At 44.1% G+C, this 288358-nt stretch overlaps 5 protein-coding genes and 1 pseudogene across 11 annotated transcripts; 2 read left to right on the forward strand and 4 right to left on the reverse strand.

Annotated features, from left to right (window-relative positions):
- Nucleotides 1–7377: 7377 nt before the first annotated feature.
- On the reverse strand, nt 7378–26471 carry Fam161a (FAM161 centrosomal protein A). Of its 3 annotated transcripts, none has more exons than XM_036201673.1 (7): nt 26420–26471; nt 18179–18411; nt 15049–16176; nt 14533–14700; nt 12526–12625; nt 8539–8693; nt 7378–7977 (listed from the first exon to the last, which is right to left on the reverse strand). In XM_036201673.1, exons 2-7 carry the CDS (start codon nt 18352–18354, stop codon nt 7854–7856), a joined length of 1851 nt encoding a protein of 616 aa, XP_036057566.1. In that variant the 5' UTR covers nt 18355–18411; nt 26420–26471; the 3' UTR covers nt 7378–7853. The 3 variants fall into 3 exon arrangements, with proteins under 3 accessions (XP_036057566.1, XP_036057564.1, XP_036057565.1); XM_036201671.1 differs by lacking the exon at nt 26420–26471 and adding an exon at nt 25180–25435; XM_036201672.1 differs by lacking the exons at nt 14533–14700; nt 26420–26471 and adding an exon at nt 25180–25435.
- An 8980-nt stretch (nt 26472–35451) lies between these two features.
- Cct4 (chaperonin containing TCP1 subunit 4) lies at nt 35452–50271 on the reverse strand. Its single transcript, XM_036201577.1, has 14 exons — nt 49987–50271; nt 47484–47536; nt 46621–46710; nt 45079–45187; nt 44260–44402; nt 42233–42354; nt 41645–41777; nt 39895–40034; nt 38268–38364; nt 37587–37697; nt 37379–37509; nt 36591–36825; nt 35887–36000; nt 35452–35658 (listed from the first exon to the last, which is right to left on the reverse strand). Exons 1-14 carry the CDS (start codon nt 50111–50113, stop codon nt 35644–35646), a joined length of 1620 nt encoding a protein of 539 aa, XP_036057470.1. The 5' UTR covers nt 50114–50271; the 3' UTR covers nt 35452–35643.
- A 7223-nt stretch (nt 50272–57494) lies between these two features.
- Nucleotides 57495–178311, forward strand: Commd1 (copper metabolism domain containing 1). 3 transcript variants are annotated; one of them, XM_036201322.1, is made up of 4 exons: nt 57714–57731; nt 80138–80387; nt 100622–100903; nt 178050–178311. In XM_036201322.1, the coding sequence occupies exons 3-4, from the start codon at nt 100640–100642 to the stop codon at nt 178155–178157; spliced, it is 372 nt and encodes a 123-aa protein (XP_036057215.1). In that variant the 5' UTR covers nt 57714–57731; nt 80138–80387; nt 100622–100639; the 3' UTR covers nt 178158–178311. The 3 variants fall into 3 exon arrangements, with proteins under 3 accessions (XP_036057214.1, XP_036057215.1, XP_036057216.1); XM_036201321.1 differs by lacking the exon at nt 80138–80387 and having other exon boundaries at nt 57495–57731; XM_036201323.1 differs by lacking the exons at nt 57714–57731; nt 80138–80387 and adding an exon at nt 57801–58296.
- On the reverse strand, nt 67697–69253 carry LOC118592397 (U2 small nuclear ribonucleoprotein auxiliary factor 35 kDa subunit-related protein 1-like). The gene has a single exon (XM_036201320.1). It carries the CDS (start codon nt 69029–69031, stop codon nt 67754–67756), a length of 1278 nt encoding a protein of 425 aa, XP_036057213.1. The 5' UTR covers nt 69032–69253; the 3' UTR covers nt 67697–67753.
- Nucleotides 178312–226754: 48443 nt separating the features above from the next.
- Nucleotides 226755–227268, reverse strand: LOC118591997 (annotated as a pseudogene).
- A 2434-nt stretch (nt 227269–229702) lies between these two features.
- B3gnt2 (UDP-GlcNAc:betaGal beta-1,3-N-acetylglucosaminyltransferase 2) lies at nt 229703–254721 on the forward strand. Of its 3 annotated transcripts, none has more exons than XM_036201713.1 (2): nt 229703–229768; nt 252626–254721. In XM_036201713.1, exon 2 carries the CDS (start codon nt 252635–252637, stop codon nt 253826–253828), a length of 1194 nt encoding a protein of 397 aa, XP_036057606.1. In that variant the 5' UTR covers nt 229703–229768; nt 252626–252634; the 3' UTR covers nt 253829–254721. The 3 variants fall into 3 exon arrangements, with proteins under 3 accessions (XP_036057606.1, XP_036057604.1, XP_036057605.1); XM_036201711.1 differs by lacking the exon at nt 229703–229768 and adding an exon at nt 230278–230499; XM_036201712.1 differs by lacking the exon at nt 229703–229768 and adding an exon at nt 231008–231074.
- Nucleotides 254722–288358: the final 33637 nt, after the last annotated feature.

The raw sequence follows: 288358 nt of genomic DNA on the forward strand, positions 1-288358 counted from the left end.
GGTGAGAGAGATTTGTCCTGACCTGGCCAGGCAGGACCAGAAAAACTCTAGCTACAGCCAATTGATGGGGAGCCAGCTTATGTGGCCTCACACTGGCCAAGTTCAGGACAACTTGAGCATAATTCTAAAAATTTAATGATGGTAATAATTATAACGCACTGAATAAATGAGTTCATCAGTCATGGTGGCATTTCACATAAAAGAAGCAGGGAGCCCTTCAGAGACTGCCTTCCAATACGGAACAGATAAACAATTAGAAAATGGCCATTTTACAGGCCCCAGTGTCCCAACACATCCAGGGAAGATTCTCAGGGATATTAAAATTACTGGGTGAAAAATCTGTCGGAGGGCAGATATTTACAGTATTAAAGCATTACTCACACCTCCCCCACCATGTTGTATTATCATAAAGAGATAGGGAAGACTTTACAGCACAAATATGTAACAGTTACACTGTGATCAAATTTAGTATCGATAAAAATGGTAGAAACAGACCATCGGTGCCTCCTCAGGAAATGTCATTGTAAGTGCATACATTATCAATATATTATTGTCACCCAAGAGGAGTCCAGAACTGGGAAAAAATTAAGTAAGATTATTATCTGGGACAACTGGGTAAACTGAAGATGGACTGTATTTGAGAGAGAAGTATTGTATCAATATTATATTCTTTTAGGTCATGGATGTAGCTCACTGGTAGGGATCCACTCTTCAGTACCAGAAAAAGAGTATATATATTCTTGGTATGTTAATTTTTTTAGGCAATATAATGGCAATGTAATTATATAGAAGACAACAGAAGTATTTAGGGATAAAAATGTTATGATTAAGCAAATTACTGTCAAATGATTCAGGAAAAGAAAGAATGGGTGTGGGGGCCGGGGATGTAGACCCGAGAGGTACAGCAACTTTTGCCTACCATAAATAGCTCTCACTCAAGCTGAGAAGTGTGTGGTTAGTGTGTGTGTGTGTGTGTGTGTGTGTGTGTGTGTGTGTGTGTACAGAGTGCAAACTTCGCAAAATGCTGAATAACTGGCCAATAACTAACAACCCAGGATGAAGCACATGAATGTGCTCTTTCAAATGTGTAGGTCTGAAATGTCTCAAAATCAGAAGAGAAAAATAAAGCAATTTTATGGGGCTTAGCTGTCATTGTCATGATGTAAGCCCTGTTTGCACATGGCACAAGCCTTGTGCATAGTGCACTCCTGCTCGCCTATTATTTATAACCATTAGACTCTATAAACCTTTGGACTTTTATTTTATTCTGTTTGATGATGGAGATCAAACCCAGGGCCTTGGGCATGTTAGGCAAGTGTTCAACCCCTGAGCTATGCCCCCAACACTGAAAAATTTAATAGAGTACTTTTACTCAAGATTATAAATAAACTTCCATGCTGCAGTAACAGAGTGATGCTGTGGCGTCTCCCTGGCCTTTGTCCTTCCTGCCTTGCAACATGGGATGTGGGGGCCCAAATTACTCAGGGTCAGAGATTCTGAGCTTGCTTTACCCAGCAGGGCTGCATAAAGGGATGATTTGACCACAGGCATGGTTACCAGGTGTTTGGAAGGGTATACACTTGGCTGTGTGGTGTTCTTTGATTTAGCAAGGGAGTAGTCTTTTGCCCTACCCCTTGGCATTGTTATAAAAAAAGCCCCTTTGAATAAATGGCCATTGGGTATTGACTCAAGTACTCCTGAAGCTATCCTATGTTTGACTGCAAGCAGGGCAGCACAGAGGAGAGACCCCCAACAAAGCAGATAATGGAGCTGGGGTGCAGCAGCCTTGACTGGTGTGGCTGGGTTTCTTCATGGATGGGCTTCCTACTGGACCTGGAAGGGCTGCTTGAGAACCGTAGCTCATAACAGGGGGTTGGCATTTAGCCATCCATCCTGAGGTGTGAGAGAGCCTTCAGGCTTCAGGAGTGGGACCTAAACAGCTGTGAAAGCCAGGAGCCAAAAGCCACGGAGTTTTCTGGCTGGCAGTTCAGGCTGGCTGTACAAAGAGGTCCTCCCAGCCAGCTAGCAGCTTTTGTCCTGGAGAAGTTTTTGCCTAGGGGAAAGCTAACTGCAGGTGCCTCTGTGGCTGGGAGGGAGGCTTCAGAGACACTTGTTTGATCTGAGTTGAATTGTTGCATTCAGGGAGCTGCAACAAATTTGGGTAATGGGACTCCTACTATTTGGAACTGTTTGCCTAAGAGTCATTACAACTTGGACTGTTATATAAAGACTTCAGGGTGGCTGACGAGCCAGGCCCTCATCTTGGTCTGTCAGTTGAACTTTGGAACTGGTATTAGAACTGACTTTTTGAACTTTTGCAAACCTCAGAAATGAGACAATTTTGATTTCACCTAAATACTCTTATAAACTGTGAGGACTTGTTTTGTGTATGCATATATGCTTTGTTAATCACTGTGGTGATTCACAGACTGCTTTGTGTAAAAAATGGAACTGTTTGGGGTAAAAATGAAGTTTAGTTTTTTTCTATCCAAGCTCAAGATAAAGTTTAAAAAATTATAAAGAAAGGGGGGAGTTAATATTCCTCAGTCTCTTTAGTTTTGAAAAAAATTTTCTTGCCCTTTAAGTGGATTAATGTTAACTTATATTAATGCACCCTATGTTTTGTATAGTTCTATTAAGAAATTGCTTTTGGATGTTTGCAAAGTGTAATAGTCCTATTAAGAGTTTGCTTTTAGGGCTGGAGAGATGGCTTAGAGTTAAGAGCACTGGCTGTTCTTTCAGAGATCCTGAGTTCAATTCCCAGCAAACCACATGGTGGCTCACAGCTATCTGTAATAGATCTGGGGCCCTCTCCTGGCCTGCAGGAATACATGCAGACATTACACTGTATATATAATAAATAAATAAATCTTTAAAAAAAAAAGAGTTTGCTTTTGGATGTAAGTCTGTAAGGATTGTAATTGTGTATAGTAATATTCCTGCTAGAATTATGTTAACCTGTTGATATTAATGAACCATGGTTTGATGAAGCTAAGGGAGTCTAGGTTTGATGTGGTTATCAGTTTACTGATATATTTGATACAGTTGCATCAAGAGTTTATTGACTTAAAAAAGGGCTTGGCACAGCTAAGGCTGTCATAGACATCTTAGACCCATTCAAAAGGGCCATTCCATCTTTATCATCCTCTACTCCTTTACTGGGAGATGTGGCAGACAAAGGGAGCAGGAGTATTGCTGTGGCAATTCCAGCTATTTGCAAGCTCTTAGTGGGAACTTGATTCAGAGCTGAATAGAGTTAAGCTCTGTACCATCACTTTATATTAAGAAGGGGGAATTTGTGGGAGCCCAAATTACTCAGGGTCAGAGATTCTGAGCTTGCTTTACCCAGCAGGGCTGCATAAAGGGATCTGACCACAGGCATGGTTACCAGGTGTTTGGAAGGGCATACACTTGGCTGTGTGGTGTTCTTTGATTTAGCAAGGGAGAAGTCTTTTGCCCTGTGCCTTGGCATTGTTATAAAAAGCCCTTTTGAGTAAATGGCCATTGGGTATTGACCCAGGTACTCCTGAAGCTATCCTATGTTTCTGTCTTTCTTCTCTTCACTATCTTTCTATCCAATATTCTTATCCCTCTCTCCTCCTCATAGGAACCCTAGGAAAGGTGGGAGCTGGCCTCCCATAATGGACATACAACCTGCTCACAGGCTGGATGAGACTCCAGTGACAAAATGGGAGCTCCTGTAAACACTGTACATAAACAATGGGTGAGACAAGCTGCCCCTCTCGTGTGCATTGAAACTCTCTACAATCCTCTTTCCTTAGAAATCACGATGACTCTGAAAGTAAAACAGGCTCATCTGTCCTTCCTGGCCAATCCCACTCTCCCATCTGGACTGAGATAAGAAATCTGAGGGCTTCAGGACAGGAAAAACAAGACCCAGCAGCAACAGGAAACACAAGTCCACAGCATCTTCGTGAGAAAGGGAAACTGAGGCAGAACACAGTTGGTCTCCACAGCCGTGATAGTAAGACAGTTATAAAATATGACTAAACTGTGGAGGAACAAAGTTCTGAGAATTTGTTATGTGAAGAATAACAAGAGAAATGAGTTCCACAGTATTATATGTGTCTGATATCGTAAATAAACTGTTTTATCTTGAATTTTTTTGAGAGCAGGTATAGACAGACTAACCCAGACTGGCCTGAAACTCTGTAGGTAGCCTAGGGTGCCTTGAACTCACAGTAATTCTCCTGCCTCAGCTTCTTGAGTGCTGGGATTACAAGATGGAGCTGAGCCATTGTGTCAACTCCATTAGGTTCTCTCCTGCCTGCCTCCTGTGAGCTGCCACCATTCCTTGGCCACACATCTCTTGGCACGACTTTCAGAACACAGCTTTTAGGGATGGCAAGTGGAAGCTGTAGTTTCTTCCATCCTAATGCACAATGAGATAGCTTATCTTTGTAGCAAACTATGCATGCTCTTTTCCTTTACCTGTTGGGTTGTGCACACATATATGATGTCTATATTCACCCCAATTACTTCTGAGAGCCTTCCTTTTCCTCCGGACCCCTTCTTTCCAGCTGACCCCCAGTGACAATGGCACCCCTCCCACAGTGACCTAACAGTCAGCAGTCCCTAGGAAGAAGTGGTCATGTGCTTTATTGATAATCAAAAGAGAACAAATATTTCTCAAGCAAGGCTCTGATGTTGTTTTCCATATTGACACCCTATTTTCTGGTTCCATCCTCATAAACTAATGCAGATATTTTTCTTCTTGGAAAAGTAAGCAGTCTTCAAACAGAGTAAATGATGGCCCTCGCTGCACGTTCACATCACAGACAGTGGGAGACGAGGAGCTGGCTACATCTCTTGAATCGAGAACACTATTCTGCTACTTAGAGAAAACTCAATGACTCAAGACAAGGAAGAGAGAAACGGCCAAGGGGCCAAGCTGCTGCCTTTCCTTCAGAGGGCTTCCCAAACCCACTCCTTTCTGTCTAATATGTTATGATACGCCCACCTAACTGCAAGGAAAGTTCAGATTAGAGGGTTTTCTCTTCCATCTTCACTGAGCACAGTGCCAGCCTCAGCAACGGAAACACACAACAAGAGGCTCAGCCTTTGAGAGCACTGGCTGCTCCAGAGGACCCAGGTTCAATTTCAAACAGCCTCACGGAGGTTCACAACTAACTGTAATTCTAGTTCTAGGAAATCTGACACCCTCATCTGAGAGCACTGTATTGCACATGGTACACAGACGAGACGTACATGCAGGCAGAAACCAACACATAAAATAAAAACAAATCTTTAAAAAAAATTGTAAGAAAAAAGAAAATCATTACCAACCAAACCATGGGCCATATTCTTTCCTTGATCTTTTCTGAAGATCATTCCTGAGACTAGTGATTATTTTTCAATTATAGTATTAAGCTGGTGGGATTTGGAGAGCTGGCTCGGTGGTTAAGAGTATGTACTGCTCCTGCAAAGGAGACACGTTTGGTTTCCAGCACCCAACATCAGTTAGCTCAAAACACTCGGAACTCCAGCTCCAAGGAAGCTGACACATTCTTCTGGCCTCCATAGGCACCTGAATTCACATTCACATACCCACACATACATATACACACAGACGTAATTAAGAATAAAATTTTGGGCTGGAGAGATGGCTCAGAGGTTAAGAGCACTGGCTGCTCTTCTAGATGGTCCCAAATTCAATTCCCAGCAACCACATGGTGGCTCACAACCATCTGTAATAAATCTTAAAAAAATAATTAAATTACCTGATGGGATGCCACATGCCTTTAATCCCAGCACTTGGGAGGCAGGGGCAGGTGGATCTCTGAGTTTGAGGTTAGCCTGGTCTACAGAATTAGATTCAAGACAGCCAAACTCTACCCTGTCTCAAAAAAGAAAAAGAGAGAAAAAAGAAAGAGAGAGAGAGAGAGAGAGAAGGAGGGAAAGAGAGGGGGAGAGAAAGGAAGGAAGGAAGGAAGGAAGGAAGGAAGGAAGGAAGGAAGGAAGGAAGGGAAAAAATAATAAAAGTCTTTTTAAAAAGTCCAAATCAAGCTGGGACAGTGGTGTGCATCTGCAATCCCAGCACTCTGGAGGCTAAAACAGGATTGCGAATTTGAGGCCAATCTATCTGGGCTGCAAAGCAGGCTCTCAACAAACAAGCCAATAGAAACAAAGAGGCTGGGGCGGGGCTCAGTGGTAAAGCACACACTTAGCAGCCGCTGTTGCCCTGGTTTCATCCCCAGCACTAGGAACAGGCTGTAACAGATTTCCACAACAAAGAGGTCCTATCCCCATTTCAACAGATAAGAAAACTGCAGACTGGTTCTGATGTCTTTAATGTCCTCAAACCACACTCTCTCCGTGAAACTGAGGAGAGGGGAGTAGAAGTAACATTCTAAACATGACAGTTTGTGGACTGTTGCACAAGTCCACAGTAAGTTGGCAATGTCTCTAGAGCCATTGTCCTCGCGCTGAGTACCTGTGACTGTAACTGAAAGCCGCCATCCTCTCATTCAAATCTGCATGAAGCTGTCTACCACACGCACAAACCTGCGTTAACAGCTAACAGGATACAACATGGCTTTTCAGATAATGCCACCTCTAAAGGACTTAGCAATCTAATCAGAGCAGCAGGAATGTCACATGAGCCCCAGCTGAGAACTCATTTTCCTAAGCAAAAGAAGCAGCTGGGAGATGTAGTCGTCCACCTTTATTACCAGTTCTTTGTAAAGTTAATTGTCAGGATGGCAATGTCTTACCTTGTAGCATTTTAAAGATCAGTTTGAATTTTCAAAACAAAAATGTGCTTAAAGAGGGAAAAATGACTCAAGATCAAATTAAATCTTGAACAGAGACGTAAGTTTGTAACAGTGCATACAAAAAGTTAATCACAGTAAGTTAGCAATACAAAAATTAAACTTGAGTTACTTTTCGGATTTTCCTTTGGCAAGTTAGGATCACAATTTCAGCATATTTAGAACAGGGACTTATATATATATCAATTATGATTACCTCATGCTGAACAGTGGTGGTGCACGCCTTTAATCTCAGCACTCAGGAGGCAGAGGCAGGAGGATCCCTTGAGTTTGAGGCCAGCCTGGTCTACAGAACAAGTTCCAGAAAAGCCGGGGCTGTTACATAGAGAAACCCTGTCTCGAAAAACAAAACAAACAAAAAGATTACCACACAAAAATGCCTTAATTATTCCATGTGCAGTAAGACACAAATACAAAGTAACATAAATTATTTTAATACCTTGTGATAACAAAGGATTTGGGGGGGTTGGGGTACACCTCAATGGTAGAATTCATGCTAAGTATAAGTGAGCCCTGGATTTAATCGCCGCCGCAAAAAAAGGGAAAAAAAAAAAAAAAAAAAAAAAAAAAAAAAAAAGTAGCCATGGTATGGATAATTTAGTAGTAATTTTTCAGTGCAAAATTTCTAAGTACCTATTTTTTCTGTATATTATTTGAAAAAATTGAAAATACTTAGTAAATTTAAAAATAGATCTTCAAAAGCTAATAGTTCTCTCAATACCAAACTCTTTTCCCCACCAAATATAAATGTACATTTCCATAACTAACCCATTTGTGACAGCTGTGGTTCTCCAACCCTCAAACACTTTGAAAATAAAATATAATCATAATCACAAACAGCATACATAGCAATTTCAAAACTGCAGACAGCAAAGCTGTAATCTAGCAATCAAATCACCCGTTGTGTGGACACAGCTTTTTCCAGACATGACGCCTTGGTTCAGCAGCTCTGCACATGTGAGAGCTGTCCCCGTGTGTTCAGGGCTGCACAGTGCAGGGCTGAGGTCCTGAGGCTGCGTGGGAAAGGAGGGGCTCAGTGAGTGGAAACCTTGTGACTCAGGTTCATTCTTCAGAGTTTTCTTCTCTGCTTTCTTTAACATCTCCCATGCTTTCCTTGTGAGAATCCTGGCTGTTGGCATCAAGAAGAGAGCTTTCTTCCTCATTCTCTCTTTCTTCTTCATAAGAGCTAAAGAAAGAAACGTTATCAATCTACCAAAGGAAAACTGCACTGGTTTCAGAGGCACATGGCCCTGCATGACCACGCCTTCGTGTGAGTGGCGCTCCTCCAGTCTACAGGCTCCTGACAGCTACCAGAACTGCAGAAGCACCAATGGGGAAACCAAGTATCCCCTGACAACCAACTTATCTTGAAGCTTGACTCCTTATATTTCTTTCTTTCTTTTATGGTTTTTCAAGACAGGATTTCTCTGTGTATCCCTGGCTGTCCTGGAACTAGCTCTGTAAACCAGGCTGTCCATAAACGTACAGAGCCACCTGCCTCTACCTCCCCAGTGCACATTAAAAATGTACGCCACCAACTGGTGCCTCCTTATATTTCAACGGAAAGCAGGCCGTATATGTACATGTATATGTATATGTCGGAAACGTAAGCTTACTGTGTAACATTTATATTGTGTCAAACATGGTAAAATATTAGTGTATTTTACAATGGTTCACACACACTCCCATAAGTAAAAGGTTTGAAAACAACAGGAAAGGGCAGAGCATGCTTCCCTGCACACGCTACCTTTCTTTATCCGATGTGTGGCTTCTTGGCTCTGGCCGGGTGACGTTCTCAGACACTTTTCCACCTTGGCCTTTCTCTGTAACAAACTCCTCAGACAGGCCTAGTGCTTTTAGGGTGTCAGAATAATGCTTTTCTGCTGCCAATCTTGCATTTCTCTACAGGAGAGACAAACCTTTTTAGATAGGAGCAAAAGCTAGAAATTTCTACGAAGATGTATGGATTTAAAAGCACCAGTGAGAACTAAGATCGACAGTCTCAGTGATTGACATATGCTTCTTCAATGACTGACATGTTTAGGCATGGACCAAGAGAGACTCACACGTGTGCCCAGAGGACAGGTACAAGAATGCTCAAGGCAGTATTGTCTGTAGTAACTGAACACTGCAAGCAGCCCAAAGCCTGTCAACATCTGGATGGATAAACTGTACTACAGTCACAAATAGAAAAATTAATCAATGAAAATGAATAAAGCAGTCATCAGCCCCAACACGGCATGGCAGAAAACTAATGTAACACTGAGCAAAAGGAACTCTCAGAAGAACACTGTAGTGGGTCGCCATCCCAGCCTTGGCCTGGAAGTTCCAACCGCCATTGAGGCTTCAGTAATGGTCACGCCCACAAGGCAGGGCTGAGGGAGGAGGCTGAAGACCCAGGATCGAGAGGAGAGGTCTCTCTTGGTTCCTGGTCCCTGGACACTGGAGGTAGACCAAGCAGAGTTCTCCAGAGAACACCGCCGGACTGCGCCATACCTTTGCCAGACCCTGCAACCTATCCCTTCATTTGTAAGTTACCCCATAAAATAAACCTCCCTTTTAACTATGTGGAGTGGCCTTAATAATTTCACCAATAGAATACAAAAGAATATATCTAGTAGATTCAGTTACTGTCAGTCCAGAAACAGGAAAAACTGAAAACAAGACAATCCCAATCACAAGTTAGAGGTGGTGACCTCTAGAGGAGGTGGCTGAGCGCTGACCTGTAATGACTTGTCACACTGTGGCCAACTTTTTTTTAAAGATTTATTTATTATGTATACAGCATGTATGACTACAGGCCAGAAGAGGGCGCCAGATCTCATTGCAGATGGTTGTAAACCATCATGTGGCTGTTGGGAATTGAACTCAGGACCTCAGGAAGAGCAGTCAGTGCTCTCAACCTCTGAGCCATCTCTCAGCCCCACTGTGGTCAACTTTTAAGATTGCATAAAGATACTGCTCAGAGGGTTGGGGATTTAGCTCAGTGGTACAGCGCTTGCCTAGCAAGTGCAAGGCCCTGGGTTCGATCCTCAGCTCAAAAAAAAAAAAAGAAAAAAAGTTACCCCTCAGAAAAGATCGATAAGGAAAGAGAATAATGAGCCACATGCATACAACCCCACTACTCAGGAGGCAGAGGCTGGAAGAGGATTGACACAATTTCATTATGTAGCCTGGGCTACATAATGAGTTCCAGACCAGCCAGCAGGGCTATACAGCAAGACCTGTCTAAACACACACAAAGGTTGTGTGTCTGCTTCAGATCGGGATGCAGGAGCACAAGGCAGCGGCTGGACAGCTCTTTCTGCACCTCAAGTAGTTCTCAGTCACCATGACATCAGACCATCAAAGATAAAATCACAATATTGCTCTCTCTACTTTATGTAAGAAAAAAGGAATATTCAGAACTGAGGTCAAGTCTCTTGAATGACGCTTCTTGAGGTTCACAGGAATTGTAAGGACCCTTTCATAGTCGCAGCTAATTGAGGGATGGGGCTGCAGCTCAACGGTGGACCGCTTATAGAGGCATGCTTGCAGCTCTGGCTTAAATCTCTAGTACCACAGAAAAACCAAACCAGTGAACAAAACACCCAAACCTAAAAGAAAAGCCTTCCATCCCAGCACATGGCAGGTGAAGCCCACTGCCTGGCCACCAGAGAGGGCTATACAGTAAGATCCTGTCTCGAAAAATCAAGGCATAGTTTTCACAAGTCAAAAATCAGCCCTGAGCCCGCAGGCTGCCAGCAGCTACAAGGTGACTAGGTGCTTGGGTTGTTGGCTTCTGTCCAACCCTAGTTCCTCTGAGTGGATCTTACAGGAGACAGGGGACAAGAATTCCCTCTGAACCTCCACCTAAAACAAGGGTCACGAGGAACAGCCCAGTTCCAGTGGACCAATACCATCCCACATGCAGAGTGTGAGACAGCGCCCATCAACGCCCAAGAAAACAGGAAACCACAGCTGCTCAGATAACAGTATTGATGATCTGATCTGTGATGGTCTGATGTCTTGGCATATAAAGACTGAGAACTACAGCTGAGCAGTGGCGACACACCTGTAACTCTAGCACTTGGGAGACAGAGACAGGTGGATCTCTGTGAGTGTGAGGCCAGCCTGGGCTACAGAGTGAGTTCCAGGACAGAAAAAAAGGTGAGACCTGCTCTTATTTTAGGCCAGGCGGCGGCGACGCACGCCTGTAATCCCAGCACTCGGGAGGCAGAGGCAGGAGGATCTCTGTGAGTTCAAGGCCAGCCTGGTCTACAGAGTGAGATCCAGGAAAGGCGCAAAGCTACACAGAGAAACCCTGTCTCAAAAAACAAACAAACAAACAAAGCAGGTGGTCTCTATCAGTCTGGCAGAGCCAAGGGTAAAGGGTACAAAGGGGAAGTGAGAGCTTAGGAGAGTCAGTGGGAAACAGGCTAAAGAGAGCTGGGGGCGTAGCTGAGGTGAACTGTTTGCCCTGCAAGCCTCAGGCTCTGAGTCTGATCCCTGGCACCACATAAGATCAGCTGTGGTGGCACAGACCTGTAATTCCAGCACTTGGGAGGCAGAGGCAGGAGTTGGAAGTTCAAGTTCACCTCGGCTTTGCAGGAGTTTGAGGCCTGAGATACATAGGACCAAGTCTCTAAAATAAAGGCTGGCAAGAAGTGCAGGCACTTCACCATTGCATGTGACCTGGAAGTTTTTCCTTTGGGAGGAGGGGTTAAAGGAAGCAGATCAACTAGGCTCTAGTTTACCATTTGCTAACTATAAAACTGGTTAGTTACCTTCTTTGGACTTTAGTTATATGATTCCCCCACTTCCAGAGGTAATCTTGGGGAAGTTAATGACAAGACCTCTGAGACCTTCACTGAAAACGGGAATGAACGGAATTCACAGGAACAGACAACTGCACTGTTGTCAAGGTGTACTAACTCACACCCATTTTGACAGCATGGGAAACAGAAAGATCTGTTCTTTTGTTTTTAATGCTTTTAGGCCTGGATAGATGGCTTAGTTGTAAGAGCACATATTCTTACAGATGGCCTGGATTCAGTTCCTAGTAGTCATATCGTGGCTCACAACTCCAGTTCCAGGGGATCTAATGCCCTTTGATCTCTGCAGACAATGCATGCATATGGTGCACAGACATGCATGCAGGCAAAACACTCACACCCATAAAATAAAATAATTTAAATAAATAAACATCAAATTCAAAATGCCTTTAAGAGACAGGGTCTCACTATATTGCATACACAATGGTTTAATTCATCAAAAATCTCCCACCAGTATCCCGAAGGCTCAGCAGAGCAGAACCATGCTGACTAAAAAGAACAGGCACTAGCCGGGCATGGTGGCACTCACCTTTAACCCCGGTGGGAGGCGAAGGCAGGAGGATCTCTGTGAGTTCGAGGCCAGTCTGACCTACAGAATGAGATCCAGGACAGCAAGGGCTACACAGAGAAACCCTGTCTCAAAAAAACAAAAACAAACCAAAACAAAAAAGGCCAGGCTCTAGAGGCAGACCATGGCAGGAATGTCTTGAGGCACACTGGGTTAATGGAATGTTCTTTATTGAGCTATGAGCTTCATCAGATCTTAAGCATCATCACCTCCGCGGTGAACTGGTGAAGCCGCCCCAGAAACAGCATGTCTCAGTCCTAACAGGACACAAGAAAGGTGCAGGACAAGCTAGGAAGCCAGAGGCCCTGAGAAACAGGAGGCGGAAACGGCTCTAGATGCCGACAAACACAACCTGGGCAACTCTTTCAAACAGCATCGGCCTCTTCTGAAGTTTCTCATCTCGTTCTTCCAGTTCTTGTCGATACTCTTTCATCCTTGCCTTTTCACTCTCTCTAGAACCAGATCAAGGGAATGGCATTTTAAAAGGTCAGCTACGGAAGCTGCATTAGGACATTTACTTCAGAAGACAAGTCAGAAATTCAGAGCACACAGTTCAGCTTGGTTCATTTCCTAGACTGGTAAGATTCTCATATATCCAGAATAAAAATCCCAAATTATGAGAGCACATATTGTACTGTCCTGGGGACAGTCTGGGCATTTCAAAAGTTCTCAAGGCATAAGGTATTAAAAAAAAAAAAGAGGGCTGGAGAGATGGCTCAGAGGTTAAGAACACTGGCTGCTCTTCCAGAGGTCCTGAGTTCAATTCCCAGCAACCACATGGTGGCTCACAACCATCTGTAATGAGATCTGGCGCCCTCTTCTGTATACATAATAAATAAATAAATCTTAAAAACAACAACAAAAAAAAACCAAAAAACAAAAAACTGGCCTGAAACATGTCTTATTTATAAGTATGCAAAACCAAGAAAATATGGTCCAAAACAGGTATCTTTAAAAAAAATTCTTTCTTTCGGGCTGGAGAGATGGCTCAGAGGTTAAGAGCACTGACTGTTCTTCCAGAGGTCCTGAGTTCAATTCCCAGCAACCACATGGTGGCTCATAACCACCTGTAATGGGATCTGATGCCCTCTTCTGGCATGCAGGAATACATGAAGATAGAAGGCTGTAAACATAATAAATAAATAAATCTTTAAAAAAAATTCTTTCAAATCAGGACCCTGCTTTTCTTGCTCCCCTAAATGAGACCACCTAAAGGTCAGCAGCAACACTGCACAAATATCACTGTACTTATTCTTTGGACTAGATCCCACAGTGAATTCAAATGCACTGTTTCTCTCTATATAAGATATACTAAAAGCAACCAAGACAAGAAAGTTTCATGGGTACAGAAAATAATTATACTTTATAATAGTTATGCTTACTCATACTTAGCAAATTATTAACTATAAATAAAACTATAAAAGGTAAACACTATTCCTAAGGAAATTTTTGCTCAAGATCATCAAACTAGGATCTATCAGTGGACTAACATTATACTGTAAAGGAACATTCACTGTATTTAAAAGCAAATATATGCATTTGGTTCTTATAAATCAGATGAAAGGTTAGTAAATTATATTACTTACTCAACTTTGGAGGAGAGATTTTCTTGCTTAAACATGACCGTTCGTATGTGCAATGTTTGCAACTTTGGTTTTCAACTCTGCTCAGAGAATTCTAGTATTCTGCAGCTGCTGTTACTTGTCACAGGGAAACAGTCACAGGATGCAGTGTGTACCTACAACGCATCCACTCTGGCCATTGGATTTCGCGCACTGAAAACAGAACTCCTTGACTGACTTAACTGGAAAACACTCTCGGCTGGGATGCAGCTCAGTGCTAGAGAAGTGATGCACTGAACAGTCACAAGTAATGCAAATAAAGCTAGCTCGGCTGTAGAGGCTGTGCTTCGCTGGCATGTATGAGGTCCTGGGTTTGATCCACATGTCCCCGGCACCATGTACATATGTGTATATATGTATATGCGTATGTGTATATGCCAAATATCTGTGTAATATATAACACACACACATAAAGGAAAGGGTTTCGTGCTGGCATTTGAAGCATAGCTATTAACTATGGCCATAGCAGCAAATTATTTGCTCCACACAGTCTCATGGTTCTTACTACAGAGGTGAGTGTATATACTGACTCTCATCATGTGTGTGTGTGCATATATGTATGCAGAAGTTGAGTACAAACAGCCAAAGATTATTTAAGTCCATAAATTTAAATAATCTTTGATTACTCAAGATGCCACACCATTTTCATAGCTAGGCATTTGCTGGTTAAACAAAAGGAAAGCAAGGGAAGAACGGAGCCTGGACACTACCATCCGAGCTTCCGGACCCCGTGATACCTGAGACGGCTTGCTCTGGATTCAGACATCTGGGCTAAGCCCTGATGCGAGTCATAAGCCTTAACTCGGGTTGCCAAGAGCCTCTGCAGCTCTTCCATTCTTTGCTTCTGTTTAGTGAGGATCCGATCTCTCTCTTCTTCCAACATTTTCTTTTCCTCAAGTGATTTCCTGAGGGCAACAAACTAAGGCTTAATTCACTTTAAGCCAAGAAGAAAGTTGTCCAGCAAAGATTTAACATGGAATAATTCAAAAGCTGAAAAAAAGGCCATCTTTTGACCAAAATCTGACTTGTGAAACTGGAAATCCAAGTAACGCTGATGGTGTAAGCTTGTCTATTCCAGGGAGACAGAAATCACATTCATTTCTGAGAAGAGCATTCCTACCAAATGATTCTTTGCCATACAATACCTTACCAAGAAGTTAGTGATTTCAGATTTACCAAGCTAAAACCCACAGGGCTGCATGTGCTGCTAGTACAGCAACCGCATGTCAGGCAGTGCCCATCCCAGGCCTTACCTGATGGCTTGTTCCCGCCCTCGGGAAGACAGGGTGGGCATCGGAGGGCTCCACAGACAAGGCCTGGGCTTTGCACACGGACTTCTGACAGGGGACGCCCGCCTTGGAGGCAGATACGGCCAGCATGCTTCTTTCAGATTTTCTTCGACTGCTCTCATGTCCGCCAAGACCTTCTGTCTTTTAGCAGAGTCACACGGGGACTCGTGAAGACCACACTGTTGATAAAGAGTGGAGGGGTTCAGGAAACAGTGTTCTGAGGAGGCCTCCTTCCGGCAGTTCTCAGCAAAGTCTCCATCATCAGGGCTCAGGCACCTACACCTGTGTTTACCCCCTGGCTTTCCAGGACTTCTGGAGTCCCTGAAAGGTCTGCCAGCTGGCCTATAGGGCCAAGATGGATTCTTCAGAAGTTCTTGGGCCCTTAGCTGCATCCTGATGTTCCTAAAGAGCTCTTCTTCCTTCGACTTGTCATTGGAAGCCGACCTGTAAATAGAATGAGGCATGGGTCTGGCTTTAAAGCACTTCGTTTTCCTCTTAGACTTAAACAGGTCTCTCAGCTGTTTCTCACGGACCGCTTGCTTCTGCTCCTCCCTGGCAATGAACTTAAACGGCTTCTGAGAGGCCAGGAGCGCGGCTTTGTTCCTCTCCCTGGCGGTCCTCCTTCGCTCTTCCTTCTGCCTGACCAGATCCTCATACAGCGGGAGGAACAGGCAGGGGGGCACAGGATTGGCCCGGAATTTCTTCTTGCACTCCACATCGTCGTCGTCCCTTTCCAGATCCGCTCGGGCCTTGAGCGCCTCCCCTCTCCTCTTCTGCTCCCTGAGCGTCATCTGGAAGGGCACAGGCACTGTAATTGTGGGCACCCAGGTTTTGGGTTTCTTCCTGGTTTTCTTAGCTGTTTGGAAGTCAGAGTCGTGCCGAATATAATCTTCTACGGAAAAGCCAGTCCACATGTTGTTGATGAGCTCCTTGGCATAGGCTGTCAGTCTGCTTCCCCTGGGTGCCTCTCTCTCCAGGCTGGGCTCCTCCTCCTCAGAAGTGGTGGACAAGGAGGGTGACCGGCCTACCTCAGGCTCTGAAAACGATGTCACTAGCAAGACAGGCTGAGGACAGTCCTTTTCCGATGCAGAGCTAAGGAAGAATAATAATTAGGGCACACTTTCAATTTTATAGGGCCAGATGTTAGGATTTAGGTGATTACAGATGTTCTAAGATGAAGAGAGAATAGAGTAGCTGTACACGGATAGTGAAAAGGATCCTTTTTATTTAGAACAGAGCGAAAGGGGACTATCAGTTACCTAATCAACTCTCCCACTTTGTCAGCTGCTGCTCCTCCAGTCTTTGGTTTCTTCCCTCTACGCTCCTCAGAGCCACCATCCTGAGCACGACCCTCCTACCTGGACTGCTCCTCTTCGCTCTAAAGTCTGGACAGCAATCAGTCAGGTCTGGCCCTGCTCACCCTGCGGTCTCACCCCACCCCACTCACCATCCTTTGAACCCTCTCACACTGCTGCTGCCCCGAAGCCTACTCCTTGCTTCCTGTCCTGCGGTTCCTGTCCCTCCTCCAAGTCGGAACTCATTTGGACATGCTAGTGCACGCTAATGGAGACCAAGATCAGAAGGATAAGGAGTTCAAGGCCAGCCTCAGCAGCATAGTGAGAGCCTGTCTAACAAGACACTGGAGTGTCGTGTCTTACTGCGACCTCTTTGAGGTGTCAGATCCCAGACAGGCCTGGCACACGGGAGATGCACAGACTAGGTCCTTCCTAGTATTAATGATATAAAGAGGTGGGATTTTATTCAAAATCTTTAATGGTTTGTTTACTAAGTTGCCTCTTGTTCTGAGGGTCATTTGGTGGCCATCTGTGTCTGTATTGTAATTTAATATGTTTGCCTGCACTAAACCACATGTGTGCTTGGTGCCCATGGAGACTTGTGAGCTGCAATGTGGGTGCCGGGAATTGAACCTGGGTCCTCTAGAAGAGTAACCAGTGCTCTTAACTGCTGAGCCATCCCTCCTGCTCCTTCATCTTTGTTTTCCTGCTTTATTTATGCTTATAGATATGTATCGAAATATTTAGGCTGGGCCATTTTGCTTATACATTCTTTCTTTAATTTTTGAAACATGATCTTATACAATGTAGTCCAGGATGGCTTAGAATTTACCATGTTCCAGGATGACCTCAAACTCTCAGCAGTCTCCTGCCTCAGCCTCACAAGTGCTGAGAATTACAAACATGAGCTATTGTGCCCATCTCTCTCTCTCTCTCTCTCTCTCTCTCTCTCTCTCTCTCTCTCTCTCTCTCCCTCTCTCTCTCTCTCTCTCTGAGACAGGGTCTCATATAGCCCAGGCTGGTCTCAAACTTGCAGTGTGGCCAAGGGTAACCTTAAACTCCTGCCCCTCTGACCTCTACCTCCCAGATGCTGGAATTACGGTTGTGAGCAGCCATGCTTGCTTGAGCTAGGCCTTTTGTTGTTGTTTGAGGTACGGCCTCTCCATGTAGTCCTGAAACTCACTCTGTAGACCAGGCTGGCCTCGAACTCTCAGAGATCCATCTGCCTCTGCCTCCCGAGTGCTGAGGTTAAAGGCATGATTTAAAATCATGAAAATTAAGTTTAATTTTAAAAATGGGTTCACTTGGGGTCATTAAAGATACAAGTTTTTTGTTCTTGGATTTTTTTGGTTTTGTTTTTGTGTTTTTAATCAGTCTAGTTTCAAGGCTCATTTCTACTGCGAACTTGCTTTCTTTGAAACTGTAAGCTGACCCTTTACCTAATCCGGTTGGCCAGTTGTCTGTGCCTCTCCCGTGTGCCAGGCCTGTCTGGGATCTGACACCTCAAAGAGGTCGCAGTAAGACACGACACTCCAGTGTCTCAGAAACAGGAGCAGCTGGTCATGCTCAGTTGCTGGTGGGAGGCAGGAAAGTATTTTCAACAAAAGTGTCACACTTAAGTTCAATTTTTTCCCCCAGACAATTCTATGGATTGCACCCTTAATGCTTGTTAGACAGGCTGTCACTATGCTGCTGAGGACCTGATATTTAGGAGCAAATACTCTGGAATATTTTGTTCCACACTTAGTCTAAGTATTTCTCTTAGGTCAGTCCAAAGATGACAGTGAACACAATCTTACCCAGAGGAGACACTGGAAGAATCTTCCCTGATGATCACTGGCCGGATGTCTTTTATATTTAGCTTGTCCTGGTACATTTTCTCTAACTTTGCCATGGTTTCTGCATGGGCAGCCTTCAGCTCTCTCAGTTTCCTGAAATACTCTTCATTAGAGCGGTAAATGTCAGAAAAGTCCATGACGTCCTGGAGTGTCACACCTTCATTTTCCCTAGGAAAGCCGTTACCACCAGCAGCCTGGTGGGAGGAGAAACCCATTATGTGCTATTTGAAATGAAGAAACTAATCGATGCTGATCCAAATGCTGGTTCTTACAGAGGTCCTACTATGTAGCCCACACTGGCCTCACACTCCCTATGTACACCAAGTTAGCTTTGAAATAGTGACCTGACGGCCTGGTCCCTGGGATTAAGGGCACGTTCCACCGTGCCTGCCTTCAATCCATTTTATAATGGTTAGATTCCTAGACGACCACACGTCAGGACACTTAACAGTGCAGAAGACAGAAGTGAACACGGTTACCAGGGTTTCTACAAGAAGCTGCTTCTGGGTTGTGCATTTTTGCTGAGAAGAGAGAGTTGCTGCTTGGCCCCAGTGCCAGCTTGAGGGACTCCTGCCTCGTGGCCCCGAGGGCGTGCAGTGGGGAGAGGACAGGGAATGCGGCCCAGGGACAACGTTCTCAGTGCCTCTCCAAAGACCCAGGCTGGGAAGACCTTGAGGGGGAAAGGACACAGGGCAAAGAGAGTTTCAGAGTCACTGCTGTGGGCAGCAAGAAGAGGAAGGCCCACAGGTGACAGACACTTTGGGCACGAGAAAAGAGTGGAGGAATACTGCATGTACACTTGTATGTTGGAGACACTCCACACACACGTCAGGACTGGAGTTTTGACCAGACCTTCTCTCACTCCTTTTGTCCACCTTTCAGTTCTTTTGAGCCGATTCAATATAGAGATAAAAGCCACAACACTTTCAGGAGCTGAAGAAACAACTTAGTTGGTCAAGTGCTTGCCATGAAGGCGTAAGAAGCTGAGTTCAGTTCCCCAGGCTTGGTGATACGTATTTGTAATCCCAGCACTGGGGAGGTGGAGGCAGGAGGATCCCTGAAGCCTCCTCAGTGAGCCCTTCATTCCAGTGAGAGACCCTTCTCCAACACCACCACAACCAACCACTGAAGAACACCACTTGAGGCTGTCCGCTGCCTCTATGCACACATACATCATGTGCACCTGAACACACACACATATAATACAGCCCCAAGCCCCTCACTTTCTTCATAAATACAATTTTTAATATTCTCCGTTGAGAAAATTGAGATTATATATGATACTATGCAAAATGGGCTGCTAACCAAGGTTTTAAATTTAGCCTACCACCTAGAAAAGGCTCAGAATGAAACAAAATATGTTCCCAAATTAGACTCATAATGATACGATCTCACAAAATAAGTCTGTTTAGTCTTTCCAATGGGAAAATTCAGCAGGGTCCATTATAAATAAGAAGTGTCTCAGCTGGACAGTATCTGCCAAGCATGTTCCAGGCCGTGGGTTCATTCCCAGCACAACGGGAAAGGAGGCGATGGATGAATAGATGGATGGACAGACAGATGTACATATTGTTCAAATTATATGCATACATGTGTGCATGAGTGGGAACAGGTGCCCATGGAGGCCAGAAGTGGGTGTTCAATCCCCTGGAGCTGGAGTTACAGGTGATTGTGAGTTGCCTGGTGTGGGTGGGTGCTGGCAACCAAATCCCAGTCCCCTGAGAGAGTACCAAGTGCTCTAGTCACTGAGCAGCCATCTAGCCCCAGGTTTTGTTGCCTTTTTTTTTTTCTTTTTTTTTTCTTTTTAAGTGTTTGAGAGGCTGGTGTTGTTCCACTTGGGATAACTTCAAGAAAACAAATGAAAGAAAACAATTTTGTTGTTGTTTTTCAAGACAGGATTTCTCTGTGTAGCTTTTCGCCTTTCCTGGATCTCACTCTGTAGCCCAGGCTGGCCTCGAACTCACAGAGATCCGCCTGGCTCTGCCTCCTGAGTGCTGGGATTAAAGGCGTGCACCACCACTGCCCGGCTGAAAGAAAACAAATTTTTTCTCAATAGAACTAATATGTAGAAACTTGTTATCAACAACTCATAGGACCAAAAAAACTATTAATGTATGTCACACAAGTCACTTAGAAGAACTGGTTTGCTGCTTTTGCAGAGGACCCAGGTTCAGTTCCCGGAGTATACATAACAATTCATAACACCAGTTCTAGGGGGATCAAGCGCCCTCCTCTGGCCTCCCTGGGCACTACATACACGGCATACATTCACATAGACCCACATAGACAACCACCTCAAATAAATAAAAAATAGACCTAAGGGAGTGGGGATGCAGCCCTGCATTTGCTTCCTCTCTCAAAAATGCCCAAAATAGACCTAAGGGAGTGGGGATGCAGCCCTGCATTTGCTTCCTCTCTCAAAAATGCCCAAAATAGACCTAAGGGAGTGGGGATGCAGCCCTGCATTTGCTTCCTCTCTCAAAAATGCCCATGCTCCGGAAGTCTTCACAGCATACATACTCCCTCGCCACTCAAACAGCACCTCAAAAGAGTCTTCACTGGCTCTCCTCTTTGAAATGACAACTCCCCCGACTCACTGTGAGCCCTCCTTTCCGCTGTATTTCCCAGAAGTATTTAACTGCCGACCATCTACCTCATCCTGGCTGACCTGTACATCCATGCCTGCCCTGGCTCGAGAGTCAGCGTCACAAAGGCAAGGGTTTGTTTGCATTGTTCTTCTGGGTCCCCAGCCTCTACCCAGCCAAGAAGAGATGTCCAGTAAATATTTGTGGAAAGAAAGAACGTAGAGGTTAAAAACTGTGTAGGTTTCCACCAAAGGAAAGCAGCAGGTGCTTCCTTCATGTAAGATGTGCCCAGAAGCACAGGCTGCTGAAGGACCACACTGATCTTACTGAGTATGAAAAAAAAGGTCCATGTTCCGAACACAAACGCAAATCTAAACATCAGGCTGTGAAACTGCCAGTGTGTTCTATGTATATGTCCTCTAGGACAGGGAGCAGCTTTCAGGCAGAATATCCATGGGCTCATTCGTTCTTCTGGAAAATCTCTTAAAAGGTCCTGTGTCTTCTACACTTAAATCAGCAAGTGGCTGTGGCCCTGGAAGAACTTCGTGAAAGGGGGAAGCAGCAGTGTGGGGAGCAGAGGCAGGCCCGAGGAGGTGTGCTCACACACTGAGGTCTGCACATGCCCAGTCACTGTTAACACATGCGAAACTTTTCAAATAAACCCTCTGGATGGCTGGGAAGTGATTCCTGACTCCAGCCTCACCTCCGCCCTCTGCCCCAGGACTGTCTAGTGTGCCCAACACCACATGCAACACTCGGTTCTCTTCCCCCTTCTTTATAGTTAAGCTTTTCCTGTGGTAAGTGCCACTAGGTAAGAAGCTAATCCTGAGACCGGCTTGACCCACCTAGGGATGAGCCGACCCTCCCGCATGGAGGCCAGGCCACCAGTGTCAGCAGCACAAGGAATTATTTGTGTTCAGATCAACTACAGAGTTTATCTGAAGTTCTGGAATTCTTACTAATTTTTCTTCTTTTCAAGGCTGAGCCTGGTGGCACCTGTCTATAATCCCAGCACTCAGAAGGCAGAGACAGAAGTACCCTGAGTTTAAGGTCAGCTTGAGCTACATAGTGACTTTGAGGCTAGCCTGTTCTACATGCCATCCTGTGGGCGCAAGCCTTTAATCTCAACATTTGGGAGGTAGAAATAGGTGGGTCTCTGTGAAGCCCAGCCTGTCTCCATGAGTTCCAGGTCAGGCAGGGCTATACAGTGAGACCCTGACTCCAAAAAAGAAAAGAAGGAGGAGGAAAAGGAGGAGGGAGAAGTTTTACAACACTGAGGGAGACATGCACACCTCAGCTTCCCAAGTACTGAGATTCTAGCTTCGGGCCATTGTACCCAGCTAACGGCTGAGATTTGTTGGTTTGTTTGTTTGTTTTGGGGACAAGGTCTTGCAACATTGTCCAGGCTGGCCTGGAACTTTCCGTATAGTCTAGGCTGGTCTCAAACTCACAACTCTGACTCAGTCTTCTAAATGTTCTAATATTAGGTATCTGAAAAGGAGACTATGTTCGGTGGTTATCACCATAACTAACGTAGAGCTTTCCAAACAGCAGACACCATTTTGTAAATGCTAATACCAATTAGACACCGAGCAATGTGTATCGGATACCCAGCTTGCCCAACACCCAGGGTCCCTTTGGAAAATGGTTCCCACTAGCCCAGCAACTATGCTGGCCTTTCTCTTGTTACCCATGAATTGCTCTCCTTTTATTTCTTTAGGAAAACAGAAACCACCAGAGGGACATTCGCTCTTCTCCCCTCTGGGGAAACTATTTTCTAATTCATTTTTAGGGATCTGATGCCACAACTGACATGTCACCTCGACCTTTCTCAGTGAATGTGGATCTTCCCGGCCCTGGTCCTAGTCCCTACCAGGGTGTTTGGTCCTTAATCTTTCTTCTATTATGTCTCTACCAAATGTCGAGTGTGTGTGTGTGTGTGTGTGTGTGTGTGTGTGTGTGTGTGTGTGTGTTTCACTTTCCACTTCATTTTTTGACAGAGAGCTCTCAGCAAGTTCCAGGGTGTAACACAAACCTTAAAAGATTTTATTAATAAAAAAAACCAAACAAAAAAAAAAAAAAACAACCCAGAGCTGGGTATAGGGGTGAAAGCTGAAAGATCAGAGAAACAGAGCAAACCATAGCCAACCTCACTTCGCCAACTCCTCAGCCCATCCTGTTTCCACAAATCCTCAGACTGAAAGCCTCTGTCTCCTCACTCCTTAAATACCGTTCTCTACCCAGCCATGTCACTTCCTGGGATTAAAGGTGTGTGCTTTCCAAGCAGAGACATGAGATCTCAAGTGCTGGGATGAAAGGCATGTGCCACCACATCTGGCTCTGTTCCCAGTGTGGCCTTGAACTCACAGAGATCCAGACAGATCTCTGCCTCCCAAGTGATAGGATTAAAGGCGTGTGCTACCACTGCTGGCCTTATGTCTAATCTAGTGGCTGGCTCTGTTCTCTGATCCCCAGATAAGTTTTATTGGGGTGCACAATATATCACCACACCAGGGATCTGCCTGTCTCTTCCCCCTCCAACACTGGAATTATAGACAAATGCCAACACACCAGATTTTTACTTGGGTCCTGGAAACCCAAACTCAGTTTATAATATAAACTTCAGTTAATAGGGCACTCTGGAATATAAATACAACTATACAAAAGATGGATCTTTCTGCCACAGCAAACCAAAGAATAAATTAATTTCCAAGTGAATTATTCAAACTGGCAGTGTTGTAATTACTACTAATTTATGTAAATTACTCTTTAGAAATGGCACTCACTCTCTCCTTTGGTTCTTATTAACAACTGAATGAGGTGAAGATAGGGACAGGTATGGTCCTTTTATAGATTAGGAAACAAAGTCACGTCCTAAAATCACCTAACAAGTAGTAGAGAGTAAATTCCCATCCAGGATCCATCAAACAGTCTGTATTCTGTAACCTATTACAGTTTATGTTGAACGGTAGCTTTATCAGAATTAAACCAGTGCCAGGATTCCGAACCTCACTCACGGCCAGCCTCTCCATCTGCTTTGCTCTACATAACCTCAAGTTGTTTGCTCTTGAAAGTTTTGCTACAGGGTAGGCATGGTGCCGCATACTTTTAATCCCAGTATTTGTAAGTTGGAGGCGGGAGGATCAGGAGTTTGAGGTCATCCTCACCCTTCATCCAGTCCCAGAACTGCTGGGACACCAATGTGGGGCAGGCACGGGCCTGTGAACCTGGAACTTTGTATCAGAGGAGAGCTAGCTTAGTTCTGGACTTTTGAAGAGAGCAGAAGCCGGGTGTGGCACACACCGTAAACCCAGCACTCAAGAGGCAGAGGCAGACGGAGTTCTGTGAGCATGAGGCCAGCCTGGGCTACACAGTGAGTCCAGGACAGCCGGGTTACATAGACAGACCCTGTCTCAAACAAACAAACAAACCTAAGGATGCTGAGATGGTTCAGCTGTTAAGAGCACCAACTGCTCTTGCAGAGGACCTGGGATTGATTCCCAGCACCCACAAGGTGGTTCATAACCATCTGTAACTCTCAGGAACTCACATGGTACACATTCATACACATAAATTTAAAAGTAAACGAACAAATACAATGAACAGAATAGATGGAGGAAGGGGGTGGTTCTGTTCAAAATACACTGTATGAAATTCTCAAAGAATAAAAAAATGGAGAGAAGCCGGGCAGTGGTGGCGCACGCCTTTAATCCCAGCACTCGGGAGGCAGAGGCAGGAGGATCTCTCTGAGTTCGAGGCCAGCCTGGTCTACAGAGTGAGATCCAGGAAAGGCGCAAAGCTACACAGAGAAACCCTGTCTCGAAAAACCAAAAAAAAAAAAAAAAAAAAAAAAAAAAGGAGAGAACAGAGGACAGAGGACAGACTGTGCTCTTCTGCTGGAAACATCCAGGATGTAATACTGAAAATGGTTTGTGAAAAGTCTTCATTGCGCCCTTTAGGAAACAATGGGATTTCGGCGATTTGTTTCTCTGGGTCTTTACACCAGTGGAGCACCTATCCACTGAACTTTAAACACGCTCTCCAAAGGACTGTGCTAAAATCCAGTACTGACCAAAACCTTAAAGCAGTAAAACACACTTTTGAAAACTATGGGTACATCAGTTTTCCTCAAGGTAAAAACAAAAAAACAATAAAAATCAAAGAACTAAAGAATTATTTATCCCTAAAATATGCTATAGAATAGGAAGTTCTGCTCTTTGCACACTCTACAAACAGCTACAAAAACGCTCTCCAAGAAAGTTTTGCAGCAGCCTTTAGTTGGGGCAGAGAGCAGGGAGGGTCTGCAGAGCGCACCTCGTTTCCACCGGTCCACGCGGGTGAAGACCCAGACCCCCTCAGCCCCGGCTCCCACATTACCGACGCCCGCGCCGGCCGCATCCCTTTCTGTTCCTCCTCCACGGCTGCCGCCAACGCCGCTGCTACCAAGGACTCTAAGGGGTCTTCGTGTTCGTACTGGGCGACCCTTGCTCCGGTGGTGGGATTTACCGGCAGGTGGAGACTGGCGGCCGCCTGCCTGGCCGCCCGGTGCGGGGAAGCCATCGCCCCGCCTCGAGCCTCAGCGCCCGCGCCGGCCCGGGGCGGGTGAGCTGGCGCCGCCCCCGACCTCGCAGATCCTGGCTTGGGGCGGGCGGTTACTAGGGGCTCGGTTACTAGGGACGCTACAGGAGGTGCGAGGGACCAAAAGACACGCAACGTCCTTTCTCCCTGTCACAAACCCGAGCCCTCCATCCAACTAAAGTCTAATGATGGTTTCTGGTAGAAGCCTGCGGTTACCGGGCATTCTAGATAACTATCTGAAGCTACACAGCAAGCCAAAATAAAACGCCATCCTCAAGCGAGTTGCTCAATGATAGTCTCATTACAGATTCACGTGAATGACACCCAGCTCTCCGGCTAGGGACTGAGCCTTTCTCTATTTTATTCTTGCTTTATTTCGGTGTAACCACCTAAACCAGGACTTCTCGCGGCATACGAACTTTAAGCAGATAGAGCGCGTTTTTACTAAATTTTACATATTGGGGCACAGCGTAATAGGAAAGCACAGCGTGTGGCCGCCCCAGAAAAGGACAGGCTTTGCAGCGCGCTATCCAACATGGCAGAGAACGAGGTTCAGCTCCAATTGACAAGAACCAGCCACGAGTTGACCAATCAGAAGGAGAAGACTTAGTTATCCCGCCCTCTTTTCTCTCGGCTGACCAGTAAGAGGCCAGACATGGAAAGTGCTTGTAGCTCCAACCAGTGAGTGACCGGGTGGCTTGCCTTGGGTTCTGTAGCTAGCTAGCGGCAGGACTGAGGGGGGCGAGAGCACACAGGGACCACACCCTCCTGACTCACCCCCACCAGCCTCCCGATCGGCTCTATGCTTTAGGCCCCTTGGGATGGTCTCTCAGTGGGCATGGTGAAGTCTCAGCCACCTGCGATCTAATACTCTACTTGCGGAAGCCCAGCTGACGCCCTTGTCCCCGCCATAAGGTTCCAGTAGGTTCCGCATTATGCAGTACACCTTCTACAGAACCTGTCCTTGACGCACATGCTACCACGCCTTCCTTGTTCACACGTGTATGCACCAGCACCTGTGAAGTCTCCATCGCCTCACCTTCCTGAGCTTGCTTCTCCCAACAGAACTGAAAAGCCGGAGGTGGGTGGGATCCATAGTCCTCCAACTGACAGCTGTGATAGCGACTTCCTGTCAGCCACATGCAACTAGTTCTGGGATGGGATTTGGTGTAAGCCAATTCAAAACCAAGACAGACCTACAGACTGAAGCCCTGTAAGTGGATGGTTTGAAATAGTAAATCATGGGTAAGAAGGACATTAGTGTGTATATAGAATATGAAAGTTTCAGTACTCTAAATTTGCAGACATCTAATAACAACTAAAAAGAACATGGAGCTTGAAATGGATAGATCTGCAAGAAAATGACATCATCGTAGAAGAACTGCTTTTGCACTTTTGTGTTGAAATGTAACTACACAGGACAGTGAAGTAATTTTGAATGTATAGTTACATGAATTCTGCAAGAGTAAATACCCATGAAACCACAGCCTTATTAAGATACAAAACTTTAGTCAGGCATGGTGGTTGCACACCTTTAGTCCCAGCACTTGGGAGGCAGAGGCAGAGGCAGGCAGATCTCTGTGGGTTTGAGGGCACACAGTGTGTTCCAGGTTAGCCAGAGTTACATAGTGAGACATTATCTCCAAACAAACAAACAAACAAACAAACAAGCCATCCCTTGACTGTCCTGGAACTCACTCTGTAGACCAGACTGGCTTTGAACTCAGAGAAATTCATCTGCATCTGCCCCCCAAGTACTGGAATTAAAGGCATGTGCCACCACTGCCCAGCCAATCGTTTTAAATTTAATCTTCATCATTAGCATTATGTCACTTAAAAATTTGAATTTATGTGGGTGGGTGTGGGTGTGCACGCGCCATGAGCAGGTGTGTGTTGTGTGTGTGCAGGTGTATGGTGTGTATATGTGTGTGCAGGTGTGGTGTGTGTACAGGTGTAATGTGTGTGCAGGTGTATGTTGTGTGTGTATGCAGGTGTGGTATGTATGTGTGTGTGCAAGTGTATGATGTGTATGTGTGTGTGCAGGTGTATGGTGTGTATATGTGTGTATAGGTGTATGGTGTGTATATGTGTGTGTGCAGGTGTGTGTGTGTGTGTGTGTGTGTGTGTAGGTGTAATGTGTGTGCAGGTGTATGGTGTGTGTGTGTGTGCAGGTGCGGGGTGTGTGTGTGTACTATGGTGGAAATGTGGAGGTCACAGAACAGCTTTCCAGGGGTTTGGTTGTCCTTCTGCCTTGCCAAAGCAGGATCTTCTGCTTACTGTGCTGTGTACTCCAGGCTGGCTTCTGGATTATTCTATTTCTGCCTCCCCTCTCTTTACAGGACTGCTGGTATTACAAGCCCATGACCACATCCAGCTTTTTACATGGGTTCTGGGATTGAACTTGGGTAGTCAGGCTTGTGTAACGAGCTATTGCTTTACCTGCTGAGCTGTCTCCCTGGACCATTTTCTTAAATTTATCTGTTTATTAATTTTTATTAGAAAACTGAGCCTTGGCCCAATTTTTTTTCTATCAATTTACGTCTTCCAGAAAGCACCTATCTGAAAAAGTTAAAAGTATAAGAGATTTATGAAAGACCTCCACCAAAGGCCCAGACAGTTCCCCCCCAAAACCCAAAAGAGCTGAGGGAAGAGATATCTTAAAACAAACAGAACTGAGTCAGTTCCCCCTTCCTGGAGAGGTGAAGTCAGGTGTTCTCAAAAGAACAAAGTCAGGATGGTGGTGATCAATTAACCATGAGATGCCAGTCTCTGGAGATAACATGACCAGACCCCAGAGATGGGCTGTAAAACTCCTGACAGGGCAAACAGATAAGCTGAAATAAGACAAAGTCCAGGCCCAGGAAAACCTGGACCAATCAAGGATGGACCCGTACTAACTCCCTCCCCTCTAAGAAATTTTGAGGATTTTGCCTATAAAAACTAACTTCCCCAAGAAAGAGTAACTCTCCTCCCTGCCTCACAGCGTCGGGAGTGGTGGAAGAGGGTTCCCTGCTAGCTTGAACTACGCATGTGCGCGCTGGATCGAATAAACTTTGCTTTTGTATTCCGGCATGCTCATCTTCAGTGGTCTCTCTGGGGGTCACGATCTGGGCACAAGAATTTACTGTGGGAAAAGCTTTGAAGGGTAAAGTAGGAAACCTTCAGGAAAAGACACAATTGGAGACCTTAGGAGGAAAAAGAGAACTGGATGGAGAGAGGTTCAAAGCATGTGCAGCTTAGAGAAAACCTCAGCTAGCTCAGGAGTTCCCGCACTAAGACTGCTACAAAACAGAAACGGTGCACAGACCCTATTTGCTCTCTCCATCACTGGGTGTGAGTTTCCAAGGATTAGCCTGCTCTCAGAGGGATACTGTGGAGGATCCTACTGGTACTATGGCTGGAGGCTGTCAGCCAGTCACTCGTTAACAGTTAACAACCTGCTGTGTGTTTCTTGTAAGTTTAACATTTCTGACAAAAGGACTGTAGCACACACCTTATCAATAATGCATACAATCTTTACTGTAAATTCTTCACAGACAATCACCCTTTGAGAATTTTCATTGAGTTTTGCTGATTTTATATTTATAGCCAATCTCTGGTTGCAGTTGATTAACAATGAACATGCAGCTAGGAATTGTGTCATATGTCTTTAGTCCCAACACTCAGAAGGCAGACTTTGAGGTCAGCCTGGTCTACAGAGCAAGTTCTAAGACAGCCAGGGCTACACAGGAAACCCATGTCTCCAAAATAAAACAAAACAAAATGCACATGCTATTTGGGTTTATACTTGAATGAGAAAGAAACATCCAAGATGTCAGAATTTTATTTGCTTGTCAATATTGGAATATGCAGGTAATATTCTTCGAATGAAAGCTTTAACTCCCCGTTACACCATAAAGAACACAGAGGACACATTCTCAAATTTACTGCTTCTCCATCAGTTTTGCATTCGCATTGGCTAACTTCATTACTTCCCCAATTTAGCTGGTTTGATCCCTAGTACTGAAAAATAAAGGGAAAAAAATTGAGAAAAACTATCATCTTTGAAAAAGGAAAATGGAGGGCAGTTCTGCCACCCAAGAACTTGGAATGTCATTAGATAGTCTGAATGTTGACATTCCCATTACATCCATATGTTGGACCAAATACACCATATGATGGTACTAGGAGGCAGGGCCTTCAGGAAGTAAAGTGAAGGAGCTCCACTCACATAGATTAGTGGCCTTGATTCCCTTTGGCAATGCAGAGTAGGTTTCTCTGAAGAGGCTTATAGACTTTACTGTGAATATTTTGAAAGTGATTGAGGCCCTGACGTACATTATTAAATTTATTTTTATGTATATGGATGTTTTGGCTGCATGTATGTCTGTGTACCACATTCGTGCCTGGTACCTACGGAGGTCAGAAGAGGCCATTGGATTCCCTGGAACTGGAGTTATAGATGATGTGAACCACTACATGGGTGCTGGGGAAGAAACCCAGGTCCTCTGCAAGAGCAACAAGTGTGTTCTTAATCACCGAGCCTTCTCTTCAGCCCCATGTTTTTGTTTTTTATAAGCTGTGATTAACCTGTGGATTGGGACCATCTCTTCATGTGGATACAACAGGAAGCATCCCCAAAGAGAGCACACCATCAGAAGTGACAACTGACATCCATGGACTAGCCATGCAAGCGTGCCACCACTGCAAGGATGGCAGCTGTGACCACAATCTGCTCTTCCTTTCCTTCCAGAGTACTTTCATGCACTGAATAAACCTTCAGGACTCTTGGACAATTTGAGGGGTGAGTCGAGGGATGTGAAGCCTCAAAAGACAACTGATTTCCTCCTTGAGAGGACTGAGCAATGCATTAATAAACTATGGTTATACTGGAGACTAATGAAAGCCATTTGAGAAATGGAGCCACCTAAAGACTGAGAGCCTGGATACTGTAACTTCACTCAGGTGACATCAGGAGCCATTAAAGACTGTGATGTAACCAGATTTAGATTTACTATAACAGCAGTATGGCTGTGAACTGAAGGCCCATTAATGGTCATCAGAAGAGGGCCTAAACTGAGCTGCAGCGACGTGGTATGAGATGTTAAGGAAACCTTAGTGCGGCACCAGCAATATCAACATCATCCGGAATTTGTTGGCATCTCTGGACCCACTTCAGACCAACTAAGAATTTGCATTCTACAAGATTCCCCAGTGATCCGAATGCATGTTAAGTATAACTGATTTAGGGCTGGCTAAAGTGGCACACACTTTTAATCCCAGCACTCAGGAGGCAAAGACAGGCAGATCTCTGTGAATTTGAAGCCAGCTTGGTCTACACAATGAGTTCCAGAACAGCTATAGAGACCTTGTCTCAAAATAAGTTTTAGAGAGGATTAATCTATACTTGAGAGGACAATCCACATTTGATCTTCACAAATCCAGTGTGAGGATATAGTATCATCTCTTAGTTCCTTTTAAAGATACAAAAATAGAAATACCTCATCAAAAGAAATAACATTTCTTTTTGAGAGGGTGGAGGTGAGGGGCAGGCTTTCTCTTCATAGCCCTGGTGGTTCTGAAACTGTGTAGGCCAGACTGGCTTCTGCCTGCTGAGTTTTTGAATTAAAGGTCTTTGCACCACACCTGGCAGAAAAATTATTTCTTATACACTTTGTATATGATTGTCTTTTATATGTTGTTCCAGAAAAATGGCATCTGTGACATGGAGCATCTTTGCTCCTGAGCCACTGTCTTCAGTGGTTATGGGATGCTGCAGTTGAGTGTTCAACATGACGCCATACAATTCCCAGGACTCACATACACACTGAAAATAGCTTTCATTTAAAAACAAAACAAAAAACAAAAACAAACAAACAAACAAACAACAATAACAACAACAAAAAAAAAACCAACCATCTTGATAGCCTGGTGGTGGTAGCACACTCTAATCCCAGCACTGGGGATGCAGAGGCAGGTGGAGCTCTGTGAGTTTGAGGGCAGCCTGGTCTACAGAGGGAGCTCTAGGATAGCCAGGGATACAGAGAAACCCTATCTCAAAAAACAAAACAAAACAAAAAACAAAAACAAAATCCTTGTTCTTGGAAAGTACTTAGGAAGTTTCAATCTGCAATATGCTTTCAAATAATTCAGAATAGCTACCTTACACATTATGTTCCAAACAAAATGATTTGACAAGTTTTAATGAACGATTGTGGAAAAATGTTAATTTCTTTGTCATTTTCTCAGAAGAAAGTGAACAGATCACTGCATGTAGTTCAATTAAGCTAAAATACAAAATGCACGTACAAAACTAAAAATATATCTTATAAATGCATCAATGCACATCTGGTGTTGCAGAGATTCTGTAACCACCATGGTCAGCAGAGTAACACCCAAGGGAGGCAAAAAAGTAGTTTGGTTCAGTATCACTCAGTAGCTGATGTTGGTTCAAACTTTGGGAGTCTTGACACCAAGTAGTTTATTTTAGGCATATTTAAGCACAGCACAATTTGATGAAAAATTTCCTGGAGATAACAATCCCATGCACACAATAAAAAGACATGACTACATAGAAACTGTGTAAAGTACATGTGGCATTTTCCATAAAGATGGGTTCTTTAAGTCTGACTACACAAGACATCTTGCATTAAGATGGGTTCTACAAATCTCCTCCACTGGAGGAGGACCCGATGTGTTCTTGGCCGCACAGATAGTGCAAAGGTCACCAAGCTACGAAGTATGTCTGCTCCCAGTCTTCTGGGATAAAACACATACATTGCTCTTAGAAGGGACAGCCCTGTTTCATTCCTAGCTTCCCTAGTGCTTATCTGTGAGCACAAGGACTTCCATACTTCCCTATGGTTTACTGACACTGCCTAATAATAACCCCCTTCAAAAATCTAAGCTCATCTCTTCCATAGCTTTAGGTGGTTTTCAAGTTTAAGTGCCATACTTTATATAGTATCTCTTAGCCCTTTTAACATGTGCAGTTTTTCCGTTAGATTCCTACTGTATTGTTTGCTGATCACTTTCTAGGTCCTTAACCACATTATCCTTTTGCTCCTTTTGGTGAAGGGTTCCTTGCACAAGCTTGCCTCGTGCTTTCCTACTGAGCAATACCACCTGAGATTTCTTCTGCCCAATTTTACATACTGTGGTCACTTCCAAACATGTTTCAGAATTGACTGAATGGCAAAATGCTAAATCTGCATGGAGGACAGTCTATAATCATTCCTTAAACTTTCCTCAGTACTTAAACACCTTGTAATAATGAAGTGAAAGGTGAGGAATAGCACTTAAATGTAAGGGCAAATCTTTGCGGCTTTAGAATTGTTCTAGCCCTCTGCATTAGTAACTAAGAGCATCCTTTTAAATTTGACAGGGTAACTCTGGATGAGCCTTCTGACTTGTTCTAATCCTTCCAACAGCTGGAGCAGAATGCACTGTCAGCTGCTGTGCTGTAAACCCCACATCAAATTCTAAGGTAGTGGTTTTCTACCACAGCACATTTCACATAAGCGGTGGTTAGCAAGCCTTTCTCTTAGAGTCCTCTAGGAAAACTGTCAAATCAGTTGTTTATTTAAAGACATTAAGTAATGGATAGTATTCCAGTGTCTACAATATGGGTTAGAATAGTATTTTCATGTATGCTGTGGAATAATCCTTCTGTACACTGTGAAGGTGTGGCTCTCATTGTTAATAAAAAGCTGATTGGCTGCTAGGCAGAGTTTTCCAGGCAGAGAACACTGGAAGGAAGAAGGGCGGAGTTGAGACTCTGAGAGATGAACATGCTGTGTTCCAAGCACGGCCACAGCCATGTGGCAGAGGGTAGATAACTAGTTTGAGCTATCAGCCAGCATTTATGATTAATAATGAATTATTTTATAGCTTGTTAACAATCACTTAAAATGAGAAACTAAATTCTGGATGATTCAAATATCCTTTTCTCAAGATCATAGACTAACCATTTTCCTTAAGGAACTTCTTGGACTCTGTGATATACAGGTGATGGTGAAGCATCAGACTGCAGGGCAAATGTGCTTTACCTTAAAAATCAGGCCTTTATTCAAAGGTGTGAAAGTATTTGAGAGAAGTAGCTTATCAAGTTTTAAAGGCTCACTCCCTAAAATGAGCACAGACTGGTTAAGTAGCTCAAATGAAGGTAGACAAGATTCAAGATGAATTTTACAACAATCATGGTGAGATATGATTAAGCCTGGCAAAGAAGAGTTAGGACCATTTGAATCTGCAAAATGTGCCACATTGCACACACTTTTCTAGGAGACTAAACGTGAATACGAACTTCTAAAGATCTCTAGCACTGGGCCATCTCTAAGACCAGAATACGCCATAGGAAGCCCAATTAGCACTACCCTGGAGAAAGACTGACATAATGGCAGGTTTCTGTATCTGCACTATTTAAAATCATACATTATGCTTTGATTTCTATGAGAATGACTTGTGGATTCAATGAGATGTCCCCCAGTCTTCAATATACAAATACCGAGGCCTCAGTCAGTGGCACGGTTTGAGTAGGCTTGTAAGGAAGGCATGGCTTTCTAATACTCCTGGTGGGGTGGGGAAGGGCAAGCTTTGAGAGTTTAAAGACTGGCACCACTGGTGTTTACTGTTTTGTACTTGTGGTTCAAATGTAAGCCCTCAGCTTCCATGTCTCCTGCTTTGCAACCATGGACTTACTTTTCCTAAAATTTTTATTCATTTTACGTGTTTTGCCTGTATGTATGAATGTGCACCACATGCATAGTGCCTGTGGAGGTCAGGAAGGGAGCAGATCTCCTGGAACTGGAACTAGGGATGGTTGTGAACCATCACATGGTTGCTGGGAACTGAACCCAGGTCCTTTACAAGAGCAGCAGGTGATCTTAACTGGGACACCATCTCTCCATCCTCACCATGTAGACTTTTCATTTTTAATTTTTCTGTGGATTGGTGTTTTGCCTGCATGTTGCATTTATGTCTCTGTAAGCGTGTTGGATGCCCTGGAACTGGAGGTACAGTTGTGAACTGCCATGAGTGCTGGGAATTGAACCAGGGTCCCCTGGAAAAGCAGCCAGTGCTATGAACTGACAAGGACTCTTGGCCCTCTGGAATTGTAAGCCCATAACAAATTCTTTCTATAAATTGCCTTGGTTATGGCATGTTATCATAGCAATAGAAAAGTAACTAATAGTGGAATTTACAAAAAAACTTTCACTTAGGGGTCAAGATAGCCTGACAACTTTTGAGTTTGATCCCTGAAACCCACATGGTGAAAACTGATTTGTTCAAGTTGTCCTCCTATATGCACATCATGTACGTTCCTCCTGAAAAGGTGCACAAAATAAATATAAAAAGGAAATTACAAAAACCTTGCACCTGGCTGAGAATAGAGGTTCCCATCTGTAATCACAGAGGTTGAGGAGGGAGGATAAGAAGTTGAGACAATCCCCAGTGACAGAGTTCCAGACCTGGCTACATGAGACACTGTATCAAAAATAAAACAATAGCCAGGCGGTAGTGGCGCACACCTGTAATCCCAGCACCGGGGAGGCAGAGGCAGGTGGACCTTTGAGTGATCCCAGCCTGGTCTACAAAGCGAGTTCTAGGACAGGCTCCAAAGCTAGAGAAACCCTGTCTCGAAAAACCAAAAACAAGCAAACAAACAAAAAAACCAATCCAAACCAGGGCAGGGGAAACAGCTCAAGTTAGTAAATTCTTGCCTAGTATGCACAAAGCCCTGGGTTTCATACCCAGCACTGCAAAAAAAAAAAAAAAAAAAAAAAAAAAAAAAAAGGGCATCATAGTATACACCTGTTAATTCTAGCACTTGGAAGGAGGCGGCAGAGGTCAAATGTTCAAGGTCATACTGAACAATAAGTTCTAGACTGGCCTGAGATGTAACCCAACTACAAATGAACAAAACAGTTAACAGAATTCATAGGATTAAGCCATAAAATTAACATGTAAAGGTTAAAATTTGAGGGATATAGTTTGGCTTTTTCCCAAAGTATGTATGTATGTATGTATGTATGTATGTATGTATGTATGTAAGTAAGTATCTATCTAAAATTTGGGAGTGACAAATTAATATGCAGTTTGAAACCAAATATTTAATATTTTCATTAAATTGTTTCAATATAATTTCAAAGAAATGCCAACTGGGAGACAATGTCCAAAAACTCTAATGAAGCAAGCTTTCAGACAAGGGACACCAAGAGGACCATCTCCATTCTAGCCACAGTACTGGGTCCATATGGTGCCAGTCGGTCAGCCTCATCCAGCTTATCGAGTATTTACCTGATAAGAAAAACAAACAACAGAAACAGGTTTCAAAACTGTTTGACTGTAATGACATAAAGTATTAGATCATGTTTAAGGTAACTATCTAAATTTTGCCCAATTTTTACAGGTAAAACGATTAGTTATGAACTGTTATCTTGGTGGTAGCACACTTTTAAGCAGAAAGAACAACTTACAAGTATGCCCTTTGACCTCCCAGGGATTTTCAACCTCTTATTTGCTTACCACATCGTCTATTTTCAGAATGCTCCGGACGGTTTCAGTTGCTAGGGTCAAAGCACTGACTGACACCAACAGAGGCTGGACAACCATTTCCTCCAAAATGTTGGAAATCCCACCCTGTGGAGGAGCAGACACTTTCAGTATTTGATCACACATAACAAACCAGGAAGTGCTGTTCTATGGAGTCCTGTACACTCAAGAACTAGGACCTAGGCTTATTATTTCCCCCATCATGTTCTGTCATTAGTAAGAGGATACTTACAACAGAAGAACCAGTTCACACTCACATGTGCTTAACTAATGCCCTAAGAAAAGACCTATCATGTGCTGTGTCTTTACAATTAAGGAAATTAAAGATCAGAGTAACTTCTTACAAGTTAGTAAATGGCAGTTAATGAATGCTATTTCCCATGGCATCATCTTTATTCCAAAATATATATAGTAACCTTTCCAGGTTTCAATCCAAATTACACTACTTTTTTGTTTTGTTTTTGAGACAGGGTTTCTTTGTGTACTTGACTATCCTGGAACATGCTCCATAGACCAGGCTAACCTGGCTCACAGACATCTGCCTTTGCCACCCGAGTGCTGGCAAAATCACACTACTTTTAACTATAAAGCCTTTCAACCAATCAACAATGACAAATCTATAAACTGCTTCCTTTCACCACCCTTTTCTCCAACAATCCTAAGCATTAGGTTCTCACCTTTCGGACATTAATGCCTGTAGTTTTTTCTCCTTGGGCATGTCTGTTTCTTAGTTCTGTTACTGTAGAAATGGGATTCAGGCCTGCATTTTCAGCTAGTGTAGATGGAATGACTTCCATGGCATCTGCGAAAGCACGAACGCAGTAGGACTCCATACCACTCAGTGTTCGTGAGTACTCAGTCAGTCTCAGGGCCAACTCTATTTCTGGAGCACCACCTCCTGCAATAAGAGCTCTGAAATTCACAATTATTTTTAGCTTATTTTCACCCTGAAGGAAGCTATTTTAAATATCATTTTACTACTTAACTTTAAAATGTCAAAATAGAGCAGTTTGGTTCTTTCTGAAGGGCAGGGTATTGTATATCTAGGATAGTGTGGAACTTGCATGAACTGGAAGAAGACCCCAAACTTTTGACCCTCCTTCCTTCACCTCCTATGTGGTAGGATTGTAGGTGTGCCCCACCACACCTGGTTTAAAGCAGTGCTGGGTAGGGGTTGAACCTAGGCCCTTGTATATACTAGGAAGTAGTGTATCAACTATATCCCAGCCCCTCAAACTAGTCTTCAGGATACCAGGGTCAGCAAGATGCTCAGCTGGTAAAATACCCAACAACTAACCCAAGCTTGGTCCCTGGGACCTCCACGATGGAAGGAAAGAACACATTTCCTCAACTCGTTCTCTGACCCCTACATGCATGCCATTGTGTGCATGTCCAGATACATGCACACCCAAAATAAATGTCCTAAAAATTAAAAAATCTGATACTTCAGTGATGCTTATATTACCTCTTTTTTACTAGGCAGCGAATAACACAGAGAGCATCATGAATGGAGCGCTCAGCTTCTTCAATCACCAGTTTGTTAGAACCACGCACGACAATTGTAACTGTTTTGCCTGGGCTTGCACAACCTGTTATCTTTAGTGAACAAATTACAAATTAGGTAATGGGGAAAAAAAGGAATAATTAATAAAGCTTAATTGTAATACTGTTACCTTGAACAGTTTTCCAGAACCATTTAAATTGACTTCCTCTGCTAACTCAGCAGAACCCAGCATGTCAGCAGTGAACTGGTCAATATGAGCAACTGGTTTGGTTCCAATTGTCTGGGAAAAGAAAACAAGACAAATCAAGACAACATTGCTGGAGACATAACTCGATGGTAGGACAAACACTTGTCTGGTGTATTATTCAAAGCACTGGACACAACCACCACCATGCAAAACAAGCAAACAAGAACTACTGCTGGGGCTGGAGACCCAGCTCAGTGACCAACTGGCTGCTCTTCCAGCGCAGGCACATGGCAGTTCATAGCCCCATGTTAACTTCAGTTCCAGGGGCCTCTGGGGGAACCATGTGGTACACAGACATACATGCAGCACTCACATACATAAAACAAAAACCTTAAAAAATAAAACATTGCTGAGCGGTGGCCGTGCACAGCTTTAATCCCAGAACTTGGGAAGCAGAGGCAGGTGGATCTCTTGAGTTCAAGGCTAGCCTGGGCTACAGAGTAAGTGCCAGGACAGCCAGAGCTGTTATACAGAGAAGCCTTGTCTCAAAAAACCAAAACCGACCAACCAACCTACACCCCACAAAACACAATTAACCATAACGTAAAAACCACACACCCACAACACATGCTAACAAACATTTTTACATACATTACTATTTACCTTACAAATGAACTCAATGTCTTCTCTTTCAATATCCTTAACCACCATAATCTTCATCTTATTCAGAAAATGTAACGCAAGATCACTAAGCGCATCTCTGAAACACAAAGTGTTTGTTATGCTAGATTAAAATATTTTTATTGTTCGGTAGTTAAGATTTAAATTTTACTGTTATTCAAATGGTCTATGAAGGGAAATGCTTTTAATATTTATTTAAAAGTCCAAACTTCTCTTTCTCTCTTTCTTTCTGAGACAAAGCCTTATCTGCCTGTCTCTGCCTCCTAAGTGCTGGGATCAAAGGCTTGTGCCATTCGCTAAGCAGAAGTTCAAAATTCTGAAGATTTCTAATTTTACTGGAAAACATAATACAAATCTATACAACACAAGTAATTAAGTCATGATTCTTCTTAACAAATGAGCTAAGTGAACATTTAGTGACACTTTATGTATTTAGAAGCATGACTAATTCCCACAAAATATCAGAAACAATCCTAATATTAGTAGTCCTATGATGCTAGCAAGACAGGTCCTTCCTTCCTTCCTTCCTTTCTTTCTCTCTCTCTCTTTCTCTCTTTCTTTCCTTCCTTCCTCCTTTCTTTCTTTCTTTTTTGGTTTTTTGAGACAGGGCTTCTCTGTGTAGTTTTGTGCCTTTCCTGGAACTCACTTGGTAGCCCAGGCTGGCCTCAAACTCACAGAGATCAGCCTGCCTCTGCCTCCTGAGTGCTGGGATTAAAGGCGTGCGCCACCACCGCCCGGCAAGATAGGTATTTCTATCGCTGATGAAAGTTAAGCAAAAATCGAGTTTTGAGAACAATTTACAAGGTCAGAGCCACTAAATGACTGGGGATTAGAACCGTCTTTCACCTGCTCATGGAGGACTCTAGCGATTAAACTACATCTCTAGCCTCAACCAGTTAGTTTTAGACAAACAGCTTTTTCAAAACTATGTCATGCTTTTTTGTACATTTATGTGTATGGGAGCTCTGCCTATTGTCCATGGCTTTCAGCCGAGGATGTCATCCCCTGAAACTGGAGTTCTATGTCTGTAAGACCATGGGGATGTTGGGAACCAAACCCAGGTCCCAGAGCAACAAATGACCTAAAAAACTAAGCCACTCTCCAATCCCTGTTTTATTTATTTATTTTTTAAAGGCCTTACTTTATCCCAGACTAGCCTGATTCACAGCAATCCTTCAGCCTCAGCCTTCTGAGTACTGGGATTATAGGCATGAGCAACTATGCTCAGCCTTCATTTTCTTAAAATCTAGAAAAATTATATATTCCACGCTTAAGTTATAAAGAGAAAATAGTCCTGTCTTTATTAATGAAAATATGATACACCAAAAGGGTATCAAAGGTTGGGGGCAGGGGGTAGGGCAGGGATGGCTCAATGGTTAACAGTGCTTGTGGAGAACTTGGGTTCAGTTTCTATGCTCTTACACAGCAGCTCCTTGTAAACCCCAGTCCCAGGTCATCTAATACCTTCTGACCTCCAAGGCCTCCTGTACACATGTGGTGTACAGAGTCAGGCACACACATATATCAACTAGACATTGTTTTAAAAAATTATTAGTGGGATTCACAATCAATTATCAATTTAGGGATAGGAAAATATATAGTTCCAGACCTTAGGATAGACTTCTGTATGAGCAGGACATTGCATCCTGTTTTCTTAATCTGCTTCACCAAATTTAAAATATAGGCTCTCTCTTCTCGAAGCACGCGATCCATCTGGGCATAGTCAGACACTACTATTTGATTATCCATCTGATTGGAACAAGAATACAGTAATTATTTACAACAAGAGATTTTAATGGAAAAGACCAACCCATAGCAAAGAGTTAAATAGGCACAGAAAAAGGTCTAAAGTGACACATATAAACAAAGCTGGTCCTACTTATTTATTTTTGGTTTTTTTGAGACAGGGTTTCTCAGTGTAGTCCAAGCTATCCGGGAAATCAAGAGATCCACCTGCCTTTGCCTTCCAAGTGCTGGGATTAAAGGCATGCCCCACCCCTGCCTGGTTAAAGCTGGTTCTTTTTAAAAATTTAAGCATACCCATTACTGTTTTGTGTGTTTGAAAGACAAGACCTCACTATGTAGCTCAGGCTGGCCTTGAATTGACTATCCAGCCACCTCTGAGGGCTGGGATTATAGGTGTTCATGACCACAGCAGGCTCTACTGCTGTCTGAAACTTTTTGCAAGTACATTTTTTTAAAGTTCTTTTTTTTCCATTTTTTAAAGATTTATTTATTATGTATACAGTGTTCTGCCTGCATATACACCTGCAGGCCAGAAGAAGGCCTGTGGATGGTTTCGAGCCACAATGTGGGTGGTAGGAATTGCATTCAGGACCTCTGGAAGAAGCAGCCAGTGTTGTTAACCTCTGAGACATCTCTCCAGCCCCCGAAAGTACATTTTTGATAACTGACAAATACAAAATGGTTACTGTTACCCCAATGTGAAGTTTTTCCACATATCATATGTATCATAGAAATGATTTCAAATGTATCCTTTTACGCTATAACTTGGGACAGAACTGGGCATGGTGGTGCACACCTTTAATACCAACAGGCAGGAGAGGCAGAGGCAGATAGATCTTTGTAGGTTTAAGGCCAGCAGGGTCCACATGAGTTCCAGAAAGGACGGGAATGAGAGGAGAGAGGGAGGGAGAAGAGGAGGGAGGACAGAGAGACAGACCAACTAACCAATGAAAAACCAAGATGACAAATCTTACGATGTCAAGAAATTACCCATTAGCCAGGCAGTGGCGGCGCACGCCTTTAGTCCCAGCACTAAGGAGGCAGAGGCAGGCGGGTCTCTGTGAGTTTGAGGCCAGACTGGTCTAGAGTTCCAGGACAGCCAGGGCTGTTACATTGAGAAATCCTGTCTTTGGGGGGGGGGGGGGGGGAAAGAAATTAACCATTAGTTTTGTATGGCCTCAAATTTTTTTTGAGAAACAAAATGCTGCACAACACACCTATGTATTAGTAAAACGAAACAAACCCAAGGTGGCAAGCACTTCTAGAGAGTTACAGGGCTATCTTAAGACATAAGTAACTTATAGTTTGGCTAAAGTTAGCCTAAGGCTTCACTTGCACAAATAATAAAACCCCTGTGGGCTCCAGTAAATGATGGCTCTGCAAACGCAAGGAATGATACCACACAGTTTTATTTCATGCAAACTCCTATAACCATTGTCTTCACCTGTGATGTTACTTTTAGCTGAAACCATTTTTATTTTTGTCTCAATTTATTAACCCTTTCGAGACCTACATTTTAAAGACATCATTAGCACAGCATTCTCAACTTTTATCTTAAAGAACAGATCTTATTTAAAAGTTAATAAACAGGAACCAACTTGGATTTTACTTACATCTGTTTTAGGAGCAGATAAGCAAAACTGAATAAGCCCAATCTTGGCCTTCTCAACTCTTGAAATGCCAGAATTTGCCACTTTCTGGGTGAGAACGAGCCCTTCTACCAGCTCACAGTCATCTATTGTCCCACTAGAAAAAGAATCAGAGAATGAAAAGTGCTTGGGTCTCACATTCATTCTCAGAACCCATTCCCAGACCTCTTGGCTACACTTCCATCCCACCATAAGGAGATACAGGCAAACCCTCGAGACTGCCATACCAAGAAAGTTCGAGCCAGCAAATGCCTTCTAACTTTCACTTTCTGGTTAGTTATGTTTCACTTATGTATATCCACTGGCCCAGGAAGGTCATCAGACTAAGGATATATCAGTTGTGCTTTGTTTTAAGGGCTTTTCTGAATAGACTCTCATTACAGCTCAGATTCACAATGCACCCACTATATAGTCCAGGCCGGCCTTGAGCTCAGAACTATACCCGTCCTCAGCCTCCCAAGTGCTGGATTCTATGTATAAGCTACCACACTCAGCTCTTTCTTGAAGTCATCTGGTTTAGATAATACTGAAATTGAAATTAGAGATGCTTACCCAAGCTTCTTCACTATTTTAATATCTCTAAGATCTACACTGGTAGCTGTGGCTGGGTCAATCACTTTCATCACTGCATTGACACTCATTGGAGAGAGTAAACTTGAATACTGAGAGACAACCTAGATTTAAAACAAAAAGTTAATTTCATAGAAACAGCAATTATAAAAAACAAAACCCCCACAATTCTGGATTTACAAGGGCTTGTTATCACCTATTTAGACATGGCAGATAGAGGATACTCAAAGGAGACACTGCAGTTAAAGATGGTTTTCCCTAGGGCTAAAGAGATGGCTCAGCTGTTTGGAACGCTAGCTGCTCTCCCAGAAAACCTGGGTTCAATTCCCAGCACACACATGTCAGATCACAACTGTCTGTAACTCCTGTTCCAGGAGATCTGATGCCCTCACTTGTATATACATGCAGACAAAACACCAAATGTACTTCAAATAGGAATAAATTTAAAAAACCAAAATTTTTTCCCACCCAGTTTGAAAGATATAACAGGCATGTTCCTCTTCTATTATATTACAACCACATTTGGCACTCTCTAGATTGCCAAGTTTCATAGAAAACAGAGAAAGGCATCTAATTTTAGGTGGAGATTTCCTATCTAAATTGAGCGTGTAATCAAGCTATCAAATCAGGTTATTTATGTACCTAATACAAAGGGACTGACAAAACAGCAAATGGTTAGTATTCATCTGATTTCTTCATGTCCTTGGTGGACTGAAACAGAAAGATTAGGTCATTTACCTCAAGTAACACGCTTGACTAGTGGTAGAACATTAAAAAAAATTACTTCTTGTTTCTATCTAATTCCACCTACGTTATTTTATTATTGTTTTTTGGAGACAGGGTCTTACCATGTAGTCCTTGCTGGTCTCAGAGATCTGCTTGCCTCTGCTATGATCAAGGGCATATAGTGCAGCCGGGCGGTGGTGGTGCAAACCATTTCTCCAGCACTCGGGAGGCAGAGGCAGGTAGATCTCAGGGAGTCTGAGGCCAGCCCGGGCTACAAAGTTCTAGGATAGTCAGGACTGTTGCACAGAGAAACCTTGTCTCAAAACAAATAAACAAAACCATAAAGGTGCTACTGTGCCTTACCCTTTATTATCTAGATTTGTAATTATAAGAAGCGAATACAAAGAAAAAGAACTAAACTTGGTGAAATCTAATAGAGCAGATGGTAACATGAAATTTTCATTATTCTTGTTTACAAACTTCAAAAAAATGTACGTGTATGGATACTTTTCTCTCAGCTCCTACTTTAAAATTTTTATTATTTCACCTGAAATTTCCCCCAAAATTTATTCCACTACTTTAAATTTTGTAGAAATGTTCTAAGAAAGGTAGCACACATATAAAGAGCTGGATAATACCAATGTTATCTCTTACAAGTGTGCTATGTAATTATTTACTTTTCTATGTTTATTTTCCCATCTGTAAAATGGGAATGACTACATAAAATCCTGGAAGATAGTACATTTAAAACTCAGGACAACTCGTACATTATTAAATAAAAACTATCCATGTTGACAAAAATTCTATAGCAGCCTTTGATTTTGGATATGGGAAAGTTCCCAATAGCCATTTTAAAGCCTAGGACTTAGCTTTACCAAAAAGTGTTAAAATGCAGTAAATGAAAAGCTAGAAATGGATATGGCACCTATAACAACTCCCCCCCTTTTTTTGGGGGGTACAGGCGGGGTTTAGAGTCAGGGTTTTTCTGTGTATCACTGGCTGCCCTGGAACTCACTCTGTAACCTAGGCCTCAAAATCATGGAGATCCTCTGCCTCTGGAGTGCTGGGATCAAAGGCGTGTGCCACCACCACCCAGCAAATCTAGTTCTTTTGTTAGCCTCATTGATGGTTTTTACCTCACGCTTAAAACCAATTCAATTACAAAAAGTATTATTATGACTTGGTTGTTCTTGAGGCAATGTTAGACACAGTATAGCAAACATGACCACGACACTCTAATTAATACACCTTGAACTGTAAATGTCACGTAGTGATAATCTCACCTTTGAATTCAATGAAGTGGTTGCGCTATTTAACAAGGTTTCTCTGTCGCTCAGTTGCACAGGTCGAGACATATCATTAAGGATTTCAAGACCCCTTTCCAAAGCTTTTTGGAATGACTCAGAAATGATGGTTGGATGTATACCTGTCATTTATGAACCAAGTTAATTATGAACCAAGTTAACTTGTCATATTTTAAAATGTTTTATTCATAAAAATGTCAAAGGACTCTAAAACACCCCCTCCCTCCCTCCTTTTCTGTTGTGTTCCTGAGGTTGACCTCAGGGCCTCCAGCATGCCAAGCAAATTTAAAAAACTACTAAACTATACTACGAGGCTCCAAACACATTTCAGACAAACTAATTTACAATTTATGTTGTAAACAGAATAGCTAAATAAATGCTGGTTATGGCTAAGAGTTAACTTCTACTCAATTTGAAACAGATCAAAGACATTTTTCTGTAATATTGAATCTAAAACAAATTTTATGTTTTCTAAAACATCACATGCACTTTTTTTTAAAAGCAGATGACTCAAGATTTGCTACTATGATTACACACTACTTATCAAAGCAAGAGCTCTTATTTTCTCATCTAAGACATCTAAGCCTTAGGTAGTAATACTTACTCTTCAAAAGCAGAATTCTATTTCTACAAAGAGAAGCCTTGCAAAACTCAGAAGCAAAACAGAAATTCTTGGTAAAAAAGTAACTACTTCAAATCCAATATTAAATCTCACATTACTTAACAACAACTTGGCTTTTTATAAGTTTTGCCCTTAAAAAAGCTTCTGTCATTCTTCAGTAAAAGCATTTTACATACCTTTCTGCAGAAGCTTGGTACAGGAGTCTAAGAGAGAGCCAGCAATGATGACAACCGATGTGGTCCCGTCCCCTGCTTCTATGTCTTGAGCTTTAGACAGCTCCACCAGCTGTGTGAACAGAACATTCCTTCAAGATGCTGAGAAACGAGAACCCAGCAACATCTAACTCATATCAATGTCACCAACCCAGAATTAGAAAATGTAATGCATCCCTGACATCGGATTTTTAGTTTGACTTAGGTTTCATTTAAAGATAAAAATCACTGTATTTGTGGTACACAAAATTATTCTTTTTTTTTTTTTTTTTTTTTTTGCCGGAGCTGAGGACTGAACCACTGAGCTCCCCAACCCCAAAATTATTCTTATAATAGTTTCTAGTGCAGGTTGTGGATTATAAAGAGAAGTTCTCAGAAAATTCTCTTTAAAGTCCTATCCAAAAGCATCAATACTTAGGGCTGGGAACATGGCTCAGTTGGGAGAGTGCTTGCCTAGCACTCCTGAAGCCCTGGGTTTGAGCCCCAAAGCAGCATGAAGAAGCTGTGGTAGTGCACACTTAATTCCAGGACCTAGAAGGTGGAGACAGGAGGATCAAGGTCAAGGTTTTCCTTTGCTTCACAGCCAGGCTAGCCTAGGCCAAAATGATACCTTGCCTCAAAAAAAAAAAAAAAAAAAAAAAAAAAAAAGTCTTTTAGGTATCTTATACAGATGGAGATCATATGAGGTCATTCCCTGCGAGACTAAAAACACCTCTGTCCAGTTTTTCTCAAGTGACCACATCTTACTCACTTATGAAGCTATCTTTAAGGATGGAAAGCAGGGTGGTGCTATGTTGTCTTTAAGAGGCTCCCATGATCTTCTCGCCTCACACCAGAGTACTTAAGATTACAGGAACTCACTGCTGTGCCCAATAGCACATTTTAACAGATAGCAATTCCTAAAGCATATTTTTGCCAATACAACTTCTCACTTGCCATAAGACTAATTGTGACTCGAGTTATTTCTAATAAACATGCAAAAACTAACACGATTTGATGTATGATTAAAATGATTTTGTTTTCTAAGAACTGTGGGTATAGCTTAGTGCAGTGCTTGCTGAACATGAGCAATGTTATGGGTTCAATCCACAGCACAGAACAAGCAAATAAAATTAGTTCTCTTATAGAACACCTCACACTCAAAACACAGTGTATCTTAAATATAGCATGCCTTTAATCCCAGCACTCGGGAGGCAGAGGCAGGTGGATCTCTGTGAGTTTGAGGCCAGTGTGGACTACAGAGTGAATTCCAGAAAAAGCGTAAAGCTACACAGAGAAACCCTGTCTCAAAAAAGGATCAAATTTAACTCTATTAAATATCATGCAAATATACTTAAACAGACCACTTATCAGTCAGAACATGCCCATGCCTATAATTGCAGTACTCCGGATGAAGCTGGACTACTGCCAAGTTCAAGGCTAACCTGGGCTATACAGTGAATACAAGGTCACTATGGCTACAGAACAAGACCCTGTCTTAAAAAGCAAACCACTATGTATACTTACCATCCTGGCTGCTGGGTGCAATACTTGCATTTGTTTCAGAATGGTGGCACCATCATTTGTAATGGTCACATCACCTTTTCCATCTTGAATCTAGAAAATTTGATTTAAAAAATTTTATTGCAGTTTTCTACAAACTGTACTCCATTTACTATTACATACAAGTTAATTTATGTATGCATATCGCTTAATTTTAAATTCTTTCATTAGTGTAACAATGTAAGAACATTCAGTTTCAACTTTACAAAAATGACTGGCTTTGTTGGTTGACTTAATTACTACATTTCATTGTGTGCGAGCATGTGCACTCATGTGTGTACACATTTGAGGGCAGTGCTCACAGACCAGAGGTAAGGGATCAACCCAAAGTTATTAGACTGTGTCTTGTTTTATTCTGCCAGTCTCTTAGGAAAACTTGAAAAGTTAATGGGCATGGCGGTTCACACTTGCAATCTTAGTACTCTGAGGCTGAGACACAACGATTATGTTCAGGCTTCAAAAGAAATGAATAAATGAACGTTCAAACATGGTGGCACAAGCCTGTGATCCTGGCACTTGAAGAAGAGGCAGAGGGGTCAAGGGACAGTCTCAGCTAGCTGAGACTGACTCAAATAACACAAACTCAAAAGGCATTAAACTATTTAGTTAAATACTATCAAAGCAATCTCCTTTAATGAACTCTAACACTTTTGGAGGGATTTGAGAAGGAAGAGGGGGCAGTATATCTAACAGCTCCAATGTGGGGCCTCATTCCATACAGGCAAGTGTACTACAATAGAACTATTTGCCAGCCCCAAACAGCACAAACTTTCACCAGACCTCAGAATGTAAACAGGCGTTCTCAATACATAATAACTTTTCTTTACCATTTTGTCCATTCCTTTGGGTCCAAGGCTTGTCCTAATGGCATCAGCAACCGCTGTTAAATAGAAGAAAAACAGAAACTAAGACTTTTAAAAAAGAGCTACTGGCTGCTCTTCCAGAGGACTCGGGTTCAATTCCCAACACCCACATGACAACTCAGAGCTGTCTGTAACTCCAATTCCAGGGGATCTGACACCTTCACACCAATGCACATAAAAAACAAAACAAAACAAACAAACAAACAAAAACAAACAGAGTGTTTTGCTTCAAATCTGCCCTTATTAGGCTATGGTATAAACTACACTACTTCACATGTACTATGCCTATGCAGAACACATCCTGAGGATTCCGTGAGAATCAAAATGGCACAATCTAGTCTTCAATTCTGAGAGTTTTATTTCCTTTATTCCTTAAAACAGGACAAGCAGCAATGGAACAGTGAGAGGTCCTAATGGAGTACACAACTCATTCACCTGCTTCTTCTCTCTTGCAAGGATGTCATCTGCTGAGAACACATATGTAGGACCTAGAGTCTAATACATTTTCTGTATTCTGTATTCCATATCTAGCATGCTTCTGCCCCTATCACGCAAGGAGTAAAGAATTTAACAGAAACACCTTGTATGACATGTATCGTAAGTATTTTGTGACTCTGGTCTGGCTGTCAGTATCAGTTTCGGGTGATTTTAGTGAACCTGCTTCAAGATATTCACCACCCAATGGAAACAGTATTTTAGACTCTACATCTCTAGAGACGAGCTAGGTATTAAATGACTCACGCTGAGTTACCAGTGTTTTCTGTCTGTGCAATTTTCCTCATCATTGTCTTCTTTATTTGGGAGAAGGGGTTAACTGGTTAATACCAAAATAAATTAGCGCCCAGAACTAAACAAGCTGTATCTGGCAGAAGTCTCTCACTTCCTAGGGTTTTTTAATAAAACAAAAAAACCACAAACCTAGTTTGCCCTTTGCTCTTTTAGTAACCAGCGAGTTAGGTTCACAGGCAATTTGGGTGACACACCTCCTTCCTTCCTAAGTGCATGGCTCTGTCTGTCCCGTCTTGATTGTTTGTGCACCTTGCCTTTCAAAGTTAACTGTGCTGGGTAGTTTATGTCAACTTGACACACGCTAAAGTCATCTCAGAGGGAACCTCAATTAAGAAAATGCCAATTAAGACTGGGCTGCAGGCAAGCCCGGAGGAAATGTTCTTAGTGACAGATAAGCCCAGTCCACTGCGGGTAGGGCCATCCCTGGGCTGGTGGTCCTGGGTTCTATAAAAAAGCAGAATGAGCAAACCATGAGAAAGCAAGGCAGTAAAACAGCACTCTTCCATGGTCTCTGCATCAGCTCCGGCCTCCAGGTTCCAGTCCTGACTTCCTCCAGTGATAAGACTACTGTGGAAATGTAAGCCAAATAAACCTTTTCCTCACCAGGTTGGTGTTGGTCAGTGTTTCATCACAGCATTAAATACCGTAACAGGACAGTTGCCTGAAGTAAATTTCCCACTTTGTAATATAGTGTACACTCTCTTGGTCACTCAGATGGCCCTAGACTTTATTTTTCATCCCAATAATTCCACCACCACTTATGCAATTTACAAACTCAATTTCCAGGTATTAGGTATTCTCTCCAAACTTTCAATCACCCATCTGATCCACTTGACTTCTCCAACTCCTTAAGCCCCAAATGGAAACGACTTCCTTCTATCATCCTGCACATCTTACAGCATCAACACGTTACCAGTCACTGGGCTGGTGGCTTCACCACACTTAAGGTTGTACTGAATGTAAAGCCAAATGTTTCCCAGGATCCCAGGTCCTCCAAGATATGACAACCTACCTTTCCAACTTCACTTCACGCACCTTTTCCTCCAACCCAAATAAAGAACTATATTCTAGACACACCCAAGCAAGGATATCTAAGGTTTTGTTCGTAATTTTCCTTCCATTATTTTTTCCATTGCTGTTCGGTTTCTCTAAATCCTCACAATTACAGAAAGCAACTGTTTTATCTCCCCCGAATTTACAGTAAGGGAACTTTGGTTCAGAGGTTAAAAAACATAAAACGCATGCAGAGAATAAAACTCAGGTCTGATTTCAGCATGTGCTACGCTACATTCTGCACCTGCCAGTTCAACGGAAGCCACCCAATTTATACTGACTACCCAGTTAGTGCCACCGAGCCAAAGTTCACTGAAACTGCAGCTTTATTGAGACAGGTTAAAAAACCACTACGCTGTCTACACCGGGTCTAACCAACAGCCACGCTTCCGTTCTGAAGCGTCAGATCGCTTTCAGCCCCCGGTATCTCACACCGCTGCTGTCCGCACCAACGTGACGGCCTGCAGCAGAGAGAGAACTGCGGAGCAGCGAGCCCCACTGCGGGGCGTGCCCCCGGGCCTCCACGCTCGCCTTCTCCACGGGACCGGGCAACCCCCAAGGAGCACGACGCAGCGCGGGCCCAAGCCACCGCGAGCTTGGCCCGCACGGACCCCGGGGGCGATACCTTTGGCGGCGGAAATGTTGCTGAAGCGGATCTGGGCCGGCTTGTCGCGGTCCTGGTAGGCGCCTTTCCCGCGGCTGCCCTGCCCCGCGGCGGGCGCCCCGCTTCTGGGAGCTACGTTCTCGGGCATGGCAACCTTGGCGACGTCCGCGCGGGTTCAGGAGGACCGATGGACACGGATTCCGGCCTGGTGCCGAGTAACGGTCTCGGGCCGCCTCCTCCGCCTCCACGAACCTTCCAGAAAGCGACGCCGGCAGAGGAGGCGGAAGCAGGGAGCGGGGCCTGCGGCAGGCCCGGCGCAGGCATGACGTCAGAGGCTGTCCGCGGCGCGCCGGGTGCGGTGCTGGCGCGCGGAGATCCGGCCTGCGGACTGTCAGTCTGGCCTTGTGCCCGGCGCTGCCGTGGAGCGCGAGGTTTTATAGGCGTGGTTGGGGACTTGCTGCCTCCTCATTCCACCCTCCGTGAATGTGAGGGGCATTAGCTCATGCTAGTGGTGTTGATGAAGCCGTGACAGCTCTGGCTTTGTTCCGGGGTGGGTGTGGCACAGCCTGCTTCATCTCGACGTCTCAGTTTTATTCCTAGTTTATTCGCTTTGTAAAGGTGTCGGAGGCGAGATTTGCCATGGACAGATTCTCCCCTTTTGTATTCATTTTGGCTACCTAGGGATTTACGTACACTCGTTAAATGGCACAGAATCTTAATAGTTGTGGAGTGGTGACTGCCTGCCAGACCCGGTCCGCATTCTGGTTAAAAGGACCTCTTGTGTAAACATAGCCACTGACTCTAACATGAACATCCTAGTAACCGATTAGCAGTTAACTGCCAAAGTGTGAAGTCTTTACAACCTTCACCTTAGCTAATCCTCATCATAATCCCATGAAATGGGTGCCATCGTCTTGACTTCTGGATGATGAAGCTGAAACCCAAGTTCAACCAGTAAGACTATAGAAGCCAGTACAGGACTCTTGTCTTTAGGTAGGCTGCCAAGTTCCTGTAACCACTGTCACTGACTAGGGCAGTTCATGTAGGTGATACTCATTTACTATTAGCTCACAATTAATCATTAAGAGCCCATGAGGTGCCAGATGCCTGCCGTAGGTTAAGGAACAGTTGTTTCATGGACTTAGTCCTGTGATCATGAGGAGTTTTTACATGCACTCAGGCTATTAGGACTAAGAGATGAAGTTTTCAAGCTTGCCCCTGGGGACACGTCTTTTCCAAAGACCACTTTACTCCTTGCAGCATACAAATATTCTGTGGTTGTAGAAACAACTGCTGTAATACCTGGGAAACAGGTACTGATACTGTGGTGGTTTGCATGAGATGTCTCGAATAGTTTCAGACGTTTGAATGCTCGGTCCCCTGTCGGTGGCCCCGATTGGAGAAGCTGAGGAGGTGTAGCCTCGCTGGAGTAAGTACGTCACTGGGGGCTGAGTTTGTTTCAAAAGCTACCAACCATTCCGAGTTTGCTCTTTGCTTCCAGTTTTCGGCTGTTCCTGCCGCCATGCCTGACTGTTGTTACCAAGTTTCCCTGCTGTGCCAGTGATGGACTCTCATCCCTCTGGAACCATTACCCCCCCCCCCCCCCCCCAAAAAACCCTTCCCTTGCCTGACTCGTTGTGTTTTATCATAGCAACAGAAACGTAACTGGCACAACAGGCGCTCTGATTCCCCCCCCCCCCCACTATATGAAGGGGCCTTCACTATGCCTTCAGGAAGACACGTTTAGCACCAGAGGCAGGGAAGCAGGGGAGCCCAGCGAAATCTGTAAAGCAAACCGTGTTAAAGTGATCCTTGTCTTCCTAAAAGCTACACTAGCTCAAGCCCCTTTGTCATACCACTTTTCTAAAATTTACTACCTGCCTAATTAGCATATGATTGTCTAGCTCAAGTTTTTATTTTTTGTTCTTCATTTCCTCCTGAAATCATCCGTCATGTACAACTTAAATATTTGTTTTTCTTTCATTTATCTGTCTCTGTTACAAAGTTGTATCCAAAGCTGGGCTGTGGTGGCACACTCAGGAGGCAGAAGCAGGTGAATCTCTGAGTTTGAAGCTAGCTTGGTCTATAGAGTGAGTTCCAGGACAGGCAGGGATACACAGAGAAACCCTGTCTCAAAAAAAAAAAAAAAAAAAAAAAAAAAGAAAAAAAAAAAGAAAAAACAAACGAAAACCAAAAAACAAATTCTAGCCAAGACCCCAAGATGACCAGAGGAAAGATTTTTCCTTCTCCTCATTGGCCAACTCTAAAAACTAACATTACATAGAAATCTGAGTGTATAGATAACCTGGGCCTGGCCCGTCTTGGATGGTTCCCCTGGTTACCATTTCCACTCTTGCTGTGCTACTTACAGAAGCCTCACTGCTGCTCTGTCTCACAGCTCCATATGCAGACAGAGCATTTCACCAGAGTCCATAACCTACTCAAGCTACGTCCATAATCTCTTCTTCTATTGCCTAACTGATGCTACTTCTGGGTACTAATTAGTAAAGAGCCTAAGCCCATGGTATTCGAATTCTTTCTTTGCATGTAATTTTTTCTTATAAGAACATATGTTTTTAAGACAGAGACTGCTATTTGTGTATCCTCTGAAGCAGAATGGCTAGCACAAACTGTCAGCTAACATCCGCTGAGTGGCTGGCTGAGTGAAGAATAAATGGCAATAAAGAAAGAACTGGAAAAGGTAGAGATGGGACCAGGCAGGGAGAGTATATTGTAAACCATAGGGTCCTTGCATGTGCACTCTGTCAGTTCACATTAAAAGTGTTGATTATTTTTGTGTGCATGTGCATGTGATGTAGAGGAGGAGAGGCTTGCATTGCCTCTTGTGTGTGGAGGTCAGAAAACAACTCTGTGGAGTCAGTTCTTTTCTTTCACCCTCAAGTGCTTCCCAGGGATTGAAAATGTTTTATGTGTGAGGGTTTTTCCTTCCTGCATGTATGTGCACCATGTCCATGCTCAGTGCCCATGGAGGTCAGAAGAGGGCATTGGGTTCTCTCTGGCACTGGTTACAGATGGCTGTGAACCACCATGAGGGTTCTGGGAATTGAACCAGGGTCTTCTGCAAGAGCAGCAAATGCTCTAAACCACTGAGCCATACCTCCCCCTACCCCGCCCCCAGTTTACATTTTAAAAGGATTTATTTTTATTTTATGTGTGTGATGTATGTATATACAACATATATGTGCAGTGCCTGTGGAGGTCAGAAGAGGGCGTTGGGACCTGTGGAGCTGGGTTACAGGTGGTTGGGATCCATCTGTGTGGGTGCTGGGACTCAAACCTGGGCCTTTTGTAAGAGCAATGAGTGTTCTAAACTGCTGAGCCATCTCTCCAGCTCCAAGTTTACATTTTCAATGTTTATAAAACCATGACTTGCCTGCCTGGAACCATTTGCTTGCTGTGGCTTTAGTGGCATATTTGGACCTGATGAAAGGGAAACGTTCGTAGGAAGGTTGTTTGTTAGGGCTGGAAGTTTCTCTTGGAGTTGAGCTTCTGAGTCTTTTCCATGCTGTTGTTGCATTTGACAAGTCCCTAAACAGCCTTGTGCCCAGATTTGCTATCTATAAAACCTGTGATTTGACATTTAATAAAAGATAACTGCAATCTGAGCCTTTTGTTTGAAAAGCATTCTAAAAATGCAGCTGGAGGCAACCTGCAGCAGCAGCTGTGGCAATAGCAGCCCCTGGTGGCAGAAGAAGGAATGTCTTCTCAACCTGGTGATTCGCAGCTAGAGTGAGCTGGGCTGAAAAGGTTCTCTGTCCAGTGGTATGTGGCAGAATATACCACCAACCCAAATGCCACTTGGCATAAGGATTATTTTGAGTTTAAAGCAATTAAGAAAGAGTGGGTGTCAAAATAACCATGTTTTCCCCTTAAGTTCCTTCCCCTCCCAGAGAGAGAGAGAGAGAGAGTGAGAGAGAGAGAGAGAGAGAGAGAAGAGGGAAAGAGAGTTTTGTTTCTTTTTCATAATCTCTTTGTTCAACTTAATATGAAAGCATTTAGGGGTTGCCAATTTGTGGGTCCTTATGAGGACTCCCACACCATTAAATACATGTTTACATTTTCCTCTGTTGAATTGCACATCCTATACTAGCTGTGTGTGGTGGCTCATAGCTGTAATCCCAGTATTTAAGAGGTAGAGGAAGGAGAGTGTGAGGCCATCTTAGTCTACATGGTGATTTTCATGCTATCCTGGGCTGCAGCCTAAGTACAGACCCAGTTTCAAAGAAACCAAAGCAAAGCGGACAAGGAGGAGTGGTAACAAGAAGGAGTTCTCAGGGTTTGTGGAGAGGCTTCGGATGGGGTAGCACAGAGATTGTAGACTCCACGTGACAGACTTTACAGTTTGCAGAGAAGGTAATCTGAAGCTTTAGCAAAGGACAGAATTTTATAACATAAAAACGTTTGAAATTATCATGTGGTTATGCTAGTTGCTTTTTGCTATGACAAAGTATCTGACAAAAGTCACTGAAGGAAGGGAGGGTTTGTTTTGGCTCACAGGTAAGGGGGCAGCCATCTTGGCTGGGAAGTCTTGGGAACAGGAGCAAGAGGCGGAGGCGGACGGTCACTGTGCAGCCACTGCCAGGAAGCAGAGAGCTGTGAATGCTAGTATCCAGCTCATTTTCTCCTTTCTATTTAGTTCAGAGTTCCAGCCCATTGACTGGTGCCGCTCACCTCAGTTAACCTAATCTACACAGTCTCTCACAGAGATGCTCATAGACTTGTCTCCTGCACCTTTCTACTTGAGAATCAGTGTTAAGTTAACCGTCATAGGAGGCCCACAACTTTTCTATATAATGTAGACTACATACTGAAAACCCTGGAGGCAGTTCCTCCCCCTCCTCCTCCTCCTCCTCCTCTTCCTCCTCCTCTTCCTCCTCCTTCTCCTCCTCCTTCTTGGTGGCAATGCTGGGGAACTGAACCCAGAGTCTTGTGCATGCTAGGCAAGACACTGCTCTACATCCTGAACCAAGTCTTCAGTGGAGCTGTCTTCATGCTGAGTGTGAAGTTCCCAGGATGCAGCTCTTCGGAGATGTCACTTCTGCCATGATGGCTTTTCAGTGATGCACCTGCTCTGCCCTCTCATGTGATGTATGCTCCTGTAGATAAGAGCCCTTCACCCATGCTTGGGCTTCATAAAGAGCCATGTAGAAAGTCTCTCAAAAATAGACAAAATAAAAACAAGCCAAGGCCTGCGATGTAGCCCAGCTGTAGATTATGCTTAGCCTATGCAAAGCCTTGAGTTCAGTCCCAAGTACTCAAAAGGAAGAAAGAAAAATAATTTTTATTTTAGGAATACTACAACATTACAATAAAATATTTATTTGTGTGTGTTTGTATGTGTCTGTGTATGGGCATGTGTGTGTGTGTGGCTGTGTGCACACTCTCAGGCCAGAAGAGGGCCCCTTCCTTTTGAGGCGGGTCTCTTCCTTAACCTGGAGTTTCATCCCCCACCCCTACCCCACTGGGCTGGAAGCCAGCAAGCCCCAACTGTTTTCCTGGCTCCGCCCTAATCAGAGCTGGGGTTACAGGTGTGGGCAGGTTGCCGGGCTTGTTGCTAGGATGGGAACGTTGGTCCTTGTGCTTGTGCACAAGGCTGTCAGTGGCAGAGCCTCGTCTCTCCAGCTCCCCAAGTAACGGTGTTATTTGTACACTGGACTTTCTTCTGAAAGAAAAAAATAAAAATAATCCTCAGTTGCTGAGAAATATACACAACAATCATGTTGGTAAAACCTACCAGACTTTCTATGTAGGTTAATAGATTCAAGTATAGAAACTTGAGGGATATATTTTAATATAGATGAGCAGCATTATATTTTTAATATATGAAGAACTCTAGGCAAGGGCATTTGCTGCTAAGCCTGATGACCTGAGTTTGATAGTGGGTCCCACATGGTGGAAGGAGAGCACCAAATTCCCAACACTGCTGTCCTCTGACCTCCACACGCACATGGTGGCAGCTACTCATACACATACATGCATACGCAGCAAATAAATGTTAAAAACTAGCTCTTAGTAATTGGAACCTTAGAGAAAATGGGCAAGTAGGAATGTAAGCAGTCAAACACGTCCAGGTAAGCATTCACTCTCAAAATTTAAGACATGGGGGGCCAGGCTAGAGAGATGGCTCAGGGGTTAAGAGCACTGACTGCTCTTACAGAGCACCTGGGTTCAGTTCCCAGCACCCACATCCGGTGGGTCACAGCCTCCTGTAACTTCATTTCCAGGAGACCCAAAGCTCTCTTCTGACTTCCTTAGGCCTGCCTGCAGGTGGAGCACATGCATACACTAGGGAACATACACATAAAGTGAATAAACAAATCTTTAATGAAAAGAAATGGAGCCAGAGAGATGGCTCAGTGGTCAAAGGCACTTGCCCCCAAGTTTGACCACCAGAGTTCAGTTTCTGGGGTCCACACGGTAGAAGAGAACCCATTCTTGTAATTTGTTTTTCAACCTCCACACCGATTCTGTGGCATGTGGGGACACACACACACACACACACACACACACACACACACACACACACACAGGAAGTAGATGTAATGAAAAGTTGAGAAAACAAAACACGGCAAGATGATCTTTTCTATGTGTCAGTGGCAAACACCACGGAGAATACTTGGGCCATGGCCTTTCAGGTGAAGCTTTGGAAGTTATGTGCTTAGCAGTGCTGTTTTGTCATGCATCCTTTTTTATCCATTCTTTGCAACCCTTTTTGTTTGTTGTTTTAAGACAGGGTTTCTCTATATAGCCCTGGCTTTCCTGGAACTCACTATGTAGAACAGGCTGGCCTTGCCTCTGCCTCCTGGGTGTGGGGACTAAAGATGTTCGCCATCACACTTGGCCTTTGCAATCTCTATCGGAACATTTACACAAAAGTTAGGGTTGTTTTTCTTGGATCCACAAAAACATTCCTGAAGTTGCCTTTTAGGAAATCATGGATAATGTACACTTCGTTAAGGACTTAACAATACACAAACAATGACAATAGGATTCCTTAAATTAGGTCTGAATGTTGATATAAAAACTGATTTGAGCCAGGCATGATTGTGCATGCCTTTATCCCAGCACTCAGGCGGTAGAGATAGGCAGATATTTGGGAGTTGGAGGACAGGCTGGTCTACATAGTGAGTTCCAGGCCAGTCAGGGGTCTATAATAAGTTTCTATTTCAAAAACAAAACAACAAATATACAAAACAAAAACAAAAGACAGCAAACAAACAAAAAACCGTTGTGTGTGAGGTCCCCGCTAACATCAAGGCAAGCTCTAGAATGGGATACTCGAGTTACGGAGTTATAGCTCGCAGGAGTTATCTCACCAGCGATCTTTGAGCGCCTTTCGGGGTGAAAAAGGACGCAGTCAAAGCCCGGTGGCCCTAAGGGAAACTCAACGGATTGGCTGTGGTCGGAGCAGTGGACGTGTGTGGCAGAGCAAAAGCGAGAACTGCTTATGCTGACTGATGGAGGAAGTCTGCTTCGCGCTCCGTCGGTGCCTCGGCCAGCCTTACGGCCCATCTGGGCCGCCGTAGCGGAGCCGCGACCGGCCGCTGGGCGGAGGGCTCTCCCTGGCCATGGCGGGCGAGCTGGAGGGCTGCAAGTCCCTGAGCGGGCTGCTGAGCGGCCTGGCGCAGAGCGCCTTCCACGGACACGCGGGTATCACCGAGGAGCTGCTGCACAGCCAGCTCTACCCGGAAGTGCCGCTGGAGGAGTTCCGCCCCTTCCTGGCGAAGATGAGGGGGATTCTGAAGGTACAGCAGTGGGGCCGAGCGGCCCTGCCCTCCTGCAGCCCCAGGCGCGCCCCCAGCCTCGGTGCTGCTCGGTGGCGGCTCTGTGGCTCCCCCAGAGCTGGCTTTGCTGTAGGGGCACACACTGGCGAAAACCTTCGGTTTTCAAACCCCTCAAGACGCCTCCGGGTCTGTAGTATAGATAAGTTTCGCGTTTTCTCCGTCCCGGACTTTTCCAAGATCGATTGGTTGCAGCCTGGCGTGGTAGTGCGCGCTCTTAATCTCTGGTGGCAGAGAGCTGTGTGAGTTCGAGGCCAGCCTGGTCCACATAGCGAATTTCAGCATAGCCAAGCCAACCAGGGCTACTAGTGAGACCCTTGTTTGAAGTGAGTGAGAGCGCGCTTGACAGCTTTCCTGCGTCGTGGAAGTTGGGGAGCGTTGGAATGAGGTGGTTGGCGAGATAAAGGACAGATTAGCTGGAGTAGGCACCATTAAAGAATCGACTTTATGGTGAAGAGTATATTCACCAAATGGAACGAAGTTATACATCAGACTGTCTCATGAAAACTGTCAGGTGGAAACGTAACAGGTGAAATTAATTTAAAAAGATGTATTTATTTTTGTTTTATGTGTATGAGTGTGGTGCCTGATGCTTGCGGAGGCCAGAATAGGATGCCAGATCACTTGGAATGGTTGTAGGCCACCATGTGAGTACTGGGAACTCAGGTCCTCTGAAAGAGCATTAAGTGCTCTTAACCCTGAGCCATCTCTCTAACCTCCACCCTGGCTTGATATAGAATCTCTGGCAGTCCACACTGGCCTTGAACTCACTGTGTACCTGAGGATGATCTTGAGTTCCTGATCTTCCTGCTTCCACTTCCCAAATGCTAGAATTACAAGCATCTGCCACCACACCCTGCGGTGGTGTGTGTGTGTGTGTGTGTGTGTGTGTGTGTGTGTGATGCATATGAAGGCTAGGGGTCTATGCTGGTGCATTGTACTATCAATCTCCACCTCTTTCCAGACAGGGTCCCTCACTGAACCTGGAGCTCACTGTTTGGCTAGGTCAGCCAGGAACTCCAGAGACTGACTGGTCTTTGCCCTGCCAGTGCTGGGGTTACATAAGTGGCGGACCATGCCCAGACTTTTCATAAGTGCTGGAGATCAGAACCGAGCTCTGATTGAGCTATCTGCCCAGCTGGTCTTTGTGGGTTTTATTTATTTATTTATTTTTATTAAGATGTTATAATTATCTAACTAGTATATTCAAAGTATTACCATTTATGTAACGACTATAGAGTGTATTGTTTTCACGAAGTCTTTAAAATATGTGTATTTTACATTTAAAACATTTTTAGCTGCAACTAGCCACATTTCAAATAATTAAAGTGGTCCATGTGGCTAATGACCATATTAATTTAGTCTGATTTAAAACCCAGAATTAGTCATAGGAATGCTTCTAGTGCCAAAGTGTAAAGAAAAAAAAACCCTAAAAATGTATTTTTTAAAACCATAGTGAGTGAGCACCTGCCTATTTTGAAGATAGAACATGGTGAGGGGATGGCTCAGTTGGTAGAGTGCTTGCCATGCAAGCCTGAGGACCTGGGGCCATCCCTAGAACCCATGTAAATGTCGGGTGCCTGGAGCTTCCTGGCTAGCCATTCTAACCCAGTCTTTTTACTCCAGGTTCAGTGAGAGACCCTGCCTTAAAAAACAGAGTGGAGGGGTGCTGGAGAGAAGGCTCAGTGGTTAAGAGCACTTGCTGCTCTTGTAGAGAACTGAGTTTGGTTCCTAGCACTCATGTGGCAGCTTACTACAGTCTGTCACTCCAGTCCTAGGAGATCCAGCACCCTCTTCTGGTCTTCATGGGCACCAGGCACTCACACACTATACTTCCATGCAGGCAAAAACACTCATACACATAAAATAAAAATAGATCTTAAACAAAAATGAAGTGGTTGGACTAGGGAGATGGCTCACTACTGTGTAAGATGCCTGCTGTGCAAATGGGAAGGCCTGAGTTTGGATCCTAGCACCCAGGAAAAAGCCAGGCATGGTTGTAACCCAGCACTTAATGAGAAGTAGAAAGGCAGAGGCCCAGGCCTCACTGACCAGCTGGCCAGCCCAGCCAATTAGTGAGCTCTGGGTTCAGTGAGAGACCCTGTGCTAGACTAGCAAATAAGGCCAGGGAGATAGATAGCTTAGCAGGTGAAGGCACTTGCTGTTAAGCCTGACAATCTACATTCAGTACATGGAATCCATACGCTAGAAAGAGAATTGTGACAAGTTGTTCCCTGGCCTGTGTATGCATATGCACACACGCGTGCACACACACACACTTACACACAAAGCGGAGAGTCACTGAGGAAGATAACTGATGTGGGCCTCTTGCCTCCATATGCACACAGATGAGGAAACAAGGTGTCTTAACAGCCTAAAACCACACTATTTAAAATTAGTGTTAAAATTTAATTTGTGCCGGATGGTGGTGGTGCATGCCTTTAATCCCAGCACTTGGGAGGCAGAGGCAGGTGGATTTTTGTGAGTTTGAGGCCAGCCTGGGCTACAGAGTGAGTTCTAGGAAAGGCTCCAAAGCTACACAGAGAAACCCTGTCTCCAATAAATAAATAAATAAATAATTAATTAATTAACTATTAAAATATTTATGCTTTTATTTATTACATTTCTTTGTTTTTCCAGACAGGGTTTCTTTGTGTAGTCCTGGCTGTCTTGGAACTTACTCTGTAGACCAGGTAGACGAAGCTGGCCTTGAACTCAGAGATCCACCTGCCTATGGCTCCTGAGTACTGGGATCAAAGGCATGTGCCACCACCTAATTTTTCTTATACTATTTGAATACAAGAAAAAATGCAATTACTTCACAGAAATTGACTGGAATTGGCTCATGCAATGGGAGGAGTAATATCTCAGTCACTTGTGATGGTAAAGACATGTCAGAGTGGTGCAGGCCTGATATGCCAACACTCTGGAGGGGAAGACAGGACCTTGGACTGAAGGCCAGCTTAGGTTTTGTGCATACATAGCTGTTTGCTGAAGGCTGGGGCTGTAAAGCCTTTGCCTAGCCTGTTTAATCAAGGCTCTAGTTTTGAGCCAGCACCATCAAAATGTAATTTGAAAAGTCTCAGTATGATTGTGGACATTCTAAGCAATTTTATTGGTATCATATGCCATGACTAGATGCCTTCTATTTGATCAAATCTTCAAGTAATCTGGGAAGATTTTCTGGGGAATTTGGTATCTGGTTTGGTGTTTCCTTGGTCCACAAGGATGAGGATAAGGGGTTGCAGGCCAGGAAGAAATGCACATATTACAAGGCAGTGTCTTCGGATCCTAAGTAAGCTGCAGATACTTAAGTTTTCCGAGAGGGTCTGGGTTGCAAAGCTAGCATGCTCTTAGCTCCTACAGTAGGCAGTACTTCCAGGAGTTGTGTGGGACAGCACAGGCTTTACACAGTGAGTGGTCTGAAGTGCCAAGAGAGAAGCCTTGATCAGTTGAGACTGAAACATGTGCTTAGGATGACTTCTGTTTCAAATCTTTGTTCACTTTAGAAGTAAAAATTACCTTTTTACTGTATGTATTTATGTGCGCCTGTGCAGGTGAATGCAGGTGCCTGGAGAGGCTAGAGATGCTGGATTCCCTGGAACTGGATCTGCAGCTAGTTGTGGGTTGCCTGATAGGGGTTGCTAGGATGAGAACTCAGGTTCCCTGAAAGAGCAGTGCACACTCTTGACCACTGAGACAGCTCTCCAGCTCAAAATGTCTCCAATTCTTATGAAAACATAGAGTACAAATATGATTTTTTTTGTTTTTGGTTTTGGTTTTTTTGGAGACAGGGTTTCTCTGTGTAGCTTTAGAGCCTGTCCTGGAACTCACTCTGTAGACCAGGCTGGCCTTGAACTCACAGAGATCCTCCTGCCTCTGCCTCCTGAGTGCTGGGATTCAAGGCATGCGTCACCACCGCCTGGGCAAATTTTGTGAGTTTTAAGCAGAGAATGTCTACTCTTCAAATTTTTTATTCATATATTTATTTATTGTGTGTGCATAGGTCAGAAGATCACTTATTGAATGAGTGGGTTCTCTTCTTCCACCATATGGAGTTGCTTTTGTTTTTGAGATGGGTCTCATTATATAGTCTTGGCTGGCCTGGAACTCACAGGATCCATCTGCATCGGCCTTCTGAGTGCTGAGTAAAGGTGTGTGCCACCAGATGGTTTCTGGGGTCTAATTCAGATGGTCAGGCTTGGCAGCAGGTATCCTTAACTGCTGAGCCGTTTCACCAGCCCATTCATCTTTAATAAAAGGGAACATAACATAGATATTTATGATGTAAGGACGTTGTATTCATAAACAGAAGTGAGTAAGCAAGCAACTGTGGACAGAAAGGAGGAATCCTTTCTGCTAGTTTTTTTTTTTCTTTTTAAGTAAAAGAGCTAACATTTTTATTCTCGCAGTCCACGATACAAATACTCAAAAATCCCTCTTCTCCCTTCCAGAACTACCCCCTATGCTGGATGGGGGAGGGGGTTTCCCTTTCATGCCCGGTGCAGCACCATATCTCCTAGTGAAACAGAAAAACACAGCCCTGATAACCCCCTGCCCTTATCTGGGTCCTGCCATGCCAGGTGAGCGCCATCTTATCATTGGAGGCCTGGGCGTCAAGGGCATGTGGTCTTCCCGGGTGGCCTTATTGTAGGAGCAGGTCCCACAGGCACCATCCCAGGAGGAAGGGGGCCCATGTCGGGTGAGTGAGGAGGACCTGGGAGACTGGGGTCAGGTAGGGTTGTGGTTCCTGCAGGAGGAGGAGCAGAGAATGGAGCTGGGGGTCTCTTTCCTTGTGGAAATGCGGCCACTGTTTTATCGCCAGGCTTTGGGGCTACTCTTCCATCCATTTGGGGATGGGATGTGTTTCACATTCCTTTTGTTTCCTACTACTGCAGTGTCTTCCTCACAGACTAAGAGTCATGCGTGAGATATGTGTTGTAGTATCATAATAAAACCACTGCTACCCAGGTTCCAGCCCCCCCCCCCCTCTTTTAGACAGGGTCTCATTGTATAGACCAGGCTGGCCTTGAACTCACAGAGATCTGCTTGTTTCTGCCTCCTGAGTGCTGGGATTAAAAACATGCACCATCACTCCCAGCCTCTGGCAGGCTTCTTCTTCTTCTTTTTTTTTTTTCCTTCTTTTTTTTCTCCAGAGCTGAGGACTGAACCCAGGGCCTTGCGCTTGCTATGCAAGCGCTCTACCACTGAGCTAAATCCCCAACCCCCTGGCAGGCTTCTTAAGATGCTATTTTGCTGCTTCTGAACAAAGTGATTATTCTAGACTTAGATAAAGGGCAGCTTAATGGTATATTCAAAGTTAATAGCAGATGTGGGGTAGGAAAAAGGTAGACCATGTTCAAGGGATGATGAATAGGCTGGGGTAGCTTAGCAGGTAAAAGTGAGGACCTGGGTTTGAATCCCGAAAACCCACATAAAAACTGGACATGTGGGGCGGGATAGGTAATTCAGCAGTTAAGAGCACTTGTTCTTATATAGGATCTGTGTTTGGCTCCCAGCATCCAAAGTTGGGCTCACAACCATCTGTAACTCTAGTTCCAGGGAATCCAATGTCCTCTTCTGGCTTCCTTGGGTGCCAGGCACACTTGAGGTGCACAGACATACGTGCAGGCAAAATACTCATACACATCAAGTAAATCTTTTTAAAGAGTTTTGTAGTGGAAGTGTCTACAATTTGAGGAGATGGGAGGTGGAGACAGCAAAATCCCGGAAGCTCAGGGCCAGTTCGCCTGGCACGCACAGTGGAAAGACAACAAAGAAACTCATCTCAAACCAAGTAGAAGGTGGGGACAAACACCTGAGGTTGTCCTCTGACTTCTGTACGCACACTGTGGCTCCTGCACACGCACACACTAAAATGGTGAACAGTTCAATCTGGTCATAATATGAGGGGATGTAGTAAGGAATATTTGGTGGACTAGGCAAGAAAATGTGAAGCACTTACTCCTTTAATCCTGCTGTCACTGCTGCTTTGAAGCAGGCTACACACCCAACACAGATGGTAGTAGACCTCGTGTCCTACACACCTAACACAGATGGTAGTAGATCTCGTGTCTTTCTCCTAGAAAATCATGTTCTGCATAGAAATGGAAAAAGGAGACAGAGGACAGAACAGAGCAAATGTGGAATTCCTAGAGAACACAGTGGGCACTCATTAGCAGTCTCTTTTGATGTGCTGAGGATCAAACCCAGGATCTTGTACTTGCTAGGTAAGCTTGTAATGCTAGGCTAAATCCAAGCCTGACCCCAGGTAACAGTTTCCTTATTGCCAACTACCTGGCAGTGTGTTGTACACCATGTTTCAGATTCCTAATTTTCACATTGTTTCTAAATGTTATTTTCCTGACATTTCATTTGCCTATGGATATGTGAAGCAGCCCATTCATTCATGCTATGTTGTGTGTGTGTGTGTGTGTGTGTGTGTGTGTGTGTGTGTACTATGGTGCACATGTGGAGGTCAGAAGACAACTTATAGGAGGAGTCAGTTTTCTCCTTCCACCACATAGGTTCCAGGGGTCACATTTCCATCTTCAGGTTTGGCTGCACGCACATTTAATCAGTGAACTATCTTGCTGGCCCCACACTATATTTGATTTCTGGATAGTGCCCAAGAATTGTGAAATTAATAAAGTAGTCATGGTATGTGGGCTAGTGCTCTTAACCAGTGAGCCATCTCTGCAGCCTGTATTTATTGTTTTTTCTTTTGAAACAGGGTGTCACTGTGTGCCTGGAACTCACTATGTAGATCAAACTGGCCTCGGATCTACAGAGAGTTCTGGGATTAAAGGTGTGTACCACCAGTCACAGCACATTGTCTGTTTTTTTCAGCTCACATTTATAATTTGGTATGAAGAATTAGTAATACTACCTGAGTTTTTATAATATCCTTACTAGTGTGTACATGTGTAAAGAAGGCAGAACTTTATTATTTTCCCTCTTTAATACTTATTTTTTCAGGCATGTGATAGGCACTTAGTAGACATTTGTAGAATGTTTGAATGAATGGATAGTGCTTAAATGTGCCAGCTGCATTGAGAAGGTAACTAGAGTTGGGCACAGTGGCATATGTCAGTAGTCCTAACTCCTGGGAAACTGAGACAGGAGACTCGTGAGCTTAGTTTAGAGCTAGCTTGGGCAATGTGAAAGTCCAATTTCTGTGTGGGGAGAACAGAAAATATAACACTAAGTCAGGGGTGGCAGATTATGGCTGTAGGACTAATCTGGCCTGATGCTCCCATGCTCCTCATACATGCCCATTCCTATTGTTCTTATTGCTTTGTTTGGTAGTACCATGAGTTATTAAACCCATGGTTGTGGCCATGGTAGGCAAGTGTGCTGCAACTCAGTTACATTCTCCATTGTTTTTGTTTTGACAAATAAAGCTTTGCTATAACATGGTCACATGCTCATCATTTGCTTATCTGTAGCAGCTGTTGCCAATATAATAATAGTGGCTGTGACAGATACTATTTGGCATTAAAAGCCCTAAAGTATTTAACATCTGAACATTTACATAAAGATGCTAACCCTTACTTTAAATAACGCAAACAATAGGTCCACCCTATATTGTTTGCTCCCAGGGTCCATGAAAGAGTCTACCAACCAGCTGAGGATTCTACTCTGAGGGACAGTCAATGAAGCTAAGCACACTGAGTTCTTTAGTCCATTCACTTTATCCTTCTATGGCCATTTCTATCTGCAGTTTCTCGTCTGCTCTCTTACTTAGCTCCTCTCGGTCCTCCTGCTCTTCTCTCATCGTTCTATCTAGTTCTTTCCATCTCCATCCTCATCTCTGTTCTTCTCCATCAGTTCTCCCAGTGCTCTCCGAGAACCAGTCTAGATACCCACACAGTAATTCTTTGGTAAAACAATGTGAGGCTTGAAGTTTTCAGGGTCTCAGAGAGAGGTGATAAGGACCCACACATAAAGCAATTAATTGTCAGCTTCCAATTACAACCCAGAAGGGGAGTGACTAAAGGGGAGTTCTCTGGTAAGGTCAACTAAAGGCTAAATTAGTTGCTCAAAGTATAATCTAGAAATGGCTAGGTAGAATGTTAGGGGTCAATAGTCACAAGAGAGTAAACTGTCTTTGGCGGCCCCCCCCATCAGCTGCTTTCTGATAGGGAGGGGGACATATGCTAGGTGGCTAAGCAACCTCTGTCAGAGCAGGTAAGTAGTATTTGGTTAGTAAAAGCACTTTCGCTCAGAGTAAATTGCTGAGGAGAAAAATCTAGCAATAGCAACTGGCTGAGGAGGAATTAAAACGGAATTTGCACAAGAAAGAAGCTTGGCACCTATGCCTGTCTGGCCTTGTAGGCCATCTCCTTGGGTCAGTGGGAAGTAACTGCCTTAACTCAGTAACTAGTGAGTGGCTAAAACATCATCCCAGGGATGTGAGCAGTAAATCTCTTAAGTTAGGGTCTTGTATAAATAACCCGGGGTGAAGGTAAGGGGTTGAGGACTTAATTGTTAGTGGTTCTTTTCTCTGTCTGTGGGTGAGATGAGCTAATGTTTATCTATGTGCAGTTGTGTCCTTGGAAAAAGGTATCTTAGCTGAAATACTTTTGTCCAGAGAATGGCCCTGGCCAGATATATGTTAATTAAAAATAAACACAGCTGGGGACAGTTGTCCAATGACCCCAATGTATAGGGAAAGTTGTGCCCAAGACTGAGATGCAATCGTGAGATCACATGTACACTAACATGGAGATGCACGGTAAATGGGGAGAATCATAGCTGTTATTGCACAAGAAGTTTACAACAGGAAACAGCCAGTTCACTCAAAAGACAGTAATTCCATAACGCCTTGTGTGATGGTTTCCTCTGACAGAACCCTTAGTTCTGATAGGTTGACCTTCTGAACTCTAGTTGTCACTGCTGTACACTCTCATGGACTTTTGCTACCAGCAGCTCTCAATACTTAAACATCTGTTCTTAAATTTACCATGTTAGTATTTGGAAATAATATGTGTGTAAATTATGTTTAGAAGTTGGTTACTTGGTAGATACCTGAAAATTTCACTGACTTGAGATCTATGATTAAAAAAAGATCATTATGAGCTAGAAAAATGGCTCACAGGTTAAAGTACTCATAGAAGCACACACACAGACACACAGACACACAGACACACAGACAGACAGACAGAGACAGACAGACAGACAGACACACACACACACACACACACATCCAAGCCTACAAACAAAGAAAAACAGGGGAAAAAAAAGGCACACACCTTTAATCCCAGCACTCTGGAGGCCAGTGAGTCCTATCTCTGTGAGTTTGACTCCAGCTTGGGCTACAGAGTGAGTTCCAGGACAGGCACCAAACTACACAGAGAGACCCAATTTCAAAAAACAAACAAACAAACAAAAAACACAAAACAACAACAAAAAACCCTATTAGATTGAGGTGGTACATTCTTGTGACCCCAGCAGCAGCTGACAGGCAGAGGCAGGCAGATCTTTGTGAGTTCAAAGCCAGTCTAGTTTACATAGCAAGTTTCAGGCCAGCCTGGGCTACATAATGAGAACCTGTCTAAAAACAAGGGACGTTAGTGTTTCTGTATTCCTATGTGCTCTTTCTTAGTAAAACATATTCAAAGGATATAAAAATAATGTTAATATACTAGTAAGTATAATAAAACATCACAGTTTAATGTAATCTTGATTGGCACAAGAAAACTCAACATATGAATGCTAGTTTAAAATGTATGGAAAATAACATCAATAACGTTAAACTAAGAATTAAAACAGCAAAAGACTAAGGAACAATGAATACCTGGTTCTGTTAAAGCCACAAGACTGTCACTTGGTTGGGAATTAGATCGAGTCACCATGCCTTTCCTTTGTAATCAGTTTTGTCTTGAATATCTTGGGGTGTCTGAAAGATCCGGGTTAGGTTTTTATTCTGTAGTGGGGTTTTGTTGTTGCCTGGTCCCAGATTCTTGGGCCCAAGTGACGCTGTCTCAGGATCTGTGGCTCTGGCTTTGTGGGTCTGGACTGGCGTCCTCTTCTCTTCCTCTTGCACTGTGCCTCTCATGACCCCTTGTTTCCTGTTTGTGAGCTTTCTTCCTGTGAGTACTCTTCTTCTCTGACGCCCTGTTTCTCCTGGAGGAGTGGTGTGGACTGGAGTGGGCGGTCCTGGCCTTGCCATAGTATTCTTCATGGTGGTCCTTCCTCTCCCTCCTGTCTGAGTTTTTACCAGAGAAGCCAGTCCAAGCTGGAGACAGGTAGATGTCTCTGTTAGCTTCTCTAAATTCATTGTTGGGATTTCTGAACACATGAAGAAAGTTGCAGTGCTGTCCTTTTGGACACTTTTGCATTTCAAACAAACCACAAATTGCAATTTTCCACCGGGTCACTGGGCAGAATTCACACTGAAGCTGTCGTCCCGCGTACCACCTTCCATTAAAGAGAGAGAGGGCTGCTTGGCATTCTTCTTCCGACTGGTACTGAACATACACATTGCCCCGCAGATGAGGCTCCAAGTTGCAGCTCACCTTGAACTGAATCACTTTCCCCACGTTCTTGAACTCGGGCAGCACATCATGGTAGAAGTCCAGGAACTGCTGGTAGGTCTCCTCCTCGCTGTACTCCAGGCTGGCGTCCGAGTCATAGTCATCCCTTCTGCACTGCTCCATTCCAAAAGTGGTAAACATGCTCTTCACAAGAAGGGTGGGGCTCGACGCGGGAAAGGCGTGTTTCCGGGAACACCTGTTACCAAAGCGGCACGCTCCCGTTTTACTGTAGAAAGGACAACTGGCGCGGTATTTCTCCAGTCTTGACTCCTGGGGCGGTTCTGGGTTCTGCCAAGTGCCTTCATTTTCAGCCTGGTCCAGCATTTTCTGGACCGCTTCCTCTCGTTCCCTCTTCTCTTGGAGCTTCTGCGCCTCCTCTTCTCTCTGTTTTTTCTGTTGTTCTTCCCATTCTAACTTTATCTGTCTCTCTTGTTCTTCCCTCTGTTTTCTAGCGGCTTCTTCTTCTCCCTTCTTTCTTCTGAACTCTTCTTGTGCCTTCTCCTCCCTCAGCAGCCACTCTTCATGCAATTTTTGTCGCTCTAGCTCCACTAATTTCTCTTCAAGTTGTTCGTCAGTAGGAGCTTCCTCCTCCTCTTCCGGTGGGGCTGCAAGGTCTCTCAGCCGAGCCACAGTCTGCCGACGTTTCTTGCGTTTCTCCTTCCTCAGGGCAGCCCTGTATTTTTTGTGGCTCAGTTTTTCAGGAATCACAGTCTCTTGTGTTGCCATCTTACCGCAGAGCGTGGATGCCTCCCCAGATATCGCGATAATTTTTCTTTCCTGCGCTGTGGATTGAAAAATCTCACCCACTGCTAAGTTGTTCTGCTTTTTAAAGTTGCCTCCCTGAACAGCGATTACAGCCTGGCATCGACAGGCTCAGCTGTCTTTTTTTCTCACCACCCTAGAGGGGTGAACTGGCTGAGTCATGGTTGTGTGAGCGCAGTGCGCCAGTAGGAGTGTGTGCGCATGCGCGTGCGCACGCAGGGAGCCAGAGGCCGGCGTGGCAGTGGCCAGCTGCGTGAGCCCGCGCTTCCGGCCTCTTGTGTCTGCGCCCGGGACTGCTCCCCACGTCCCCGCGTCCCCGCGTCCCCGAGCCTGCTGCTGTCGCACCCCTCCGCGCTGGGTGCCGGTAGCCCCAACTCCCAGGCGCTCTTATGTGGGCGCTGGTGATAGAAATTAGGTTCTCATGCTTATTTGGCAAGGCTTTACCAACTTAGCCCTCTCCGTCTGGCCCTGGTTCCTCTCTAGAATGTTTTGTTTTTTCTTTTTTTCTTCTTTTTCCCTAAACATTAAATGCGTCTTGTTATTTGCAAAAGAGTTTGCATTTAATATGTAATGCAGTGTTGTGGGGCGTTCACCAGAGAAGACTGCTCGGACATGGGTTTAAGCCAATAGAAAGTTATTTTGTTTTTAAGACAGGGTTTCTCTGTGTAGCCCTGGCTGTCTTGGAACTTGTTCTGTAGACTAGACTGGCCTCAAACTCACAGAGATCTGCCTGCCTTTGTGTTGCAAGCAAGAAGCACTTGTAGTTAGTATAACAATTATATTTTGTTATGCAGAGTCTCATCACATGAGGTTCACATTCTAAATTCCTAACTACATCTTAAGCTTATCTCCCCTAAAACACAAAAGCCATATCCTGGGTTAATATAGTTCAGTTAACAAGAACAGTTAGCCAGAACTTCAAAAGCAATAAAGCAAGGTTAGTACATTTAGAGACTTTCCCAGAACTATGGACTGTGATAAATTAGGTCTTTGTTTTCATTTTCTGGCAGGTGGTGCTGTCTGTGTGCTTAGTTTTACAGCCTGAATGACACTTCCATCATGGAGTCAGTTGTGCTAAGGTCTGGGGCCCTGTTATAGTAGAAAGATTTTACTGTTCCTGTATGGTTTGGATAATAAAATAAAACATCAATAAAAAAATGTGTGAGTTCAGGGCTGGAGAGATGGCTCAGCGGTCAAGAGCACTGACTGTTCTTCCAGAGGATCTAGGTTCAGTTCCTAGCACCCACATGGCAGCTTACAACTGTCTGTAACTTCAGTTCTAGGGGACCTGACACCCTCACACAGACATGCATGCAAGCAAAACACCAATGCATGTAAAGTAAAAATAAATTTTAAAAATGTGTGAGTACATTATTTGAGATAAGGTCTCTGTTTTTTGTTTTGTTTTTGAGACAGAGTTTCTCTGTGTAACAGCTCTGACTGTCCTGGAACTCTCTTTGTAGATGAGGCTGGCCTCAAACTCAGAGACTGGTCTGCTTCAGCCTCCCAAGTGCTAGGATTAAAGGTGTGTGCCATCATCATTCAGTGGATTTCTTTCTTTTTAAAGCAAGCTATCCTGGGACTCACTGGGTAGCCCAGGTAGGCCTTGAACTTGCAGTGATTCTCTTGCATCTGTCTCTTGAGGGTTGGCTTAACACAATGTCCTGAACTAAATATGGGCTCATAAATAGAAGAGGGCATACTTTTAGGTTTTAGCTATAAGCTGTAGTTTTATTTTTCTACTATAGGTGGCAGTGGAATATTGGTTTGCTGCAGGAATCTACAATGTTTAAATGTTTTCTTTTTCTGGAATGTTCTAGTTGGAAAAATGCATTTGCTGGCTATTCAACAGTAAGAATTTTGTGTACAAAAAGAAATGTAAACATTTGGCTTGGTATTTTGAAATTAGAAATGATATTTTAATAAAAATGTTTCAGTGGGACTATAGAGATGACTCATTGGTTAAGAGCTCTTATTGTGAGCTGAGTGGTGGTAGTGCATGCCTTCACAAGTACTTGGGTGGCAAGTACATGCCCACATGCAGATGGATAAATTAATGTAGTAGAATTTAATTAAAGTGGGGGACTGGCTGGTGGTAGCACACGACTTTAATCCCAGCTTTCAGGAGGCAGAGGCAGGTGCATCTCTGTGAGTTTGAGGCCACCCTGGTCTACAGAGTGAGTTCTAGAACAGCTAGGGCTATCCAGGAAACCCTGTCTTGAAAAATAAAAAGAAACAAACAAAGAGCTCTTGTTGCTCTTCAAGAAGATTCAAGTTTGATTCCCAGCACTCAAATGGTGGCGCACAACCATCTGTACCTGAAATTTTAGGGGATCAGAGGTCCTTCTGTCCTCCAGGACACCAAGTGGTACACATGCATGCACCCAGGCAAAACATTCATACACATGAACTAAACAAATATAAGAACTAAAAAGCAATTGTTTCAACTGATTCCTTCTTTAAAACAAACAAACAAAAAAAGGAATTACAGACGATTTTGTATAGCCACACATAGTGCTTGTACATGTCTGCAGTCCCAGAACTGGGAAGGTAGGAAGGGGGATTGAGAGGTCAAGGTTATCCTTGACCACAGCCTGGCTTCTATGATACTTTTTCTGGAACAGGAAAAAAAAAATACCACCACCAAAATAACAACAAAATCCAAGGAATTTTTGAGAAGCAGCTGAGAGTTCTGCATCAGGATCCATAGGCAGCAGGAAGATGAAGAGTTTGGGCTTGGAATGGGCTTTTTTTTTTTTTTTAAACCTTGAAGTCTACTTCCAGGGACACATTTCCTCTAACATGGTCATCCTTTCAGATAGTGCCACTCCCTGATGACCAAGTATTCAAATTTGTGAGCCTATGGAGGTCATTTCCATTCTGACCACCATATCCCCCTAAGACCATGTTCTAAAGGCTTGCACTTCAGTCTTTTGGCCTGCCCAGAGGTGGTAGGAACACTTGATAATATGGGGCCTAGTTGGAAGAAGTATGTTACCAGGGATGTTTTTGAAGGATATATTTTTTCAGTCTTTGTCTTGCTCTCTCTTTTCCCCCTCCCTCTTTCTCTCCTCTCTTCCCCTCTCATTCCCCTTCCTTCCTTGCTTGGCTATCTTTCCTGACTTTCTATAGTTTTTTCCTCCTGTTTTTTTTTTTTTTTTTTTTTTTCAAGACAGGGATTCTCTGTGAAGCCCTGGCTGTCCTAGAACTTGCTCTGTAGACCAGGCTGGTCTCGAACTCACAGAGTTCCTCCTGCCTCTGCCTGCTGAGTGCTGGGATTAAAGGCGTGCGCCACCACACCCGGCAACATTTACTTGCGTGTTTGAATGTTTGCTTGACTGTATGTATGTGTGCCACATGTGTGCTTTCAGAAGCCAGGAGATGGGGCCATATCCCCTAGAACTGGAGTTACAGATGGATATGAGCCACCGTGTGGGTGCAGGAATCAAACTCATGACCTTTAGAAGAGCAAGTTCTTTTAACCACTGAGCTATCCTGCCAGCTTTCTAATAATCTTGTTAGGTCTCTTAAAGTCAGTAATAGGGTTAGAGAGATGCTTTTCTATATCTATAATGTTTAAAAACTCTATAGTGACCCATAAAAAAAATGATATGAACATCAGACATCAGTGTGATAAATTATCTCATTTTTGCCCTCCCAGGGCAGAATTGGGCACTTAGAACAGAGACTGGATGGAAAAGCCTAAATTATTCATGTCTGGCCTTTTGCGGAAAAAAATGCCAAGAGCCTGCTGAGAATCTAGTGTTTGAAAATGCCTCACTATGTTATCCGTTCTGCTGTTAATGGGCATCCTGCTTTGCCTGTTACGAGTAGAAGACCCTACTTTTTTCTTGAGACAGGACTTTGTTGTGTCCCAAGCTGGCCCTGCACCTGCTCTGTCAGCTTGTGTAACCGACGGGGTGGGCTCCAGCTTGGAGGGCCCATGGTTCTTGCCGTGCTGTGCGTCTGCTGCTGTTCTCTCCTGTTCCTTTTATTGAGCACAGAACCCTTCTTGGTCTGTCCATAGGGTGTTTTTACAAGTTTCTGTACAGTGGAATTTGGCTCTGTTCTGTCATTACATGGAATGTAAGGTAGTCCCTATGCCCGCAGTTTTTCATAATGAAGAAGCAGCTTTCTTAACAGCTGCAAAGAAAATTAGATAAATGTATATATTCTCCCGAAGGAGAAATTTTCTTGTTTTCTCATGACGCTGGGGCTCTAACCCCAGGGTCTCCTGCACGTGAGGTGGGCATGCTCCACTACTGAGCATACCCTCAGAACTCCGAGGTTTTATGTTTTCCTATCCTTGTCAAACTTTTGAGGCCTTTTTGTTTATTTATTTTTGTAGTGTTGGAGGATGTGCTCTACCCCCAGGCTATAACACCTCTAGTGCCTGCCCTGCTTGTCACTGATTAGTAGTATAGAAATTAGTGATTTCTCCTAGTCCCATCCTGTGTCGTACTCCTCCACCCCGTGCACACACAGGTTTCTCTGTGTGGCCCTGTCTGTCTGTCTTGGAACTCACTCTGTAAACCAGGCTGGCCTTGAACTCAGAATCTGTCTGTCTCTGCCTCCTGAGTGTTAGATTAAAGGTGTGTGCTACCATGCCTGGCAGTTATTATTATTATTATTACTATTATTTTATTATTGTTTTAAGATAAGATCTTGCTATGTAGCCCAAGCTAGTCTCAAAATTGCAACCGTCCTGACTCAGCCCCTAGAAGGCATGAGCCACAAGGCCCATCTTTTCCTAGTTCTTTAATGGTCTTTTTAATTCAGCCAGTACACTCAGGCACACACATACACATAAAATGAAATAAACATAAAAAGTACTAACTTATGTTCTTGAGTTGTATACAGCACAAATCCACTATTCCCTCTCAAAGAGGCCCAGAGGCTGTTGACAGTACTGTAGTAGTTCTGAAAATGAAGGGGGAAGGAAGATTCTTTTATTTTGTAATTATTTTTGGAGACTTCCTACCCTTAAATGTCCTAGTTGGTAGAAATGTTCATTTGGTGCTTAGAGCTTGCTCAGTGACTCACACGATAACTCCAGTATCATAGTAGTTGGGAGGAGGTAGCAGGTGAAGTTCAAGGTCATCTTTGGCTACATAGTAAGTCCAAGGCCATCCTGGATACACGAAACCCTGTATCAAAGAACAGTGTCAGGCAAATCAAGTAAAGGCATTTGCTGCAAAGCCTGTTGACCTGAATTAATCTGTAGAACCTATTGCTGTGGGTTGTTCTGTTTGTTAAATGTTTTGCTCTTATTGGTTAATAAATAAAACACTGATTGGCCAGTAGCCAGGCAGGAAGTATAGGGGAGAAGAGAATTCTGGAAAGTGGAAGGCTGAGACAGAGAGACACTGCCAGCTGCCATGAAAAGGGAGATGTAAGGTACTGGTAAGCCACAAGCCATGTGGCAACTTATAGATTAATAGAAATGGGTTAATTTAAGGTATAAGAACAGTTAGCAAGAAGCCTGCCACGGTCATACAGTTTGTGAGCAATATAAGTCTCTGTTGGGTCTGAGCCGCTGCTGCGGGATTGGCGGGTGAGAGAGATTTGTCCTGACTGTGGGCCAGGCAGGAAAACTCTAGTTACAACCCATTCCTGTAAATTGTCCTCTGGCCTCCACATGTGTGCACATGCATGTAGGTGGAAGTTTCTGTCCTGCCAGCAGCTCCCCAATAGATACACTGAAGCTTATATTCATTACAAATGCTTGGCTGATAGCTCAGGCTTATTACTAACTAGCTTTTACAACTTAAGTTAACCCATTTTTATTAATCTATGTATCGTCATGTGGTTTGTGGCTTTACCTGTCCTCCAGCATGTCTTGCTTTCTCTGTTTCTCCTGGTGACTCCTCTGACTCTGCCCTTCTTCATCCCAGCATCCTTATTAGGTTGTCCTGCCTGTACTTCCTGCCTGGCTGCTGCTTTCTACTAACAACACAGCACATGCACAAACAAAATTAAATGTGAGTAAAAAAGAAGAAAACTATCTTATATTGAATATGGTTGCCTATAGCTATAATTCTAACAATTTGGAGATGGAGACACAGAATTACCCTCAGCTACGTAGCTAATTCAGGGCTAGCTTGGGCTATATGAGACCTTGATTCAAGGAAGAAAACAAAAACAAATCACCTTAGCTGCTAGCCAGAGATATGACATCACCTTTAGGAGAGATCACCTGAGTACAGATACCTGTCTGGAGGAAAAAAGTTAGAATCAAATCCATAGAATTACAGTTGGCTTTATTTTTCATGATATCTAGGTTAACTGTGAATTAGTTTTAGAATGACTAAAATTATAAATCATTTTGTTGAATAACAGTGCAATTTAATATAATCCTAATGCAATGTTCTGTAATTAGACTTGGGTAATGTGGGAGATAGCAATTGCTTCCAAGATATCTAGCCTTGGGATTTTGCTGAAGCAGATATTAAGCTTTTTCTATTAAGCTGTTCTTTTTTTAAATTTTTTTTATTTTTTATTTTTTTGGTTTTTCAAGACAGGGTTTCTCTGTGTAGCTTTGTACCTTTTCTGGAACTTGCTTTGGAGACCAGGCTGGCCTCGAACTCACAAAGATCCACCTGCCTCTGCCTCCCTAGTGCTGGGATTAAAGGCATGTGCCACTACCGCCCGGCTTAAGCTGTTCTTTTTGAAAAGTTTTATTTTATGTCCGTTAGTGTTTTGCCTGTGTGTATGTCTGTGTGAGGGTTTCTGATCCTCTGGAACTGGAGTTACAGCAGGTGTGAGCTGCCATGTGGGTCCTGGGAATTGAACTGAGGACCTCTGGAAGAGCACCCAGTGCTCTTAACTGCTGAGCCATCTCTCCAGCCCCTAAGCTGTTCTTTAGATATTCAGAGTAGTAAGATTAGAAAGCTGGTCTGACTAGTGGAGTTGAAGACAGAAGTGAAAGTTCCTTCAACATTCTGTTTGGTTAGATGTAGTTATTAATTTTCTTGGATGTGAGATTCATAAACTGGATGGTGTATGGTTCAGAATTGGAGTATTGCTTTTAATCATGTGATAAAACAAAATATGGGGTATCTCATTCATTCTTGTATGCAAAATACTGTGCTAAGTGTGTTAGTAAATCTCTGTCACTGTGTTGTGGAATAATCTTTTTGCACACTGAAGAAGTGTTACTCTGACTGGTTTAATCAAAAGCTGAATGGCCAATAGCTAGGCAGGACTTCCAGACACAGAGGATTCTGAGAAGAAGAAGGATGGAGACTGGAGGAGACACGGAGGAAGCAGGAAGGCAGGATGGATAACACATAGATGAGGTAAACAAGCCTCAGGGCAGCACATAGATTAATAGAAATGGGTTAATTTAAGTTGTAAGAGCTAGTTAGAAACAAGCTATTGGCCAAGCTTTCATACTGAATAATAAGTCTTCACATAGTGATTTGGGAGCTGGCTGGTGGGACAGAGAAAGACTCACTGCACCACTGTGATGAAATACCTGAGACAGACAAGGAAAGACAGTTTGTTTGGGCAGAGGCTTTCAGAGTTTTCAGCTTGATTGCTTTCAGGTTTGATACAAGACTGAATGTCACAGTGATGGAACATATAATATAGCATAATTGCTCATCTTGTGTTGAACAGGAGGCTGAGAGTGAGGAAAAGATACACTCTGCAGAGACATGGCTCAAGTGACCTACTTCCTCTAACCCTGTCTCATATCTTTTTTTTTTTTTTTTTTAAATTTATTTTATGTGCATTGGTGTTTTGCCTGCATGTATTTGTGTGTAAGGGGTCAGATCTCCTGGAACTGGAGATGCAGATAATTCCATGTTGGTTTTGGGAATTGAACCCAGGTCCTCTGAAAGAACAGCCAGTTTTCTTAACAGCTGAGCCATCTCTCCAGCCCCCTGTCTTATGTCTTAATAGTCCATTTAGCAGGCAGGAGAGATGGCTCAGAGGTTAAGAGCACTGCTTACTCTTCCAAAGGTCCTGAGTTCAATTCCCAGCAACCACATGGTGGCTCACAACCATCTGTAATGAGATCTGGTGCCCTCTTCTGGCCTGTGGGGATATGTGCAGACAGAACACTGTATACATAATAAATAAATAAATCTTAAAAAAAAAATAGTCCATTTAGCTATGAACTCATGAAATACTTGATGAGATTAATGCCCTTAGGACTTACTCCCTTTTAAAATAATTTATTTTATATTTAATTATGTGTATATGTGTGTCTCTGTGTGTATGGGTATGTGCACATGTGTGCAGGTGCCCACAGATACTAGAGAAATCAGGTCACCCTGGAGCTGGAGTTATAGTGGTTGTCAGCTGGCTGACATGGATTGGGAACTGAACTCAGGTTCTCTGGAAGAGCAGTACATGTTCTTAACTATCTAACCATCTTTCTAGTACCCTTTTCCTTCTTAATAGTACCCACAGTTGGGGAAAAAAGCCTTTTGTTGGGACACTTGATATGTAAACTGTAATAGTGTATGTTGGGGGTATATAAAGATCAGTATGATACCATGTATTTAACAAAGAGTCCATAGTGTACTAGAAGACATGAAAGTATATGCAAATGATAAGAATTGAAAGCAAAATAAAAAGCCTAATAAATTAGTTGTAGATTATAGCAACATTTAGGTTGGACTTTTGGGCTAGTGAGATAGTTCAGTAGGTAATGGTACTTGTCATCAAGCCTGATGACCTGAGTTTGATCCTTGAGACCCACATAGGGTAAGGAGAGAACTAATTCCTGCAAGTTACTCTCTGACCTCCACACATGCATGAGTGCACATACACTAAGAACATATAAAACAATTCTTATAATTATCTTTTTGAGGCTGGGAGGTGGTAGCGCAAGCCTTTAATCCCAGCACTCAGGAGGCAGAGGCAGGTGGATCTCTGTGAGTTCAAGGCCATCCTGGTCTACAGAGTGAATTCCAGGATGGCTAGGGCTGCATAAAGAAACCCTGTCTCAAAAAAAAAAAAAAATGTGTGTGTGTGTGTGTGTGTGTGTGTGTGTGTGTGTGTGTGCATGGTATGGGTTTTACCCACTGAAATATCTTGTTGGCTCTAAATTTTTAAATTTTATTTTCATTTGTGTGTATATCGTGTGTGTGTGTGTGTGTGTGTGTGTGTGTGTGTGTGTGTGTGTGTATACACTGTGGCACATGTATGGAGGTTAGAGAACAATCTCTGGTGTTGGTCCTGGCCTCCTATCTTGTTTGAGGCAGGGTCTCTCTCACTTCCATGAGCTCCCAAGAATTCTCATGCCCTTGCCTCCTGTCTCACCATACTTTACTTGGGTTCTGTTGATTTGAACCTGGTTTTACACCTGTGTGGCAAGCACTTTTCCTACCATCTCTCTGTCTTTGAAGATGAAATTTGGGGACACTTGCTGGGTGTGGTGGCGCACGCCTTTAGTCCCAGCACTTGGGAGGCAGAGGCAGGTGGATCTCTGAGTTTGAGGCCAACCTGGGCTACAGAGTGAGTTTCAGGGACAGCATGGGATATAAAAGGAAGTAGGCTGAGCAGGCCATGGGGGAGCAAGCCAGTGTGCAGTGTTCCTCCACGGCCTCTGCGCCAGCTCCTGAGGAACAGCTGTAAGCTTCAGTCTTCCTCCTGCACCGAGTTGGGTGTGGTGTTATCTCAGCGCAGATGCCATTCGGCTGGCAACCTAAGAGGTCCTGTTACAAGGTGAAGAGATCCCAGATTAGGATTTGAAATGGAAACTTTGGGTATTTAAAACTGCATTGTGGAAGAACTGAGGGAGTATCCAGAGGCGAGGTTTGCCCTTTACTTTTCTGAGGGCATCAGAATCCTGCCATTCAAAAGCCAGGTGTCACATGCCTGTAAGGGAGAGGTGGGAAGATCAGGACTTGAAACTTATCCTTATAACAAATTCAAGACCAGCCTGGGCTATGTGAAACGTTGTCTCAAAGAGGGAGGGAGGGAGGGAGGGAGGGAGGGAGAGAGAGAGAGAGAGAGAGAGAGAGAGAGAGAGACCTTTCCTTGTACAGGATAACTTTTGTGTGTGTGGTAGAAGAGGGAGTAGACTGTCTCATTATCACTGAAAAGTGTGGTTCTCCTTATTCTGCTAGCTCAGATAGTCAGCTTTGGAGAAGGGGCAGTGATGTCAGCAAACATCAAAAAGTATTTTTAGGATGCTCACAGCAAAATCTGCATAGGGAACATTGTGTTTATCCCAGTAAATCATGATAGATTTATTTATTAAAATTCTTTTCAGATTTATTTTATTATATATCTATGAGTATTTTTCCTGCATGCCTGTATGGGTATTATGCACCTGGTACTCTTGGAAGTCAGAAGAGTTGTTGGAGCCCGTGGAACTGGAATTACAGATGGCTGATGTTAGGATTCTGCACTCCTCCGCTGCATGACTGCACATGCGCAGTTAAGTAGCCAAGCAAGGGGTCTTACGTCTTACATTATCCGTGCACAGTGCGGTCATGCAATCTGTGCATGTGTGGCATAGCTCCATAAACCCACATGTGCTTGTGCAGGGAAATCCTTAAAAAGCTGATCACAGTGTTAGTTATTTGGCACTCTTACCCTGCGAGGAAACGTCCCGAAACACAACAAGTCCACAGAAGAGTTTTTATTGAGATAGGATAGGAAGAGACGGTCGTGAACAGGTCTGTGGGAAACACGTGGTCAAGAGAAAGGGTGAGAGACTGGTGCTAAAATGGCGCCTGCTGATAAAGGGTGGGCGTACAGGAACTTACGTGGCTACTCCACGCATGTGCGTAGATTACATGGCTGCTCGCAAGCTTTACACAACCATGCAAAGCCACGGAGTCCTAGTCATGCGAGATGTTTTGACCCGGAAATGGCTATTTTGAACTGGAAATAACTAGGCAGAAGTGTCTAGGTCCTCCAGGCAAGCCCAACTGTGTGGGCATGTTGTGACTCCATATCACACAAGGGGTTGGGGATTTAGTTCAGTGGTAGAACGCTCACCTAGCAAGCGCAAGGCCCTGGGTTCGATCCTCAGCTCCTAAAAAAAAAAAACTGGTCTCAGACTCTCCCCCACCTCTCTCTCTCCCTGCCCCTCATGTCTTTCCACAGGCCTGGCCACGCTCTCTTCTGTTTGCCCTCCCAATAAAGCTCTGATCCTGGGTTTTGTCGTGCCTCGTGACCTTTCTCTCATGGTAACAGCGCTTATTATTTAAAACCAACATTGGTGTTGTGACGAGGCAGGCTCTCCCAGTGCTGTGTCCGGGACCATGTACTGAGGTTTTTTGGATCTACAACTGCCCACTTTTTTCATTTGCCCGGCGCTGGACTGCTATGCACAACACACTGGCTGCCCAGATTGGTGAGTTTTCCCTTTCTGATCCTTCGCCATTTCCCATGACTGTAGCCCGAGATATAGTTCTTGAGTCAGACCCCCAGGGGTCCTTGTGCTGTGTACACTCCCAGCCCTTACCCCTCCCTTGATGAAGGGTTGGGTAACTTGTGCTGGTAATTTATGCTGGTCCACAGATTATTCTTGGGGATGCCCGAGATAGGAGTCTTGGATCCTGTTTGTTATTTTAATTTTTAATTTTTTTCTTTCAGCTGCAGTCATGGGACATAAAGGCTTCCTCCTCTTGGTCCCACTCCTCCTCTGAGAAATGCCTTAAGTATCCCTATTTTACGTAAATATGGCCACATAACAGCTGCTTGAATTCTGTTATTTCACAAGAATTATCCAACTTCTGCCAGTGAATGGGCAAATGAAAAGAGTTACCTTGGGGCTGGAGAGATGGCTCAATGGTTAAGAGCACTGACTGCTCTTCCAAAGGTCCTGAGTTCAATTCCCAGCAACCACATGGTGGCTCACAGCCATCTGTAATGAGATCTGGTGCCCTCTTCTGGCCTGCAGGGACACATGCAGACAGAGCACTGTATACATAATAAATAAATAAATATTAATAAAATAATAATATTCTTAAAAAAGAAAAAAAAGAGTTATACCCATGCTTTTACCTAAGCTCTGGACCCTCCCTTTCTGATTCTCTCTTTCCTGCCCAAGTGCGTTCCTGAACCTGAGGAATCTCTGACTTCAACGAATCTCCGCTCTGTTCTCCAGTACTGAGTGGGCCGCTCCTGCCCAACTCTGGCTCCCACTTCCACTCTTACTGTCGCCCGTGCTCAGCTGCCCTGAGAAGCACGGACAGGTCTGGAAGCAGGCCAGGATATATGCACGCAAATAAGTTTACAGTCAGGACCCACATTGGGATTATAATAATCCAGATGGCTCTCTAGCCAGAGATCAGTTTACAACCTGCCTCCTGGCAGGTCTTCCTAAGGCTGTCCTCACACCAACAAACAATCAAAAAACAAAAAACAAAAGTAATTCAAGTCATGGAATAAAATCCAGCTCTTGTCTTCCAGGGCTTCCCAACATCAGGACTAAACTTAAGCATCTGGAGAGAGGTCCCTGACCCCAGAGGCAGAAGTTTCAGTTGTGGCATTTAAGGTACCATGGGAGAGATGAGAGAGCCCAAGAACAGAATTGCCAAATGCTGGCACACTCTATCCGAGCAGCTGCGTAAGGGCTTCCAGGTCCCTGTTTTAAATGTGTGCTAGAAAAGCCCACATGGGCTAGTGCGTGCCCAGCCCCTCAGGCTGTCAATTGAACCTTGTTCAAAAAGGCATCCAGAGAGATGCTAGTCAGCTGACTGCCCTTGTGCACCTCGAGCATGGGGACATCAACAAAGACCTCCAGCAGACTTCCTGGGCTTGGCCATGGACCACAGGGAACCCAGGATGCAGCATGGGGCAATCCATTTCTTTTTTCTGGACACCGAGCCACTTAGTCCTGTGGGAGTTTTGGGGACCCACCTCTCCTTGTTTCCTATTGCCGGGACAGCCTTACCCACCTCACCAGACCCCCCACTTAATTGTACTTTCAGGGGTACCTAATGGGAAGAGATTTTCCAGCTAAGGTAGGAGCTTTCATGTCATTGCTCCTCCATGTGCCTCACTCCAGACCGGTCAGCAGTGCTTCTCCTCCTCATGCACAGGGACACAGACAGGGTCCTGCTCTCTCTCTGTTCCAGAGGACACCGGGATCCACTGCCTTGTCCCCAATTCCAGAAGAATGAGGTCTCACCCCACAAGCTTTTCTCTTCATGGTTCCCTCTTCTAATTAACTACTCAGCTAATTGTTACAGGACCACCATAGAGCTGGAGTACAAGGACCATTAACATTCCAAAGGTATTTACACCCACAGGCCCAAAAGTGTCTGGGCTCTGCAAAAACAGACTTTAATATAACCATCTATTACTGTTAAATGCTCCCAGCAATTGATCACCTGTGTCTCATGGATGCTAAACTAATAAAGAAAACAGGTGTCTTAAAATAATCTGTCTCTGGGGGCTGAAGAGGTGGCTCAGAGGCTAAGAGCTCTGGCTGTTCTTCCAGAGGACCTGAGTTCAATTCCCAGCAACCATGATGGCTCACAACCATCTATAATGAGATGTGATGCCTTCTTCTGGCCTGCAGACATACATGCAGGCAGACCACTGTATACATAATGAATAAATGAATAAGTCTTAAAAAAAAGCCTATAAAAAAAATCTGTCTCTGAATAGGCTTATCTCAGGTAAAAATTAAAAGCATGTTCCAAATTCTCTCTCTCTCTCTCTCTCTCTCTCTCTCTCTCTCTCACTAACCAATATAAGCAGAGTACTAAACACTACAATGTCATGGTCACCAGCCCAAGACTTTAATTTTCTCATGGCTGCTTCTTAATATGCTTAAAATTTTTAAAGAAGATTTATTTATCTATCTATCTATCTATCTATCTATCTATCTATCTATCTATTTATTTATTATGTATACAGTGTTCTGTTTCCATGTATCCTTGCAGGCCAGGAGAGGGAGCCAGATCTCATTACAGATGGTAGTGAGCCACCATGTGGGTGCTGGGAATTGAACTCAGGATCTCTGGAAGAACAGCCAGTGCTCTTAACCTCTGAGCCATCTCTCCAGCCCTTAAATTTTTTTTTTAAAAAAACAGAAACCAGCTTGAATTCATCTGGACAGGTTGGATCTGTCTCACCAGCACCCTCTCAGACACAAGCAGCCAGAGTCCCAGGCCGAGAGGGATGATGGACAGGTCCAAGGCAGCAGATGACAGCCCACTATCCCAGGACACCTGTCTACCTCAGAAGCCCCCTTCCCTACCACCCCAAGAGTCAACCGATGCCCACCAAGTCATCTGGAAGCAGTTTTTCAGGAGAAACAATGCCCCTGTTCCTGTCTACCTGCTTTTTTATAAGAAGCAAAAAGTCTAGAATATTAGGATTCTACTCCTCCTCCAGCTGCATGGCCAAACACGCGTGGTTCAGTAGCCAAGCAAGGGGTCTTATGTCATCTGTGTGCTGCGTGATTACATAATGTGCGTGGCATGGTCATGCAATCTGCGTGTGTGTGTGTGTGTGTGTGTGTGTGTGTGTGTGTGTGTGTGTGTGGTGTGGCTCCATAAGCCCACATGTACATGTGCAGGGAAATCCTTAAAAAGCTGGTCACAGACTCTTCCCCTCTCTTCTGCTCTCTCCTCCTCTCCCCCCCTCCTCCCTTCTCCTCACATGTCTTTCCAACAGGCCTGGCCATGTTCTCGTCTGTCCCTCCCCTCCTCCCAATAAAGCTCTGATACGGGTTTTGTCGTGCCTCGTGACCTTTCTTGCATGGTAACAGTGCCGCTTATTATTTAAAACCAACAGCTGTGAGCTACCATGTGGGTGCTGGGTTCTTTGAAAGAGCAACATGTGCTCTTAACTGATGAGTTAAGATCTCTTTTAGATCCACCTCTCTGCCTTTTGAGTTCTGGGACTAGAGGTGTGTACCACCATGCCTGGCTCATTATGGATTTTTTTTTTAAGCTGAGGATTGAACCCAGGGCCTGTGCTTGCTAGGCAAGCACTCTACCACTGAGCTAAATCCCCAACCCCTCATTATGGATTTTTAATGCTTTTTCTCACCACTGAACTGTTATGTCTTGCTAAGGATCTAATTACTTAAACAAATCTATTATTGTTATTTTTTAAAAATCTGTTTTATTGTTTTTAATTATATGTACCTGTATATAGTTATGTGCATGTGAGTGCAGGTGCCAGAGGACATCTGATGTGGGCATTTTCTCAACTGAGGTTTCTCTTATCAGGTAATTGTAGCTTGTATCAAGTTGACAAAACAAAACAAATAAATACCACCACCGCCACCACCAACACCCAAACAAACCTGTGACAGCTCTGGTGGGGCAGGTGAACAAAAGAACGTGGGCTTTGCATGTGTTGCTCCTGTCTGCTTCCTGTTCTCAGGTCCCTGTTGATATTGGGAGTGCATCTGAGGAGTAAAGAAAACAAGTGGACAGTAACTTTTACATCTAAGTACAGTTTAAGCGTCAACTAAACTATATGTGTACATACAAAAGGAATTTGAGGTGGGGCGTGAAAATGGCATGTGAGAGGTAGTGTATACTGAGCAGTATTCTCAGTCAATTGTAGGATATCCCCTGGGTAGCACAGGTGAGCTAGCTACCTTGGAGGGGCCCTGTAGGTGGTGCACTGTGCAAAAAGCCAGGGCTTCTGCGTCTGTTGTTGTTTGTTCTTTGGTTCTTTTTGGGGGCCCGCCACCCAGCTCCCAAATAAATCACACATGGAGGCTTATTCTTAATTATGAATGCCTGGCCTTAGCTTGGCTTAGTTTCTAGCCAGCTTCCCTTAACTTTAATTTATCCCTTCTACCTTTTGCCTCTGGGCTTTTCCCATTCTCTTACTTCTATAGATCTTACTCTTACTCCATGGCTTGCTGTGTAGCTGGGTTCCTGGCCCCTGGAGTCATCCTTCCTCTCTCGTTCCTAGATCCCCCTCTCCCAGATTTCTACCTCTATATACTCCCTCTGCCTGCCAGCTGCTCCCATCCTTTTTTGTGTATTGCTATTGACTGTTCAGCTTTTTATTAGACCATCAGGTAATACAGCTTCACAGAGTTAAACAAATGCAGCATAAACAAAAATAACATACCTTGAAATAATATTTATTCTACAACATTTCCTCCTTTTTGTCTAAATAAAAAATAAATAGATTTTTAACTTAAACATAGTAAGATTATATATAATAACTATTATCAAATAAGGATTATGTTCATAATATTCTGTCCATTTGTAGCTAGCATATTCAGAGAAATAATACATTCTATTTTAGTGAATTCAAAGTTTTACACCTAAATTACTTTTCTATCATAACTAAGAAAAACTGCAACTATAACTATCTAGTCTTCAACTCCATCAAAGACCCAGAAGGATGTAATATTATCTAACAACAAAGACATCTTGCAGCCTGGACAGTCACCCAAAGTTCCTCTGCAATATTGGGGCATCCATCTCCAGCCTACAGGTCTAGAGTATCTGGCAGACTTTTCAATGAAGCAGGAATTTTGAAGGGTTGTCCTGCCTTGTTTTGGCAAAGCTCAGCAATCACTTTTCTGTGGGTCCTGCATGTCCAATCTGCACAGCACATTGTCAGAAGTCAAAGGCAAGAACAATTTCTTTGCCCAGTGGTTGGCTTTGCCACAATGAAAGCAAACTTCATAAGGAGTTTCTTCAATGCCCATCAAATCTGAAGTAAATTGGTGCTGCTAGGAACAGATGTATGTCACTGTCATGAAAAACTTTATTAACAACACATTTCAAAGACCATATTCTGTAGGTCTTTGAAAAGTTTGAAGACCATTTATCTATCTAAAATATATCTCTATATGATCTGGAAAGCATACCTATCTATAAATTTGATTGTTATAAATGACTAACCACTAATGTATGTTTTCTGATTATCCTATATAGCTTATAATAACAACTTTCAAAAACTAGAATTTTACCTTATATTTTAAAATAAACTGCATAGGTACAATACCTTAAACTAGAATAGAGAGGTATATACAATATGTTGTAACAAAAATAATCTTAAATTTTTATCAATGTACAAAAATGCTTTAAATAAGAGTAGAAACATCTATATAGTGTAACAAAAATAACTTTACATTTGTATCAATATATTATATTCCCCTAACTGATAACAAACATTCATAACCCACCAAATAACCAAAAACCACTTACACCATCTAACTCTTGAGAATGTGGGCATAATTTTCTCGAAACTGCTTCCTGTTGGCTGTGGGCAAAGGCATCTTTAGGGGTCCCTGAGAAAAATTTGAGATAATGACCAAGTGCTGGAAAACCAACAGTAACCATTGTTGATAGACATCACCTGTCAGGATTCAGGAGGTCTCACCTGACCCAACCTGATCCATATTAACCTGAAGAAATCCACAGCCTCTCATCTCCCATGGGAACAAAACTCCAAAGCACTTTTGATTTTCATTTGACAGATATATTTTTGACTTTTTAAAAGTTAAGGCATTTACTTCAACAGTCCCTCTTTCAATTCCAGGTCTCTCTGCAGCTATCCTTTGCTTTTCAACAGTCAGAAATTGAAAATCAACACAGTAATGTACAGAAGCCAGACTCCGTGTGTATTTCCCATCTTACATGGCTTTTTTCTTTTACTCTCTCTTTAAAAACTTTATTTTAGAAACGATTTTTTCTATGACTATACCTCTTTCGTTTGCTTAAACCTATGTACATTGTTAAACACATTGTAACCTGTTTAGAGGTTTTTTCCATCTGGACCCCTTTTATTATAAGTCTTTTATTATAAGCAAACTTTTAAACTGCTAACCTGCACCTGGATTCTCCACACTCAGCTCTCAGCTGCCTCTGCCAGCTCCTGTGGTCGTGAAAGCCAAGGGGCTGGTTGGAGGTTTGCCTGACCAGGAACTGCATTCATCCTTCCTACAGCTCTAGAATGCTGATGCTTGCACTATGGCAGGCATTTTTACTTAGTTTTTTTGTTCCTACTTCATGTACTGGCTGCTCAAGAGCTCACTGACTGGCAGAAACTGTCTGGCTGAAACTCTTAAAGGAGCCTTTTTAAAAAAATGCTTTCTTGGTCCCTATGGAAATACCAGCCCATGTTGAAGTGCCAAAATGTTGTTTCTTCTTTGGTTCTTTTTAGGGCCCGCCACTCAGCTCCCAAATAAATCTCACACAGAGGCTTATTCTTAATTATGAATGCCTGGCCTTAGCTTGACTTAGTTTCTAGCCAGCTTCCTTTAATTTATCCCTTCTACCTTTTGCCTCTGGGCTTTTCCCATTCTCTTACTTCTGTAGATCTTTCTTACTCTTGCTCTGTGGCTTGCTGTGTAGCTGGGTGGCTGGCCCCTGGAGTCCTCCTCCTTCCTCTCTCATTCCTAGATCTCTCCGCCCAGATTTCTCCCTTTATATACTCTCTCTGCCTGCCAGCTGCTCCTATCCTTTTTCGTGTCTTGCTATTGACTGTTCAGTTCTTTACTAGACCATCAGGTGTCTTACACAGGCACAGTAACACAGCTTCACAGAGTTCAACAACTGCAACATCAACAAAAGTAACACACCTTAAAATAATACTCTACAACATGCATCCTCACATTCTAAACCAGTTTTGCCTTAGGAAACAAAACTTATTTTCCTCTTTCATAACGCTTAACAAGTTTATGTTATAGATTGAGATTTTCAACTAAGTGAGGAGACCATGGATACGAAATTGAGAAATAAACAACAAAGAAGAAAGTGCTATGTAGAATAGCATTCATTGTTTTTCTGTATTGGAGAGAAAATACCCATTTCTCGTGAGTTCTGTAGTGTGAATGGGCCCCTGTAACAAGATGGATTAACACAGGAAAAGCAAGCAGATGTTTATTCTTTGTGCATTCACATATATGTTAGAGATACCTAGGAAACAAGTACTGCTCAGAGATGTCCATTTGAATTTCAGCAAAGAACTGTGCATGTTTGATTAGTGAGAAGATAAAGGATTCAGTGGTTTTGAGTGCTGGAGATGGCAGTTTGTGGGAAGGCCAATAAATGAAAGGTTGAGGTTGGCGGTAAAGCTTGGTAGTACAGATTCCTCTGGTGGCATCCTCAGACATGAGGGTCTTAAAGTTGTGTTAGTGGTTAACCTTTGTTCTCCATAGTCAAAAAGTAGGGTAGGAGAGTCTCTTTTGTATTTGTGAATTTATGTCCTGCAAACAAAAGTGAAGAACTCTCTGCCATTAGCTCATTTATCTTTATGCTAAAATGGTATATTTTGGGCTGGTGTATTCTACTATGTTATTCTTTACAAATTTGTGCATCTGAATGGGTCTTACATTTCTTTCTTCTGAAACTTTATTAGTTTTATAAACAATCTTTTGAGATTTATCTCTAGGCTTGTTTTTAACCCATGTGTAATTGTAAAATGTTTAATTTCCATATATTGAGGGAGAATTATTGTGGTATTCTGAATGTAATTGGCCCCCATAATCTCATAGAGAGTGGTACTATTAGGAGGCATGAGTTTGTTGCAGTGTGTATTGCCTTGTTGTAGAAAGTGTGTCACTGTGGGGCGGGCTTTGAGGTTTCCTGTGCTCAGGATACTGCCCAGCATCCCAGTCGACTTCCTCTTGCCTGTAGGATGTAAGGCTCTCAGCTGTTTCAGCACCACGTCTGCCTGCATGCCACCATGCTCCCCACCATGATGATAATGGACTGAATCTCTGAGACTATAAGTGAGCCACTGTAGATGTAACCATCTTCTTAAATAAGAAACACAGGGCTGGAGAGATGGCTCAGCGGTTAAGAGCACTGGCTGTTCTTCCAGAGGTCCTGAGTTCAAGTCCCAGCAACCACATGGTGGCTCACAACCATCTGTAATGAGATCTGGTGCCCTCTTCTGGCCTGCAAGCATGCATGTAGACAGAACACTGTATACATAATAAATAAATAAATCTGGAAAAAAAAAAAAAAGAAACACAGATCCAATTGCAGAGTTAAAAGCCACAAGGTCAGAGCAAGAACTGAAAACCTTACCCTTCACTGCTTCTGCTGTCTTTCCTCTCCGCAAGAGAGCTACTTCTGTGTGTTTTTTCTTTTTATAGACTTTCTGTTCTGCTTTCTCATTGGTTGTAAACCCAGCCTTGTCACTGCCTGTCTGTACAGACCTCCAGGTCTTCTATGGTTGGTATTGAGATTAAAGGCTTGTGTCGCCATGCTGGCTGTATCCTTGAACATAACAAGAGATCCACCTAGCTCTACCTCCCAAGTGTTGGGATTAAAGGCGTGCACCACCACCGCCCAGCTTCTGCTTTGGCTTGCTCTGACCCATTTTTTAGCCACCATTTTTGGCTCTGTTCTAGTGGCTGTATGTTCTCTGACCCCAGATAAGTTTATTTTGGGGAACACACAGTATTTTGGGGGAACACAATACCACAAGCCACTCCAATGAAATGTTTTACTTTATAAGAGTTGCTGTGATCATGGTGTCTCTTCACAGCAGTAAAAATCCTAACTAAGACAATTGTGCTAGCAATTTTTCTGTTACTGTCTTCTAGTTTAATTTCATTGTGAACTGAAGGCATACTTTGCATCATTTATTCCTTCACATTCATTATGTTTTTGTCCCAGAATGTAGCCTCTCTTGGTCAAATGTTCAGTGTGTACTTGAGTAGAATGTATTCTGCATTTAGATTAATATCCTGGAAGAGTCAATTAGATCCAGTTGATTAACAGTGTTCTTCATTTCAGCTATGTTCTGCCTACTGGATCTATCCATTACTGATAAAAGATGTTGAATTTTTCAGCTATAAAGTTTATAGTATATTAATCTATTTCTCCTTGTAATTCTCAGAATTTGTGATGTGCATGTTTTGCAACATTTAAAGGACAGACCATAAAAGTAGATAGATCACAGTAGAAGACCCAACTATACATTGTCTATAAGAAACCCACTTTAGGGCTGGAGAGATGGCTCAGCGGTTAAGAGCACTGGCTGTTCTTCCAGAGGACCCAGATTCAACGCCCAGCACCCACTTGGTGGCTCACAACTGTCTTTAACTCCAGTTCCAGGGGATCTAACACCCTCATCTGGCCTCTGCAAGCACTGCATGAACATGGTGCACTTATATACACGCAGCCAAAACATCCTTATCACATAAAATAAAAATAAAATAAATGAATCTTTTAACAAGACCAGAGCAATGGAAGTTGTCTGGTATCTAGAAAGACATTTCAGAATATAAGAGGGTAAGACAGGTAAAGGTTCCTCTATTTTGTATTCTTGCTGAGGCCATTTCATATTTGACTAGAATTTGTTCTCCTTGACCAAGAATCCCATGGAAAATTACCCAACACTGTTCTAAGGACCAAAGGTTCCCCAGCTAACTTATCTCAGCTTCTGTTAAACTGCTTGCTTCTGCTGAGTAAGATGCCAGGACGTGGTTTCTACCTTCAAAAACCCCATGTTCTAGACACTTGGGGCTAAATCTAGGCCCCTAAATACTTAGGTGCAGCTGGTTGGAGTAATGACTCTTATTCTGCTTTCAGCTGGTTATAAACTGTGTCTGAGGGGATACCTATAACAAAATGATGATAAGTAGAGTCATTTCTCTAGGAGAACATAACATCTCTTAACATTTGTGTGCTGAAAAACAGAGCAGTAAAATAAAACCTGAAAAAATGCAAGCCATAGATGAATTCACTTCTTTCTTTCTTTCTTTCATCTATTTATTTAATTAATTAATTTATATTTATTTGTGTGTGTGTGTGTGTGTGTGTGTGTGTGTGTGTGTGTGTGTGTGTGTGGTTTTTCAAGACCTGGAACTTGCTTTATAGACTGGGCTGGCCTCGAACTCAGGAGATCCACCTGCTGCCTCTACCTCCTAAGTGCTAGGATTAAAGGCATGTGCCACCATGTCTGGCAATGAATTCACTTTTTAAAGTTGGAGATTCAGTACTTCTACTTGGAAGGAACAGATCTATCAGACAGAAAATCAGTAAGGATATCTGTGGGAAGCCAGCTGGGAGATGGGCTCCCACATTTTACCCCAGGGTGCTCTTGAGGAGCGAGGAATAAGAGATTTAGATAGAAAGATAGAGGGGAGAGAAACAGAAGCACAGGAGAGCCTCGGGAGGGCCTGGATCCTTATCCACCGGCCCTTCTGTCTCTTCTAAAGGGCTATTTATAGGAATGCCAGGGGGTGGAGCAAAAGACCTCCCCTAGCTCAGCCTAGTGCAGACCCTTCCAATCACCTAGAAACCATGCATATGGTCAAGCCATCTTCTAACACAGCTCTTCTGGGTAAAGCAAGCTCAGATCTCACTAGGAAACCTTTGTGGACCTCCATAGATATTGTTGAATCAAACAGTATGACTAATCAACCACAGCAAAACTGATTATTAGAGAAACTTCGGAAGTGGATGGAGAGATGAAGACATGAAACAGTGCAGTGAAACTTACATGGTGCTCTAATGGACGGTACACTAAGAGTAACTCATGTGCAAACTAGAAACTCAGGTAATGATGGCAGTATTGGTTCCTACGCTGTAGAAATGCAGAGCATGGATTCGGATGTTGATGGAAAAGCTGTGTGCTAGAGCAGAAGGTAGTCTATTGGAACTTTAAACTCTTCTCATGAACCTCAAACTGCTTAAATTAACCTAATCAAAAATGCCTTTGGAACTCAGTGGTTTCTGAATGTGTTCTATACAGTGAAAGCTTACTGCAAAGCTGTGTTTTGTCCACTAGAGCATTACAGGAGCCGAGTTTGGCTTGTTTTCAGCACTGTCTTCAAGTACTGTTCTCTTCAAGGAGCTAGAGGTGGTTACTGGTTGTATGTAAGTGTGAATTGGTAGGAGACTGATTTGGGTCCTTATGAAGACAGGTCATGTACTTGATACTTAAACAGTTTACTGAAAAAAGCTATCATTGCCTTGAGTTTACACTTAGGTACTCGTTTATTTAAAAAATGGACAGTCCTTTGTTTACCTCCTGAATTTGAATTTTAGCAGAGCTCAGACAGGAAGGTTCTCTCTATAAGATGTCTGCTCAACTGGGGCCTGGGAGATCCTCTTCCAAAAACACCCCTGCAGATGGCCAGCAGTTTGGTTCTGGTTGTTGACTGAGAGTAACTCTCCATTAAGCTGTGTGTTCTCAGTGCCTGCATGAGCAAGTCTCTTGAGAAACGTTGAGTTTCCAAAAACATGAGCCAGAAGTTGGTCAGAGCATCACTTCTGCTTTTTTTTTTTTTCTGCCTTTTTTTGTGCAGTGCTGTGGACTGAATTCAGTGTCTCAGTGTCTGTATGTATGCTGTGCATATGTTATATTACTGAGGCACAACGCCAGTTCCCAATTCACTTAAAAGTTTAAGACTTATTTCTTTATTTTTATGTGTTTGAGTATCTGCATGTATGTGTGTATATGTACATGTGCATGCCTTGTGCCCAAGGAAGTCAGAAAAGGGCGTTAGACCCCTGAAATGGAGTTATGAATAATTGTGAGCTGCTATGTGGTTCTTTGTAGAGGAACCAAACCTAGGTCCTCTGCAAAGAACCCCAGTGCTCTTAATTGCTGAGCCATCTCCAGTCCTCATTTTTGAAAACGGACTTTGCTAGAGCTGTTTTGTATTCACAGAAGAATTAAGAAGAAAATAAAAGCCCACAAATGCCTGCTGCCCCCCCCCCCTTCTACCCTCCCCCTCCCCCTCCCTCCCCACCAGGTTTCTGCTTTAACACCTGAACCACAGTGCTGTCTGTTACAGTGGATGAACCAACATGTCACATGCCACTAAGTCTGCAGCCTAGGGTCATTCTGTGGTTTTGTTTCTTTGTTTCTTCTTTAATCCTGTTTTTTTGAGACAGTGTGGCCTTGACTTGCTGTGTAGAACAAGCCTTCTATGAACTCAGAGATCCATCTGCCTCTGCTTCCTGAGTGCTGGGTAGGATTAAAGGCGTGTGGCACCACTCCAGATCATTCTATGGGTTTTGATAGGCATAAAGATATGTAGCTTTAAAACTTCTCAAGAATAGTTCTATTGCCCTAAAAATTATCTGTTCACCACTCCTGATCTTGGTCTCTCATAGCTCACAGGCAGCTACTGTGCGTCACCCACTGTGCTAGACTACAGGGATTAAAGGATAAAAATTGGAACATAGTCCTTACACTCTTTTGTTTTGTCTTTTTCGAAACAGGGTTGCTCTGTGTAGCTCTGTCTGTCCTGCAATTCACTCTGTAGACCTAGCCTCAGACTCAGAGATCTGCCAGCCTCTGCCTCCCTAGTGCTAGGATTAATTCAGGGCTTTCACACAGATCTTATTTTAGCTTGGTATAGTGTACAGGCCTACAATCCCAGCACCTGGGATTATAAGGCAAGGGGATTAGGAGTTCAAGGCCAGCCTGGGCTATATGAGACTCTGTCCTAATAAAACAAAACAAATATAGATCTTACTTTATATAGGATACCTTCTCTGAACCTTCAAACCTGGGACAGGGGTATCCTTCTAGACTTTACAATAAATTAGTGGTATTTATCATTAGTATAGAATAACTGCCAGGCCTACCTAGATCTTGCTGAAAAATGTAAATGCAAAAGTGTAGGGAATCAGTCAGGCATAGTGGTGCACACCATTAATTCAGCACTAGGGATTGTGGGTTGTTTTTCTTTTCCAGACAAAGTTTCTCTGTGTAGCCCTGGCTATCCTGGAACTCACTCTGTTGACTAGGCTGGCCTTGAACTCAGAGATCCACTTGGCTCTGCCTCCTGAATGCTGGGGTTAAAGGTGAGTGCCACCATGCCCAGCTCTAATTATGTCTTTAATGTTGAGTTTGGAAAGTTTTTGCATGTTAGATACTAGTGCTTTGTGTGTCTTCACAGTTCAGACTTTCTTTCAGTTTTTGTATATGTGCTACAGAAGCAAGCTTGTGCCTCCCTTCCTCCCTCCCTCCCTCCGTCCCTTCTTCAGAGAAAATGCTCATTTTGATAAGTACAAATATATCAGGTTTTCTTTTTGACTTGTGTCTTTTGGTTGTCCTGCCGTCCCATACTTTGCATAGTCTTAGATCCCAAATGTTTTCTTACCTATGTGTACACTTCTAAGAATCACAGTTATACATTTGTATGGGTTTGCGTGCTTATTTTAAATTTAATGAAAGCTGTGAGATTTACAGCTTGAGAGGCTTTCTTGCTCTGGTACTTAGGCGCCTTTTAGAATTTGAATCCTATATCAGAGAACTGTAGTAGATGCTGTATGTGTAGATCATCTCAAAGGTCAGAATCAGTGGTTGAAAGAGACTCGGAGACAGTCCATGTCACTGTCCTGAGTAAGGACAGTAGGACACTGGAGACAGTCCATGTCACTGTCCTGAATAAGGACAGTAGGACACTGGAGACAGCTCATGTCACTGTCCTGAGTAAGGACAGCGGGGACAGCAGGACACTGGAGACAGTCCATGTCACTGTCCTGAGTAAGGACAGTAGGACACTGGAGACAGCTCATGTCACTGTCCTGAGTAAGGACAGCGGGGACAGCAGGACACTGGAGACAGTCCATGTCACTGTCCTGAGTAAGGACAGTAGGACACTGGAGACAGTCCATGTCACTGTCCTGAGTAAGGACAGTAGGACACTGGAGACAGTCCATGTCACTGTCCTGAGTAAGGACAGTAGGACACTGGAGACAGTCCATGTCACTGTCCTGAGTAAGGACAGTGGGGACAGCAGGACACTGGAGAACTGTAAGGGCAGCCGCCGTGTTTGTCAAGAGAACAGCGGGGAAGACATGCTTGACAGGAAGAAGCTGATGTGGTGGGCTGGTGGCAGAGGACATCCCCGAGCCACAGCAGCACTGAGGCTCTCAGAAGAGACTGTCTGGAGCATGCAGCTATGGGGATGGTAAGCAGGTCCCTGCTGTGTGAGCTGCAGTGTGGGAGGCAGGACATTGTCAAATCAGAACTGAAAGATAGGCCACGATCTGGTTTGCTGAGCGTGGGCCTGATGCTCAGTAGTTCTCACATCCACACATGGAGCCCATTGCTTGTTTATTCATTCAACAATGTATTTTTATTATTTCTTTTATGTATATGAGTATTTTTTCTGCATGTAATGTCTGTGCACCATTTGCATGTCTGGTACCCAGGAAGGCCAGCGGAGGGTGTTGGACACCCCCCCCCCCCCAGACTGGAGTCACAGACAGATGTGAACTGCTGTGTGGGTGCTGGGAATTGAACCCTGGTTTCTCTGGAAGAGCAGCCAGTGCTCTTTACCTCTTAGTCATCTTTCCAGTCCTCTGTTTACTTTTTATAGTAAACATTTTCCTAAGGCTCCTTTCATATCCTTACAGCAAGTTCTTATGTAAGTTTGTGAGGCTGGAAGATGGCTTGGTTGATAAAGTGCCTGATATTCAAACATGAAGAGCCAGATGTGAACAGCCAGGCACAGCAGCGTGCATCCGTGACTCCAGTGTCTAAGTGGTGGTCATGCTGGTACAAAGGTTCCTGCAGCCCATTGGCCAGCCTAGCCTAGTCAGTGAGGTTGAGGGTTAGGTTAGGTTGAGGTTGCCTCAAAAAGTAAGGTGGAAACTGATTAAGGAAAGTACCTGACATTGGCTTCTAGCCTCCACGTGTACAAACATGCATGATCACTCCTACACATGCACACACACATACACCGCACATGGACACACACACACACTATATATATATATAGTTTTTTTGTTTGTTTGTTTTTTTCGAGACAGGGTTTCTCTGTAGCTTTGGAGTCTGTCCTGGACTAGCTCTGTAGACCAGGCTGGCCTCAAACTCACAGAGATCCACCTGTCCCTGCCTCCCTAGTGCTGGGATTACAGGCATGCGCCACCACTGCCCGGACACTATATATATTTTTTGAACAAATATATATGGCATAAATGTAAATGAAAATAATTTGTGATGTTTTAAGATGTAACTATTCGAGCATTATTGTATATATATGTTTGCACTATATGTAGAATCACAACATATAGCAACAAAGGCAGTTAATATACAGCTGTGCTCTATTGGCAGCTCATATATTTTAAACTCAGCAATGATTTTCCTAAATGTTAAACATCCTGTCTATAAAGTGAAAACCTACAAGCTGTTTTTGTTATATTCCTGAAAAATTTAGTGTTTATTAAAACTGTTCAAAAAGCACTTTCTCACGTAAACAAAGTTAATTTTTAGGCTCTCGTGATTGTAAACAGGTTTCCTCAGTGTCATGTGGGGTGTTGCAATCATGTGACATGGGTCAGTTTTAAGCAGGGGTTGGCCCTACTTCCTGTCCTTGGATAGTCCATAAGCTGAGAATGCTTTTTATACTTTCAGTTGTTCAAAAATGGGAAGAAAGCTGAAACAGAGCTTACTAAGACTTTTCTTGAATTAAATAAAAACTGATATTAAATGAGAATTCATGACTTTGAATTCAGTTCAAAGTCAATTCCTTTATTTTCCAATTACATTAAAATTTGGATGAATTGACTGTAGTTCAAGATGTTGATTGAAATCCAACCAAAATAACTTTTATGTCATAAGGCACAGTTATATCAGAATAGATTTTGTTTTTTAAAGACATGTTGTCCTGGAATTCACTATGTAGCTGCTAATCCATGGGATTGTTTTTATAGGTGTGCATCACCACATGTATCTCAGAATAGATACCTCTTGGTATCATGAGGAAAATGATACAGACCATCTGTGTTGTAAAGCAAGATGCTAATAGAAATATTTAACTTACAAAGTAACTCCCCCATCCACTGGGGGACTTGCCATATAGCTCTAGCTGTCCTAGAAGTTGTACAAACAAGCCAGCCTTACTTTTGACTGTTCACCTGCCTCTGCCTCCTGAGTGCTGGGATTATAGCCTTGAGCCACCAAGGCTAGGCTTTAAAGTAATACTCTTATTTCGAGTCACAGCTAGAGATTTTGGATCTGTTGTCTGGTAAATAGGTGGTAAATGTGTTGAATTGTAACATGGAATGTAATCTATCAGAAAGTTTTGATGTTTGCCGCACAGCTTGTATATTAATAGAGAAATGAAAAGCAGCGTGCCTCTAGCTGTACTGCCTGGCAGCACCCTTTGCTCTTACCGCTGGTGTTCCTGTGTTAGTGACAGCTTGAGGGTCCAACTGATAGGACTGTGGTATAAATTGATAGTTGTGGTCTGGAGAAGAAATGCCCTCCAAAGGCTCAGGTATTTGAGCCCCAGGTGGTGGTACTGTTGGGGAGGCAGACTGTGAGAGTCTAGAGCTGTGCCTTCCAGTCCACTCTCTCTGCCTTGTCCGTGTAGATGAGAGGCTGTCTTTCAGCCTGCTGTTCCTGCTAATATGTCTTCCTGGCATGATAGCCTGCTACTTCTCTGGAACTATAAGACGGAATAAATTTGCCCTTCCATAAGTTGCTTTTGGTTATGGTGTTTTGTCAAAGCAGCAGAATATTGTGGTACGTGCCGTTGGAAGGTTGCTGAGATGGCATACACAACTGAAAGAAGACCTGCAAAACCAGAGCGCTGGGCACCATTCTACACAGAGCCTCAAGACTGAGAGTACCTTTTGTCTCTGCTGAACCTCCTCATCTTTCCTTACCCTTCTCTTCTTTCCATTTAGCTCCACCCTCCTCCTTTTCTTCTATTCAACTTTGTGCCAAAAAGTTCAAGAAACTGGCTGTCCACAATCCCAGTCCCACATCCTTCTGGCACTAAAGCCCCCAAGGCCAGGCCATTTGTTCTAAGTGGGAAGCTGATCTAGACCCCGTGCACAGAGAGAAAAGAGGGCATTCTGGTCTGATCTGATGCTCCCACCAGCAGCCTCTGTGGCCAAGTGAGAACCGTGGTATAGCAAAAGAAGGTGTTGTGATTTCCCACTTTACCTCAGCTGTGCACTCCTCAGATCTGGCTTTCTAGGGTTCAGATTTAGCTTTGTGTCATAATTACCCATGTGCCCAGCCTTTGTGGCTCCTTATTGCATATGTATAATCGTCTCTTGAGTTTTGGCACACTATCTACACTGTCTTCTCATTTTTTCCCCCTAATTTTCCTGTTGTTAAACTGAACTAGTTGGATAAATTCTAATAACAAACTTTTCTCACTTGAAACAGCTAAATCTTCAAAAGAAATGATAGTGATAATTAGTCTCTGAAGGATAGTGAACTAAGCAATTGTAGCTAATCCTTAGGTGGTGACATTTTGTATCATTGTTGGTAGAATGTGCCAGTTTGACTTACTATTATTATTATTATTATTATTAGTGATAGTGATGCCAGTATCTACCTGTGTAGTCTGTTATGACAGCTAACCAGGTGTCTTTGTTAGGGTTTCTTTTTTTCTTTTTTTAAAAGATTGATTTATTTATTACATATACAGTATTCTGCCTGTGGGCCAGAAGAGGGTACCAAACCTCATTACAGGTGGTTATTAGCCACCATGTGGTTGCTGGGATTTGAACTCATGACCTCTGGAAGAGCAGTCAGTGCTCTTAACCTCTGAGCCATCTCTCCAGCCCTTTGTTAGGGTTTCTATTGCTGCAGTGAAACACCATGACCAAAAAGCAGGTTGGGGAGGAAAGGGTTTATTTGGCTTACACTTCCACATTGCAGTCCATCACTGAAGGAAGCTAGGACAGAAACTCAAACAGGGCAGGAACCTGGAGGCAGGAGCTGATGCAGAGGCCATGGAGGACGCAACTTACTGGCTTGCTTCCCATGGCTTGCTCAGCCCACCTTCTTATAGAACCTAGGACCAGCAGCCCAGGCATGGCCCCACCCACCATGGGCCAAACACTCCCCCATCAATCACTAATTGAGAAAATGCCTAAGAGCTGGATCTCATGGAGGCATTTCCTCAGCTGAGGCTCCTTCCTCTGATGACTCTAGCTTGTGTCACGTTGATACACAAAACCAGAGAACAATGGCTTAACAGTTAGGACTCTGGTTCATTGAACTTCATGGAAAGTCAGTGGCTTCTCTATGATCAATACTTCTCAGTGCTTCTGTCTACCATGTTGTTTTTGAAACTGGAATATGAGTTTCAATAGAATAGATGTGAAAACTCTTTGAAAGTAGAGTACTGTGCAAACTTAAGATACTTTTTAAAAAAATTTACTTTTATTTTATATGCATTGGTGTCTTGCCTGCAGGTAAGACTGTGTAAGAGTGTCAGATCTTGGAGTTACAGACTGTTAGCTGCCATGTGGGTGCTGGGATTTGAACCTGGGTCCTTTAATGTATAGCCCAGGCTGGCCTCGAACTCGTGCTCCTCCTGCCTCCGCTTCCTTCAGCAAATCGTACCGGTGTGCGCCACCACCACCACCGGCGATACTTTATCCTACATTTAATATACTTATAGTTATGTCTCAGTTTGGCTTCTGCTGCTGTGATGAGCACCATGACCAAAAGTAACTTAGGGAGGAAAGGGTGTGTCTGGCTCACAGATTGGACTGAGGGAAGCCAAAGCAAGAACCTGGCAGCAGGAACTGAAGCAGAGACATGGAAGAGTGCCACTTCTGGCTTCCCCTCCTGACTTGCTCAGTTGCTTTCTTAAACAACCTGGGACCACCTGCCTGCAGTAGGTTGAACTGCCCACAGTAGGCCAGGCCCACCTCACCCCAATCTATCATCATTTAAGAAGCTAACCCATCATGGCTCACGCCTTTAATCTCAGCACTTGGGAGGCAGAGGCAGACAGATCTTTGTGAGTTCGAGGCCAGCGTGGACTACAAAGAGAGTTCCAGGGCTACACACGGAGAAACCCTGTCTCAAGAGGAAAAAGAAAAAGAAAGAAAATGGAAAAGAAATGACCCCACAGGCTAATCTGACGGAGGCATTTTCTCAACTGAAGTTCCTTCTTCTCTAATGACTCTAGATTGTGTCAACATTGACTAAATATCCAACCACACATCTAGTTACTGTGTTTTCTTGAATGTTAGAGTAGAGAACCTAGCTTCAGTGGTAGTTAAGGTTTGAAAATATAAGTAAAGCATAAGGTGGCATACAATGTCAGTAGAATTACTGAGCTTTTTGACTGATATAGATAGGCTGCAAAGTTCTAATAGGACAACTCATGGTAGCATTGTAGCATGTCATACCAGGTCTATTGACAATAAATTATGTAAGATTTTATCAGAGAACCAGTTAATTTGATTTTTTTTGTTTCATTGTTTAGAATAATTTTTATTTCCCCACTATGAAGCTGGATATGAAAAAAATTACAATTATCTATTTTATATGCATGAGTATTTTGCCTGAGTGCATGTATTTACAACATGTTCATGCTTGGTGCCTGTGGAGGTAGAAAGAGGGCATCAGATGCTGTGGAACTGGAGTTATGGACAATTGTGAGCTGCCGTGTGCTTACTGGGAACTGAACCCGAGCCCTTGGCAAGAATAGCAATGCTCTTAACCTACTGAGCCATCTCTCCAGCCATCTGAAACCGGATGTTTAAAGTCACCTCCTTGTTTGGCATTTGAAAAGGGAGTACTGTTGCATTTGTGCTATACTTGTCACTCATTTTCAGTCTTATCACTTGATGGCCTTTTGAAACCTAGTCAGTGAGTAAGATCAACCAGAACATGCTCTGTAGTTAGGTAGCTGTCTGGTTATCCACCAAGTTCACAGGTATACTGCTTCTTCTGTTGTCTTTGCAGTCTATTGCATCTGCTGACATGGATTTCAACCAGTTAGAGGCCTTCTTGACTGCTCAGACCAAAAAGCAAGGTGGCATCACCTGTGAACAAGCTGCAGTCATTTCCAAGTTTTGGAAGAGCCATAAGTCAAGAATCCGAGAGAGCCTCCTGAACCAGAGCCGCTGGGACAACGGACTGCGGGGCCTGAGCTGGAGAGTCGATGGCAAGTCACAGTCAAGGCTCTCGGCTCAAATACACGCCCCTGCTGCCATTGTAGAGTTGGAATTTGGGAGGAGTGGACAGGTGAGCTCAACTTCAGTTTCCCTTCGTAAATGTTGCCTTTTCATTACTGATTAGTCCATACATTTATTTTACTTTTGTTTACAGTGTTTGCACGTACACTAATCCTAAGGTCATTTTCAGGGGTAGAATCATGTGAAAATTTGGATATTCTCAGTTACAGACAGAGTCTAAAAAGCAGCCCAGTGCTCTTGCAGCTGTCTCAGAGAGCAGAGTTGGGCAGGCACAGAGGCTGACAGTGCAGACAAACTCTCCTGTTAGCTGTGTGTTCATCTGCTATGGGAGGAAGTGTCCTTAATATCTCAGCCACGTCAGTGTTTGTTCCTAAAGACCTAGCGTGCCATCTCTGACCTTAGCTCACGATAATTTTCAGTGTGATCTGATTGTGTCCAGTGCTGCTTTTCTTTGAGTTTCCAGTCATTTCAACAGGTGAGTTTAGTGTCTGTGGTTTTTCTTAAAGCTACTCAGTCTCTGCTCCAGATGCTGGATTAGACTCCCAGTGACCTGGCTCATATTTTCTCAGAGGGGAAGAGTGGAAAGAAACTGGTAATTAGAGACTGTCCAGACCACTGAGTTAATTATATTTATTTTTTGATAAATAATCCAATAAATGCTTTTATCATATCCTCTACTAGAAATATATTTCTTTTCTTAATGATAAACATAATCTCTTTAGCTGGCAGTTTTCTTTACATCACTGTTCATTAGTTTTTTTTTCAATGTAATTCCATACTGACTTTAATTTTAAAACTTTTTGTTAATTAAAAATTAGAATGTTGCTGAGTGATAGTGTCACACGCCTTTAATCCCAGCATTTGGGAGGCAGAGGCAGGAGGATCTCTGTGTGTTTGAGGCCAGCCTGGTCTACAAAGTGAGTTCTAGGAGAGCCAGATCTACACAGAGAAACCCTGTTTCAAAAAACGAAAACAAATCAAAACAAATTAAAATCTTTTATTCAGTTAGTATAAAATAGTACTAATTGCAGCAGTGGACTTGGTTTATTTCATGCTGAAGTCTAGTCAGTTAATCATTATGCTGTATAGTGCATATGCTCACAGAACCAGACACACACACACACACACACACACACACACACACACACACACACAATTATATGCTTCCTAAATCAAACATGTGACAGATTAGGAAGGTACGATAGGGTCTGGTGAAATAATTCAGTAGATAAAGGTAAGGTGCTGGCTGCCACACCTGATAACCTGAATTTGATCTCTGGGACTTACTGATGGAAGAGAAAAGTTGACCTCTGACCTTCACACAGGTGCCAAGGATGTACATGCTCTGCCCCCAATACAAAATAAGCAAAAATGTAACTAAAAAAATTAAAGAAAGGTATAACAATTAGACTTGACTATATGAGTTTGTCTGGTATCCATATATGCTGTTTACTTTTTTTTCTGAGACAGGGTTTCTCTGTGTGTGTGGCCATGGCTGGCCTGGAACTAGCTTTGTAGATTAGGCTGGCCTGGAACTCAGAGATCCGCCTTAGGCTGTTTACTTTTTATTCTGACAATATACACATCCTTCAGTGTCACTAAGAGGATTAGTTTTAGGACACCATGTCCCTGCACAGATACCAAAACCCATGCTCAATTCCTTTACATAAAATTACAATATTTGCATATAACCTACATATCTCCTCATTTATTTTTAAATAATTCTAGATTACTTATAATTCCTAAAACAATATAAATTATTGTTATACTGAATTGTTAGGGAATAATAACAAAATCTGAGTATTTTTAATTTGTGGTAGGTTTTACTCTTTAGATGTGGAGCCTGCCAGTAGAAGAACTTGGTTGTATTTCATGTTGTCTTTAAGTACTTAATATATGGTCAGGGATATGTGAATATACATTTCTATTTCATGAATCTTAGGAAATTATTATGATATTTCTTTAACCTAGTATTTTCCTAATACTTCTTGAACTAAGATTATAGTATGCATTTTTAATTTTAGTATAATAGTTTGTAAACCATGCAGTGAAAAGGAAGGAGCTTTGATACACAGAACAAAACAGCTGAATCTGAACATTATTTACTAGGTAGATACACAAAAATTATATATGACTCTGTTTACATAAAATTCTAGAGAATACCAGTGATATAAAATGATAGAAGTAAAGCAATGACTTTTTAAAAAAGATTTATTTTTATTGTTTTTACTTGTATGTGTCTTTGTGTATATAAGCCAGGTGTGTGTGGGTGTGTGGGTGCCTAAGGAGGCCAGAGAGGGTGTCAGATCCCGTGGACCTGGAGTTAAAGGTGGTTCTGAGCTGCTGATGTGGGTGCTAGGAATGAGACTCAGGTCTTCTGGAAGAGTAGTCACTGAGCACCTCTCCAACCCCAAAACAATGATTTTTAAGATGTAGACTTTTGCAGTCCCCTTAGGACTGCTTTGGTTCTATGTTTTAGCATATTGTATTTTCATTTGATTCTAGGAATTTTTTAAACACACTATAAAATATTTATTTAATAAAAATAATTTTGTAGAACACTGTATACATAATATCATGTAGTTTAAAAAAGTAATTTTGTAATCTAACAGAACTTAATAAAAAGTACAACAAATTGTTTTCACTTCTTTGCAAAACTTTATACAGTACAATTAACATGCTGGGTCCAGAATTCTATAAATATAGCTATATAGTGAGATACAAACATTTGTTTTTATTTAAATAGGTAAATAAAAAGGATGAGACTGGGTGCTCAAACTTTGAATTAAATTCCAGGGAAATGTTGCTTTGATAATGTGAACAATTTGATTGTATTGCAATGCATGCTATTTCAAAAAATAATAAATCCTTCAAATACAGCACCTTCCCTGTACAGCAACAGGGGGACGCTTTTGTTCTTTTTCTTTTTTCTTTCTTTTGTTTTGTTTTTTCGAGACAGGGTTTCTCTGTGTAGCTTTGCGCCTTTCCTGGATCTTGCTCTGTAGCCCAGGCTGGCCTCGAACTCACAGAGATCCGCCTGGCTTTGCCTCCCGAGTGCTGGGATTAAAGGCGTGTGCCACCACCACCCTGTGACGCTTTTTTTTTTTGTTCTTGATGGCAACTGTGTAAAGAAAGCATTGACCTGGTGAGTTCCCACCCAAATAGACCACACAGATTGGTCCGGCTGGTGTGTGCCGCCCTTTCCCACAGTGTGGCCCTGGGCATACTTGTGAGAAAAGCCTTCTTGCCTTTCTCAACAGCATCCATTTATTTATTTATATGTTCTTGTTTTTTTGAGGTAGGGTTTCTCTGTGTAGCCCTGGCTGTCCTGGATCTCGCTCTGTAGCCCAGGCTGGCCTCGAACTCACAGAGATCCACCTGGCTCTGCCTCCCGAGTGCTGGGATTAAAGGCGTGTGCCACCACCACCCGGCTTAACAGCCTCCAATTTTAATTTGCTCTTTTAGCACTAACACAGTTTATTACTGTCAGAAGCTGGCCATTCTGCTTGCTAGCCTAGAACTGCAATGTCCTTTTTTAAATTTTCATTTATTTATTTATTTATTTATTTATTTATTTATTTATTTATTTATTTATTTATTTATTTATTGTGTTACATATGTATGCCTGTGGACCAGAAGAGGGCGCCAGATCTCATTACAGATGGTTGTGAGCCACCATATGGTGGCTGCTGGGAATTGAACTCAGGACTTTTGGAAGAGCAGCCAGGTCTCTTAACTGCTGAGCCGTCTCTCCAGCCCCCATTTTGTTGTTTTATACTGCTTGCTATTTTCTTCATATCTCCTTGCTTCCTTACTGCCTAGTGTAGTCCATTGGTCCCCATGTCTTGTGGGTATTTTATTCTCCTCTTCAGTGTGTAGGAACCCTTCCAGTGGCCTCTGTGGTTCTGGATTAGTGTGTGTTTATTACGGAGACTTTTTTCTCTCCAGTTGTGAAGAGAAAAAGAGCCATCCGTTGAGGAAGTAGCTGGCAGTTGTTTTTCAGAGTTTGAAACACACCGTGATTCCACCCTCCTGACTTGTAGATTTCCTGTGGGGAATGTGCTGCTATTCTGATGGCTTTACCTTCGTGTGTGCTTCCATGCTTTTCTCTTGCGATTTTCAATGCTCGTTGTTCTGTGCAATGTTTAACAGTAGTATGGCATGATGTTGTTTGTTTGGCATTCTGAATGCCTCCTGTCTCTGGGTGACAGTCTCTTCCCTATATTTGGGAAATGTCTGCTGTAATTTTGTCAAATGTATTTTCTGTACCTCCGACTTAAATAACTTCTCCCTCTTCTCTGTCTTTCATCAAGCCTCTCATACATTCTCTTTGTCGTTTCTTGCTTTTGTGGTATAGGAAATTGAACCCAGGACATACATGCTAAGTAAGCACTCCACCACTCAGCCATACCCCAGCCTTCTCCTCTTTTGTACTTTCTGCTTTTGAGGTAGGATTTCAGAAAGTTGCCTTGGCTTGCCTTAAGTTTCTGTGAGCCACATAGGTTTCGACCTTGTGATCCCCTTCCTCTGCCTCCCAAATAGCTGGTATTACAGCTAATCGGACATGCCACTATGGAAGTGCAGTGTAAGCCAATTAAAACGGTCATCTCTTCCATTACAGTGCTTGTTGAAGGAGCAGAGAAACAAGGGCAGAATGGTATGTTCATGTAACCTTTCACTTGGGGACAGTGCGAGGCCTGTTTCTCTGCACTCCCTCCGTGGGTGGGTTTGGGGTGCTGGGAGTATCTCTGCTTGGTCCGCTTCAGTCTATAGTTCAGGCGAGATTGGCACCTTCTGTAAGACTGCTTGGTTCTCATGAGATTTCGTCTCTAGCTCGAGGCATTCTGCAGGCTAGGCCTCTGACACTTGCTGTGGATCTGTAGAGTGAACTGTGTAGGAGGGATGTTTGCCTCTAGACGTCACCACTGCTGACTTAGCAGGGCTTTTAAGAATGACTTTGTAGAGCTGGAGAGATGGGTCAGCGCTTAAGGGCACTGTCTGCTCTTCCAGGGACTCAAGTTTGATTTCCAACACCCAGATGGTGGCTCACAACTATTGGTTAACTCCAATTCCGGGGGATCCATTGCTCTCTTCTGGCCTCAGTGAGCACCAGGCATGCATGTGGTGCACAGACATACCTGAAGACAAAATACTCATACACATAAAATTTAAAAGAAAGAAAGAAAGAAAGAAAGAAAGAAAGGTATGGCTTCTTACCTGGACATGCCTGTAATCCCAGCATTTCAGTTGCTGAAGCAGGGGGATCACAAGTTTGAGCTCAGGTTGAAGAAATGGCTCTTTACTCAGGAAACTGAAGAAAGTGGTTATGAGTAACACTGGGTAAAACTTTGAGGAGCTTTGTCATTTCAGTTGGTTGTGGTCACTTTAAAAATCACTAATGTAGCTGGGCCTGGGGGTGCACACCTACTGTCCTAGTACTTGGAGGCAGGGACAGGCAGCTTTGAATGATTTCCAGGTCAGTCTGGTTTAGAGAATTTCAGAACAGCAAGAGTTATAGAGAGACCTGTCTAAAAAATACCCCCTCTCCTCACTGCTCATCTGGAAGGCTGTACAAGTGAGCAGTGTAATATCAGTCTCTGTTAGCTTTGCTATACGCTGTACTGACATATGAGGCAAGATGAGTGTGTTGCCTAGATAATTTTTCAGTGACTGTTTTTTTCAAAACCAAAGCCTTTGTGCTTGGGCCTGTGTGGGCTTTTTTTTTTCTAAGTCAGGAGACCAAAATCTCCACCCTCAGCTCATGTAAGCACTCTGTGTTCTGAGCATCCATCTAAGGAGGAGCTAGGAACATTGACCACTGGTTGTTTCATTTCAGATCACCATATCCACTTCCATATTCCACAGTCATTCCATCCTTGGAGAGGGAAAGTCTTAGGTCTCCTGTCTCCTCCCACTTGGCTGCCTGCTGATTAAACTCTTCATTTGAGTGATTTGCACACTACACTGTGTATAAAATATGCTCCAAAACTCGAGGAGCTAACATTTGCATCTGATTTCTTCCTGAGAACTGCAGCTTTCTGATCCAAAGCTGAAACTTACGAAATTAAGAAGTTGCCACAGACAGAACCAGTTCTCTGAGTTTGTAAATATACCCTGCATTTAACGTGGTTGTCACCTTGGGCAGTAACTTAGTAAAGGTTCTGGTGATTGTTGTTAGTTGTTGTTCACTCTTTCTCTTTTGGAGGTCTGCTACTCAGCTCCCAAATAAATACACATGAAGGCTTATTCTTTTTTTTCCTAAATTAATTTAATTTTACATATCAGCCATGGATTCCCTTGTCCTCCCTCCTCCCACCCCCAGCCTCCCACCCCCAATACTCCCCCCATTCCCACCTCCTCCAAGGCAAGGTTTCCCCTGGGGATTCAGCTTGGCCTGGTAGATTTAGTGGAGGCAGGTCCAGTCCCCTCTTCCCTACACCAAGGCTGAGCAAAATATCTCAGCATAGGCCCTAGGTTCTAGAAAGGCAGCTCATGCACTAAGGACAGGTCCCGGTCCCACTGCCTGGGGGCCTCCTAAATAGCTCAAGCTAATCAACTGTCTCACTTATCCAGAGGGCCTGATCCAGTTCCATGGGAGCTCCTCAGCTATTGGTTCATAGTTCTTGTGTTTCCACTAGTTTGGCTATTTGTCCCTGTGCTTTTTCCAATCATGGTCTCAATGCCTGGCCTTAGCTTGGCTTGTTTCTTGCCAGCTTTCCCTAACTTAACCTGTCTACCTTTTGCCTCTGGGCTTTTCCCATTCTCTTCTGTAAGTCTTATTCTTACTCCGTGGCTTGCTGTGTAGCTGGGTGGCTGGCTCCTGGGTCCTCCTCCTCTGGCTCCTTCTTGATCCTCTCCTACCAGTTTCTCCTGCTGTTTATCATTGTTGCCTGCCAGCCCCACCTATTTTTCTCTCCTAACTCACTCCTGCTGTCCAGCTCTTTATTAGACCACCAGGTGTTCTGGACAGGCACAGTAACACAGCTTCACAGAGTTCAACAAATGCAACATCAACAAAAGTGACACACCTTGAAATAACATTCTACAGCAGTGACTGCCATTTTGTTTCCACCTATCCCTTATTCTCCCATTTTTAACCCTCAGGCAGTAGGAAGTAGTTCAGTTGGTAGAAGAGCCAACACAAGCAAAAGCAAGATGCTGTGACTCTCATGGCCACTGACTGAATCAGGCTCACTGAGGGGCTCTAAAGCTCACAGCTGCTGGACTGCATCCCAGATGAGGGCTGCTGCTTCAGGTTGAGTAGGACAGGCTTCTCTGAGGAGGTAGCTGAATATTGAATAGCAGGAAGGAGCCAATCTCAGGAAGATATGGCGGGCAAAACTTACAGTCAGAGGTACAGCCAAGCTGAGAAGTTAGCCTTGGTAAGAAATCTGAATTGTTTTCCGAGTGTAATTGGAAACCACCAGAGAGCTTCGTACAGGCACTGGTGTGTGTAATGCTGTGATAGGATCATTTTGATTCCATTGTAGGGAATGGACTGAGTCAGGACTGAAGTCAGGGTGCTGAGGTTTGGAGGACGGGGTGGGGCGGGGCAAAGAGGTCTACTCATTTCAGTTTCTTTGCATACTAAAAGCGTTCTCATTTGCTTCCACACGCTCACGTGACAAGAGTCTGCCTTAGTTGCCTTTCTGTTTCTGTGACAATACACCACAACTAAGGCAGCTGTAGAGAGTTGACTGGAGCTCACAGTTCCAGAGGCTTGAGTCCATAGTCACAGCAGCTGCGAGCAGGGCCGTGAGCAGGGCAGCAGGGCCGTGAGCAGGGCAGCAGGGCCGTGAGCAGGGCAGCAGGGCCGCGAGCAGGGCAGCAGGGCAGAGGGCAGCAGGGCCGTGAGCAGGGCAGCAGGGCCGCGAGCAGGGCAGCAGGGCAGGCTATGCTATGAGCAGGGCAGCAGGGCCGCAGGTGTGGCTCCAGAGCAGTAGCTGAGAGCTCACATCTTTATAGGAAAGTAAGAGGCAGAGAGAACTACCTAGGAGTAGTATGGCCTCTTGAATTCTCAAAACCCACCCCCTACGACTACCTCCTCCAACAAGGCCACGCCTCCTAATTTTTCCTAACAGTTCCACCAAGGAGGGAACTAAACATTCAAGTATATGCCAACTGGTAGCGCATGCCTTTAATCCCAGCACTGGGAGGCAGAGGCAGGCGGATGTCTGTGAGTTCAAGGCCAGCCTGGTCTACAGCGTGAGTTCCAGGACAGTAAGGACTACACTGAGAAACCCTGTTTCAAAACAACCTGAAACAATCAAACAAACAACAGCAACAATAACAACAGAACATTCAAATATATGAGCCTTTGGGGGTCATTCTAGTTCACACCACCACAGGACCCCAACATCAAAAACAAAATACTCATCTTTCTGTTAACAAGATGTAGAAGTTCAGAAGCAGATGCATCCAATATTCTACTTTAAAAAAAAAAAAGAAAGAAAATGAATTGCATGTGAAAGGATGCTAATCTGCGCTGGTTTCGGCACTGGTTACTTTGTGGAAAGGTCATGGTCAGGACAGAACCCATTGTTAGTTTTTAGAGCTTTATTAGGAGGCAAGGCGGGTAGAGGGGACCGGGCCTGGTGAGAGAGAAAGATGGTGGGATGGGGGGAGGGGAGAAGCAGAGCAGAGAGCAGAGGGAGGATGGGGTCTGCGTCGGGCTCTTGGAGCTGAGGATCAAACCCAGGGCCTTGCGCTTGCAAGCACTCTACCACTGAGCTAAATCCCCAACTGTGCGCAGGCTCTTTAAGGCACATACATAGTCACCAGCTCACACTGATGATGCACGATGCAAGGACACACCCCCACCCCCCCGCCCCTGCCTCCCTCAGTCAACTCCTGAACTGGTTATCCTTTTAAAATTTTATTATCGTAGCTTGGGTATATACTTAGGAGTAGACTTTGGATCATGCAACAGTCCTGTTCTTAAGTTTTTGAGGAACTGCCAAACTATTTTCCACAGTCGACTGTACAATTTCTCCCACAATGCATGAGGGTTCCACTTCCTGAATTTCCTCACAAACACTTATTGTCTAGCTAGTTGTGGTGGCTAACACCTGTGTCAGCATTCAGAAGGCTGAGGCAAGAAAATCACCCAGGAGTTTGAAGCTAGCCTGGGCTACATAATGAATTCCAAGCAGCTTGGGCTACAAAGTGTAGACACAAAAAAACAGAATCCCCCAAAACCACCCACAATTTACACACTTGGTCTAGAGAGAAGATTCAATGGTTAAGATCACTTGGTGCTCATGAGAGCCAGAGTGTTGACTCCCAATACCCAAATTTGGCAGTTTATAAATGTCTGTTACTCCAGTTCTTAAGGTATCCCATATCCTATGTGGGTCCATGGAGATACACACACACTTGCTTTCTGTAGATCAAAGTGTTAAACGGTCTTATTAATAAAACAAACAAAAACAAAACCAGAGCCAGATATTGGGGTTAAAGCATGAGGAATAGGAAAAGCCACAGGTAACCTCACCTCACCGATAAGATTTTTTGCATCCTGATAGGCCTCTCCAAATCAGACCAAATTAAGATAAGGCCCGGTTTAATGAGTAAAGTGTTCCTGGGTGATTCCCCAGCCCTGCAGAGAGGGACAGGGAAGAGAGACCGGAAGAACCATGTGTCTGTTTTCTGGGAAGCAGCCTATATAGCCTGTGGGAGCGGTCTTGAGCCTCTCTGGGGGAGGGGCTGTGTTTGGTGAGCTTTGAAGGGGTGAGTTTAGGGAAAGAGATGGGGGAGGGGAGTTGAGGTGGATCTTCCACCAGAACATTCCAGACTCTTCGGGTACAGGGATGCCAGGGTGCCAGGGGTTGAGGTGGAGCTCCCACCCAACCATTCCAGACTCTTTAGATATAGTGGCACCGGTTCAAGTCTGGCTGCTTCCTGCGGGCATGAGGCAATGTGGGCAAGAGGAGTCGGGAGTTGGTGTGCTCACGTTCAGTTCAGCTGGAAGTGTGAGGGGAGGAACATCTGGTTAATTGTCATCCTGGAGACCTCAGGCATCTGTTTCTTGAGGAGGCAGGCAAGGCAAGTTTCTAGGAAAAACTAGCTTATTAACATCTGTCCTAGCTGTACTGAAAAGATGATGCACAGAGCAGAGGAGCAGATAGGTCTTTCATTGGGACATCCTGGAAAACCAGAGGGTGGAGGGTCCCAGCTGCTTGACAGAATGTCCACAGAATAATGTTCAGTGTAGACAAAGCAAAGACATACAACTGCCTACATATAATATAATCCAAACTTAAATTTTTATGCTGACAAAACACACATAACAAGGAGCTGGAGAGACGGCTCAGTGGTCAAGAGCAGTGGCTGCTTCCCAGCGGACCCGGGTTTGACTCCCAGCACTGACATGGCCGCTCACAGCCGTCTGTACCTCTGTAACACCCTGTTCTGGCCTCTTCAGACATGCGTGCACATGGTGCATGGACATACCGTTAGGCAATCACCCATACACCCATACACATGAAAAAAAATAAGAAGATTGCATAAGAAGACATATAACCTAAAACAACCAATGCCATTTTATCACATTCAAAATGATGTTCAAACATCACAATTCAAATTTTATAAATGGATGTGTGCTTAAACAAGAAAACAGCATCAACAACAAAGAAAATACAAAAAAGAGGCACTTGAGAATTGGTTGCTTAGTTGGTAGAATGCTTGACTAGCATGCATGAAGCCCTGGGTTTGGTTCTTAGCACCATATAAACTGGGCATGGTGACACAGGCCTGTGATCCCAGCACTTGAGAGGTGGAGGAAGGAGGGTGAGAAGCTCATCTTGGAGTACCTAGTAAGTTTAGGCCAGCCTGGGAGTGGTTGTGGGGGCAGGGAAAGAAGGAACCATTTCTGCAGTAAAAGTTTCTCCTCCTCGTCGTCGTCGTTTTCCTTCGTTACTAAAAAAGTAATTAAAACCTTAAAAACAGCAGTGTGGATGAGTACAGGTACCACAGAACAGGTGTCAGCCCCCTGGAGCTGGAGCTGTGGCAACTGTGAGCTACCTGACGTGGGTTAGGGTTGAGCTCAGGCCTCCCGGAAGAGGACCACTGCGTGCCCTTGACCGCTGAGCCCTTTCTCCCTCCCCTGTAGTGTTTGTTTATTGCACATGTATGGTGGCAGGTGACGGGCGTGAGGAGGTCAGAGGGCAAACTTCCGGAGTCAGTGCTCGTTTCTACCGTGTGGTCCTTCCTGGCAGTCAAGCTCAGGTCATCAGACTTGGCAGCAAGTCCTTTCTCCTGCTGAGCTATCTTGCTGGTCTGTGATAAACTTCTTACTGTATTTGAACTTACGTCTGTTGCGGAACTATTTTAATTTCCTTGTGTTCAGCTAAAAGTGAAGCTAGATCTAAGATCTTTCTCAACTAAACAAAATGCCTATAAGATTGACAGAGTGGTAATTATAACCCCAATGAGTTTTATTTTAAGATTTATTTATTATGTATAGAGTGTTCTGCCTGCATGTGTCCCTGCAGGCCAGAAGAAGAGGGCACCAGATCTCATTACAGATGGTTGTGAGCCACCATGTGGGTGCTGGGAATTGAACTCAGGACCTCTGGAAGAGCAGTCGGTGCTCTTAACCTCTGAGCCATCTCTCCAGCCCCCAATGGGTTTTTATAACACATATGATTATAGTCTAGGGATAAATATACTACACACATGAACTTTGCTGTGTTTGTTATGTTTCATATGCAGTACTGGGGATTAAACCCAGCATCCCCCAAATGCTAGGCAAGTTCTCAAACAATGTCATCATTCACACAGAAGCCTGGGCTTTTCATAAAATCTTCTGGAGATCTTGCTTCCCAGGAGCCTGTGTGAATTCAGAGCTGAGACATTCCCCTTCCTGTCTTGGCTCCTTAAGAGAGCTCTTTGTTCAGAAGCTCCTGTGAGCGCTAATGTCACCTTACATAATCGTTGCAATAGACTGTGTGCCACAAGAAGGTTCTCCCCCTCCCCCACCCCAATTATCTAAGGCCACCACACCAACAGGTACTGCTTCTGTGAGCTTCCTGCTGTGTTCTGAGCCTGACTAGCACACCCTAATGCTTTGTAGCCCATTAGGATTTACACACCCTCCCCCATAAAGTCTCTTATTTTTCTACTTAATGGTTTGGAGTGCATTTTACACTGAACATACAGAAAGACTCAGAATATGCCTGTGATAGATTGTTATGTAAGGATTTACAGCCTATGTGGATCTCATTAATTTGTTCAAAGTAAAAGCATGTATCCGCTGTTCAAAGCCTCCAGTGTGTTTGTTGAAGTTGAGCATCTTTACTTCAGTGAAACCCAAGGTGCTCATCTGTACTTCCCGAGCTGCTCTTTGAAACTTTTCTTAAATTTTAAAATTGCTTTCATGTATTCATTGGGGTAGGATGTGTGGCATGGCTCGAACACGAAGGTCAGAGGAAAGCTTGCTGAGAATCACTTCTCTTTCCTCCCTGTGGGCCCCAGGGAGGAGTTCAGGTCACCAGTCCTTGTGGTGCTGGCCTTCTCTGCTTGAATCATCTTGCCGCCATCTTGGCGGCTTTTCATATTGACTTAGCTTCTTTAAAACAAGATGTAAGTAAACATGTTACCCTAAGTCTTATGTTTAGATTTCTGGCCATTTATGACTACTGTGTTTGTATATTTTATTAACTTAAAGAGTGAGAGAGCATGTATGTGCGTGTGCTTGTGCGTGTGCGTGTGCGTGTGCGTGTGCGTGTGCGTGTGCGTGTGTGTGTGTGTGTGTGTGTGTGTGTGTGTGTGTGTCCGAAGGCTAACCTTGCTGTTGTTCTTTGGATTCTGTAAACCTGTTTTTTCTAAACAGAGACTCTTATTGGCCTGCATCTCACCAAGTAGGATAGGCTGGCTGGCTGGCCGTTGAGACCCAGGGATCCACCTGCCTCTGCTCTGCCCTGCCTCTGCAGTGCTGAGATGGCGTGTGCTCCCCTGTGTCAGTCATTTTATGTGGGTTCTGGGGAATGAACTGAAGGTCTCATGCTTGCACAGCGAATACCTTTGCATCTGATCAGCCTTTTCAGTCACAGAGAGGAGTTTTACAGGATCAGCTAGCCCTCCTCTTCTCTTTGGAAATAAGAATGTCTGGTATAAGAGCTACTGCCCTACAGAGACGAACGGGAACACAAGTTGTAGGTGACTCCTGCCGATAAGGTACGTGGTAATCATGCTTCCATCCCACCTTCCTCAGCCAGTGGACAACGGCACATACTTTTGGAAATGCATTGAATTAATAAGCAAGCTTGGAGAAAGAAAACCAGGAGAGAGCTCCCTTAAAATACTCCTTAAGACCTGTCTCATGCAATGTAGGAATTGAAGTATTTATTTGAATTTCTGTGTCCATTGTTTACATGCTAGCTTTTCAGTTAGTGAATACATTAGCACATTGTAGCAAACAAAACCCCCCAAAAATGTGATTGCCTGCTTTGTGCTGATGTTTGTGATGAAAAGTGAGGCTAGAAAATGTATCCAAGGGGCTGGAGAGATGGCTCAGTGGTGAAGAGCACTGACTGCTCTTCCAGAGGACCCGGTTCAATTCCCTCACCCACACGGTAGTTTACAGATGTCCGTAACTCCTGTTTAGGGGATCCAGTGCCCTCATACAGACATACATGCAGAAAAAACATCAATGTACATAAAATAAAAATAAATAAATTATATAAAAAAGGAGAAAAAGAAAAGTATCCAAAGCAGCTGAACTAGAGATTTAGCTTGTTGGGGTGGAAGTGACAGATTGGAGACTTTTCACTTCTGGTGAGACGCACATTCTGATTGTGTCGGGGATGGAGGACAATAAAAGGACGTTGGAACTGAGCCTTGGCCTTGCCTTGACCCTCAGCTTTCTGACTCTAGCTGTCCTTCCCTTTCTGTGTGGTCACTTTGAACGACTGCACACTCCCTTCCCTGGGGACTAGCGTTGTCCACCTCTTTCTCTGTCACAGTGGTGTGCCTTAACTTCTCACTGACCACGGACAAATTCATCAGTGATTTCCGAATGTTTCTCGTTGTTCAGGGCTCAGCTCATCACTTTATGACGGGTCCCTGTCTTTGACCAAGAAGTTTGTAGAATATCAGATATGTGGTGGTAGCCATGGACCAGTCTCCATGCATGTGTCTCACAGGTGCTGGCCAGATGACACCAAGTGTCCTGTCCCTCAGAAGGTCAGTGCTTTGTTTACACTCCCACTAAACAAGAAACCAAGTTGCCATTGAGGTTGTTAGCAATGTGAGTCCCACATCATAGGCACGCCATCACTCTTCTGTCCGTCACCCCAAACTGACCTTGAGAACATTTCATCCTCTGGTTCTCTGGTTTCCTCCAGGCAAGCATGCAGAGAGTTTGGAGCATGACCTCAGTGTTTGCCTGGAGTTAAACACTTGTGCTGGATTGCTTGTAGGTGCAAACCAGCACAGCACAAACCTCTCTGCACCTGGGGCACAGGGGGATAGGCAGTTCACATTTACTCTAATTGTGCCATTTTGTATGTTGTTACATTAAAAAAAAAGATGGCTTCTCTCATTAAAAACTCTGCCTTGTTTGCACAATGTACCCCCACTTCCCTCTGTACATGTCACTGACAGTGACCTGGCATGGATGAGGATTCTCAGTTCTCCACCTGTCATGTTAAAAGAGCCAGAGTTCATGTACACTGTGTAACTATCCAGATAGGATGGTTTCTTAGCATAAAGGTATAGGAATTTTTCTCCTGCATCAACATTGGTACGTATGGAATCTTTGAGTTCTGTTAGCTGCACCAATCAAACTTAATTACTATGATTAGTTGGTAGAATGGATCTTTGATAGTGTTGAATAATAAGTTTCATGATATTTAGTACTGTACTTTACTTAAATCCTGCTTTATGTACATTATTTTATTGTGTCCCTACAACAGTGTTGTGGGAAAGGTAGGCACTAGGATTTCTTTTTAATAAATGAGGATTACTTGTTCTGTAGATCACATGAGTAATTTTTTTTGCTCAAGCTAGAGGAAAATAAATCTTTCACTTCACTGTCTTTCTGTGAAGGTCACATTATCTTAAATTTGTTTGTAACAACTTCAAGTCAAACTTTTGGACACAAAAGCTAATTTAGTGGGTGGATTGTGTTTAGTAGTGAGAAGGAAGCAGAGGGAGATGGGGAGATGGAGCACTAGCTGCTCTTGCACAGAAAGGACCCAGTTCAGTTCTAGCACCAGGTGAACAGGTGGCTCCCAACCACCCGTAGCTCCAGCTTCAGGGGCTCCTGTGGGTACCTGTACACACCTGTGCATACTCAAGCATGGACACAGACACATAAATAACAATAAAAAGTAATCTTCTGCACAAACGACTACACAGAGAAACCCTGTCTCAAAAATCCCCCCCCCCCAAAAAAAATAATCTTTCTTTGTAAGTGGAGCTGATGTAAGGTCTTTGTGGCAGATGCTTCCTTGTCCTATATGAGTTTAAACTTTGACATCAATTCTAATTTTTCCTGATGCTCTTTGAAGATGTAGTGTAGTATCTCTCCTTGTATATGGTTTTATATGCAGATTGTCAATCATCTCTTATCTTTTGAATTTAAAGTTAATTTGCAAAGTACTTTAAGTTTGAGGTTTGCTTCTACTTGGCACCTGGGATTAATAAACTCAGTCTTTTGGTGGTTGATGTTTAAATTCTGGAGTTTTTAGAATAATACTTTACTTTTATGAGCTGTGTGTGAAATGGTGATATATAATGCTTTGCTTTTCTGGTGTGGACAGGAAATTTATGCTGTGCTTTGCATTTGAGTCCATTTGCTTGTGCGTATAAATCCAAATTTGCCTGTTTGTCTGCTTCAGATACTAGCCCATCAGCATCATATGCTATTTGCCATTTGCATTTCAAGAATAAACTTACATTTGCCAGCTGTGTTCCCAGTCTAGTGTTTCAGAGTGTTGGGCCTTGGAAGGGTGTCTCAGTCACTGTTCTATTGCTGTGGAGACACTGTGACCATGGTAACTCCTATGAAAGAGGTTTAGTCCATTGTCATCATGGCAGGGAGGATGGTGGCACACAGGCAGACATGGTGCTGGCAAGGTAGCAGGGAGCTTTACATCCAGAACCACAGGCAGCAGAGTAGAGAACCACCGGACCTGGCTTGGGCTTTGAGGTTTCAAAGTCCACCCCCAGTGACACACTTCCTCTAACAAGGCCACACCTGTTGTTCGAATCTTAAAAGGTCTTATAATAAAATCCTGGTACCAGATATTGGGGTAAAAGCTGAAAGATCAGAGAAGCAGAACAGCCACAGCTACCACCCATTACCTCACCAACTCCACGAATCCTCTGACTGAAATCCTCGGAGTCTTCACCTGAAAGGGTCTCAGCTGAACTGTTTTAGTTCCTGTTTCCTCACTCCTTATATACCTTTCTCTGCCCTGCCATGTCACTTCCTGGGATTAAAGGCATTTGTGCTTCCCAGTACTTGGATTAAAGGGATGTGCTACCACACTTGGCTCTGTTTCCACGGTGGCCTTGAACTCACAGAGATCCAGATGGATCTCTGCCTCCCAAGTAATAGGATTAAGGGTGTGTACCACCACTGTCTGGCCTCTATGTCTAATCTAGTGGCTGGCTCTGTCCACTGATCCCCAGGCATGTTTATTAGCATACAGAATATATCACTACCCACACCCCCTAATCCTTCTAAACAGTGCCACTTCCTGATGACTAAATATTCAAATGTATGAGTCTGGGGGAACTTTTTTATTTATTCTCTCATATATCCTGACTGCAACCTCCCCTCCCTCCACTCCTCCCAGTTCCCCTGCACATATCTCCCTTCTCCCCAGATCTACTCCTCCTTTGTTTCCCTTCAGAAAAGAGGCTTCCCAGTGACAGCAACCAAACAATGAGACTAGACACAAACCCTCATGTCAAGGCTGGACAGGGCAACCCAGTAGGAGGAAAAGGGTCCTAAGAGCAGGCAAAAGAGTCAGAGACACCCCCACTCACATACAAACACTCCAAGCTAGACAACCATAGCATGTTTACAGAAGACCTAGTGCAGACCCAGGCAGGCCCCATGACTGCTGCTTCAGTCTCTGTGAGCCCCTATGAGCCCTGCTTAGTTGATTCTGTGGGCCATGTTCTCCTGGTACCCTTGACCCCTCTGGTGCCTACAAACTTTCCTCCCCCTCTTCTGTAGGGTTCCCCAAGATCCAACTAATGTTTGGGTATGGATCTCTGCATCTAATTTATAGCAAACACTATATCCAACATCAAATTAAATGGAGAGAAACTCAAAGCAATTCCACTAAAATCAGGAACATGAAAAGACTGTGCACTTTCTCCATATCTGTTCGGCATAGTACTTGAAGTTCTAGCTAGAGCAATACGACAACTGAAGGAGATCAAGGGGATACAAACTGGAAAGGAAGAAGTCAAAGTATTGTTATTTGCAGATGATATGATAGTATACATAAGTGACCCCAAAAATTCTACCCAGGAACTCCTACAGCTGATAAACACCTCATCGATGTAGCTGGATACAGGACCAACTCAAATCAGTACTGTGGTTTGGGCAGTGGTGATATACACCTTTAATCTCAGCACTGGGCTAGGCAGAGGCAGGCGGGTCTCTGTGAATTTGAGGACAGCCTGTCTGTCTACAGAGTGAGTTCTAGGACAACCAGGGTTACACAGAGAAAGCGTGTCTTGAAAAAACAAACAAACAAAAAAATTCAGTAGCTTTCCTACGTACAAATGACAAACTGACTGAGAAAGAAATCAGGGAAACAACATACTTCACAATAACCTCAAACAATATAAAATACCTTGGAGTAACCCTAACTAAGCAAGTGAAAGACTTGTACAACAAAAGTTCAAGTCTTGGAAGAAAGGAATTGAAGAAGATAACAGGAGATGGAAAGGTCTCTCATGCTCATGGATTGGTAGAATTAACATAGTAAAAATGGCCATCCAATCAAAAGCAGCCTACAAATTCATTATAATGATTACTTCAAACCCCATCCAAATTTCCAACACAAGTCTTTACAGACCTTGAATGGAGGCTATTCTTATTCAGACCACCACAAGAGACTTTTCCCTTGCCTGTCCCTCCCAACTTAATTAGAACAGTTCATAAGTTACCTTCCATAGGAGATTTTATTGGCAGACAGTCATCTATATTTATTTAACTTTGGAAATAAAAGGGTTTGATAGAAATTTAAGGTAAGAATTGTGAATGAGATGGGTGGTATTGCTACCCTGCTGTGCAGTGCCTAAGAACCTTTTATTAACCGCCCCCATGTGCAATCATGCACGTGGACTGTAACTTGTATCCTAGAGAGCCTTAGATATGGTGGCTGTGGGAGTGGTCATTTTATTGTTTTTTAGTCTCCATGTTTGGATTGGGATTTCATGGATTTCTTTTGGGAAATGAGCCAGGGGTAACCTTTGATGATGTTTCCACAGCTTGGACCAATGAGCTTCTGTAGGCAGCCATTCCTGTCTTGGGTCTTTATTTCAATCACACAGCTTGTAAACACACAACAAAGGTATTATTCAGAAAAATCTAAGTAACTCTTGTGGCTTTCAAGAGCACAGGCCTGTGCTGTTCCTTTTTACCCGAGGGAGTATCAAAGTGGCCTTTCTTAGAGAAGTTGACTCCCTTAGTAGCTGCAGGGTCATTCGAAACTTTGCTCGTTCTCCATGTCAGTACTTGCCGGGACATAGTAATTCATTTAATGTCACTAAATGCCATTCCCTAATGTACTATAGGATTCATCTCAAAAACTTCTTTTATTCATGATCACAGTTTATTTTAAATGAATCTGTTGATAATCTGTGGCCAAAATTCCAGATCTTTTTTAAATTTAATTTAATTTTTAATTATATGTCATATATATGTTTATGTGTGTAGTGTGTTGTGTGTGTGTGTGTGTGTGTGTGTGAGAGAGAGAGAGAGAGAGAGAGAGAGAGAGAGAGAGAGACAGACAGACAGACAGACAGACAGACTGACTGAGAGACTGATGTCTGCAGAGTCCAGATGAGGTCTGGACTCCCTGAGCTGAGTTAACAGGCATTGTGATTGCCTGCCGTGGGGGTGGGAACCACACTCTAGTGATCTGTAAGAGCAGAAACACTATTCACCAGTTTTCTTTGCTTGAAAAGTTACATTTGTAGAGTTGTAGAGTTGACAGGTTCTATTTAGTCAGATTTCATACTTACTGAGGTTTTTTCGTTTTTGTTTGTTGTTTTTCAAGACAGGGTTTATCTCTATAATAGCCCTGGCTGTCCTGGAACTTGCTTTGTAGACCAGCCTGGCCTCAAACTCACAGAGATCCACCTGCCTCTGCCTCCTGAGTACTGGGATTAAAGGCGTGTGCCACCACACCTGACTCTTACTTCATTTTTTTAAAAAAAGATTTATTTATTTATTATGTATACAGTATTCTGCCTGCAGGCCAGAAGAGGGCACCAGATCTCATTACAGGTGGTTATGAGCCAACCATGTGGTTGCTGGGAATTGAACTCAGAACCTCTGGAAGGGCAGCCAGTGCTCTTAACCACTGAGCCATCTCTCCAACCCTCTTACTGAGTCTTTAAATGTGTGTTGTATGCTAGTACTGGGTTGATGGTGACACTGGTTGAAAACAGGCCTTTGATGTAGGCTAACTGATAGACTAGTAGAAGCCCTATCTCCAAAGGTATTCATAGGAAGTGGAAATAATTATGTCTAGGGTCAGACATTTTTCCAAACCTATTTTTCTGAGAAGATTGTCAAGGATCTTCCAGTTTTAGAGTAAGGAGTGAATATGCAGACTTCCATCTACTTAATGTGTATTGTGCCTTTTAAATATGCCACGCTTCATTATCATGTTGCAATTGGCCTGTGAGTCAGGCCTTTGGAAATGGCAGCTTAGCTGGGGACAGTGGAGGTAGCTTTGGACAAAGAGAATAGTTTCTGTTTTGACCAGTTAGAGATTAAGAATTGCAGTTACTAGTCAGTGAAGAAGCCTTTCTACTTTCCTATGGCAGGTCTTGGAGTGTCTCTTTTTAAAAGGTTTGCCAGTTCAGGTCCACATCTCGTATTGTTTTATTAGCTGCCCCCTCTTTCATTTTGAGATAGGGTCTCTCTATGTAGACTTAGCTGTCCTGTCTATACAGACCAGGGTGACCTCAAGCCCCCAGAAAACTGCCTGCCTGTGCTTGCTGAGTGCTGAGATTAAAGGCATGTGTCACCCACCTGGATTTCCCTTCCTTCTTTATATTTTTACCTTTTTTAACCAAATATGTTTGGAATAATTTTTAATGTCATTAGAAAGAATTTTTAAAATGTTTTGTGTTCACAGTTAGTAATACCCCATATGTTTGCTCTGTCCTCATTTCAAATTTGAATTAATTTGATTTTTCCTTTTGGAAGTTAAGTATAACTAAATTTACTGACCACATGTTTGGCCCCTGTGGCAGAAGACAGACCCTGCTGTCAGTCAGGAACCTCAGCTGCCCAGGTTGTAAAGCAAAGGTGGGGATGCACGGCACTTCCCAACAAGCATTGGCATTGGAAGCATCCCGAACCTAAAAATATACTCTCTATCCTCCATGCAACCCCAGATCACAAGGAGGGAAATTTGTAACTCTTTATTCAAGGACTTAAAGTTAGATCATCCTCTACAGTCCTAGCTGATTGTGAAACGTTTCTTATGGTTAGCCAGATGTAAAGCTGTTTCTCTCTGGACTTGGTTAATTGGCTAATTGCTTTTTCCTGTCATCCATATAAACTTCAGGACCAAAACAATAAACAGTTCAGTTAGCTGAACCTTGATTCTTGTATCATAACTGAGGTTAGAAGTTTGTGCAGTAAGTTAATTGCTAAGGAATTCATGTAGGGAGTAGCCACTGGTCTGTGTTATCAGCCAGACCTGGCAAGAGAGATGGGTATAGTAATTTAGGTCACTTTTTGTCTAAAAACCTTGGTTCAACAGCTCAGACACCTGCAACTCTGTCCTTGTGCATTATCTGTGAAGGTCTCACTTACGATCCATTCACAGAGACATTCAGTCTAGTTTGAGTTTGAGGTCCAGGACCTCTACGGATTCCTAAGCAAAACAATTTTAAAAAATCCTTTCCACATGTCCAGAGAATGATCTATGATAGTCATATTTTGGTTCTTGAATATGTGAATTTATTAAGTATGTAGCAAGCCCAAATAAAAGACTAAGTATCAGAGATGGAAGGAGGGAGGAATAGGTAGATAACAGAACACCTTAAATTGGGTTCTCAGAATCCGCTGTGAAACCAATTGAGGAAACATGGTTGAAGCAGAAAGCTGGAGTTTCCAGTAGAGGTCCTGGGCCGGCCAGTGTGATCCCGTGGGCTGGCTTCCAAGTAGAAGAACAAATAGCAGCAGATAAAGATAACACCATCAAACCTGGCACTCCTAGCATCCACAGACAGTGACTGGGGAAGCTGAGGCAGGCAGCTGAGGTTCCTGACTGACTGTTCTCCCCAGGGATGAACTTCCCATGTTTCTCTTTCCCACCGTAGGTACTTTGACATCACAGGATGGATAATAGCAGCACCTACTGGAAACGGCTTACTTTCTAGCTGTATTCAAAGACACTGCTTTCATTCTTGGACTGTGTTATCCCCCTGTCATAGAGTTAGGGGGCACCCATCTCTAGACAGTGGGGCTTTAAGGACAGGAGACAAACTTGCATGGCTTTGGGTTGCGGGTAGCACAGCCTCCCTTCCAGAACCAGCTTCTTTGAGAGTGCAAACAGCAATCAGTAACTTACCAGCCATCAGTTAAGCTTCATGTTGCTGGGGATTGAGCCAGGGCTTTTTTACAGCCAGACTTTGGTTCCATTTAGCCTCCTGCAGGTGACTGGAAGGAGTGCTAGAAGGAGGTCCAAGATCGAGACTGACTGACTGACTGACTGACTGACTCACTGCGTGGGTTTTTTGCCTGCATTGCTTGTGTGCCTGATGTCTGCAGAAGCCAGAAACAGGCATGAGTTCTCCTGGGGTTACAGACAGGTGTGAGCTGGGAACTGAACCTGGGTCCTCTGGAGAGCAGCCAGTGATCTTAATCAGTGAGCCATCTCTCCAACCCCTTATCTTGGTTTTTAAAGGGAATTTCCACACCATATTTTCTTAAGAAAAGTTTCCAATACAAGAAACTTCAAAGGATTATGCTGTAACTAATATACTCCTGGCATTTGTAACTATAGTTGTTGAATTTTTTATCACTGTCTCCCCATCTGTCTATTCACCTGCCAACACTTCTTACTGTTGTCTTATATTTCAAAAGTAATTTGCAGACACTGTTACACTTCTCCTCTGAAGTCTTCCTCCCATCCTGGTCCCCTCTCAATCCCTGTTTTGTTTGTTTCTCTACTGAGTGAGTGATTGACTTCCCTCCTTCCTCCATGGTGCTGCAGATACAAGGCTGCTGGGCAGTATGCCAGCCTGACATATATTCTATAACATATTCCTTTATGATTTTTTTGAGACAAGGTTTCTTTGTGTAACAGCCCTGTCTGTTCTAGAAGTTGCTGTGTAGACCAGCCTGGCCTCAAACTCACAGAGACCCGCCTCCTGCTGCTTCCCAAGTTCTAGGATTAAAGACGTGTACCACCACCACTTGGCTTTCTTTATGATTTTAAAGGTAAAATTTGCATGCAATGAACTGTTCAAACCTTAGATGTATCTTTTTGTAAGTTTTGGAAAATGGATGTACTGTGTATGCCCTTATGAAGATATAGAACATTTTATTACCATAGTAAGTTTGCACAATATATATTGTTTTGTGAAAGGCTTATTTCAGTGTTATTTAGTTAAGGCTTCTATTGCTGTGAAGAGACACCATGACCATGGCAACTCTATAAGGAAGACATTTAATTGAGGTGGTGGTGTACACTGTCAGAGGTTCAGTCCATTATCATCATGGCGGGGAGCATGGTGGCGTGCAGGCAGACGTGGTCCTGGAGGAATAGCTGAGAGTCCCTCATCTTGCAGGCAACAGGAAGTGGACTGAGCCACTGGATAGTATCCTGAGCATAGGAAACCTTAAAGCCTGTCCCCGCAGTGACACACTTCCTCCAAAAAGGCCATACCCAATCCAGCAAAGCCACACCTCTTAATAGTGCCACTTTTTATCAATTATCGGGGCCAATTACATTCAAATACCACAGAGGGCTCAAGCAATTTAAAGCACTGGTTCCTCTTGCTGGGGTTCTGAGTTTGAGTCTCAACACCCATGTGTGCCTAGTGACTGCAGAGGTCAGAAGAGGGCATCAGATCCCCCGGAACTGTGTTCACAGATGCTTGTGAGTTGCTACATGGGTGCAATAAAAACCCAAACTAAGGCAGAAGTTGGTACCAGGAGTGGGGTAGATAGATTTTTGTGGACTTGTGGGGCTAGTATTTTACAAATGTCAAATAATCAAATAATTTAGATTAAGTTGGTCAATAGTACATACTGAATCTGTAATTTTTGTAGCTCTCCTTTGTGGAAGATAAGTTGAATATATATCATGCCACTGTTTTCTTTGGTTAAATCTAAACACAGATAATATTGTTATTTACATCATCTTTAAAAGTAGAATTAGATGTCATCATAATCTAGAGAACCTGGGCATAAGTCTGGAGAGATCTAAACTGTTGTCATTTCTTACACCAACCAATTATTTTTCATAATTTTTAGGTTAAATTAACTTTTTATTTTCGTCTGAAACCCCAGCAATGTGCCTGTTGGTTTGAACTGCAAGTTTTCGGGGTATCATCATCTGGCCTTACCTACATGCCTTCTAGTATTTTGGTGTTTCTTTAAAATGTTAATTAGTTTCCACTTGTTGGTTTTGTGTTGCAGGGGTCTGTATTGCTGAGCCTCTTGTGGCCTTTGTGTTAATGTTGAAACACCCTTTGATTCCTTTATAGAATGTTAGTTAGAACAATAGAAAAAACAAATAGCTCAATGAAAAATGAAAAGTAGGAACTACTTCCTGAAAGAAGAAACCACACAGCATTGTGGGTGCTTACAGTTTCACTGGTCCAGAGTGCGTGTACACCCAATCACTTGGACATTGCTCACATCAGTGAAGTTTGTTTCTGTAGAGTCAAGTCAGTGTTTAGTCCTAACCAAAACATTACAGCTTGTTCCAGAGTGAGGGTAGGGAGGGGCGATAGAGCCTATGTGTTTATGGGATTTGTTAATGTTTTGGCCAGTGGTGCTCATAATACAGCTGCTTCTGGTACTATTGTGCCACTGTTACCTACTAGTACAGTAAAGCGTTGGCCACCACCTGCACTCACATTGCAAGGCAGCAATAGACCATAAAAGACACACCTGCTCAGCCAGCTGTTGAGTCAAGATGAAACACATCACAGCTGGACTGCCTGCCCCTGCATGATAGGCTTCCTCTAACAGAGAACTGCACTGTGAGTCATGTTTTCATCAGGGAAAGCACACCTGTTGACCTCTGGATTTTAGTTTCTGGTCCTGTGTGTTTGTGAGGATGAATTTACATACTCAGACATTTCAGAACCTGGCAGATTTTATTTGTACCATACTGTTGTTTTCTTCTATGTTGTCACAGCTCATTTTATAACTTAAATCTGAGGTCTGATTCTTGTGATTTTTATGGTGGCTGCAGAGTTGAACTTGATTGGACTCTCAAATAGATACATAGGAGAGTTGGGGCACCAGTAGAGACCATCTAGAAGCAAAATAAATGAGTGACTTTAGCCAGGTGTGGTGGCGCAGTCTTTAATCCCAGAACTTGGGAAGCAGAGGCAGGTAGATTTCAGTGAGTTCGAGGCCAGCCTGGTCTACAGAGCTAGTTCCAGGACAGACAAGACTGCACAGGGAAACGCTGTCTCAAGAAAACAAAAAGTGAATTGATCAGCTGTAGCAGCAGCTATGGCATTTGCATCTGCCTGTGTTGGCTGAGCCCCACTTGTGCTAGATAGAGGTCTAGCTCCCAACTGGTGTTACAAGAGAGGAACCCTGAGCCCTGGCAGGGACAGCATTGTGCCCAACAGTAGGTAGATCTGACCTCTGTCTCCCAAAGCTGTTCACTGTACTGATGTCTCAAAAAGTGGTTCATGCTTCTGCTCACAAGCACTGCAGAAATACAGTGCACCTGTATAAACTTAGCTCTCAATGCTGGTGAGCATTATGTTCTTTTAAAACATGATTTTACATAGCCAACAGGCCCAGGAGAGATCACATGGACATGTTTTTGTTTGATTTGGTTTGGTTTATGTTTGTGTTCTGTTTTCCTTTAAAAATGTTACTTGGGTAATTCCTTATATCTCCCTAGCACATTTAAATTCATGCTTTGTTTAGGTGTCTCTCTCACAATTTGTATGAAGTAAAGAGAGCCAGAGAGGGGTGTTACAGTTTAACAAGTCAGAAATAGAGACATGGCTCCTTTACTACATAAATTTCCACTTAGCTTTTTGTAGAACTAAGAAAGTTTTCATATTTTCTTATGCTTTGTGATGGTCATTTGATCTATTTGAAGCTTGACCCCCCCCCCAAAAAAAAAACAAAACTGAACTACTATTTTCAACCAAGTATTACCAACTCAATTTATTATTGACAGATGATAAAAAGATACCTGCCTAGAGCATAGTAGATAGAGAGTGGATACTTCTTAAATTATTGAAGAAGTGAACAAGATGGCTTTTCTTAGAGTCAGCCGATCAAGTTTGGGAGCTCAGCCTGACAGCAGTGGTGCTGCTGCTCAGCACTGTCTAGTAGAATATGTGAGCTGCAGATTAAACGAAGAATGTCTTTGGTATAAACTCCCACTTCAGTGAGGGCATTTGTAGTGCTTTTCTTTGAGATTAGAACAGCCGCCTGAATTTCATGATTGTATTTTGTTTCTTAGAATTGTATTGGGATCTGTCAAAACCTGTCTCAACTAGCCCGCTGCTCTTCAGTGTTTGGCTGACAGCCCCTTTGGTGAAGCTTGGAGGTCTAGGTCCCTCCTTGATCTCATTCCTAGCCATCTTGTGCGACTTCACTTTTAATCTGGATTGAGCACTGGTACGGTCTCCCTTACCTCTCTGCAGGATGCAGGTGTCTCCACCTCCATCCTGTGGGCCTCAGGCTTTGTCTTCTGCAGACTGGTCAGCAGCTCTATTGATTTCTCTCTGTCTCTCTCTCCGCCCCTCCTTCTCGACTTGCTTTTTTATGGCTTCTCCATTTATTGAAAAGTACATGCGTTTTAATTATCCAACATTTCTAAGAGGTATGTTTCAGGAGATGTTGAGAATTATGAATTCAGAAACTTAACGACTCTAGTTACTTTAACCAAGATAATATTATTAAAACTGTTCTGCATGGGTGGCTACATGTATATGAAATGAAGACCATCCTTTTTTTGTATACTTTTATGCAAGGATTACAGGCCTGTGCCATCACACCTGGCCCCTTTGTTTATTTTCTTATTTTTTTTAAAAGACTTTATTTATTTGTTTATTATATATACAGTGTTATGCCTGCATGTATGTGTACACACCAGAAGAGGGCGCCAGATCTCATTACAAGATGGTTGTGAGCCACTATGTGGTTGCTGGGAATTGAACTCGGGACCTCTGGAAGAGCAGCCAGTGCTCTTAACCTCTGAGCCATCTCTCCAGCCCCCTATTTTCTTATTTTTAAAGTACTCACCGTTGCAAAAGTATTTACTGGTTTGTTTTTGTTGTTGTGTTTTGTTTTTTCCAGACAGGCCCTGGCTCTCCTGGAACTCACTCAAGGACCAGGCTGGCCTCGAACTCACAGAGATCCAACTGCCTCTGCCTCTTGAGTGCTGGGGGATTTACTGTTTATCTGGCAAGTATATAATGAAACTTGATAATAGAACGCCAAGATTTGAAATATATGAATCAAAACTAATTACCTCCCAGTCACTGTGTCCTATTCTGAATGCATTGACATAAAAGCGAAACTGGAGCTTGTTACTTTTTATTCCAGATGTCTTTTTGGGAACAACATTTAAGTGACAGAATAATATTTGGTCTAATTGTTCATTTTTTTTTTTTTTTAAATAAAAGTCTTTTGGGTAAAGCATGTGATAGATGTTGGTTTTAAATACACGGTGTTGCTACTATGCAAGAAAGGTCACAAGGCACAACAAAGCCCAGTATCAGAGCTTTATTGGGGGAGACAGAAGGAAGCATGGCCAGGCCTGTGGAAGAGATAAGTGAGGAGGAGGGAGAGAGTGGGGGGGGGGAGAGAGCAGAAGGGAGGGGAGGAGTCTGTGACTGGCTCTTTAAGGATTTCCCTGCACATGCGCATGTGGGCTTACAGAGCTATGTCACGCATGTGCAGATGACATAATTACGCAGTGCACAGATGACATAAGACGTAAGATCCCTTGCTTAGCTACTGAACTGCACATGTGCTGCCATGCAGACGGAGGAGTGGCAGAACCCTAACATCAGAAAATAACTCAAGGCAACGATTAACCTACTGTCCCAGAATAGCTTAGGAGAAGAACAGCCATTTAACTAAACAAATCTATGATGATTTGGATTCTGCTGTGCACTTTAATTACTAAAGTAGAATGTAAATGCTGCAAAAGAAAATAAGAGAGAAAGAGAGAAAGAAGAACCAGAACTAGCTGCAATAAAAGGAGTCTTGGGCGTGCCCAGGTGTGTGCACTGGGTCTTCCCACTGACAACCCCACAGAATGACAGCAGACTGTCCCACTCAGTGGGGCTGATTACAGGCGACAGAACTGACGTTACTTAGGCTTAACTTGAATTGACTAAGGGTACTTGTCCTCATTTCTTTTGAAAGATAAAATTGGAGAGAAGACAGTAGATTCTTGAATTATTTATCATTTCTGATCTCACAGTTATTTCCTAAAATGACTTACTTGTAAGAACTCTCCCCAGGCTCTGCCCAGTGTTCTTTGCAGTGTTCTAACACTTAGTAAGAGCTTTGTTTAGCATTTCAATATCTATGTGGTAGGTTGAGGAAGAAGGAAAGGGCGATTATGAAAATGCCTGCAGCCCCGGGGGATGGCAGGGGGAATTTGACTACAGCTGCCTTCCTTACGCAATGACTGATCAGGGATGCAAATCAAGATGAAATCTCTACAGATTTTATTTGAGGGTTTATTATTACTGCAATCCTGGGTTCAAGCTTCAGTACTAGAGGTAGAGAAGAAGGTTGAACTTAGTCATTTAAAATCAGCTTGCTAGGCAGGCGGCTCCTCTGTTCCCTGCCATGCCATTGTGCTCTGAGCAGTGTACTAAACAGCCACACTAGTTTTATCAGTTGGTTTCCTAATTACAAGATCAGCATGAATGAGCTAAGTTATGTGGCTCTTTCAAAGCCTGCTCGTTTGTTTGCTGTTCTGTTTCACCTTAGCGGTCTTTATTAGGTTCCATCTCCCAAGGCCCTTGGGAAGGATGTGATTTCTGAGTAGAAAAGGCGGAAAGTTTTTCTCACCCATTGCAAGGTTTGTTTCTGATACTCCAGTGAAATAAAAGACAAAGTAGCAACAGAAAACCATAAGAATATATTTGAGACCTAAAACGGAGAGAAAACTGTATATTTCTAATTGGTGAGGAAGGGGGTTCACAGAGGACACTCAGGCAGAAGTGGAAGAAAGGAACAGCTGGGCAAGGTCTGACCTTTTCCAGGCTGGCGTTGGCCTCTGAGGACCCCCTTTTCTCCCTGAAGGACACCTGCCACCTGAGGGCTTCACAAAGACAAGGTCAGAGAATGCTCTGCTGGTGAACTGTCCTCAGCCTCCTCCAACTTAAAATACTGGATGTGCCAGGGTGATTCTGGGGTTGGAGAGACCCCATCTGAGAGAGAGACAGACAGAGACAGGAATCAGATTGACCATCAGGGAAAAGGTTTATTAGAGTTGGCAGAACAAACAGCAGAGTCTCCGGGAAAGCTTAGCTTGCCCAGGGAGAGCAGAATTAGTTCTTTTAAGACCCCTTGTGAGGGAGCGAGGGAGAGGGGGTTATGGGCCAGTGCCAGTAGGACATGGTCCAAGGTCATCTGATCTCACCCATGTAGACTTAGAGACATGATGTTTACTTATGTTTCTGACTAACGTACGTGTTTAAAGACCCAAGAACATTCCTGGGTCAGAGATGAGGTGGGGTTTGTGGGGACAACAGTTCCTGGGTCAGGGGTGAGGTAGAGTTTATAGGGGAGACAGTGGTTGCTGTAGCACTTTTTTGTTTGGAGCTCTGTTGCCTGTAAGGACCTGGTCCTAGTGGTTGTCAGGGAGACTTGGCTTTTGGAGAGCTGTGAGAAGAGAAAGGCTGTATCTGGGTGTGGCCTGTTTTCTCTTCCTTGCTTGGTACCTGGAGGAGATAGGAACCAAGGGAAAGTGTGGTCAAGTCTGTGGGGCCCTTTGGAGCAGCATCTGAAAGATCTAGGATCTAATAGTAATATGTAATACATAATAGCACTCAACACACATACAGACTCTATGTATCATGTGGGGAGAGAGAGAGAATGAGAATAATAGATTGTTGATTCTTTTCTCAAATCCTAGTTAGTGAAGAAATATACCAGAGTCACCATGATCAGTTAATTGAGACAGGATAAACACATAGGTCAATAGACTAGGACAGACCGCCAAGCATGGTGTCCCGTACCTGTACTCTTAGTACTTGAAGGCTGAGACAAAACAATTGTTGTGAGTGTCAGGCAAACCTAGACTACACAGTAAACTCAAGGCCAGCCTGGAACCATGTTCCAAAAACCAAAAGAAGGCAAGGTGTCTTAGCAGGAAACGGCACCTGCTCCAAGTCTGAGGACCTGAGTTCCCTGGGACCCACCCGGGGAAACTGGCACTTCCTCCCTGTGTGCAGCATCGCATGCCCCACACATGGATAAGTCAATGTTCCCTCCCACCTCCCTGTGTGCAGCATTGCATACCCCACACATGGATAAGTCAATGTTCCCTCCCACCTCCCTGTGTGCAGCATCGCATGCCCCACACATGGATAAGTCCATGTGATTCCCTCCCACCCCCCTGTGTGCAGCATCGCATGCCCCACACACATGGATAAGTCAATGTAAATCAAAAGTTAAAAGAAAAAGAAGGAAGGGAGGGAGAAAAGAGCAAGGAAGGAAGAGAGGAAGGGAGGGAGTCAGAGTCCAAAATTGAACTCCACAGATGCGTGGTCAATTGATTTTCCACAAAGATGATTCAATGGAAAAATGGTTTTTCTTTTTAAGAAATAGGGAGTGAGACAATTTGATATCCATTTGTGTGATGGCAAAAAAAAAAAAAAAAAAAAAAAAAAGAACCTTTAACTACATAAAACAACCAGTTCAAGAGGGTCAGAAACTATGAAACCTTCTCCTAAATGTTTACCCCAGATTCTGGTTTGTGCTTTCATTCTCTTAATGGTGTCTCTGGCAGAGTAAAAGAAGAAACAGGGGAGGGAGGGAGGGAGGGAGGGAGGGAGGGAGGGAGGGAGAGAGAGAGAGAGAGAGAGAGAGAGAGAGAGAGAGAGAGAGAGAGAGAGAGAGAGAACATGCTCTTACACAAAGAAAACCAAGATACCAAAAAAAACAAAAACCCTGTGAGCCATAAAAGAAGAAATGTAGAGGTTTTTTTATGTTGATAAACATGGTGATTGTGTTTTTTGCAGTGAAAAGATGTGCCTTCCCAGACCTTCCTAGATCAGTAACGTGGGCAGGAGGGTGGAGTGGGTGGGGTTGTCAGTCACGGGGTCCTCAAAGTGAGACATCTATTACAAAAAGTCAGAGATAGGGAGAGGTATTTGCAGAGGACATATACAATAAATTACTTATATTTAGACTGTGTAAGGAGTTGTCAGAATTCAGCAGAGCAAGCAAAGGGAGAAATGGGTAAGGGAAATTACCGAAGGAGATGCATGAAAGACAAACCAGCACACACAGAGATCCTCAGCACCGTCAGGCATGAGGAGATGGCACTATCTACCCGTTAGCATGGCTAGAACCAGTAAAATTGATTGTCCCAGTGCTGACCGTGGTCTGGGCCACGGAACTCTCATAGATTCTTGGTCCAACTGGAAAATGCTGTAGTAGTGGTTTGAAAATGATTCGAAGCCCCTTCTTCTCTCTTCTTCGGCAGTCTTTTGTAGCCCAGGCTGGCCTTGAACTCATGATCCTCCTGTCTCCACCTCCCACGTATCTCATCTCAAGTGAGAGAATTGTAGGTGTGGGCCACCAAGCCTGAAGGACAAACCCTCCTTGGTTGAATTTCTTAGCCTACAGGCTGTGACGGTGAGTTTATGACTCAACAGTTCTCTCAGATATTTATTTACTGATTGAAAATGAAGATTATCTTCACTTACAAACCTGCTATAGAAGTCGGAACCAATAGAATGGATAATTACAAAGGAGATCTATTAGCTTGAGTTCCACAAGCAGGGGCTAGATAATTCAACAGTGCACACCTACATGTTAGAGAGCTGCAGGAACCGAGAGCTGCTTAGTCTTAGAGGCTGAAAGTTCATAGTGCATCCCTATTCTGAGGTTGAAGACTTGGAAGTATCCTAGAGGGAGGGATGCTAGTGTGAGTCCACATTCAGAGGCTGAAGGAACTGGAGCTCAGAATTCACAGATGATGGCAGCAGCAGAGCATTCCAAAGGAACCAAGCCTGTCTGGACTTAAAGCTGGGTGAAGGTAGATAGCAATACATCCTACAAGGGCCTGGAGGATGGAGCCTTAGTGACTGTATTCCTTACCTACAGAATATGACAGTAAGCTTTCAGGGGGCATAAGTGTTTTCTGTCTACCTTAAAAGAGATAATTCCGCATTCTAACATCAGCAATACAGAGCTGTCGAAATGTTAATAGGGCTATGTTTTAGTTAGGATTTACTGTTGCTGTGAAGAGACACTATGCTCATGGTAACTCCTCTCTCTCTTTCTCTCTCTCTCTCTCTCTCTCTCTCTCTCTCTCTCTCTCTCTCTCTCTCACACACACACACACACACACACACACACACACGCACACACACACACACAAACTCACTCACTCACTTACCTAAATAAAACCCAAACAAACAAGAACAAGCCCCTCCAAAACAAAACAAAAACAGAACCAACACCAACATTTAGAGTCTGGGTGGGGGGTGGATAAGCCTTGGTCCATCCTGAGGTAATCATATGAAGTAACTACTCTTAACTACTGTTTCATTTTGAATTGAAGAAAATGAAACCTTATAAATGAGTTTCCCAAGTGGATTTTCCAAAGCCCTGTAATATATGTAAGAACTGGAATTACTACTTCTTTATTGCTTTTAGTCAGGGTCTCCCTGTGAACGGTCTAGCCTGCTGTTCACTCTGTGAGCTCTCTGTTTGGGAGACTGGGGCGGCCTCAGAGTCGTCTTTTGGCCATTGCTGCTGTGGTGCATGGATTCTGACTTGCACCATCACGGCACTAGCTCTGTTCACCTATCCTAAACTCCATGCAGGCCCATCTGAGAGCTGAATTCTCAGATACTAAGAATGCGTGTTCGGTGTCTAGTGTAACTTCTTACTCAGTGAGTGCATTTGCACAGTTAAAGTCTGCTGAAATGAAGACTAAGTAGTAAAGTTACAGTTCTCAGAGAGATATGAGCCATGCGTATCATGTATGATGATTTGGAAGTTCTGGGCCCTGGATGCTCTTAGTCGGACAGTATTCTTGCTACAAATTCCTTTGCACCCCTGCAAGGACAAGCTATTAGGAGTGCAAAGGGTCCTTGAGATGGTCAGTATTGATTGTTGATGGGATTGGATTAAGAAACATCAGGGGTTAGAGGTATAACCGTTGGTAGAGTGTTTGCCCACCTAGCTTACACCAAACCCTGGGTTGCTGTCCAGCATGTTGCCAAGGGCATACCTGACTGGGGCTGTGAGGGAACCAAGACAGACAAAAAGGCTGGGACCTGGTAGTCTGCTGAAGAAGCCTCTGCACCGAGGAAGCTCACCATGTTTATTACATATTGACCAGAGGGGCGAGGTTATTACATCTAGATAAACACGGAAGCAGAGTTTATGGTGTATAGCTGGATGAAGGAGACAGGTTTAGCTAAGTAGTAGGAGCTGTCTCTGTAAGGGAGCAGTCTTCAGGCTGTAAGTATCCTGGGGTGAGGAGAGGAAGCTATGGTGGACATTTTCTGCACACACTATCAACATCCACACATGGGCCAGAAGGAAAGGCTTTTCCACTTTCTTCCTGAGGTGTGTATGTGTGTGTGTGTGTGTGTGTGTGTGTGTGTGTGTATGTTTGGTGCTCATGTCAAGAGCACATATTTACTCAGGACTTCACTCAGTCAGGGCTTCCTCCTCTCCCTACACTGGGTTTAGTCTCCAGCACCACATACACTGAGTGATGATGAATACTTGTAATGCTAACACTCAAGAGGTGAAGACAGGAGGATCAGAAGTTCAAAGTCATCCTTGCCTACATGGTAAGTTCAAAGCCAGCTTGAGCTATATGTGATCCTGTCTTTAAAAAAAAAAAAAAAGGAAAAAGAAGAAAGAAACGCCTTAGGGTGTTAGTGAACACAACTTCAGGTGAGACTGTGAGGATGTTTCCAGAGAGAATTAATTATGGGGCATAGGGTGGGGATTCCAGCCCTGGACAAAGGTCCCAAACTGAATCAATAGGGAAAAAGAGGAAGGCAGCTGAGCACCAGCATTCCTGTGTCTCTGCCTCCTGACCTGTGGGAGGTGAGCAAGCAGAGCCGGCCCTGCTTCTGCTTCCTGATAGCCTGTTATCTCCTGCACTGTGGACCAGAATCGACTTCTGAGTCTCAGTTGCTCTTTCAGATACCTGGTCCCGGCACTAAGAAAAGTAGCTGCTGCAGTCCTGCAGTTGTCCAGCACCTGAGTCGCTGGGGCTGCACTTTGGACTGTGTTGTGGATTCGACTCCGCTCATTCTCCCTGACTCTGCTTCCACAGACATCTTTTTGTCTGGGTCAGTACCTTGTGAAACCCTTACTGCATTCAAAATGATGCATCAGACACTTGGGGAGCAGAGAGAGTGTGATGCTCCTAAGTATAGCCTTTGTTAGGAAAGGACAGTTTCCACAAGGATGGCCAGATGGAACACTGATGGAGACCAAACTGAGGAGGAGAGGGTGGGTTGGCCCTGAGAGGGTTGTATAATGAGGATGTCTTTTTTTTTTTTTTTTTAATTACACATTTTTTTTTCCCCCTTTCTTTCTTTTTGGAGCTGAGGCTTGAACCTGGAGCCTTGCGCTTACTAGGCAAGCTCTCTACCACTGAGCTAAGTCCCTAACCCCCAAATGACGCTGCAATTTTTTTTTTTTTTTTTTGAGCTGAGGACCAAACCCAGGGCCTTGCACTTGCTAGGCAAGCGCTTTACTGCTGAGCTAAATCCCCAACCCTGAGGATGTCTTTGACTGAGCATTGCAGAGTGCATACATGTGGGGTATGTGGGTCAGAAGTGAATGTATTGAGAGAGAAAGAAAGGATCCGGAGAGCAGGGCACATACAGGAAAGTTAAGTTTTGTGTTGATAGGTATTTGAAGAGAATTTGGGATTCCTTAGCAGTTAGATGGAGATTCAAAGGTTGCTGACTGAAACTACTGAGGTAGTACATGCCTGAAATCCCAGTGCTTCAAAGGAGAAGGCAGAGGATTAGGAGATCAAGACCAACCTGGGCCTGGCCTATATGGCAAGTCCCTGTCTCAAAACAAAACAAAAGCTGGTTAGACCTTATCTGAAAGGAAGTGAAATAATTATGGCTAGTATGTCCATATCAGATAACTTGTACACATTTATATTTGAATGTAAAGAAATGAGTGGCAAGAGCCTTTCTAAGAAAAATAACATTTAGTCCAAGTGGTAAAAAGTGTACCTAACATCAGGCAGTGGCCATCACAGCAGAGAAAAAAATTGGTCATAGGATGTTGGTGTTTGAAGATAAATACACTGACATTTTTGGGTTTTGTTTTGTTTTGTTTTCTAGTTCTGGGGATTGAACTCTGAACCTTGGGTTGTAAGACAAGTATTCCACCACTAATGTTCATCCTTAATCCTTATTTAGCCCTCACTATGTAGTTCAGGTTAGACTAAGTTTGTTTTATAATTGCAGACTAGTTTCAAACTCAAGACCTTTCTGCATTTGCCTCCCAAATGCTGGGATTACAGGTATGTGACAAGCTGGCCAACTGTAACCTTGGAAGACAGAGTGTGTGTGTTAATTCTTCTTTCTATTCCATATGCTTGAGTGCAGTGCCTATGAACAGAGTGGGTGCTTCCTAAATGCTTGCAGTTTGACTTGGGAAGAGAGACTTGATATCTAACTGAGTGTTAGCCATGATGAAAAGGAAGGTGTCAAAGGAACCATGAAGCTGAGGTTGGTGACTGGAAAGATAGTAATTTCTTTGGAGAAGTAAGGGATAAATAATGACCTATTGCTGCATTGGAACACTAGAACTAAAAAGCAAGTTGTGGAAAGAAAGGATTTTTTCGGCTTATACTTCCACATTGTCGTTTATTATTGAAGGAAGTCAGGACAGGAACTCAAGCAGGGCAGGAACCTGGAGGCAGGAGCTAAAGCAGAGGCCGTGGAGGGGTACTACTTACTGATTTGCTCCCCATGGCTTGCTCAGCCTGCTTTTTTATAGAACCCAGGACCACCAGTCCAGGGATGGCACCACCCACCATGGGCTGCACCCTCAATAATTAAGAAAATGCTTTACTGTTGGCTCTTATGGAGGCATATTCTTTTCTTTCTTTCTTTCTTCCTTCCTTCCTTTCTTTCTTTTTTTTTTTTTTAAGATTTATTTATTTATTATGTACACAGAAGAGGGCGCCAGATCTCATTACAGATGGTTGTGAGCCACCATGTGGTTGTTGGGACTTGAACTCAGGACCTCTGGAAGAGCAGTCAGTGCTCTTAACCTCTGAGCCATCTCTCCAGCCCAAGGCATTTTCTTAATTGAGGCTCCCTCCTTCAGACAACTCTAGCTTGTGTCAAGTTGACATAAGACGAGCCAGCACAAATAATGAGCAAGCTTAGCAGGAAGACAGCTAATATAGTGTGGGCATTTCTTTTGTGCCAAGCATTGTGTTTACATCTGTATGCATTATCTCATCTAGACATCTCAGCAAGCCTTTTTTGAAGAAACTGCTCTTATCTACTACATCTTAACAGAGAATGAAAGAGGTTCAGAGGACTTAAGTCATTTCATTGTTCCCATGGGTTATGGCCGTAGAGCCGGGGTTTCAGCCCAGGGCTGCTGGTGTCGCAGTTCATGTTTTTAGACATGATGGGTTAGGATACTAGAAAGTGCTTTACATTGATGCTTAGTGTAGCTACAATTCGGGAATCCTGGTAGCATCTGAAAGCAGTCTCCAGAGAATCATCAGAGCAGTGTGCTGGTTCACATTAGCACAAGCTGGAGTGAGGAAGACAAGATCCAAAGCCAGAAAATCGAGGATCTGACTGAATTGAGGATCTGACTGAAAGGAAGAAGTAAAGAGTCTTTGTACCTTTGAAAACTGAAATAGTCTGGGAGGAGCTCATGAGGTCCCACCCTTGCCGTGTCATTTTCTTCAGTGGTGTGGTCACTGGTCAGTTGCCCATGCTCCAGAAAACAGCTCCACAGCCATGCTCATGCAAACCACCTGCATCACACTCAGTGGAATGGGCACACAGTTGTTCTGCATGTATACACCCTCACCAGGAGATGTGAACGTAGGAAAGGCTTGTTGGGAAGAAGATAGTGTTAAGAGGAAATGGGAGGGGATAAGGAGAGGGAAGCAGTAAATATGATCAAAATTCACTATATACTTGAGTTAAATTGTCAGAATAAATTTAAAATTTGTATTATTATTGAGAATTTTTGAGCCAACTTCAGTATCATGTTTAAATACTAACAGTACATACTTAATTTGGCTTAAGATAAGGAAGTGACATTAATCTGTATTAAAATAGATTGTAAATTTTTTAAAAATTTATTTATTTATTATGTATACAGAAGAGGGTGCCAGATCTCATTACAGATGGTTGTGAGCCATCATGTGGGTGCTGGGAATTGAACTCAGGACCTTTGGAAGAGCAGTTGGTGCTCTTAACCTCTGAGCCATCTCTCCAGCCCCGAGATTGTAAATTTTATTATGTATACTTGTTTGAATAAATAAATAGTGAATTTTAAACAGAAAAATAATGGGTTAATCAAGTCAGTTCCTCCTTCTTATCCCAGGAAGTGAATAGTTAAAGATAAAAACTACCCAGCTGAAGGCATGTTTATCTCTCAAGCAGGGATCTCCTAGAATCTGCCTGCTAGGAAAAGTTTATGCAAGTCACAATTTGCATAGCTTCTGACACTAATCCCTTTCTCCTAAGGCTTTATTTTATGAACAGAATCTCTCGAGTCTCTGGCCTCTAGAGCGTTGCAAATTCTAGGTCAGAAACCTGGTCTTATTTCTTTTGTGTTTCTAGCATGTTGAATGCACAGGTAGTCAGAAACAAGCCATTTTCCCTTGAAATTTTATTCTTGGGGATACCATTTAAAAAGAGTCCTTCCCCTGAAAGCTTTAAAATATCCAGACTATAGAGAGTTTTAGTTTTGTGTCTGTATTGTTTGCAGATGGTTTCAAATTTGTGTTGGAAGAAAAGGTAGGAAGTCAGACCGAGCTGTGTGCGGCTGGCTACACGGTGGCATGTCTTCTTTCCTATCATTGATCTGTCGTCTGGATACACTAAGGGTGGTGCTGCAGCTTGTACAGCTTCCAGGATTGGACCTGACAAGATGGGGACAAGGAAATAAAGAAAAGACAGACATGCAGACAAGCTTGGACTGGGTGGACTGAGCTCTCTGATGGAGAATCTACAGAATCTGAGCAGCTCAGTGTTTGTTATATAGAGTTGAAGAGGGAGGTGGGTTATTACATCCAGATAAACAAGGAGACAGGTATGGCTGATCTTGTTAGGAGCAGTCTCTGTAGGAAAGGCATCTTCTGGCCATACATATGGGGTTGGGGAACTATTGGTGGGCATTTTCTACAGAAATGATCAGTATCCATACTCAGACCCCTCCAGAAGGCTTTGCCATTTTTCTGAGCTGGGGCGAGGTGGGGCTTGTGGGTCTGAGGCTAGGGTCCTTGACATGCCCTTACCCATATCAGCAGCACACATTCAGTCAATTGGGCTTCCTACAGGGAACAAGGAGGCTCATGAGAAGAGGTGATCCAAAGGAGCCATATGCTTACAAATTGTGCTATTTCTCCAAAACCCAACTTTTTCAGTGCATTGCATGGTATTGTGTGTCAGTTGAGAAAAATACTGCTTTCGGCATCGGGTAGACTGTCATGTCAAGCTTCCATTTCTTAGCACTGAGTCTCCTAAGGTTGCTGTGACAGGCTGCTTGACAGAAGGAACTTAAAGAAGGAAGGGTTTCTCATGGCTCTCCGTCCACCACTACAAGGACATCAGTCGTGGTGGGAATCTCATTACATCCACACTCCAGAAGCAGAGAGCAGTAGGTTTCTGTTGAGGTGATAAAACATTATGGTAAAAAGCAACTTGAGTCCATCATGAAGGAAGTCAGGGCAGGAACCTGGAGGCAGGAGTTAACACAGTGCCATGGAGGGTGCTGCTTACTGGCTTCTCTCCCCAGGGCCCACTCAGCCTGCTTCCTTATAGTATATAGGGCTACCAGCCCAGGTGTGGCCCCATCCACAATGGCCTGCCCCCCCCCAATCAGTAATTAAGAAAATGTCCTAAAAGTCTTCCCCATAGGTCAATCTTACAGAGGCATTTTTTATTTCAACTGAGAGTTCCTCTCAAATGACTCTAGCTTGTGTAAAGTTGACATAAAACCAGCCAGCACCCATTATTAGCTCACTTTAAAAACTCAGCCTGCTCTTCCCACCCCTCTTGAGACAGGACTGACCATGATTAGGGCGGATCCTCCATCTAATAAACGGAATCTAGAAACTCCCTCACAGTCATGCCCAGAGGTTTGTTTCCATGCTAATTCTAAAGGGACACCATCACATGACCCTGACAAGGCCGCTGCTGCTTTGTTGGTTCTTAGTGGGTGTTTTCTATGTCAAGGAGAATCTACAACAGACTTCAGGGATTTGGTTTTGAGAGGAAATCTGACATCCTTTGTACAACCCTTAAGTTGACAGTGCAAATGCTTGTTTGTTTTTTAAATTTCTCCTCATCGGTGATAAATCTATGTAGGAATTTAGCTGAAAGAGGACAAAGGAGGCATTAAGCAAAGAGGAAGAGGGGCAGCTGCCTCCTTGCAGCCAGATTCATCACTGTGGGTTGGAACTGGTTCCTGTTGCCCAGCCCCACATTTTTTTGTGTGTGTGTTCCAGGGTTGATTGCTGTTTTTCAAAGTTGAACAAGGCTCTATAAGCCCCAATCTTACTATACCATTAGGTACAATCAGCAAGAACAAATTGACTTTAGAATCCCAAATGAAATTTCTTCCTTTGAGCAAGAATGATTCACTACTGTAAATGTTAAGGCATCAAAATTGCCTTATCAGTAATGGGGAACTTGTTCTAACATTTTGTTTTGTTTTTCTTCCCTCCCCTAATTGTGTGTGTGTGTGTGTGTGTGTGTGTGTGTGTGTGTGTGAGGGGAACAGGGTCTCATGGCTCACACTGGTCTCAAACTCCCAGTGAGCCAAGAATGATGAACTTTTGATTCTCTTCTTTCCAACTCTTAAAGTTTTGGGATTATAGGCATGAGCTACACGCATGGTTTATGTGGTGCTGAAACTCTAGGTAAGCATTCTACACACTGAACCACGTCCCTAGCCCTGTTTCAGCAGTTTAAAAAGTTGGTGTGACAGATTTTCCTGGGGGAGAATGTGAGCAAATGTCTGTTTACCCCAGATAGGGAGCCCCCAACAGACCTAAGTGTGGAGCATGGACACTACCATAGTCCAACTTGGTAAACTAATGAGTTTTATTGGGGTCACATACAGAAACATAGGTGAAGAGTTGCTTATAAGAGCAGAAATGAATCAGAGACAGATGTATCACCAAAGCCCACCTCTGTGAGTGACAGCTCATGACAGAAACCAGGTGGCTCAGTTGTTACAAGCCTTTTCCAGCCGTCTCTCCTGTTCTTTGTTTCTTGTAGTTTTGGCTAGTCTGCTTCTTCCAGGCTACTTGGCTGGTTTCTGCTTTGGCTGAATTGGACTCTGATTCTTCTGGACAGCTGGGCTCCACGGAGAGTGTGCAGTCTTCACTATTTATATACTCTCGGGGAGGGAGGGACCCAGGGAATCCAGTCAGTTTCAGGGACTTCCTGAAACTATTACTTCTTCAGAAGCTTCCCTGAAGCATTTAACCTCAGCTTTGTGTTAGATCCAAAATGGGCCACCAAACAGCAATGCTAGTGACAATGTCCTAAACAGAAGTCTAAATTTGGCATTCCTCAGGAATCTCCAAAGGTGGGTTTCTGTTTACCAGGAACCACCTTTAACCCCACCTCCCCAACGGTCAATCTAAACAGCTGTATCAACCAGAGACCCTTCCCTGCTGATTATCATATCAAATCCACTTGCTTTCCACCATGTTGCTTCTCTCTGCTTTCCTGAAGACAGCCTGGGCAGTTTGATCTCCAATAAACCTTTCACTCCACCCACAGAGTGGTCCAGTTCGCTGATGTCACTGTGCCCTAGCTTACACTTAGAACATACTGCTGTTTCACCTTCCTGAAGATATCCTGTCTTAAGTTTTTATCCAGGATGGAAGGAAGCTGCTGAACAGTATACTGAAGCTTGTGTGTGTTTTCCTCCAGCTTTGTCACTGCTCTGGAGTTCAGTTAAAGCATCATACATCTTACATGGTACAGTCTTTCCAAAAGGCCTTGAGATAGCACCCCAAAGAATTCTACTTCCCGGGTCAGAAGAGATGGCACAGTGCTTAAGAGCACTGACCTAAGTTTGGTTCCCAGTACCCACATGGTGGCTCACGTAGTCTGTACCTCCAGATCCAGGGGCTCCAAGGGCCTCTTCTGACTTCTACAGGCACCAAGCACAAACATGGTGCACATATACACATGTAGGCAAACCCTGATACACATGAAATAAAAAAGTCTTAGGGATTCTGTTTCCTGGGAAATGTAAATAGTTATTCACATCAAATTTCCTTCTGTAGAAATGACTGGAATTCTGTGTGCTTTGCTTTGGTGACTATCTGTGTCATATAACTCATAAGCACATAGCAAGACATGACTCAGATGCTCCTCTTCCCCACAGCTCGGAGCAGCATAGCCAAGGACCCATGGAAGAAGAGTGAAAAATTATGGCATACAATACTCTCTCAATACTCTGTTGAAACCCGAGATTCTTTCTCTCATTAAGGAACCGTAATTCTTCAGAATTAGTGTCATAACTGACACAGTCTAATCAAAAGTCTTATTTTCTCTTGGTTAATGGCAATTCTTTATAACAGAATCAAAATCATTACTAAATAAGAGTGGTCAGGAGAAGCTCACAAGCTTTGGTATTGGGGAGCACCCCTCAGCTTCAGGAAGCCCAACCTGTGGGAGTGGCTAGGCAGTGAAAAGCAGCTGGAGCTGACCATGAAAGAAAAGTAATACGGTTTCCCCCGTGTTTATGGGTAGAAGAGTGCCACCATGTTTTTACACTTATGGTTTTTCGTGTATGCACATATTTCATGGACGTGAGTGAGGAATCCCTTTAATGCGCTGCAAGGCCAGTGAGTAGTCTTACTCCATAGTAAGTGCTTGTCTAAAAGCCAAGGATGCCATTTTAGAAAAGAAAAGCAATAAGAGAAATGAATTAAGGAAAGCATCCATTTGTCTTGTCTGTTCATTCTTTCTTCCTTCCTTTCTTTCTTTCTGTCATTTTTCCAGACTGGGTTTCATTATGTAGCTCAGGCTAGTTTTGAACACTTGGTTTTGTCTTTCTGTTGTTGTTTTGTCTGTTTGTTTTGAAAAATCATCTCCTTTCGTAGCCACTGTTGGTCAAGAACTTGCTATGGCCGGGCGGTGGTGGCGCACTCCTTTAATCCCAGCACTCCGGCGGCAGAGCCAGGTGGTGGATCTCTGTGAGTTCAAGGCCAGCCTGGGCTACCAAGTGAGTTCCAGGAAAGGTGCAAAGCTACACAGAGAAACCCTGTCTCAAACCCCCCCCCCCAAAAAAAAAGAGCTTGCTATGTACACAGACCAGCCTTGAACTCTCTGAGATCTGCCTGCCTCTGCCTTCTGATTGCTGGGATTACAGGCGTGTGCCAGCATACCCACCCTAGTTTTGAACTCTTAGGTTCAGTTGGTCCTATTGTCTTAGCTTCTCTAGTAGTAGTACAGGCATACTACTACACCTAGTTTTCCTTTTCTTTGTAAACTGTCAGGGAATAAGAAAATATTCAAATTAGCAAAAAGAATAAATAATACATTTTAAGAATGTTTATCCTTGCTGTTTGTTACCATGGCTTACTTGCTTTACCTGTAATTTTAGATTTATGAGCAAGGACACCATGAAACCACCAAACTAGGCCACTCTGTGGGTAGAAAGGTTTGGGGTTCAAATTGTCATGCTGTTTCTTGGGGAGCAGAGAAGAACAAAAAAGCAGGAGAAACCTGGGCAATGTTAAGGGGACAGGTAGCATTGTAGGGGGAAGGTAAGGCAGGGGGACATATGACCCGGACAGCCTGGGAATCAGCATGGGGACTTTGATCAGTTACAGGCTGTGTGCTGGATGTAATTGCTGTGAGGGGCGGAGAAGGAAAGTAATGGCCTGTTCTGACAAGCAGAAACCTGCTTCACAAGATTTGTGAGGAATTCTAAGTTTAGGTTTTGTTTGTACACTAGCAGTCTTTCTGTTTACCCAGAGTCCAGCCTGAGCACAGCCTAGATTGTCATTGAGGACATTGTCAGCAGCACTGCCATTTTGGGGCCCTCTGGACCTAACAGTATTCAAACTTAGATCTAGGACCAACTGAGATTAGATTTAATACATAAGCAATGTCTTTTTCTCCTCAATGGATGTATTATAGCAAAATAATGTATTTAATTGAAATGGCATTTGGAGGAATCATACTACAAATGCTCTTAATGTGTTAATTGAATAATGAATCTTTAAATAGTAATAATATACTTCCAAAGACTGTCTAACAAGGATGCTAGGATAAGTTTCACAAGGTAGCTGTGACTGTTAGTGTTAATTGTCAGCTTGGCAGAATCAAGACTCACTTGGGAGCTGGGCCTCTGGGATTAGTTGATTTAGTTAATTGGGATGGGAAGGCCCATCCATTATGGGTCACACCATTCCCTGGCTAGAATATTGGACTGCACATGAAGAAGGAGCCAAGCAGCAGCAAGCATTACTCTCTTTCTTGGTTGCAGGTGTGATGTGACCTGCTGCTTTACTTCTGCCCCCTTGACTTGTGTGATGGCTACTCTTGGTTGCCAACTGGACACCTAGGGACAGGAACCCTCCATTGAAGAATTGCTTCTGTCAGATTGGCCTGGGAGCATGTCTGCATTTTCTTAATTGCTAGTTGATGTTAGTAAATACCCAGTCCATGCGGGTAGCTCTACCCCTGGGCAGATAGTCTTGGGTCATTTAAGAAAGCTGGTTGAGTACAAGCCAGAGGGAGCAAGCCAGTGAGCAGGGTGTTCCTCTGTGGTTTGCACTTAAAGCTCCTGCTTTGAGTCCCTGCCCTGCCCTTCCCCCGGTGATGGATGGTGACCTGTGAGTATAAGTTGAAATAAACCATTTTGATCATGGCATTTATCACAGCAGGAAGGTATACTGTCTTAGTTAGGATATTTACTGCTGTGAAGAGATACCATGACCAACCACAGCAACTCTTAGAAAGGAAAACATCTAATTGTGGCTGGCTTACAGTTCAGAGGTTTAGTCCATTACCATCATGGCAGGAAGCATGGTGGCATGTAGGCAGATTTGGTGTGGAGAGGTAACTGAGAGTTCTACATCTAGGTCTGCAAGCACCCAGGACAGAGAGTGAGCTACTAGGTCTGTCTTGAGCTTCTGAATCTCCTCCCCCTTCAGTGATGCACTTCCTCCAACAAGGGCCATGCCTCCAATGATGCCACTCCCTATGAGTCTAGGGAGGCCATTTTCCTTCAGACCACCACAGCTCTGCACCTTGAATTGTGAGGTTAGTCAGGGTGTTTTATCACTGCAGCAGGGTGGTGGCCTAGTGTGGTGTGTATTTATCAGGAATTAGGTCTCAGGCTCACTCCAGCACCAAAAAGACAAAGACACCAAGAATTCCAGGATGAAGGGCCTACTTTAAATCACCGTACCATCCCTAGTGATGAGAGAGCTGGCTGACAGTGCGTATATTTGGAGTGTATCGAAAGCTTGAACACTGGATGTTTGTTCACTGGTGTCTGAGATGTATGTTCCTTTAGTTGTAGTATGAGAAAAACTTGTTGAAAATGGATATATGGAGCTGACTTTGGGCAGGAATGGTGGTTTATTACCTTGGTTCTCTTTATACACCCATTAAGTGAGTTGAAGAACTCCCATCTCAAGTATATGTTATTTATTAAGCTCTTTTTCAAAGATTACAAAAGAATTCATACTGTATTTTTAAAAGAAAGAATGAAAACTATAAAAACATATAAAATATTAGTAAGATCTCTGAGTCCTACCACTGATACTGATTTTTTTTTCAAATCATTTTCCTTGCAAATACAAACAGAACTACACAGGGTGTGGTATCTGGTTGGGTATCTGCAGCAACATTTTGTGTATCACTTGTGTATGCTGCTTTGCCACCGAACCAGACTCTGGGCAACTCCACAGCTCGTTAGATACAGGCATGACTAGTGTTTCCAGCAGCCACATTATATATATTGTGTTCCTAGCCAGTTGTTCTCGCATTAATGACATTTAACATGTCTCTTCTTTGTTCGCACCTCTGCAAACATTCCAGAAAAAAAATGCTGTACTTACATGTGTATTCTTATATGCTGATGCTTTTGTTCTTGTTAGCTCCCAAAGCAAGAGTTTATTGCAAAGAGTATGCATATTTTATCTGGGGGCTTTGGAGTAACTACAGGGCCTTGCTCACATAGAACATGAGCTCTACCCCAGGCTACACTAAACCCTGTATTTTAATTTTTAATTAGCAATTATTGAGTCACTTTTCAGAAGGTTGTAGTCATTCCCTTTTACTAACAATGCATGATGCTTCTTTGCCTACATCCTTGCCATCCCTGGATATTAACAGTCTTTAATTTTCCTCAACCTGATTTTAAAAAGGCTTTCTATTGTTATTTTGCTCTGTGTTCTTTTGTCTGTTAGTGATGTTGAGTGTAGCTGGAGTTGTCTCCAGTCCTGCCCAGCCCCACGGGGCCCCCGCAACTGCTTATAAAATAATCACTCAGAAGCTTATATTAATTAAACTGCTCAGGCATTAGCTTAGGCCTACCATTGACTAGCTCTTACACTTAAACTCAGCCCATTTCTGTTATTCTATATGTTGCCATGTGTTCTGTGGCTTTACCTGTTGCCTTTACATGTTGCTCCCTGGACGTGGGCTGGCGTCTCCTCACTCAGCCTTCCTGTTTCCAGAATTCTCTTCTCTGCTTGTCCCCTCTATCCTATACTTCCTGCCTGGCTACTGGCCAATCAGTATTTTATTTATTCAGAGCGATATCCACAGCACTTCCCCCCCCTTTTTTTTTTTCAAAAAGGAAGGTTTTAACTTTAACATAGTAAAATTACATATAACAGAACAATTATCAAGCAAGAACTACAGTTAAAATATCTAGTCTATTTATAATATCTAGTCTATTTATATTTCTAACTATCCTATATTTGTGAGTCTAAGGTTTTATCTCTAAGTTATCTTTTATCATGACTAACAAAATTATAACTATCTAGTCCTCAACTACATCAAAGACCTCAGAAGGATATAATATTACCTGAGAAATGGGAAAAGGACGCAAGCAACTTTTGGGAGTCTTGCAAGAGTAGACAGAGACAGTTGGCAGCCTGGACAGTCATCCAAAGTTTCTCTGTAAAGTTGGGGCATCTGTCTTCAGGCCACAGACCTAGAGTCTCTCAGTCACTTCTCTCTGAGTCCTGTAGAATGTCTGGCAGTTTACTCTGTGAAGCAGGAACCTAAAGGACCATTTTGCCAAGCAAAGTTCAGTGGTCACCTTCCTATGGGTCCTGCATGTCCAGTTGATACATTTTTTCCAAGCAGTCCAGGCAAGAACAGTTTCTTGCCCAAATGACTATTTTTGCCATCAAGAAGATAAACTCCATACAAAGTGTCTTCGATGCCCATCCTCCTCTCTGAAGTAAATCGATGCTGGCAGGAGCAGACATGTCTCACCATCCAGAAAGTCTAAATTTTTAAAACATTTTAAATGCCATATTCTGTAGGTCTTTGAAATGTTTGAAGATTACATATCTATCTGAAATGTATCTATGTATACCTAGAAAACTTAACTAACATGGCTACAAGTTTGACTATCATAGAAGACTAATTATTAATCTGTATTTCTTAGTTATCATTACAATTTAAATGAGTTACATAAGCATAATACCTTAAACAAGAGTAGATATATATATATATATATATATATATATGTAGTAGAACAAAATCAACTCTAAATTTGTATCAATAAACTAAAATCTATACCAATGTAAAACATTTTAAACAAGTTGCTCTTTAAAAATAGGTTCAATAATCTACCCTTTCATCCTGTTATATCTAAACTATCACCTTTTCTTCTTTAGAAAGAGATTGCATTTATAATCAACCTGCTTTTAAATAAAAATATTGCTTTTGCTCTGTCTCACACCAGAGAGCTCTTCTGATATGGGACAGAAAAATCTCTTAACCTTTTGTTTTAGCAGTATTCTTGGATTTAGAGAAGGAGTGAGACAATTCCATCTCTAAAGCCAGCTTGGTATATTTAGGAATTTGGTGAGCTTCTCATACTACTTCCTGCTGTATGAGGGTGCTGTATGTTATAGGGACACAAAGAAAATTTTAGGCTTATGGTAGTCCATGAGGTTGTATTGTCTGAGCCAGTTGCCTTGAAACCATTCTAGGTGTTGGATCATCTGGGCCATGGTGTCATCGGAGACCTTTCAGGGGGTCTTGGCTGGTCAAACCTGATGTATCTTAATCTGGAACAAATCCATAGCCTCTGGCTTTCTGTGGAAACAAAAGTAGAGCCCGTTTTCCAAAGCAACATATTCTTATATCCAAATTTTGAAGTCAAAATACCTTTAAATATAAACATAAACAAATATACATATTTGTTTACCTGAGCAGTCTTTACAATCAAATGTCTTTCTGCAGTTAAAAATCCCAAAGACAACACAATCCAGATTCTCTGTGTGATATCCATCTTTACGTGGCTTATTTTTTATATTACGTTTACTTTCTCTTTAAAGACTTTGTTTTTTTTAAACTATCTATTTCTTTATATAACTGTATATATTACTTTTTTTCTTCTTTCAAGCCTACGTACATTTTTACATACACTGTAAACTATTTAGGGTTTACCCCACCTGAATCTGCCTTATTGTGAATCTATTGCTTTAAACCGCAGCATGATTAGGACTGAAATGGCAGCTTTGGCTGCTGGCTCTGCCCACCTCAGCTTCCCAACATGGTAGTGGTCTGTTTACCACCAGCTCTGGCTCTGTGAAGCCATGTGCACCAACTCTTGGAAGCAGTGGGTCTATGCCTCCATTAAAGCAGTGTAGCCCAGAAACCTCTTTTTTTTTTTTTTTTTTTTTTAAAGTAGCAAAAGCTCTATCTACCATGCACCATGTTGCAGGGCTCGCAGAAACCTCTGTGTCCCTAGTGGGAATGTGCCATGCTGTAGCTCCAGCCTGCGTGCTGCGTACCCGAACCCACCATAGAATAGCTCAAGGCTGCATGTTAAGATGTTGTCTTGCAGGCCCGCATGAGACATGCAGCAGGAACCTGGTTTTGGCTCCCTTTAGAACTGCTTCTTAAGTATTCTCAGGTGGAAACTTGAGCTATTGGGCACCATTGGTAGCTGGAGTTTTCTCCAGTCCTGCCCAGCCCCACAGACCCTGTAACTGCTTTTAAAATAATCACTCAGAAGCTTATATTAATTAAACTGCTTGGCTATTAGCTCAGGCCTAGCTCTTTTTTTTTTTTTTTTTTTTTAAATAACAAAGGACATCCTTGCTGCCTCTTCCTCCTCCTCTTCCTTCACTACCTTCTTCTTTTAAAATTTCTTTTATTATTTTGTGTATATGGGTGTTTTGTTTGCATGTGTCTGTATGGTGTGCTCTCAGAGGCTAGAAGACAGAGTCAGATCCTTTGGTATGTGAATTACAGACCGTTGTGAGCCACCATGTGGGTTTTGGGGATTGAACCTGGGTCCTCTGGAAAAACAGCCAGTGCTCCCAACCTTTGAGCCAACCCCCAGTCCTACTGCCCATTTCTAGTCTCCATAGGCTCAGTCTCTGTCTCTCGACCTCTGTCTGTCTTACCTGCATCAGATGGGCCCATGGGCATGTCTGTGGGGCATTTCCTTGGTTGCTCACAGAGGTAGGAGGAGTCACTCCACTGTGAAGTACCACCCCTGCAGGTGGGCGTGTGCTGCAGAAAAAGCCAGCTGAGGAAGCCCCAGGGGGCAGGGCAGCAAACGTTATTCCTCCTTGGTCTCTGCCCCAGAAATCTACCTCCAGGCCCCTGCCCTGGCTTCCCCATAGACTGAAATGATCCTTTCTGAAGTTGCTTTTGGTCAGTGCTTTATCACAGCAACGTACAGCAAACCAGTACAGTCATTTAACTTGTTTTTCTTGTCCATGTCCTATGAAGTAAAACAATTGTGAACATTTTGTCAATGAATGTTTTAAACAGAAGCTTTGCTCCAGGAGAGGAAAAGTAATGTCTAGTCTGTGATTACTACATGGGCTTTTAAAAGAATGTAGCCCCTGAGAGGAGGGGACCAAGACATGGGTATAACGAGAAATACTCCAAATTAAGGGATTAACACTTTAGTTTTTCACAGATCACATGGCAGTCTGATTAGCCACTGAAATATGTCAGTTTTAAATTTTTTTAATTAGTGTCTTTCTATTTTCTTGTAAGTATAGCAAAATCTAAAACTTTGGCTTCTAGGGCTAGAGAGATGGCTCAGAGGTTAAGAGCACTGGCTGCTCTTGCACAGGACCCGAGTTTGATTCCCAGCACCCATATAGTGCCTCACAGCCGCCTGTAACTCCTGTTCCAGGGGATCTGATGCCCTCTTCTGACCTCCACAGGGACCAGGCACACACGGTGAACAGAGCATTCATACAATAAGAATAAAATAAGATACAAATTTAAAAGTAAATAAATAAGTAAAACTTGGGCTTCTAGGTTATTTTGATAATTTTTTTCCCTTGATAACCACATTTCCATTGTCATAGGTCAGGAAAGTAGAAGGCTTGCACAAAAATATCTCAATCCATTTAAAAATGTTCAGGGGCTGGGGAGATGGTTCAACAATGGAGAGCAGTGGCTGCTCCTCCGGAGGACCTGGGTTCGATCCCAGCACCCACATGGCGTCTCATAATAAAAATCATCTATAATTTCAACGCCAGGTGATACAAAGCCCCCTGCTGGCCTCCATCTGTGGCCTAACCAGGCCACACAAGAGGTACACTGACATATATTCAGGCAAAATACTCATATACATAATATAAAATAAAAATAATTGAAAAAATCATTCATTTCTTTTGATCTCTGAAAAAAGGCTCATTTGGCTAGGTGAGGTGGTGCACACCTTTAATGTCAGCCCTCGGGAGGCAGATCTCTGAGTTCAAGGCCAGCCTGGTCTACAGAGTGAGTTTCAGGACAGCCAGGGCTGCCCAGAGAAACGCTGTCTCAGCCATCACCCTTCTCCCCAAAGGCTCTCTTGCCAGGCGTGATGGCTCACACCAGCCCCTAGAATCCCAGCACTTAAGAATCCCAGCACTGTAAGCTTGAGACTTTGCCTCAGAACAAAGCAAAAGGACTCGTTTGCTTTTGGAAAAATTATTGGATGAGATTTTTGCCTCAGTGGTTTCCTATTGCCAACACGGGAGCCCCTATTCACAGGGTGCCTCACCTCACTAGTGTTTTCCAGTGCTCTGTAACATCTAGGTTAGATAATCTGATTTATACTTTAATTTTTTGTTTGTTTTGGTTGCCATTTCCAAGCATAGACTTTAGGAAACTCTAAGTAGGAAAATGACATCAGAGTAATTGTGCTAATCGGTGATAATTAAGCCCTTTCATCTGAGCCTCTCAGAGAGCTTTGAGAACACTGTTTCCTAATTCCCAGATTGCCTCTGCAGTGGTAAGGCAGGTGCCATTATTACCCCAGTTTACAGAAGTAGCTGTGATCTGGAAGAGGAGAGTTGAGCTTCACACGGAGTTGAAAGCAAAGGTGGGGATGGACTTAGGAAAAGCATGTCTGTTGTCTTTCTGGATCTTCCCAGGTCCATGGTGTTTTTAATAGAACCATGAGGATTATTACACTGTAGTCAGACCTTTTCTCAAGTCAAAAGCTTAGAAACATGAAATTTTCTTTCCTATTGGGGAGATTTTTTAATTAGCAACATATGTGTTTGGGTGGACTTCATTGGCTATGATGCTGCACTGCACAGAGCTTGACAATTTCTAGATGAAATTCTGTGCATTTCGTGCCAACTAAACATTTCTAGTAGGTTCTTAATCACACCGTTTAAGACTCCACAAGAACACCGGAATGTATAGTCTGCCTCAATCTTATTGGAGATTGCTATTGTTGCCCTCCTGTTCCTCTGAAGGAATCTAGTCTTTCAGCAAGCTAGGCTGTCTACCCTGCTTCCTCTCCACAACTACCAGGCCTATTTCTAACCCAGGTCTTTGCTCATCGAATTTATTCAACCAAATACATCCTGTTTCCCATCTCTAGAGAGCAAGGCCCAGCTTAATGCTTCTGCATTATCAGACATGCATCTATGTCAATAAGTTTTCTTTAAAATAAACAATTCAACCTTTTAATTTTATGTGTATTGGGGTTTTGCCTGTGTGTGTGTGTGTGTGTGTGTGTGTGTGTGTGTGTGTGTGTGATGTGTATCAGGTGTGTGCAATGCCCATGGAGGCTGGAAGAGAGCACTGTATTCCCCCGGAACTGGTGTTAACACACAATTGTGAGCTGCTGTGAGGGTTCTGAGTACCAAACCCAGGTACTCTGCAAGAGTCCCAAGTGCTCTAACCACTGAGCAGTCTCTCTAGCCCCCTTGGGCAAGTTTTTAATCTCATTAATAAAAGTTGTTGTCTTTTTTCTTTTTAAAGGAAACTCCAAGACAGTTTTACTGGGTTTTGAGAAAACATAACAGGCCAGATAAGCTGAGGTTCTTGGCAGCAGCCAGGAAAAGTGAGGAAGAGCAAGTTCCCATTTCTGAGTTAGAGCTGGAAAAAGCAGGCAGGCTCAGCAGTGACTGTCTGGGAGCAGCTGGATGGGGAGGCAGCATCTCAGAGAGACAGCAACAGTTCCAGGAGTGTCAGAGCAAACAGGCTTACAACACATGCAGAAAGGCAGAAGGAAGGGCAGAGGGAAAGGGGGAAGGAAAGGGGGAAGGGAAGGGGGAAGGAAAGGGAGAAGGAAAGGGAGAGGGAAAGGAGGAAGGAAAGGGGAAAAGGAAAGGGGGAAGGAAAGGGGGAAGGGAAGGGAGAAGGGAGGGGGAAGGAAAGGGGAGAAGGAAAGGGAGAGGGAAAGGGGGAAGGAAAGACAGAAGGAAAGGGGGAAGGAAAGACAGAAGGAAAGGGGGAAGGAAAGACAGAAGGAAAGGGGGAAGGAAAGAGGGAAGGAAAGGGGGAAGGAAAAGGAGAGGGAAAGGGGGAAGGAAAGACGGAAGGAAAGGGGGAAGGAAAGGGGAGAAGGAAAGACGGAAGGAAAGGGGGAAGGAAAGACGGAAGGAAAGGGGGAAGGAAAGACGGAAGGAAAGGGAGAAGGAAAGGGAGAGGGAAAGGGGGAAGGGAAGGGGGAAGGGAAGGGAGAAGGAAAGGGAGAAGGAGGGAAAGGTGCTTTCTGAGGATGGGTGAGGCAGGAGAGATGTGCGGGTGAGAGATCCCATGGGCATTTAAGCTCATCTCATTAAAGGGTAACTTCCTGCCATTCTTACCTGTCTTCAGGTGCAAGTGTGTGTCTTTCTTCCTTCTGGCTTCAGGCCAAGTTTGGTTTTAAAACCCAAGAAGGTTTGGGACTTGCTCTGTAAGGTGAGCTCCTTCTGTCTACATCAAAGGTGTTATCAGCTACCGACCAAGCCATTTGTGAGACGTTACAGACCATCACCTGCACAGCCTGTGTCAGAGAATGTTATCATGTTGTCATCCGTGCATCCCAAAGGGTCTGTGACGTGAGAGCCACCCACTGACTGAAGGGATGTATTCTTATGTCCTAAGTGGTCGTGGGAGAGCTAGCCACCAATGACCCTTTCTCCCTGCCTAGCATTTTTCAAGCTCTCTATCCTATAAATAACAGGATAAAGTAGACGCAGCATCCCTTTAAACACGTCTACTCACCACTTGCCTGAACTCCTCTGAACAGTACTTTCTGCCTACACTGCCTGACTGTAACACTCCTGGGTCTTGCTGCCCCGCAGGTGCTTGAATTAAAGGCGATGGCTGGAGATACCCAAGACAGCAGAGGGGCAGACTGCAAAGAAGTTATCTAGGTGCTTAGCAGTCGGTATCTTAAGAAAGGTTTAAGAAAGGGTTAAGAAAAGGTTAAGAAAGGGGTCTTCAACTGACTTCTCCTCCCAGTTATAAATAATCAAGAGTAACTTGTAAATGAGAATATTTAATTATGGAGTGGAATGCCAAGGAATGAACAGTTTTATTTTTAAGATGAAAGATTTTTAAAACAAAACAAGAGGCATAAAGTGGGATAGGGACTCGGTGGGGAGGGGCCAGAGTGGAGGGGATAAGAGAGGCCAGGAGGGTGAGTGTGGCCAGTTTATTACACACATGCACAAAACTGTCATAGGATATATTTTTTATAAGATCTTTATTGACAGATAATCACATAGTATACAATTTTCCTGTTTGCACAATTTGATAGACTTTAGTTCAGCATCCTCATAGGCCCATGACACCATCACCACTTCATGTTTTAGAACATCGCTGTCTTCAATTTCTTTCTTTCTTTCTTTCTTTCTTTCTTTCTTTCTTTCTTTCTTTCTTTCTTTCTTTCTTTCTTTCTTTCTTCCTTCCTTCCTTCCTTCCTTCCTTCCTTCCTTCCTTCCTTCCTTCCTTTCTTTCTTTCTTTCTTTCTTTTTTGAATGCCGAATGCCGTTTATTGAAGGAGGGAGGAGGTCTTAAATACAGGCTTACAGCACAATGGGAGAACTCTGGAGGGCAGAAGTTCACTTCTGATGTTTTACAATCTTGCATCTAAGCTGTTAATGCCCCATATGCAGGATACACAGACAAGGAGCTTCCCTTAAGCATTCAGGAGGGTGGAATCTCGCAGGGAATTAGAATAGTGAGGATATCAAGGTCAAGGTCAGCAAGCAAGGCAACAATTACCCAAAATGGGGGCCAAGGCCCTACAGGTCTCTCCCCCCCCCTTTACTAAAAAATGAGCTTCTGACTTAGGTTGCGTGGGACGTCAGCAAGGATATATTTTTAAAACAAGAGAAAGGATTCTTTATTTGTTTTTAAGTTGTATGTATGCATATATTCGTGTTTATAGAGGTTGACGCTACACCTGGCTTTTACATGGCTGCTGGGGACCGAAGGTCTTCTTCATGTTTGAACATTGAGCACTGTCACTGGCTGAGCAATCTTTCCAGTCCCAGTAACAAACTTGTCAGCAAGGTAGAGGGTAACCCCTGAAAACAGCTCTTTGGAGGATTCATTTCCTCCAAGAGGTAGGCTTTGGGAGATGGGGGTATGTACGTGGTGACTTATTCTGGTCAAGAAAACGTAGTTACTCCTGTGACTTTGCTCATTGGAGTCTTCCCATCCACATTTGACTAGGGAATTATAGTTACCTTTGTTCAGTGTTTTAAATATTTTCATGTTCTTTTATGGTATCATTAAAACTGTCCAAAAAATCTTTGAAACGTGATAGATGAAGAATGCCAGACTCCAAACAGTGTAGGAGAGCTATTGCTGTTCCCAGGAATATTAAATGATAGAACTGGATGCAGAGCTCAGGTCTTCTGTTTCCCCTCTTGTTTTCGTAATTTTATATGGGGTCTTCATTATCTCCCAATGATGTCATCTTGCTTTTGTTGGCGCTGACTGTAGAAGACAGACAGTAATGTGAGAGTTGAGTTTTGTGTCTGGGTCAGCTTCTGTTTATAATTCTGTCTCTTTCGCTCCCTGAATAAACTACTGGGGAGTAGTTTCCTAAGAGTAGGAGTAGCTAACAGTTTTCTCATGAAATAAAAGTGTTCTACTTGTCTACTGTAGATGAACGATTCTGAACATGATGTATTCGAATTGCTTTTTTAAGTCATTTTAATTTGTTGTCTTTTCCCCATGAAGTGGGGAAAGGATAGAGACTGTTTTTAAAACCGACTCTCCAGTGTCTAGAACCATACATGGTATAGCATGCCTTCTTTACCAACTTGGGGTTTTGTGATCTCATGTTAAAAATGACTGCCCCAGATTAATCATCAGTGGCCTTTCTGAAGTCTGCTTTCTCCTTTGGGTCTGTAGGAATAATTAGCCTTGAAGGGCCTATGGATAGCGACTCTGAGTTGGTGGGGCTGAAACAGTTGATGTGACAGAAACCTCTGTGCTGTTTGGCTTATGGGCTCACCTTCTGTAGACTGGCCTGGACTTCTGGAGCACCGTCTGCCCTTTGAGGGAGATATTAGAAGTTAAACTCCTTCCCCTCTTGCCCTTCTGCAAAGCTGTTTCCTTTCTGGTCTGTCCTATGACCTCCTCTTGGCCCCCTAGTCCTGTGATCTCTGCCAAGGAAGTTCAGAGGAGACACAAAGTGTGCAGTGTAGAAGACAGAATAAAACCTGACATACTCTCAAGGGTGAGCCTGAGCAATGACCAAAGAGACCATTGGGCTGATTTACATTTTTTTAAAGGCATATTACTAGTTCTTAAAGTTTCTGGGACAGCTTCCTGAGGATCAGTTTCCTGTCCACATAATTGACAGGCCCATTGGGTTAACTTATGGGAAGGAGTAGTAATATGTCTTGGTGATCTCTTAATTTGGGGGGCAGTTTGGAATACCTTGTCTCCACTGACAGCCAGAAGTATTACTCTAATAATATATATATATATTTTTTTTTTGGTTTTTCAAGACAGAGTTTCTCTGTAGCTTTATGCCTTTCTTGGAACTCACTTGGTAGCCCAGGCTGGCCTCAAACTCACAGAGATCCGCCTGCCTCTGCCTCCCGAATGCTGGGATTAAAGGTCAGCATAGAGAGGATGATTGGACCACGAGCCTGAGTGCAGGTGTCTGAGATGGTCTGCACTTGGCTGTGCTTGGGCAAGGGGAGGTCTTTTGCTCCACCCCTTGGCATCTCTATAAATGCCTTAGGGCAGAGACAGTCAGGGCTGGTTGGAATAGGTTCCAGGCCCTCTCGAGGATATCCTGTATTTTCTATTTGTTTATCTCCACAATCTAAATCCTTCTACCTAATATTTCCTGCTGCTTGTCCTCAAGAAAACTCTGGGGAACTGTGGGGTTGGTGGGTAAACGCCTCGCATATACTAACTTGTATTAACAACCAAAAACTATCTTTTGATGTCTTTCAAACTTATGCACTTTACACCTCTTTAGTGACTTTCTTTTCTGAATTGTTAACAAGGAAAGCTATAACTATAATTAGCTAATCTTAAACTCCCTCAGAGACCCAAGAAGGAAATAATATTACCTAAGTGAGCAGGAAGTACAAGCAAGTGACTTCCAAAAAATGTGAGAAATGACAAAAACAGCAGGCTGCCTGGACAGTCACCCAAGGTTCTGCAACGCTGGGGGCATTCAATCTCCGGCCCACAGGCCTAGCATATCTGACAGACTCATCTGCGAAGCAGGGTTTTCTGAGGGGCTGTCAACCTTGCCTTGGCAAAGTTTGGCGGTCCTTTCTTTTATGTCCTGCTTGTCCCATTTGGACAGAATACTGTCAGCAGTTGAGGCAAGGACACTTTCTTGCCAAGTGGCTAAATTTTGCCATAAAGGAAGTAAATGCTATAAGGAGTTTCTTCAATGCCCACCATCTTCTCTGAAGTAGATTGGTGCTGCCAGGAGCAGACATGTTTCACAGTCATAAAAAAAGAATCTATGTTATTAAAACATCTTAAATGCCATAATTCTGTAGATCTCTGAAGTGTTTGAAGATGACCTGTCTATCTAAAATACAGATCTCTGTTTGACCTTGAAAACACACCTAACATGACTACAAGTTTGATTGTAATCACTAACTACCAACTTGCATTTCTTTATATCCTAATTAGTTGGTAATAATAACTTTCAGTGACTAGCAATTGGCATTACATTGTTAAATGTAATGAACCGTATAGATACAATACCTTGAACAAGATTAGAAGTGTATGTACAATATTTTCTAACAAAATTAATCTCAAATTTGTATCAATATACACAATTTGTATATAATATACAAAAATCTAATCCAATGTAAAATATTTAAAACTAGTAGTTGCTTTTTAAAAGTAGATTCAATAATCTACCACTATCTTATTATAGCTATATCCTCCCTTTTTTCTTTCCAGAGTATATTTAATAATCTACCCTTTTATTCTATCATTTCTATATCTTGTTTTTTTCAGAGTACATTCAATAATCTACCTTTTATCTTATCATATCTATATCTTCTTTTTTCTTTTTCTTTTTTTCAAACAATAACCCTGAATCTAATCTCCTTTGTTTAGCGTTTTTCCTGATCATCCATAACTCATTGAACAACCAAAACCCACTCACCTCTTGGGAATGTGGGTGTCATGCACTTAAAATTACTTCCTGCTGTCTGGGGGCGAAGACATCTTTAGGCACCCTGAAAAGAAAAATTTGGGGGTAATTGTCAAGTCTTGGGAGAGGTAGCTGTATCATTTGTTTTATAGTCTCTGCATAAGGGGAAAGTGCAGGGCTTGTCTCATGTCCTGGCTTTAGTAATCTGTGAATCTGGATCATCTCAGCTAGCCATCTCAAAATTGTCCTGAGCAGTTTGTAGTCCCAAGCCGATCTTTGGGTGGTGTTTGTCAGCTTAGTGGCATTACCATCATCCCGATGGGATTGTCATTGTGAGATCGCATCATCTTTTCAAAGACTTCCGAGGTTGCTGTTAGGTATGGTTATGGTTCACTGCAGAAAACCTTTTTTGTGGAACATTTTTTTCTGGATGATTTGTCCTTTTTCTTGAGATGTCTTATTTGTTCAGTGGTCTTCAGATTCCTTAGCTTTCATTCTCCTGAAAGATAAAAACAAAACCCTTCCCCAACCCTAACTTTGCAGAGGTTCCCTGTAGTAGGACAGGCCCATAGGGTCGAGGAAATTGGCTCAGACCAGTTGCCAAGGCATACACATAATGTGCTCCTTATGAGCCAACCTGGAGTCTGCACTGTTAGAGGTCCTGATTGTGCTCAGCCAATGAAGGACGACCACACAGACTGGGTGCTGGAAAGAGGGTGTGTAAGGCCTCCCATTATTAAATAAAGGAGTTTGTAGTTTTCCTTTAACTGACTCCTGGTGTCTGTGCCATTAACACCGCCATACCTACTCACCTTCTTCCCCAAGGGAGCCGTTAGGATCCAGTAAAAGTTCCTTTTTGGCAAGTTATATCTGATCAAGTAAAAAGAATTTGTTAAACATATAAGTTAGTTTAAATTGGATGGTCAAGCTGGTTGATGTACTATCACCTCTTCTAATTAAGAGGTCTCTCATTCAAATCAAACCTTTATCAATTTTGATGGTATCCACAGCTTATCTTCTTCTGTGGAAACAAAAGCAAAACCTTGTCCCCAATGTAACACATATCCTGGTTTCTATTCTGAGGTCAGCACATCCTTAACGTATATAGGCTGATTTAATTCTGTAGTTTTTTTTTTTTTCTTTCTGTTATCCAGTGTCTCTCCACAGCTGTTGTTCCTTTCTCATTGTCATTGAGAAAATTCAAAGTTAATAGAGCATCATATAATCTATTTCTGGGGGGTTTTGTTACCTTTTTCTGTTTATTTAGCATACATATCCTTTAGAGTTCAATTTTATCTTTCTATGACTGCTTGACCTGTAGGATTGTGTGGTGTACATGTAATACACTTTATATTGTAATAAGCAAAAAACTGTTTCATTTTACCAAAGACATATGCTGGAGCATTGTCAGTCTTGATTTGTGCAGGTATATTCATGATGGCCATAACTTCTAGCAAATGAGTGATTACAGAATCAGCCTTTTCAGAACTCAGAGCAGTCGCCCATTGAAATTATGAATAGGTATCAGTGGTGTGGAGAAATATTTCAGTATTCCAAATTCTACAAAATGAAACACATCCATCTGGCAGACTTCATTCCTCTGAGTACCCTTTGCGTTATTTCCTGAGGTAGTGGAGTTTGATTGTATAAAGAATAAGTAGCACATTTCCTTACAATTTCTTTGGCTTGTTGCCAGGTTGTGGAAAAACCCTTACTATTGACATGATGTTTTTTTATGAAATTCTGAGGCCTCCAGCACATTTCCTAACAGTAGTTGATCAATCTTGTCATTCCTTGTGTTAGAGGTCCTGGCAGACCCATATGGGATCGGATGTGTGTTATATATAAGGGATGATTCCTATTCCTGATTATTTCTTGTAACTGAATAAATAATGAAGTTAATTCTGATTTATCAGGGATAAATTCATCAGTTTCAATGTGTAAGACAACTCTTTCTGCATACTGAGAGTTAGTAACTATGTTGAGAAGTCTGTAAATTCCATTAATACCATCAGAATGGCATATAATTCCAATTTTTTTATGTGTCTGGAGTCTTGCAAGCTTGACTACCCTATGTGCTCCTAAAAATGGACCTTGAGAACTTGTTTGGATTTTCTTTTATTTTAGATGAAAAAGAGGAAATGTGGTGATACATTATGTATCAAATAAAGCTTGCCTGAGGATCAGAGAACAGAGCCAGCCACTAGATTAAACGTAGAGGCCAGGCAGTGGTGGCCTGGTACTTGGGAGGCAGAGATCCATTTGGATCTCTGTGAGTTCAAAGCCACCCTGGGCTATGTGAGATTGATCCAGTCTAGGAGAGAAATAGACCCAGGCAGTGGTGGCACACACCTTTAATCCCAGTACTTGGGAGTCACAGGCCTTTAATCCCAGCACTTGAGATCTCATGCCTTTGCTACCAGTATTTGGGAAGCACACACGCCTTTAATCCCAGCACTAGGAAGGAGTGATATGCCTGGGCGGAGAAAAGTATATGAGGTGTGAGGAGACAGGAACTGAGGTCTTTTGGCTGAAGACTCAGAGGCTTTCAGTCTGAGGATTTGTGGAGATAGGATCTCGCCTTCCATTCAGCCTGAGGATTCGGTTTAGTGGTGAGAAGTTTCTCCAGTGGCTTGTTCCTTTGTTTCTCTGATCTTTCAGCATTTACCCCAATATCTGGCTCCTGGTTTTTATTATCAGACCTTTAGATTTTGTACAATACAAAACCATAGGCTTACTCCTCAGCACCACATAAAAACAGCCATAATGTGCATGCCTTTAATCGTGGCACTTTGGAGTGCTAAGTGGAGGCAGAAGTTCATGAGTCTAAGGCCATCTTTATCTATATAGTTAGAGCCAGCCTATAAAAATGAGACTGTGTCTCAAAATAAAAAACAACACACACACACACACACACACACACACACACACCACCACCACCACCACCACCACCACCACCACCACCACCACCACAACAACAACAACAACACAGGAGGTAGAGTCTAAAGCTGGTTAAGAGAAATGGTGTGTCCATCCTCAGGGACCTCCAGGCCTGCTAATGTTTGACTACCTTTTGGGAAGGGTTACATCCCCTCTTGTGGGTATTCTGTATTCTGTATTCTAAGAAGCAAGCCCAGCCTGAATGGTTAAGATACTAACTGTTAAGCCATCTGGAATGAAACATCTGGTTACCTTTGTAAACCCTCCCTGCTTAGTTATAAAGTCTCTTAAGAAAGCAATAGGGGGTCTGGAGAGATGGCTCAGAGGTTAAGAGCACTGACTGCTCTTCCAGAGGCCCTGAGTTCAATTCCCAACAACCACATGGTGGCTTACAAACATCTGTAATGAGATCTGGTGCCCTCTTCTGACCTGTAGTCATACATGCTGTATACATAATACATAAAAATAAATTTTAGAAAAAAAAAAAGCAATAGGAAATAACCCCAAGAGTTTCTAACATTCTAATGTTACATCTGCCAGGGGAGAAGCCATGCCTTGATTTCCTGCCCCCATGGACCCTTCCTGCCTAATATTTCATTGTACCTTTCCCCTCTCCTTATATAAAAGCCCTTGGCATCCAGAGCTCAGCCAGATGGAGTTTTTAAAAATGATATATCTGTTGTTGCTCTCCCAACTGTGTTCCCCCCCCCCCCCCCCCGCATCTCCAGGACGAACTCTTGAATAAACTGTGTGCCTTCCCATTACTCTCCTTGAATATTAGTGAACTACTGAGACTTTAATCCAGTAACACTTTAACCCTTTGTGTGCAAAGGAAGAAAAACAGTTTTCTTTTTCATTCTTTAAGTGCTCTTACCTTGTATGGGATGCCCCACAAAGAAAAAATAAAAACAAGAGATGAAGTTCAATAATTTCCTGCATGCATTGGAAATGACCAGAAAGATGAATAAGTCTCTAGAGTGTCAAAGAGATCATTTAGACTTTAAACTTGCTATGAATATGCTATGTTAGAAAGGTAGATGAACACGTTTATGTCTTTCTAGCATGTCTGTCTGTTGAATAACAATAAATTCATGAGGTACAGTGATTTTGGCGACAGCAGTTTGCCAAAGAGTCTTGCTTTCCTCGATAGTAGCCAAAACAAGCACACATTCTTTTATTCCTAATCACTGTAGAATTACTAATATTAACTCTCAGATCATGCCCCACACAGTGGATATGTATGTGTGTCTGTGTACATAGATTGTGGAAGGTTAAAGAGGTCATGACGGAGTTCATGGGCTTGAAAGGGGCCTGGCAGGGGGAAGTTGGGAAACAGTAGGGTTGTGGAAAGCACAACCTTCTGTAGGAATAAGGAAACAAACCAGGCTGGAGGTCTGAAACACCACTGCTGCTACCACTGCAGAGTCAGAATTTAGTTAAAGATCCTGGAGGCTCTAGAAACAGGGCAGGCCTGGCCAGATTCAAACGGGTCACTGGGTGGATGGACAGACAATGATGAAGCAGGCCACGTCATCAGTGAGGACCAAGCGGAGTTCACTGCCTGTCAGTCCTTTGATCCATGCACTGGATAGTCGGATGGCAGGTCTGGGGGACATTGCTTTGCAGTATTAGGTGTCCTTTTCTTTATGGGGGCCTAGTGAGGGAGCTGCACTCCTTCCTTGATCTGGTATGTCCAGTAAATTCTCAGGCCTAGCCTCTTGATGGGATTTCATAAGCCCTGTGCTCCTGTCATCCCAATTTACATCAATAAATTTATACAGTAGCATCCTTTCTACTATTCAGAATGAGTTATTTGTCAGTCAGTGCCTCCTGTGTGGTCCTGGACACCTGTTCGTCAAGGTACTTCTGCATCAGAATGGAGTCTCTAGAGGCAAGGCACAACTTACAAAAAAAAAAAAAAACAGTTTTATAGAATATGGGCAGTTTTATAGTAACTCAGGGCAGGGCACAGCCTGATCTCAGCAAAGTCTAAAAACCATTATTTTCTGAACCAAGAAGGAAGTAGGAAAAGGTCTGTTTAAAACAACCAAGGAAAGCACATAAAACAAATGTAAGATTTATTATGCAGATTTAAATGTGAATCTGTAGTGATTGGATTGCCTGCTCTTTATCCTTACAAAAAAAGATTTCCTTTGTAAAGGTAAAGCAAGATAACTTAGCCACCAATCCTGACAGCCTGCATTTCAGTCCCAGGAGCTATACGGGAGCTGACTACCACAGATTATTCTTTGACTTCTGTACCATCCATGGTATAGACACACACACGTAAATTAATTAATTAGGAACCTCCTGTATGTGTTTTTCAGGGCTTCTGTGTTTAGAGTTTCTCCCAATAATTCTTAGGTGAAAGAGGCGTACTTTAGAATGGTCTCCACTGGGCCTTGTCATCCTGGGGTGACATCTTCCATGTCCCACCAGTAGTGCCTTGCTTTTGAGTCCCATTAGCTTCAAGCGTTCTAGAGGTGCCAGGGGTCTAACTACATGGAGCGATTGGGAGCACTACTTGAATAGCTTGTAGTTATGGTCTGAGACTATAGACTTCTGTTACTGTCTTCTACATGGTAAGAATTCTTTTCTAAAGCAGGAAAATACGTTTTAAATAGAAACTCTGCTACTTTTGAAAATAGGAAAATACAGGTTCTCCGGGGCAAGGAGATCTAACTGTTCAGTCCTATGAGACCTTGCCAGTTTCCTTATGGTTGAACCTGTTCTAGTTCTTCATATTTTAATCCAGTGAGTGGTCTTCTTAAATAAAGACCTGTTAAGAAGGGAAAAAGAGCAAACAGTTTGTCTGATCCTTGCAAGGAGAAAGACTCCCAGAGTTCACACAGCTCCTGGAAGTTAAGTCAGTAAAAACAAGCAGAGCGGGATTTACTGTTGGGGTTTGTTGGTGCCAGAAGCAGTTGGTGCCTTTCCCCAGGGTGAGAACATTCTTCTGTTTGTCTTTATCCGGTATAGCGGTTGGCTCCTAACATGACCGTTTTCCACTATTAGAGCAAAGTGCCCATGTATTAGGAAAAGAGGCTGGTGAAGTATGTGCAGGGACCTGAGGTGGAGACAGAACAGAGAGAGAACTGAGAACTTGCACACAAAGGACAGTACTGATGCTTGGGTGTTTGCTAATTAGTCTTTGTAACAGGCACATAGAATGGACACTGTTTTTCCATTCTTTTCATTTGGAAACCTTAAGCAGATTAATTTCTCCACCAGGATTGCACAGCCAGTAATGCTAAAGCTACATCTGAGTTCAAATAGTAGAGCCCAGAAAATAGGCACACACACCCCCGTTTGGGTTCCACGGATACTCAGTGGAGAGTGATGGAGAAGGCCACTTCCTGACTTCTCTGTAGAGGGAAACTGGGGATAAAATAGAATTGGGAGTTGGAGAGGTGGCCGGCAGATAATGCAAGACTAAGAGCTGCTTGGATCTCTGGAACCCCCAGGAAGGCTGGGCAGCCTCCTGTGTCCTAGCATTTAAAAAGTCATAGACAGCCGGGTGGTGGTGTCGCACGCCTGTAATCCCAGCACTCGGGAGGCAGAGGCAGGTGGATCTCTGTGAGTTCGAGGCCAGCCTGGGCTACAGAGCTAGTCCAGGACAGGCTCCAAAGCTACACAGAAACCCAGTCTCGAAAAAACCAAAAAAACCAAAACCAAAACAAACCAAAAAAAGGCATAGACAATGGATTGCCCCGTGGGGTGGGAGTCGGGTGTGTGACTAGACTAGGTCAAACTGGTGAGCTCCAGACTCATCTAGAAATGCTGCCTGTATGAATCAAGTGGCGAGAAATGGAGGAAGACAAGCAACAGCAACTTCTGCCTCCCACATGTATGAACATGCAGACATTCATGCATGCTGCACACATGTGCACACACAAAAGTAGCATATATAGATTCCTTTTTAACTCTTTCAAAATGCTTCAACTGTGTTTTGACTTTATAGTTGTTGTAGGGGTTAAAGGAACTTCTCTGCCCTCTGAAAGTCTGTTGCGGAATCTGCAAAAACAGCGAGATGGAAACGGCAGAAGAAAGGACATATGCACTTCCTAACATGCAGGCAGTGGCACTCACGGAGTATGAAACTCAAGGACGACCGGGCGGTTGAGGCTAAAAACATTTTCACAAGGGCCAGGGAAGACAGGTGTAGGCCGCTGTAGAGGAAGAGGAAATTATGGGGACATGTGGTAAATGAGCCTGGAGAATAGACAGTATCCCGGGCCAGACTTCTCCAAGCCTTTGGGTGCGGTAGCAACCCTAGTTTTCTCTCCTGGGAGCTAGTCTTTCTGGAACATGAACCCTTGGGGTAGAAGAACTTCAGAGAAGTGTTTCTTCTTGTGCTCTGGGAAAACTGAAAGACAGGACTGCAGGGCAGGTGTCAGCATGTCAAAACGTAGATTTTAAGTCCCAGCATGGCACAGACAGCTGAGGAGAGTGTGTCTGCAAAAGTAGGTGTGTATTTCTGGTCATTTCCAGTGAGCCGTTATAGTGTAGGGAACAAGCCTAGTAATGCCGCTGGGCACGGCATCGTCCTGATTGTATGTTTAGACTTAACCTCTGGTGGACGTTAAACACACCACAACGACTGTAGTGTATCACTCCAAGTCAGTCTCAGCCCCGCTCCCCTGCTCTGTAAGTGATGCAATGGTAGAAGTTCTTATTGCAATGTTTGGTTAGAGTTTATTGTATTGTGTGTTTGAGTGTTCGGCCTGCTTGTATGTCTGTATACCAAGTGTGTGCCTGGTGTCCACAGTTTAAAAGAGGGTACTGGGTCCCCTGAAACTGGTGTTATAGGTGGTTGTGAGCCACCATGTGGTGCTTGGAACAGAACCTGGGTCCTCTGCAAGATCAGCTGCTGTTAACCACTGAGCGTTCTTAACTGCCGGACCATCCTCCTACCCCAAAGGAGCCCTTGCAATGCTCATGCTTCGCATCTTAGTCTTCGCTGGTGAAGATGAAAGGAAGGCTTTGCACTTGAATTTTTCTCTTTTCAGATTTACAGCTAAAACTGGAAATAGCTTTGTTTGAGGCCCTTCCTCACAGCTTGAAATGAGGGATACAAGAGGTTTTTTGTTTCTTTTTATTTCTTAGCCCCCAGGGAGTGTGTGACTTTCGTTTGAAGATGGGCGAAAAGGCAAATGATGGACTATTTGTGTTGATAATACAAAAATAAATAGATTTGACCCCAAGCCTCCAGGGTGGTATTCCACACTGAAGAATGACGCTGCCCACCCTTGTTTTGTCCCCTCCAATCTCTGACACGGCATCAGTCCAGTGGGAACAGAAGAGCTTCACTGGTGTTTTCTGAGGAGTGGAGAGGATGAGATTATCATATCAGAGCAATGGTTGGAAATGCTCTGTATACCAGCCCAGGCGAAGAAGTTGATTGACATCTAAACTGTCAGTTCCTGACTTTGCTGTGTGAGTGTTGAATATTAGGGTTATTTCTCAAATGATTATAAGAAAAATGCTTGGATTGGGTAGTCTTCTCTTTCTAAGGATTGACAGTGCTGGCAGATGAGAAGACAAAGTTGGGACCTGAGCCCCATAAGCAGGTCATTGGCAGCTCTAGCCTGGAGCCTTGTTTGTATTTCTGCCTTGTCAGATTGTCCCAGCCAGCTGCCACACCCTGTTCCAGCCATCATCCCAGCCGGCTGCCCAACCCCTGCTATTCTTCACTAGCTGACGGCTCTGTGCTTCCTGAGCTGCTACTGGCCACCCCAGAAGTATTGGAGACAGCCTTAGCCACATCCAGGCAGGCAGACAGGCTGATTTCAGGCTGCACCAAAGTACCTTGGCTAGACTATATTGTAGAGGCCTAGTGTGTGTCAGAATAAAGTACTTACTTACTTAGCCTTTTCCTTTGGAAAATAGAAATAGTGTTAATATTGTATAATTTTTATGTTGTTAAATATGAGATACAAGTAAAATAAGACAGGGGGAATGCGTAGGCTTACTTCTCAGAGAACTGCCTAGTTGCTTTAGACATTGTAAAATCCTCAGAGACCTCAGCAGTTAAAACTATTCAAGATCATGACTTCATGAATTCAGAAACTACAGTCCAGTTACCCTTGAGTCAGTGGTGGAGTCTTGATTTAGATGTGATGGAGATTTGTGGTTTTGAAGCCTGTGTTCACTAGTAAAGAGACAGGAAAGCATAGAGTCACACACTGTCAGGATGTGATAGTTGCCTCCTCACGAGATCACCAAGTTTTTCTAGACATTCTGAGGAGGGACAGCTTGTTTGTGAGGTAGGACAGGAAATTTTTTAAAGCTACAAAAGTTGGGCTGGTGATGGAGCTCAGAGCTGGAGTGCTGACCACAGGATGGAGGACTTGTTTGCTCCCTAGCATTCAAATAGTAAACAAGTCAACAAATGGAGGAGAACTGTTTGTTTTTATTGATAGTAGTATACGTGCTGCCTGTTCTGGGTTTCACGTGTCTGTCAAGCCTTGACTCTGTGATCAAGACATTATCGAATGTGTTCTTTGCCCCTTGTCCCACCCAATCACCTTATCCATGGCTTAGCTGGAGGATGGGTGTGGGTCACAGATGAGGGCACTAAAAGCTTAAGTTCAGAATTTAATGTATTTATCTTCTCACATTCCAGAAGTACCTGATCTGGTTTTTATTGAATAATCTGATGTTCTTAGATGAAAGACGGACTAGGTGATTCCTTGTGACTACCAATGGAAAGAACCCCAGGGTCAAACAGTGTTCTGGTTCTGCTGACTTACAAGTAGGTGATAGGAGAAGGAATCTTGTTCTGGGAGTTTGAAACTTTGGTTTATGGAACAGCAAAGGTAGAAAGCTCTCCTGCTGATGATAACAGGCATCTGTCGGTGAATCCTCTTACCCTCCTTGTACCTATAGAAGGAGTCAGAATAAAAAGCCGTAGGAACTGAGTTTATGTGTAACTCAGTGCTTTGCAGCCTGGGTCCCATGCCCTCCTTAACTCTGCTGTGCCTTCTCCCCTCAAACAACTGCTCTCATGCCCAGAGTTTTTTCTTTTTGCCAGCAGTGAATCCCTGCATCCCACCCCCACAAACTTTTCTCTTCCCACTACTCCTTCCAAAGCTTTCAAAGCCTACTGCATGAATGATGGTAACCAGAAAGGGTCTTAGTTCCTCCCTAGTTAGGAGCTGGCTACCTTTGTCTTTCAACAGAGATTTGAATTTTGAAACTCTAGTTTGTGGAATCGTGGACAATTTTAAGTAAACAAGATCTCAGTTTTCTATCAGTGGGATTAGAATATACCAAAGCCCATAAAATCCATTGTATTTTCTGTCAAAGTTTTCCAGATTTGGTTCAGACAATCTGCTTTGGGTCAGACGGGCAAATTCTGCCCATTCTACAATTGTTCAAAGTAGCTTACTTCTGGCTTTGTTTCTTCCGAGTTAACAGGGACTGTTAAAGGATCAAATGAGATCATGCATGTGAAAGGCTTTCCAGTCTATAAAACACCACATTAATGTGAGAGCTGATTTTTGTATTTGACCAAAGGCCCAGTACTCACTGATGTCACAACGTACACCCTCAAAATAGTTTCCTCTCCACCACCTTCTATCCATTGCCTCCACAAGTTTGCAGCAATCTATCTGAGCTAGAGAGCTCCAGGCTGACTTCACCCACATGGCAAGCCCTCGCCTTCCCTTGGACTCACATTTTCTTTCAGAGAATGGTGTGCCAGAACAAGAGTTTAGACTTAAGGACACAACATGCGTGCAAGACATTTACAAGATCTAAGAGTTGGGAGAACTCTTCTGTGCCATTTTCTAATCCTCTTCCTGAAAGCCTTTTATTCTGGAAATACTCACAGATTAAATAACATTTTAAAATAAAGGACAGTAAGAATGCGGTAGCCCTGACCAGTCACAGAGTGTGTGTGTGTGTGTGTGTGTGTGTGTGTGTGTGTGTGTGTGTGTGTGTGTGTTTGGTTTGGGAGGTAGGGTGTTGCTTTGTTTTGAGTTTGTTTTCTTATTGGATTAGCTATTAGAAATTCTTATTTGCATAATATGTACTAGGAATTAAGTATGAGGTTGTTAACTTTATCATCATACCATCCACAAATACCAGATCCTTGATAAACACAGGACCTCTAAGGGCTGGGGATCATTATTAACTAAATTGTGTCCACTCCAAATTCTGTCTATACTAAAGTCCATTCTGCACCTCAAAAAATAACTATGTTTTGAAGAAAGATGTTAAAAGGAAGCTGATAGGTAGGGCTGGAAGCCAAAGTGTCTGATGTCCATGTGAGAAGATAGAAACACCAGGGATACTTTTCACAGAGAAAAGGTCAGTGAGAAGATGGCCAAATGCAAGGATGGCGTTAGGAGAAACCAGACCTTCTAGCCAGTTGATCTTGGAGTTTTAGCCTCCACAAGCTGCCAGAAATACATCTATGCTGTGCATACACCTGGTCTGTTGTCGGATGGAGTCTCTAGCAGCCTAACATAGGAATGCAAACATGAAGAACGTTAACTACTGGGCCCCCACCCCTTCCTCAGCCCCCATCTAGGACTTTATCTCCCCAGATCAGTACTTTCTGAAAACCATCTTCCTCTTGGTCACTTCATCCCTTCCTTCCCTGTCTGTCTCCTCCAGGGAGAGGGAGAGGCTTCGCAGCCTGTTTCCACTGACTTATAAATGACGCACGGCAGCCACACGGGATGCTGGGGACTGGCAGGGGCTGCTGTTGGCAGAGCAAATTGGCAATCCCTGTAGTTGGAGAAAGTCTGCCATCCCAGAATTAGTTCAATTAATACCACTCTGCCTTTCTCTCCTGCCAAGGAGTTTGTCATTTTGTGCTCCTTTCCTGGATTTTATTCGATGTATTGTGTGATGTTTCCTGATCTCAATCTGTACATTACTATGTACTAGAAGTTAGTGCTGTTTCATAATGGTTCCCTTACTAGTGATAGTTAAGCTATGCTGAATGGTTTAGATTTGGGGCAGAGGAAGCAATCTCAATTCCTTTTATGTAAATGTTACAGTTTATCAAAGTTATTTGCAGACAAGTTTGACCTAAACTGTACCTCATCAGGAATGATGGTACACCCCAATTTGAACTTCTAAATAAAGCAACGACGTTCATGAGTGTGTTAAGAGTTGTCATTAGTCCTCACAAGCTTCAGTGAAATTGCTCCTTTTTCAACATGATGGCTTTAAACTGTTCAGCAGTTTTTCTTTGGATACTCTGTCCATTGTTCTGTGGAGACTAGTTCCGCTTTATCCAAATTAACAAAATTTCCTGCAGGTTACACATGAGCACCAAGCCAAGCATGGTGACACAAGCCCATAATCTCAGCACCTTGAAGGCTGAGACAAAAAGATCAAGACGTCATGACCAGTGAGGCCACATACACGATATGAATCACTTTAAGAAGTCCAGACAAGGGCTCAGCAGTCAAGAGCAACGGTTGCTCTCCCAGACAAGATGAGTTTAGTTCACAGCACCCACATGGCAGCTCACAACTGTCCTAACTCCAGTTCCAGGGGATCTGATGCCCTCTTCTGATCTGTACAGGCTCTGGGCATGCTCACAGTGCACATACATTCATGCAGACAACACACACACACACATAAAATAAAAATGATCTAGAAAAAAAAGTAAGTTAGATCTACCATATGATCCTACAGTTGAGCATATGTCCAAAGGAGATGAAATCACTATGTTAAAGAAACATCTGTACTCCTGTGTTTATTACAGTATTATTCACATAACCAAGAGATGGAAATGACCTAAGTGTCTGTTGACAGATGAATGGATAAGGGAAGTATACATATCAATTATAGAATATAAGTCAGCCATAAAGAAAAAAAAGCAAAAGCCTGTCATTTGCAGTATCACTGGAACTAGGTACACAATGTTAAGTGAAACAAGTCAGGCATGGGAAAAAAAGTACTGCCTGTCACTCAGATAAAACTCACATAAAACATTCATCCCAGCCAGGCAGGGGTGGCACACTCAGAAGACAGAGAGGCAGGCGGATCTCTGAGTTCCAGGATAGCCTGGGCTACACAGAGAAATAAAAAACAAAAACATTCATCTCAGGTTGGGGAGATAGTTCAGTGGGTCAAAGTGCATGCCATGCAAGTATAAGGACCTGAGTTCAGATCCCCAGAACCCATGTAGCATGAGCATCTATACTCCCTGCACTCCTGCAGGGAGTTAGTAAACACAGAAGAGTCCCTGGAAGCCTGCAGGCCAGCTAGCCTGGCCTGCACAAAACCAAACAACAACAATAAAAAACAACAGAGACTGTCTCAAAACAAGATGGGAGGCTGGGGCTATGAGAACCAGTAGGTTCAGTCCCCAGTACTTACTTTCTAAAAAATGCTAATGCTCAGGATATGGAGATAGCTTAGCAGGTAAACACACTTGCCTCTAAGCCTGATGGCTTGAGTTTGAGACCCGAGATCTACATAGTAGAAAGACAGAAGCAACTCCTGCAAACTGTCCCCGACCCCCACATGTGTGGTAGAGCACGCACCCCACCTCAGAAAATATGCAAACTGCCCCCGACCTCAACATGTGTGGTAGAGCACGTGCCCCACCCTCAAAAAATATGCAAAACATATTTAAAACAAGATGGAAGGCGAAGACTAACATATGAGGTTATTCTCTAACCTCCATATGTGTGACACGGTGTGTGCACACCTGCACACACACATTGATCCCACTGTCAGTGTGGGTAAGTAGTAGAATGTGCTCTTGGCTTGCATAAGGTTCTGCATTCAGTCCCTCACACCAAAAAGTCAGTTTCACAGAAGGCGAGAGGAAGATAGTAGTGAACCAGAGGCTGGGGAGACAGGAAAAAGAGAAGGTGGAGAGTTTAACTTGGTAAGATGTTCCACAGCTGAGTAACTATAGACAATATGCTTTGGTTTCAAAGACTAGAAGAAAGGTGATGTTTCACCATTAAAGAAATGAGACAGATATGCTTGGCTTGGTTTAAACATTACAAATATGTGCAAGTTTCAAAATATCCCATGGTACTCTATAAATATGAATGTTTATGTTTTCATTATCAGTTAAAAATAGATTTGGGGATTTAGCTCAGTGGTAGAGTGCTTGCCTAGCAAGTGCAAGAACCTGGGTTCGGTCCTCAGCTCCAAATAAACAAACAAACAAACAAAAAAAGATTTAAAGGCCAGATATGGTAGTGAACACCTTTAACCCCATCATTTAGGAGACAGGCAGGCAGATAGCCTGGTCTACATAACAAGTTCCTGGCCAGCCAGCGCTACATAGTGAGACCCTGCCTAAAAAAAAATCAGTTATGGGATTGGGGGACAGTTTAATCAGTAAAGTGCAAGGAAGACTTGAGTTAGTCCCCAGAACCCCTGGAAGAAAGCTAAGTGTGGTGGCATGTGCTGGGCTTGCTGGTCAGCCTGCCTACTCAGTGAGCTCCAGGGCAGTGAGAGGCGAATGGCTGAGGAACAGCCCCAGGGCTGACCTCTGGCTTTCCCATGCATGTGCATGTGTGCAACCACACACCTAAGTGCACACTCATGCAAAAATCCTTCAATTATTAAAACAAATTATATAATGGAGCTTCACTGATAGATACAGCTCCAAAGATGGATCCTTAGATCCTAATCTCCTCACATAGAAATACAAACATTGGTGATTTAGTACTGCAGCTGGCTCACTGGAGTAAAATATGGGCCATAATCTCTTTCACCAATTTCCTAACTATATGTTTATTCGTTAATAATTATTAGTTTCTAGACTGTTCTTTCCAAGACCAAACATTAAATAAACACATTTGAAACTCTAACGATCTCATAAAAGGCTTTCAAATCTGAGACCTATTCATAATTTTACCAGCTGAACTGCCCAATTTTTCATAAATTTGCCCTTGTTTACAAAAATTATAATTTCTTCTTCAGTTTGAAACATAGGGAGTTACAGATATGCACCACCATGCTGGGTTTAAACATGCTGGGATGGAACTCCAGGCTTTGTGCGTGCTAGGCAAGCATCGTACCTACCAAGCTACGTTCTTAGCCCCATATTTTTTTCTTGCTTAAACTTGTGTTTTAGACTAAATGAAAATTTGATAGAATTCCTAAGCTCCTTTCCTGTCCAAATATGAGTTTGAGGACAGGATTCTAGTAGTCAAACTGCTTTTCCCTGGTGGAGTTTTTCATCAGGAGGCCCTTCTGCCCTCTGCTTATTCCTCCCGAGTCAGTGCTGTCAGTATGGAGCTAGTGCAGTTGTGTAGTGACGACAAAGCAGAGTGACTCTCCCTGTAAGATGCTTGTGACACTCCTTTTCATGCTGATTTGGGTCAGGGCTGGAAAGTGCCATCATGGTCCCTCTATCCACATAGGAAGTTCTTTTCGGAACTGAGAAAATATTAATTGGAAAAAGATGTTTACACATAGCATTGACATTGATATTTTAAATATTATGTTCAGAAGGGCTACACACATACACATACACATACAACCTGAAAACTTGCAGAAGCCATTTGACTTGGAAAGTATATGTACTTTATTAATGAAGGCTGATAAGTGAGGTCACTGGGAACAGTAAATTGTAGGAAGAAAAACAATTATAGACATAGGTTAATTTAGTAAGTTTGTATACTTTATGTCAACTTTTATTTTCACTACCATAAAATTCCCCTGGTCTTCATTTCTCAGAAGATTTTCGCTTTAATTGGATAGAAGAAATTCCAAGAAGGAAACCATTGATTCTCAGTTACCTTCAATTCAAATAATGTCAAAGTAGATTCTTGGGGTAGGACGTTCTGATCTCCTTCAATATTTAGAGAGGAAAATGTGCAGATAAGAATCTTAATCCCATGATCTGCCCTTAACAGACAAAGGTCCATTACTCATGTCACTTGACATACCTGGAACCTTAATTTCAAGCTTACTAAATTCATTCTAGAAAGCAAGGCAGTTAGAGCAGCTAACCTCTAAGCATTTATACTCGAGTTACTCAGTAACTATTCTTGAGGATAGAAAAGATTGACACTCTTGGATACCCATATCTGTCCATCTCTTCAAGACAGTTCAGAGTCAGAGTTTATTGTGGTGTGTGAGATTTCTGCCACATACTTCAAAGACCTTAGATTTGATTCTTATCTAACCTAAGATTGGCTCACCAATCCTGAATGATTGAAGGGGATGTGTCTGAAGGAGATTTGTGAGAGAGGTCTTCCAGCATGGAGAAGGACCTGAGAAATATCTGTTGCTTTTTCAAGACCTGGTCATTTTTTTTAGATGTCTAGCTAATGGAATCACAGTTGGCCCAGGCTAACTTGGGACAAATCAGAAATCTTTCATTATTATAAAGGTGGGGACAGCACCAGCTCTGGAGTCAGCCAGAGCTGGGAGTTCAGTATCTGACTGTGCCATTTAAAATTCTTCCGATGGAGGTTAGCCTCTCCTGCCCTCAGTTTTCATTCACAAAGGAGCAATACCTAAGCACTTACCTTAAATTTGTACCAGCATCAATTGAGCTGCCAGACAGAACCTCTCCTAATGGGAACTGTAGATGAATTTCTGAATTGTCTTATTAAATAAAAAACACGAAGCCAAATATAGGGGTGAAAGCCTTAGAGAGATCAGGGAAATAGGGAAAGCCATCAGCCAACCTTACCTCACCAACTCTGCAGCTTCGAGTTACTTCCTGTCTACCTGCGCCTTTATTGCCTTGCTGTTCTGCCCTCTCATTGGCTCTTAGCCCAGCTACCTCACTTCCTCTTCCTACGCAGCTCTGTCACTTTCTGTCTGTCAGTACAGACCTCCAGGCTTCTATGGTTGGTAATGGGATTAAATGCATGTGTCACCACATGGCTCTGTTCCCTAGTGTGGCCTTGAACACACAGAGACCCTGCCTGCTAAGTGATAGGATTAAGGGCGTGTGCTACCACTGCCTAATTTCTTTGTTTACTTAAAATGGCTTGGTATTTCCTCTGATCTCCAGGCAAACTTTATTTATTAAAGTACAAGTAAAATATCACCACATTTCCCCATTTTTGTCTAATAAAAATAAAAAAGTTATAACTAATATAAGAAAAACTATATACAATAAGTACAATAACTATATACAATATATACAAACAATAAATACATAAACAATGTCTACTCTATTTGCATTTGACAAATTTAGAGAAAATATTCCATTATCTGACCTATTTTGGTGAGTTCAAAATGTACCTAATTCACTTTCTATCCTAACTTATATTACCAACAGAAGATATCTTATGATGTCTTTCAAACTTAACACACTTAACACCTCTTAGTGAGTTTCTTTTCTGAATTTCTTAACAAGGAAAACTATAACTATAACTATCTAATCTTCAACTCCTTCAGACTAGAGAAGGAAATAATATTACCTAATAAAAGAGGAAGTGCAAACAAGTGACTTCCAAAAAATTAGTTATGATGGAAACAGCCAGCATCCTGGACAGTCACCAGAGGTTTCTCTGCATGTTGGGGCATCATGTCTCATAGTCATAAAAAAAGGAAAAAAATCTATGTCATTAAAACATCTTAAATGCCATATTCTGTAGATCTCTGAAGGGTTTGAAGATGACCCATCTATCTAAAATATATCTCTGCTTGGCCTTGAAAACATACCTAGTATGACTACAAGTGTGATTGTAATATCTAACTACTGACGTTCATTTCTTTATATCCTAATAGTTGGTAATAATAACATTCAAGGATTAGCAAATTGCATTACATTGTTAAATGAACTGTATAGGTACAATATTATGAACAAGATTAGAAATATGTGTACAGCATTTTCTAACAAAATCAATCTCAAATTTGTATCTATATCTATATAGCTATATTACATATAGATATTTTGTATAAAAATCCAATCTAATGTGAAATATTTAAAACTAGTAGTTGTCTATTAAAAGTAAATTCAATAATTACGTTTTTATCTGTATTGTGTCTATATCCTCTCTTTTTTCTTTTTGGAGTAGATTCAATAATCTACCCTTTATTCTATCATTTCTATATTTTTTTCAGAGTAGATTAAATAATCTACCTCTTATCTATATCCTCTTTTTTTTCTTTCTTTTTTTTTTTTCAAACTAGAACCTTAAATCTAATCTCCTTTGTTTAGCCTCTTTCCTGACCATTAACAATAACAATTTGAAGCCTGGTGGTGGTGGTGGTGGTGGTGGCGCACGCCTTTAATCCCAGCACTTGGGAGGCAGAGGCAAGTGGAACTCTGTGAGTTCGAGGCCAGCTTGGTCTCCAAAGCGAGTTCCAGGAAAGGCACAAAGCTACACTGAGAAACCCTGTCTCAAAAAACCAAAAAAAAACCCCAAAAAACAACAACAAAAAAACAACAACAACTTGTAGCCAACCATCCTAAACAATTATCCCAAACCCAAAACCAAAACCAAAACCCATTGAAAGACCATAAACCACCTGTCTCACCTCTTGGAAATGTGGGTGTTGTGTTCTTAAAATTGCTTCCTGTTGTTTGTTGGTGAAGGCATCTTTAGGGGATCCTGAGAAGAAAAATTTGGGGTTAATTGTCAAGTCCTGGGAGAGGCAGCTGTATCATTTGTTGTCCAGTCTCTGCATAATGCCAAAGTGCAGGGCTTGTCTCAAGTCCTCACTCAAATAGTCTGTGAGGCTGGATCATCTCAGCTAGCCATCTTGAAATTGTCTTGAGCAGTTTGTAATCAAAAGCTGATTTTTGGGTGATGTTTGCCAGCTTAGCGGTATTATTATTGTCCACGTGGAATCGTTGTTGTGGGGCCCCATCATCTTTCTGGAGACTTCAAATTCACTGTTAGGCCTGGACATGATTCCCTGCAGAAAACTCCAACACAAAGACATGTATAGGCAGCTAAAAGAAGCCTTTTCTCTAGAATCAATTAGTACTCTATATGACCATTAATATCATGACAAAAGTTTAATATATATATTAGTCTTTGATATAAAATTCATACCTTAGGGAAAGTTTAAAGAATCAAAATAGAACCAAAGGATTAAGATTAGTGGCAATAGAATAGTCCCTTAATTTTGGTTTTCTTCTGTCCCATATCAGATGGCTCTTTCTTCTGACATGATACAGAGATTTTGTATTTTCCTTTTAATAAACATGCTTGGGTTTAGGGAAGGAGAGAGCCATTCTCCAACTCCAAAGCCAGCTTTAATTTTTAATTGAACTGGGACTACAAAAAGACCATCTGTGTTAAGTGTCTGTAGAGAAGAGCAGAAACAAACATTTAGGAAGACTTACAAAATGTTATATGTGATATACCAAAAGACCAATTTACTCCTTTTCTTGGGACATTTTTTCTAGATGATTTGTCCTTTTTCTTTAGATGTCTCATTTGTCCAGTGGTCTTCAGATTCCTTAGCCTTCATTCTGCTGAAAGACAAAAACAAAAACCCTTCCCCAGGCCTAACTTTGGGGAGGTTCCTTTTTGGCAAGTTATATCTGATTAAATGAAAAGCATTTGCTAGTGGTATAAGTTAGTTTAAACTGGATGATCATGCTGAAGAAGAGGAGAATGCTGGGAAGAGGAAGGCTGAGTCAGGAGTCGTCAGCCAGACACAGAGGAAGCAAGATGACAAGGCAGAACTGAGAAAAGGCACCAAGCCACGTGACTAAACACAGATAAGAATTCTGGACTTAAGTGTAAGAGCTGGTCAGTCATAAGTCTGAGCTAATGGCCAAGCAGTTATAATTAATATAAGCCTCTGTGCAATTATTTTATAAAAGGCTTTGGGACTGTGGGTGAGAGATTTGTCCTGATTGCAGGCCAGGCAGGACACAGAAAGTGAGAGAGATTTGTCCTGACCGCGGGCCAAACAAGCAGGACACAGGAAAACTTGTAGCTACAGCGAACAGTGGCACCTGTCTCGGTTTACCCTTGGTGTCACTGAGGACACTATGGGTTTGCTTTGCATGGTGAAATACCGCATAGGTTTAGAGCCCGAGTCTGGTTCACTGCAAGGGACCCTAGGCCTCTGCAGCTTGCTCATGCCAGATGAAGAGCTGTAGCTACAGACTCAGGGTCTGTTCTCCACTTTGAGGAGACACCGTGACCAAGGCAGCTTATAAAAGAAAGCATTTAATTTTGGGGCTCAGTTACAGTTTTAGAGGGTAAGTCCATGATCATCTTGGCGGGCAGTAGTCAGGCATGGCACCTGAGCAGTAGCTGAGAGAGAATGGTCTTGCTGTGGGCTTTTGAAACCTTAAAGCCCATCCCCAGTGGCAACCTCCTCCAGCAATGCCACACCTCCTAATTCTTTCCAAACAGTTCTTCAACTGGGGACTAAGCTTGTGAATATACGAATGACCCTGTGGAGGCCATTCTCTTTTCTTCTGGTAACATCCTTTTATGTTTTACAGGAATCTGAATTTCTTTGTCTGGAATTTGATGAGGTGAAAGTCAAGCAAACCCTGAAGAGGCTGTCGGAGGTAGAAGACAGTATCAGCACTCTGATGCAAGCAGCCTGACTGAAGTTCAGCAGGAAGAAGTGTTGAAATGAAGGTGTAGGAGAACCTCGCCACTGACCTTATTTATAACTCCTGGTTCCCCATTGGTGTTACCAAACGACATTGCATACCTGTACAAAAGTCTCAAAGAATAAATAAAAAATATATTTTAAAAGGTGACTAAAAAAAAAAAAAAGAAAGAAAACCTCCAGTTCAAATCTTGCCTGTCTCCGCTTGCTGGCTTCTTTGACTTTCACATCTGTTCCGTTGGAGAGGCCCCTATCTTAGCATGCGTAAAGATTATGAGGGCATTTATAAAAATACCGAAATTAAAAAGGAGGCTGCTTGGCATGCAGCTCCAAGGTAAAGCACTCATTCAACATGCGAGGAGGTAGGGCAGGGTTCTAGGCTCTCACCTTGCAGCCAGCTTGAACCTAGTGAGATTCTTCTGGGACTGACTGATGTAGCTGAATTGGTGTTTTGTAAATCTAGAGGTTGGATTTGGTCTGAGTAGGGAGACTCAGTTTTTAAAATTACATTATATTCTATGGATGTGGTTATGTGAAGGGGGGCACATGTGCCACAGGATACTTATGGAGGGCAGAGGACAAGGAGACTTAGTTCTCTCCTTCTATAATGTGGGTTCTAGGGCTTGACTTCTGCTTGTTAGGAATGGCAGCAAGCACCCAACTCACACGGGAGGACACACACACACACACACACACACACACACACACACACACACATACACACGAGAAAGACACTTGACATCAGCCTCTGGCCTCCACATGTATGTGTGTACACACATGTACCAGACCTTGGAGGCGCCCATGGAGATGCAGACATGCATGGAAACACAGAAAGAGAGCAACTGTTGTACTGAGACTGCTGCAGCAGTAAAGTATGTTAGTGGACTCTACAGAACGAGGCAAACGCTTGGGGCAGCCACCAACTCAGCTCAGATTCGGAGGCCTCGTCCAGGATCACTTGACTTCCTCGTTTGGGGCCTGAAGTGAGGCAGAGTCATGCCACAAAGCATGTGATGAAGCCAGACCACACACCTCCTGCAGCCAGGGAGCATGGAGAGAGTGGAAAGAAGCAGGGTTCCAGTCTCCTTCAAGGGTGTGTCCCTAATGACCTAAGCCCCTTCCGCTGGGTCCCCCTCCTGACAGTTCTGCCTTTTCCCAGCAGCAGCACAGGCAGATGATCAAACCTTCCACTCCCGGCCTCTTGGGGAAGATCCAGACCACCACCACCACAAGCAGCTACCAACACGGAGAATAGTCAGCAGAAGGAACTCCAATCCTTGCTGCAAGAGTCTGTCATCTGACAGTGACACTTGGAAATCTTAGTTCTTTTGGGAAGGCACTTGAAATGCTGCTCTCTCGGCCCGTGGTGACAGCATTTCAGCTCTAACGAGCCTACCTCAGATCTTCTGTAAGTTCTTCCTCCTAAATCACTTTCAAAGCTTCCCATAACCCCTGCGAAAGTACTGGCTCCTTCCCTTATCGAAGGGAAGAAGTTATGGAACAATGGCCAGGGCTTTAGATGTGGCCCCACCCCTCCTGAGAAAGTATCTTTAAATGATACTTAGAGTAGATCTAGAAAAAGTATGTGGTTTGGGCCAAAAGCTATAAAAGCGGCTTCTATTCCCAGGGTACTCCCACGTGACCTAGAATTCAGCTCATGTGTTCTGCTGTAAAATGGAGAAAAAGAGTATTTCATCAGATAATGGGATTCCAGACAGCTGTGGAAGGCAGGCCCACACTGCCCCCTAAGTGCTGACTCACAGGCCATGGAGGTCTGTGGAAGTGAGAAAGAGCAGTCCGTGTCGCTTACTGTCTGCTGAGTCATGTCCTATAAGCAATAGCTGTGCAAGTGATGTGGGCTTTTTAAAATGAATTCTCCAACCTGGGTCATTAGAAAACTACTGTTACACCTATGGAGTGTTCTAAAATATTTTTTTTAGAAAACAAAATGGTTCCTGAAGATGGTCTCCACATTTCATATTACACACTTCTGAATAAAAGTTGTTTTGGACAAGTTATATTTTATATTTACTGATTTTTTAAAAAAATATTTCTGAAGACAAGGAATAATAAATGCTATCTATTGTTATTATAAAAATACAGAAACATACTAAGAAAAGTTAAATGACCTATCAACCAAACATAAAAGACAGCAAAAAGAATCCAGAAAAATGTGATTTCCCCGGGTTTTTAGAAGCAGAGTATGTGGTTTAGGGCTTGTGAAATCTAGCCAGAGGCTTTTCCGAAGTACAGGCTGCCACTTCTCCCTAGACAGTAAGGATCCACTCCCTTCTGGCTGACTGGAGAGTATCGTTTCTGTGTATTTTCTAGAATGGTGGTTTTTGTAAAGTTTTCTAAGGGACACTCATTCCCAATGAAGGACAGGCTAAGAACATGGGTGGGAAGGTCCCGGCCCACAGGGTTTTCTCTGTCTGTAATCCTAGAACCACCTTGAGCTTAGGAATGGGGATAGGATGAAGATGGCTGTCAGCCTGAGTCAGGCCTCGTGAAAACCATGCCTGTGTTGCTGGTGATCCTCCTAGCATCTATCTGTAGAACGGCCCAGCCAAACTGAAAGCTAGCTTTCAAGTCAGGAGGGTCTTTGGTAGCTTCATATCAATATCAGTGAAGACTCTGGCCTTACTCTCTGGTCTGGCTGTTCTTGGATGCTCTGGCTCATATCCGCTTTATCAGCTAAGGACCAAATTCCACCACTATAGCCTTTATGTAATCTCTCTTCAAAGAATCAGCATTTAAAAATCTATTGCTTAACTACTCTCCCCAAATGCAAGACGGCAGCGGAGAGCAAAGGCTGACGTGAGCACCTGAAATCATAAATAGCTGACATGGTGTCAAACTACTCATTACTGAAGTTCTTTCTTTAGAACTGGCCAAAAGTTTGGAGAACAGAATATAAATAGAAATTAAAGGAAAATGAATGTTGACAGATAGAAACTGTCTTGTGGCATGCACAGTTAATACCCAGGCCAGGGTGAAGATACAGATGTCATCCTTGGGTTAGCTGAGAAGTTGTCGGGCACCTGCCTTTAGTCTTAGCTTCCCACCTCTACAGATAAGAAGTTTTAGATGGGATTTTGCCACAGTAGCATAAACCTAAACCGAACCTAATAGCTTAAGCTGGACTCTAGGTGACCCCCAAATTGGAGTTTGATTGGTTCCCCCTAACATGGAGGTGGCTGTTACTGTCTCTTGTTGCTTCACAGCTGTATGAAATGCCAAGCTAGCCTTTGTTGAAAGGAACCACCATAGTCTGCTTCCTGTATGATTAGGGTGCCAAGTGACATCGTTTACAAGCTCAGTATAGAAGTATCAGAATAAATTACAAAGCTGTACATGAGCAGATGCTTAAATATGGAAATTAATATCAGTTTTCACCAAGGACTATAATTAGGTCTTGTTCTTTCTCCGTTTCTCCTTACCTGCTTGAAACTGGTTTTCTGTTTCCTGTGGGTTTTAAGGACTCAGATTCTGTTGATTTACAAGATGTTTGTGGGGAGGACTGGAGGAGGGGAGTAAGTTTGATTGATTGCTCAGGCAGAATGAAGTGAGACTTAGTTTAAAAGATTCTGAGGGCAGTTTTTAAAAAAACTGAACTTTCAAAATGCCACTGGAGCCGGGCGGTGGTGGCGCACGCCTGTTATCCCAGCACTCGGGAAGCAGAGGCAGGCGGATCTCTGTGAGTTCGAGGCCAGCCTGGTCTACAGAGCTAGTCCAGGACAGGCTCCAAAGCTACAGAGAAACCCTGTCTCGAAAAACCAAAAAATAAAATAAAATAAAATAAAATGCCACTTGACTGTTTGGGTTTGGTTTTTCGAGACAGGGTTTCTCTGTGTAGCCCTGACTGTCCTGGAACTCACTCCATACACCAGGCTGGCCTTGAACTCAGAGATTCCCCTGCCTCTGAGATTAAAGGTTTTGCCACCACCACCTGGCAACTGTTTTTATATTAAAGAAATTTGAAGGTCTTATATTATTTATATTCTATCCATAATTGGCACAGATCTCCGAGTGACTGATGTCGAAACTGGCAGAAGCTATTTTAGTAACCTGTCAAAAATGAAACATCTGGATAGACTGGCAGCAGACTTTACAAGGGCATGGTCAGGATGGCCAGCAGGACACTTCAGGGCTATTGTCTTCCATCTTAGTTCTATCTGTCAGGCCTTCACAAAAACATGTGATTATACAAAATAAATGACACAAATAATCGCTGCTCATTGTGTCTAGATGTGCCCTGCAGTGAGGACATTGGTTGACACATGAGGCCCTAGCATGGGCCCACGGTCATTTGCATGCTGTGTCCTTATCAGATCTGCCTGTGCTTGAAGCGCTATTGATTTTTATACAGCCTGTTTATGACCCCCTTGGTCTCACTTCCCGCCCAGTGTCACCCATCTCTGAGAGCAGTAGACAACATGAATGGGGCTTCCTGGCTGTCCACTGTACCAGGCAGGTGGCTGTCCTTACCTTCCTAGGCAACCAGGCTTCCTGGACACAGTTTAATGAGTTCCAGCAGAGTCAGTGGTGAGCCCCATAGCATCTGGACGCTTACTTCCCAGCAAGGCCTCCCTGTGCTGTGGTAGAAAGGTGATCGAGTCTTCCAAAACTTCAGTTATCAAGTTGCACATGCTCATGAAACGGGATTTAAATTTTAAGTCAGCACAGGATTGTATGGAACAAAAAGTAAGTTTCCTTTTCCTCCTTTGCAAACAAAAACATGGGGGGAGGGGAAGCTAAGAACACTTGATGCTCTTCCAGAGAACCTAGGTTCAGTTTCCAGCACCCGCTTGGCAGTGCACAGCTGTTAGTAACAGCAGTTCCAGGGGACCTGACACCCTCTTCCGGCCTCAGTAGGCACCAGGCATGTACATAGTACACATACATACACATAAAATAAAAACAAAATTTTTATAAATTAAAAAAACAGACACCAAACCAAAACACCATCTCTCCCCTAGTTGTTCTTAACAATTGGTTAAGAAGCTTCCAGATGCTTCTGTGCATATGAGAGTGTGTGTCCATATGTGCCTATAAGTTGTGTGTGTGTGTGTGTGTACATATTTTGGTTCAGGTGCATTTATATAATTATATGTGGATACCTCCAAAGCATTATTTTAGTGGTTCTTTTTGTTTGTTTGTTTTTGTTTTCTGTTTTGTTTTGTTTTGTTTTTTTCCAGAGCTGAGGACCAAACCCAGGGCCTTGCGCTTGCTAGGCAAGCGCTCTACCACTGAGCTAAATCCTCAACCCCTAATTTAGTGATTCTTAAGGTGCAATTTTAATCTAAGAATCCAGTGAGGGCCCTGGAGATGGCTCAGCATGTAATGGTGCTTGCTGCCGAGCCTGATGACTTCAGTTCCATCCCCAGGACCCACAGGATGGAAGGAAAGTACCAACTCCCAAAAGTTATCCTCCAACTTCTGCATACACACAGTCAATAAATAATAAATAAAATTTTAAATTTGTAAAAAAAAAAAAAATTGGTGAAAGCTACAAATTCTCTTCAAAGGAACCCCTCCCCCCAGGTTAACATTCAGACTCTTTTGTTGAGTACCAGCACTTTTCAGATGGCAAGGACCTCTGTGACCACCTGTCCCCCAAGGTTTCATGACAACCTAGATGGATAACAACCATTTATAACAAACTTAGAAAGTACTCTTAACCTAAAGAGCCAAAATACTCAGGATGGTTTTAGCTTAATTTTCTGGCAGACTTTTTCAAACATATCCTTATCACAAAGCCATTGATTAAGAACTTTATAGAGTGAGCGCTGGTATGGTGATATTTTATTTGTGCTGGAGGTCTGTATAGACGGGCAGTGACGAGGAAATCATGCAGTTGGGTTTAGAGCCAATGAAAAGGCAGAACAGAAGGTTAATAAAAAAGACAGGTCACAGGAAGAAGGTCTCTCTCAGGGGAAGGATGGCAGCTAGTGATAAGATAAGGAGATCTTAGCTCTTGGGTATTGCTGTGATCTCTGGGCTTTTAACTCTGCATTTGGCTCTGTGTTTCTTATTTAATAAAACTGTTCAGAATTTCATCTACATGCTGGAGAGTGGCTCAGTGGGTAAGGGACCTGACTTTGGTTCTCAGCAACTGCATAAAAAGCTGTATGTGGGGTTGGGGATTTAGCTCAGTGGTAGAGTGCTTGCCTAGCAAGCATAAGGCCCTGGGTTCAATCCCCAGCTTAAAAAAAAAAAAAAAAAAAAAAGCTGGGTATGGCCATGGATGCTGGGAGGGAAGAGACTAGAGGGTCAGTGGGATTTGTTGGCTACTAGTCTAGTTCCAGGTTCAGTGAGAAACTCTGACTCAAAGGAATTAGGGAAAGGGGAGAGTAATAGATCAGAACACTCTGAGTTTCTGGTCTATGCGTACATGCACAGGCGAGCACACCTACACACATGTACCCATACACTACAAATACAAAACACCAAACTAAATTTATAAAATGTGTTTTCATTTTAACTATGTGGATATGTGTTTTCTGTGTGTGGGTATGTGTATGTATGTGCAGGTTCCTGAAGAGGCCAGAGGCATTGGGTCCCCCTGGAGCTGGAGTTACAAGTGGTTGTGAACCACCTGACAGGGGCATTGGTTCCTGAAGATCAGGACACACTCCTCACTGCTGAACTTTGAGTCTACATATGAATTTCATGTGTGGGCCATGTAAAGCACTTTAGTCTGCATATGAATTCCACATGTGGGCCATGTAAAGCACTTTAGTCTGCATATGAATTCCATGTGTGGACCATGTAAAGCACTTTAGTCTACATATGAATTCCACATGTGGGCCATGTAAAGAACTTTAGTCTACATATGAATTCCATGTGTGGGCCATGTAAAGCACTTTAGTCTACATATGAATTCCATGTGTGGGCCATGTAAAGCACTTTAGTCTACATATGAATTCCATGTGTGGGCCATGTAAAGCACTTTGAAGCATACCAACCTCATCTCTGTGTTTGCTGAACTTGCCCAACATCAATACACCTCTTTTTTGTCATGTGCTATCTTAAGGGCAGGGACCATTTACTACATCTCTGTGTACCTTCTCCCCATGCACTGAGCACCGAAATTCCCTTTACACATCCATGTAGTTAGAGTTTTCCTGCCTGGCCCAGTCAGGACAAATCTCTCTTACCCGCCAGTCCCACAATCGCTCAGACCCAACCAAGAAAGCACACAGAAACTTACATTGTTTACAAACTGTATGGCTGTGGCAGGCTTCTTGTTATCTACTTTTTCTATCTTAAATTAACCCATTTCTGCTTATCTATACTTTGCCACATGGCTTGTGGCTTACCAGTGTCTTTACATGTTGCTTCTCATGGCGGCGGCTGGCGGTGTCTCTCCCCAGCCTTCTACTTCCCAGAATTCTCTTCTCTCTTGTCCCGCCTATACTTCCTGCCTGGCCACTGGCCAATCAGAACTTTATTTACACAGAGCGATATCCACAGCACATCCACATATTCCTGAGGGGACCTGTAAACATCCCAAGGTAAGGTGACTGAGCTGAGCGTTAACCAAGTCCCTGGTTCCCATCTGATGAGGCGAAGAAGTCACCCAAGTCCCACAGACTTGGGTCTGCGTCACAACTGCTCAGGCTCCTCAGGCCAGCTCAGCTTGTCCATCTGAAGACGGGGGTGACAAGTCTGATTCCCCGGGTTAGGCAATGTGGTGTGAGTGGATTTATGAGACCCTGCTCAAAAAAGGGGAATTGCAGCAACTGAAAAGACACATCGTGTAGAGACTCAAGGGCCAATGAACTGGGTCAAATTCTGGCCACTCACTCACTACGCCAGGACGTCGGTCAGCTGAACGGCTCTGTGACTCCTTTTCTGTTGTTAAAACAACAAACAAACAAGGTGTTAACTGTGCTTGACTTAGAAGCTAGGAAGGTAGGTTGATTGATGATTGATTGAAGGTTTGATTGGTTTTCTGTCCTGGGAATCAGTACTAGGTCCTTGTACATGCTAAGTGAGGTGCTGGAGCAGAGAGCTATTAATACACTATGGCCCTTCAAGAAGGGCTTTTAGCCAAGGTTTTAAAAATAGTGCAAATCTGAACATAGCAGGGTCAAACACCAAGTTAAAGTGGAAATAATGTCTCTGGGTCTTCAGGTAAGAAAGGAGTACAGTCCCAGGAGTGAGTGGGGTCACCATCTTCACAGAAGAGGCTTCTTCTTCCCTGGTGAGTATTTACAAATCTGTGCACATCGTATCCAGCACATCATATGAAGCTCAGGTTCTTGGTGACAAGTTGTTATAAGCAGAGAACTGAGAAAAGGAAAGGTTGTGTTCCCATGGAAGCCAAACAAAGCCAAACATTACCGCTAAGAGAACATGCAGCTGTAGCGGAACAGAGCTACGCAGAGAAGTGAACCCCAGGGCTTGAATCCTCCCAGGAGATCAGAGGCAACAATGTGGCAGCCTTCACTGAGCTGTGTGGCCTTTTCAGCCCAACTGGCAAGGAAGGTGTTCTTCAGTCATCTCTTAGCTACTTGAAGAGAGCTGCCAAGGCCCATCTGCAAAAGACGGAATCATATGAAAAAGAACGAGTGCCAGCTGGTGAGATCTGTGTCTATAACTACCAAGCACATTTCTGGAAGGACTAAAAGTTCTTTTTAAAAAAATGTTGCTGGGCAGGGGTGATGCATGCCTTTAATCCCAACACTCAGGGAGGCAGAGGCCAGCCTAGTCTACAGAGTGAGTTCTGGAACAGCCAGAGCTACACAGAGAAACTCTGTCCTGAAAAACCAAACAACAACAACAACAAAAACCCAAACCAAACCAAACCAAAGCCTGAACTTTGCTCAGTGGGGTTGGCATTTGCCTATCAACCAATAACAGCTAGTTAGCACAAAGAGGCAAGCCAGCTGTGAAGCATTGCTTCCTTCCCTACAGCCAGACTGATCCAGGCTGTTGGGCCAGAGGAGGTTCCAAAGATTCTGCAGAACAGGTGGCCCACATGGACCCAGAAAGTACCTGTGGTGGTTGGGGTTTTAACTCAGTAGCTATGGAGGGGGCAGTGAGAGCCTTCCCTGAATACCCTTTGGCCCCTTATGAGCCATCTTACAGTAATCTATGATCAATTTAAACCATCGATCAGGTGGCTTCTGCACATTGTACAACCTGAGATGATGAGGAAATTCAGGGAGAAATCACCCCAGTGTCAGGCATTAACCAGATAATTTGGGGGAGTCAAGGAAGAGAGCAGTGAGGTCCACTTAACTCCCTTTCGGAGAGAGAGTGCTGCGCTTTCAGCAATGCTTACGGACATCACTTCAAAATAAAGACAAACAATGCAAGCGTCAGTGAACGTTCTCCCCGTATACGCTGAGAACCGGACGCAAAGCTAAGGGATTTAGTTCTGAAGCTCCCTCAAGAGCTGGAGAAGTCTGCTCATCCCCATCCTTGGAGAACCAACTTTCAATTCCTCTGGGCAAAGCACAGGGACCTGTGGATGGGCAAGACCCGGCAAGTCCCTGTTGCCTTGAGTAAGCCCCCAGAGAGAAGTGGTTACCACGCTAACTAAGGCTGTGCTGTTCTTCGTGGCTCAAATGTCACACCTGCTTTGCATCTGGAAGTCTAGCCAATTAACTGCGCGTGGCTCTTACAGTGCTACTTGGGGAGGTTAGTAGTGAAAGAAAGTTGGGGTATTAGAACACGCCTGTAAAGAGGATGGTGGACTCTGGCCCCTTCTTCTCTTTCTGCTCCTCTGCTTCTGTGGAGTAAACATTCCCCTCCGTATCTTTTTCCCTCACAACAGAACCAGGCAGCCATCAACTCCTGGAGCCGTAAGCATTGATAAACTACTGCATTGATTGTCCTGGGCATTTTGTCACAGTGACAGAAAGCTGACCAATGCGCTGGGGCTCACAGTCCCCTTTAAGAGCACTTTTCCTATGGCCCCATCTCCTCCCTCTGGGCTTGACTCCTCCCACTAGGCTTGACTCCTCCCACTAGGCTTGACTCCTCCCAGTGGTGCCCATGCAGCTGTGGACCATGTTTGAATACATGGATTATGTGATTTTTTGGCACTGGGATGTTGATAAATATTTATCAATTGTCTTCTCAAAATCATTGTCTTGGTGTGAATTCTTCCACCGTGGCTGACTGCAAGCTACCCATGTGATATTAGTGCATAGGCAGCCCTTAGAAACTAGTGTGCAGGGCCCTGTAACCTGGGGTGCAAGTAGGCACCGCAGAAAGCCCTATAAAGCAATCAATTTATACTTTCATGAGTGGTTTATAGGGGTTTTCTCTTGACAATATTTGATAATGCACACTTGCCAATTTGAGGCAAAAGTTTCTTTTTGTTTTTCCAATCAGTGATGTTGAGTATCTTTTCTTCTTCTTCTTCTTTTTTTTTTTTTGTTATTTCTTCTTTGCAAAATCACCCTCTCCTTTTTTCCTTTTTTATGTGTTTAATTAATCTGTAGTAGCTTTTGATATAGCTTGGAAACAATTGCTCATCAGTAAGTCTTCAGTCTAGGACTACAGAAATGGTTCAGTAGTTAACAGCCCTGGTTGCTCTTCCAGAGGACCCTGACTCAATTCCCAGCATTCACATGATAACTCCAGTTTCAGGGCATCTGAAGCCCTCTTCTGGCCTCTGCATATATCAGGCATATTTCTGGTACATAAAGAGATAAATTCAGACAAAAAACCCATACACATAAAATAAGAAATTAAAAAAAAATGTTTTGTTTTGTTGTTTGTTTTTGAGACACTGTTTCTCTCTGTAGCCCTGGCTATCCTGGAACTGGACCTATAGACTAGGGTGGCCTTGAACTCAAAGATCTGCCTGCCTCTGCCTACTGAGTGCTGGGACTGAAGGTGTGCAACACCACTCCTGTCTTAAAAGAAAAAAAAAGATAAGTCAAATCATTAGTCTGAAAAAGTGAGGAGAGGTGTAGCCAGAAGTTTTCTCCAGTCCCACTCAGCCCTATGGCTGCTTCTAAAACAATCATTTAGATGCTTATATTAATTACCGATTGTATGGCCAATGGCAGGCTTCTTGCTAGCTAGCTCTTACAACTTAACCCATTTCTATTAATCTATAAGTTGCCACATGTTCCATGGCTTTAATTTTACTAAATACAAATAGACTAGATATTATAACTATAATTCCTGCTTGATAACTATTCTATTATTTGTAATTTTACTATGTTAAAGTTAAAACCTTCCTTTTGATTAGATAGAAAAGAGGAAGTTCTGTGGGATTTCTTTTTGTATGCTGTGAATATATGTTGCTCTGACTGGTTGATAAATAAAGCTGCATTGGTCTATAGCAAGGCAGCTTAGAGGCAGGTGGAAAGTCTAAGCAGATATATGGAGAGAGGAAAGGAGAGGAGAGAGAGATGCCAGCCACCGCCAAAGAAACAAGATGCCAGCAAGCCGGTAATGCCACAGCCTGGTGGCAACTTATAGATTAATAGAAATGGGTTAAGTTATAAGAGCTAGCTAGCAAGAAGCCTGCCATAAGCCATACAGTTTGTAAATAACATTAAGCCTCTGAGTGATTATTTCATAAGTGGCTGCGGGACCTCGGGGCTGGGTGGGGCCAGAGGAAACTTTTGACTACAGAGAGGAAGGGGTCAGAGAAGAAATCTAGAGCAGCTATGTGGCACAGGCTTGTCATCTCAAAGAGTCTTAAGTTGAAGTCACCCTCTGCTACACAGACTTCGAGGTGGCTGGAGCCACATAAGATCTCATCTCAAAACAAAACCAACAATAAAAACCCTGGTAGAGGAAAAGAAAAGGACGGACGTGCGCATGAAGCTAATTTAACATGATAGTTGAGCACATGCACTGGTGATATCAATAAAAAAGGAATTACTGGGAGCTATGAAGAGCAAAGTATATTTTGGCTCAGTCTATTTGTCTTTCCCTGCCCCCACCAGTCACCTGTTGATCTGTTGGGGTGACTCAAGTCACCTGGCTTTTTTTCTTGGGGGACATGTCAGGGCTTCCTGTTCTTACTGGGGTCAGTAGGTCTGCTGGGCAAGTACTGTACCACTGACCTGTCTCTAGCTCACTTCCCTGAGATTGTCAGTGAATGTTACCTTGCAATGTTGGCCCTGTTCTGAAATGGTGGACTGCGTCTTCTCCTCAAGCTGTTCCTTCCTGAACATGACCAGCTGCTGAGCCTACTCATCATCTTTTAAGACGATTTATGGACTTTTTATTCCCAGAACCTTTCCAGATATTAATCTTATCACACTCATTTATATGTTAGTGTGTGCAATTGTGTGCATGTGTGGAAGTCAGAGGACAACTATATGGGTCCTAAGGATGCAACTCAGGTCAAGTTAGACCCTGACGCCTTTACCCACTAAGACATCTTATGGCCTCAGACATCAGAAACTTTAAGCTGAAAAGATATTGAAATAGTACCAGGTAATAATGCAGAGGTTAGAGAGGATTACTTCAAAATCCCTCAATTCCTTAGCATTCTTGCCCCAACCTCCCAATTCCTATCCTTGTTCACTACTGGCTTTAAGGAAGCCCTTGCTTCTTTGGACACCAAGATGGAAACAACAACTTTGGAAATGTGTTGGAGCAATGCATGGTTCTTTTTAAAAACTTTTATTATATGTGCACATGTCTAAGTGTCTGCATGTGTGTGTATATGAATGAGTGTGCACAGAGGCCAGAGGTGCCAGATCCCTTTGGATCTGGATTACAGGCAGTTGGGAGCTGCCCAGAGTGTGTGGGGGAACCACATGTTCTAACTGCTGAGCCCTCTCTTCAGTACACAGTGAGCAGTTCTTAACTATGGATGGACATCAGAATCCCCTGCGGAGTGTCTACTGGACATGCCAATCCTGCTGAATCATCTGGTGTAAAAAGCAGGCACATGTTTGGGGGACAATTGTGGAAATGAGTCAGATGTACCCTCCTGCCTACTGCTGAATGTGAGATTCGTACGTGCATCCATGTTTAGAAACATTTCCACACAGTCTGTTGAATAACTTATAATGTTAACTTTCATTTCTGTGTCTCTTATTTTATTTTGTGCTTTACAAAGTTATTCATCTGTGATGAAGCAGAAATTTAAAAAAAAGTACCCTTCCTCACAGAGAGCTTGACAAGTACTGTTGTTGACTTGTTTGTCTCAGAATCACAGAGTACAACTGAGAACTCTGCTTTTAAAGTAGCCGGAAGGTAGTTTGACTGAGATGGAACGGAAGACACTTCACTCTTCAAAGTCTACAAAAACAAGACTTAAAAGTCAGTAGCTGATCCTATCTAGAGATTCACCGACCAGAAACTTCCAGCCAACCCCTAACCAGGGATGTTCCACTTCCACTAGCCAAATTTTTGTCTTGCTTCTGTGAACATTATATTAAGTTTTCCCTCTGTAGTTTGGCAATGTGTGGTTCACGAACCACTGTTCCACATAAACCCTTTAAAATTTCAGTGTACCTAAGTTTATCTTTTAGCCTTGGTTTTTTAGCTAAAAACCCTCTCGAATCCCTCCCTAGGCTTCAGTGACCTCATTCTGTGGGTTGTTGAGAGGATTATGTACTATCTAGAGCAGCTAGTACCATGCTCGCCTGTAACAGAGGGCACTGGAAGCCCCCAGGGATAGTTCCTAACACCGCTCTCTTCCAATTGGCTACAGAGAGTCCGACACCAGCTTTCTAATCTCATTCTGACTGCCCCAGAGTGCATGGAAAAGACAGACATCTGAGAACCCTCTAAAGTCTTTAGCTTGAAGGTCATATGCAACCTGGCTGGAGGCCATGCATTATAGCCAGTCCCTGGCCAGCGACACCCCCAAACATCTGCCTCCTCGAAAGTTCCCTGTCCTGCAGGCCCCTTCTCTTTTGCGCCCCACAGTGCCTTCTCCGAGAGGCTCTAGATGGTTCGGTTCTTGCCTCTAGCACAGCTGTTTTCCTGATAGAAGGTGAGAAAGATGGAGAGGAAATGTTCTGGCCACTAAGGCCTCCTTCAAGTATCTAAAAATAACCAGACTATTCATGCTGGGCCCATTAACCTCCTGCTGACATCTCTCCTGCTCCTTAGTGAGAGTGAAGAGTCTTCTGTTTCTTTCATTGACTTAGTTACCAAAAGCCCTTCTCTTACTGTGCCTTGCACAGCGTCACTGTGACTACTGGGGTGGCACTGTGCCATGCTGGGCAGTGCAGATAGCTACTCCTGAGTCAGAAACGCTGCCTCTTAAGGCTTAGGGGAAGGCTGTTGTTGTTGTTGTTTTGATTTGTTTTTTAATTCTAATAATTACTCTTAGAAACTATTCATGTTAGTGGAGAATTGGTTTGGACCACTTAGTCCAAGCTGAATACTCGGGAAAGTGGAATGAAATAACATTCTTTTCTTAAGAACCCATAGTTCTTTTGGGTGAGGGGCATTGAGACAGGTGTCATGTGCAGTCCTGGCTGTCCTGGAACTTGCTGTGTAGACCAGACTGGCCTTGAACTCACTGAAATCCTCCTACCTCTGCCTACCTAGTGCTGAGATTAAAGGCATGCACCACCATGCCTGGCAGGATCTGCAGTTCCTTTCATCTGGTTTTGTCAGACCATAATTCTCTAAGTAAATTTCTCAGTTAGAACTTGCACATGTGTGCCATGCCCAGGGCCTTGTGTGAGCTAGGCAGGTCTTCTCCCCTTGAGCTATGTATTGTGAGCCTGTGGCAACAGTTTTTCATCAAATGACTGTGATTTAAAATATCTCTATCCTCAGTAAACCAGAAGTTAGATGTGAGATTAAACCATAAACAACTTGGGGAGGAAAAGATTTGTTTGGCTTATATATCATGCATGAATCATGGTCCCCTGAGGGAGACCAAGCAGGAACCTGTAAACAGGAGCTGATGCAGAAGCCATGGAGGGAGCTGATGCAGAGGCCATGGAGGGGAGCTAATGCAGAGGCCATGGAGGGGAGCTAATGCAGAGGTCATGGAGGGGAGCTGATGCAGAGGCCATGGAGTGGAGCTGATGCAGAGGCCATGGAGGGAGCTGATGCAGAGGCCATGGAGGGAGCTGATATAGAGGCCATGGAGGGGAGCTGATGCAGAGGCCATGGAGTGTGCTGATGGAGAGGTCATGGAGGGAGCTGATGCAGAGGTCATGGAGGGAGCTGATGCAGAGGTCATGGAGGGGAGCTGATGCAGAGGCCATGGAGGGAGCTGATGAAGAGGTCATGGAGGGGAGCTGATGCAGAGGCCATGGAGTGTGCTGATGGAGAGGTCATGGAGGGTGCTGATGCAGAGGTCATGGAGGGGAGCTGATGCAGAGGCCATGGAGGGGAGCTGATGCAGAGGCCATGGAGGGAGCTGATGCAGAGGCCATGGAGGAGAGCTGATGCAGAGGCCATGGAGGGGAGCTGATGCAGAGGCCATGGAGGGGAGCTGATGCAGAGGCCATGGAGGAGAGCTGATGCAGAGGCCATGGAGGGGAGCTGATGCAGAGGCCATGGAGGGGAGCTGATGCAGAGGTCATGGAGGAGAGCTGATGCAGAGGCCTTGAAGAGGAGCTGCCTTCTAGCTTGCTCTCATGACTTGCTCAGTCTGCTTTCTTATAGTAACCAGAACCACGGGTTTCCCCACCCACAATAAACTGAGTCTTTCTATACTAATTACTAATTAAGAAAATGTCCTACAGGCTTGCCTATAGCTGGTTCATACTGAGGCAACTTCTCAGTTGAGGTTTGTTGCTCAAATCTTAAATTGGTCTTATAATAAAAAACCAGATATTAGGGTGAAAGCTGAAAGATCAGAGAAGTAGAGCAAGCCACAGCCACCACCTCTTACCTCACCAACTCCTCAGCCTGAAAGGCCTCAGCCGAAAATCTTTCTGGCTGAAAGGGAGGCTTCTGCTGAAAAGCCTCTAGTTCCTGTCTCCTCAGCCTTACACACCTTTCTCTGCCCAGCTGTCACTTCCTGGGATTAAAGGAGTGTGTGCTTCCCAAGCAAAGGCCTGAGATCTCAAATGCTGGGATTAAAGGTGTGTGCCACCACTGCCTGACCTCTATGTTAATCTAGTGGCCTGTTCTGTTATTAGGGTGCACAACACATCACCACAGAGGCCCCTCCTCTCAGATGGCTCTAGCTTGTGTCAGACTAGCCAGGTCAACATATTACAGGCTAGTTCCAGATTTTCTGATTTTGAATGAATGTCTGTCTAAATTCACTGGAGGCACGGACCATGGTTGTCTTGATTGATTCCTTATAGCAGTCACTAAATACTTATTAGGTGACAAAGGGAGCTATTTCATCCACTCATCCTCTCTAGGACAGGAACTATCTTACTGATGTTGTGGCCTCCATCTCTAGCTGATATACCAGGCTGTCTGCAAGGTTTATCTGCATAGATACACAAGGCCTTTATGCAATGAGAGAGGAAAGGGTGGGAAAACGGTCTTTAGAAAGACAAAAATATAATAACAATAATAGTAAGGTGACAAAGAAGTCTCTAGTACTTGTGAGTATTTCTTTTTTTCTTTTCTTTTCTTTTCTTTTTTTTGGTTTTTTTTCGAGACAGGGTTTCTCTCTGTAGCTTTGCGCCTTTCCTGGATCTCACTCGGTAGACCAGGCTGGCCTCGAACTCACAGAGATCCGCCTGCCTCTGCCTCCCGGTGCTGGGTTTAAAGGCGTGCGCCACCACGGCCCAGCGAGTATTTCTTGACCAAAGTGTTTTCCTTGAATCTAATCAAACCTTTAGTCCTAACACCTATCTTATGGGGAACCCAAGGGTAGAGGAAAACGTTGACAACACCATGATGAATTTCAGACAAGTGCAGACTGCTGGGCGTTAAGACCACTGTTTTAGACCAAATGATGAGAAAGAAAGATACAAAACATTTAGGTCAGCAGTTCTCAACCTGTGGGTTGAGACCCCTTCAGGTCAAATAACCCTTTCACAGGGATTGCCTAAGCCCATCGGAAAACACAGATATCTACATTATGACTCATAACAGAAGAAAAAATACAGTTATGAAGTAGCAATGAGAATAATTTTATGGTTGGAGTCAGCACAACATGAGGAGCTGTATTAAAGGGCCATAGCATTAGGAAGGTTGAGAACCACTGTGCTAGACTAAGAGATTAAAGAGACATAACAACCAAGTATATTTTTGTTTGTTTTTGGGTTTTTGAGATGGTATCCCTTACACAGCCACACTGGTTCTGAACTCATGCTTCTGACATCTTCATCTTTCATGTTTTGGGGCTACAGTCATATGCCACCGCCATCTTCAAATGCATCTTATGATCTTGACTGAAACCTGGTTAGGAAGAGGAAACAGAACAAACAAAAAACCAAAACATCCTGAGTTTAATTGAGAAGTTTGGACTCTGGAATTAAGTAATTGTTGCTTTTCTTAGATATGAAGAAACATATTATTCTTAAGGGATGTCTATTGAAATGTTTAGTGATAAACCACCCGATGTCTGCAACTCATTTCAAATGACTCAGCCATGATCACTTGTGTATAATATATATAAAGTAAACTGAGGAGTCAGCTGCCTTTGTGTCTGGATGTAAAGTATAAAAGTGTCTCTTTGGTTTTGGTGTTTAGATTTGAAGGAGGGTCAAATTTATTGAAGTATAATCCATATAGAATAAAAATCCACCTCTTGTAAGTTTAGAGATTTATTTATTTATTTTTGCTATTGTTGGGGCTTGAACCCAGGACCTCCCTTGTGTGAGTGCCAGCCCCAGCTCTGGTTTTCTGAGTGGCCATCACATGCAGTAGCTTCCCCACAGCAGCCCAGTACATGCTGTCATGACCCGAGTGTTTCTCCTTCTCTCCTGCAGACACCAGTGGCCGTTCTCCATCCCTTTTTTGCCATTCTGCCCTCCTGTAGAGGTGGCGCTCACAGGCCACTGTCCTTGTGCCTGGCATCTTTCATTCAGAATCACAGCTCACTTGGACTGTTGTAACAAAATACCACAAAATGGACACTTTGAAACAATAGACAGTTGTCTCCTAGTTATCAGATGGTCCGGAAGGCCACACTATCTCCAAGGTTTCAGCGAGAATCTGTTCCATTCTTTTCTCTGAGCTTCTAGTGTTGCTGAGAACCTTGGCATTCCTTAGCACACAGTGATGAAATTCTGAAACCTGCCCCCAACGTTGGTCAGTATTCTCCCAGCTGTCTTTTTATACACTGATTCTCAACCTGAGGGTTGTGACCCTTTGGGGGGGCGTCAAACAACACTTTCACAGGGATCACATATCAGATATTTACATGATTCATAACAGTAGCAAAATTACAGTTATGAACATCAAAAATAACTTTATGGTTGGGGGTCGCTACAACATGAGGAAATGTTTTAAAGGGTTGAGAATCACTGCTTTATAAGGACACCGGACACCACTTTATTCCCATATGACTTTGTATTATAATTGGAATTTAAAATGTCCTCCACAGGCTCAGGCTCCTCAGCTGACCATGCTTCTGGAAGACAGCAGAAACTTCATGAAACAGACCTACTTAGAGGCCATTGGCCTTTAAGGGCACATTTTGACCTCAGTTCTGTGCCCCTTTCTACTTCCCAGTCACCAGGAAGTGAGCAGCTTTCTTCAGGAGCCCCTGCCCTCTATGCCTTGCCATAGGCCTAACAGCAACCCGTAAGCCAAAATAAACCTTACTTCTTTAAAGAGATTCTCTAAGGTACTCTGTCCCATTAACAGACAGCTGTGTTCCTTAGGCTTGTTCCTAACTAGCTCTTATAGCTTAAATGATATCAATCTATGTTCTATCACATGGTGCTACCTCCTCCTCCGACCTGCACCTCATTTCCTCTGTGTCTCCTAGCACTTCCCGCGTGCCTAGACTCCTCCCCCCTTCCTTTCTCTGCTCCCAGATCCCACCTGTACCTCCTGCCTAGCTATTGGTCACTCAGCTTTTTATGACTCCAATCACAGCAATACACCTTCACAGAGTGTACAGATATCCCACAACATGTGTGCTAGCAAAGGCGAGGGCAAAAGCTTCCTTCTTCCATGTCCTCATATAGGCTTCCAGGGGAAGGTGTGGCCCAGATTAAAGGTGTGTCTTCCTGCCTCAAAGGTTCAGACTGGAAGTGGGTTCACCCACTTCAAACCAAGCAAAAATAATCTCTCACAGGTGTGCCTTCCATTTTTGGATTTTAGTTAATTCCAGGTGTAGTCAAGTTGACAACCAAGAATAGTCATCACACCCCATCAGAGAGTTCCACTCCCTGGTGACTAAGCATTCAAATATATGAACCTATAGAGGCTTGTAGCCACCACATTCATTCAAACCTCCACATTCCACTCCCTGGCTCCCATAGGCTTGTAGCCATATCATAGTGCAAAAATTCACTTAGTCCAATGACAAAAGTCCCTTTAGTCTACCACACTCAAAAGTCCAAAGTTCAAAGTCTCTGAGACTCATGGCTTAACTATAACCTCTGTAAAATCAAATAGCAGATCACATACTTCCTACATACAGTGGTACAAGATATATACTACTGTTCCAAAAGGGAGGAAAGGGAGCACAGTGAGGAAATACTGGACCAAAGCAAGACCTAAAACCAGCAGGGCAAACTCCAAATTCTGCATCTCCATGTCGGATGTCAAAGTGCTCTTCAGATCTCCAACTCTATTGATCTTTGTTGACTATAACACACTTTTCTCTCTTGGGCTGGTTCCACTGCCTGTTAGCAGCTCTCTTCAGCAGGTATCCCAACATCTTGGGGTCTCCCAGGCAATCCAGGCTTCTCCTTCACAGCTTCACACAGTGGCCTCTCTAGGTATCCATTCAAGGACACCTGTTGTGGAATATTAGTTGAAGATGTGTTATATTTGTTTATTCTATGGAATATTTATTTAATGATGCAAAGATGTGCTGCATTCCTTTATGTTGCATTTATTTAACTCTGTGAACTGTGTTAAAGCTGTGTAAAGCTTTGTCTGTATAACAAGAGCTGAATGGTCAATAGCTAGGGAGGAGAGAGACAGAGGCAAGGCTGCCAGGAAGAAAGAAATAGGAGCAGTCTAGGCTTGAGAGAACAGTGAAGAAAGAGAAGAGGGAGGAGTGAGAAAAAGGAGAAGGAAAAGAGAACATCAGGGAAGAAAGACAAAGAGAATTAAGAAAGGCAAAAAGCTCAGAGGCAAAACCCAGTTAAAGAGAAATGGGGTAACTTAAGTTAACTTAGAAAAGCTGGCAAGAAACAAGCCAAGCTAAGGGCAGGCATCCATAAGTAAGAATAAGTCTCTGTGTATTTATGTGGGAGCTGGGTGGTGGGCCCCCAAGATAAAAAACAAAAACAGACACTCCTGACACACACCTGGCCTCAGAGGTGTTCCTTAGCTGTGGAGGCAGATTCCACAATCCCTTTCTTTATTGTTGACTCTAAAGCCAGAACCACAAGGCTGAAGCTGTCGAGTTCTGCTGCTTGATGGGGCTGGAACTCAGCCTCTTCTGTAAATTATATTTGCATCATCTTTCTGTTGTTGATGATGATTTCCTTCAGTACTTAAACTTTTCTTTAATTCCTTTCCACAAGCTGGAAGTTTTGCTGGGTGGGGTCTTGCCCTGAGGTCACCACTGCCTTTATTCCATTTAGCAACAGGCTTTTCTTTAAACTTGTTATCTCCTTGAGCATGAGGAATTACACATCCTGGCATTCCTTTTCTCCTCAAGCTACACACATCGTATTTCTCTTTGTGCAGCTCTCTCCTTTTCATTATAGGTCTGCATAAGGGTGATTACTGGGCTAGCAGGTGAAGGTGATTGCCACTAAGCCTATACAATGAGTTCAGTCCCAGGACCCACTTGGTGGAAGGAAAGAAAACTCCCACACGTTGTCCTCTGACCTTCACAGGACTGCACTTCACGTGTGTCCCTACCCCATATGTAAGTAAAACACAAATCTGTTTTTCTTAAAAGAGTGATTACTAATAAACACATGAACAATCTACACTAGGCTGTCTTGAAATCTCCTCTGCCAAAAATTAATCCAAAAATTCTTCAGTTTAGCTTCAGGCATATTTTTCAGACGGGTAGAAAGCAGCCACAATCTTTACCAAAAAAAATCATTACATTCTCTAGGCCATTAATAATATTCCCCTCTGAAACCTCTTAAGCAAGGCAGTCATATTCTACACCACTGTCTTCCATGCTTCTGCTAGTATGGTCCATTAAGCCCTGCTTAAAGCATTCAACTACTTTTCTAGTCCAAAGTCCCAAAATATACATTCTGCCAACAAGTAGCACGGTCAGGCCTGTCACAGCAATACACCACGCCTAGTACCAATTTCTGTCTTGCTCACTGCTCTGTTGCTATAAGAAGACACCATGACCAAGGCAATTCTTATTTAAAAAATTTTATTTGGGGGTTTGCTTACAATTTCAGAGGTCAGTCCATTATCATCAAGGAGAGGATCATGGCAGCATGCATGGTGCTGGAACAGTAGCTAAGAGCTACACCCTGATCTGCAGGCCAAAAGGGAGAAAGGGAGGAGTGAGAAAAAGAGAAGAGACAGACAGAACCTGGGCCTGGCATGGGCTTTGAAACCTCAAAGCCCACCCCCAGTGACACACTTCCTCCAACAAGGCCACACCTCGTAATCCTTCTAATCCTATCTGCTGTGGAATAATCCTTATGTACATTGTGTGGACATATGCTGGTTTAATAATATATGATTGGTTTAATAAACAAGCTGGCTGGCCAATAGCTGAACAGGATAAAGTTAGGCAGGAATGTCAAAATAAGAATGATGGATGAGGAAGGGCAGAGTCAGAGGAGTCGCCAACCAGAGGCAGAGGGAGCAGATGAACCTGACATGCTAATAAAGGTACTGACATGTGGCAGAGCATAAATAAGGAATATGGGTTAACTTAAAATGTAAGAGTTAGTAACAAGCCTGAACTATTAGCTGAGCATTAGTGATTAATGTTAAGCCTCTGAGTGATTATTTGGGAGCAGGCGGTTGGGACAGGAAAAGTTCAGACTACACCTATCATAGAGTTCCACTGCCTGGTGACTAAAGCATTCACATCCATGAGCCTATGGGGCTGTTCTTGTTTACAGCACCACAGCACTCAACAAATTTAGGTCAATATTCAGTCTCCACTGTCCCCCAGACACAATGCACAAAGGAGACAAGGCCCTCAGATAGCCCCTGCTAGTTAGCAGGAGTGCTCCAGTTCATGTTTATGCCTTGCTTGGTTCTCCCATCTTAGCTGTGGATGCTGTGACAATGTGCCACAAGCTATTAGCTCCCACTATACATATTTACTTCTCAAAGTCTCTTGTCTAGGAAGTACCAGCCTTTCAATTCCTTGAGAAAGCGTTTCCTGGTTTGTTTTCTCACAGCCATCACTCAGGAGGAGGGTTCCTCATGTACTATCTCACCCTCTTCTCACCTTTACCTCTCATGGGCCCCACCTTCAAACACCATGGAGACTGCAACTTCACCTTAGATTTTTGATAAAACCCAGCCCACATGGAGCCAGACGACTGGAAAATCCCCTTTCAAATGTTTGTTAAGTGGATAAGCCAGCAAGAGCTCAGTAACTGGAAAACAAGATAGTGAAATGGAAACGTGGGAGTGTACACTGATCTTAGACAGCATCACAGGGAAAAAATCAGATGCTCTCTATAGAGTGTTGTCTTTCTGCTTGGATGCTAGAAGTGCTCCTTACGGCAAAGGCTTCTTTAGTCCATCTACTCTGTTGTTCCTTTTAGCTACTTTCCAATTTTGTTGTCCTGCTTAATGAGGAAAATATTTTAGTTTTTAAATTTCTTCAAAGCTTTTTCAAAGTAGGGTGCGGTATAAATACTTTTTAAAAATCCAACTGGAGTGAGAACAATAGCTATCCCCTGGGATGAAGAGCAGGAAGGGCTGGTGTGGAGAAGGGTGTTTGGAGGACAGAAAGTTCCCTGAGAGCATGATTGCTCCATGGAGTCCTAAGCATAGAGTTCTGTGCTGTTCTAGACAAAAGTGACCCTTGTGGAAAGAGTTGCTTTTCTTGTTTTTGTTTTCTTAAGCTGAATTCTTTTGATATAAGCCTTCCTGCTCCTTAGAGATGGGAACCCATTCCCATTAACTGTACAGAAACAAAAGCTGGTGTATGCCTTTAATCCCAGCACTCAGGCAGGCAGATCTCTGAGTTTGAGGCCAGCCTGATCTACAGAGCTAGTTCTAGGCCAACACAGAGAAACCCTATCTCAAAAAACAAAACAAAACCAAAAATAAAATTAACAGACCAAGATCAAGAAATGTAAGACTAGAGTTGAACTTGGGCAGTAACTCAGTTGTCTTTGTTAGCAGAATCCACTGGGAAGGGGTTCCAAATCTGTCTGGTTTTGAGCACGTGAGCAGAAGTCCTCCAGCCTCATCCTACTTCTTTATGAGGCACAGGTGAAACCTAAACTCCTTATTGGAGACAGTCAATAAATGTCATTCCTTTTTCCTCCAAAGAGCCTCCACAGATCCAGGCAATGGTTCCTTCTCTGCCCTTTCAAGGGTTGTTGTTGTTGTTGTTGTTTTCTTCCCCCTGAGATGGGTGATTCATGCCAAAGCTGTGCCTAAACTAAGGGGTTCAGGGCTCATCCAACATACCTCATTGCTCATGTGTTGGTAGAGTCCTGGGGCTGACATTGGAGAAACTGGCTTCCTGTCACATGCTTGCCTTCCCAGTCCTTCACAAGCAGGAGGGGGGCTCCCCCACATTCTAGGAGCATGACTGGAGTCGATGCTAATGGTTGTTGGTTTTCTGTAATTTAAATATGTTCCCCACCCCAACTCTCCAAAGGACTGCATATTGGAGGTGCACCTCAGAAGGTTTGAGCAGGCTGTGGGAACAATAAGCAGCAGAGCATCCTGGGAACTCTTTAGATCACTGGGGTGGACCCCCTCTTCCTCTCTTGATTCCTAGCCTCAAGGTGAGTGGCTTTACCTTGGCACTGGCTCCTGCTATGATGTATAGGGCCAACAGATGGTGGGGTGACCCTCTAAACCCGTGAGGTAAAATAACCCTTTACTCTTTCAAGGATCACGGTCTCAGGCATCTTTTTTTTTGGCATTTGCCTGACACGGTGAAGCAGATTTACCAAACAAAACTCAGATTCACTCAGCAGGTCTCCATTGCTTTTAAAATGTGTATAGTTTTCCAAAATGAAGTAAAAACAACTGGTGAAAAGGCCAAGTACTAGCCACGATGAAGAAATCTACCACTTCAGCTGAGTGTAACACATGCTATGGCTGCTCTGAAAAGCAAATTGTAATTCCTTACAAACCTGAACATTCACTACCATATATGTCCAAGCAATTGCACTCCTAATAAAAACCTGTATTTACACAAAAACCTGCATATGAATTTTACGGCTCTCCTTCCCATAGTTGCTAACATATAGAATCAACCCAAATGTTTTCACTAAGAGAGCGGATATGTAAATTCTGGCACTCACACATCATAGATTTCTGTAACAAGAAGAAAATGAACAATGTAGAAAATGACTCAACCAGACCTCAGGGGAACATACATACAGGAAGGAAGGAGCAAGAAAAGAAAAAGGAAAGATCACAGGCAGCACCCCTGAGCTGGTGTCCTTACTGCTTCTTGTCCTGGGAACCCATGTTCTCGGGTGCCTGTTTGTGCTTGGTGTCTAGTGCACAGACCTGGGGGAGGGCAGCATACATGTTGAGCAGCCACCACAGTTCCTGTTGCTGCTCAGACAGCTCTGCTTGCGGTCTAGCCGACACAGAGTTCTGTTGAAGATCATCACAGTTAACAGTTGTGGTAAACTTTCACATCCAGAAAGACCAAGACTGTGCTGTTGACATGAGACCTGCCAAGGAAGAGTTGTGTGCTGTGGTTGTTGGAGGCCTCCAGAGTTGTCATTCATAAAACACAGTGAAGAGACTGCAGCAAGACCAGACTGATCACCATGAAAAGGAAACATTTCTGAGGTTGCAAACCAACTTGTCAAGATGTTGGCTGAAGGTTTAACTAGAATGCCCACCACTTCTGTCTGATTTATCCACTGGGGTGTAACATGGCACACTGCAAACACCAGTTCTCACATTCAGGCTGTTTGCCTTACCTATTGAAACACTGTGGTACATATTTGTTTAAACAAAACAGGGATAAACCAACCTCATAGCTTGTAGGTTCTTTTGGTCTTACAAGGATTTGTTTCTTTGAATTTAAAATAATAATATTAGAATATAGTTTTGATCTTGAAGTTAACACATTAAATTATTCTCAAAGTCATATGTATATTCAGATTGTACTCTGTAAGTTTCTGAGAGAAACCACTGCCCTTTTATGTTAGTTTACCTAGGAAGTAAGTGGAGGATGGTTAAGCTGTAAGCTTAGCTACTTCTTCCTGTAGCTTAGGAAAACCTATTGAGACCTCCATGCTCCTGACAATGGTAAGAACAATGGAAAGATAAGGTTTCCATGTTTCCCATCAAATTAGTTATGAATGGGGTTCTGCTGAATTAGAAGCTGGACAGGTCAGTAATAAGGAGGTGGCAACTTTTGTGTTTGTCTGTCTTAGGAATATTTAATCAACCATAAAAGAAACTGATAGTGGAAATTACCGAGAGAGAGAGAGAGAGAGAGAGAGAGGTATTTAACTTGTGGATGAGTATTAAATTCATACAGCTAAGTGAGGAAGCCAGTGTGCAAAAAGCCAGATGCTGTATGAAGCCAAGAAGCCAAAGTCTGCAGAGGTGTTATGAAGAACCCTAACACAGTAGTAACTCAGAGGCTGGGGGTTGGGTAGGCTTGAATAGAACAACTGAGGCATGTTTTCAGGGCAGGAAGACTAGCCTGTATGACACTGTGATAGTCAATATGAAACATTAAACATTTTCCTGGGCCCACATACAAGGAAACTATTTTTTAAAAGTACCTTTTAAAAAGGTGTGTGCGTGTGTGCGTGTGCGTGTGCGTGTGCGTGCGCGTGTGCGTGTGCGTGCGCGTGCGCGTGTGTGTGTGTGTGTGTGTGTGTGTGTGTGTGTGTGTGTGTTCATGCAGGTGTCCAGGTGGAGGTCAGAGGTCAGCCTCCAATGTTGGTCTCACCTTTCATCTTGTTGGAGGCAGAGATTCTTCTGTTGTTCCCCACAGCATATGCCAACTACCAGGCTAGCTGGTCCATGAGTTTCAAGAGGCCTCCTGCCTCTTCTTTCCATCTTGCTGTGGAAATGCTGGGATTGCAGATGCATGTGACTCCATCCAGCCTTATGTGGGTTCTGAGGATCTAAAATGAGGTCCTTATGCCCTATGCTTTACAGCAAGTGCCCTGCCCACTGAGCCATCTATCTAACCCCAAGAAAGCCTTTTTTAAACAAACAAAGGTCTCTTTATGCAGTCCTGGCATATTATATGTCCTAGAATTCTAGGTAGACCAAGCTGACCTCAAACTCACAGAGATCTGCCTGCCTCTGCCTCCTGAGTGCTGGGATTAAAGGCATAGGCCATCTCATGCATGGCAAGAAAATCTTAATATATGCAAATTTAAAGCCTTTTGGGAAGTTGAAGGATCCCAGGATGGAAAGCAGAATGTGACCCAAGACCTTTTGTTTGTAATTAGGTGTGCATGTATAATTATTTTAAAAAAAAATCTAAGAAAAAAGTATGTACCAGAGGAGCCATATACGGTGATAATGAGCCTCCAGGAGCTGAATCGAAAGGAGAGGGCGGAGAGGAGGAAATGGCTGGCTATCACAGAGACTGGGGGAGGGCAGGCTGAACGGTGAGCAGGAAGGCACACTCAGGCTTCTTTGAAGAGAGATGCTTTTATCAGGACCATCCTACACTCAGAGTCTGTCCCCTGGGGAGGCTGCCAGTTATTTCTTCTGTCACCTTTAGGAATCAGAGCTGAAGCCATGTGGGACAGGGATGGAGTCACACTCCGATTAAGGCTAATGCTCTTAGCCCAAGGCCCTTTCTGTAACTCATAATGTTCATCTACCAAGTCACTCAAAATGTTCTAAACAGCCAAACCGACTTCCTTCGCCAAGAATGTCAGGGAATTTGTACAAAATATGTTTGGGTTGCTAACACTGAAAATACCTTTTTTAACTTTTAATTTTAAAATAATGCACGCACGTGCACACCCCCACCACTATCAAAAGTGAGAACCGCCCAGTGCGCCTCTCAGGCGACCTTTATGACCCCAATGTTGAAAACCTGCATTGGCTTGCAAACTTTTTATGTTTGTTTTTAAAGGATTTCTGTTTGTTTTAAAGTTTTTATATTAAGTAACTTTTGATTGGATTAAAAGCACAACAATATTAAAAAGAACAGGTGGAAATTCTTGTCGCTTCTGCCAGGCTTTTTTATTGTTTTGTTTTGTTTTGTTTTGTTTTGTTTTGTTTTTCAAGACAAGGTTTCTCTGGGTAGTCCTGGCTGTCCTGGAGCTCGCTCTGCAGACCAGGCTGATTAAGGGCGTGTGCTACCACACCCCCTGCCTCTGCCCTTCTTCTTTTTTATAACATTGTTATCAAATCTTTGGGAATTTCACATCATGCACCCCAAACCCCACTCACCTCCCAGACCCTCCATGTCCTGTCCTCACTCCTGCAGCGCCCTCTCCAGAAGATCCCCCAAAGTCAATTAAAACGAAACAAAACAAACAAACAAACAAATAAAAACCACCTTGCTCCTACCACCTGTCTCCTCCATCTCTCCAACACCCCTTCATTCACACTAGTGGCATGGGGAGCTGCGGGGTGTCACACAGTGCACCCTTTTGTCCAATCAGCCCCACCCACAAAATGTTCATTGCAATGAGTCATCGGTCTGGTTCCAGGCCTCTGGCATTCCATCACCTCTGGACCCTCACCAGAACTCCTCTCAGGCATCCAGCTGTTGCTCCAAGTCATGACCTCAGCCCTTCTTTATACACCACTTGACCTCAACATTCACAGGTGACCACTGGCACATTCCTTTATGCAAACATAAACAAAATGTTTTTGTCTTATTATTTTAATATTTTAAAAGTTTTTACTTTTATGTGTAGAAATGTTTTGCCTGCATGTATGTATGTGCAATATATGTGTGCCCAGTGCCTTCCAAATTCAGCAGAGGGCATCAGATCCCCTGGAACTGGAGTTACAGATGGTTGTGAGCCCTCATGTGTGTGCTGAGAATTGGACCCGGGCCCTCTGGCAGGACAAGTGCCCTAAACTGATCTCACCAGCCTCAGGGTCCCACTATATAGCATAACCCAGACCTTGCTTGCACTCCCAGAGATCTGCCTTTGTCTGACTCCTGAGTGCTGTGATTAAAGGCACACACCACCACATCCAGTAAAAATGTTTTAATTCACTTTCTGCACACATTCAGAAACCAGCATCCTGTGCATACTGGACCTCTGTTGATTATTTAGAAGTACACCCTGCTGGGGACATAGCTCAGTGGTAGAGCACTCACTTCAAGTACTTTCAAATAAGAATGTAGTAATGTATTTTATTTTACTTTAATTTTATTCCATCTGAGCCCCATTTTCCTCAGCATTACCTCAGGCTCTCTCTTCCCTATCTAACCTGAATTGCACACATTCCAAATTCTTCAGGCCCAGTTCCTTCTCTGTACTGACATAGCCAGGTCTTACACAGCCCTCAGCCAGTATGACTGAAGCAGAGCTTCCAATGCCCTGGACTATCCTGAGCACTGGGGTAGGCCTTCAAAAGCAGCAACAATAGGGTGATGATTGCCTTAGCTTGAGTGACACCCCAAAGAGATCACTTCAGGCCAAGTAGAGATGGTCTGGAACAAGGCCTTGTTGCCAAGCAACCCCAGAGGGATGGAATTAACACAGTCTGTTTTCATGTAACTGCATCTCAAATGAAAACTGAGTTGATCCCATGCAAAATTAATAATTGCTGTATGACTTTTTCTTTTAAAAGGTTGCTGTCAGAAGCCAAGACTGAAGAAACAAATAGAGTCTTTATTTAAATGTTATCAGGGAAGGGAGAAAGGCAAGCGCAGATGAATCCAGGTCTTGTGCTTTCCCATTTGCATCTTAGGTAGGAAATCTGACGTTTCTACCACAGACTGCTATTGAATCTGCCGACCGGTTCTCAGGCACAATATGCCCCAACTTGCTGTGAAAAGATTTTACCCCTAGAGACAAGGGAAAGCTTGGGATCATTTGAGACCACTTAGTCCCCTTCTCAGTAGATCTGAAATGTACTTCTTCCTATTAGTATGTTCAGAGAAGGCAAATTATTATAAAAATAAAAATAATCCTGCCGCTTCCATTTACTCCTTAACCCCACCCCAAGGCTGCAAGAGCACAGCTTGATATGCCCTGCAGCCCTTGAGTCTGGGAGCTCCTCAGCTACAAAGAGAACCCTGATAGAAGAGAAGTCTTTAGCCCACCCTGCTGAGGCTACATTAATTCCAGTAAACTGCTGAGTGAGAGCAGACCAAGGACTTCTTACCCTGAAAACACTTTAGATCATTATTCTGTGACCATGTAATAAGACACTGAAAAAAAAAAAAAAGCATTTTTATCCCAAGAAACTAATTTTATTTCAGATGGAAAAATGTCTTGCCTAAAGCAGGTAGAGCCAGACTTCCTTCTGAGGAAGGAAGCCCCCAAGTCAAGGCTTCCCTCTCTTGGCTCTCACACAGCGTTTTTATTGGCTTTTGGTGTGTGTGCATGTATGTGCAGGAGCAGGCTGGAACTGGCAAGGTAGCCCTCGTTAACCTTGAACTTGTACACCCTCCTGAGTCAGGGTGTGGACCACCACAGTGCTGGCTTTATCCAGGCTTTGAAGAAATGATTCCCTTCCCTCCTACACCCCATTACTCTCAACTTCTACTAGTCCAGTTTGAGAAAATGTCCTCCTGGCCAACTTGCTTCTGTGAAGTGATGAGTATTTGCTGATTGTGTTGAGCAGAAGGTATTAAAACATAGAGAAGAACAGATAGTCACTGCCTAGACATTGGGGATATGAGCCATGGCAGAACCAATAGCCAACATGCCTGGGCTCTGGTCTAATAGTATAGTAATAATAGCTAATAGTATATGGCACTGCTGCATACAAGCCAGCCACTCAGGGAATACTTACTGAATGAGACTGGATGAAATAACTCCTAGATTACAGTTAGATACCTCAGCGCGGCTGTTCACACAGGTCTTTTAGAATACAAAGCACTTTGACATTTGTTGAGGATGTTGTCCGCACACAGGTCAAGGAAGCAACCTGTGTTTGGGCTGACGAGACAGGTAAGCAAGGTGTGCATCCTGTTGGGCACAATGGCTCCTTTTTCCCTAAATGCCTGGCGGTGGTTGGTGGCTGGACCAAGGCTGGGCTCAGCTCCATGAACAAAGGAATATCCTGCAATAGCAAGAGAACAAGTGGACTGTGGTCACAGTGCTGTGGGGACTGTGAGTGTGCCAGTGACGTGAGTTTACCCACACTGGATGCAGGGAATGACACGCGTGGAGTCTGCGTGGAGCAATGCCCGCCCTTCTGATGGTGAGCTGCGTTTTCCTCTCTGTGTGCTGCAGATACGCTTTCTGCCTGGGTGGACTTGGGGGATAGAATTCCTTTGATTTAAACTGGGGCTATGGCCTAGAGGAAAAGCTTCTGGAAGAAATGCCTCTGGGCATCCTACACATGTGGCTTACAGTTTCTGAAACAGAAAGTGATCACCTCCCTTGTAGTTCTATGGCTAACACTTTCTACATGACAGTTTTCCAAGTCAAATTCTTAAATTCTTGGAAGACTCGCTCACCAAGAAATTAAGGTGACATCTAGGTGAAGTTTCTCCCAGAACTTTTGCCCTTGCAGGAGGGGAGGGTTTGAATTAACACCTGAGATGCTTCCAAGGCCTTTTCTAGCTACTGGGAAGTGTGTTATAAACTGTAGACATGATAAGTTCCTTTTGAAGACCTAAAAGCACCTTTGAGGAGCAAATTATAATAGCTCTCTATGTCTGATATAAACCAGCAGCTAGGCTCTTGCCTCTAAATAAGGGAGAAACTGTACCCGGGTTCCCTTTACGCACAGGATAGCATGTTTCACATTAGGCCTGAGGACTTCATGGTATTGAGGCAGATTGCCTGCTCCATTGTTAACTATGAGGGTCTGATCTTCTCACAGTGCCTGGCCATCTGAAGGACAGTCATTTATGTAATGGCCAGCTGGGCAGCATTGACTACAGGAGAGGGGAAATAGTGGCTTTCCAATACCATGAGTTGTGACATCTTGGAATACAGGACACTATTGAGACTAACATATCTAAAAATGTCTGAGGAAAGGATGTGTGGGAAGCTTTCCAAATGAAAAGGATGTGCCATACCCCAGAAGACCCGACATGCCATTGTCTCACTGTTACCGAGACGGCACGTCTACTGTGGAAGAATAGATGGGCAACCAAACAATGCTGTGTGAAGGGCGTGGGCCAGCTCCACTCTCCTTTGTCCCATTCAAAGTACACAGGTACTATTCCATCGATGGCTATCCCAAAGCAGTGTAGCTTCTTCCCCTTCGCAAATGTTTTTCTCTCTTTTTTTCAGACAGGGTCTTTCTCTGGATAGCAAACTGCCTCATACTCACCGTGTGGCCCAGGCTGTCCTCAGAGTCTTGGTTCCCTTGCCTCAGCCTCCTGAATGTTGGGATTACAGATGTGGACCTCCATGCCCATCTTCTGCTGTCTAATTTTTATTTGTTATTATTTTTTAATTAAAAAATATTTTTTGAGACTTTGTAACAGTCCTGGTACTCACTTTGTATACCAGGCTAGCTTTGAACTCACAGAGATTCACCTGCTTTTGCCTCCCAAATGCTGGTATTAAAGGTGTGCACCACCACCACCTGGCTTAATTTTTCTTTTTTGTAAACGCAGTGTCTTTCCTAGCCAAGTTGTGGCTAGACATAGAAATTTACCTTGAAACCAAACCAAGCCTAAAGGAAATGGAAGTTGATTTCTCGTGGAGCCCTGCCTAAGTTTTCAGTGGCACGTCCTGCTGATTTCTGGTCACATTGACAGCTTGTTTTTCTTGAATCATTATTCCCAATTGCCCATGCTGTCATTTAGAACAACAACGAAAGCTGATTGTGAAAATAAGAAGCACCGTTTGGAAGCCGGAGCTCACTGTCCTCTCTACTAGCACACTTAAAAAGTGTGTGCTGGCCTTGGCCCTTCCCTCTCAGGGTGAGCTGAAACCCTCATCCCTGACCTCATCTCCTTCAGGCACCGGAAGCCATGAAGAAAGAGCTTGAGAGTGACCTTTATATTTATAGTGGAGACAGCACCAGACCCGGGCCTGGCCCTGGGTGTGAGCCCCGGCTTCGACAGTTCTAGCTGTTCTCTGCAGAGAGTCTCATGGTGCCCCACCCTCAATTTTTTCTTTCATTTGTGAAATAGTACAATTGATTTTACTTCTCTCAGGTTCTATAAATTGCTCCAATCTATGAAGCTGGGGTAAGTGTTTATTACATTAATAGTTACATTTATTACACCTTGACTCTTCCTCCTTCCAGCTCAGCATACTGGTTTCCCTATTTCCTATTGCTCAGATCTACTGCTCTTCCATTAGGCAAGAAGTAACGTGTTCTTTACACTAGTCATGGCAGCGAGCAGATCTCCCACTTCTCATTTCTGTCTTCTCTCTGCTGTTTTCCCGGCCTCTTGTCCCACACGCAGGCCTCATGCAAGCAAATCTGCCCCTGACCATGGCCGTCATCGATACAGCAAATAAAAATGCCTTCATTGGGAACCTACAGTGAATCCTCCCCTTTCAATGTTGTTCTAAAAAAGGTAAAATGGGCTCCAGCCACGTCCTCAGCCTTCTGTGAGACAAGGTCTTTGGCGTTGCTTCCGGCCACCCATCTCCATGAGGTGAGCCAGTCTGAGCCACGCGCTGAGGTTTCTTCCTGCTTCTTTAGTCTTCCTGTTGCTAGATTTACCTCTTGAATCGTCACTAATGAGGCTCTATTCTTGCATCACAAACACATATGTATACATGCAGGTGTATATGTATTATGCATATGGACACACACAACAGAAATAAGTGCTTATGGCCATCAAAAGATGTGGCAGGTTGGGGTCCTAATTTTTTATTTGGAATTATTTTTGCAGACCCAATATACAGATAGCTAGATGTGAGGTGGTTCCCATTAGACATTCATCGTGCCCAGAGCAGGAAGTACACAGTATTTTTTCCCTCCCTGCCAATACAAGCCTTGGAACTAAACTTTGATTCTGGAGGACCTACTACCCTGACCTCAACTGGGATTATCTTTTTGTCAGATTCCAATACCAGTCCATATCTTCATTCAAGAGTTAGAATTGTCCAAGTTTTAGAGATGCCATATACTATCTAATGCCCTCAGGTTTTACTACATTCAGATTAATGTATTTCAGCCAACACCTTTGATCAAACACATATGTAATGGAACATGGTGTAAGTAAAATGGAGGTGATATACCATAGCTACCATCCCAAAGATTACTGTCTAATTTTGTAGTAAATCTGATTTTGGTGCCATCTTGTGAAAACACTTTAATATTCCAATGCTCTGTGGGCTTTAGAACCCCCAAATGGGCCTAAGTGTAGCTCAATGCTAGAGCAGGTACACAGGGCATGGCAAGGACCCCCCCCCCCCCATTTGATCTGCAACAACAAGAACATTAACATAGAAATAAAAAGAATTGTATAGAAGGGCTGGGTTGTGGTGGCTCACACCTGTAAGTCCAATACTCTGCAGGTTGAGGCAGGAGGATCCTGAGCTTGAGGTCAGCCTAGGCTTCACAGCAAGACAAAAACAAAATAAACAAACAAGAAAGAATTGTGGAGAAGATTTTAGGCTGTAGGGAGTAGGCCAGAAATGAAAGAAAGGGGAGGGAGGGAGAGAGGGAGGGAGGGAGGGAGGGAGGGAGAGGGCAAACACCATTCTCCATTCCCCTTTCTCTGGAACAACAAACTGCTCATCTACACAAGCAGTGGCCTTTCCTTTTGGTGCCCCTGTCTATGCTAGACCAAGATGTCAAAAGCAGCTTTCCCTATTACAACAGAGTTGGGGCTCAACTGTGGTTCAGGGGGTCCAATACTTGCTTAAATATACCCGAGGCCCAGGTTCCATCCCCAATGCCAGGAAGAAGCAAGTAAAGAGAGAGAAGAATGAAGGTCCAGAGCCAGGTTAACCTCCCTAACACTGCAACTCTCTAATACAGTGCTCATGTTGTGCTGACTCTGACCAAAACATTATTTTTGTTGCTACTTCACAACTGTAATCCTGCTTCTGTTATGCACCATGATGTAAGTATCTGTGTTTTCTGACAGTCTTAGGCGACTCCTGTGAAAGGGTCATTTGGCTCCCAGGTTGAGAACGACAGCAGCTGGCTACCCAGTGTTGCCAAAGTTCCTTCCCCAGGAAGACATAAATAACACCTTCCTGCTTCTGTAAGGTCCCAACAACAAACCAAGATACCATGCCACCAAAGTTCACACTGGGCACCAATGAGTTTACTGGGCTTGCTAACAGAGCATAGGTGAAGGGTTACTCACAGGAATGAGCAGGCTTCCCACCCCAAAAGGCCATGCTGGGAAGTCTACCCAGCAGGTTTCCCCGTAGGCTAATAGATAGAGTCCCCTCTACCTCACCTATATACTCTTGCGCTTAGGGCAGAATTGCATACAACAGGTAGTACAGAGTGACTTGATGCTCAGGTGAGGATGTCAGCAGAACAAGCCCAGAAGGGCTGCATGACCTTTCACACATGGCCGCAGCTGAACTCCCAAGGATGGTGGTTGTTTGGTTGTTTGGTTTGAACAAGTCCTGTACCATAACACGGTTGAGATGTTGGAGGCAAAAAGAAAAGAGCAAAACAAACCTCTAGAAGAAAAATGTGAGGTTTCTGTAACACAGTCTCTGTGTTTCTTGTGCATGCACACAATGCTTGTGCCATGCTCAGGTATGTGATGTTAATTCTTGGGTAGCCAATGAGATAAATAATAGTGTACAAAGTAATTTCCCCAGCTCCTTTCAGTGACAACTACTTTTACACCCTAGCGTAACACCTGCTGTGAGCTGGCCCTACAGCCAGTATTGTAAGGGAGCTGGGGAATGTTTAAGGGCTAGAAACTTAGTAGGAGATGGGGACAGGGGATCAGGGCAGCTTAGAGAGGCTGGGTAACATGTTATTTTAGTATTTTCAGTGACACAGAAGAAATTCCATGTAAACATCTTCCTTGCCCCTTTCCTTCGGTTTTGCGAATTCACCGTCCACTGTGAAGGTGCAGTAAACCCAGGTAAGGCTCCTTTGACCTGTGCATCTCTAACCACTCCAACTACTTTGACTCTCCTCTTGTGCCAACTGTGTTGGGAAGCTTGGCAGGAAGCACATTCAGGAGATGTGGAACTGAGCAGTCCAGTGTGTGTGATTTGGGGGTACAACAGATGCCAGGGCTTAGCAAACTCTCGACTTGCTCAAGACTAATCCTGGGGATTTTCATTCTTGTGGGCATCACGCCTCTCTGTCTTAGGGTTTGGGTACTGTTCCAAACTCAGTGACACAGCCATCTTCCCTCTGTCCTTTAAAAACCAGTGCAATAGCTGACATTTGGAGGTACCTGTTTTCTAAGGAAGTGTAGGGGTAGGAGATAATGGGGCTCAATTCCCCCACCATTCCTCAGTGTTGATGGCAGCAACTATCAGCTGAGCCCCTCTCTGAGACAAATGTCCTTTGTTGAAGAGAACCAACGTCCTAAGGACATGCTCACATTACCACAGGCAGCCATATCTAATGGCTGGTTGATGTAGGATTAAAAAGGCTTCATTCTTTCATCCAACTTGAATCAACTATGAGGCATTCCAGGCCCAGAGCTCTCTGAAAGATCAGCTGAGACCACGTCCATGACTGCACTGAAGTTCAGCTTCTCTCTGCCATTTCAGCGTACTTCGGTACTTCGTCTCCCTTAGGTTTTTATGCTGAACGGTCTCCAGCAGAATCCCCCTCTATAAACTCCTGTGTGCCAGACTGCAAGACTCCTTTTTCTGGGTCAGTTGAGCTCTGGCTGTGTTTGACAGAAGGTAGACTCTTCCTTCACTTTTGCCAGTGATAGTCTTAAGGAGAGTCATGTGACTCCAACGCCAGCCAAAGACATGGGAAGAAATGTGTGATAGAGAACTTAAATAGGTTTCCTAGGTTATAAAAGAGGTAAGAAGAAAGACACCCTGTTCTGCTGGGTGCTGGCTCTGAATGAGATGCCTGAAGGAGCCGCAGAAAGCAAGCAGTGTGGTAAGAAACAAAGCCAAGAGAACAGAAGAGAAGGGATGCTGAGTTAGAGTCACCATATGCCAGGCCAGGACCTACCCTGTTGTGGAATATTAGTTTAAGATGTGTTCTATTTGTTTATTTTGTGGAATATTTGTTTAGTAGTGCAAATATGTACTGTATTCTTTTATGCTGCATTTGTTTAACTCTGTAAAGTTGTGTTACTTTGCCTGTCTAAACACCCGATTGGGCTGAAAAAGAGTTGAATGGCCAGTATCTAGGCAGGAGAGGGATAGGTGGGGCTGCCAGGCAGAGGGAATAAACAGGGGGAGAAATCTAAGCTTGAGAGGAGAGGAGTGAGAAAAGGAGAAGGAGAGGAGTACAGTAGGGGCCAGCCACCCAGCCAGCCAGCCAGCCAACCAGCCAGCCAGCCAGCCACACAGCCACCCAGCCAGCCAGCCACCCAGCCAGCCAGCCACCCAGCCAGCCACCCAGCCACCCAGCCACCCACCCAGCCACCCAGCCACCCAGCCAGCCACCCAGCCACCCAGCCAGCTACCCAGCCACACAGCCATATAGCCAGCCACGCAGCCAGCCACCCAGCCGAGCCAGCCACCCAGCCACATAGCCAGCCACGAAGTTAAGAAGGAAAGAGATGTATATAGAATAGAGGAAGGTAAAATCAGAGACAAAAGGTAGGTGGGATAATTTAAGTTCAGAAAAGGTGGCTAGAAACAAGCCAAGCTAAGGCTGGGCACTTATAAGTGAGATTAGGTCTCCTTATGCTTATTTGGGAGCGGGGTGGCAGGCCCCCAAAAGTAACCAACTACACTACCCTGTCTTGAACTACTGTTCTGTGAGATAATCCCCGCTTGACAGCACAGAATGGATTTGCCATGAAAATACTTACAGACAGAGTAACTTCTACAGTTTGCAACTTGTGTTCTAGCTCCGGCAGCCAGCCCGGTGCTGCCCTGTGAAAAGCTTGGTGGTCACACCTTTTTCTGTGTTTCCTCGAGACCTACACTCCACTTCCCTGACTTTGATGATCACCATGTGTCTTTTGTGTTTAGCAAAACCATGCTTCCTTTTTTTCTGTAGAGTTCTGGTATGAACTCCAGAGACCCACGCTTGCACAATGGTGTGTTCTGACGGGCTGGGAGGGACACTGGCCTGGAAATCCACTTCCTAGGATGACCTTAGGCAGAAAAGAAGGAAGCAGTGATGAAAGGCTTTCTACACGTAGAGGAGTGGGGGCTCAAGTTTAAATGTTTAGCCCAGAGAGGACGTCATCTATGCCTTCCAACCCATAGCTGATTTGGAATGTTAGTTCACAGCTGCCCTGGATTTGGCACTAGCTAAATTGCCTAAACTGACGGTGGGTGGGATCAGTAGGTAGGATCACGCCCTTCCCTGTCTAGATACTACATTTTTTCCTGTTCTTATTCCAAAGTATAATGTACAAGCACCAAAATGCACTTGTTATGCACACAGTTAACTAATTTAAAGGACTATTGTTTTAATGGGGAAAGAGAAAACACAACCAGGAAGCATATGTGTGAGTATTGCGACACATGTGTGTTCCCATGCAGTGGAGAAAACGTTGCTCTCAGCCCAGGATACCCCCATCCACCCTTTGCTTCTTTCCAGTTAATTCTGTCCTATTCCAATGGCGACCAGGCGTTCTGATTTCTACCGACAGAGAACGACTGTGCCTGCTCCGGAACTTAAACGTGTGAGCTCTGTGTGTGTCTGACCTCTCTCACTTGTCACTTGGTGACTTGCATGTACATTATCCCACTTCCGCTGGGAGAGGGGTCCACTGCTCTCCCCTCTCCCGACTACTATCGTGTCGAATCTCTGCCCTGTCTCCCCAGGATGGTTTTGCTGTGAGACAAACTTGCCCCGTGAGTTTCAAAAGTCATGGGATTCTAATGACTAATAGAGGTGGTTCCTCTTAGGGACAGCCTATTGGTTTCCAGTCAACATATGCTGAAACTGCCAGAATGACACTTCCCCGTGGGTCTGGGGCAAATGTTGAGGCCGTCTACCATTCGATTCGACGATACCTCCTGTTTTATCTTTGTGAGGATGGTCCCGTGGCCAAGACAATGGATACACTAAACACCAAGTGGTGCTCAGTCACAAATAATGTCATTTCTTTTTCCTGGAACTCTCTGAGCTAGGTGTTACCATTCCCATGGGAAACACACTGAACTTTGCAAAGTGGGATTTGAGCCAGAATCATGATTCTTCACTAGTAGCAGCCAAGACCTGGGCCACCGCATCTGAGCTGGCTCATGCCTATGGTAGTTAGACCTCACAATTATATGCACAAATGGATGGCTCTCCTGCTCCGCAGTACTTGCAGCCACACACACTTTCTCCAAAAGGGCCAATTAGAGTTGTTGACCAGTTTTTATTTTCCAGAAATATTCTCTTTCCTTTTAGCCAGGCAGCTTTGGCCTTTGGTAAAGGTTAGCAGATTTTTGCTATCCGCCTTGGAAATGGCTGTTTTGTAACAGTTGTGTTTACAATTGAGATGGTTTCTAGACCCTGGGAGCTTGTGAGGGATGATGCCAACAATCAGGCAGTCAGCTCTCTAACAGGCGTAAGCTCCCATAATCATTTTAACAGCGCGTCTCATGCTCCATGCTGCGATTTTAGGCTTCTCCTCTTGAACATAATGTTTCAGCTTGATGATAACTAAGACTCTGATTTTGCATTTCTCCTCACTGAGTGCTCCATTTCCAAATATGACGACCCTAATAGGAACAGCCAGTTGGCCACACCCCTTCAAATGGCTGACCTTGTGCTCCATCAGTGTCATGTACAGGTCAGACTTCCCAGAGCTGGGAACTCTGAGTTGTTGAGTGTCAGGCTGTGTGTTGTGGAGTCCCCTGGGAATCATGACATTTGTTTCTAGCATCTGCATCTGGTGACAAGGCTTTCTGTTTTCCTCTGTTGCAAGTCACCCTGGGAACAAATCGTCTGGTTTAGGGCTTGGCGATTTTAGGCTGTGACCTGCTTGTCCACCATTTAAGATAGCATCTGTGGTATGTGGCTTCTGGAAGTCACATTGGGGCCTTTCCCACTCAGCTGCCAATTTCAAAGGACTCAAAACAGAATTCTTAGAATTCCAGTGCCAAGATTCTACACTTTCAATCAATAATTCCTACTTCACCCAATGACAGGTGTGTTTATAGTCCCACTGAGATTAACAGACTAGCAAAACCAATATCCCTCTGCAGCGTGGTTCTCAGCCTTCCTAATGCTGTGACACATTAATACAGTTCCTCATACTGTGCTGACCCCCAACCATTGCTACTTCATAACTGTCATTTTGCTACTTTTATGAATCATAATGTAAGTATCTTGGTTTTCTGATGGTTTCAGGTTGACCCCTTGTGGGTTGTGACCCACAGGTTAAGAATCACCGGTCTAGAAACACCTAAATTCACAATATATATGAATTTAGGGAGTTTTGCGGTTGATGTCTGCTGTGTTGTGTCCCTTAGCCATGCTAGGCCTTTTCCTAGGCAGAGTGAGTGACAAGTGCTGACGAGGCCATGGGCTAAGAGGCTTACTACTGAGGAAGGAGGTCTTTGTACTCAGAGTCACGTGAGCTGGATCTGACAGAACTGAGGAGGTAGACACCAGCTTTGGGCTGGTAGATTGGTGCAGGGTCCTGGCTAGTAAGGCAAAGGCAGTCCAGAGCAGAAGGGATAATGTGGCCCGGGGCTTTGGTTCTGTAGGCATGCAGGAGCTATAGGCTAGCCAGGGGCACTGAGGGGGCTGCAGAGTCAAAAACAACCAGATCGGCTTGCTCAGAAGTTTGCGGTATAGGCAAAACTACTAAATGGGTACTATGGTGTTCAGGAAATGTGTGCAGAATTACTCGGGTGGACAGGAAGTGTGTGCAGAGTCATCTTAGCTTTCTCCACCTTTTTTTGGTGACAGGAGAGCCAAATATGAGAGGCACAGTGTAAAATGTACTGATTCACCCTGTGGCCCAAGCTGAGTCCTGAGAGGGGTCAGGGACCCACAAGTACCAATATTCTGAGTGAAAAGGGTATAGTGAAACCCATGACCTAAGATCTTTTTGTAGACCCATGTCATGCTGTGGTCACAAATGTCCTCTTCAGGCTGGGTGAGCAATCTGGGCATCTTCCACATTATCCTCTCCAGGAACCCTCCCAGGCTTCCCCAACCCTGGCTAATTGTTCCTTTTCTGATCTCAGAGCTGCTATTGTAGGCACCTAACAATTTAGCACTTAATGGGGCCCAGCTGTGCATTCCTCTCTAATTGTTTTGGATGTGTTTGTCTCCGAAGCAAAATTATAACCTCTTCTGGGGCAGAGTCTCACAATCTTTTGAAGGCTATGAGAGAGCTGTGGGTGTACCTGGAGGCACACTAGGGGTTATGAACAAGGAAACTCCCTCACATTCACACAAGGTTTCACAACGTGGAAAGCACTGCAAACCGCCCCTTCCTTGCAGCGAGAGATAGGTACATTTTAACAGTCCCGTTTCATAGACAGTGAAACTAAGGTTAAGGAGTTAACACCTGTCTGGAAGAGGTGGCAGACAAAAGTTGGGCAAGCTTAGTATCTGAGATTCAGAGCTGCACAGGGCCTGCAGGGGCTTATTTGGAGGAGGCTGGAGGCTTGGATACCTTGCCCTGATGGAAATCCTGGAGTGGAAAAGAAAGCAATGGGGGCATGGCCCTGGTTTGCAGATTCAGAAAGAAACAATTGAGGCAGACTCCACTGTGCCTCTCATGCTTCTCGTCTTTGATCCTTGGGACTGATTCTCTCACTCCAGCACGCCACCGTTAAGCGCTCTGCTTTCCTGCTTCTGACTTAGCCTCCTCCTGAGAAGCTGAGCGCAAACCCTCTTTCTTCCACAAGGTCCGGGAAACTGCAGACTCCAGCGAGCAGAGTGAATCCAAGGCTGGTTCACCAGGCAAGCGCCCGTCTGTCCGAGTCTGTGCACCCATCCCCCAACAGCAGCTGCTGCTCAGAATTCAGTTCCTACTTTGCTCTCCCTGAAAGGCTGTGAGGTGAAGCTGCTGACTCCCACCCATGATCTCCAGGGGCCCAGAGGCGGCAATGAACCTTCCTTCTATTTCTGCCCCCTCACATACTCCTTTGAGAAGACTGACATCCAGCCATATTCCCTTCCCTTCTCTGGTGCTCCCGTCTTCTGATCTCCCAGCCTCTTACTCTCTTAGGACTTCAGCTCCTGGCCCAGTGTCTTCACAATGCTGCATTTCCCAATTCCTGCCCACATCCTGGATGGCTTCACTCACAGCAATGGCCCATCCATTAACCTTGCCACTTAATCCCTTTGCCTTGATATTAATACTCTTAGGGTGTTCACCTCTACTCTCCTCCACCACTCTCAGGCTTACCCATGGCTCTAAAGTTCACCTTTGAGCATCCAGAGCTCAGACCCAACCTCCTTTTAAGTGACTGGAGCTGACTGGTCTCGTCCTCTCTCTCTGATCATGCATCACTTGGACCAGGCTCTCTACTCCTTTGCTCTTCTCTTAACAGTTTCCTCACCTGAGCCTGGACCACCAGAGTGGGCAGCGGAGCTGTTGGAGGAAATCCCAAAGGAGGGCCGCAGCCACCAGCCTCAAATGGATTGTCATGCTGACCTGCTTGTCTGATCATTCCAACCCTCCCAAACCTTCTGAGAACCCCCCCCCCCACTCTTCAAGTCTCACATCAGTCCTTGTCTCTAGCCTTCCTGTCACTAGGTGAAAAGGTTCTACACCAAGCCTCTTTCTTCCTGTTGTAATTGAGGGCCCCCCTCACATGAGCTCAGCCTCTGATACCCTGGTTCCATCTTCAGCCTTGGGTACAGACCTTTGCCTTCCATCGTCTTTTCCTGCTCTACCTTCCTCTTCTCTGTGGGCTCCTTCCTGTGTGCACTTACAAACTCTCAAGTTATGTTACCTTATAAACAAGGACAAGCATAAATCACGGCCCTTGGCTGACATACATTGCTCTCTGGCATATTTTTTTTAAAGATTTTTTTAGTATGAGTACTTTGCTTGAATGTATGACTGTGTACCACATGTGTGCCTGGTATCTGTGGAGGTCGTAAGAGGGTTTTGGATATTCTGGAACTGGAGTTAGGGATAATTGTGAACCACTGTGTGGATGCTGGGAATTGACCCTCGGTCCTCCACAAGAGCAGCACATGTTCTTTAACAGCTGAGCATCTCTCTGGGCCTCTGGCTACTTCTGACTTCACAGTCAAACATTTTTAGAGTCGCCTACACTCCATGCCTGTCTCTAAAGAAAAACAAACACAGAACCGTGTTTATTTTTGGGGTAAGTGCTCTCTCTTATTTGTGTGTGATCGTTTTTTCAATTTTTGGAAATTAAAATACAATTTCATCATCTCTTCCCCTCCTCAGGCCAGGCCTTTCTCCACCAGCTGTGACCTGCAAAATCCCAACATTAAGAGCTGTTAACTCCCGTCTGTCTCCTCCTCGTGGAGTCTGTTTTCTCTACTGTGACTCCCTCCTCCCCAAGCTCCCCGCTTTCTCCCTGCCTCACTACTGCTCTTCCTTCCCCACTGTGAGAAAGCTCACTCTGTCCACGCCTCAGTTGAGACATCAGGGCGAAGCCTCTGGCCCCCTCTTGATGGAACTCTACATTCTTTTAGTCTGTCTGCCTTGTGGATCTCATTGCCACAGCAACACCAGCTCTCCAGTCACAACCTGCTCAACAGGACATCTCACAGGCACCCCACACTGCCCTGCCCCGCTAGAATCCTGGCCTTCCATCAGGCTGAGGAAGCACCACTTAGGAGTTTTCCCTGATCCCTCCCCTTCTGAGCAGTGGCCTAGGCCTGTGTGATGGTATCTGTATCTGTTCTCTGCTGCTGTCTACACCAACATCCTCCTGGCTGTGCTCTGCCCTCTTCATATGGCAGAGAATAACTTACATTTAGTGCCAATTTTAGAATATAATTTCTACCTCAAATGTTTCATTGAATAAAATCCAAACTCTGCTTATTTCTACAACTTCCCCCTTAGAGCTAGAGACTTCTTGTTCTGGTTGTTTTCTTTTTGTTTATTTGTCAACTTGGCACAAGCTAGAGTTATCTGAGGGCAGGCCCCCCCAAAGGAGCAAAAACAACCAACAACATTCTGGTGTACCATTGTGGGCTGAATTTCCATGTAGGTCCTGAGAAAGCTAAAAATGAAAAAGAAAAAAGGATGAAAAGTGAAAAGATGCGGCTCCTTTAAGAGGCTCTGCTGTTTAGTCAGCAGCACTAAGTAGAAAGGGCAAGGTAAGTAAACCACGCTCGTGACAGTGCAGGTACCAGCTCCTTACAGCTCGGAGAGTGTAAGGCAGTTCACAAACCTCTGACTCGATGCAAGCTTTAGGTTTGGCTTTCAAGAACAGAGAAGCAGGCAAAGAGAGCTATGTGGAGGATCCAGGTGTAGGTTAGAGTTTAAAGGTTTTTTCACATGGTCAAAAAGGGCTAAAAAACAGGCAGTAAAAGAGCTCCAGACTTCTAAACAGGTTACAGTGTGTTTAACAACGTGCATAGGCTTAAGAAAAGAAAAAGGGTATAGTCATAGAAAAAAAAATGAATAGTTTAAAAATAAAGTCTTTAAAGAGAGAAGTAAAGTAATAAAAAATAAGCCACATAGAGATAGGAAATACACAGGGAATCTGGCTCTTGTGTATTATTATGTTGATTTTGAATTTTTTGAATGTTGATAAGCAAACAACAGCTGTTGAGAGACAGGGGATTGTAAAAGGGACTGGCCAGGCAGTGGTGGCGCACGCCTGTAATCCCAGCACTGGGGAGGCAGAGGCAGGTGGATCTCTGTGAGTTCGAGGCCAGCCTGGTCTACAAAGCGAATTCCAGGGGAGGCGCAAAGCTACAGAGAGAAACCCTGTCTTGAAAAACAAAACAAAACAAAAAACAAAAAACAAAAAACAAAAAAAAAAAGAAAAGAAGAAAGAAAGAGGGACTGATGAGCTGGTGTTGGTGGTTACAGCAGTCCACACCTTTACCCCAGCACTCAGGAGGCAGATCCAGGTGGATCTCTGTGAGTTCAAGGCCAGCCTGGGCTACAGGACAGGAACCAAAACTACACAGAGAAATCCTGTCTCGAAAAACAAACAAACAAACAAACAACAACAAAAAAGAGAGACTGATTAAATAAACCAGCCTAGATATTTTAAGAGTGCCGTAACTTTAAAATGGAAGTAAAAAATGTGTTTGTCAAATGGAAGTAAAAATGCTTTGGAGAAGAGGTTTTGCTTTTGTTTCCACAGGAAAGAAAAGGCTGTGAATTCGTTCCAGATTAATATGGATCAAGTTTGATCAAGGGAAAACTCCTGAACCTTGACAGGTGATACCTATCAACAAAGGTGTGGGAGTCTGTGGGAGACAGCTCCGACCAGCTCCCATCTTTTGAAGGGTTCTTGGGTGGAGAGGAGAGGAATGAGGAAATATTAGAAAGAGAGACCTAGATGGTGAGAAGAAAGACAGAGACACAGGATAGCTTTGGGAGAGCCTGGGTCAATACCCAACAGCCCAGAACTTTATTCAAAAGGGCTTTTTATAATAATGCCAAGGGGGGAGGTAAAAGACCTCCCCCTTGCAAGATCAAAGCACACGGTACAGCCAAGTGTAAACCCTTCCAAACACCTAATAAACATGCCTGAGGTCAAATCATCTCTTTCTGTAGCCCTGCTGGGTAAAGCAAGCTCAGATTCTCTGACTCTGAGTAATTTGGGGCCCCACACAAAGGTTACAGATAGTCTGCCCAGGATTTGGCCATTATCTCAAATTTTCTCAGGGACCTTAAAGATACTTTATCCACAGACAACAGGAAGCACTTTGGAGAATACAACACCCACATTCCCAAAAGGGAATTATAACTTAACCCATTTCTATTAATCTATAAGTTGCCCCGCGGCCATGGCATTACCAGTCTGCTGGCATCTGGTTCTATTGGTGGCGGCTGGTGTCTCTCTCTTCACTCCATATATCTCCTTGCATTCCCCATCTGCCTCTATGCTGCCTTGCCATAGGCCAAAGCAGCTTTATTTATCAACCAATGGGAACAACACATATTCACAGCTTACAGAAAGATATTCCCCAGCAGTTCCTTTTTTCTATCTAATCAAAAAGGAAGACTTTAACTTTAACATAGTAAAATTACATAGAGCAAACAGTTATCAAGCAAGCATTACTGTTACAATATCTAGTCTATTTGTATTTGGCAAAATTAAAAAAAATTTTTATCATCTATCTTATATTGGTGAGTCTAAAGTTTCATATCTAATTTATCTTTTATCACAACCAAGGAAAATTATAACTATTTAGTCTTCAACTACATCAAAGACCCCAGAAGGATGTAATATTACCTAAGTATATAGAAAGTGCATTGTAAGCAACTTCCAAAACTCTAGAATGACAGAGACAGCTAGCTGCCTGGACAGTCACCCAAAGTTCCTCTGCAACATTGGGGCATCCATCTTCAGCCTATAGGCCTAGAGTCTCTCAGTCACTTTTCCCTGTGTCCTGCAGAGTATCTGGCAGTCTCCTCTGAGAAGCAGGAACCTGAGGAACCATCTCGTCTTGCTTTGGCAAAGTTCAGTGGTCATTTTTCCATGGGTCCTGCATGTCCGGTTGATACAACGTTTTGTCAAGGCAGTTTCTCACCCAAATGACTAACTTTTGCCATAAGGAAAGCAAACTCCATATGGTGTTTCTTTGATGCCCATCATCTTCTTTGAGGTAAATTGGTGCTACCAGAAGCAGATGTGTCTCATTGTCCAAAAAGTCTAAGTTTTTAAAACATTTTAAATGCCATATTCTATAGGTCTTTGAAGTGTTTGAAAATTACATTTCTAATTGAAATATATCTTTGTATACCTAAAAAACTTAACATGACTATAAATTTGACTATTAATTTGTATTTCTTAACTATACATTACAATTTCAAATGAGCTGCACAAACATAATACCCCAAACAGGAGTAGAAATACATACAGTATAACAAAATCAACTTCAAAATTGCATCAATAAATCAAAATGCATAGTAATGTAAAACATTTTATATTTTTGGTTGTGAGCCTAGCCTTTAATGGCTGAGCCATCTCTCCAGCCCATGTAAAACATTTTAAACAAGTTGTTGCTCTTTAAAAGTAGATTCAATAATCTACCCTTTCATCCTATCATATCTATAGTATTATCCTCCTTTCTTCTTTAGAATTTATTTCATTTATAATCAATGCCCTTTAAATAAAAACAAACATTTATATACAATATTTTGGGAATTTGGACATAGCTTTTCATATTACTTCCTGATGGTTGGGGCCACTGTTAATCTTATGGGGATCTTGAGAGAATCTGAGATAATAGTCAAGTCCTGGAAAGACTGGCCAAAATCTTTGTTAAAGTTCAAGAGGTCTTGATTGATCAAATCTGATTCATCTTAACCTGGAACAAATCCATAGCCTCTTGCTTTCTATGGAAACAAAATCAGAGTCTCCTTTCCAAAGCAATATATCTATATCCTTAGACCCAAATTTTGAAGTCAAGATACCTTTAAAATATATATATTGGTTTAACTCAGCAGCCTTTACAATCAAATGTCTCTCTCCAGTTAAAATCCCAAAGACAGCACAATTCAGACTCTGTGTAATCGTCATCTTTGTGTGGCTTAACTTTAATATTACTTTTCTATGTCTTTAAAGACTTTATTTTTTAAAACTCTTTATATAACTGCATTATATTCCTTTTTCTCTTTCAAGCCTATGTACATTTTTACACACATTGTAAACAGTTTAGAGTTTTATTCCATCTGAATCTCTCTTATTATGAATCTATAATTCTTTTCTGACCAGGAGAGATTTTTTTTTTTTTTTCAATACAGGGTTTCTCTCTGTAGCTTTTGTGCCTTTCCTGGAACTCTCTCTGTAGCCCAGGCTGGCCTCGAACTCACAGAGATCCACCTGCCTCTGCCTCCTGAGTGCTGGGATTAAAGGGGTGCGCCACCACCTCTTGGCCCAGGAGAGATTTTAAACTGTTAATCTGCATGGCTAGGCTAGATATTCTGGGCCTGTAGGCTGAAGATGGACGCCCCAACATTGCAGAGGAATCTTGGGTGACTGTCTAGGCAGCCAAATGTCTTTGTTGTTAGATAATATTACATCCTTCTGGGTCTTTGATGGAGTTGAAGACTAGATAGTTACATTTGCACTTTTCCTTAGTTATAACAGAAAGTAAGTTAGGTGTAAGACGTTGGACTCACTAAGATAGGATAGATAATGCGTTATTTTCTCTGAATATGCTGACTACAAATGGACATAATATTGTAAATGTAATTCTTACTTGTTAACTGTTTTTGTTGTATATAGTTAAAATTAAATCTTTCATTTTTTACTTAGACAAAAGGGGGAAATGTTGTATAATATTATTATTTTTTAAATGAAATAGGAACATATTTCTTTACTAGGATGCTCAAGAATGAACATTATTACCACTCTCTTCATGTGATAGAGAATATACATCTGGCCCATGCTGTAGGAGGAAAAGGATAAAGCCTCCCTCCCAAAGTGGGTGTCAAATGGCTCCACAAAAAAACAAACAAAAAAACAAAAAAACCATTCAAGCAAGGACAGGATGTTCCTGATCGCATTGTCTCTGCTGTAAATTCCGGCCCCAGAGTCCTTTACTCCAGCAGGAACTGACTATTTTGTCCCTGTCACTCTTGAGATCCAGGCAGTCACCCACCCGGCTGCCTGAGTCTGCAGACCATCCCTTTGACTTGTTACTGCCTTGACGCCCTCTGTGGGGAACAGGGTGAGAATAAAGTTACACATATCAAAAACACACAAACATTAATAAATGGCACTTGGACATAGGCTTAACATTATCACACTTCCTCTACAAATGATGGTGGGCAGGAGGGACTGCTCCCCAAAGGAAGATCTTCAGTCCTGGTAACATATATGGAGATCTTGTATGCAAAGGCATGAGGGACCTGTGTTACTTCATCTTACCCTACACAGAGGAATGAGTTCGCAGGTGAAAATAGACACTCTCCCTGGCTTAGGTTTTTCCTGGTTACTCCTGCTGTTAAATGGTGACATTCTGCCTCTCACCTGTCTTAGGTATCATTTCACTTTTGAAAAAGATTAAAAAATGGTAGAAGAGAGGATGAGGAGATGGGGGACAAAACAACCCTGTAAGACAAATTAAAAATACAAAAACCAGATGTAGTACAATATTCATAATAGAAACTGGCTGAAAATACCACATGCTAACAGACAATGTGATACACAAGTGGGGTGGGAGCAGACAGGAAAGGGCAAAGGCTGAGGGCCTACACCGGGAGCCTTTCTATAGACTGCTGGATGGACTGATCTGCTGCTTTAGCTGGGAGCCTTCTTTGATGGTAACTGAACAGGCAATGACAGGTCTGGAGATCCCACAGGCCCATCCTAGGGCCTGCTTGGAGCGCACGAATACATAGGGGACATTCTTGTCTTCACACAGCAGAGGGAGGTGCAGGATGATCTCCAAGGACTCAGCATCTGCTGCCATCACAATGAACTCAGAGATGCCCCTGTTGAGGGGTTTAGTGGCTCCATTGGCTCCTTTCCAAAGCTGCTTGTAGTTATATGACTGCTGAATGAGGTCCAGCAGCTTCTTGGTGAGGTGGGCATCTGCCAGGGGATAGGCCTTCGGATTTACATCAGCCTCTGTCGTAGGAATCTTTCCTGGGCTTCCAGCTGGAGTCACTCCACATTCTCCCATGGCTGCAGTGTGCCAGCCTCGCCACGATTTGACTGAAGAATATTATTTTAAGATGTGTTGCACTTGTTTATGCCGTGTAACGTTTGTTTTAATGATGCGAAGATGCATTCTTTTATGTTGCATTTGTTTAACTCTGTGAATCTGTGTTACTGTGCCTGTGTAAAACAGGTCTAATAAAAAGCTGAACAGCCAATAGCAAGGCAGGAGGAGGAAAGGCAGGGCTGGCAGGCAGAGAGAATATATAGAAGGAGAAATCTGGGAGAAAGAAGAAGGAGCAAGAGAACAAGGAGAGGAGGACAGCAGGGGCTACCCACCCTGCCACCACCCAGCCACCCTGGCAGCCTGTCACAGAGTAAGAGTGAATGTAAGTATAGACAGAAGTAAGAAAAGGTAAAAAAAAAGCCCAGAGGCAAAAGGTAGATGGGATAATTCAAAGTTAAGGAAAGCTGGCAAAAAACAAGCCAAGCTAAGGCCTGGCATTTATAATTAAGAATAAGTCTCTGTGTATGATTTATTTGGGAGCTGGGTGGTGGGCCCCCAAAAGATCAAAAACAACAATCTCAGAAGAGGAACCTCAATTGAGAAAAGCCTTCACCAGATGGCCTGTAAGCAAGTCTCCAGCGCATGATTAATGCCTGATATGAAAGGCATTAATCATGGTGCCACCCCGGGCAGGCAATCCTAAGTGGTCTAAGAAAGCAGACCAAGCAAGCCACGGGGACCAAGCAGGGTTCCTCCACCTGTATCAGTTCCTGCCTCAGTTTCCCTTGATGATGAATTGTAAGCCAAATCAACTGTTTCTTCTCAAGCTGTTTTTGATCATGGTGGTTTTTTTTGTTTGTTTTTGTTTTTATGGGAGCTGAGGACCGAACCCAGGGCCTCGTGCTCAAGCGCTCTACCACTGAGCTAAATCCCCAACTCCGATCATGGTGTTTTATCATAGCAAAAACAAATACAAAAACAAACCCGCTTAAAGACACTTTACTTGAAATCCCCAAATGATTCTGTGGTTACACTTCCTTTGGTCCGTATCAAAACTGTAATTAAATAGTTTTAGTACATTGAATTATTAAGCACCTCTCCAGGGGGGCTGTGAGCTCCAAGAGAAAGTGTCATGTTTAATACCCTAGTACCTGTGCTTGCACCTATGTTGGACAGCAGATTGGTTGACTGTCTGTCTCTGCCTGTGGATGTTGAACCCCAGTCATAACTGTGAGAGTAAGCACAACTAACAGCTAAGTGGCCGTGGGATCCAGCATTGAGTTTTCCCCCAAAGTCACTGTGGAAGGTGGACAGCACGCTTCCAGCTGTACTCAATGGCACCGCGGAGAGAATGCTTTCCATTTCTTTTTAAACTTCAGGGCCCGGCAGCTTTTGGCAGCTGTGGAAAGCGCAAGCTTTATTTCCTTGCTGCCTGCCAGCTGACTTTACTCAAAACTCTTTGGCTAGCAATCCTTGAAAGCATGTCTGTGGCTACTGAAAGCACATTTAAGGGAAAACAGTAACATCTGATGGTGGGAAATAATCCAGCCTTGTCTCCTCACAGTATTTACATATCGAAACAGCGGCCTTCAGCTAATCAAATACACAGACCTAACTTCGAATTTACTTCTTTTAAAATGTTTTATTAGCTTTCCGAATTATGAATAAAATCGTGGGGGGAAAACCGCTCAAACCCTGGGAAGGTATACAATTTCCCTTCCTTTCTTGCCCCGGGTGACAGAGGTTAACAGTTTGTGTGAAGAGACAAAAATCCAGCTTGTTGCCTGGACTTCACGTCGCTCTTCAGAGAATCGTGAGCAACATAAAACAGTTTGGTCTGGAGACTGCCAATCTTAACATTTCCAGAGCCACCGACTCAGAATTCCTTCTTCTCGATGACTCCATTCATGTGGTTCGACGCATCCCAAACAACTCGCACTTCTTTAGGCTGCTGAGTTTCCGCTCAGAGTGCTCGCTCGGTGGTCCAGCGGGCTGAAATCTAACCCGGCGCTCGAAATGCAATGGCTTCCCTTTGGCTAACTCCGCCTGACAGCCTTCTGCAGAAAATCAAACAGGTGTGGAGTGTCAATTTCTCAGCGGGATTAACTCCAGAGGGTCGTTCTAAGGCCTCGGCGATAAGGACGGAAGGGGAGCTTCCAGGAGGGCCCGGAGCGGGGCGGAGCGGGGCGGGCCTCGGTGCTCTGGGCGTACCGGCCAGGCAGGCCCACCCAAGCCTTGTAAACTAGAGTAACTTCACCATCCGGTCTCGCCGGCTTCCCCGGGCCTCACCTAGGCATGCAGCGCTTTGGGGAGCCTGCGGAGGCGCTGGGTCAGGGGCGAGCAGGGCGGGCGCAGTGCGCTCTGCGCGGGTGTGGCTAGTGCCCACCCCAGGAGCGTCCCGGGGGGCGGGGTGGCAGCGTTGAGATGGCAGGCTGCACCCAGCTCTTGGCGTCACGGTGCGGCCGCCCCCCCCCCCCCCGCATTTTACATTCCTGGCTTTCGGACGCTCGAGTGGAACCACGTGGAAAACCCATGTTTTCGATCCGAAGACGCCCAACAGGCACCATCCTTAGGCTTTGGGCAGCTAGGTGACTGCAGGTACTGGGTGCGCTGGGACCTCAGGTCCACTGAGGTCCGGGTTTCCTCCTCACTTCCCAAGGTGGAACCCTCTCCCCAACCACACGGAGCCCTCTAGGCCTAGCCACAAGCCGGCCCTGGCCGGAAAAGGCCATCAAAACTCTCACCGAGCCTCGCCCCGACAGCACAGGGAGGCCCCGGGAGCGGAGGAGTTTGGACTAGACCCTGAGTTTGAGACTGTCGCTGCTCTTTTTCTGGGGCAGGCTACTTCTTGGGCGGGGGAGCGCGTCTTTGGAGATGCGGCTCCCCAGTGGCGCCTAGACTTTTCTAGGCGCACTGACGGGCGGAGAGCCCCGCGGGGCCGGGGCGCCGACTGGCGGGAGGGTAGGAGTCGGGCCTTTCCCAAACTTGGGCCAAGGGGCGGGAACGCGGCCGTCCGGGCGGTGACGCGCGCGGGTGGCGCGGCGTCTGATTGGTGCGCTGGGCGGGGGCGGGGCCGAAGGGACGCTGTAGGCGGCGGCCGTGCGGGGAGCGGCGGCCGGGAGTGAGGCGCAGCGGCAGCGGCAGCGGCAGCGGCGGCAACAAGTGCTGGAGCTGAGGCGCCCGGAGCCGCCCCGACCCCGCCGGGCCCGCCTCGCGCATGGAGCAGGAGCGGCGGCGGTCGCGGGGCTGAGCCGCAGGCGCGGCTGGGACGTGGATGCGGCCGCGGTCTCCCGCCCCGCCCCGCCGAGCTGGAGCTGCGCCTGGACAAGGTAGGGCCGGCAGGGTGGGCACGGGCCCCGCGTCCCCGCCCCGCCGCCGCCCCCGCGCCAGCTCCGGCCGGTGCGGGCACCCTGCGCTCCCGCCGCTCCTCTCTGGCTTCTGCGGTGGCGGCGCCTCCGCTCCTTCGGGTCCTCCTCACCTCTCCCGGGTCTCCTCACCGGCCTCCTCGCCTGCTCCCCACTCTCCGACTCTCCACCTCCTTGCCGGCCTGCTCACCTGCTCGGCCCCCCGCACCCGCAGGGAGAGGCGGCGACCCCCTGGGCCGCGCTGCAGCCCTCGCGGGGGCTGCGGGCCTGGAGGGGAGCGTCGCGTGCCGGGTGCCGCCCCGCCCGCCCGCCCGCGCGCGCACTGCGCCGGTCTCGGGTGCCGCAGGGGCAGATCAGGTGTTTGTGAGCCGCTGCCCCCCCCGCCCCCCCAGCCGCTGGCACTGCTACCTCCCGGTCCCCAAAGACCGGTTTCTGTGAAACTTCGGGAGAACCTTTGGCTTTGACCTCTAAAAAAAATATTCCACGCGGCCGGCGTTGAATGATTAACCAGACTCAGGAGCTGGCCCAGCGACTGGCAGGTGGGCGCGCCTGCGGGGCGGGGACCCCTCGGGGGACGTGACACCCAGCACCTGGTTAATTGCGCTCGCCTGGGGTCCTCTGAGCTCCGGGGTCTTGGGAGGAGAGGACTCTTTAGTGTCAGGGTGTGCGAGGTCATCTTGGAAAGTATTGCACATTTTGTAGCCGGGGCTGGCTGCAGGGGGGCTGGCTGCAGGGGGGCTGGCTGGTCTTTGCTCCCCTCTCTGAGGTGGTCGCCTCGACGGTCCCAACTTGGTAGACTGACAGGAACGATTAAACCCGTTCTTCTGCCACGCACCCCCCCCCCCCCCCCCCGCAAGCCCTGCTTTTCAGGTTTCGAAGCCAGTGGGTGAAAGTGGGCTTCCTGTTTTAGATTCTTCCAGGGGTTTTGCGTGTATTGGGGGGAGTGGTGTGTGTGTGTGTGTGTGTGTGTGTGTGTGTGTGTGTGTGTGTGTGTGTGTGTGTTTGGGGGGAGTGGTGTGTGTGTGTGTGTGTGTGTGTGTGTGTGTGTGTGTGTTCATGAGGAGGCCACTGGACCTTGAGTGGAACTAGGCGATTGGGACCAGGACCCAGCCCAGAGCGCGCTCGAGAGGGACCCGCCCGAGGCCCTAGGTCACTTCCCACCTGACCTAGTCCGACTTCTGTTTCTTTTCTATTAAAGATCATGAAACTGGTGGAATTTTTTACACACAGTCCAAGAGCTCTTCATATTTGATTGCTGGAGCCCTGTAGACCTGCCGGAGTAATTTCCGCCCTTTCCGGCGCGGTGGTCTTTTTTTTATCTGCTCGGAACTTCTTTCCGAGCGTGGAATACTGCTTCCCCCCTCGGGACTCTGCCTGCCGCTCTTCATTAGTGTTTTGTGCAGATGGCAAATACAATAAACTGCCGAAACCCCGATAAACTTGTCTGAGCCCCTTCAGAACCAGTCTCGTCTCTCTGCCACGTGCTGTTGAAAGACTAGTTAGTTTTTCTGTATGAGCCTTGGTTCCCCCACTTAGTTTCGGAACGGGCACTTGCTTTGTAAGATTGTTTTTGAGCACAAATAGGATGCTTTAAGTGCTTAAAGAGATCACAACGAAGTTCCCGCTGCTTCAGCTTCCGCTTGCCAAAAACAGTGATCAGTTGTTGGAACGGTTCAGATACGTCTAGCCTGAAATCACCCAAGCTTGACAGATGGAGATAGCCGGTTTTTAAGACCTAAGGAATGAGGCAGTCTTTGAGAAAAACAAACATAATTTGCTTATGAATTGCTTTCACCCAGCCCACGTGCTTTTGAAGGCCTGGGCATAGAGATGGCTTATGGTTTTGAAGATATTCGGAAACATGGTACGTGCCTTTGATCCCAGAGTCCCCGCAGTCCAGGCCAGCCTGGGCTATATACAGAGAAACCTTGTCTCGAAAAACAAAAACAAAAAATTTTTTTTTAGATTTTCCTAATTCTAATATACTAACAGTTATGCTAAAAATGGGGAAATGGGTAATTCATTGTTGTTTCTACTATACTGTTTGTTCAAGTGTGTGTATATGCTTAAGGGTTATATTAGGAGACAAGATCCAAATACTGCTCATCTTAAAATGATGCTGGTTGGTTTAAAAGTTGGGATACTCTATATTAGAAATTTGTGGGGCTTTTTTCAAATGATGGAGAGAAAGGATGATTTTTTGTTTCTCAAACTTTGAAACGGTTACTGTTATGTTTTTAAACCACAATTTAGGGTCAGGTGTGGGGCCTGTATCTTTAATCCCAGCACTTGGGAGGCAGCTGGCAAGCAGATTTTTAAGTTCTAGGAGAGCCAGGGCTACATAGAGGACTCTATCTCAACAACAATCAATCAATAACCCATAATTTCAGGTCTCTATCTGACCTGTCTTCACGTTAGGTGGGTGCTATTAATTCATCCTAACTGGTTTAATGAGTGTAATATTTGATTCTTTGGTCATTTTAAAACATCTTTATTGGACAATCAGTTAATAATACTTCAAAACTTAATAAATATAGTTCATAAATATGAGATTTTGCAGCCAGGCTAGTAGTTGGTAATACAACCTATTATAACACCCAAATAGTGGTGTATAAATTACCGAAACTCAGAAATTATCATAGCAGTCTTTTGTCTTCGGTAATTGCTCTGGGATCAAAAAACATTGTGATGAGTTGTCTGGCATTTTTTTGGTGTGTGAGGTGAAAGCATGAATTGAGTGAGGCTGAACTCTATCCAAAGCGGTATTTCCTAATTGCTTAACAGAAATCACCCAGTGAAGGAGATAACCCCAGCCCAGCTCACCCTGCCCTGCCCCAGATGTAGTTCCAGCTGCCTTCTCCCCTTCTGGAGTGGGCATCTGATGGCTATATTAAAATGGTAGGATGAATATATGCCTCTCTGGAGAGGCAATTACTGTTTGGATAAGAGGCGTGTGCATGTGTGGGGTGAGGCTTTTTGAGAATTGATGTAATGATTTCATCATCATCCACGGGTAGAGAGGCTTTGCCAGTCTGAACAAAGCCTGAGAACCATTTACGGTTTGATGGAGGACTTGTCCCTGGGCATCCTGGTGACTGCTGGGAAAAGTTACTCCTCCTGAGTCTCGTGTTCGTTTCTTGCCCCTGTTTTGAGTTTTTTACTTTTGCTGCCAGCTTTGTTTGCTTGGCCTGGCTTCATATTGTAACAAGACCCAATGTTTCTGAGAGCCAGTATTGTATCTGGTTAAATATAATGCATATTTTAACATTTATGTACTACTACATTTTATGTAAATGTAATAAATTATTACAAAGTGTTTTCTGTTTCTCTGTAGACATTCCCTTCAGCAGTTTTTTTTTTTTTGTATTCTGAGGGGAAATTCCCAGTAGCCAGGAAATCGATACTTTCCACTTTTCATTCTGTGACATTTTAAACTAGGTTTATTTAGGTTCTTCACTTTTTTTTTTTTTTTAACCAAAAAAAAAAAAAAAAAAATCCTTACTAACCTAAGAATGTAGGCTCTCTGAGCTGTGAAAAGGTGGTTTGGTTAGTTAGGAACAGGAACTTGGAGTCAATTGCCTGAGGTTTTTCTTTTTGTTAATAACGCAGTGGTGAGTGTGAGCTCCTGTTTATGAAGAAATGGGAATTTCAGCTGCTCCATGAGGCTCCTGTGCTCACCCCTACAGGGTGACGTCATTGCAGATGTCACTCACAGCACTGTAGGTTGTTGGTTTTACCTGTCCCCTAGTTAATCAGAATCAGTCATAGCATAGGTAGTGTTTTATAAACAGTGGGTTTTGAATCTGGTTTTACCACTAGCTTTGTGATTATGGTGAGTTGCTTGGCCTCCCTGAACCATGAGATGCTAGGAAAATTAAAGCAAATGATGCAGTTAAGATACCTGGGTGGGTGAGATACCTTGGTGAGTGTGCGGTCCTTGCCATCAAACCGTGGGAGTTCAATCCCTGGACCTCATGAGCATGGTGGAAGGAGAGAAGCAACTCCCCCAGGTTGTCCTCTGACCTCTACTTGTGTGCCATGGCTGATGCTCATGTGCATGTACTCATATATGCAAATTTAATAAAACTAGCACTACATCTGAGATGGTGATAGCTAAAGGAATTACATATTCTCTGTTTAAATAAGCTACATTATAAAAGCTAATTAAGTCTTGTTTTGAGACTTGGAACTCAATATGTAGATCAGGCAGATCTTTAAACTCTGATCTACCTGACTCTGCCACCCCAGTGCTGGTTTTAAAGGGTGCAGCCCCACGCCTGGCTAACAGGGCTTTATTGGAAGTTAGAAATAAAATCTGTTGATGAATACCTTGCTGTGGCATTTAGTTTAAATAAGAAGTGTTCTTAAAGTTGATGACCTCCTGTTTTTCATAGATTATCTCTGATAATCCACATTGAGATGTCCCACCCAGAGCTGTCTGGGCACCTGCGAGGTATGAGTGAGCTCGTAAAACGTGAGGTGACGAGTGCTCCTGAAGTGCCCTGACTAAGCTCCTGAGTGCTCAGACAGCATTACCACTTCATGTTTTGTGAGTGAATTATTTCAGAAGTGAGAGCACTTTGCCAGTTGTTTTAATTGCATGCTTCATTCTGGCCATTTAAATCACTCTCGGTGTATCAGTGCACTCCTGTCCTGTGCGTGTTAATGGGTACTTCTCATTCTTTAATTGCAACATCAATGATACTTTGCTGTTTTTTTTTTTTTTTTTTTTCTAAAAGGATCTTTTTACTTACATTTATTTAGAAGCGATAGTCAAGATATCTTAAAGGAAATTGCCTTTGGTTGCCCTGCAAGTTAAGAATAACATCCTGTCACCAACTTCATCCATACCCTTCTAGGAGCTCATCTCTACACCTCAGCATTTCAGGAATGACCAGGAAAAGCATATTGCTGGATTAGATGATGCTGCCCCTGTGGGTCTGCCTTAGCGGGTGCCTGGCAGACATAGCAGGCCTTTGAAAACCCTGCGCTCCCTGGCCTCTCCTTGGGATTGACTCCTTTGCCACAAAAGCTGGCACGTTGTTGCTGGCAGTGTTTGGGAGGGATGGCTGCTCGTGGCAGCTGTGTTTGCAGGTAGTTGCTGGTTCTGGGTCCTGTCTGTGCTGTTGGGTCTGGAGAGTGCTCGGTCAGGAGTGCTTCCATAGAGGGTTACAAGATCTGATGGGAGCAGGCTGAGAGAGAGGACACAGGAACAGGCTCAGTACCCTCTTCCCTCAGCTTCGGAGAGCAGGGAAGGTGGGAAAGGCCATGCAAAGACAGGAGTTAGTGAGTGTTGGGAGGGCCATTGAATGTTCTTGCAGTTGTTGATGAAGATGAGCTTGCGCCAGAGAGGTGGCTCAGAGGCCTGTTAGAGTTTGTGAACCTGTAGGACTGTTTGCTTCCTGTTACACTGCCTGATATGTTCTCACAAGCTGAGGATCCTCTAAAAATCGAAATGTCTGGAGGTCACTCTGTGTGACTCCTGCTGTCTCTGTTGGAATATCGAAAGCTCTGGTGTCTCCTGCTGGAATGTTCCACCTTTGTTCCTCTCCCCCATCCCCACCCTGGCCTTTGGCTCCTGTGCCCACTGTTCCCCTTCTCTGGCCGCCATTCCTCTTTATTCAGCATGCTTACTAGCCTCTTCAGGGAGCCTGCAGCTTTATTTTTATTGTCTATTTCAGGCACTGCATGTTGGTATTGGTTCATTTTTCTCATTACTCTTGGGAGGGAAAGTCGGAGGGTCTCAGACTTGGTCCAGGGTTAAAGTGTGTGTTGCATTTGACCGAGGTGAGAGGTGAAAAAACCAACCCATAGGGGATGGGGTGGCATTTGGAAACATTAAGGAAGGTGTGGAGGAGGGTGTGACCCCTCAGGCAGGTCTGATTGTGTGGAGTCTGGGGTAATGTCTAAGAGGGTCCCAGCCCAGCAACAGACTTGGCCCAGCTCTACTGAGGTGGGGTGCATTTTGAAGACTCTGGCCAGGATCCAAAACTGCCAAAAGTCAGGAGAAAGAGGTGTTGGGGGGTGGGGAGGGCTGAGGTCATGACCAGCAGTGTTGGGCCTGGAAGTCAACAGAACTCCAGAATTTGACAGTCTAGAGGGAGGGAGATTGGGAAGGTCCAAGCAGGGCTAGGAGCATAACAAGGACAGTGTGCCTGTGACCACCAGAGAGTGCAGACATTTGGAACTTGCTGTTTTACCCTGGCTCTAAAGGGAGCAGTGTCTGGATGTTAGCAGTGTGGGAGTCTAGGACAGTGGCCTTGGGGCAGGCAGCATGACAGCCCACTGGAGAGTTTGCTGAAGTTGTTTTTTTGACTTTGTGGCTGACACCAGAATTCTGGCAACCATGGGAAAGGTTAAGGGGCTGTTTCCTACCCCTCTACAAAGACAGGATGAAACTTTAGGGTTGGCTGGTGAACACAGCTTTAATCCCAGCACTGGGAGACAGAAGCAGGCTAATCTCTTGAAGTTTAAATCCAGCCTGGTCTACAGAGGGAGTTCCAGGCCAGCCCAAGGCTACATAGTGAAACCCCGACTTTAGACTCCTCGGGGGCCACATTCACACACAGATGGGTAGAATGAATGCTCTAAGTCTTGACTGCGAAGGCATTAACATTCTAGCCAGATTCTATGATCCTTGAACCCCACACTTAAAATTCATGTTCAGGTTTTTAAGAAATTGTTTACGTTTTTAGAAATGCACTGTGAGGTAGGGGTGTGTGTGTGTGTGTGTGTGTGTGTGTGTGTGTGTGATGGATCCTTTAGGTCTGGCCTTAGATTGTCAAGGGGAAGCTCAGTGATATTAAAAATCAAATTATTTGAGTTATTTGTCTAATACTAGAAAGTATCCAGGTGGGTTTATTAACAGATGACACCTCTGATCTTTGAGCTTGGCAGTAGAGAGTTCAACCAAAGATGGAAAATATTTAGGGAGGGGACCCAATAGAAAATGATACAATAGAAAGTAATGTACAGCAGTAAAAGTAACACAAGTTAAAGGCACATCAGCTACTCCTGTCGCTCCTGAATTATATTTATATTAGTCTACCAGCCTCTGCAGGGCATGCTGGGTGCTGAGCCATATTATCTGAAGGTTCATGGGGGGGTGGTGGCTTTGAGAGTCTTGAGGTCCTGGGGCTACTCCCTGGTGGGCACCATATGTACCCTGGTTGCTTTGATTGTTGAAATGGGAGACAACCACTTTACTTTTCCTTGCCACATAAGGAATTATTCCCTTCAACAGAACTTAAAATATCTCCCATGAATACTACTATTTTTAACTGAATGTTTTCTTTTGAGTTTTTGTTCTCAAGGTTCTGGTGGGTCGTCTTTAAAAACAAAACAAAACAAAAAACCAAAACCCTTTTTATAATGGAAATTTTCAAATGGATAGTGTGGTGAAGCCTCTGGGGCAATCCTGCTGTTCTTGCCCCACCCTGCCCATATCCTGTCTGCCTTGGGGCACTGAGCAGGAGGGAGAGGGAAGGGCCGCTAGGTAGGGTAGGGCAACCCAGCGGGCAAGCCAGTCAGCCAGCCAGCCAGCCAGCCCTGGAGACTGCTGCAACTCTGTGTTCCCTACAGCACGTGCTGGGGTGTAACACTGAGGTGACTGGAATCACTTGTAAAGAGCCTGGGGCTGGGTTTCCAGGCTGTTCTGCCTTGTGCCTGCATACTGAATGAACACTAATTTATCTTGGCAAGTGGCCAGAGAAAGATACATTACTATCTTACCTCTTGAAATATGTAGCCATTAGTCTTGGTTGAATTACTGAATGATTTCTCCATCTACCTTTAACAGGACTTTTAGATGAAAGGCCAAAATGTCACTATTTTGAGGATGTGTATTTTAAATCTATATGCTTTGTTTTTATGTTTAAAAAACTTAGCTGAAACAGTCTGCAGATATCTCTCAGTATGTAGTTGAAGTCCAAGCAATGTCTAAGAGGCTGGAGGAATCAGATGGGGGTTGATAGGAAGGATGGCTTGTTTGTGTCACCGCTGGGTCACATGTCACTAGGAACATAGGTCTTCTGGGAGGAGGATGGCCCCATAGCCTAGAGAAGAGGTGGCATTGCAGAGGCTGCTGCACGCATAGGGTGATGAGTGACACCTGGCTGTTATTAGCAGGGTGCTGGGGGAGCATCCATCTTGTAGGGCTCTTGGGGGGGACTGTACAGTACAGCCTCTCTCTCAGCTTTCCTGGAGCCATTCTGTTTGGGAAGCAGGCCTGGCAGGGAAGGTACATCCAGGGACTAGATCATCTCTTCCTTAGTGGGATGGGCTCCTTGTGATTGGACAGGGCCCACAGAGGAAGGTGAGGATTGAACCTGACCCTTCAGGGATAGGGTAGAGCTGAGAAGCAAGAGGTCACTCAGGGGCTTTGAGAGTAGCACTCCTGCATGGACAAGGGCCAGACCCTTGTGAGAATGCTTAACAAGGATGGGGGATGGCCATCTCCTCTTCACCCCGCTAATCCATGCTGTCCTAGGGACAAAGGGTGGAGAGCATTTGGGTTTCTAGTTCCTGCTGCCTCCTCCTCCTCTCGGGGAATCTCAGGCAGGTTTCTGATCCTAGGGGCCAGCTTCGCCCTAAAGTGAAGAGAGTTAGTGACTGCTTTCCAGGCTTAAGCATTCTGTGGGCCTTTGGTATTCTTATGGCTAGGAGGAACACTCAGTCAGTACATGAGGACTTAAGCATGCAGTTTGTTATTTAAATTTTCGATTTAAAGTAAACCTGGACCAAAGTTATATACAAAGTAATGAGCGTCATTATTCTATTTTATTTTGCCTTGCTAAGAATGGAACCCAAGGTCTGGGGCGTGCTGGACAAGTGCTCTGCTACTGTCCTGTATTACCAGGCTCCATTATGGTTTTCATGCTCAGGATTTTGTTTGAGCCAAGACCTATGTATTCCAGACTGACCTTGAGTTTGCTGTGTAGTGGAGAACTTCTGATCTTCCAGTTTCCATTCCTACTGAGATTACAGGCATGCACCACTACTGCTAGTTTGTGTGGTGCTGAGGATCAAATCCAGGGCTGCTTGCATCTAGGCAAGTGCTCATCCAGACAGTTCTCAGGCCTGTTTTCAGAAGAGTCAGATTGCCGCTGCCCTCTAAGAGACTCTAAAGCTGTAAATCAAGGAGCCCTGGAGTCTCAGACTGCAATCTCTTTTTGTCTTCACAGTAACCAAGTACATGGTCTCTTTTAGGGGAAATGTATCACCAGAACGAGAAGTTGAGACTTCGCACAGCAATTTATTAAGTTACTTAAAATAAACACAACGAATGTCATTGGTATAAGTTTAAGTATTTATTGAAGTTACAAAAGAAGATAATTAATAATGTGCTCAGTGCAGTCCCTACTGGCAGCTTGTTTACACAATGCTTTCCTGAGTTTTAGAGGTTATATCTTTTATTTTGGAACAGAGATGCCTTCAAACTATTTCACAGGGCATAGGAATTACCAAATATAATTTGTTAGACTTGAGAAAGACAGAGTTTGCCCATAGAATACCTGTTGGGAATAACAGGTCTGTGTTGTTTGTTTTAAGGTAGAGAGTCTCATCGAGTGACCCAGGCAGTCTTTGCACACACTTGTGATCCTCCTGACTCCCCAAGTGTTGGAATTACAAGTGTGTGACACCATGTCTAGCCTTATGTAGGTAATTGAAAATTTTTATTTTTAAAGTTTTTACTTAATATGTGTATGTAAGCATGCCACATATGTGGATGCCTAAGGAGGCCCAGAAGGCTTTGGATACCCTGGAGAGGTGGTTATGAACCACCCCATGTGGATGCTGGGAACTGAGCCTGGGTTCTTTGGAAGAAGAGTCAGTGTTCTTAACGACTGAGCCATCTCACTATCCCTTAATTGAAATTTTTTGGCTGGTGGTGGCACAGTCCTTTAATCCCAGCACTCGGGAGGCAGAGGCAGGTAGATCTCTATGAGTTCGAGGCCAGCCTGGTCTGCAGAGTGAGTTCCAGACAGGTACCAAAACTACACAGAGAAACCCTGTCTCAAAACACCAAAAAAAAAAAAAAAATTTTTTTTTTAGAAGATTTACTTTTATTTTAAAGTGTGTGTGTGTTTTGCTTTGTTTTTATTTTTGGTATGTGCATGTGAGAGGGAAAGAAGGAGAAAGGGGGAGAAAGAGAGAGGGAGGAATATACATTTGTCCCTGGGGCCCCTGGTACTGGAAGAGGGCAGAGCCCTTGGGGTGCAAGATGATTGTGACCATTCTAATAGTTAAGTTTTGTTTCCTAATTGCTTTTACTGGCTTTTGAGTGTATGAGTCTATAGAAATGGGTAGCCAACTCCCAGCCCATCTCTACACCAAGATAACCAAGTCAAGACCAGTGGCCTGCTTATTTCCAGAAGCAATTACACAGTTTATATAATGGGATTCTGTTTCTAGTCAAGTGCTATAATCTATGCTTGTTCATTTTTATTAATTTTTAATTGCCTTCTTCCTCCTTTTCCCTATCCCTTGGGCCTGTGTGTGTTTATAGACCTACTTAATTGTGACTGTTTCCTGAGAGGTATTTCCAGGTATCTCTTCTGTCTTGAGGATGGCACTGGGTAATGTCCTAGTAATATCAGTAAGGAAGTATTAAAGGGAGTCTTTTGACCTTACTGGAGAAGAATGGCAAGGATTGACAAGTAGCCAGCCAAGGACTAGAGAGGGAAACTTACAGCATTTGTATGAAATTAACCAAGAATGATCATGTCAGGCAGTGCTAGATACTTGGTTGGAAAGAGTAAGCTTCCTTTTAAGCCATGAGTGGCTACAAATACTTGTTAAGTCTGCAAACCTGGGAGATGAAGTCTTGAGGACCAGGAACTCAGACCATTCCTTGTTTGGGAATTCAAGGCCAGCCTGGTTAGAGACCCAGTCTGGAAACAACAGAACAGTTTTCCTTTTAGGCCCTCCTGTTTCCTCCCCTGCCCCTGGAGCCTGGTGTGTCCCCACCCTTGTCTGTGGAGTGGCAGACTGACTGGAGATAAGAGTCCTGGTGTCCTATCCGACTTGTGTCAAGTCAGATAATGTGGCGGGGATGTCTGAGGGAGAAGCAATAGAAGCCGTGGGGTGGGGGAGCTAAGACTTGTTGTTGTTGTTGTGTTTGTTTACTGTGCAGAAGGACTTGGTCACCAATAATAATGTGACATGTCACTTTTCCTTGTGGGTGATGTCAACACAGCAAAGCTCTTGTCTCTGGGGGCTTTGGTCCTCTTCTGTAAATGAGGTGAAGGATCTGTAACCCCGGTCTAGGAATTCGTTTTCTCTGCACTTGGTCTGGGCTTTGGGAAATGCATGTGTGTTGTTGGGAAAACATGGGAGTGCAGTTGCAACCAGGACTGATTCTAGTTACCCTTTCTGTCACAGGCTGGTTATTTTCAGGCAGGCGAGACTAGGTTGTGGCCATACAGTCAGGCTGTGCTGCTGGCGGGCAGCTGAAAGCTAAAAATTCTAACAGAAGGTTTGCATGGACATGTTTGTGGCTGGGCTAGTTTAAGCCTTTGCCAATCTTTCATTCTTTAGTGTGAATGAATAACTAATCAAGAGAACTCATGAGTCATAAAACCCGTGGCATGATTGATGCCTGTTAGCAGACCAGCGTGCCTCAGTCCAGAGATTGGTACCTAGTTGGCCATTTGCTATATGTTATTTATTTTTTTAAACAAAAGTCTCAGTCCTTGGTTTTTCTTAGAATTGTTTATGCCCCTTCAAGTATCAACAAATGCTGTGATTTCAGTTTCTCCATTACTTAAGAACTGCTCTTCATTAGAGAACCCTGTCCTCTTTGATGCTGTTAATGGGAGTAGACTGTACAGGAGCACAGCCTCTGGGGTGAGTTCAAAGGTCGAAGCTCACCTCCACAGCGATTAGCTCTCTGTTCTCAACCTAATTGCTTCACTTTTGGGAGCTTTTGTGAAAACTAAATGACATGAGAACATCCAGACAGAATAATGGGCAAAGGACAGAGTAGGAAACTTAGGAAGGAAATTCATGAGGAGATGATAAATGAAAACCAGGACATGTTCTTTTCTGGCGAAGTTAAGGGCAATGTCCTAGGGTGACCTTGTGTTCCTGTGTGTACTGTGACTAAAGACAGTCTGGTTTCTCCCTCTTCTGGGTGTGGCCACAGTACCTCTACTAGCTGCTAAATGACTTCAGAATTGTGTGTTCTCTTTGCCATTTTCCTGAAATGCTCAGAAGTGGGAAAAGATAGGTGGCATGCTTATCACTTTTTATCATAGTTGGGGGTCACAAGGAGGGTCCATGCTGTTAGTTGGCAGGAGCGGTCCTCTGCGGTAAGGTGTGTGCAGAGCTGAGGAGACAGACTGCTTTATAGAAGACTTGCCTCAGTGAACCTAAAAGCCAGCTGCATTTGTATTCACCATGGACAGCCAATTTTGAGACCTTCGTTTTCCTTTTATTTCATGTCTGTGTATGATACAGCTGATCAGTTTTCACTTTTAAGCAGAGGTGTGAAAGAAAGCTCAGTGCTGTAATCTGTCTGGCAGCCCAATGCAGCATCTGTCAGGTTAGCCGTTAGCGGCAGGTTTCTCTGACTAGGAGAACCCTGGGTCCACCGGCTCCTGCCCACTCTGCCTTAGAGGCTCCAGAGCCCATTTGCCTGTAGTTGTGTTGTGCTCCACCCACTCCTGTGCACCTGCTGCTCCTGTGCTTCTGAAATCAGCCCTGCTCTGCAGCCTTCAAGGCCTGTCTTATCCCTTGCTGTCAGTTAAAGCTGTGCCATTTATTGCCTCTGCTAATCCACTGAGCAGGACTCTGTTTGGTGGCCTCTTCCTTAACTCCAGAGTTCAAGGAACAACAGCATTATGTAGAGATGACTTTGGGTTGATGGTGTAGAGACTTTCGGCTTGCACTGGTTCATTGGTCATTTACCACTTCTGCTGCAGGTGCTTGACCTCTGAAAATAGATCTGGCCTTTTAGCTGTTTCCTTTACTCTCTTTGTAAGTTGGTGGTTATTCTCTTGCTCTGCTGGTAGAATGAAGAGATTTCCTTTCCTGGGTTCTGTTTGGAATGCTGGTTGCTTTTCTCACCCTCCCTGGTGCCAGGGCACAGCTTTCCCCAGTACCTGGCAGTGCTGTGTTCTCACTCTGGCGGCATAGTGAAGTTGTGAGGCTGAGACAGTGGTCTGTGCCCAGCCCTCGCCCTCATGTGCACCTACGTGGACCCCTGGGGCTGGCTGTGTAGTGAGCTAGCCACCTAAGCTGTGTCCTGAGCTGCACTGAGCCACTCTGGTCACCTGTAGTGACTTACAGCTCCAGGAGCACTGGGATGTTTCCTGAGATTTCAAGTCTGACACTATTTCTGAAGCTCAGGTCCCCTTACTCCAGAAAGTCTGCTTCCTGTTGCTTTTCAGTACTTAGGAGAATGAGGCAGATTTATGTAATATACATATTACATGTAATTCACTAGCCCACATGTAAGTGACTTTGCTGATATCTTTGAGAAAAGGCTAAATGTATTTAATTGGCCCAGTTTCTACTTTATAGTCACTGTTTTCAGTGACCTTGCTAGATGCTGAATGAATGCCTTTGAGGCACTGTGTCTTAGTGTGTAATAGTGCATCAGAGACCTTGCCTGGAGCAGATGCCTATGTTTGGGCCACCCTGACCAGGAGAGGTAAGTAAGCTGGTGTGTGTGTGTGTGTGTGTGTGTGTGTGTGTGTGTGTGTGTGTGTGTGTTGGGGGGCGGGGTCCAGCTCTAGGAGCCGGGAAGACGTGAATTGAGGCTGCGTTTAGTAATGCCTTGACTTCACTGGGGAGTGCACAAGCAGGGAGGTCATGTGTAGACTGGTCAGCTTGGGAGTAGGGCATTGTAGTGAGCAGTGAGCTTTGGGTTCTTGGGTGGGTGTGGGTTCAAGGCTTGATGAATGGAGAGAGGAGACTAGGAGATGTGAATGACTAGGAGATGTGAATGACAAGATGGATGTGACTCCTGGGGAAATGTAGGGAGCAGGAAGAAGCAGGGAAATAAATTCTGGGGTTTCCCTATGCCGAGAACCTGACCTTCTGCAATGTAAAATCCAGAGAAGCAGTGTCTATTAGACATTCTGAAACCGTTCAAAGCTAGTTTCAGGAGTTAGAAGTGTTAAACATGTGCCCTCCTTTGGGAGGTTCAGTGGGTGGATGAAAATGTCTTAGTCAGTGAAGGACAGAACTGAAGAAATGTGCTGTATTTAGAATTTGGTGCCAGAAGCAGGAGCCCCAGACTAGAGCTGTTGAATGACGTGGCATGTAGACAGTAAGTTGGTCTGTAGTGTCTCACTCCCATTACACAGGAGGAAGCAGCTTGGAGAGGTCAAGGAAACAGTCTAGCACTGATTAGCCCAATGGAAGATGTCAGACCAGCATTCAGCCTGACACAGGTCTAGGTTATCTCCGTCTGCTACCCCTGTTTTTAAATTACATAATCTTTCCACTGAGGAATGTACAATTCTTTTCAGCTGTTAAAGTCAGGGCAAGGTGACCTGTCTATTTTCCCCTCCTTTTCTGAATGTATTTATTTGAAGGATAAATAGAGAGGTAGATTTAGTTTTTTGTTTTGTTTGTGGTGCTGAAGATGGAATTTAGGGTCTCTTGTATGCTAGGCAGGTGCTCTGCCACGAGATAAACTCTAGCCCTGTGATTAATTTTTATTATTATATTATTATTATTATTATTATTATTATTATTATTATTAGTTTTTCGAGACAGGGTTTCTCTGTAGCTTTGCGCCTTTCCTGGACCTTGCTCGGTAGACCAGGCTGGCCTCGAACTCACAAAGATCTGCCTGTCTCTGCCTCCCGAGTGCTGGGATAACAGGTGTGCACCACCACTGCCCGGCTCCTGAGATTAATTTTAAATGATAAATTCCATTTGAGCGAATTGGCCATAATGGGTTGTAGAGGAGTAGGTGAGGACATGCCCTGCCAGACACTGTGGTCTGTCTGCACTTGTACCTGTGGAGACATGTGGCTGAATAGACTCACTGGAAGTACTTTTCCCTTTTAATTTTGGACACAGAGAGGGAAACTAGTAACTGGGAACCAGTTCTTAGACTCTGCCTGTTCTGTGGCTGCATATAGAAAACACTGGCAGGCAGCCTTTCCTAACCTGGTGCCATGGGGGACTCCTGAGGCTCCCCTGCCCAGCTCTGGCAAGAACCTGGGCCAGGCCTCTAGTACCAATTAGGGCAGAACTCTAGGAAAGGCCCAGACCTTCTGGCCCTGCTGATCACTGTCTCTGGTAACCTTCCATCTGCCATTTTGCTGGAAGCTGTTCTCCCCATGAACCACTTAGCTGCAAACTGTGTCTGCCTCCGTTTGTTTGAACAGGGCCCAGAAAAAGGCTGGCAAGGAGCAGCCACAGAGGGGAGGTGAAGAAAGTGTTAGAGAAATGGTCCTCACCAGGTTCCCACAGCAGCAGTGCACAGGAATGACCAGTGATGAGGCAGCAGGCTTGGGCTAGGTTCTCTCCTTTGTTCTGAGATTGGTCGGATTTGAACAGCAGAGAGCAAGGCTCCATTGAGAGGCCTCTGACTCATTCTCCTGTTACAGTCATAAGTTGGACTTCTAGCCTTGTCTTATCCTGATTGGGTTGGGGTGACTGATCACTTCTACTTTATTAGAAAGGTCCTGCCTTTTTTTTTTTTTTTTTCCACTCCTAACATTGTGTGTTGGCAAGATTTCTGTGCTAAGTAGACTTCAAAGCAGAAAAGTTTATTTGGCTTACGCCAAAAAAAAGAAGTTTATTTAGTCCATGCTCACTTTGTCACATTGTATTTGGGCCTTGGTAGCCCATACATCATGGTGGGAGCATGTAGCTGAGGAAGCCAGTCACCTAATGACAATCGGAAATGAGTTGAAGAAAGAGGAATAGATTGGGTCCCACTTTCCCAACTTCCTTCCACTAGAGCATACCTCCTAAAGGTTCCACCAGCATTGAGTAGTGGTGAGGCAGGGGACTAGGCCTTTGGAGGATATTTGGGGTCCAAGCCCCCCATAGCTTGTTGGTACTGTGGGCAGTGCAAGGCATCTTGATGCAGGCTTTAAGTTTGGCTTGGATGGGTTGCTGGTGTTGTCCCTTGAAAGGGGGTCATGGCTCAGTGAGAACAGGTTGTCAGGTGTTTGCTGACCAGCAGCTGTGTAAGTGTTTACATAGCTTTTAGAACTGGAAGGAACCTCTGAGAACCACGAAGGAAGGAAGGAAGGAGTCTGTGGCCTGCATAGCTGCAGTGCCTTCCCTGCGCTTGGCTAGTTAGACCACTGGGTGTGGTAGTACGATGGTCTCCTGCGAGTGTGTAGGTAATAGGCCAGGACACAGCTGCTGGTTAGTACAACAGGAACATCTTAAAATTGGTGCCATTTGACAACCGTGTTTTATGTGGGCAAAAAGAAACTAAGACACAAAGTCAAGAAACTGAGTCCCCAGCGTCTGGCTTTTTGAAGGTCACAGAGAAAGCGGAGGGTTCCTGCTCTGTCCTGATGGTATGGTAAACCTTTCTGGGTTCCAGGGCAAGTCTGCCCTAGCTCAAATCTTGACTCCCAACACTGGCCAGGAACTGGGGAAACTTCCCTCATTTATGAGAGGGCCAGTGTGGGATAATTCTTGCCTGCTTCTTGCATCTGATTTTTAACTTATGGTACTTCTGTGGGTTGAAATGTATAAATACAGAATTTTAATAACTTTCAAATAAAATAATTAAACTTATCTAAGACTAATCACTGAAAATATGACTAGTGCTCCTTAGTTCTTTTCATCATGGTCCTACACTCACTTGCATTGAATCCCAGCCCAGCCATTAAGAGCTGTGTGATCCAGTCACTTTGTGCTCAGTGTCTCCATGGGCCAGTGAGGGAAGAGCCTTTGGAATAGCTGCTTGGAGTATTGCCGGCTCCAGGTGCTAGCAGATGGATCTCATAGGTTACTTCTGTGTCTGAGAGCCTTTCTAAAAAGTGGCATGGCACTCTGAGCAAGTTGTAAGCAACCTGGGTGGGATTCTGACAGAGCCATGGGAGGGTGGAGCTAAGCATTGGGGCTTTGTGCAGAGGCTCCCTCCAAGGTTTCCTGCAGTCTCCAGATAAGAATGGCAGTGGGGGCAGCTACGGAACCTTCCACAGTCTCTGTTACAGTTAGTGTTATTGCCCCAGTAGCCATTAGTGTGTTGTACTTTCTTTGGGTATTCGTGTAGCTTAGGCATGGCAATTACATTTGATAACACTTTCTTCTATGTTTGGTAATCACTTTCTTGCACCAGCATCGACTTTCCAAATATTTTAGTTGCAAAATAAGAAAGGAAGTTCCTTTTTTTTTTTTTTTTTTTTTTTTTTGTTAATTTCAGTTATAGTGTTGTAGAAGTCTGCTCCTAGCTGGGTGTGGTGGCGCATGCCTTTAATCCCAGTACTCTGAAAGCAGAGGCAGGCAGATCTGAGTCTGAGGCCAATTTGGTCTACAGATTGAGTTCCAGGATGGCCAGGGTTACACAGAGAAACCTGTGGGGGTGAGATGGGGTGGGTTGTCTCTGAAAAGTGTCCATCTCTGTTGGAAAAAAATGCAAAAAGTTAAAATTTTGGTGTTTGCATACAGAATTTTTCCTTGAATTCTGGGTCTCATAGGTGGTGGTGGTGGAGTTATGCCATTTCTCCAGCTTTGGTGTAAGTATTTCTTAAATTCTTTTAAAGCAATGTAACTTCCTGGGGGAAAAACACCAAAAACCACAAAATGGGCTTTATGTCTGCAGTGGGAATTACTTAACTACTTAAGAGAGCTTTTCCCACTTTTTTTTTTCCCTTTTAAATGGGATCTTTGCCTTATCTTCTCTTCTATGAACTTCACTTGTCAGAGTCTAAAAGCAAAGTTCTCTTACAAGAGTCAGTGTCTAGGTCACAAGTAAAAGATACCATCTAATGCTGGGGGTGTGCGGTTGAGAATCTGGGTTTTTTTCATCCCTCTCCTCAGGTAAGTTTGAAGAATACCTGTTTGAAATTGGTGGAAAGAGTTCCTTTAAGCCTTTGGGAACTCCGAGTCTTCTAAGAAAGGCTGGCATTTCCTGAAGGGCCCAGGAGTTTTGCTGCTCTCCTCTTTTCCTTTCTTCGAAGGCTCTAGGCCACAGATGTGTATAATACTAGACCCCAGGTCTCCAGCCTTTTTATTCTTGAGCCAACCCACAGACTTCACCAGCTACCTGAGACAGAATGAGGTTGTACCAAATTGAGAAAAGAATGTGTGCAAAGAGCCCACGCCGGGATCCAGCTCACCCTTGAATCTTAGATGATAGTCAACCCCATCCCTATTTTCTTTACTCATAAAGTGGCATCCTATGAACTTGCAGGGGTAGGGTGGGGTTGGTAACAGCCAATGGGGTAATAGGAAGATGCTCCATAGATGACCTCTTGAGCAAGTACAGTTGAAAGGATGGTGTCCCTTCAAGTGCATTTACATGTTCTCAAGAAGGATTAGTGGACTGGAGAGACGGATGACTCAGTGGTTAAGTACGCTGGCTGTTCTTTCAGAGGACCTAGGTTTGTTCTGAGCACTCACATGGTGGCTAGCAATAGTTTGTAATTCCTGTTCCAGAGGATCTCAGCCTCTTCTGGCTTCTGCAATGTGTGCACAGATATACATGCAGGTAAAACACATTTATACATGTATGTATATGTAGATATGTATCAATAATTTTTAAATAGAAGGATTGATGGACTTAGAAATGTCTGACTGGATTCCAGCAATCCCTGGCCCCACAAGACATGTGACTTGTTGGTTTACCTGCAGTCATTTTCCTCTTATTTATACTGCATCTTCAGAGAATTCACTCTGGAATTTCACAACCTGCTCTGTTAAAGTAGTATGTGCACTTTACTGTCTTCTTCTGTAAGCTGTTGTCCTTTATCTACTGATATTTCTTTTTTTTTTTTTTTACTAAATTGAAAATATGTCTAAGTGTTCAGCTTTTGCCTATAATGTGTGTACTGTTTTTTGTTTTGTTTTTTGTTTTTGTTTTTATCGAGACAGGGTTTCTCTGTGTATAGCCCTGGTTGTCCTGGAACTCACTCTGTAGACCAGGCTGGCCTTGAACTCACAGAGATCCACCTGCCTCTGCTTCCTGAGTGCTGGGATTAAAGGCGTGTGTAACCACTACCTGGCTAGTGTGTACTGTTTTGTTTTGTTTTGTTTTTCTTCCCCTGAGAACCTTTCCAAATGTCTTCCTCACTATATTTCTCTCTGTTCAATCCCATACGTTTCCTTGTTGCCTCTTTCAGAGGAGAAAGAGCCCACAAGAAAGAGACTAGGAGTTCTGAGTGAAGCCCCTCCCTCTTTGTGTGCACAGGTGCTTGTGGACATACGAACATTCTCCTGCCACAGCAGTGTAGAGGCTGAGGCTAACTGCTCGAGTTTGTCTTCTTCTTCCGCGTTGTGTGATGTGGGCTCTCTTTGGTGGTGGTGTTGCTGAACCCAGAGATTCTATAGCCAGTACCTGTCCTCCTCTAGGAACCCAGGGATCACAGGTGTGCTGCATGTGCCCAGCTTCGTGTGGGTTTTAGAGTTCAAACTCAGGTCCTCTGCTTACAAAATTGCTGTACCCTAAGCCCCACAATGGGCTCATTTCACCAGTAGAACTTCCAGTTTAAAGAGAACCATTTTCAGGGCTTGGAGAGATGACTCAGTGGTTAAGAGCACTTGCAGAGGACCAGATTTGTTCCCTAGCACCTACATGGCAGCTCCTAACCATCTATAACTCTAATTCCAGGGGAATCTAATGCTATTTCCCAGCCTCCCTGGGCACCAGGTATTCATGTAGCGCACATGAATGCACGCAGGTAAACACTCAAAACACATAAAATAAAGGAATTTTTAAAAAGAGAATGTGAGCCTTTTATTTTTGAATTGTGTCTTTTGAAAAGTCTATATTGGGTGTGGTGGCACATCTCTCTAATCTCAGTCCTTGGGAAGTGGAGGCAGGAAGATCATATATTAAAAGTTGGTGTGGTTACACAGTAAGTTTGAAGTCAGCCTGAGTTACGTGTGACCCTCTTTCCAAAAGCAGTCAAGCTTAAAGGTGTCTGTGACTCTTCTAAATTAAATGATTAATTATTTATCAGCATCAGATACTAACAAGATTTTGTAAGATGTACTTATAGAGTCGGCCTGAGAAGGATGTGGGCAGTTAGCAATTGTTCATCTCTCTGTGGCCAGGGGCGCTTTTAAACTATGATTAAAAAGGCAGGCATGTTTTGTGGTTTTCTTCTTGTGGTAGTATAGGCAGCTTTCCTTTCTGCTGCTCAGAGAGGTGGGATCCTGGAGAGCTGGGGATGGGGAGGGGCCTGTTTGAGTGTGTCGCTTTCTCATGTGCAGTGGCCTGGGAAGTAGTGGTTTGTGTGTTTGTGGAGCTGTTTTAGAACAAAATGAAAACAGTGAGACACTCGAGAGACCCTATGCACTGGAGCTTTGGAATTTGGGCCCAAACAATATAGCAAACTACTCACTACCCAAGACAAACCCTTTAATTTACTGAGTTGCTCTTTGTATTTGTGGAGGTTTGGTTCCTGGATCCCCTCAGATAAGAGAATTCGTGGGTGCTTAAGTGCTATGAAATGCAATTTGTATATAACCTGGCACACTCTCCTGGGGTACATTTAGTTTGTTGTTGTTGTATGAGAGTCTGGTGTAGCTCATGCTGGCTTTGAACTCCTGGTCTCCTGCCTTACCCTCACAAGTAAGTACTGGGAATAGAGCTATACACCACCACTCCAGGCTCCCTTTTATGTGTTTTAATAATCTCTCCTTTACTTACAATGCTTACTTACTAAAGTGTAGATACTGTAAATAGTTATTATACTGTATTGTTTAAGAAAGAATAGCAAAAGGAAGTCTGCAATGTTTGTTAGGCACAGGCAAGTTTGGTTTCCTTTTTAAATTTTTTTCATTATTTTGTACGTGTGTGTGTGTGTGTGTGTGTGTGTGTGTGTGTGTGTGTGTGTGTGTGTTTGCATGTATTCCTATTATATATGTGCCTAGTGCCTGAGAAGACAGGAAGAGTGTGTTAGATCTGCCAGAACTGGAATTACAGATGATTGTAAGTTGACATGGGTGCTGGGAACTAAACTTGGGCCCTCTGCAAGGGCAGTGCGTGCTTTTAACTGCAGAGCTCTCTCTCCAGCCCCTTTTGTGCATTTGCACTACAGTTACAGAGGGCTTAACTATGAGCTGTCTGTAGTGGAGCCATCTGAGAATCCTCAGTACAAACTACTAGACACATTACAAAAGACAAAGTAGCCTTGAGTTCCTATGATCTGAGCTGTCTATGATAGAAGTTCCTTTCGGTGCTCTCAAAGAACAAATCCTTTTCACCTTGGAACTCTTGGTTAGAAGCCAGTGAACCTAAAACAACCCACTAATTTGTATTTTATTTACATAAATATGTTAGGAAATAATTCAGTGTTGAGCCTGCATTTTTAAAGAAATGACAAATTCAGAGTAAGTGATGTGACATTGTATGTAGTGTGATGTAATGTATAGTGATGTGTGCACCTGTGCATTTTGGATCACAATAAAAAAATATGAATTATTGGCAAGTTAGTTTGCAAAGCACTGATTTGTATGTGCCTTTTAAAGCAATGTAGTTGAACAACCATGAAGTTATTTATTTAGTGATGCTTGCCTCTACCCACTGAGTGTCTAAAATAACATTGGTAATTAGCTGTTACTTACATAGTGATTGCAGTGGGCCGGGCATGGTTTCAAAAGCCTTGTATACAAAAGTCACATATTTTCTACAACCATCTCACTTGATAGATAGAAAAGTTGATATTTAATTTGAAACAGAGCTAGTGAATTTGGAGTCCTTATTCTAAAACATTTCTATTTGGGAAGACTTAAAAAAAAGAATGGGTCTCACTGTAGATCCGGCTGGCCTGTAACTCAGTGATTCATTTCCCTCTTGAGTTGCTTGAAATAAATAAAGGCATATGTCACCATGCTAAGGAGCTTTCATGAAGCTCCTTTTAAGTAAGAAGACCTAAAGTGTACATGGAATTCAAATTCAGAGTTAACTAATATGCTTCCCTAACTTTTATTCCAGATATGAGAAATGAGTGTTGGACGTCGAAGAATAAAGTTGTTGGGTATCCTGATGATGGCAAATGTCTTCATTTATTTGATTGTGGAAGTCTCCAAAAACAGTAGCCAAGAAAAAAATGGAAAGGGGGGAGTAATAATACCCAAAGAAAAGTTCTGGAAGATATCCAGCCCTCCCCGGGCGTACTGGAACCGAGAACAAGAGAGACTGAACAAGTGGTACAATCCCATTCTGAACAGGCTGGCCAACCAGACAGGGGACCTGTCCATGTCTCCTAACACAAGTCATCTGGGCCACTGTGAACCTGACCCAAGGGTCATGACAGCTGTGACAGATTTCAGTAACCTGCCGGACAGATTTAAAGACTTCCTCTTGTATTTGAGATGCCGAAATTACTCACTGCTTATAGATCAACCGAAGAAATGTGCAAAGAAACCTTTCTTACTGCTGGCGATTAAGTCCCTCATTCCACATTTCGCCAGAAGGCAAGCAATTCGGGAGTCTTGGGGCAGAGAAACTGACGTGGGGAACCAGACAGTAGTGAGAGTCTTCTTGTTGGGCAAGACACCCCCAGAGGACAACCACCCTGACCTTTCAGACATGCTGAAGTTTGAGAGTGAGAAGCACCAGGACATTCTCCTGTGGAACTACAGAGACACATTCTTCAACCTGTCCCTGAAGGAAGTGCTGTTTCTCAGGTGGGTGAGCACTTCTTGTCCAGATGCGGAGTTTGTTTTCAAAGGTGATGATGATGTGTTTGTGAACACTCATCACATCCTGAATTACTTGAATAGCTTATCTAAGAACAAAGCCAAAGATTTGTTTATAGGTGACGTGATCCACAATGCTGGGCCTCATCGGGATAAGAAAGTGAAGTACTACATCCCAGAAGTCTTCTACACTGGGGTCTACCCACCGTATGCAGGGGGAGGTGGATTCCTGTACTCTGGCCCCCTGGCCCTGAAACTGTACAATATAACTGACCGGGTCCACCTCTACCCCATAGATGATGTTTATACTGGAATGTGCCTTCAGAAACTGGGCCTTGTTCCAGAGAAACACAAAGGCTTCAGGACATTTGATATTGAAGAGAAAAATAAAAAAAATATTTGTGCATATATAGATCTAATGTTAGTACATAGCAGAAAACCTCAAGAAATGATTGATATTTGGTCTCAGTTGCAAAGTCCTAATTTAAAATGCTAATGTATATCTGTGCTACCTACATTTCACAGAGAGGCCTATCCTGTCTAGTTCCCACGTTGTGCTTTCACAGTAGGGCAACTTCTGTGTGAAATCATCAGCCTTGATGAGTAGCATCTGGGCCTTCAAGCCCTTCAGTTCCATACCTTTGTGGCCAGAGAAAAGCTGAAGATAATTCACCATGGCAGGATGATTAGTTCTGACCCTTCTTCTGGCTGGCTGCTGGTTCTCAGTTTCTAATTTTTCTTTCTCCAAAATCAAGTTTAGAATTTGACCATGAAGATCTTTTTTTGTCTTTGTAATGGTATACTCCTATTCCTATTACAACCGATTGGCTAATTTTGATTTTGTAGGGCATGATCTGATGTTTTTATGAAATGGAATTATGTTTATTTTCATAAGATTTTGATGAATTTTTAAAATTGTCTAGAAAGTAGACTGATGTCAAAATTCCTGTCACCCCAACAGTATTCTCCTTGTTACTAGAATCCGTCACTTTCTTTACAGCATGAGAAGGGCAGAGGATTTTCTTTTACTTGTGTTTGGTTGCTGGGTGGCATCATGATAGCTAGCCCAGTTTTAGTATTTTGGAAATCCTGGTGTGATTCCCTAATGGCCAACTGAAGACTGAGTAGCCCGACAGCCATATGGGTTTGTGAATGTTCACTGTGGGTCAGGGAACTCTTTGTGACTTTTGAACTTGAAATGAAAAGATAGAATTTGAAGGCATTTGCTTAAGTGGTTTGTCACTTTAAAACTCCAGGATTCTATTCTTGCCATATTCTCACACATTGCTTAGATGAAGCTCTTCCGGGTAGTGATGCTTCCCTGTCTCAGTGTAGAAGTGCCTGTGTTTTTATTTATTGTTCAGATCAAAGACCAAAACATTTTCTTAAAAAATATTTTGTGTAATATTTTATTTGTATACAGTGTTGTTTGTGAAATATTTAACTAGAGCATGATATTTTATTTTATTTTTCTCATTTTTTAATTAGTTTTTTTGAGAATTTCATACAATGTGTTTTGATCACATTCACCTCCCCCAACTCCTCCCAGATCCAGCCCCCAGCATGATGTTTTAAATGTTAAGCTGTAACATATGTTGAATAAAGTTAACTCTTATTTTTGAATTTTAAAATTTGGATTTGGGGGGGTATGAACTGCTAAAGTTGATAAAGTTCTGCCAAATTACTGCTTATACCTTGTATCTTGTAACATGCTTTCTTGAAATATTTTTGTGTTTTAGAGGGTTCTCGTCTGTGCTACTGGGGACTGGGGGAAAAAGTGGAAATAAAGTGACTGTATTTTTAAATCATCATGTGTAATAATTGTCTTTCTGTTCTTGTTTTCTTGTGTTTTATTACATCTTCTCCAAGCTCTCTTTCCCAGAAACCATTTTATTAACTGTCTGTCTGTCTCTGGGTTAGCCACTGCTGCATCTCTAGTCTCAAAGTGCTTCCCAATTGGATCATGGAAAGGTACTGTTTGTGGCTTCCTGGCAGCTGTCCCTCCCAGCCAATGCTTGCTCTCTCTGAGAACCACTCTGTAGTCCTGGCTGTCTGTCCTGGGGCTCACTATGTTGGCCAGAGCTCCTTTTCCCTCTGCCTCCAGAATGGCTGAGTTAAAGGCATGCACTCAGCTGTAACTCACCTGGAGCCCTTGCATCCTAAGGGCTTTAAGAAGGACCCAGCCGGGCGGTGTGACGCAGGCCTTTAATCCCAGCACTCGGGAGTCAGAGGTAGGCAGATCTCTGCTGAGTTCGGGGTCAGCCTGGGCTACCAAGTGAGTTCCAGGAAAGGCACAAAGCTACACACAGAAGAAACCCTGTCTCGAAAAACCAAAAAAAAAAAAAAAAAAAAAAAAAAAAAAAAAAGGACCCAGACAATCCCATCCGGTGGCTTGCACTGTTTTCCTCAACCTGTCAACACTGCACACCTCCATGCCCTTCAGAGGCCTCCCTGATAATGACATGAACAACCCAGATCTGGAGCACTTACGCTGTCACTTCTTTCTTTTAAAACATGTGAGAGGTGTAGAAAACTCAAGCCCTCTTCTTGACTTTTGGGACCTTTCCGGAGCTCACTCTAAGGTGAGGCTTCTAGTGTGTGTGGTTTTGGACCTGGGAGGGGAAGGCAGCTGCCTTCTGGGGGACTGGAGGTCTATTTAGAGCCCTGGAGGAAGTGCAAAGTATCTGAAGCCAAGGAAGCTGGGCTGTTTGCTAAAACTGCTTTGTGGATGGCGTAGTTTTTCACCAAGTGTGTACACTAACTTAAAAAAATGGGCTGCAGGGTTACACAGCCACTCTTACTATAATGTACTCCAAAAGAAATTTGGTTGAGCCTTGACAAATGTTAGCTTTCTATAGGATTTCTGTTTAGTTGGTGGTCTTACTATGTGGCTTCAGGTGCCTTAAGCCATTCCTGTCCCAGTTTCCCAAATGCTGAGGTTATAAGGTTGAGGCACCATGCCTGGCTGTAGACATTTTTCTCTTGCTGTTTTTGCTTTTTAAAACACTTTCTGGGAAATGGAGTGTAGGCAAGCTCTCTACTGAGTGAACTATTATTCACAGAGCCCTGGAATCAAACTTTAGGGCCATATAAACCTGGGATGGGGTGTGATGGCACATTCCTGTGTCCCAGCACTCTGCAGAGGCGGAGGCAGGAATATCAGAATTCAAGGACATCCAATCCTTTGGCTACATAGGAAGTTGGAAGCCAATCTAGGGTACATGAGACACTGTCCCATTCACTTGTACTCCACAAAACCCAGCAATGTCTTGATTTCTGATTGCTTGTTCCACAGGAACCTGTTATGAGTTGATGCCAAAAATGAATGTGACTTGAAAATATCTAATAGTTACCTCATATCATGTTGCTAATATTTTCACGGAGAGAATACTAAGTGATCCTGTCATTTTTTATGAACGCAGTTGCTACGTAAAAATTCATAAGTCTTTAAAACATTCTTTGACATGTATGATGTGTATGTGCACACGTGTCATGGCATCAGAAGACAACTTTGTGGAGTCATTTCCCCTCTTCCACCTCTATGTCGGTTCCAGGGTCGAATTTAGGTGCCAGGCTTGCTTGGCAAGAACCTTACTCAGCATGAGTGATCCTGTTGGCCCCTCAGGAAATGTTTTTTTTTTTTCAAGTATGTGCACCCCAGGTTTGGCTTCCATGCGCAAAGGCTGCAGGTGGGTCTCATTGAGTGTGTCTTTTACTTTCATATATTGAGCAGGTTGGGAGCCTGTGGCTTTGGTCTCAAATGCCAGAGCTGCCTTCTGCCCTCTACAACTCGGTTTCCTTCCAGCCTGCAGACAGCTCAGTTGAGGGAAAACCTCTATAGGTAAGCAGTTGAGCTTGAGCTTGACCCAGCTAGTTGTGTGTACACATGGTCCACGGGTCTTCCACCTCATTACCCCCACTGCCTGCACACCAGGAGCTTTTTTAGGAAAGCACTGTATGTCTTCTGGCCTGTTTTCCCTTCCATTATCTATTGATAGAATTCTAAGTGTTTGAGAAACTGGTGGTACCCTCTCCATTGCCAGCCTGCACTGGGTGTTTTGGGATCTTCTCAGTGTGATTTTAGTGAGGGGACAGGCACATTTTCCTCAACTGGGAACACTAAGGTCATCTGTCATTCCTGACCTCTGTAGTGGCTCACAACATTAACCACCCCACCTAGAAACCCCTGCGTGATGATGGAGCCCTGCCATCTGGGGTCTTTGTTCCTGCTGTTGGTTCCTTAGACAGTCTCATCCTTGGATACATCAGGTCTCCTCGACAGCTGGCATGTAAAAATTCCTAGGAAGTCATTTTTTAAATGTGATCGTGTTTCCTTTCCGTCAGTCCACTGTTTAGTCTTCCTTTCTGGGAGGCTGTTGGCTCTTTAAGATTTCCAATAGGAAATCTTCGGTATGCACTCACTCCGCACCCCTGCCGGCAGCAGTGACCTTGCTCTCCCTAGTACCCCTTCCTTGGTGGTTGGACCTCTACAGGGTGTCTGGTTTCTTCTGAAATGCAGTAAGGACTCTGAGAAGTCCCACATGTCTCGTGGACACTGCCAGCCTAGCAGTGGCCTCTGGCCCTATCTCCATCCTGGCCAGCAGTCTCTTCCCACGCTTGGTAACCAAGGAGACTTGGTATGAAAATGGAAGGGCTTCCTTTTTCTGATTTAAAATAACTTGTCTGGCTTTCTCCCTTTTTTCTTTTTGTAAACCTGGGGATCCTTATGGGTGCCAGGCAGGCATTCTACCATGAAAGCATATACTTACCACCGCCCCATTCTTAACGGGAGGAGGGTTTCTACCTAGTGGGTAGGCAGGAAGTGGGGCACACACCTTAGCTCTCCATGTAGCTCTGGGTCATACCCTCAGATCAAGGCAAGAATGTGTTATGTAAGGTCAGCGCCTGTGTGTCCCTTAGATCAGACCGTTCTTTCTTGACATGTTGGCACCTGTCTGGTCAGGGTCAGCCTCCTCTGCCCTCTACAGTGGAGGAACTGCCCCTCCTCTGACTGTTTTGGAGTGATGTCTGCTTGTTGTTACCCTGTTGATGACTATGGGAATTGACCTGAAGGACCAGCAGCAGAGCTCTCCCGTCTCCTCCACACCACCACGGAGACCCATAGCTGGAGGTGACTGAGAAGGAGGCTCCAGGATTCATTCAGTTCCCCAAGCCTGCCCAACAGCTCCTTCCTGGGGTGGGTGGGAGTGGCCAGGCTCCCCATGTCTTGTCTGATTTTACCCAAGATCTCCTTGGACCCTAGAGAAAACCCCAGGTCTTGCCTCCCTTTAAGTTAGTGATTCCCCTCATTCAAGGGCTCAAGGCAGTCAGGGTCAGGATGCCTTCTTGCCCACTGCAAAACATGGCACAGGATTGAGATGAGAACGACCGCATGTACACTGCTGGACGGAGAAGGGAGGCCGAAATGTAGAGCTGTGCTGGCAGAGTATAACACCAGCAAAGGGAAAGTTACAGGAAACGCACCTGGACAGAGACCCAGCGTGGGACAAGCCACAGACCTGCCTTGTTTAGGCTCTTGAGGTCCTGCATTCCAAGCTGCCCCTACAGCCAGAGCTCAGACTCTCTGGCGGCAGAATTGTCCTCATGGCTGGTGAGATGGAGGAGCCCAGGCACACAGGGAAAAAAAAAACAACCAGAACAGTAATCAAATGTGGGCACACGTGAGCTGCTCACATAGCAACAGTCTCACATTCTTGTTTTTGTCTTGTGGGAAATGAGAAATGAGTAGTGCGCATTGGCAGACACATTATTGGGCTAAAACTTGGTGGGGAATGCCCTTATTTATCTGACTGCAAAAGCTTCAAGTGAGTCACCGTGGAAGGAATGAAGGGGGGTGACTGGTGTGCTGTCTAGAAGGCTAGAGAACTGTTTTTTACAGACCTGCTGGATCCAAGAATAAGACAAGATGTAAAGCAGCAGCCCGTTGGGGAGCCTGCTGGCCCTCAGCTGGGAGGGAGGGCACTTCATGCTTGAAGGCAGGCTCCCTGCAGCTCCTCCCTTCAGAAGTGGGCGAGCTGCTTACGTAAGTGCTTCGCCCCTGTCCTTGAGCACAAGCTTAGCTGACAGATGAGAGCTGTGGGACAAGACAGCTACAGACAGCCGAGGTGCATGTGCCGGTGAGGCCAGCCAGAGCTCCCTAGTGAGACCCTGTTCCGGCGAAACGGCGAAAACCTACTCCCCGAGTCATGTTTTGAATAGTCACTCAGAAAATTTAAAAGTACGTTCTTTTTTATCCCAGGACACTTTCATTGCCAACAGACTAATCCAGTGAGCTTAAATGTCTTAAGTGACTTATTAAGTGACTCGTTTGGAAAGCCTTAAATTAAAAAAATAATTTAAAATGTAAAATGTTATCTTATTTTTATTTATAGGTGTGTGCCTCTATGTATGTGCCGTGTGTGTGTGTGTGTGTGTGTGTGTGTGTGTGTGTGTGTGTGCGCGCGCGCGCGCTCTGTGTGTAGGTACCCACAGAGGCCAGAAAAGAGTGTCAGATCCTTTAGAACTGGAGTTACAAGTAGTTGTGAGCAACCCAACATAGGTGCTGGCAACCAAACTGGTCCTCTGAAATAAGTACAAGTGCTCTTTAAGAAAAAATTAAGATTTATCTTATTATTTAATGTGTATAAGTGTTTTGGCTTCATGTATGTTTGCACACCATGTGCATGCCTGGAGTCCACAGAGGTCAGAAGAGGGAACGTGTTAATAGACAGTTGTGAGCTACCATGTGGATGCTGGATCTTGAACCCAGGTCCTCTATAAGATCAACAAATGTTCTTAACCTCTGAGTTATCTTTCTAGCCCCAGTATATGCTCTTAACAGCTGAGCCATCTATTTAGCCCCCCAAAATTTTTGAAAATGTGTGTGTGCACAATTGCCTGAGTGTATGTATGCATACCACATGCTCTAGGAACCCAAATAGGTCAGAGAGGTGTCAGATCCTCTGGAACTGGAGTTACACTTGTGAGCTGACATGAAGATGCCTGGAATCGAACCCAGGTCCTCTGCAAGAGCACTAAGTGCTCTTAACTGCCAAACCATCTCTCCAGCTGCCCCTAATTTTTTATTTTAAATTAATTTTTTTGACACAGAAAAGTTGTAAAAACAGTTCAGAGCATCTGTGTACTGCTGTCCAGCTCTCCTTAACTTTAACTGTGTGCTAATAATCAAATCAGTGGCAGACCAACCAGCAACGAAATCAGCATAGCGCCCTTGCCTGTACTGCAGGCTTGGTTGGGTTTGACAGTGTTTCCCACCAAGGCCCGATTGTGGTTGCCTCAGGCCTCACATTCCATTCCATTCTGTCTTCTCCTTGGTATCCCATCTGTTCCCAATCTTGCCTTGTCTTTCATGACTGATTTTTTTGGCCAGTACTAGTTATTCATAGAATGTTCTTCAGTGTGGGCTTGTCTGTTGTCTTCTCATGACTAGAGTGGGTTAGGTGTTGTTGACAAGAATACCACAGAGCCATGCCAGTGTATCACATCGGGATTCATGATTTTGTGTGTCCCTGTTACCAATAGTAAGATACTCTATAGTAAGATACTGTCTTTCTCTTTGTAGTTAAGAAATATGAGGGATGTTTGTACGTTTGAGATGTACAGATAAATGAAGGCATTGGTGTATGTAGTACCCAGAGCCTGGTTTGTCACAACTGCTCAACAGTGGACTAGCTCTTGCTTCCATATCGACATTATCTCTGTCGGCTTCTGCCCCTCTGGTATTTCACACTTGGACTTCACCTGTCCTCACACTGACCCACCCCAATGGTCACTGGCTGTCTTATTCCATGTATCTGTGGATATAAGCCTTAAGAAGGGTGCAGAAAGGCTGGGCATGGTGACATGTGCCTGTATCATGGCACTCAGGAGGCAGAGGTGGCAGGAGGATTGCTTCATGGTCAAGACCAGCCAGGTATGACTATATAGCAAGACTGTTTTGGGAAGTAACAAAACAGAGGAGCTCAAAGTAGGGGGGAGGGGGTGGTGCCGGCTCACATCCCTGGAGGTCTGGACAAGACCCTGCTGGACAGGATGGAGAGAAAACCCACGTAACAGAGCCTCTGAGGCAGGAGTGAGCCCCAGCTACAAGAGTAGTAACCTTTAGGAGGAGGGCCGAGTTGTGGGCAGAGAGCCTCAAAACCTGTGGGAAACTAACCCTTCCTGAGAGAGGCAGGCTTGCCTTGCTCTCAGAGAGTGGGCTGCAGAGCTGAGTCCCCTGTGCTGACTCAGCCAGCAGGCAGGCAGGCACAGCAGCTAAGAAGTTCCTAGAGGCCCCTTCTGTGCCAGCACGCCACTTTATTTACAGGACGGCTGTTCTTGGCAGCTCTCTTCCCCTCCCAGACTCTTCGCTGACTTTGGAGCATTTGGCTCTATTTTTACCCAGAGATGGGATGATTCTCATGTTTGAAAGTAGCTGACATGGAGAGCACTGTTGTGGCCGCTGCTTTGGCCTGCCAGGCGGCTGCCTTCATTCTTCTCCAGGAGACAGATGTGCCCAGGGCCATGGCGGAGGGGAGTGCCCCCTGCCTGCCTTGCCTGGCATCTGTGACAGGAAAGCTATTCTTTTGTGTGATTAACTGGGGATAATGGAGATTCTGGCCATCTCTCTGAGGACTTTAAGGAAGCTTAGGAGGGCAAGAATAAAGGCTGTGAGTCTGCAGGAGGGAAGAGAGGAGGTAGGAAAACACAGGTGAGCCTTTGCGGCCCTGACCCATATTGTCCTGGCCTTCCAGCCTGTGAGCTTCTGGTGGTTTGAAAGAAAATGGCCCCTGTAGGCTCATAGGGAGTGGCACTGTTAGGAGGTGTGGCCTTGTTGGAGTGGGTGTGGCCTTGTTGGAGTGGGTGTGGCCTTGTTGGAGTGGGTGTGGCCTTGTTGGAGTGGGTGTGGCCTTGTTGGAGTGGGTGTGGCCTTGTAGAGAAGTGCATCACTTGGGGGTAGGCTTTGAGGTCTCAGATGCTCAAACAGGGTCAGTGCACATCAGTCTCTTCCTGCTGCCTGCAGATGCAGATGTAGAACTCTCAGCTCCTTCTCCAGCACCATGTCTGCCTGTATGCCACCATGCCTCCCACCATGATGATAATGGACTAAATCTCTGAACTGTAGGCCAGTCACAATGAAATGTTTTCCCTTTTAGGTGTGGCCATAGTCATGGTGTCTCTTCACAGTAATAGACACCTTAAGACAGCTTTCCCCCACTTTTTGGGTTAAGCTAACTGGAAGTGGATGGGTTTTGGTTATGACTGGGACTGCAAGAACCCAATTCATTTCCTGAGGTCTAAGTTGAAACTAGCTGCAGGGGCTAAAGATTCCTACCCCAAGATGCCCAAACTCAGGTCAGCTCTGTGACCCTGCTCCTAGTAGACATCTGGAAAGGGGCATGAATGTACCTGTCTTGAAGCAGAGAACCTAAGTGGCAAAATGTAGGAAGCCATGGGGATGTCCATCTATTTTCTCCAAGTGTGTCCAGGGTAGGTCTGGAGACTCCTGGATGAGAAGATCCAGCCTCAGCAGGTTTTAGATGCTCTGACCTCCATATGATGCTGGCTTTACAGTTTGTGGGATGCAAGTTACATGGCCACAGAGATTTTCTCTGGATTTCAGAGGGAAACCTGAGAACATGCAGCAGGTTGGAGTCCCCTGTGGGGATTCCCTGAGAGGACGATGTGGGAATCTGTGAGAGCAAAGGGAGTTCCAGATGCCAGGATTGTGGAACATCTGCCAAGAAAAACCACAGACTCCAAGTGGAGCCAGACATGTAGGGTACAAATGGTGAAGCTGTAAGAGTTGGAGTTACCTGTGTGCCCTGAAGGCTGGACACAGTTACAGGATGTAGTTTTTGCCCCTTGTGAGTTTGCGTTGCTTTGGTCTAGGCCTTCCTTGGTATTCTAATCTCCATTTTGGAGTGGGAATGTTTATACTATATATATTTTTTTTTTAATTGTCTCATACATTACATCTTTGTAGACAGTTTTTCCTGTTCTGGGAGCTGCTTCCAAATTACTACAGAGACTTATACTAACTGTAAATGCTTGGCCAGTAGCTCAGGTTTATTACTAACTAGTTCTTACATTTTAAGTTAACCCAATATTCCTTATTTATGCTCTGCAACTTGGTGCATGGCATTTTCATCTCCTGCTCCCTCTGCGTCTGGCTGGTGACTCCTCTGACTCCACCCTTCTCCTTCCCAACATTCTCAGTTTGGCTTTCCTGCCTAACTTTATCCTGCTCAGGTATTGGCCAGTCAGCTTCTTTATTAAACCAACACAGCAACAGATCTTCACAGTGTACAAAAGGATTATTCTGCAGCACATCCTGACTGCAGTTTCCCACCCTTCCCTCCCCCAGTCTCTCTCCCACCATCCCTGCTCCCCTTTCCCTCAGATCTACCCCTCCATCTCCCCTCAGGAAAGAGCAGGCCTCCCTGTTGTTTTTGCTCTTTGTTCTTTTGGGGAGGGGCTGCAACCAGCTCCCAAATAAATTACACATGGAGGCTTATTCTTAATTATGAATGCTCGACCTTAGCTTGGCTTGTTTCTTGCCAGCTTTTCTTTACTTAAATCATCCCCATCTACCTTTCGCCTCTGAGCTTTTACTTTTCTCTATTTCTGTATACCTTTTCTTTCCTTCTTCCTCCATTGCTGGTTGTATAGCTGGGTGGCTGGTCCCTGGAGTCCTCCTCCTTCTCTGGCTACTTCTTTCTCCTCTCAGATTTCTTCTATTTATTCTCTCTGCCTGCCAGCCTTGCCTATCCTTGCTATTGGCCATTCAGTTCTTTATTAGACCATCAGGTATTTTAGACAGGCACAGTAACACAGCTTCACAGAGTTAAACAAATGCAACATTAAAAAAAAAAAGTAATACACCTTAAAATAATATTCTTACAGCACCTCCCAGGGATATCACCCAAACACAGCATAACAAGCCATAATAAGGTCAAGTACAACCATTACATTAAGGCTGGATGAGGCAACCCAGAAGGAGGAAGTGCTGTGGGTATTTGTACACTATGAAGGGGTATTGCCAATCATAATTGGTATAATAAAAAGCTGAATGGCCAAAAGCTAGACAGGAGAGATGAGTAGGACTTCTGGACAGAGAGAGGAAGAGAATAATCGAGGCACCCAGGGATGCTATGGAGATGCAGAAAGAGTTGGACACATAGAATGGGAGAGAAGTAAAAGCCATGTGGTAGAAAGTAGATAAATAAAAATGAATTAATTTAAGGTATAAGAGCTATTGGGACAAGCCTAAGGCTGATCTTTTATAATTAATAAGTCATCTTCATGTTGTTATTTGTGGACTGGCAGTCCCAAAGAAAAAGCTTGCTACATTTGGTGTGGTGCATGTACATAGAGCCCACTGCTCATGGTGTACAGAGGTGCAGCACAGCTCGTTTAAGAGGCCCTGCTATGAGCAGCCAATGCTCTACTCTGCAGTGGGAGACTAGATAGAAACACCTGTCACAGCATGGACACAGCAGCTTCCCAGAGTTAGCATGGTTAGCAGACCTAAAGTGGGCAGAGCCAGTCATCAGCACCATAAGCCAAAGCCATGTGGCAGAGATACTAGCTGCCACCAAACAGTTTAAGATTTGTCTCATGTAGTCAGAGAATGTTGCAGGTACTTAGTAAATCCAAGTCCAGGCACAGAAATCCTCTAAAAATGTGCTTAGATGCTGAATAAAGAAAAGAAAATGGGTATAGACAGTCAGAAAAAAATAGTTTAAAAATAATAAAGTCTTTAAAGAAAGAATAAAGTAATATAAAAAGAATAAGACATGTAAAGATGGGAAATACACAGGGCATCTGTTGACTTTGAATTTTTTAAGTGCTAATGTACAAAAAACAGTAGCTATTGAGAGACATTGGATTATGGAAACTACTAAATTAAGCTAACCTATAATTTTAAGAGTGTCTTAATTTTAAAATGGAAGTCAGAAAATATGTTGTATTGGGAGAGAGGTTATGCCTTTGTTTCCACAGGAAACAAAAAGTTATGATTCTCTTCAAAATTAATGAAAATCAGATTTGATTGGAAGAGACCTCCTGAAAATCTTGGCTATCGACATGAAGAAAGAAACCAAGAAAGACCACAGGATAGGTAATGTATAAGCTTATCTCTCTATTATGGGAACAGCTCTGAGACTGGATGAGACATGATAAATCTTATTGGCTACAGAGTCCTCATGACTTACTATTATATGCCATCCTTTCATATGGGCATGGATAGATGTCTGATTATACAGTCCAAACAAATATAAAGTTAGCAGATGCCTTTTACCTGCTCAAATATAAAACAAAGAATTATCTTTAACTGACTTGTGCACACTGCACATTCCATACAGTGTTAATGCAGATATATGTTACCTTTAAAAGTTTGTGTTTTCAGAAATATTCTCAAAATTTGTTTCCTCAAAATTCTGTACCTGGAACAACTTCAAAGCTGCTATCAGAGAAGGTCCAGCCTCACAGACTATCCAGCTAAGACTTCAGATAAGACTTCTACACTTTCCTATCACACAGAGACCAAACAAAAAATAATATAGCTAGCTTTTCCAGGACTTGACCATTATCCCAATTTTCTCAGGGTCCCTACAGATGCCATCACCCCCACACAACAGGAAGCAATATAGAGAACATGACACCCACATTCCCAAGAGTGGGTGGTTTCTAGTAATTTGGTGGGATATGGTGTTTGTCATCATTTAGGGGATTGGTTACAAGTTGTTATTGGCTATGGTCAGGAAAAAAAACTGAACAAAGGAGATTAGATTCAGGGATCTCTTTCTGAAGGAAAAAAAGAGGGGGATATAGTACAGAAATGGTAGAATAAAAGGGTAGATTGTTGAGTCTACTTTTAAACTAAAAAAGCAACTACTAGTCTTATAATTTACATTGGTTTGGATGTTTGAATATTGATACAAATTTAATGTTATCTTTGTTATACTGTATATATGTTTCTCCTTTTGTTTAAGGTATTATACTTATGTACCTCATTTAACAAAGTAATGTAAATTTCTAGTCCTTGAAAGGTATTATTACAAACTATTTAGGATAATAAAGAAATGCGAGTTAGTAGTTAGTCACCTATAACTATCAAACTTGTAGTCAAATTTGTAGTCATGTTAGGTATGTTTTCAAGGTCAAACAGAGATATTTTAGGTAGACAGATGGTCTTCAAACACTTCAGAGACCTGTAGAATATGGCATTTAAGATGTTTTAATAACATAAGGCTTTTCATGACATTGAGACATGTCTGCTCCTGGCAGCACCAATCTACTTCAAATAAGATGATGAGCATTGAAGAACCTCAATGTGGAATTTGCTTTCTTTGTGGCAAAAGCCACTGCAAGAAACTGCTCTTGCCTCAAGTGCTGACAGCTGCTGTCCAAAGTGGACAGCAGGACACAAAAGAAGACAACTGGCAAACTTTGCCAAGACAAGGTAGGACCGTCCTTCAAAATCCTGCTCCACTGAAAAGTCTGTCAGTTATTCTAGGCCTGCAGGCCGAAGATAGATGCCCCAATGTTGCAGAGTACCCTTGAGCGCCTGTCTAGTCACCCCACCATCTCTGTCATTTCTACAGTTTTGAAAGTTGTCTGCACTGCACTTGCTGTTTACTCAGGTAATATTATTTGCTTCTTGAGTCCCTGATGGGGTTAAAGATTAGATAGTTATAGTTACAGCTTTCCTTTGTCATGGTAGAAAATAAATCAGGTACAAAACTTTGGAGCCCCCAGGCGGTGGTGGCACACGCCTTTAATCCCAGCACTCGGGAGGCAGAGGCAGGTGGATCTCTGTGAGTTCGAGGCCAGCGTGGACTACCAAGTGAGTTCCAGGAAAGGCACAAGGCTACACAGAGAAACCCTGTCTCGAAAAACCAAAAAAAAAAAAAAAAAAAAAAAAAGAGCCAGTGGGACAAGCCCAAGCTAAGGCTGAGCTGTCATAAGTAATGAGTCATCTTCATGTGTTATTTGGGGCTGGCAGTCCTGACGAAAAAGCTTGCTACGGAAAAGGGTTCCTCAAGTACACAAAAGAGTCAGAGACCACCCCCTCCCCTCCCACTAAGAACACCAAGCTACTCAGCCACAACATATATGCAGAGGACCTAAGTCAGACCCCCACAGGCTCCCTGATCTCTGTAGTGCCCATGAGCCCCAGTCAGTTGATTCTGTGAGCCATGTTCTAGTGGGGTCCCAACCCCTCTGGTTCCTGGGATCCTTCCTCTACCTCCTCTGCAGGACTCCCTGAGCTCTGCCCAATGTTTGACTGTGAGACTTTGCATTTGTACTTTGCATCAGTTGCTGGAAGAAGTCTCTCTGATGACTGTTAGGCTAGGCTCCAGTCCCAGAACACTCTGCAGGCAGGACAAACTGTAGATTGAAGGTTTTGTGGCTGGGTTGGTGTCCCAAGCCCTCCACTTGAGGCTTTACCTGGTTACAGAAGAAGGCTGGTTCAGGCTCCGTGTCCCCCATGACCAGGAGTCTTTGTCAGGGTTACTCTCATAGGTTCCATGGAGTTTCCACTGCAGTACGTTTCCACCTCCCCCTGACTTGCCCCTCAATTCCAGTTGTTTCTCCCAGTGTTCATCCACCCTGATCCATCCTATTCTTAACCCCACCTTTGAAATCTATTCTATTCCCCCTTCCCAGGGAGATCCTTGCATTTCCCCCTGGGCCTTCATTGTTACTTAGACTCTCTGTGTCTGTGGATTGTAGCATGGTTATCTTTTAGTTTAAAGCTAATATCCACATGTAAGTGAGTATATACCATGTTTGTCTTTCTGGGTCTGGGCTACAATTTTTTTTCTAGTTCCATCCATATTCCTGCAGATTTCATGATGTCATTGTTTTTTAACAGCTGATTAATAATCCATTATGTAAATGTACCACATTTTCTTTAAACATCCTTTGGTTGAGGGACATCTAGGTTGCTTCCAGTTTCTGGTTATTATGAATAAAGCTGCTATGAACATAGTTGAGTAAGTGCCCTTGAGGTAGGATGGAGTGTCCTTTGGCTCTATTCCCAGGAGTGGTATAGCTGGGTCTTGAAGTAGAATGATACCAATTTTCTGATAAACTGTCATATTGATTTCTAAAATGGCTATGCAAGTTTGCACTCCCACCACCAATGAAGAAGTGTTCCCCTTGATCCACATTCTTGCCAGCATGAACTACCACTTGTGTTTTGGATCTTAGCCATTCTGATAGGTGTAAGATGGAATCTCAAAGTCGTAAACTAACAAGTTATATCTTAGTGAATTGTGGAAATCTGTCAGAGTTCAGTTCCCATCTGTCGAAGGGTTCTTGTGGGGAGGAGAGAGAAATGAGGAAGTATTAGATAGAAAGATAGAAGGAGGGAGCTGGAGAGATGGCTCAGAGGTTAAGAGCACTGGCTGCTCTTCCAGAGGTCCTGAGTTCAATTCCCAGCAACCACATGGTGGCTCACAGCCACCTGTAATGAGATCTGGTGCCCGCTTCTGGCATGCAGTCATACATGCTGCATACTAAATAAATAAATAAATAAATCTTTTTTCTTTCTTTCTTTCTTTTTTTTTTTAAAGAAAGATAGAAGGAGACCATAAGAAAGACAGAGACACAGAATAGCTTTGGGAGGGCCAATACCAGTTGCCTCGAGATTTATTCCATCTTTTTTTTTTTTTTTCTGAGCTGAGGATCGAATCCAGGACTTTGTACTTGCTAGGCAAGTGCTCTACCACTGTGCTAAATCCCCAACCCGAGATTTATTCCAAAGGGCTTTTTATACACTAGTAAGGGGAGAGGCAAGAGACCTCACCCTTTCAAGATCAAAGCACAATGTAGAGCCAAGTGTAGACCCTTCAAACACCTGGTGACCATGCCCGTGGCCAAATCATCCATTATGCAAGCTCCAATTCTCTGACCCTGAGTAAGGTCTTACTAGGAAGCCTCTGTGGGCCTCTGCAGTAAATTTGTATTAAAATAAAATTCCATTGAACCTAAAGAAATAAAATGTACATGGGTCCCAATTCCAAGTCTTGAGTTAAGGGTATCACATTGATTAAGTCAGATGGTTTCTCTTATACCAGGATGCTCTGACATCAGAAATGTGCTTTTATTGTTGCTCCTAGGGTGGGATGAACTTTCCCTGACCTTCCGAGGCCCAAAGTCTCTCTGATTCTAAAATTGCAGCATTCTGGTCCCATGGCATCATGAGCCCCCTGCATGCTCATTACATGGTTGTGTGGAGCCAGGGATACTCTTTGGGGTGGAAGACAGTAATTTACCGGCATAGTAGCTTCCTATTCCAACTGTTGAGTTTTCTCAAGGTGTTTTTCATAATATTGTGTAACAACTCTGTGGTGATATTGTGTTCCCCAAAATATTGTGCACCCTAATAAATTTATCTGGCGTCAGGGAACAGAACAGCCACTAGACAGACCTAGAGGCCAGAAAATGGTGGCGCACACACCTTTAATCCTAGCATTCCAGAGGCCGAAATCCCTCTGGATCTCTGAGTTCAAGGCCATATTAGAAACAGCCAGGCATGGTGACACAAGCCTTTAATCCCAGGGAGTGATGGCAGAAAGTAGAAAGACATATAAGGCGTGAAGACCAGAAACTAGAAGCATTTGGCTGGTTAAGCTTTTAGGCTTTGAGCAATGCAGTTCAGCTGAGTTTCATTCCGGATGAGGACACAGAAGCTTCCAGTCTGAGGAAACAGAACCAGCTGAGGAACTGGCGAGGTGAGGTGGTTGTGGCTTGTTCTGTCTCTCTGATCTTCTAGCGTTCACCCCAATAACTGGCTCAGGTTTGATTTTATTAATAAGAACTTTTAAGATTCCTGCTGCACCACTCGATAGACAGATTTTAATTTGAGTTCAGTTTGTTCTCCCCGCCCCGGGTTTCATGTGAAAGTGGGTAGGAAGTTTCACAAGGGCAGAGAAGTAGTCTCTTGCTAGATCAGTCCATAATCAGCTGAGCTGGCAGCTGCAGAATGAACAAAGAGTATTATTGACTGAAGAAAGGTGTGAGTTGAATAGATGATGGGTTAAAACTCCCACAGTGTTTCACAAGACCTTTCACTTAACAACACAGACTGATTTAATTTGAATCTAGTATTTGTTCTTTCTTTTTCATGAGAAAGTGCGTGAAAAGTCCCACAAGGGTGGGGATGCCGCCTCTGAAGGTTGGCTCCATCCGTACCTTGTCAGTTATGAGTGGTCCAGGGGTGATCTGTCAGTTTTGAGTGGTCCAGGGGTGATCTGTCAGTTATGAGTGATCCAGGGTGATCATCTGTACCTTGTCAGTTATGAGTGGTCCAGGGGTGATCATCCATACCTTTGTCCAGTTCATGAGTGGGTCCAGGGGTGAATCATCCATACCTTGTCAGTTATGAGTGCATCCAAGGTGATCATTCTGTACCTTGTCAGTTATGCATGGTCCAGGGGTGATCCACCATACCTTGTCAGTTATGAGTGGTCCAGGGGTGATCATCCATACCTTGTCAGTTTTGAGTGGTCCAGGGGTGATCATCCATACCTTGTCAGTTATGAGTGATCCAGGGGTGATCATCTGTACCTTGTCAGTTATGAGTGGTCCAGGGGTGATCATCCATACCTTGTCAGTTATGAGTGGTCCAGGGGTGATCATCCATACCTTGTCAGTTATGAGTGGTCCAGGGGTGATCATCCATACCTTGTCAGTTATGAGTGGTCCAGGGGTGATCACCAAGTGAATTCAGTGAGCATGGTGCCATTTGTTGAAGAAGTTAGAGACCTCCAGAGAGGAAAGGGAGAAAAAGGAGAGTGTGCTTGTTCCACAGTTGCTCACTATTGTGTCCTCTTGTCTGTCCTGTCCCATTGCCTTGTGTGAGGGACTTGCCAGTGCGGGGAAGCCTGATGATTCGCTGTGGATACTGGTCCCTTACTTATCTCAAGAGCTTCAGGCAGTGTTTCTCCTGGATTCCAGCCTCAGGCTGCCTTGCCCCTTTGCTTTGGTGCTGGTCCTGTATTTCCTGACTTTCCACATGAACTACGGGATTACCGTCTGGCATTTGTTCTGCTGCCAAATGAAGGGAGTTGAAAGCATTGTACAACCAGCTTGTTTCTGGAGCTTGCTGGGACTGCTCTGTGTCAGAAGCATAGATGAACACCATTGTTCATTGGAGGGAGTGGCTGAAAAGGGTACTTTGAAGGGTCTTCTTAACCGTGTTGACTCCTCACTTGGGCCCATGTCTGAACTAAAGCAAAACGAAACGGACAGTTCCACCACCTTTATTTTGCGCCTGTCTCCCTCACTTTGGCTGAGGGCACAGGCGTGAATTCCTTTTAACTTGTTCTTGAACCACCTTGGGTTCCAAACAGAAGCTCCTTAAACAGACCCTCCTCCACCCGACATGGCCAGATGAAGGCAGTTACCCATGAGGCCCTGCTGTACCCTGGAGCAGGAGTCACCTTCTCCTGAGAACCACCTTGTTCTCTTACACTCTTAAGAACTGTTGCAGACTACACTGTAGGGCAAGAGCCAACAGAACCACACTCAGGCCAGGACTGCTGTGTTAGCTGCCTCTGACCCCAGTTCTATTTTTTTTTTTTCTTTCAAGACACGGTTTCTCTGTGTAGCTTTGCATCTTTCCTGGAACTCGCTTTGGAGACCAGGCTGGCCTCGAACTCACAAAGATCTGCCTGGCTCTGCCTCCCGAGTGCTGGGATTAAAGGCGTGCGCCACCACCACCCGGCCCCCAGTTCTATTAAAACCTAGCTCAATCAATACCCCCAAGACTGACGAGGCCACCTGGTCCCTTCACTGTTCTTCCCAGTGTGGTCACATTGAACACATTCTCAGCTCTTCACTACTCATCTTAGTTGGGGCGTATGTTTAACCATAGCTTTTGAGGGCCTGTCAGTTTGGGCTTTTAGCCTGAAACTCCTGTAGCTGCCTGGCTCCACTCTCCTTAATTCTTCCTGGATCCCCTTGAAGGAAGGAGCTATGCTCTGCTGGAAATTCTCTTTTTTTAAAATTATTTTTAATTGTGCATACATGGGGGAGCAGGTACATGCATGTGTGAGTGCAGGTGCCCACAGAGGCCAGGAGAGCAGGACATTAGCTTCGCTGGAACTGAAGTTACAGGTGGTTGGGAGCTGCCCAGCGTTGGTGCTAGAACTGAGCTCAGGTTCTCTGCTAGGCTGTTCCCTACTGACTGGGCCATTTCTGAAGCAGCACCGCCAGTGATTGAAAGATGCAAAGGATAGGAGGAAATGGAAACTCAGAGCCCAGCAAGGAGACCTGAGCATAGAGAACGATGAGGAAGGCAGAGGGGAGAGGGCAGGGGTGTTGTGGAAGCCCGAGAAAAGTTGAAAGAGGCTGCCGAGGGCCGGCTTCCTCCACTTACCGGTATTGTTGCTGGAGGACATGGGATCTCCCCTTCGCAGGTTCATAGTCTCCTAAATAAAAATATTTAAAATCAGATGTAGAAGGAAACTTGTGGACGATGTTATTAGAATTTGAGACACACACACACACACACACACACACACACACACACACACACACACGCACATCAGACGTTCTTGTGAGTTGCAGAGAGAAGACAAATAGAGAAGCGAAGGAATTCATGCCGGGAAGACAGGCGTCTCAGTGAGGGGAGTCTGCAGATGCCACCTGTGGTGGAGTGTCCTTCAGAGATTGAGAATACTGTGTGTGTGTGTGTGTGTGTGTGTGTGTGTGTGTGTGTGTGTGTGTGTGTCTGTGTGTCGCGGGTGGTGGAGGAGGCTTAGGTTTGGGCTGGTATTTGAGAAACAGATAGGAAAGAGAAAAACAAGGACTGTGGAGATGGCCCAGTCAGAGGATGAGAGTTTGCTGTCCAGCACCCACATAAAAAAGTGGGGTGTTATAGAAAACCTACAATCCCGGCACTATGGAGGCAGAGACAGGAGCATCTTTTGGGCCAGTGACTTCCAGGTTCGGTGAGAGACTCAAAGGTAGCGAATGATAGAGCAGGACATTGGCTGTTGAGGCCTGGCTTACATTCACATGCACCCTTCGCTGTCAATGGGGAGCTCAGCTCCTGTCACACTCTACTCAAGGAAAAGAAAATGGCCATTGTTTGATGGATGGCGGCAGCAGCCTTTAATCCCAGCTCTCAGGAGGCAGAGGTAGGTAGATCTCTGAGTTCGAGGCCAGACTGGTCTACAGAGTGAGTTTCAAGACAGCCAAGGCTACACAGAGAAACCCTGTCTTGAAAAATTTTTAAAAATAAATTCTAGGAGGCAGAGACCTCATGTCACCCCAAGACTCCTAGCTCTGAATGAGGCACAAAATGTCTGAGTTATTTTGTTTTGCTTTTGAGACAGGGTCTCATTATGTAGTCTTGACTGGCCTGGAACTCACTTTGTAGACCAGGCTGGCCTCAAACTCACAGAGATACGCCTGCCTCCGCACGGACGTTAAAGGCGTGTCTCACTACACCTGGCAATACCTAACCTTTGACTCTGGCAACTGGAACTAAGGTTTGCTATCAAGTGCTAGTTTTCTCATCTAACATAAGTGGATTTCTCTTCATTCCAGGTGACTCCTTGGACTGTCACATGACCTCCTGGATAGATGAAGAGGTTACCGACAGACAGAACAGGACTCTATCCAGCTTGGCAAACCAGTGAGTTTATCGGAACTAATTACAGCGCAAGGGCGCTTCGGGAGCAGCTGTGCCGTCAGCAAGGCAGTCCCAGGGTGGCTGACGGGCAAGTGTGTCGTGCCCCCACCCTGTCAATCTTCCATCTCCTGTATGCTCTGGCATGCCAAGGACCACATCCACCTGAGGCAGGGAGAGTCATGATGGAGGACCTTCTCCTCCTTCCGGGAATGCTAACTAACACCGCATTACCGCAGACTGCATTGCCCTGTTTCCGTCCTTGTCCAGACTGTGCCAGGAGCTTCCTTAGGTCACTACAGCAGCTCTGCTGGATGAACCTGAGGGAACAGCTTCTTAGAGGACCCGGATAAGGCTGTGGTGAGCAGAAAGCATAGGGCCGTTGTGGGCTGTTAGCGTTGCCAAGGGCAGCGGTACAGCTCCCCGCTGCCACCTACAGCAGCCTGAGTGCTCCCAGTCTTTTAGGGACTTCCATTGGACCTGGGATTTGTGGCTTTGGTTCGGAAAAGATTTCAGGACTAGCTAGAATGAAGGAGAGTCAAGGTTTAGCAAAGCAAAGGTAGTGAAATGTAGGAAGAGAAGCACTCAGAAAGAAGAGCTGGGCACACGCGCGCGCGCGCGCACACACACACACACACACACACACACACACACACACATACACACACACGCACATGGACGACTTCATTGTTTGGAGCTATTAACATCAAAGGGTGGCTGAGAAACCAAATGGGATGACCCGGTGGTTCTTGAGGGCCACCTGGTTTCTCTTTGTAGCTCTGGTAGTTCTGGAACTCGCTTTGTAGACCAGTTTCACAGAGCCAGGCGGATCTCTGTGAGTTCGAGTCCAGCCTGGTCTACAGAGTGGGGTCAAGGACAGGCCCCAAAGCTACAGAGAGAAACCCTGTCTTGAAAAAACCAAAAAGAAAAGTGAGAACCTACTTAAGGTTAAACACATTCAGACTTACATGTAACCTAGAAGCTCTATGTGTGGAAGGAGTATCGGTCGCGCTGGAATCCCCGCTTCTCGAGTGGCTTCACGCAGACTCTGGGTGAGGGGTTTCTTCCCCTTCTTATGACCTCTAAAACTTCCTGCCCTTCTGCCTTGCCTCAGAGGAAGTAAAGCTCATAGAGCCCTAGCCCACAGCTCTGCTGAGACTCCTTGGTCTCAAATGAGCATGGAACCAAAGTGAGTTGAAGATAAGTCTTCTAGAGAGTTGAGGGATGGCTCAGAGGACCCAGGCTGACTCCCATCACCCCCCACTGCCTGTGACTCCAGCTCCAGGTGATCTCACTCTCTTCTGGCCTCCGAGGGCACCGCACACACATGCACTAACATCCGCTCCCTGTCTCTCCTCTGTCTCTCTGTCTCTGTATCCCCCCATAAACATAATTAAAACTACAATTAAAACAAGAAGTCTTACACCTGTGTGGTAGTCAGACAGCAGGCTTAACAATATGATGTCCCTATCTACTCCAGAAGCCCTTCCTCAAAGTTGTCTACAGCTGTCCTTCTAAAAAATCACTTTATTATTATTACTCCAGGTACATGGCATGTATGTCAGGGAAGGCATGTAGGTGAAGGTCGGAGGCCAACTTTGTGGAATCAGTTCCCCTTCTTCCACCTTTACATGGGTTCTAGCAGCTGTACTCAGGCTACACTACACTGTTCCATTAATCAGGAAAACTGTATCCTACAAATATAGCATGTTACTGAGGGGAAACTGTATACAGTGTATGAGAACTTTGTATTGTTTTCATAGTAATTCAAGACTACTTTATAAAAACAGGGAGTGGAGAGATGCCCTCAGTTAAGAGGACTTGCTGTGCTTGCAGAAGGCAGGTTCTCAGCACTCATGAAGGGGTGTTCATAGCTGCCTACTCCAGTTCCAGGGGAGCCCACACCCTCTTCTGGCCTCCATGGGCAACTGCACCCATGTGGGCATACGCACACATACATAAGTAAAAAATAAATCTTAAGTTAGTGTGAGTACATGATTTTAGTGACATGGTGTGCAGCCCTGATTTTAATTTCACATCGCCACAGAGTCTTGATCACATGACTATTGAATGTGGAACCCCCCCCCCCCCCCCCCGTGAGCTCTGTACGTTGTGCTTGTGGATCAAGACATGAGCTCTCAGCCGCTGCTTTAAACACCTTCCTTCTGGACGTAAGCTCAGTTGAACTCCGTCTTTTGTAAGTTGCCTCAGTCCGTTTTATCAGCAATAGAAAAGAAACTATATAGGCTACTACATCCAGCTTTTGGCTTGTTTGAGACAGTGTCTCATTCTGTATTTCAGGCCGGAACTTACTACATAGCCAAGGCTGACCTTGAACTTGCAATGATCCTTCTGCCTCAGCCTACTATGTGCTAGGATTTCAGAGGTGAGCCATCATGGCTGACTCAGGAGAACATCTGAATGCCAGAGTCTCACAGCCTAGATTTTAATCCTGGGCCTATTACTACTACCTAGGGACAGGCACAATCAGCACCTTTCCAGATGTGGCTTTCTGGTCTATTGACTGGTCCCACCCCACAAACAGAAAAAACAGAAACAAAACCAGCAGAAAGCACAGTGGATGGTGAGCTCACCTCTTTGGTTTACACTGGTCACTCTTATACCCCAAGATAGATGCAGGCATGAGCACACTGCTTAGAGTCTGCACCCAGGTCCTGCCCCTTCCATGCCTCGCTGTTCCCTCTTCCTTACTGTTGCTGAGACCCGCTTAGGGGTCAGAAGGAGGTTACCGTCCTCCAGCAGCATGGGTTCTGGGATGGTACCGGGGACCCCAAGGCTAATTGCTGACTTGCTTTCTGGTCAGTTGAAAGACAGAGCTAATCCACTCTGTCTCAGAGGTAGAAAGGGACAGGGACATGGGTGTGGCTCAGCAGGACACGTGCTTGCTCTGCAAGAATAAGGACCTGAGTTTTCAGACCCAGCACACAAATGAAAACAAAGCCAGGCACCACAGACCTGGAATCCCAGTGTTGGGGAATAATCTTTCTGTATGCTGTGAAGATGTGTCACTCTGATTGGTTTAATCAAAAGCTGAATGGCAAATAGCTAGGCAGGACTTCCAGGCATAGGGAGAGCTGGAAGAGGAAGGGCAGAGACACTAGGAGATGCAGAGCAAGCAGCATGACATTACAAAGTAAAAGTAACCGAGCCACATAAAAGAATGCAGATTAAAAGATATGGGTTAATTTAAGTTATAAGAACTCGTTATAAACAAGCCTAAGCTACCAACCAAACTTTCATAATTAATAATAAATCTCTGTGCTGTTATTGGGGAGCCGATGGTCCCAATGAAAAAGTTTGACTATATCCCAGTGCCAGAGGGTGGAGACAGGTGGATCCCTGGGGCTTGTTGGCCAGCTGGCCTAGTCAAATGGGGGACTCCAGGATCAGAGGGGTGCTGTTTTACTTGTTTGTTTTTTAATGTACAGGGATACTGGACTTACAGACTTGTATTCACACCCTTGGTCACCATCACAGGCCTCACCTGTCAGATAGGGATACTGTCTGAGGACTGCTGGAGACAGTTCCTGGGAAAGTACCCCAAGGGACCTGGCATGTAGCATACTTCAGTATGAAGATACACTTGAATCTGAGATACCTGATATTTGTTTGTAACTGCTTGCTCTCCTGCCTATAAAGGGGTGGTCTATCAGTACCTGGTGCAATGTGAGGTACCAGGGGAAGGAACTCTCCAGAGAATACAGACATCATGATTACTGCATACTTACCCATTTTTATTCCTGTGCTCTCTGACCCTTAGATCAAGGACCTTTCAAACTAATCATAAGTCTGTTCCCTTGAACTACGTACCTGGTAACTGTACCCTATCCTCCCTAGGTTCCTGGATGCCACAGATCAAGGGTTTTCTCATCACCCTCCCTTCTGGTCAGGCCCCTTCGAGGGCACTTCTTGGGCCCAGGCCTCAGGCAACTGCAAGGCTAGGCCTGCCTTCTTCCCATCATGCACTTGTCCCAACCACACCTCATAGAAGCCTTTACTGACAGAGCGGCCCAATCCAATGCCCCTAGGTAAGCCTGTACCCACTTTTGTTCGGTCATTCATAACTAGGAAAGGAATTAGGCTGGTCCTAACTCTCTGCGAGCGCAGGTGTTATTCCGAAAGACTAGGGCAACTCCTAGAACTTCTCTGATACTGAAGACCAAGGCTGGGGCTACCAGGGGAGAAATCTCAGCTGAATCCCTTTCTTGAGGGCACGATAGACAAGGCCTCTACCTTTCTTGTTTTTTCTTTTCATTTTTCTTCATTAAGAAATTTTTTACTCACTCTACATACCACCCACAGATCCCCCCTCCTCCCACTTTCCAGCCCTCCCTCCCAAGCCATCACACATCCCCCAAATCAAGGTCTCCCATGGGGAGTCAGCAGAGTCCAGCACACTGAGCCTAGGCAGGTCCAAGCCCCTCCCCACTGCACCAAGGCTGCACAAGGTGCCATACCTGCCCATAGACCAGGGACAGATCCTGATCCCCCTGCTTGGATGCCCCAAACAGTTCGAGCCAAACAACAGTCTTCCGTATCCAGAGGGCCTAGTCCAGTCCCATGGGGGCTCCACGGCCACCAGTCCACAGTTCACGGGCTTCCACTAGTGTGGCCGGTCATCTCTGCACATCTTCCCATCATGATCTCGATGTTCCCCACCTGCAGAATCCCTCCTCTCTCTCATCGATTGGACTCAGCCTGGTGCCTGGCCTCTACTTTTCATAGGGGACAGCAGACAATAAGGCCCACTACTCAAGAGGTCCAAACCTATCCCCCAAGTTCTGAGGGAACAGCGCAAGCATCTGGTGATCTCAGGTTCCCTGGCCTTGTTACCTCTGGGGAAGAGAAGGCTAGGCACAGAAAGAAGGGTCATCAGCCCGGCAGAGAGAGGATTACTGAATCAAGAAGTCTCCAAGCGCTTTCTCAAAACATTCATAAAAATGAATCATAAGGAGAGAGTAGAAAACCAGTGAGATGTGTGACTAACATTCTCTTCCCTCAACCACAAAGCAGGGAGAATGGCAGGCAAAGCCAGTGGGTGTCCTGCAGAGGGTCCCTGACTGAGAAAAGAGAAACTTTCAGCTGTGCAGGTGGCCAGGTCCCTGCAGGAACTATGGGTGCAGGTTCCCAAGACAACCAGCAGCAACTTGTTGTAGAATATTATTTTAAGGCATGTTACATTTGTTTATGCTCTGGAATATTTGTTTAATGATGCAAAGATGTGTTGCATTCTTTTTTTTTTTTTTTTTTGAGCTGAGGATCAAACCCAGGGCCTTGTGCTTGCTAGCAAGCGCTCTACCACTGAGCTAAATCCCCAACCCATTGCTGCATTCTTATTCTTATTCTTTTTTTTGTTTTCGTTTTTTCGAGACAAGGTTTCTCTGTGTAGTTTTGTGCCTTTCCTGGATCTCACTCTGTAGTCCAGGCTGGCCTCGAACTCACAGAGATCTGCCTGCCTCTGCTTCCCGAGGTGCTGGGATTAAAGGCGTGCACCACCACTGCCCGGCCAGTGTTGCATTCTTCTATGTTGCATTTGTTTAACTCTGTGAAGCTGTGTTACTGTGCCTGTCTAAAATACCTGATGGTCTAATAATAAAGAGCTGAACGGCCAATAGCAAGACAGGAGAAAGGATGGGTGGGGCTGGCAGGCAGAGAGAATAAATAGAAGGAGAAATCTAGGAGAGAAAGGAGGAGCGAGAAAAGAAGAGAGGACACCAGGGACCAGCCACACAGCCAGCCACGGAGTAAGAGAAGAAAGATATACAGAAGTAAGAAAAGGAAAAAGCCCAGAAACAAAAGGTAGATGGGATAATTAAAAGTTAAGAAAAAGCTTATGGCCGGGTTTTTATAATTAAGGATAAGCCTCTGTGTGTGATTTATTTGGGAGCTGGGTGGTGGGACCCTCAAAAGAGTAAAAACCACCACCAACAGCTACTTTCTTTCCTTGGAAGAGGACAGGCTTGTGGAAGGCCTGGTGTACTTGGGGCTATTAGTCCAAATAAGAGGCCTTTAACCTAGACAGCAGAAATGTCTCATGGCTCAGCACCTCAGCACCACCCATGGCTTCCCATCTCATTTACATCTCAGTGGAGACAGAGGTAGGCTGATGTGACTCTTCTCATCCCAGCTGTCTTAGACTCACCTGTGGGATGCCTCTGGGCACACCAATGCAAGATTATCTTGATTTGGTTTGTTGAGGTGGGAAGGCCTGTATGGGTCCCACTGTTCCCTGGGATGGGACCCTGGGCTGTATAAAAAGAAGAAAATGGGCTGGAGAGATGACTTAGCAGTTAAGAACACTTGGTGGCTCATAACTACCCATGACTCCAGTTCTAGGGGATCCAAGGCCCTTTCTGGTTTCCATAGGTACCAGGGACAAGTGTGCTATACAGACAAAACATACAGGTAAAACACGTATACAATAAAAATAAATACAAATTAGAAAGTGAGCTGAACACAAGCATTTGTTCCCTTTTACTTCATGACTGTAGGTGCAAGTGGCCAGCTGCCCCAAGCTCCTGCTGCTGTGATTTACCCCCATGACGGACTTCACCCGCAGACTGTGAGCCAGAATCCCTTCACCCTTCAACTGCTTTTGTCTTCCTTCTTTAAATTGTTTATGTGTTTGAGTTTGTAACCTGTGTGTATGTCTGTGCATCATGTGCATGCAGTGCCCAAGAAGGCCAGAAGAGGGAACAGCAGTTATAGACAGTTGTGAGCTGCCATGTGGGTGCTGGCATTGAACCCAGGTCCTCTGGAAGAGCAGCAAGTGCTCTTAACCACTGAGCATCTCTCCAGCCCCCAGCCCAGAATCTATTTTTTTTGGGGGGGCGTTTTCAAGACAGGATTTCTTTGTGTAGCTTTATGCCTTTCCTAGAAATCACTTGGTAGCCCAGGTTGGCCTCAAACTCACAGAGAGCCGCCTGGCTCTGCCTCCTGAGTGTTGGGATTAAAGTCGTGCGCCACCACCGCCTAGCCCAGAATCTTTAACACCAAGTTCAGTGTACATTTCCTCTACATCCCATCGCCAAATCAATGACATAGGCTTCTAAGTATTCTCACACTTGATGTGTTGTCCTGTAACCCGGGAGGATGGAGCAGGGGGATTGCAGATTTGAGGCTATCTCTAAATTTCTTTTCCCTTTTTAAATTCTATGCAATCTTACACTTAGAGTGCATGCATACTCTGTGCCAAATGCCAGGCCTGCACACTCCCCCTCTTGCTTCCCCCGCCCCTCACAGATGAGAAGGTTCATTGAGGAGGCAGGGCCACCAGCAACTGCAGTCTGTGTTCCTGTCTGGCTTCTGACAGTTGAATCCAGGACTTTCCCCATGGTACCAGCTGGTTGCTTCCCTCTCACCACATCTGGAAAAAATGATTCAGGTGGCAGTGGGCTAGCCATGTCGTTCTTGTGTGCTGAAGCATTTCAAAGTGGGAACTTGTGCTCTGGCTTTCCCCAGGTTCTATTAGGTAAAGGTCATGGTGTTTATGAAAATGTGAGTGTACAGCGGTTGGCTCATGGGAACGGGTTTCAAAGGCTGGGTCTGAGAGAAGGTTGGCTCTGGGGGCTGCTCTGAAGAAGCCCAGGCCACCCCTGCCCCTCGCTGAATGAGTGGATCTGGAAACTCTGGTCCTTCCCTTCCTGTCTGGGTCAATGAGCTCTGCCTCTGACTGAAGCCCCTTTCCTCATTTAGCTGAGGTAACTTGCTATCACGGAGCACCCCGACCACACAAGAAAGGCAAGAACAAAGAAGGTTTGGACCCAAGGCAGTTTCAGGTCTCTCTCTGTAATGGCAGTTTTTCTGACCACATGTGGATGTTTCCAATCCGGACTCCGCAGAGGATGCCACAACTTTCTCTGTCTCTGTGACTCTTGTCCAGGGTTCTGAGGTGTCTGTCCCACAGCACTCAACACTGATGCTCTGGCTTTCTCAGCCCTGCGTGGAGGTCAGTAAAGCCTTTCCCAGATAGAAACAGAAAGTCCTTCCCCTGTGGTCCTTGTTGTGACTTTGCGTGAGTGGGGAACCCCCAGTTGGCTAGGCCAGGGTGTCCCACATGTGAGGGAAAAATGTGCTGGGCAGATGCAGTGGGGGCAGTGCATGGAAAGTCATTCACACCAAAGTGCTGCATCCATGTGGGGTGTTTATTATAATAGAGAGATGAGAAGGACAGGAAAGAGGGAGACAGGAAGAGAGAGAAGGGAGAGAAAGTGGAAGTGTGCTCACCTCCTGGAAATGGGGGGGCATTTGGGGGGAGGGAGGGAGGGAGAGCGGGTGAGAGAGAGGAAGGGGAAGGGTGTCCTTAAAATGAGGCTTTTATGTCAGAATATTAGCAGTCCTTCCACCCATTCTAGTCCAGCAAGTGAGGTATAGAGACGGACTCCTAGATGGCATGGTGCTAGACTGGGGTCTGTTTGCCTGTGTGATTAGGACTTCTGTAAGCACAAAGGACCAGTTCACAAGGAAGGCTGCCATTCAGTTTGAGGCAGAGCTCACCAAAGGGGCATGGGAAGGGGAGGCCTGGTGCTCCCGGCTTCCCTGTCAACCAGTGGATGGAAGTGAGAGGTCCTCTCTACAGTGGGCCCCAGAAGCCAGCCTAGTCCAGACAGTGCCCTGGAAACCCTTTCCTGCAAGCCACTCATCATGTGCTCGTGACAGACAACACTCAAGGCCGACGTGTGTCATGTGAGTCTTCCTCACAGTTCTTGAGGAAGCCCAGAAAGGGTGGTTCTGGAGAGATGGGTGCGGGTCACAAACATGAACCAGTGTCTGAGCAGAACTGCCACCAAAACAGCGGACGTGTCCTAAGATGTTCCTTTTTATCAAGTTTGGGTTTAAGCTGCTCTTTGGCATAGATGCTGTGGGTCTTCCCACATTTCATCCTGAGAGGTGAGGTGTTCAGACCTGACCTCCTGAAGTGGCCCCTCCAGATGGGAAGACAGTGTCCTCTTCCTGAGGCCTGGCGGAGAGGGCAAGCCTGCAGTCCCTGGGCTGTAGAGACAGAATCACGCAGCAGGACTTTCTGGAGTTCATATGAAGCTGCTCCCCGGGGAACTTTCCGAACGTCTAGAAAGGAACCTCCATACTCCTGCAGGAAGGGAGACAAATCACACCTTAGAGATGGTGAACATAGGTCTTGATACTGGCATATGAAAAGAGAGTAGGTCCAACTTCAGCAGCAGCAGCAGCAGCAGCAGCAGCCTGTGGTCCCTTGGCTCACGTGAGGAGTGCTTGTGATAGTGGTTTGGGTGAGGCCAGATCACACCTGCTACCCAGCATGTTATAAGTGGTCAGAATTCAAAATTTCACTTCTCTCTCTCTGTGTGTGTGTGTCTCTGCCTCTGTCTCTCTCTGTCTCTGTCTCTCTTTCTCTAGATAAAGTCTTAGCTCTGGCTGTCCTGGAACTAACTATGTAGACCAGGCTAGCCTCAAACTCACAGAGATCCACCTGCTTCTGCTTCTTAAGTGTTAAAATTAAAGGTGTGTGCCATCACTTCCTGGCCCAAAAATTCACTTTTTCTTTCTTTATTAAAAGTCAAGTTGGGCCGGGCAGTGGTGGCACACACCTTTAATCCCAGCACTCGGGAGGCAAGGCAGTCGGATCTCTGTGAGTTCAAGGCCAGCCTGGGCTACCAAGTGAGTTCCAGGACAGGCGCAAAGCTACACAGAGAAACCCTGTCTCGAAAAACGGGTGGGGGGTGGGGGGTGGGGGGTGTCAAGTTGGGCAGTGGTGGTACACACCTTTAATCCTAGCACTGGGGAGGCAGGAGGATCTCTGTGCGTTCAAGGCCACCCTGGTCTACAGAGTGAGTTCCAGGACCGCCAGAGCTACACAGAGAAACCCTGTCTTGAAAAACCAAAAAAGAAGAGAAGAGAAGGAGGAGGAAAAGAAGGAGAAGAAAAAGGTAACAGAAGGGGAAGGGGAGGCAGAGGAGGAGGAGAAAGAAGAGGGAGAAGAAGAGGGAGAAGAGGAAGAAAAACTGGAGAGAGCCCAGCTCTGTTCTTCATGTTTCTGAAATACTCAGAAAAAGCCTTACCCAAAACTGCGTTAAAGTACTGAAGGAACAACTTGGTGGGGGTGGGAGGGGAAGAGCTGAGGTGGTGTGTGTGTGTTCACAAAGAATTTGCCTTCTAGGTGTGAACTCCTATAATTCCAGCCCTTGGAAGGTAAAGGCAAGAGGATCAGGGGTTCAAGGTCATGCTTAGTTACAAATCAAGTTCAAGGCCAGCCTGGGTTCCATGACACTCTGTCTCAGAAAACAAAACAAAACGGCAATAAATTTTTTTAAAACTTTATACTCACATGTTCAAGCATTTAGATCATGGGTTCTCAACCCGTGGGTTGCAACCCTTTTAAATCCCTTATCAGATATTTACATTGTAACTCATAACAGTAGCAAAATTACAGTTATGAAGTAGCAATGAAGATAATGTTATGGTTGGGGGGGGGGTGTCACTACAACATGAGGAACTGTATTAAAGGGTTGCAGCATTAGGAAAGTTGAGAACCACTGGTCTAGATGGTCTAATCCACTCATGGGAAATAAAGAGATAGCATGGAGTCTGTGTGAGCCAAAGCACTGCAGCTTTAAAAGAACAAGGAGGAAAAGGCAGGATGGGAGAAGGAAGAGAAAATAACCAAAACACACTAAGAACAAAAGATAAATATTTCCAGGCTAGAAGGAAATCGTCCCAGTTCAGAAGAAAACTGAGAATGTGTTATATTATAGAATCTATAAGAATGTTTGTTTTAGTTAAAGCTATTGATTTTTAAATTATATTGATTGAGTAATTATATCTGTTTATTCTATAACTAATTTAAAATAACTAAAGTTAAAAAATAACAACTCAAGGTTGAGTTTATAAATCAACTAAATGAAAAGGGAATTCTGAGCAAAAAATTGAGAATGGAAACAACAGCTTCCAGAACCACGAGAAAAGGCAGATCATTGAGAAAACTAAACTCTGAGAGGACTGGAGCCCGCCAGGACACACCAAGACCAAGTTCTTGGCACAAAGGAGACTTATTTGCCCCGGAGGGACAGAGGGCTGCTGCCTCTGGAGAGAGATGGCAGCTTATAAAGGGAAATGGGGAAGCCCTTGTTAGGATGAGTTGGTTTGCATTGATGGGACACGTTAATTAGGGCAGCTGAAAGGGACTTTTGACTGCTGGACCTCAATACTTTAATAGCTGGACCTTGGCGGTTAGCCTCAGGAGGAGGAAGTGGCCAAATAAGGGAATGGATCTTGGTGGCTAGCTTTAGGAAGTGATCTAATGGAGTAGCAAGGCAGAGGGAAATGGTAGGGGGGGGGGGTGGGGGTTTGGGGAGGGGGGCTGCCACAGTCATGTTTGCCATGTTCATGTAAAGTCATGTTCATGTGAAGCTGTGTTACTGTGCCTGTCTAAAACACCTGATGGTCTAATAAAGAACTGAATGGCCACTAGCAGGGCAGGAGAAGGGTGGGCGGGGCTGGCAGGCAGAGAGAATAAATAGAAAGAGAAATCTGGGAGAAAGAAGAGGTAGGCAGAGAAGGAGGGGGACTCCAGGGGCCAGCCACCCAGCTACACAGTAAGCCACGGAGTAAGAGTAAGATTTACAGAAGAAAAGATAAAAGCCCAGAGGCAAAATGTAGAAGGGATAAATTAAAGTTAAGGGAAGCTGGCTAGAAACTAAGCCAAGCTAAGGCCAGACATTCATAATTAAGAATAAGCCTCCATGTGTGATTTATTTGGGAGCTGGGTGGCAGCCCCCCAAAAAGAACCAAAGAACAAACAACAACAGACGCAGAAGCCCTGGCTTTTTGCACAGTGCACCACCTACAGGGCCCCTCCAAGGTAGCTAGCTCACCTGTGCTAGGGATTGTGTAGGGATATCCTACAATTGACTGAGAATACTGCTCAGTATACACTACCTCTCACATGCCACACATATAGTTTAGTTGACGCTTAAACTGTACTTAGATGTAAAAGTTACTGTCCACTTGTTTTCTTTACTCCTCAGATGCACTGCCAATATCAACAGGGACCTGAGAACAGATGGGATAATTTAAGTTAAGGAAAGCTGGCAGGAAACAAGCCAAACTAAGGCCGGGCATTCATTATTAGGAATAAGCCTCCATGTGTGATTTATTTGGGAGCTGGGTGGTGGGCCCCCCTAAAGAGCCAAAATACCAGTGACAACATGGCCTACTAGAGCCCTTCATTCCCACCTCTTTGCTTTTTGTTTAACTATTGGATCATTAGATGTTGGGTAAGTGGCCATCATTCTCTCTGGCTGCTTCCTGCTGACATTTGGGCATCGTTGTTGGGACTCAAGGATGCTGGTTGCTGGCTAAGGGTGAGCCAGTTCATAATCTGTGGACCTCCTGCACTCACAGCGGCCACTATTTAAGCCTCAAAGCCAACACAATCTACAGTACGGTGTTTGAACTAAGCCAACAAGCTGCTCCCTTCACATTTGTACACACTGAATTTCTCAGGAGAAGAGCATCTTAAAGTGAGGGTCAGGGTTGAGGTTTGACTGACTCACTAGAGTTCTTTTGGAAACTTAACCCTGAGCACAGCAACACTGAAATCTGGGATACTAAGAGGTGATTAGGTCCTAAGGTCCCAGTCTTGGTGAATGGACTAGTTTATAATGATGGGACTAAGTTGGTTATCAAAGTTCGGCCACACTTCTTAAGTCATCCAGAACTGGTTTTCTGTTGTGGCACACAGCAGACTAAGATAACTCCCAGTTGTCTGGTGTCCCATAATTGCATTTGCTTTGTTCATTTTTGAGAGGACATTTCACCCTACCCCATCTCACCTTAAACTCACCATCCTGTCTTAGCCTCCAGAGTGCCATCAGTGACGCCACAGTGTGGCAGCAGGCTTTCTTCTGGACCACCAGCCAGCTTCGGCTCATTTCTGGCTGGCTCTTTTAACCTCACCTATCACTTTTTATCCCCTTTCTTCCTTGTGTGTGCCTCACTTTCACTGCTTCTTGTGTCTGGCTGGTGGATGCCTGGCTTCTGGCCCCGAGCATGTTCCTCTTTCTTTGTTTTCTTCTTCTCTCTTCTTTTTCCCAGCCTAGATTTCTCCTCCTATTTATTCTCTCTGTCCACAAGTCCTACCTATCCTTTCTCCGCCTTGCTAATGGCCATTAGCTCTTTATTAGACAAGTCAGGTGCCTTAGGCCAGCAAGGTGAAACACTAACACATCTTTCCATAATTAATCAAATGCAGCATAAACAAATGTAACACACCTTTGCATAGTTAAATATTCTACAACATAAGCAAATGTAACATACCTTTGCATAGTTAAATATTCCACAGTTCTCTCTCTCTCTCTCTCTCTCTCTCTCTCTCTCTCTCTCTCTCTGTGTGTCTGTGTGTGTGTGTGTGTGTGTGTGTGTGTGTCTGGGAATCAAGCCCATGGCCATATGCATGCCAGGTAAGCTCTCTACCACTGAGTTATGTCCCTAGTCTGTCAATTTACTTCTGATCTTTTTGTTTTGTTTTTTGAGACAGGGTTTCTCTGTGTAGTCTTGGTTGTTCTGGAACTCACTCTGTAGCCCAGGCTGGCTTCGAACTCACAGAAATCTACCTCCCTCTGCCTCCTGAGTGCTGGGATTAAAGGCATGTGCCACCACCACCACCCTGCTCACTTATGATCTTAACTGAGTAATTGCAGACCCCACAGGTTAAGGGCTGAGTTCCATAATGCTGTTCATACTTCAGACACCACTCACAAATCCCAGGTTACTTACACTTCTGAACAGCCAACTATACGTCACAAGTTCCCAAGGACCTTCAAGCTGTTAATTTTCTAGAAGGTCTCCCAGAACCAGAAAAGCACTTTGCTTACTGTTCATTATATTCTGCTATTCCAAACAGTGAAGATGTGCAGAGGCAAGGTGTGTTGGAAGAGGCAGAGTTTCCACACCTCTCCAGCCACCCTCTCCTCTCAGTACCTTGATATACTTACATAAGCAGCATCGATGGACAGGTTTCTGTCTCTCCATAGTGTCAGGATTTAACTAGTAAGCTCACCAACTTTGTCATTTTCTCTGGGTGTAGTTTGTCAAGCTGGCTGTTGGCAATCATAAGCTCTTTTATTCCAATTTTACTAATATTAACTCTCAGATCACATGTTATACTTCATACAATAGACGGTGCAGGTTACAGAACATCTAAGGGTTAAAGCAGCTATAGCCCAGAGTTTGCTAAAGCTAGAGGCCCCAGCACTGCTATAGGCCAAAGAAGGGGAGACCTTTTGTAGGGACCAGATAATGAGTCTACAAACTACAGAGATGTGGAGATTGCAAGTGCAGAGACATGTGCTGGGCAGAGCGACAGTCTGTTTGAGGGCT

Source organism: Onychomys torridus, chromosome 10 (genome assembly GCF_903995425.1).
Source record: "Onychomys torridus chromosome 10, mOncTor1.1, whole genome shotgun sequence".
In the NCBI taxonomy this organism is placed as follows: Eukaryota; Metazoa; Chordata; class Mammalia; order Rodentia; family Cricetidae; genus Onychomys; species Onychomys torridus.

What these genes read in the sequence shown, in the direction of transcription:
- Fam161a (XM_036201671.1), bottom strand. Translation starts at nt 25,362, where the DNA reads ATGGCTTCCCCGCACCGGGCGGCCAGGCAGGCGGCCGCCAGTCTCCAC. An exon ending in GGGCGGGAACAAGCCATCAG is followed by an intron (nt 14,701 to 15,048) that starts GTAAGGCCTGGG and finishes TGTTGCCCTCAG; the next exon opens with GAAATCACTTGAGGAAAAGA. An exon ending in TGTTTGAAAGAGTTGCCCAG is followed by an intron (nt 8,694 to 12,525) that starts GTTGTGTTTGTC and finishes TCTCTCCTGTAG; the next exon opens with AGAAATGCAAGATTGGCAGC.
- Cct4 (XM_036201577.1), bottom strand. Translation starts at nt 50,113, where the DNA reads ATGCCCGAGAACGTAGCTCCCAGAAGCGGGGCGCCCGCCGCGGGGCAG. An exon ending in ACATTGAGTTCATTTGTAAG is followed by an intron (nt 37,698 to 38,267) that starts GTAAATAGTAAT and finishes TTCTTTTCCCAG; the next exon opens with ACAATTGGAACCAAACCAGT. An exon ending in CGCTGCCTAGTAAAAAAGAG is followed by an intron (nt 36,826 to 37,378) that starts GTAATATAAGCA and finishes TGTGAATTTCAG; the next exon opens with AGCTCTTATTGCAGGAGGTG.
- Commd1 (XM_036201321.1), top strand. Translation starts at nt 57,555, where the DNA reads ATGGCGGGCGAGCTGGAGGGCTGCAAGTCCCTGAGCGGGCTGCTGAGC. An exon ending in AGATGAGGGGGATTCTGAAG is followed by an intron (nt 57,732 to 100,621) that starts GTACAGCAGTGG and finishes TTGTCTTTGCAG; the next exon opens with TCTATTGCATCTGCTGACAT. An exon ending in AATTTGGGAGGAGTGGACAG is followed by an intron (nt 100,904 to 178,049) that starts GTGAGCTCAACT and finishes TATGTTTTACAG; the next exon opens with GAATCTGAATTTCTTTGTCT.
- LOC118592397 (XM_036201320.1), bottom strand. Translation starts at nt 69,031, where the DNA reads ATGGCAACACAAGAGACTGTGATTCCTGAAAAACTGAGCCACAAAAAA.
- B3gnt2 (XM_036201713.1), top strand. Translation starts at nt 252,635, where the DNA reads ATGAGTGTTGGACGTCGAAGAATAAAGTTGTTGGGTATCCTGATGATG.